Source organism: Dipodomys merriami, unplaced genomic scaffold, assembly GCF_024711535.1.
Source record: "Dipodomys merriami isolate MVZ:Mamm:240054 unplaced genomic scaffold, mDipMer1.0.p SCAF_35, whole genome shotgun sequence".
Lineage (NCBI taxonomy): Eukaryota > Metazoa > Chordata > Mammalia > Rodentia > Heteromyidae > Dipodomys > Dipodomys merriami.
Window position 1 is genome coordinate 2,448,712 of NW_027205048.1, and position 288,358 is coordinate 2,737,069.

Below are 288,358 nucleotides of genomic sequence, written 5' to 3' on the forward strand. Positions count from 1 at the left end.
CTGTACAGTATCTTTACAATAAAAATATATATTAAAAATAAACACAAAAATTATTGTCAAGATTATGTGTAGAGGCGTTATAGTTACATAAATCTGATACTGATTATATTTCTTGTCTAATTTGTTATTTCTTTCCTTATTTTTCTCTCTCTTTCTCTCCCTCAAATTATAACTAATACTTGAACAATTCAGGTTGTAAAAACAAGTTCTACAAAGGACACAGAACTTCATAAAGTAATTGCTTACTCTGTCCTTTTAAACATTACTACAGCTATTCTGCTTTATATAGATGAATACTTATAACTTTAAACTCAGAGGAATATACCACATATGCAGTTTTCTGATCAGCATTATTTTAGTCAAAGTACATGTATATTTAGGTCAACAAACAAAGTTTAATATTAAATGAAGGATTCCTATCCCATTGTATTATTCATATTCTCAAATTGATTTATAAATTTCCTACCATGGATTTAAGATTAATTTTTAGCTTTTTGACACTTAAAACACTAAAAGTTGAATACATAATATATATGTATATAATTATTTCCTTGAGTCAAAGATCAGTCATCATGCTTTAAAAAAAAACTGTGTCATTGTACAAAAATCAGATGACCTAGACCTGCTCTTCTATTCAGTTTTAATCCTTCTAGTATTATGCTCTCAGTTTATATTGTATTATATGTGAGTTGGGAGTGATGTCTATGGCATTCTTTTGTAACAAAATCCTAGGCATTTAAATAGAAGTGCCTGAAATTTTGAAAATAACCAATAAGAAAGACAATATATATGTGAAAATGTAAATTCAATTTTATCAGCTATCTAAGTCATTAGAGGACCGTAACCTAAGTCATTAGAGGACCATATTCACATTTCCTGTAATAAGAGCTCAATAAAACACATAGGATCAACTCTTATAACCATTTTTAAAATTAAAAAAAAACAATATCTAAAGATAAAAAGATAAGTTAGATTTCCTTGATACCCTGCCTCCATCTGAGTTCAAGAACAGCCTAGCCTGTAGAATCAGGCAAATCCTTACAGGGAGTTGGTGTCTAGATAATAGATAGATAGATAGATAGATAGATAGATAGATAGATAGATAGATAGATAGATAGATAGATAGATAGATAGATAGATAGATAGATAGATATCTCTGTTCTAAGGCTTTGGACAACAGTCAAATTTATGATTTAAAAAGTCAAAGATAGAAAAAGTCAAAGATAGATTATTTCAAGTCAATAAAGATTCCAAGTGACATGGAAATCAGTCTAGAAAATAAGAAAATCAACACAGAAAACAAATAGTAATCAAATAAAGAAAGACAAAACAAGTGAGTATGTTGCAATGAATGAAAACCAGCATCAGAAGAACTGTGAGCACTTAAAATTCACTATTTAGAAAAGAAACTATACATAGCTGGCCTGAGTGGCTCAAATGTGCAATTCTACTTACTCAGCAAATGGAAACAGAGATGGGAGAATCAGGACTCAGGGCCTGTACCAGCACAAAGCTAGCAAGACTCCCATATGAATCAATAAGCTGCATGTTGTGATTCTGAAGCTATCTCTCAACAAGACCAGGAGGCTCTATATGAGAAATAACTAAAATGAAAATGCTGGAGATGTGGTCCAAGTTGTGAATAACTTTTCTATAAAGCAAAATGCTCTGAATTCAAACCTTATTACCATAAAACAACAACAACAACAACAAAAACCCTCTTCACACAGTGCCTTCATCCTTGGGCAGAGACAGTGTACTTGGTTACATATCCACATTCAAATAACTAAACATGGCCTGGAGCTCAATATTTACAAGTATTCAGAGAATGTATGGAAAGACGTATTTATATATGAAAGTAAGTGTTTTAGAAAAATTATGACAATGAAAAATGAGCAACAATCTAGTGATGATGATGATGATGATGATGATGATGATGACGATGATGATAATGATGATGATTGTATGTGTGTACCTATAATAGTGCTTGAACTTAGGTCCTGGACATTAATCCCTTAGCTTTTTCATTAAAGGCTGACACTCTACCATTGAGCCACAGCTCCACTTCTTCTTTTCAGTAGTTAATTAGAAATAAGAATCTCATGGAATTTTCTGCCCAGGCTGATTTTGAACTGTGCTCCTCAGATCTCAACCTTCTGACTAGCTAGGATTATATTGGTACCCAACACAATCTTAATTTTTAAAGCAGATCATTGACTAAGAAGTGAGGCTGAAGAGAAAGGATGAGCACCACATGATTATCTCAATAGATGCAGAAAAAGCATTTGACAAGATCCAGCACCCCTTTATTATGAAAGCTCTGGAAAAACTAGGAATCCATGGAACATTCCTCAATATAATTAAGGCCGCGTAGACAAACCTACAGCCAGCACTATACTTAATGGCGAAAAGTTAATGCCATTTCCTCTAAATTCAGGAATGAGACAAGGATGTCCATTCTCTCCACTCCTCTTCAACTTAGTATTAGAATTCTTAGTTATAGCAATAAGACAAGATGCAAACATAAATGGGATACAAGCAGGGAGAGATGAAGTAAAACTCTCCCTCTTTGCAGATGACATGATCTTGTATTTAAAGAATCCCATGGACTCCACTTCCAAATTACTTGAGCTGATTGGAACTTTGGCAAAATAGCAGGTTATAAAATTAACCCTCAGAAATCAATGGCTTTCCTGTATGCCAATAACGAGAAGAGTCCAGCTGAAATTAGGAAAGCAGCCCCTTTTGTAATAGCCCCACAAAAAATAAAATACTTAGGAATTAACTAAAGAGGTGAAGGAACTCTATGATGAAAACTTTAAAAACCTGAAAAAGGAAATTAAAGCAGAACTAAGGAAGTGGAAAAACTTCCCATGCTCCTGGATTGGGAGGATTAACATCATGAAAATGGCAATACTGCAAAAGGCTATCTTCAAATTCAACGTGATACCTATCAATATCCCAATCTCATTCTTCAATGTAATAGAAGAAGCAATCCAAATATTCATATGGAACAGTAAATAACCCTGAATAGCAAAAATAATCCTAAGCAGAAAAAACAGCGCTGGAGGAATATCAATACCAAATTTCAAACTCTACACAAAGCCATAGTAATCAAAACAGAGTGGTACTGGCACAAGAGCAGACCTGAGGACCAATGGAATAGAACTGAAGACCCAGAAATGAATGCACAGACCTACAGCCACCTAATCTTTGACAAGAGAGCTAAAAAATAGAATGGAAGAAAGACAGACATAGCTAGCAAGATCAATAGAAAGCCCATGGATTGGGAGAAGATCTTCACTAGACATACAAGGAACAAAAGTTTTATATCTAAAATATACTTAGAACTCAAAAACTTAAATCCCCAAACAACAAATCCTCAAAGAAACAACTGCCCAATAAATAAGTGGGCTAAAGACTTAAAAAGAAACTTCTCTGAAGAGGAAGTAAGAATGACCAATAGGCACATGAAAAAATACTCAACCTCTCTAGCCATAAAAGAAATGCAAATCAAAACAGTATTGAGATTATACCTCACCCCATTTAGAATGGCTATAATCAAGAACTCTAACAGTAACAGATGCTGGAGGGATTGTGGCCAAAAGGGAACCCTACTGCATTGTTTGTGGGAATGTAAACTTGTTCACACACTTTGGAAAACAGTATGGAGGTTCCTCAAAAGACTCCACATAGAGCTCCCCAATAACCCAGCAATCCCACTTTTGGGCATTTACCCAAAGGATCACAAACAAGACCATACTAAAGCTACCAGCACAACCATGTTTATCGCAGCATTATATACCATAGCTAAGATATGGAACCAACCCAGATACCCCTCACTAGATGAATGGATCAAGAAAATGTGATATATATACACAATGGAATTCTATGCCTCTATCATAAAGAACAACATTGCTCCATTTGTTAGGAAATGGAAAGACTTGAAAAAAATTATATTAAATGAAGTGAGCAAGGCCCAAAGAAACATAGGTCTCATGGTTTCCCTTATTTTCAATAACTAGTACATGTCTAGGACAAGCAGAAAAAGTCAAAAGCTATGTACATATGAACATATACATTGATGTCGAGAGAAATGAACCCCATGTCAGGGACAGAATGGTTCTTTTTTTCTTGCTACTGTCTTTAATATACTTATATGCACTATGTGATTCTTTGATTTCTTTTGTATGTTCTTCCCCCACAGTATAACCCCTGTTTCCACTGTATTTGATTCCTATGTCCTGCATCTTGTACACACATTTTTATAATTTGGGGAGGGCAAGGAATATTAAAAATGCTTAAATAAGGATACAGGTTGACCCATTGTAACAATGAGATGTACATGACAGTAGGTTGAAAATGAACTTTACAATTTTGGAGGTGGGGAAGAGTAGGGAAGTTGGGGAGAAAAGGGATGGTGGGGAAAAAACAAAGGAAGAGGTAACAATGCTCAATAGGAAATGTACTCATTACCTTACTCATGTAACTGTAACCTCTCTGAACAGAATTTTTTTCCAGGGCTGAGGACAGAATCCAGGGCCTAGAGCGGCACCCTTCCGCTGGGCTAAACCCTCAGCCCCTCTGAACAGAATTTTTAAAATAAAAATTTATATATTAAAAAATTTAAAAATATGAAAAAGAAGTGAGGTTGATGAGAACAAACTCAGTATTGTAAAAACAAGAAAGAACAGTGAGGTTCTAGGAAATGAACTTTGAGAGAGACTTATTCCAATGGGAGTGGCAGTAGTGGAACTATCTGAAGTGAAATAGTACTGAGTTACAGCACAGGTAAAAATTCTTTGAGTAGCTTCTATTGAACACTGAGAAAGAACAGGGTGCCATTTTTCAGGGACTCTTAACGTAGTTAAGAATGAATGCTTGTTCATAGTAAAAGTGTATAAAACAAGAATCTGATAACTTCTTGAAGTGTAGTTGGGACCCTGGATACAAAAAAAATGACAAAAAATGACACAGTTATTACAGATTCTTTGAGTCACAGAGTAAAGGTAACTAGAGTTCACAATCCCAGGGAGACTGTTGAAGTCTTGTTCGGAGCCAGTGTCCTTTGAGCTACAGTTTGAAAAGCTCTTTTAATGATTCTTTTGATGTAATTTTCATTTTGTTTCACATACACAAGTAACATTCTCCTGAACAACCAAGATCTCAAATCACGTAACTAGCTAGCTAACTTCTGATAATGAGAAGGAGATTTGAAAAGTCATAGAGTTAGTTGAGTTCAGTTTGACAAACGTACCTATATCCAAATCAATAAAAAACACTGCACACAGAAAAGGTATGCTTTTTCATCAAATTTATTCCCTCTACATTTCATTTTTATATCTTCTCTCCTCTCCCCCTCCTTTACATTTTAGTAAGTTTCATTATGCTATCTTCATATATGTTATATATAAATATGCATATATATTATATGCCATATATATGTAATGTATTTGTATCAACATGCATATAAATATTACAATAAAAATCTTTTGTGAAAATAATTTATGCTAACAAGACATATATTATGCTTGAAAAAGAGAATTATGAATTTTAATATCATTTGTATTATTATTATATTTTTCATTTGTAACTTGTGACAATGTCCTTATGATTGTATAACCAGAAAATTAACTATTAGTGTCTAGTGCTATTGCTAGGACTTACTTTGTCTCTGACAGAATCTAGACTTACCAGTTTAGATTTAACTGTCACCCCATCTCAGTTAATAAATCTCAAAGTGTTTTCAAGTTTGAGTCATAATAAAAAAATATGCCAGTCTTGGCCTCTTCCTCTAACTGTATATAGTGAATATTTCAAAGGTTGCTTCCTTTCTAATAATTTTCTAGATAACGATGACATCAAAAAGAATTGTACAATGTGGAATATGTGCCCACATCCTTTAAAACACGAGAAAAACCAACAGAAGTCCAAACTTGAGCCAAATGGCAGCACTTTTTTCTGCAAAAATATTTGCTTCAGCAATGATGTAAGTTGTGTGATAATCTTTCCACAATGATTAGATTAAAAAAGAAGGATTAAATTTACTTTTTTTATAAATCAAACTGGTGCTCCACTATAGTGATAGGCCAGCACTCACTAGGTCTTGGGTGAGTGCTGGAAAGAAAACGAATGAATCCTGCCACACTTTCAATTCAAAAGCATAATCCTGTACCATAAAGAAAATACTTCATCAGCATAAAAATTAACCTGGGGATGTGGGGTATAGTTCAGGTAGAGAACTTTCTTAGCATGCACACGAGGCTGCTGGTTTGAGCCTAAGTTTTCTGAAGCATACATGACCCCTGTCATAATCCCATAGTCCATTTAAACTATGCTGGTGAGGAAGGATATGGTGTCAGCTGGATTCCTTTTGCCAAGGCCAGAGAGATAGATTTTTGGAATTAGGCAGTGTGCAGATAAACCAAAAACCAGGGAAGCTGGTGTAGTAACAGTAAGAGATCTACAATTCTGGAATCACATTTTCTATGTAACCAAGAGGAATAAAAAATTCCAATAAATCAAGACGTTGCTCCATTGAGGTAATGACCCACACAAGGTCTTAAAAATAATAACAAGTAATAGGTGGAGAAAGAAAAAGGAGAGAAGACGGCTCAACTATGACCCTTTGGGGATGTCAAATTTCTACATCTTACCATATTCATAAAATTAAAAGCATAGATGCTATTAATTAAGGAAGTATCTTGAAGATTTATGATACACCAGAATCTAGTGTTTTGAGGATGTATGAAACATCAGAATCTGTGCTTGATACGGAAGAAACAGAGGTGACAAAATCAGGCATGACCCTTGCCCTTAGGGAGTTAATCAAAGAGAATAAAATCATACAGCTACAATACTCTCCCAAAAGTATTACAGGTTGGTGTTTTGAGGAGGCTAACCCAGAGACGGAGTTAATACACGTGCTTGTCTTATAGCCACTAACTGCAAGAGAGGAAGCAGGGCTGGGTAAGGAAGAGATCAGACTCTCATTCAGTATTCAGAGGCCTGGGCCATCCCTGTCAGGAAAGTGATCCCTGATAGATACCAGAGCTTTTGTGATTTTGATGATACAATCTAAACATTCTGTCTCTAAATCAACCAGTTCCTAGATACAGGGGTGCCAGTTAAAAAGGTAGCTCACTTCAACCAAAGAATTTTCTGATCTATAAGACAACTTAGAGAATAATTCTTTTATTTTTAATTGTGAGAATACCATACAGAGGAGTTACAATGACATGGGCAAGATAACGAGTACATTTCTTATCAAGCATTGTTGCCTCCTCTTTGTTTCCCCTTCCCATCCTTTCCCATACTCCCCCACTTCCTTCTCCCACTCCATCCCCCCTCCCACCAAAATTGTGAAGATCATTTTTCGACATAACGACTTGTACATCTCATTGTTGCAATGGGTCCACCTGTATCCCTACTTAAACGATTTTTTCTTTCCCTTCCCCTCCACAAATTAATAAGTTTTTTTACTGTGGAAAAAAACCATACAGAGGGGTTACAATTAGATGAGCAAGGTAATGAGTATATTTCTTATCAAGCATTGTTGCCTCCTCCTTTGTTTCCCCTTACCATCCCTGCCCTCCCATCTCCCCCACTCCACTCCCCCAAAGTTGTGTAGTTAGTTTTTTCGACATAGCATCTTGCATATTTCATTGATGCAATGGGTCCACCTGTGTCCTTACTTAAACAGCTTGCTACTGGCACAAGAACAGACCTCAGGACCAATGGAATAGAATTGAAAACTCAGAAAAGAACCCACAGACCTATAGCCATCTAATCTTTGATAAGGGAGCTAAAAAAATAGAATGGAAGAAAGACAGACGCTTCAGTAAATGGTGCTGGCAAAATTGGTTAATCACTTGTAGAAAATTAAAGCTATATCTTATATATCATCTTGCACCAGAATCAACTCCAAATGAATTAAAGATCTTGGAGTCAAAGCAGACATTCTGAAAACATTACAGGATGGAATAGGAGAAACCCTAGGTGTCCTTGACACAGGTCTAAATTTTCTTAATAGAGACCCAGAAACACAACAAATCAAAGAAAGGTTGGACAAATGGGATTGCATGAAATTACAGAGCTTCTGCATGGCAAAGGACATAGCTAGCAAGATCAATAGAAAGCCCAGATTGGGAGATCTTCACTAGCCATACAAAGGACAAGGTTCTCTAAAATATACCTTGAACTCAAAAAATTAAATCCCCCAACAACAAATCCTCAAAGAAACAACTGCCCAATAAAAAAGTGGGCTAAAGACTTACAGAGAAACTTCTCTGAAGAGGAAAGAAGAATGGCCAATAGACATATGAAGAAATGCTCAACCTCTCTAGCCATAAAAGAAATGCAAATCAAAACAACACTGAGATACCACCTCACCCCAGTTAGAGAATAATTCTTGCCTCATAGAAGGACCTCAGCACTCTTCAGGGAAAACTGCTCTTCCAAATAGTAATGGGCACTTGGAAGAAAGATTATCTATAATGATGGATTTGTGTAACATAGTTTGAGAGGCCAGCAAACTATTTCTTGTGACAGTTATAATTAAGTTGAGGACCGAGCAGACTAAGTAGGTGAAGTGGTAATAAAAAAGCACTCGTAGCAGAGGAATTATCAATACAAAAACCTTTGGCTTTGGTACATGATGTACTTGAGGGACCAAAAACCAAACCAAAAACACAAAGAGGTCAGAGAGGCTACAATGGGGAAAAAAATGAAGCTGAGTTCTTTGGGATAGGCCAGAACATAGAGAGCTTTGTAAATTAGGCCAGAATTTTATTGGGAAAGTAGCAGTTATCACTGAACCATTTTGCATGACAATGGTGAAATATAATCTAATCAGATTAGCACGGAACAACAACCACACTGGCTGTCAGGCAGGGAGATGGATTTCTGAAAGGCTTCAGTAACAACTCATGTAAAGTCTTAGAGGCAATGGCACTGAAAATTGTTCCACAAGCTCCCAGTTCCAAGCCGTGGACATATAGCTATCAGAATATTATTGTATCATTTAATAACTCCACCAAGAACTCTTGAGATTGGTGTTATGGAACATCTTTTCATGGAGATGGAAGTTTGTAACTTAACCTTTCTTCTCCATCTTCATTTTGACTCCACTTGTGTGCTGGAATTTTTCCCCTTCCCTTTAAGTAGGGTTCCTGTTTTCCATTAAGTCCTGTCCTCAATATTCTTTGGACGAAGCCTTGGGATTTGCAATGTCAATGCATTTGTGTGTTCTAATTCAGATCAAGAGTTAACCACAGTATGTTACTGACAATGTGGACACTGTACAACGATAACTCTTAGTAATCATGGCAGCAAGCCTACAACCATTATTACACATTCTTCCATTTTTTTCCAAACTCTTCTAATAGTTTTTCTTCTACAGACATCATCTTAATAAGATTCATAGAAATTGACTATTACCACTTCTCATGATTTTGTTTCCTCTACCTTCAGAGCCTGCTTTCTTAAAATAGTCCCAGACACCACATGAGAGTGAACATCGGGATCCAGGGCCTGACAACCATACAGACAGACCAGACAATAACCCATTGCCATCAGCATCATAGTCCCAGTGTCCAGAAATAACAGAGGCACTTCTTCTTTTGCTCCAAATAGAAACACAGAAAGCACCAATTGAGCTTTTATTTTGAGACTGAGCCTGAGTTGAAGTGTTAATCTGAGTTAACAATGAATGAAAGTAAGAGTGCATAGAAAAGAGGAGTTGGTTCTGATGACAGAAGCTGGTTATCCCTCCGTGATATTCAGAGTTCTTTCATTGACCTAACTCTTTACCTCAGTGTCTTCCAGAGAAAAGAAACATATCATGTAGCCAAAATTGAGTGAGAACCTATTTTCATATGTTGTTTGACTAGAAAAATCTTCAAGAATAAAAATTGAAATAAACTCATCATCATTATTATTTTTACCAGAGGAAAATTTATGGCTGGAGTACACTGGCTAAAGGGGTATGTTCTAAATTTTTACACACATTAATTTATTTAATTCTCATTGTAACCTCATTAATCTAAAAGAAGTGTTATTCATAGGAGGGCACTGAAAACTTCAGGTCAGTGTAGTTTAAAATAAAAAAAAAACTGAGAATAAAGGTAGTTAGCACATAATAGGAGATCAGGAAATAGTGATGACAAAATTCAACCTATTGTAAGGCACCCAAACATTTGCTCATTCTCTGTCTCTCTGTCTCATTAGTTCTCTGTCATCTGAATAACTGAATAACTGTTCTGACAAAATATGAGACATGTGCGGCATGGGTTACTGTGGTCAATGATCTAGCTTATGAATATCAGTGAAGACCAGTGGGTCACATATTCATTCCTTAATCCATGCCCAATGCCATTGCTAGTTCTAGGATATAAGTTTTCTGATTAGTCAGTTCTAGTTCTTATGGCTAAGCTTTATTGTTGTTCATCTCAGAATCATCTGAAAAGATAATACATGTGAAAGATAAAAAAAAGTCTACTTTTATTATCGCCAGGCTTTTTTTCATTCTACATTCAGAAAAATAAGCTAAGGGAAATTACATTATATGTGTAACATGATCCACATCTGAGAATCTAATCTCTAAATTACTAAAGTGGGCTACACTTCCAAATTTGAACTTATGGATAAATATCTGTGTGCATGCGCACGTGTGCTGGCACACAGGCATGCATGTGCACACATGCTCTATTCATGCTGTACTTTAATCCAAAGACTGTACAAAGCATAATATGAATTATGGGACACCTATTGTGGAAAAAAACCTAAGTAGAATAGAAGAGTTCAGAACTAAATAACAAGAAAAGAGAGAGATGTCACTTTTAGAGTAACAGTAATCTATTGAAAAGCAAATCACTTATTTGTACTTCTCATAACTTTTGCCATCAGGTTGAAAGACTTTACACTTAAAGAGAAGAAAATTTATGCCCAGGTTCATAATTTTTCCCCATGTAGAAATCCCCTGCATTACCAGATTAGGCCATTATCTCAAGACCCAAACCATTGAACAAATATCAAAGTGTTTTGAAAAGCTTCAAATGTCCCTTCTTGTAAGTAGTGCACATTAGATGCTTTTTAATGTATAAATTATGTGGCTCTGGTCTCTTCACAACTTTTCAAAAATCTAAAGGAAAAAAGCAATTATATAACTTTTAGAAGCAGGCAGCTTTAACTCCAGTTAATTTACCAAGCAGTTTTTTTTTATTATTGTGAAAATACCATACAGAGGGGTTACAATGACATGAGCAAGGTAATGAGTACATTTCTTTTTTTGGGGGGGGTGGTCTGGTTGTGGGGCCTGAACTCTGGGCCTGGGCGCTGTCCCTTAGCTCTTCAGCTCAAGGCTAGCGCTCTACCACTTGAGCCACAGCATCACTTCCGTATTTTTTTCTTTTTGCTTATGTAGTGCTGAGGAATCAAACCCAGGGCCTCATGCATGGAAGGCAAGCACTCTACCACTGAGCCACCTTCCCAGCCCCATGAGTACATTTCTTATCAAGCATTGTTGCCTCCTCCTTTGTTTCCCTTTACCATCACTGCCCTTCCATCCTCCCCCCTACACTCCACCCTGCCAAAGTTGTAAAGTTCATTTTTCTACATAACGTCTTGTATATCTCATTGTTGCAATGGGTCCACCTGTATCCCTATTCAACCAATTTGGTTTTTTCCTTCCTTCCACAAATTATACCAACATCAAATACAGTGAAAACAGGGGTTATACCATGGGGGAGGGACATACAAAGCAACAAAGAAATATCTTATAAATTTGTTAGAAACAATAGCAAGAAATGAAAAAAACATTTGAGTCCTTATCTTGGGGTTCATTTCACCTAACATCAACTTATCTGACCGTTTCTGCTTGTCTCAGACATATACTAGTTATTGCAAATAAGGGAAACTATGGGGCCTCTGTTTCTTAGGGCCTGGCTTACTTCACTTAATATAATTTTTTTCCAAGTCTTTCCAGTTCCTAACAAATGGAGCAATGTTGTTCTTTATGATAGAAGCATAGAATTCCATTGTGTATATATACCACATTTTCTTGATCCATTCATCTACTGAGGGGCATCTGGGTTGGTTCCATATCTTAGCTATGGTAAATAAGGCTCCAATAAACATAGTTGTGCTGGTAGCTTTAGTATGGTCTTGATTGTGATCATTTGGGTAAATGCCCAAAAATGGGATTGCTGGGTCATAGGGGAGCTCTATGTGGAGTCTTTTGAGGACTGCTTTCCAAAGTGGTTGAACAAGTTTACACTCCCACCAACAATGCAGTAAGGTTCCCTTCTGTCCACATCCCCTCCAACATCTGCTGTTCTTAGAGTTCTTGATTATAGCCATTCTAAATGGGGTGAGGTGGTATCTCAGTGTTGTTTTGATTTGCATTTCTTCATGTGTCTATTGGCCATCCTTCTTTCCTCTTCGGGAAAGTTTCTCTGTAAGTTTTCAGCCCACTTATTTATTGGGCAGTAATGTAACAGGCCCATATCAAGCATTGAAATAGAAGCAATAAGAGACCTCCCATCTAAGAAAACTCCAGGACCAGATGGATTTACTGCAGAATTCTACAAGGCCTTCAAAGCAGAGCTCATACCAAAACTCCTCCAACTCTTCAATGAAATTGAAAGAGAAAGTTCTCTTCTGAACTTACCAAGCAGTTTCTATTCTTTCATTGTGACCGTTTCTACTCGTCTTTCTCCTTGTTCTAATTCTTCTTTTCTGTGTCATTTGTGATGAAAGTTGTGTGTGATGGCTCATGTTTGTAATCTATGTCTACTCTGGAGGCACAGATTAGAAGACTGTAACCCAGGCTGTCTCAGGAATAAAGAGACTGCATTAAAAAAAATAACTGAAGCATACAGGGCTGAGGAAATGGCTTAAATGGTAGGAATCCTACGTAGCAAATGCAAAGCCTAAGTTCACATCCCAGTAACTGCCAAAACCAAAAATAGGATAGTCATCTTTATAATTAGCTCTTTGCATAGAAATCTTGTAGTTGAAAGTTTAGACTCAATGATTTTTGTTTGCATCCAAATTAAAAGTAATTTCCTTTTGATTAGAACTTTTCTGCTGAAGTGTATTCTAGCAGCCATTTCCGTGTTGACATTCATATGAATTCGGTTGTTACCTCCTCCCTTCAGTATTTTCCACAATAAAAATAGTCCCTTCAGCTTTCCTCTCCAGAAATTTCTCTTTCCCCTAACATCACCAGTCAGCCACAGGCCGATTCTAGATGAAAATTTGGGCATTGATTTATAGTAAGGCTTCATCCATTGCCCTAAGGAGACAAGGTAATAATGTGGTATTTTTGAATAATTGTTTTAGAAAGCCATCCCCAAGTGCAGCTGGATAAAACAATGGAATCTATGCTGCACTTCATTTACTTTGACAGTTGTAAAATCCCAGATTTGATTATACACATGATGTTTTCAAGATGCAGGCAGAGGGGAGGAAGTAAAAGGGAAACCTTGCTTTGGTCAAAACATTTCTCACAGAATCTCAGAGATCATTTAATTTTGCCTGAGCTTTCTGCTCCCGTAGGGGATTCTGAATGATTTTCTGTATTCTGTCCTACAACGAAAACACTGGCTCACTGACATGATGAACTCTGCATTTCCACTGGTATCCATGGTCAAAGTCATTTTATGGTTTCTGCAGCATTATAATTGGGTAGAAATTAATTCTAAGGCAACAAGGGCATTGGAATGGGAGGCTTAAGAGATTCTCATTTACTAATTCCTTCTATGTTTCTTTTATGTATGGAGAGGAGAAGAGCAGACTGACATGGAGATCAGAGCATATTATAAAGAATTAGGAGTGAGTCATGAAAACACTACAATTAGAAATAGTTAATTAGTAACTCTAACAAAGAATGAAGCAGCCAACAGCAAGCAATGGTGGAAATGATTCCTCCTTAGAATAAATCCATGCCATTTTTTTGTCTTTCTGAGTCTGGCTTGTTTCACTTAATACAAGGATTTCCAGTTCCATCCATTTTCTTGAAAACAACATGACATCAGATTTGCTTAATTAATTAACTAAGAAGTAAGCCTGTAAATATATTGGGGACTGGTCTCAGGACCTCACACAATGCTAGGCAAGTGTTTTACCCTTTGGGCCATTAATCCAACACCTTTGTCTTGTATTTTGTTTTTGCTACAGATTCTGTAAAACTTTCCCCAAGTTAAGTTTTCTATAATGTTTGGCCTGCAACTTGTAATTGTTTTATCTGCCTCTTCACATAGCTTTCAGGTGTGGGCCACTAAACAGAGTTTAATTCTGTTGTATATATGCCATGTGTTCTTTGTTCATTTATTTGCTGATGAATAACGAGGCCAGTACTATACTTGGTGTTATGAAAAAGCATGGGTATGAATATGCAGGTATTTCTATTATATGCTCAGAAAAGGTATAGACAGATGATAGTCTTATTTGTAGTATTTAGAGGAATCTCTGTTCTGATTTCCATAGTAGCTGAACGCATTTTCGTTATTACCATCTTACTTTTTTTCATCTTTTTTTCATATTTTGAATTAGTATAACCATTTACATAGTATGGCTTTTAAATGATTCTGCAAATGATTTTTTTAAAGAAATGGCTATGTGAAAGTAAGTGTTAAAAGTATATTTCACACCAAACCACATGATTTTCCTTTGAGCAGAAAGTTAGGATTGCTAAGGTAAGAAATTGTCAAATTTTCTGACAAGTATCTGTGAAAGATAGAAAGCAAATAGTGTAGAATCCTGGAAACACTGAGGTTGAGAGGCCAATGGAGAGATGTAGGAGTAGAATGAGATAAAGGTAAAAAGGCAAACACACAGGGAGAAGCATATGTGAAAAAGGAAAGAAAAAGGTGTTTAGCTCCTTGATTCTCCTGATAGACTGGTGTGGAATGAAAATTAAGTTTAAATCTTATTTTGAGGAGCTGAGAATAAACCCAGCCCCTTAGGTTGTTGCTGTACCTTGATTTGTCTGCATTTCAGTGGAATGTGAGTATGTGTAGGTGCCTGGAGAATGCATATTGCGTATAATGCACAGCCTTTTAGAGACTCAGCTGCTCAGATCAAGACTAGAGTTGTCCAGAAGTGTGTGTCTTTCTTTCTTTTTGCAAAATGAAGTACATTATGTCTGGCTGGGAAAGGTTTAGAACACATTCAAGGACTCATTTGTTGGTTTATTTTTATTCAATAGAAAAACTAAAATAAACAACCACGCAGCATTGGTCATTATGAACTCCTGAAGTGAAAGGGGAAAAAGCCTGTATGAAGTGGGAATTATTAAGCAGGTGCTTTTGTCTTGCTATGGGTTTAAGATTAAGAAGTTTATCCACTCTGAGAAGGTTCCATTTGATACATACTTTGTTGAGCTGCAGGTATTGTAAAAGGTTATTGTAGACCTGATCCTTACTTATGAAATTCCTGATGCCTGTGAATTTCGATATGGAAACGGAAGTGCTTTTAGGATACACAGGGCCATGCTTGCTTTTGTAGTAGACACTTTTATTTATAAGGTATTGCCATCTGTTTGTCAGGGTTTAAATAGCACTTACTTATGCAATAATACCATAGCCTGGGAAAGAGCTCCTTCCGTTCATCCCACCCAGTGAGGTGCTGGATGTCAGAGTAGATATACAGGATAAAAAGAAGAGGCATTCAGTATTTCAAAACTAAAAATTCATTGATATTAGTGGAAAATGAGGGAAAGAAGGACTCATAGACAGGCCAAACGAACATCCTGTGGTTACAGAGAAAGGTGTTGGGTCTTGCCAGAAATCAGGCCAAGCCTCCTGCAAGTCACATTCCAGGAGGAGGGTCTTGCTTGTCTCAAATCAATCCATCACAATTGGACAGATCACTTAGAGGGAGGATGAAAAAGAGTCAAGGGCAATGAAAGCTTTGTCCAAGACCACACTGGTAGACAATCAGTTTCCAAGTCCTGCTGCTCATTCTCCTGAGAAGCCTTCGCTTTTCCTTTCCCTTGTTAAATAAATTGTTGTTATGTTACTGCCCTGACTCTTCTTGACTTTATATATCTCCATGCTCTTGTAACAAAAGAATCACTGTCTTTTCTCTACCTTCCTCAAAACCCCTGTGGCTTAGCTTTTCTAAGCCTTTGAAGCAGGAATAAGACAATTGTGGGAAAAATAAGAATAACAAAAATAACAAAAAATGTTCCCTTGGTTATGACACAAAATATATGGGGTAAAGGTACAGAATCTCCAGGTTTAAATGGACTTCAATACACTTGCTGGCTGGAAGCTAAGCTTTAATAAACTGAATGGTTAGCAAAATGTTTACATTATTTCATTTTCAATATGTTTTTAATTTTTAATCGCTATAAGTAATTATACATAATTTGTGGGGTATACCATGACATATCAATATATGTATGCACTCTGCAACTTGTAACTATCAGATCAGGGTAATTGGTCTATGTGTCATTCCAGTTATATCATTTGCTTTTGTTAGAAATTGTTAAAAATCCTCTCCACTAATTACTTTGAAATGTTCAATTAACAGTGTCAAGCAGTTATCTTACTGTGATAAGAACCTTTGAAGTTATCCTTCCCATACAACTACACTCCTGACCCCATTAAATGTCCGCTCTCCATTCTCTCTTTTTTTTTTTACTTTTTATTGTGAAAATACCGTACAGAGGGGTTACAATTACATGGACAAGGTAATGAGTACATTTCTTATCAAGCATTGTTGCCTCCTCTTTTGGTTCCCTTTCCATCCCTTCCCATCTCCACTCCCCCACTCCCTGCCCCCCCAGCCAAAGTTGTAAAGTTCATTTTTCTACATAACTACTTGTACATCTCATTGTTGCAATGGGTCCACCTGTATCCCTATTTAAACATTTTGTTTTTTCCTTCCCCTCCACAAATTATACCAACATAAAATACAATGAAAGCAGGGTTATACCATGGGGGAGGGACATACAAAGCAACAAAGAAATCATCTTATAAATATGTTAGAAACAATCGCAAGGAAAAAAAATTTGAATACTTATCTTGGGGTTCATTTCAACTAACATCAACTTATCTGACCTTTTCTGCTTGACTCAGACATACACTGGTTATTGCAAATAAGGGAAACCATGGGACCTATGTTTCTTTGGGCCTGGCTTACTTCACTTAATATAATTTTTTCCAAATCTTTCCATTTCCTAACAAATGGGGCAATGCCATTCTTTCTGATGGAGGCATACGCATAGACTCCATTCCCTTTTGGACCTTTCCCAGTCTCTGATAACTATAACTATGTTCTTTACTCCTTTAACATTAACTTCTTTTGCTTCCAGATATACATTAATGTTATTCAGCCAGCCACAACAAAAATGAATGCATTTCTTCCATTTGCATCAATATGGATGGGACCAGAGAACATTAGGTTAAGTGAAATAAATCAGGCACACAAATGCAAGCACCCCATGCTGTCCTATCAGTTTATTTATATCAGTGGGTTGGGGCTGACTGTTTTTCTGTGCGTCATTGAAATTGCCTCCCCACTTTCAGATCAAAGGGGACTTTCCAGACCATGGCCATACACCAGGATTCTCAGAAAGCAATACTAATAGAAGAAATAAGCCAGGCAAAGAAGATGATTCATATTTAAAGGAATGCTTGCAAAAAAAGATCCATGTTTTGGTAGCTGAAAAATTAAGGATGCAAGAGTTCCAGTTTCTTGGCCAGGGCTTAACAGTTTCAAGCAAGAGAGGAAAGATAAGCCAGAGGAACTGTAGAGGAAGGAGGGGAGGACAAGGGGTGGCAGAGCAGAGGTTGTCATCAATTGAAGGTGCTAGCATTTCATTTGTAGGGCTTAATGTCTATACCGTCACGGATCATTAGTGTCCTAGAGATGAATGCCTGCCTTAAAGTTGAGTGTGTTACACAGCATGGCTCTGAAGATCACAGTTATAGTTTACAAAATCACCAGCCAAAGCCATCTACTTTTGTAAACATATAAATAATACATCTATAAATGAAGTCGTAGATATATAAACAATACATATTTAATAAGTATAACAGGTTATGTCTATTCTCCGTGTGTTTGTAAGAGAGAAACAGAGAGAGACAGGGGTATATTGAGAGAAATCAAGGGAGAAAGTGAAAAAACAAGAGAGAAAGAGAGAAACAAAGAGAGTTGAAATATTGAGAAAGAAACAGGGAGAAAGGGAAAGTGATCTCTGGGAAAGGAGCTGATAATAATTTCAAGCTAACAAAACTCTGACTTAGAACTAGTTCAAGCTGTCACTAGACATTTGGCCCTAATAATTAAACTAGTTGTCTCTGATCCTCTTTGGGAGGAGATAGGTGGAAACTCCACCTCATTCTAAGTTCAAGCCTTTCCCTGCTTCTCGAAATCAATTTGCAATTTTACCTTGTAGTGTCTGTGTACTGTCTTCAGTGAGATGGAACAAAGCATTTTGTCCAGGGCCTCAACTGTAAACTGTAAATTGCATCTTAACATATCAAGATGAACAGAAAAATAAGTTTCCTATTTAGCTTGTATGTAATTTTTATCAAGATATATTCCTAAAACTGGTGTCCTGAGATGCTGTTCAATGACCCTAAGTTCTACATGTTGCACTGTTTTATTTTATAAAGCCTGGTTACTGATGATCTAAGGTGAATTGAACGTGAAGTTTTAAAATGAATGCTGTTTGTGGTAGCATTTTATGATGTCATCTCCTGCAAATGGAGAGCAAATAGATAAATGTTCTGGTTCGAAGCGGGGGAACTTCTCCCAGGAGACAGTCACTGAAGCTAGTATGCTGAGAAGATAGAGACCAATATGAGCAGCCTTCTGAGTGTGAGGGATGAGGAGAAATAAAAGGACCAGGTGCCAAGTCACTAAGGAGTGCATGAAACCATCAATGTGTTTCTACTACAACGAGACGCTAGCATGAAACATTTTAGGCAGGGCATGACGTAGTCAGAAATTTTAGCGTGCTACCACCCTAGCCGTAACATGTCATACAGTAAGATGAAAGCTGAAAGGTCATGAAATAAAAATGACACCAATGAACTGACCTTCATCATTGGTATAGTTGGGATAATAACTGCCTAATAGTAGGGATAATAACTGCGTAATATACTTATCAACTTGGAAATGGAAGATGTAGTTATAAAATGTTCTAGTGGGAATAAGGACCAATATGTTAGTGATGTGATAATACTGGAGTATGAAGTAGATTTTTATTAAAGAAGGAGTCATGAGCAAGTAGCTCTCACCCAGAAGAAGAAAACATCCCACTGTAAATCTGCCCATCTCTTCTCATTTCTGCTTGTCCTCTGGATCCACTAGTGAAACAGGATGGAATAAAATACTCGATATGATTACACTGCCGTGACTAAATGGACATTTCACATACACAAACCCAGAGAAGCAAAGGAAAAAAGGACATGCAATCACTGCTAGATAAAGTTCAGCCACCTCGTCACTTTTCAGAACTGTACAAATGAATGACTAAATGATTTGCAGAGATCGCTGGAGAAGGAAACTCCCATCTGCTGGCCCCCTGCCATGGCTTAGTTGGAAGTAATTTTTTCTTGACAAATTGTTAGTTCTGCTTCCTTTCATGTTTCAGAGAAGTGAAGGCTCCTGTAGTTATAGTCTGAAGTGACTAAAACAAATTCGTAATTTTCATTTCCATCTTTATTTAATTAAACAAATGGAAAGTTGTCCCCCACCCCTCCTTGCCAAATATATTATCTCTTGCCCATTAACTCATTAACAGAGACTCCATGGTGGAAATCTCTCCCCATTAAGGGAAACAATTTTCTGACAATTCGCTCTGGGCTTGAGTGCTGATTAGTCTTTCACCTAAATTTGCTTTATAAAGGTGAGGCATTTAAAAAGAAAATCTGAAACGTGAGAGTATTGGGTCTAGATTCATGTGGCCCTTGTGTAGCAGTGACTAATCATCAACTGCTTCTCCTGCCTTTGAAATGTGGCCAGTCCACACGGAGGCATGTCCTAAGGCTTCAATAACCCTCAAAATCTGAGACTCACTGCTAAAATAAACATGTGAAACATGTCCTAGATAACTCAATAATAATTATAGCATGAAAGTATAAGTCTTACATAGAGCGATGTAAACATTTTTTTTCAAAAATTAAATTAGCTAGTTTCTTTTTATTCTACCTTAGAATATAGCCAAAGTTCTTAATTCAGGTAGTAGAAAATTTAAAAGCACGTATGTACAATGTGTTGTTGCTTCCACATTTACATTGGATAGTACTAGAAAAAAAACCTGCTGCGGTTACAGAAGAAAGAAAAGTAAAAGCTTTCATATAGAATTGATGTCGGACAAATAGCACATGAGACAAGGAAAAAACCTAGAAAAGGTCTAGAGAAAGATGTTTAGAAAAGATCTAGACAGGACAAGAATGCTGGCAAGGAGATCTAGATGGCAATGGACACTAGAAGAAGGATCTAGAAAGGATAATGGACGCTAGAAGGCGACATGAGCATGACAATGGGAGGAGAATCTAGACAGGACTAAGGATAATAGGAGCCAGAGTCTGGCTGGCAGGTGATGGAGACTTCATCTGGGATAAGAATACGGATGTGGTCCCAGAAGGTCTAGGCTGGCAACATCCAAAGGGCAGAGAGCACTGTCAGCTGCTCAGAGTGTGATGCATGGTACACACATGCTCATTTCTAGAGCAGAGTCACCTGACTTCACCTCATTTTCATTCTTCTTTCTGACACTGGATTCTTTTTTTTAAATATATCCACAAATTTCCTTTATTCATTATTCTATTTTCTTTTTTCTAAATAAGGTTTTTATTGTGAAAATACTGTACAGAGGGGTTACAGTTACATGAGCAAGGTAATGAGTTCATTTCTTATCCAGCATTGTTGCCTCCTCCTTTGTTTTTCCCCTTCCATCCCTTCCTTCCCACCTCCTCAACTACACCCCTCCAACCCAGATTCTTTTGCTTATAAAACTGAAACCTACTCATGCACATACAATGCTCTCTATTCATTATCTATTCTGAACATTTTTATGTAACACCAAATTACTTTCAAAATTGTCAAGATTTTCTCTTTTTTTTCTTTTTGTTTTTGCCATGACCACAGTTTGAACTCAGGGCCTTCTTTCTCCTCATCTTGTTTGCCCTGCTAATGCTCTATACCTAGAGCCATACCTCCAACATTCCTGTTTCTGGTTACTTTGAAGACAGAGTCTGTTGAAGTTGCCTCCCAAGGCTGGCTTCAAACCATCATCTTTTCTACCAAAGCCTCCTGACTAGGTAGGTTTACAAGCTTGAAATACCAGCACCAAAAAAATCTGCCATTTTTATTGACTATAAAATGGTGCATCACACAGCTAAACTGCCAGTTGTATTATTCTTATAGTCTTATACTGTATTCTTATATTCTTATGTTATATTATATGTAATTATATATATTAAATGTATAATATATTTATACATATTCCTATATTTTATATTATATTCTTATATTCATGTTGTTTCCTAATATATTAAATTATTACAGAAAATATCATTTAAGCCAGGAATATTAAACATCCCTTTCTTTTTTATGAAAATGAGGTAGCACTTCTCTTTGTGGATTAAGATGACATAGTTTCCATTGCAAAGGGTAGAATTTCTACGAAGTACTCTTCATCCTTCTTAGCTTGGAGTTGTAGTTCCTTGTAGTTATAGCATACTCAGAGCATATATGAGATCATGGGTTCAATCCCCAGGACAACACACACAAAAGAAAAGAGCTAAAGATTGTCTCAGAATCCCTAAACTGACCTCCATATTATACTGTAGCATTTTTCCCTAGGTGGTATCTGGAGAAGAATTTACAATCTCTGTGGTTCTTTGCTATATTATATTATGGCTTCTTCACACTCAAGACAACTTTACTTTTGCTTTCTCTTAGATCCACAAATAATCTTTGTCTATGTTCTGTTGGTATAGTGTATATTACATTTGCTCCATTGTGACATACTTTTTCCAGCAGGCCTACCTCATGAACTGGCCATCTCTAATATATGAATTATGCAAAAATCTCCTCAGGATCCAGTGCCGATTGTGACAATTAAATAAAGGGCATGCTACCAATTAAGCATAAGGTTTGACACATATGTCATATTGACTATGAATTAGTGGCTAATCATAATGACTATATAATAATTATAGTAATAATAATAAAGTACAAAAAGTAATCATTTACTTTAACACAAGATTACTGAGAAAATAACATGGGTAAAGAAAAATATATACTGTGGGGAGTATAGAGCTTTTGCTTTTCAGAAACATATACTGCATTTGGAGTAAAAGAAATTCCTAACAAATACTCAGTCATTTCAACTTAATCAAATTTTTGTTCCAGATTGCACCAAATTTTGAGCAAATTCAATATGATCACCCCACATAACGAACTAGTTCATGTAGTTTTGCTGTCTCATTATAAATATCAGATAAGTTCCCATGAAAACAGCTTAAAAAAAGTTGTTTCCTATTTCTCAAGGTTCCCCATTCGTTGCTGCATAGACTTCATATGTATTCCTTTTCTTTCAACTAGCTCTAAAAATAGAATTCCTCTTTCTGACTCAGCCCAAGTCATGCAGGGTTTTGTATCTCCTCTCTTTGGCAGTAGCCATTTATCATTCACATTCCTGTGGCTTTTAAAAAATTATTTAACCCACAGATTCTGCCCTATAAAACAAGATCCAAGATCAGACACGGGAATCAATAACTGCTTGGGAAAAAAAAAAAAGATACAGGACGTGAATGTTGGGATTTCAAACACATAAAGCAACATGTGAACAATATAAAAATGGTACCAATGGCACGTGTCATAGCCATAATAAACAATCTGTGCGCTGAGGATCCATGGAAGCTGCCCATATCCTGAGAGACCCAAGCAAGCCAGGGCAAGACAGGAGAATGAGCTTAATCATTTGAACTGCCCAGGTATGACGGAGGGCTTAGACTTTGTGTCCCCTCAGGGAAGCCCATACTTCCTAATTAAATGACGTTTGGACTGATAAAAGGTAGCTGAGGGACAAGCTGGAGATAACAGCAACAGAAATTGTCCATACATCAGTAGTAAGCCTGGGAGAGAGGATGTCATGGCGTGCTGCAGCGAATCTCCCTGGAGTAGCATTAGTACTCATTGCTGCTTGTGTCTAGGACAAGTCTGCCATAGAGCGAGGAGAGAGAGGCAGCGTCTAAGTGCAGGACATGGAAGATGCATTGTGGCCAATGGTGGGGCTCTGCAGGAACTATGGGAGGCTTGGGATGTGCTTGCACAGGCTCTGAGCCACAGCAGAGGGTGGCAGGCCTCGCCTTTAGCAATAGGCCATGAACCTTATAATCACCCTAACTGGAGCAGCAATGTTCCTATACACTGAGTATTTGTAAGAGCTTGAAAATTCTCTTGTGAGAGCCCAGAATGGTCCCGTCCTCCTTTCTTTAGTGTGGGGAAAGTTTTTCTCCAGATAAAATGGCTGCTCCTGTCAAGGCCATTTGCCTGACACAGGAAAACTTCCAAATGACACTTCTATTGTCCCGCACCTCCACTCACAGGGGATGTTCAAGCCATGTGATGTAAAGAAGTGGAACCAGAGGCTTTCCCTGGGGGTTTCTCACTTGAGTTCTTGGTAAAAAGTGATCTCCAAGGTCCAGGAGGGCTAAAGATATAAATGAAGAACAGCCTACAGCTGTTTTTTTCTGTGTTTGTGGGGAAAGGTAGTCTGAAAAGGAAAAGTTATAGACAGAGGTGCCCAGTGACTGGAAATGTTAGGCAAAAAGGCTCCTCGGGGAGAGTGGTATTTGATCTGGAACCAGAGATATGTTGGTGGCCATGGAAACGCCTGTGGAGGTGATTTTGATCTTTCCTCTTCTCATTGTCTGTGCAGATCGGACTCTTCTAAATACATTGTGTTGTTGCTGGTGACCCCATCCTTTCTCAGGCTGTATCTTCGGCCATAAATATGAGTCCTTCGGGAGACCTACCTTGCTGTAGATCTCACCTCCTCCATGAAGCTTCCCCCTTTCCTGGGGGTTTCTCACTTGAGTTCTTGGTAAAAAGTATTAATTCATTGACAATTAATTGGGGGTTTCAGGGAGACAAAAGTTATCTCCAAGGTCCAGGAGGGCTAAAGATATAAATGAAGAACAGCCTACACTGTTTTTTTCTGTGTTTGTGGGGAAAGGTAGTCTGAAAAGGAAAAGTTATAGACAGAGGGGCCGGGAAGTGGGGAAAGAGAAAGATGAAGGGAAGCACACAAGAAGGGACACAAGAGGTTATTTTTTGTCGCTGTTGTTTTTAATATACTATGTGATTTTTTATTCCTTTTGTATGTTCTTCCCCCATGTTATAACCCCTGTTTTCACTGTATTTGTTGATTCTGGTGCCCTGCATCTTGTATATACATTTTTTCTAATTTGGGAAGGGGAAGAAAAATAACAAAATGCTGAAACAAGGATACAGGTTGACCCACTGTAACAATGAGATGTACAAGACACTATGTTGTAAATGAATTTTACAACTTTGGGGGAAGTGGGAGGAGTTGGGGAGGTGGGGCAGGAAGGGATGGTAAGAAAAACAAAGCAGGGGATAACAATGCTTGATAGGAAATGTACTCATTCCCTTACTCATGTAACTGTAACCGTTCTGTACAGTGTCTTTATAATAAAAAAGAATAAAAATACAATAAAAAGAAATATGACCTGAGCTTCGACAGATCTATTTTTGTTGACTTTGTTCTACTAGCAATATGGAGTTTTAATATGGAACATTCTGCTTATTAAATACTGGCAATTAGTGCAAATAATTTTTTCAAAGTACTGCATGATTCAAAATAAAATTTATGCATTTGTCAGAATTCTGTTTTTGGGCCTCAGCCTCTAATTGTTTCTAGTAATAGGGTGATTTGCAAACATTATTTGTTCAATTAATCCAATATCCCTTTGTGTAGTGGGATACTCATTTAATATCTGCCACTGAACAAATGACAGAAACAAAAGCATGAAAGTATATGTATTTTGATTGACTGTTGATGGGTAGAAGACTTCATACATATTTATGAGGACATAGCCCTCCTTAGAGCCAAATTCTGAGTTGGAATTCAAAGGGGTTTCTATAATGAATCTCAGAGACCACAGACGTTTCCATCTCCTATTTGGCATTCCAGCCAAATTTGCATCCACAAAAATGCATGAGAGATGAGCAGTATTCTTAATGCCAATCAGTCCTTGAACCAGGCAGCATCACCATGTAGTTGTTTCAACTGCTGAGTCCTTGCCCTTAGAGTCAAGGGTCCTTTTATCCCTTCCCTCAAGCTGATAGGAAGCCTGTGAGATAAGCTAGGGATGTATTTTCCCTGGGAAATTTTCAATGATCAGCTCTGCCTCGGTGATACCATGTCAACCTCTACCTCATCACCTGTGAACATGGAGTACTCTGTGGGCTCTAACAATATACTATTCTATATCAGATACACTTGAGATGGCATCGCGGGATTTTTAATTGCTAACTACAGATAGTGGGTGGAATGGTGAATCCTAAAAAGTAATACCCAAGTCTTGAACGTGCTAGTGTTAACTTACTCAGAAAGAAAAATAAACAATACATGCCTGGTGTCATTAAGGGTCTTGAGATGAGGAGACAGCCTATCCTGGACTACCTTAGTAGGTCAGAAATGCTCTATAAGACAGAGAGTACATCAGATAGGTTCACAAAAAGGAAAAGATGATGTAAGGATGAAGGTGATTAGAGTGATGTGACCACAAGCAAAGGAAACCAAGACATGTTGACAGAAATTGGAAACAGGAAGAAGTAAGACAGGATCTTCTCATAGAACTTCCCAAGGAAGATTTCAAGTTTCTACTGTCTAAATCATTAAAGAAGCCAATCTCCGTTGTTGGTTTGGTTAGATGGTTGGATTTGTGGTGGTGGGATTGAACTCAGGGCCTTGTCCTTGCCAGACAGGCATTTGGAACAATTTATAAGCACCTAAACTCAAATGAGGCATAGTCACACAGTGGGACTATTTTAGAACCTCCTTTCTTAGCTGAGATGTCATATGGCCCTCTGTTGGTTCTCATGTAACCATAATCAGGAGGATATATGCTGAGCTGACTTAGAAACTAGCCCACAGAGACAGAAGAAGAGAGTCTTTAAAACCTGTATAGAGAAACCGAGTAACAGCTTCACAAACTAAAATGTATATGTGAATGCATGTTACTCTTCCTGTCACTTTCTCAGCATATGCGATTCTACCTGTGGTCTCTCAGGCTGTGATGATTGTCTATGTATCACTGTTGTTTTCGTACTCAAGTGTGCAAGTATTTAAAATTATCCACATGCATCCCAATGCTTGAATGTGTGATAGAAGCAAGTATCTTGATGTTGACATGTCTCTGGATATACGCAAGTGTCTAGGACAAAAAATTGATTAGCATCAGCAACGGTTTTACATTCTATATTACTTTCTACTATGATCAAGCTCTCTGGAAAATATAAACCTAGTGTCTTTGATTCCACTGAACAAGCAAACAGATGAAAAGCCAGCCACCAAAAAATTACTCAAGAAAGTTGAAACACACTACATCCCAGATATGACAGTTTAGTACATAGAAAATACTTTGATGTAGGTATTTTATCTTCCTTTCTTCTTTCACCTTTTGTTAGCATTAATTATATAAAAGGGTTTAATTTTGATAAATCACATATGACTATATATATTTAGATTCACCTATTCACTACTCTTTCTCATCACCCTGTCCCCCCAATTCAAGTCCGGTTTCAACAAGATTTATTGCTTTCTTCATATATGTACGTAAAGTATTTTGATCCTATTTATCATCCTCTACATTCTCCCTCCCCCCTCCAATTCAGACAGGTTCTCTTCTACATTTCTTGCATTCATTTTTTAATATATACACATTCAAAGGGGTTTCACTATGGTATTTCATACACACATGTTCAGTATTTATTTACTCCAAACCCCTCATTCTGCCTCCCCACTACCCCTTTCTATTTAGCAGTTTTCAATGTGTTTGTGATCTTCATTCACAGGTGCAATATACTTCAGGTCCCTCTCCAACATTCTGTCTTTCCTAAGCCCCTTCAAATAGTCACATGATCACAAGAATAGCATCCTGGGTGATTCTGATATGTCTGTGGAACTGACAGTCACCATCTCAATTAAATAGCCAGATAGCTGCTGCTTCCTCTGGAAATGCAGAGCTGATTTCACTTGTGTGAATCAAGTAACTAATTTCATAACCGTTCACAAGGGAGGAAATTTTAATTAATTTATCTTGTATAGCCACAGAATGGCCCTCCCTTTTTCTGCTGGAGAAAAAAAATAAATGATCCATGAGAGGAGTTTGTAAATCAACAACCTTCTGATTAACCTCTGGAAATAACAGAGGAAAAAGTCCCCTCCCAACCTATTCCCTGTATTTCCCCAAATGTGAGTCTCCTCATTTGCGAGCAGTATAATTAAAAAGTTATAGCTTCTGTTTCATGTTTATAAAACCTTCATATCCATTGCGTAGGTATGACAAACAGAAAGAAGATATATAGATATAATAAAGCTAGTACTTTATATAAGCTCATATGTACATTTTTGGAACATATTTTACAGGGGAATAAAAAGATAAGGAATGGGAAATGAGACACATTTCTCATCATGGAGAGAGAGAGAGAGAGAGAGAGAGAGAGAGAGAGAGAGAGAGAGAGAGAGAGAGAGAGAGAGAATCTAAAGGAAAAAATGAAAGCAATCAGAGATTCTTAGAATGTGGGAAACAATGCTTTAATTCATAGCACCACTTTGCAAAATTTAGGAAAAGATTCAGATCCCTCCATGAGTCAGCCCCTGACTGCATCATTAAATGAGAACCTTTTGGTTGTGGGTCCCTGAGTATATAGCTGCAGTAGAGAATTGATGAGCTACACCATATTGCTGACCTCCTGACATTCCCTCACTTTAAATTCGCTGCCACACAATAGAGAAAACTATTATATTGGAGATTTAGACTGTTATCTAGATTTCTCAAGAAAAAAAATTGAATTTAGTATATGTCTCAGTATCCATGACAGAATAGGTGTTTCATAAACATTCTTTGGAGTATATTGTTCAGTGACAAGTAGGGTTTCAATTGGAAGCCAATAGAAATTCTTCTGAAATTAGACAATGAATGAAAGAACAAATAGAAAATGTTTTTATTTTTGTCTCAACAAGACACACACACATATATATGTATATATATATACATATATATATGTATATATATATATATAGATATATATATATATATACTCTTGAAGCATCACCAAGAGGCTAGAGATTGGGGAGCAGATTATATTTATATGCAGTATTTTATGATGTTCAATCAAGTAGGGATAAAATAAATCTAAAATAAACAAATACTTAATGCTGGTATTTTACTAATACGTCCATTCAGTGAACCGCACCTTTACAAGTTCTGTATACATGGTTCTTGAGTAATTGCAGAAAGGTGCTGTGGTTTTATTAGGCATCAAGTTCAATAAACGGACACCTTTCAGTTCAATAATCTAAACTATGATCTTCATCCCTGCATGTTTCTGGGTCATTCTCTCTATCTTCTCTCTCTCTCTCTCTCTCTCTCTCTCTCTCTCTCTCTCTCTCTCTCTCTCTCTCTCTCTCTCTCTCTCTCTCTCTCTCTCTCTTTCTCTTTCTCTCTCATACATACAATCTACACTGTCTTTCTCTCATGTACATACACATCCATTCACAAACACACATATACACACAAACACACACACTCACGCACCTATACAACAGCTTTAGGAAGTGGGAATATACTCTCTGAAAGACAATATGAATCAAGGTCTGTTCCAAATAGCAAACAAGTTTCCAGTTATTCTGGAATAATTCATGTCCATTGTTTTATTTGTAGGGATCTCCTCTTCATTTTCTCTAAATCTTTGGCCAAATACTGAGGGAATTCTCTGACCAGATATCCATATTCTTTTGAAGGTCACACATGTTAGCAATTTTAGGAGCTTATGGTTGGAATGAGGCTAGCATAGGCTCTAATGAAAGGAGAGAGAGAGTGGGAGAAAGAGAGAATGTAGGCTTCAGATTCTTCCTTGAAAGATTCCATTGAAAATTCTATCCTCCATTTAAAAATTACTTATCAATATCAACCACTTGTCCTGTGCTTTTAGATCCATAACTAGAAGTACTAGGGAGAAGACAAACAAATGTAGGTGATCAAACTATTATAATGAATACATCACTGTACATCATGGTCCAACTTAACCTAGTGGCTCTATTCCTGAACATTGACTGACACACAAGGTGGTGCTTGAATTCTTCCAGAAGAAAACAATTTTAAGGATAAGTTCTCAGAATTGATTAGAGGTTATGTAGAAGTGTTTTTTAATACAATTAGATTTAAAGGCCTTTGTTTACATTGTTGCCATTGACCTATGCATGAGAAGATATACAACTATCTAAATAATCATCTGTTAATATCTGTAATCAAATACCTATATCAATGATTGCTGCCAAGTAATATTTAGCAAAATTGAAGCTATATAAAATTGAAGCTAGATATTGAGACTGTTTGTTGTTTATAAATTCATTGCAGTCCTTGAAATAGCATTATGAGCTCAGGGCTTTAAATTCCCAGTTCAAGGACTGCTTAAGAGACTTTCAAGCTTTTATGATTACACTAAAAGAAAATCTCATTACCTGTAGCTCTAGGATTGATATTTCTGAAGATAAAATTCAAAGTCCGGTTATGCACATGACTAAGTTCAAAACTAGATTAGATATCCAATCTTACAGGGTCCTTCATGCCAAAGTTAGAACAGTCTTTGGGAAGGGATGAGATCTTAGAACCCGAGAAAGTAGCAAATGAGAAATGATAGAAGAAATGGGGAAGTTCTCCTAGCACTTTTTCACTTCAATAGGGCTCCCTGAAAAAAAACCTTTAAAAGTTTTATGAAATAGAGATGCTACAAAGGAATGGAGAATGTCTGAATTATCTGTACACATTACTTCTTCCTGTTTCAACATTTATAATGACAGATACAAGTCTCAATACAGTTCATTGCATTCCAAATGAACTGAATTATGTTCAAAACTTGTATAGAACATATTTTGGAAATGCTTTTTGCACTGTATTTTAAAATATTGCTTAATGATTTTTTAAAGAAATATAAGGGAGAGAAAGGATAAGTATGAGCTTATTAAACATATTATCTGAACTCAACATGTTATTCAAATTCTCAGGAGGGGCCTAATGGGTTGTTTGGTTAGTTGAATGAAATGCAGACCTCAATCTGAACTATACAAAGGAAATTATAAATGCTGTCTCTATTCTGTGACACTATACAGGAGAATATCTAAAAGCTAAATGAGGAGAATTGTCCCAGTTAAGTGTAGAAGTCTAGATGTATTAAGAGATTTGATAAAGCATTCTTGGCCTTATGATAAGAAAAACTGTAAATGGGAATAATGTGTATTTTTATTTATTCTGTCAGATAATTGGGTAAACTATCATATCACTATGTGAAGAAATAGGCATTAAGGAAGATCCAGGAATTGAAGGTTTTCAACTAGAGTAGAGGTCAATGGATACTGATCACAGTATAGGAACACAAATCTAGAAACCCTTATGACCAATACACAAAACTATCAAGTAAGGAAAACTAAGAAAAGCTTTAGACATTGTCTCAGATGTGAGAAGCCAAAGGACACAGAAAACAAAATTTAATGTTGTATCTTGGAAAAGCTAGAAAAATCAGAATTAGGAATTAAAAAGTTTTTATATTTTTACAAGTTAAGGCAAGAAAATAGAAAGAGACTAAGAAAAACACAAAATCACTAAACAAAAGAAAATCCTTTAAAAAATATGATGTACCATCATTGTTAAAAGTAAAGAAGTAGAAAAACATACCTACAGTATTCTATCAGTAGAAAACTGGAGAATTGGACAATAAACGCCAGATACTAACCATTTGTTAGGTAACATAGATATTGCAGACTGATGAAAAATAACATTATTGTTATTTCTGCTTACTGAATTTTCACTGTATCCTATTCTCATTACTTCGTGTAACTACATCATTTTATTTTCCCAATTATCCCATAAAATTGCTATTAATATTGTACAAATTGCCTGGCTGACAAAAGTAAGTTACAAGCAGCTTAGTAAGTAGCTGGATCACAAAACCAGAAAATGAACAAGCCAATTTCAGCTCAAGTCATATGACTAGCCCTGCACTGTCTTTAGTTCATTACTCACAAAAGAGTTTAAAAATAACATGCCAAGGTATTTCTCCAACTGGCAATTAGGAAAAATTGTACAAAGGGTCTGCTTGGAGAGAAGAACAATTTTCTTTCATTCTTTAAAGGAATATAAGATATCTGATTTTACATTTTGAATAGTGACTTGCTAGAAAAAGACACGACATTGTGTTTCTTTTTAAGAGATGCCACAGCAAAATTTTAGTGGACAGTGCTGCACTAAAACTTTCTATTTATGCTTGAGAAATTTTGTGTCCCAAAATATGAAGACCTGTATCTAGGGGCTGAGTGACTCAGGGACAGAACCAGGATGATCCGTATCTACTTGATCCCATGTTGAGTCTACAAAGTCATCTAAGGTGTATGGCTTCCTACTTCTATTTAAACTTCACATGATTCCTTTTGTTGACTTCATTACTCTTTAGCCACTGCAGTTCAAAGAGATGCTAATCCACCATTTTTTTGGGGGGGTGGTCCGGTTGTGGGGCCTGAACTCTGGGCCTGGGCGTTGTCCCTCAGCTCTTCAGCTCAAGGCAAGCGCTCTACCACTGAGCCACCTTCCCAGCCCCTCCACCATATTTTTATTTTTTAAAAATAACATTTTCTAACAAAGTCCCAGTGGCTCATGCTAGCTATTCAGGAGGCTGAGATTTGAGGGTGGCAGTTAGAAGCCAGCCCAGGTAAGAAAGTCCATGAGACTCTTATCTCCACTAAACTACCAAAAAAATCTACAAGAAGAGCTGTGGTTCAAATACTAGAATGCTAGCCCTGAGCACAAAATGCTCGGGGACAGTGCCCAGGCCCAGAGATCAAGCCCCAGGACCAGCAAATAAATAAATAAATAGTAAAATGAAAATAAGATAACTTTTACTTTATGCACAAAAGAAGACTGTTCCCTCTCTATCTCTCATCACCCTTATCTATAAAGATAAAATATATATGCACGCACAATTGAATGAAGTAGGTCCACACGGCCTATCATGATCATTGAGATATTTCTGGCTTTGATTCACAAGGACAGAGGTCTGCAGGAATTTAAAGACAGATTGCATGCCCCTGTGCTCTAATTCATCCTAGTCATTTATGGAAGTTTGAAAAAAAATCAAATGAAGTGGATATTTTCACATTTAAAGATGGTAACATCCAGCCGGGCACCAGTGGCTCAGGCATGTAATCCTAGCTACTCAGGAGACTGAGATCTGAGGATCACAGTTTGAGGCCAGCTGGGACAATAATGTCCATGACACTCTAATCTCCAATAAAGTAATGAGAAAAAGCCAAAAGTGACACTGTGGCTCAAGTGGTAGAGTTAGCTTTGAGCACAAAGATGCTCAGTGACAGCACCCAGGCCCTGAGTTCAAGCCCCCTGACCAGAAGAAAAGAAAGAAAGAAAATGGTCACAACCTGATGATCATTGAGCTTATGAGTTTTTTCAGTTCTAATATTTTTCTTACAAAGAGGTTTCAATTCAACATATCATTTGTAAGTATAACATATCTTGATCAATGTTCTTCATAGATAGATAGATAGATAGATAGATAGATAGATAGATAGATAGATAGATAGATACAGATATAGACTCCATTGACCCCCACTCTTCTTCTCTCCACTTAACCTCTGTCCCTATTCCTAACAACATGTTTCAGCCTTTACAACTTTAGCTTGTGTACCTTCAGTAATAGTATATGAGACATTTGATACTCTATCACAAAATGGGTTTGTGTTAAATGATTTTGCCCACTGTGGACAAATAGGGTCAGCCACATTGTGGGTTTGTCAGAATTACTAGGTATATTTTCCATTTCCCACATACTTAACTGTGCTTCTTATCAGGATGTAACCCCCTGCACATTGAAGAGCATCTGTAATTACATTTTTAATGTTTCCTGTAATATGTGTGCTGTGGAATTCTGTTATCGTTCCATGTAAGTAAAGAAAAACGGTGAAACTGGTCCAACCATCAAGGATATTCGGCAGCCTTTTATCTAACCAATATTTTTAGTTATCTCTTACGCACCACATTTCCTTTACAAACTTATCTCTACTTATTGCTACCTTCTCTCAAAAAGCAGCTTACTGATAGCAACTTACTTCTGCTTTTTGCAACAATATAAGGTCTCCAGAACCTAGAGATGAAAGAAAGAAAATGTATAAGTTGGCTGAGCTTTAAAGCTCTAACCAGAAAGTGACCATTAGAGCAACGTTATCAAGATTACATTCCTTAAGAAGCAGTAAAATACAAAAAGGAGACAAAATTAGACCCCAAAGTCAACATGTACAAGGAGAAAAGAGTCCCCTTGAAGATGTTTCTATTCTCACCTTATCCTCTCCCAACTACTATAGCTTCCTAATTTTTGCATTTTTAGACACAAATGTCTCTCTCTGCATTCATTCCCCAATTAAAGGTGTCAGATTCTCAGCACTGAAATGCATTCAAATGTATTTATTTCAGCATCAGCCCTTGGCTCTCCTTCTTCCCTTATACTCTAAAGCTGATGTCTAGGTGTAGATTGCTATAAATCCATGATGCTAAAAATATCATGTGCCTTACTCACTCATGTCTTCCTTAGTTGTCTGAATGTGTTTCTGTTTAGTTAACAAGAAAAGCGTTGGAATTCTTAAGTGAAATTGGTTTTAATCACATTCAGAATAGAAATTACTATAAAATGATATACATAATAGAGAAGAAGGGTGAGAGGATAATAAGAAATGTACATTAGAGGGTAGCATTCAGTGCAAACAGGGATTCAATGAGCTTGAAATTCTTATACTCTTCTCTCTCCTGGTGGCATTAAAACTAGAAAAAAAAAAAAAAACCAATGCAACCTATTGGACAGCCAAAAATGTTTCAAACAAAGTGTCTGCTGTTTTTGACTCAATAAACAAATCTCTGGTTTTTATCAACAGGAAAAAAGAAACTAAAAATAAACACCAACAAACATGCAAACATACATTCAGGTTGTCTAGAAATAACTTACTTTTAGACATAAGAGAAATAGCTCATCTGTTAAATTAACGCACTCACACATAATTAGAAGACCTTAAAATATGTTTAAATACCTCAAAGGAGCAGGATGTCAGCCATGATTCTTCCCAATTCCAAAAAGCAAAATGCTTTAGTTGTCAGAATTTTTGGTTACAAGAATTCGAAAGCAACAATAATTGGTTTTAGCAATAAAACTTTATTTTTAAAAGAGGGAGTATTGAGCATTTGAAAGAATAATGAAGAGAAACAAAATACCTGCTGGAATACAAACAGCATAAACAAGTAAAAGAAAAAAAGATACTCTAAAAATGACCATAGAATTGTAAGTGGCTATCAAGAGTCTTAAGTCCAAATAGCTCAAGTTGCATCATTGGCCACACTGATGCCAGCTAGGAAACGTCCTGCCTGGGTTCCTATGGCAGGGACTTGTGTCCTCAGAGACCTGGATGCAGCCATGCAATGACCACCACTGCCACCTCCTCCAGCATACATCCTGGGAAGTCACTATCTCCTCATAGCACCAGCAATCGATTCCAAGCTGAGGTTCTGGTGTTGGATAATACTGATTGAATAGAACAAAGAAAAGAGGATTCTGACATCCAACTCATGAGACAGAGAGAACTTCCCTAAGTGGTTTTTTTCCCCAAAGACTCAAGAGATCAGCTAATAATAATAATAATAATAATAATAATAATAATAATATATTCACTCTATACACAGAAATAGGTTAAGGTGTGATTGTAAGCAAAAAAATTTGAGTTTACTCAAGTTTGGAATAAAAGCTTAACAGTGGTTGAGTTTATACTTAGCAGTGGATGTATAATTTTCTTATTTCCCTAATATCTGGTGTCTGTTGTATGCTGTTTGGCGTTCAGTGTGTTGGAACTTAATCCCCAACAGAACTGTGTTGAAAGTTGGCACCCAATGGAAAGTGTTTGGGTTGTGAAGACCTCTCTCTCACGACTTGATTTATGTCATTATAAAGAGATAACATGAGCCGATTTGACTCTGTGCACTTCCAACATTTGCCATGTGATGACACAGAAATAAGGTGCTCATAGAATGCCTGAAACTTGACTTTGGACTTCTTAGCACTCAGAAGTTGTGAGTCAACAAATTTTTGTACATTATAATCAGTTCGGTCTCAGGTATTCTGTTAGAGCAGCCCAGATTGAGATTTTTTTTTTCCTACCAAAATCAACCATTTAAACTTTCCCATCTGGTGAACTCAAATTCAAGCTTCTGAATTTGGACATGATAGCTTTTCCTAAGCATGTCTTCCTTAGAGAACCTAGAATAGTGTTCATGAATAAGTTGGATGAGGAGAAAAGAAATATAATTTTATTTCAAAAAAAGCAATGACTAGGTTTAGATAAATATTTTTCTTATTCAACAGCACATTTTACTTGTTTCCTTTGTAAGGAATAGAGCAAAAATTTAGTTCTCACTACACTTCTTTTTAAAAATGAAATGTGCAAATTTTAATTGCACAGAGGTTTCTTTGTAATACTCTCAGCATTATATAAGGTATTTCAATCATATTTAGGGCACCTCTACCTTCTCCATGTTCTTTGTTTTTCTTTTCCTGGTTCTTGGGTTTGAACTCATGACCATGCCACTTCTTTCTTGTTTTAAGTATTGCAAACCAACTAGAAAGTGTCTGCTCTCATTTACTGTAAAGAGATTTTTACCATTTTTCTAAAAAAAAAAAATTGCCACACTTGTGCCTCCATGTTTCTCCACATCCACCATTGAGATGAAATAACTGTTTTGGTTATAATAATAACTTTATTTGGAGTTAACATAGATGCAATGGCTATTTTTAGTATTTCTTTTGAGAGGGCAGAAAAGTGGAATGATTTCCCAGTCACTCAGTTTGTTGGCAGCATGCCCAGGCTGTATCCCAGACATATTCACACCTGTCCTGTGCTTTCTCCTACAACATAATAAGGGAGCGAGTTTATTGCCATGACCAGTTCAGTCCAGTTGTCTATCTTGGGTTGGCAGCACCAAGGTCTGGCTTCAGACAGCATCATTACCAATTGCTGTCCCTACCATCAATTCTGGAGATACCATATTGTCCAAGAAATCAGTGAAGCAACCAACTATAAATCTCTTAGGTATCGAAACATCTCTAGCAAGGATGCACCGAGAAACTAGCAAATAAAAGTTAGATTCCTCAGGGGCTGGGAAGTTGGCTCAGTGGTAGAGCACTTGCCTTGCATGCCTGAGGCCCTGGGTTCGATTCCTCAGCACCACATAAGCAAAAAGAAAAAAGCCGGAAGTGGTGCTGTGGCTCAAGTGGTAGAGCACTGGCCTTGAGCTGAAGAGCTGAGGGACAGTGCTCAGGCCCAGAGTTCAGGCCCCACAACCGGACCAAAAAAAAAAAAAAAAAAAAAAAAAAAAAAAAGTTAGATTCCTCAGTCCCAATACTGCTCATTTTCAAGCCTTTCTTCCACCTATCACTAAGAGAATTCTGTTTCTTGGTGCGTTTATTTACTTCATCTGCTTTTCTGGGATAAAACAACAACTACACAAGTCTATGCTTCATAAACATTTTCTGTAGTTACAGATTTTTTTTTGGCGGGGGGAGGGGGGGTGGTCCGGTCGTGGGGCCTGAACTCTGGGCCTGGGCGCTGTCCCTCAGCTCTTCAGCTCAAGGCTAGTTCTCTACCACTTGAGCCACAGCGCCACTTCCGGCTTTTTTCTTTTTGCTTATGTGGTTACTGAGGAATCGAACTCAGGGCCTCATGCATGCAAGGCAAGTGCTCTACCACTGAGACACCTTCCCAGCCCCAGTTACAGATATTTTATTTACAGAACCTCTCTCATTTGTGGAGTATGTTAGATAGAACTAGAAGAACACTACAGAGGACACAGAAGAACAAAAGATAGGGTGGAGGGTAAAAATGCCCAGAATTAATATTTGTGATCAGTTCCATGAAAGCAGAGTCCATTTCCATCTTGTCCACATCTGTTAGGGCCTTAGTTTCTAGAATATCATCTGACACATTGCTATGGTATGAATGAGTAAAGAAAAATGGCTCCCTATCAGAAATTATAAAGAGCAATTTTAGACATCATATGCAATGATTCTCTTTTTCTTATACAGACTCGGAAGTTTGCTTTACAGGTTCTGGCTGCAGGCTGCCATGGCCCTACTTGGTTGAAAACAAAGAAAACCAAAAAAAGAAAAATCTGCAGTTGCACAGGGGCAAGAAGTTGTGGTGTGCTGTTACACAGCAGTGCAATAGGATCATGATTATAATTGTTCTGAAACAGACAGTGCATTAGATAGTCTATTACACAAAGCTAGAAGAAAGGACTTTGAATATTTATACCATAATGAAATAATGTCTGAGGAGATAGATAGATCTAACCTGATTTAAATATTTCACAGTGTGTACATATATCAAAATATCACATTGTTCTCAGATATGTGCAATTTTATGTGTTCACCCATCAGTTAAAATATATTTAATTAAAAAATCTGGATACACATATTTGCCATTATATTTTTACCCACTGGTTATATCTTATCCAATAAATCCTCATTTCTAAGGGACAAGTTTCTCCCAGGAACCGAAAGCCTAAATAAAATTTGCATTTATTTGTGGTCCTTCTATAAAATAAACATAATGTCTTCTCCTGTCTCTATTTATTTTTATTTTTATTTGTTCATCCTGTTTTTAAAGCACAGACAGGCATTATGAAGAGAAGAGGTGCAGACAGCCAGTTATAACTGGGTAAAAGTAAAGTCCTTGGAAGTTAATACGTCCCAAAGTGAGTCATTAAACTCAATTTACTCCGTCAAGCTGTGTCCTCTAGAGCAAAAAAGGGCTTTATTTATTAGGGTATCCCGCATTTTTCATCTCTGGTTTTTATTCTGTGAGACTCCTCAGCGTGAAAACACAGAAATATTGCACCTACAAAACAAGAATTTGCCATCACTCCTGCCAAATGGCTCTTGGAAGAAGCTCAGCCCTGTGCTATCACAGTAAACAGTCAACCCAGTAAGCATAAGATATTTAAAAGTTACAGTATCCTGTGTATTGTTGAAGTTCACATTATGCCATCTTTAGCAATCTGTGGCCTTTCCAATATCAAATCTGGGATCGCATACTATCTCATCATAGTTTATATTTTAGGAGGCTGAAAGGAGAAGGGAGAGACAGATACTTAAGATGGAGGGAAAGTGAAAATAATTATGCGATTAGTAGTAATAATCTTAATCATTCTTAATTATGTATTACTTTTAGCTTCCTTAAACGTATGATTTTATCTAGTGACCCTAATACATCAAGTATTTACAAATGGTATTGGAATAAATCTACCCTCTTTCTCTGAAAGTGGTTCCTGTTACTTTATTAGACAGAGGCTCCAAATTTTAGAATATAATGAAGTAATAACCACAGTACTGAAAATATAGGGAAATCTAATGAATAGAGAATAGGTCGTCCATGCCAAGAACTCACAGAGATTCACTCAAATTCATCAGAATCTTCTAGGACAATATTGTTATTATTTCTATACTATGGATGGTATGGAGTATGGGTGTTTAGTAAGTCTACTAAAATCACCAAACCTCCAATTAGCAGAGCCAGACTATAATGCCAAGTTAAGTCACCTCCAAAGTCTATTCTGCCACATAGAAAACTGTCTGGAAGAGTTAGCTCTTTCCTTATGATCTGCACGTGAAAGACTTGAATGCAAAACCATCTGACTTATAGGTCCATATTTTGGATCTTCTCCAAATTCTACAGTACACCCCGTGGGTACTCCTAGTCTTGAGGTTGATACCCTGAATATCATCCTCAGTTTGAACTGAGATTGATCTCCAGTAAATCAGAAAATAGGTATGCATGGCTGCCACCTGCCTTGATCCTCTCACTGAAGACAAAGCTTTTCCTCTCTACCTTTCCAGTCTTACTGTCTCCCTCTCTTCAGCTCCCCTCATCGCAGCAGCCTTCCTTCTCCTTGGCATGTGGCCAGGCCTCCTTCCGCTGCAACCCTTCCGCTTTCCCCAGCTCCTGGGACCCAGCACACATCTGTGCTTGCATATGCTAGGCTGGCAATGCTCCTCCATCATGTCCATGTGTGTACATGCAGGCAGCACAGCAGCCAGAGCGAACTGCTCAGCCAAGGACAGCGGAGGACAGAAGGCAAGTAAAAGAAAAAAGTGTCAGCTTAAAGAACACTAGACAAACCATATTACAGTGACAGAACCCTGGGACGTCATCAAAGTCCAAGAATAGGGCATTCCAGAAGCCTGAGATAGTGCAGAATGAGCTCCTTTTACACTGCAAGGCACTAGACCATTATATTGCTTTAATATAAAAAAGCAAGTTTACTTTTTTCTGGGTGTGGTAGCTCATGTCTATAATCTCAGCTACTCTGAAGACAGATCGGGAAGATCTTGGTTTTTGGACATCCCACACTTGAATGTTAGTGTGAGTCTATCCATAAATCATACCTTCAGTGTATATCAAAACCTATAATCCGACTCAAGTCCCGTGAGAGACATATAAAAATGGATTATGGTCTGATGAGGCCAGCACAGGAAAATCATGAGACCATCATGAAGAAATAAACTAAAAACAAAACGACTAAGGTTGTGACTTAAGTGGTAGAATTCTTGTCAAGCAAGCACAAAGCCCAGATTTCAAACTCTAGTAGTGTCAAAATAAATTAAACAAAAGAACAATAAATGATTCTGAACTACTGCACCCATACTATAAATAGGTACTATCACTTTGTGTTTGACAAAGGAAAAATTAGGCAGGTTATTAAGTTACTTTGTCATGTTCACACAGCTAATAAGTTAAGGAGTGAGAATTTAAACTGATGTTGATCCATCATCAGAACATTCTTTGTACTTTTATTTTATTAAGGGTGCTCTGTACTGGGTATTGAACTCAGGTCTCATGCGCTCTACTACTTGCAGTAGGCCTCAGTTCTTATGTTTTGGCTCTGTGTGTGTGTGTGTGTGTGTGTGTGTGTAAAATACAATGCAATACTTTTGCACAAGCTAGCCTTTGACTGTGGTCTTCCTACATCTGTCTCTAAAGTATTTGTGACTACAATTGTATGCCACCATGCCGGGCTAAAATATACTTTTTATTTTTAAACACTGATAAGCTTTATTTGCTCAGGTACTTATAGACAAAACTTAGCAGAGTGTATGGAAAGCAGAACTGAGCCTAAGATTACAAGGTAATTCAGAATTATTTTATTAAGATAGAGCCTGGCTCAAGGAGCAGCAACCAGGATGGAGGCTACAACCTTGCAGAAGCTCTCACTGAGATAGAGAAGATGGAACTGTACTAGTTGTCCCAGGCTTCAGGCACCGCTGTCGACCCTGACATGTTCAAGATCCTATTGGACCTGCTGATCCCCCTGGCTGTCTTCCACTGCTTAAGTCCCTGTGTGCAGGGCAGAGGCAAGTGAGCAATACCCAAGCATGCCAGAGACCCGAAGGAGAAACAAAGATGGTCCTGCTCTTGACACACCCACACTGGGACAAAGGCCTACCGAAGGTGGGGTGGACCCTGGAAGAGCACCTCTCAAGGTGGCACATAGTGCCTGAGCAGAGCCTGTAGGCTACCCTCCGCCCCAAATGCTGGCTTACCTCCCTATGGGCATTTCCTTTCCTATGCATGTTTCTGAAATGAGAATATTAGATATTCTCTATCACTTTGGGACATAATAAAGCACAAAGATTTAGAATAAAAAAATTAAAACCTTGTTTGGAATTAGGTATGGGAATAACTGAAAATCTTCATACCACATAAAAATTTATTAGTTCCATTTCCAAATATTCCCTATGCAGTTATTTGTTTTAAAATTGCTGATCATTTAAAGTTTCATTGTTTCAGGGGTTTTTTTTTTGGTTTGATTTGGTATATAGAACTATTGTTACACAAAAAAGATAATCATCAAAAAAGTCTATAGTCTGGTGGTTAATGCTTGCAATCTTAGTTACTAAGGAGGTTAAGATCTGAGGATTATGGTCTAAAGCCAGCTGAGATATATAAACGTGAGTGACCCTAATCTCCAGGATCAGGACCTGAGGCTCTTCCTTAGCTTTTTCACTCAAGGTTGATGCTTCACCATTTGAGCCACAGCTCTACTTCTGGCCTTTTTGGTGATAAATTGGAAATAAGATTTTCATAGACTTTCCTGCCTATTGTTTTAAACTGCAATACAAAATGTACTTTTAAACCAATATTCTCATTTATGGAAAACATGGCAGAGTGATCAGTGAGACTGAGGTTGAAATAATGGTGAATCAAAGTCATTGATGATTAAAACATTCAAGTGGATTGGGAGTAGTCAGGCCACAGGTGGACTACAAGGCCCATAAGATTATTTGCTACATGATAGAATAAACACATATGCTTATCTTGAGCTTATAAATATCCAAAAGGCCTTTGGTAGAAAAACGTTTTCCCCACCCTGTAGGTTATGCATACCTGGGCATCTCCAGGGCCAAGTCAACTACTGTTAATGCTGATCCAAAACATGTAAAGAGGGAGCTATGCTTATCTTACTAAGAGATCACTGGCATCATTATAAAAAACAGTCCAAACATCCCTGAACTAAAGAGACCGAAGAGGTAACGATATCTACCTTTCTATTTCATGGAAGAGTTGAGGAGAACTTGTGTAATTTCTTCTTGAATTCAGACATCTTTTGTCCAGAAATTTGTTATTGCCATTTTGAGTTCATTGCTCTTTATAGATCTGTTTTTATGGTTTATAACCTCATGGCTCAGTTCTGGTACATTGTTCTTTTCTAGGAATCCATTAATTTCTATCCGTTTTTCTAGTTTGGTGACATGAAAGTTGCAAAGTATCCTCTTGTAGTGTTGTAAATTTTGCTTGCATTTCATGTGATAATCCCCTTTTCATCCCTAATTGTAATTATTTGGGTAATTTATCTTCTTTTGGTCAGATTTGCAAAAGACTTAACAATTTTATATGTCTTTTCGAAGAACCAATTTTGTTTTGTTGATTATTTGCATAGTTTTTTTTTAGTCTACTGAATGCTAATTTTCAGGACATTTTACATATGTTATCTTATAGGTATACACCAATATTATCTCCACTTTACAGAAAAGAAGACTAAGGAATGAAGAAGTTACATATTTAATAAAGATTACATACTGAGTAGTGATAGTTCAAGGAGGAGAAGACTCAAGAATTGGGTGTCAGAGATTCAAGAGCTTTGTCTTCATATATCTAGTTATTATCCTGAGCAATATAGAGCTATTTTATTATATTATTGCAGTTATTACAGAGTCTCCCTCCTTACTGCTGTCAATATGAGCACTCATCTCTAAGTACCAACAACTTCCACATACCCATCACCCATTTATCTTCACTACTGCTGATTTTTGTATTTGGATTAGAGGAAATGCTGGCATTCTCTTCTGCACCATTTACATACAGAGCATTGCAAGCTCTTGAATCAAATGATCTGGGAAGGCCTGGGAGAACCAGCTCCAACAGAAGGCTCTGGAAAGTCCTTAGCATCTCTCAGTTCAGGTCAAAAGAACTTAGGGAAAAGAAGAGAATAGAACAATAGAGACACATTTAGGAAAAGATAAAGCATAAGATAGGACAGGATGATAGAATTTATTTTTCAGCTACCCCAAAGTTCATGTGATGGAACTTTCTACTTTGTATGATCTTCAAAAATTAAATATTCATTCTCAGTACCTTAAAAAAAATCTACTTCTGTGATCCCAAAGGGCTCAGTCTATTAAAGATGAGATTTTAATCTTTTAAAAACCAGTTAAAGGTCATTTGTAGACCAGGCTAGAGATGTAAGCTTGGCAATGCTATTCTTCTTCCAAATCAGAATGTAATTATGCAACAACCCTACCAGTACTCTTGCATTCCTGTACACTTCTAATAAAAGAAGCAGTGCATAGGACTGAACCCATTTTAGTCAGTTCTTTTCAGGACATTTTGAGATTAAGAATTTAAGCAAAGTATAAAGTTCCCTCTAGGGACTTTGCAAACCCTGGAGGCACACAAAATGCAAGAATAGAGGGAGTAAATATAATTGCAGCATTAAAATTCTTCCCACTCACCCAGGGTCATTTATGGGCTACTGAATTAACCACTGAGCTAGATCAGCATCAGAGGCCTTGGGAGGCTATTTTTCATCTTTCTGAGTTTCACCCACTGGAATAAAAAGGAAACAGACACCACGGCTTTCATCATTGATAGAGTTTTGGGTAAACCTTCTCAATTAGCTCAACCTATCCTACTAAAAATAGCAGGCTGGCTGTTATCATCTCATTTCATTTAATCCTTATCTCAGTTTTCAAAGGTAGGTATAGTTTGTGCCTCTAATTTACAAATAAAGAAGATGGAGTTCAAAGAAGACTGCTATCTATATTAAGTTACACAACTAGTAATTGTTGATTGGCCTTTCCAAATACTAAATATGATTAGCAATTTTGTTTATCAAGTTTTTTAACAAGTGCTTATTCACAACATCCTTTGTGACACAGCTGATGGGATTTTTTTCTCTTGCTGCAACCAGATCTCTAAAGGTATCTGAAAATATTTATATGATAATGAAATGAAACCATTGCTGTCAGGAAAGTGAATATTGAAGGTATTTAGAACAGTAAGCAAAAACATCATCACACGTGTAAAACTTGAACCAGACTCAAGAGGAAGATCTTGAAAAGATGTCAAAGGATAGACTTTCAGAAAATGACCAGAGATAAGTTATATACCTACTTGAATGGCTGGCCTGGTGAATTTCAAGGCTGTTTTAGCATCACCCTCTATGAGAAGAGATCTTGTAGGTATAGTCCAGAGATCAAGAATCAATACAATACTATGATTTATCTTTAGTCTTGATCTCGGTTTTCTCATTTACTACATGAGGAGACTGATACATGACACATATGGGTCCTTCCTTCTCCAAAATATACTGCTATAAGAAACCAACGTTGCCATCAAAACACAGAATTTTCTTGCTTAAAAATAATACCCTCACGCCAAGACAAGACATAATACAGCCAAGGTGTCTTTTAAAAGATGCTGAGATACGATTAAATCTCAGTAATCACCCCTGATTAGTTCAGCCATTACTGTGGCTGTTTTGTGATAAAAGTCTATTCATTTGGAATATGTAAATAGACATTTAGGCATAGAGATAGTACACATATCCTCAAAAAAGGGTCCACAAGAGGCTGTAACTTTCTACTAGAAGCCAAATGCAAGTTAGGGATTACCACATTGTATAAATCAGGTTTTTTTTTTTAAGTTGCTATTATTTAAAAATTGAGTACTTTTCTTGTAAACAAACTAACTAACAACATAGCCCCATTGCTTTTGCTGGAGAAGCAGTAATTAAAATGGGGTTGTGAAAACTCGCTTTGACATACATTTTTTGGAAAGGAGTTTTCACCTGAGGGAAAAGTGACAACCATGAAATCACTATTTAATGTGTTGAAGGAATGTTTTCCCATATCTGAAACCTTTTGTGAAAACGAATTTCATTGTCTACAAGACTTCATGAGGAATGAGGATTAAATGAATAGCTATCCCCGGGGGTTATTCTCAAATTTTAGCCTAATGCCTACTTTTCCTCTCCAAAAGTTTGTCTCATTTATATAAAAGATCACTTATTTTGACCCACATTTTTATATCCCAGGTTTTCCTTTTTTGTTCGTCTAGCAAAGTTACCTTTTATTCTGGTATTTACAATCTTTATAAGGCTCTTCTGCCTAGTTTATTTCTCTTAAACTTAAATGCCAAATCAAGGCAAAACCAAGAGTAATAATATTGGCAGTAGGAACCAAAAAAGTTTTGCTTTTGGGGGCTTGACCAATTAAATCAAAGTCCAGGGATGAGTTCAGAAGTGACAGGCTTAACTGTTTGTAGAATGAACTGTAGACTTGTCAGTAACATTTGAATTATAGTGTGTTTAAACTACAAATTGTCAGAAATGCATGGCTCCCTTAGAGAAGAAAAGGAAACCTTTGGGGGTATCAGAGAAGAGATAACTGTTGGGCTTCGAAGAGTAGATTCCTAAATTTGTTGGGTGGAGAAGAATGACCTGACTGGCATATTTCTGGTTATGATTCCTGGGAGAGGAAAAAATAATGAAAGCTAAACTTAGTTATTTTAAGGTCTTTATACAGATTAAAATCATTCTATTGGAATAATCAATGCAGAAGCCACTTTAGTATTATAGCTTAAGAAGCGAAGTACCCAGAATGGAACTATATACCTTTTTCCCCTCTTTTGTTTCTATATTTTCAGCACTGTTTAGGGTCCTTCAATGTTTTCCTCAGATTAACAATCTTGCTTGAAATTTTGAAATACCTAAAACAAAAATGTTGGAGAACATGGAGCATAACTAACATATTGCTTAACAATTATTTTATACCACTTCTCCTGGAGTGGGATTTCTGAGATAAATTAAATGCATTTTCTGAGCTTTTTGCTGGGAAAGCAGCAAACAACTAGTCTGGCCTTTGGTAAGTGACCTCAGAGAGACAAAGAGAACATGTTTTCTCTCATATATAGAGACTAGATCTAACCTATAAACATACATAAAAACTTGGATGGGACCATATGCATTCACAGATAGATAGAGAGAGATAAAGATAGAGATAGAGATATAATAAAATGGACTGAAGCAGGGGATCCATAGTAGTGGCTTTCCATGGTGTAACCCATTCATACATTTAACAGACACTTTTATGAAATGGATACCAGGAAGCTGAAATATGCCTTGTCTGGTGGGGAGTAGGATTTAAGGTAAAGGGGAAGACAGATGGCTTATACAGTCATACTACTCAATGTATGGAGCTAGTAAAACTGGAACTAGGCAACTTGAGGGGATGGATGAAGGTTACGATAGTTAATAAGGAACAAAATAATGGAAAGAGTGACACTGATCAACATGCATTATGAACTTGTAGACTGACATGTGGAACTGAAACCCCTTGGAACAACTATTTAAAGATAAACTTAAGAAACAATTTTTCCCAAGTCTTTCCATTTCCTAACAAATGGGGCAATGTCATTCTTTCTGATGGAGGCATAGAATTCCATTGTGTATATATACCACATTTTCTTGATCCATTCATCTACTGAGGGGCATCTGAGTTAATTCCATACCTTAGTTCTGGTAAATAATGCTGCAATAAACATAGTTGTGCTGGTAGCTTTAGTGTGGTCTTGTTTGTGATCATTTGGGTAAATGCCCCAAAGTGGGATTGCTGGGTCATAGGGGAGCTCTATGTGGAGTCTTTTGAGGAACCTCCATACTACTTTCCAAAATGGTTGAACAAGTTTACACTTGGAAAAAATTATACTAAGTGAAGTAAGCCAGGCCCAAAGAAACATAGGTTCCATGGTTTCCCTTATTTGCAATAACTATGACCAGATAAGATGAAGTTAAGCAAAGTGAACCCCAAGACAGGGACACAAGTGGTTTTTTTTCTTTATTGCTATTGTTTCAAATGTATTTATAAGGTACCATGTAATTTTTTTGTTGCTTTGTATGTTCCTCTCCCATGGTATAACCCCTGTTTTCACTATACTTGATGTTGCTATAATTTGGGGAGGGGAAGGGAAAAACAAAATGTCTAAATAGGGATACAGGTTGACCCATTGCAACAATGAGATGTACAAGACATTATGTTGAAAAACGAATTTACAATTTAGGGAGGGAGGTTGGGGAGGGGAGGAAGTGTAGTTGTGGAGGTGGGAGGGAAGGGATAGTAGGGGGAAAACAAAGGAGGAGGCAACAATCCTTGATAAGAAATGTACCTTAATCATTACCTTGTTCATGTAACTGTAACCCCTTATACAGTATTTTCACAATAAAAATCTTATTTAAAAAAGAATCAATTTTTCTTTTAAAAGTAAAATTTTCATTTTGTTCATTTTTAAAGTAATTCAAGAGCTGAAAGGACCCCAAAAAACAACATTAAATGAAGTAGGTCAGGCCCAGAACGACAAAGGCGGCATGTTTTCCCACATATGTGGAAGCTAGATTTAGTTTTAAAAAATGAAGACATTAGGTGGTATGCAAGTGTCTACAAATTTATTATCTAAAATATGGTAGATTCAAGGGAGAGCTCATACAGTATAATTCCTTGAAAGGAAAAAGTCCAAGTTCAACAAAATAAACACCAGGAAACAGGTTTGTTGAAAGGGTTGTAGTCAAGGGGAAAGTAGAAAGGCACAATGAGATGTACAAGTTTGTATGTCGAAAAATGAACTTTACAACTTTGGCCGGGAGGGTGGGGTTAAGGGTGGGGTGGTGGTTGGGGGTGGGGGTGGGAGATTGGAAGGGATAGGAAGGGGAAACAAAGGAGGAGGCTACAATGCTTGATAAGAAATGTACTCATTATCTTGTCCAGGTAATTGTAACCCCTCTGTACGGTATTCTCACAATAACAAAAGGAAAAAAAAAGAATTCAATGTATTATCCTACAAAATTAAGAAGAGTAAGAGAGAAAAATGAGGGAGGGGTAAAGATGTTTGACAACACATGTACTCACTGCCTTATGCAAGCATATAACCGTAACCTCTCTGTACATCACCTTGACCATAAAGTTAAATTAAAAATGAAAAAGAAGAGCGAGGGGAGGAGTAGGTAAGGGAGGGATACGTGAGAATGTTGAAAGGGGAGACATTGACCAAGACATACTCTTCTGTTAAATGGCAACTCCTTTGTACAACTACTTGAAGATTATATTGTTATGCCAAGGTCACAGCCCCCCCCCCCACAAGAAGACCACCAAGAGTCAGACTCTACAGCTGTTTTATTTAAACGGGCTGCAGCTCGGGCCTCGTCCTACACTCCGACACAGCGGAGCCTAGGAGGAGAGTCCCGAGCTAAGGATTTGCAGGTCTTATATAGGCACACAATCAACCAGGTGTTTTGATTACCACCACGAGTTGCTTTGCTAGACAGAAACAAGCAACACGTGGTCACTGCCTCAAACTTTAACCTTTCAATATATGTATAATAAAAACAAAGTAATTCAAATTAGAGTTTTAGAAATTATTAAATTCATGTTAGAGTTCAGAAGACTATTAAATAGCTAAGTTTATATAATGAGTTGTACATTAAATGCAAATGAGTCATTAAGTTGAGTATACTTACCTGTAGACATTGAAAAATTGCCTAAGAAATATTCAGAAAAAACTCATGTTATGTAAACACATATTTTAAAATCCAATTCATATAATGGTATAGCTATATTTATATATCCATCCATACATATTTATATGTGATACATTTCACTGTGGACAGAAAAAATGGGAAGGGATGTATTACATACATAATGTTAGGTATGTTATATATGTACTCAAATTATATGTGTGGCATAAATATGTTCATATATATCATTGATCATTTTTTGTTTCTTTTTTAATGGTCATTTTTATTTATATTATATTTTTATTGTAAAAATACTGTACAGAAGGGTTACAATTACATGGGCAAGATAATGAGTACATTTCTTATCAAGCGTTGTAGCCTCCTCCTTTGTTTGCTCTTCCCATCCCTTCCCATCCTCCCCCTGCCCCCCTGCAATCCTCCTCCCCCCCCACCAAAGTTGTAAAGTTCATTTTTCCACATAACAACTTGTACATTGCATTGTTGCAATGGATTCACCTGTCTCCCTATTTAAACGATTGGTTTTTTTCCCTTCCCCTCTACAAATTATACCAACCTCAAATACAGTGAAAGCAGGAGTTATACCATGGGGGAGGGAACATACAAAGCAGCAAAGAAATAATCTTATAAATGTGTTAGAAACAATTTTTGTTTTAACTTTATTTTAAAATTATATTCCAGGACTTTTTTTGACAATTCTGTGAATTTTAAGAAATGAGTGAAACAATGTAACCATCAGTTTAAATATAAATAAAAAGTAGAATTCCAAATTTTTTTTGTGTAATCAAAACAAAACAACCTAAGTGTTGTCCCAGAAATTCTGTGGTCTCTGGTTACAAATGTCCTCTTCAAGGAAACCTGTGTCATCAGAAGCTTTTTCAGGAGCTTCCTTGGCATCAGTCACTCCAGCTCCACTAAACACAGATAGCTGTGGAAAGACCCATGGTTGAATGCTTTATTCACCCATCTTCATGCCTCCATCAATAAAGACATCTAAAATACCACCCTCACAGCTGGAATTTGACCTTGCAGAAAGACTCACTGGTTGGACCATGACAGGAAGCAAGCCAGGATCTTCAACCAACCAGTTGGGTTATCTACAACAGCTAAAATGAGAAGAAGCTCAAGAAGATCAAAAAATAATTACAAAAATATGAATATGATGGAGCTGGGAAGGTGGCTCAGTGGTAGAGCACTTGCCTTGCATGCCTGAGGCCCTGGGCTCAATTCCTCAGCATCACATAAGCAAAAAGAAAAAAGCCAGAAGTGGCGCTGTGGCTCAAGTGGTAGAGCACTAGCTTTGAGCTGAAGAGCTGATGGACAGCGCCCAGGCCCAGAGTTCAGGCCCCATGACCGGATCCCCCCAAAAAATATGAATATGACAGAGTTCTTAGAGTTCCAAAACAGTAGCAAGGCTGAAAACATATGTGAAAAAGACAGATAGTAGCAGACAATTGGAGTTTGCCATGTATCTTCCTCTTGTGCATACTTAAACTCAGACAGGTCATCAGCGAGGTTTGTAGATGGGTTTGGTCTCTTCAAAGAAGCACTCATAGGTGCCTGTTCTCCTGTTTCTGCATTTCTTGTTTTAGTACATCTCAGTAGGATGGATGCTGATTGTCAGGCTAGTGACTCTGCAGATGAGGCAAAGGGTAAACAAAGTATTCACAATCAAGCCTTTATTTTTGAAAGACCATTGCAGGTGACAGACTGCAAATACATTGTTTCTGAACCCGTAAGCCTCAAGAAGCTAAAATTCCAGAGAGATGTTTCACCTTCCTCTTCTACCATCTGTAAGCTGGGTAGGCTGGAAGAGTTTCCAGTTGGGAAACGAGCAAGGAGCAAGCAAGACAAAGGAGACGTTCCCCATGGTGCCTCACTCTCCAGAGGTATTTTTGCTTATTGCCTTTCAGAAGGTCCAATGAGTTCTCAACTAAGGTCAGTCCCCGCCTCCAGAGGGCCTCACATATGTCTAGGATGAAACAAGGGACTGGATTCCTCTTATCCAGAGGGACAGCTTAAAAATTCACTTTTCAGGCTGAAGAATCTCAGGATGTGGGATGTGTCATTGGAAAATTGATTTGAGAGAAGGGATTCTTAATGTCATCTCTTATCACAGAATGTACCATTCTAGAATCAAGATCAGGTCTGAAGCTATCAAACTTAAATCCTAACCACTTCGACCTTAACAGGATGCTTCTTTTTTCTATAAATGCCTTACTCTTTAATAATGAATGACACAGACCTCGTAAACTCGATTAGCCCGATTTCAAACTAATGAGCTGCTTTAGTGTCCTTCATATAATTTCACTGGTTTATACAAGTTCATTTTATAACAGCAATGCTCTCCTTACGAAAGCAAGGTGAGCTCCAGGCCATTCTGCCTTCTGCCGGCTGTATGTAGGTGTGGGTGTCCTTAAACTATCCCATCAGCCAGCCGGATGCCAGTGGCTCATGCCTGTAATCCTAGCTACTCATGAGGCTGAGATCTGAGAATTGTGGTTCAAAGCCAGCCCAGGCAAGACCATAAGACTCTTATCTTCAATAAACCAGCAGAAAACCAGAAGTGGCACTGTGGCTCAAATGTTAGAGCACTAGCCTTTAGCTGAAGAGCTGAGGGACAGTGCTCATTCCCAGAGTTCAAACCCATGACCAACCCCCCCCCCAAAAAAATATATATATATATATGTCATCAGTCATAAATAGGCCCTTAAAGAACTTAAGCAACATAGTCAAGCTACTTTTTGTTTTACTTTTATTTAAGCCAAACCACGTTTGTTTAAAAAGAAAATGAAATCAAGGGAATCTGTACAGGATGGTCGTGTATGGTAGAAATAAACCCAGCCTCCTCTCATATACAAACTCTTGTCCTTCGATGGGTAATTCTTTTCCTGGATGATGCTTCCTGCCAAACCATCTGCTAGGCAATTGTATCTACTTCAAGTCAAAGGCAAACAGAAGCTTGTTTTGGATAAGTGGATGAAAGCTCTGAGCCAAATTCTGTTTGTGGAGGAGAAGGATTCAATGTTAGAACTGTGAAGATGCTATTACTTAAAACATCTATACCACACTCCCTGCAAAATCTGCAAAGATGTCTCAACATTAACAGCCATGGCTCTAGGCTTCAGACAAAGTACTCAGCCTTTTTTTTTTACATTTTCTTGACTTCTCTTTTAATCTTCATTACCTCTTATATCATGACTCATTTTGAACCCCATGTGCTTGAAAAATCCTAACCTGGAAAATGACTGTGAAAGCAAGATGTCAGAGGACATAAAACAATGAAAGAATAACCGTTTATTCTTTCATTTATTGACTCAAACTTGGGTAAATAAATCCCTCATCTGAGACAAGTCCAGAACAATCACAAGCCTGACACACAGACTGACAGTTTCTAGGCTGAAGGAGAAGTCATAAAGTGGATTCTGTCAGCCTGCTCTACTAACTCAAAGCCATTCCTCCATGGGAAATATCCATGTCAAACAGGCATTTTTTAGGAACAAAAACACATCTGTGGTACTTCTGGTCGAAGAGATTTACACTCATCTGGATTTACTTCCTTGCTTTGAACCTCGCTTTGATGATGTCCACCTCATCTAGGGCAGAGCCTCAGAGACTGGCCTGAGAAATGTAATTAATTTCATGAATTTAAGTGTTCTTACTCTTCTGCTGTTCAAAGGACCTGCCGACTGACTTATCTTGCCAACCAGATGGCAAGCTCAAGGGAAAGTGTGGTCATGTATATTTCTTTATATCTTCCATCAATGTATGATAGATCAAATCTGAGTGAGAAAGTAATTATTGGCTCTGCTCAGAGAAAAAAAAGAGACAGAAAAGAAAGAACTTGCCTACATTCTCATAGAAACTGGAGAAGAAATAAACTTGCTTTACCAGTGGGTATCCATGCTCCTTTCTATTCCAGGCTTCAGCCAAAGTCTAGATCTTATTCTTTTTGCCCTAATTCTATCAGATGAATGTCAGTTTTCTCCATCACCAGGAAGGAAAAATGGAATTATTTTCCTACTTTGAAATACACAGAATGACATTTCCTACGAAAAGAGAAACGAGCCACAGACAGTTATACGTGTGAGTACATTTTTAAATTTTTTATAATTATATTTTTATTATCTTTTAGTAGTTGTACAAAAGAGGTAGCATTCAACAAATCAGTTGACATCTCAATCAATGATACCTCTTTCATTATCTCTCCCATCCTTCCCTCCCCAAATCACACTTAAAAATCATTTAATTTCCATAGGCCATTTTCTAGACTCATGAGTATACATGGACAGTATCATAAAGCACAAATAAGAAATACAGGATGCATATATTAACATAAGGGTACATAATACAATGTTTACAAGTGAAACTAAAAATAAAGCAGTACAATTAGTCTACCACCATAGTATTTTGCATATCACATTTGGTAAACACTGAGATTCATGAATTTTAAAGGCCACTGGCTTTAAGTCCTCAGACTTCCTTTGCTCTCAGTACAAATCAGGTTCAAGTAGACTCACTGCTGAAACAGATTTGAGAGTTTCAATGACAAAGCCCTATGACACAGAACCTGGAGAATCTGTGGCAGCACTCTCAGTCCCATAAAAGGGTAGGGAGAATGTTGACAGCTGGAGAGAAGGTACTGAATTTAAGTATGGCCTCAATCATGACACAGTGGCTTTTTTTTTTTTTTTCATTTTTCTCTCTGGAAGACATTGATGCCATAGGCATTTCACTCAGCCAGGACTTAAGGAAACATCATCTGAGTATTGTATGTGACTATCAGATAAAAATAATCACTAGGAGTTGCTTCATAACTACTGTCAAACATGCAAGACACGGATGACAAGCGGCTTGTCGTATCTCAATCCAAAGTAATTATAGCTGAATAAAACCTGAAAAAGTTCATAGTTTATTTTACCATCCTAAACAGACAAAGACAACATGCTGGATCAAGTCACTAAGTCTTTCTAAATCTCCATCTTCTTTTCATGTAATAGGAACTCGATTATGAGATTAGAAATTCAAATAGATTATTCAGACTGAGCGGCTAAAATATTAAAATGAATTTATCAGATTGGCCTATGTTGGACCCTTGGTTCAGCAGAGTAATTGTGGTGTTTACTATCACTTCAAGGAAGGGATTTCTTGGAAAAATCCAACCAGCCTGATATAAAGACAATGCAAAAAGGTTTAATCCAAAATCATTGGAAATAAGGAAAGGAAAGATTGGAAAAGATTCCATTTAGTTTCCCTTTCTGTCTTATGTTTTGCCATCAAGAAATTTTTAATCCTAGTATAAGAATTGTGAAAAGGATGTGCTGAGTGGTATTAATCCTTACAACCTACCTGATAGGAATTTCGGAAAAAGTTAATGAGCAATTGATGTGATGCTCCAGAACCCCAAGAAATAAAGCTATCCTGAACATACACACACATACATTAGCACATTATGTCTTCCTGTATTATTCATACATTGCATAATGTGTCTGAGAGCAAAGGAAGCAAAGCAGTCCGTACACATTGTTTTCCAGGGGATTCTATGCACATCCTCCTAACTCTAGCAACATTTCCTCACAGGCCAACTAAGGCTACACATTGCTCACCTTGCATCACCTTTACACAACTGTGGTTCATGGGCAGGACAGAGGAACTGGAAGGAATTCAGAGCACCACTCAGAATTTCAGAGCAAAATGATGGGCAGCTTACCATACATTTGCAAGTCAAAGGCAGATATTTTGGAAATCAATAGTCTTAGCAAAGACTTTCCATTTTAAAGATAGGGTAGGTTCTGTGGGTAAATGACACCTGTGGTCTTGAAGATACTGAGAGGTTTATCTAATGAGAGAGGAAATCTAAGTACAAAACCATGAGCAATCCTAAATTGGTCCTTGGTCTTGAGGGTAGTAGAAAGAAGAAGTGTGCATCATCCCTGAATGGGTAATTGCAGGCATGCAAGATATCCTGTGGGATACACTAAAAAATCAGGTATCTGATTTTTAGAAAACCAGCGTTAGCAAGTGTTATCCCCCTTTAAAAAGGAGGTAAATGTCCACATGTGGATAATAATCAAGCTGTCAAGTTCACATACAAACAAATAAGCTAGCCTGTCATTTACTTATTCAATTTGGCTTTCATTCCCCCCTTCATAAACCAATACTAATATCTACTTAGATGCAAAATGTATATGTGACACATGTTATGTATTTGTGTGTATGTTTAATTTTATATATATATATATATATATATATACATGCATATATAAGGAGAGAGTGAGAGAAGAAGAAGTAGGTCTGGAGAAAATTAAATGACTAAACTACAGAAACAGTCTCAGGTTTCTTACATTACCAAAGCCAATTGGAGGACTCAGATTAGGTTGTAGATCCCCAAAGATCTTCCCAGTCTCAGTCAGAATTGAACCCAATAAAGTAAGCATTTTTTACAACCTGAGAAAAATATTTCAAAGGATTAGAATTTAAGTGATTCAGAATAATTCCTGCCTTGTGGTAGCTACAAGATGCTGGGATGAAGACTTGTTTCAGAAGCCAAAACATGAAAGCTCCAAAGGTAATAAGAATGAGATCCTAGAGATTCATAGTTGGGGATAAAAGGTTACAGTCAGTTAAGCAAGAAACAAAAGCCCAGTGGGGTAGATACATCAAAATCTGGGCATTTTAGGAAATAATAACATAAAGTTAATGAGAGATACTTGTGTTACGTACAATGGTATATCTAGAAAACTATTGAACTGCTTTTCCAGTTTAATTGAATATAAATAAGTGTAACAAGTACAGCAACCTTATTTATAAATAGTCTAACCATTAGCCTTTTGCTTTATGCAGTAATGATTAACAAACAAATGGGTATGAGTACATACAAATGTATATAAGGCTATAGTCTACATTGTATGGTTATTCCACATAGTTTGTGCAATTGTTCCATGGACTATAATTCAGTAAGGTAGTTGATGTATTACTGTCATTGAAAATCCTGGAAGAGAAGCTAACAGATTTTTCTTATGTTGCAAAAATAATATTGTTGGTGTAGAATCAATACATTGTATGTTGGAGGTATTTGTAGAAGTCTGGTTGCTTCATGAAGGGTAAAGGTGAAGCTGATAAACCCAGATGTCAATTGGACTGAGCTTAGGGGAATTTTTTTGTTATTCTTACTGGAGTCTTTCTGCTTAACCATGTTGAGTATGTTCAGTGATTGTGAGGATACACACATACACAAACACACACACAGAGTGTAGAATATCTGGGCCTTACAGAAATTATTTGCTCCATTATTAATTGAATCACAACAAAATACTATCATTAAGACCTGAGGAAAATACATGACATTCATGTGTAGAATATGCACTTGAAGACATTTTCTTTATAATTGATTGTGGCTGTGTTACATTGATTGGCACTGAGTAAGTGATCAGTAAGAGTAAACTTAAGATTACTCTCCAATCACCATTTCATTCCTCTTGGACAATTCTTTTATATCAGGGGGCCAGCAAATTTCAGTGCATCCTACTGTCTGGTATATTACAACAGAACCATGTGCATTATGTGTTGTCATGGTCACTTTTAGCCTATGGATGTAGAATTAAGTAATTGTGACAAAACCTAGATAGTTTACAAGGTAAAGATAGTTTAAAGTATTTGTTATCTGGAATTTTATAGAAAATACTTGCAGAATTTTGCGTAATGCTGGTGTATACAATAGCTTGTCACTGGTTTTGTTTCAAAATTTGACTATAGTTCTACATTCCACATTATTGTAAACTCTGAGGTGCGGAGTCTCCCCTTCTTTTCCCCTCCCCTCCCCTCCATTCTTCCCTCTCTCCTTCCCTCCCTCTATCTTTCCTTTCCTTCCTTTCTTCCTTCCTTTTCTCTTTACTCCCTAGGACCCAAGGTAGGATATAATTTAAAAGTCTCATAAATCCTTTCCATGTAAATATTTTCAGTGAACAAGTAAAAGTAATTAGATAGCTGTTGTTTCTGTGAGAGAGAGAACAAAAAAGAAGTAAAAAATCTGAGATAACAAGGGAGAAAAGAACTATCAGAGGCAATGGGATGTGAAGAAAGAATGAATAAAACATTAAAGTAAATAAACACTGTTTCAGTAATCTACAAAGAGAAGGCACCTGACATGTTCCAATTTAAGCAATGCTATACTTGTTATGTGGCAAGAACTAAGAATTTATTGATGAACCAAACTTTTCATACAAAAACATTAGGGGGAAATTCTCAGAACTTTATCAAATTCACCTTAAATTGTGTTTTATTCATTTAACAAACAAGTTCTTAGAAATATGCTTTTATGAGATATCCATATTCCTTAAGGAACAGGAGAAATGTCAAGAAATGATACATATAAAAGCCAAAATGTGCTTGAGTGGCTGTCAGAGAGTGTTACAACCCAGATTTATTCCTGCCTTTTAAAAGGTGTGTAGAAAACAACACCTTGACAAATAAAAAATAAAAAACCTCGGATAACAGACTAGTGTTAAAGAAAAGTTTGCTTACACTGACATGATCCTTTGAGATCCTGTCATCCATAATTCACTAAACCGCTGAGTAATATGCCTTACATCAACTCCCTTAGACAAACCATTGTAAATATTTTCATCCTTTAAAGTTTTATGATGTCAACATGCAAATGTGCTAATGTAAGGCTTCATGGTTTAGAGCAGAAGGAAAATTGCTTACCTCCACCAATGTCACTCTTCAGTGTTTACATAGGGATTAAAAAGTTGTGAATGAGTTGGACTCATGATCGAACAAATAACCAACTCAACAAATGTGTTTGTCCTCTTCATTGGATCTTTTAGTTGACAGTCATACCTAATGTCATTTTGGGTCTCCTGGTCTTACAGAAAACCTAATAAAATTGCAGTAGGTGCTTTGTGAAGGATTAAACAGGAAAGGTTACTGAAGGCAACATAATTGATTGTCCTGTAATCCACAATAAATTGTTTCTTTTATTCTATGGTCCAAAGAGAAATTACTCAGATACACTGTCTGGAATAGTCTCCCTTGTCCACGGGTGCCAAAGTTAAGGCAAACACGATATTCAAGAAAAGAACCCCAGAGTGAGATCATATCTGGCCAGTCTCAGAGTCCTCTTCACTACATTTCTCAGTTGGGTAAGTACATATTTAAGCCACTTCCCACAGGACAACAAAATCAATAACTGTGTATAAGTGAGGAATCCCACACATATTAGGAGCCGTGAGATAAGCACTCCGTTCCTTTTAGAAATGAAGATGTATGAGCAATGCCTGTATTTCCCCCAGTCCTTGGTTGAAAATAGCATCTTGGACCGGTGGTAGAAGAGCATAGAAACCAATAGGTTTGGAATCAAAACTTCCTGAGTTTAAAGATCATCTCTTTAAAAAAAAAAAACTATATCTGTTTAGCATGCTTGTGCCTCAGTTTCCTAAGAGGATTTGGGGATGTGATAGTAGGAATCAAGAAAATGTCAGTGCTGAAGAATCCCTATAAACTAGACTTACTTCTTGCATTTTTCTGAGTAACATTTCAGGCTTAGTAGTTTTCATGAGTCCCCTAGACTGACAGCAGGAGGTGTCTTCTGAAATAAAGAACTCTGTGGAGGTGGTTTAGCTTTGTGGCAGCTTTGTTTATTCACAGAAAGCAACCACTGGTTGACTGTGAGCACATTTCCTTTGCTGATGACATATATATGAACTCTGCTCTGTCAGGCAATACCCATTTCCCACCCATTTTATGAAATGCATCTGCTGTGTGGTAGTAATAATCGTATTGTCATTTTCAAATTAATGATTCAAAAGGTGCATGAATCAAAAGCCTGGTTTACATTTATTGGAACACAACACCTTAGGGAAAAAAATTGCGGCAGGTTTTCTTCTGAAAAATGATTCCTCATTCTCTTCATGCATCTAGCACATTTTGTCAATTTCAGATACCTGAGGATACTGTTGACATGGGACCCTTGGCTGGGCTGTCTATGGCATCCTCAGCCTTCCCACACGCACAGGTCGGCATCACATTGCAGTACCTCAATATGGAGATGGGCGAACATCAGGCTCTTCAGTTCAGCAAATAAGATCCAGACAAATGCATATAGGAGACCGCTCCAGTTATAATTCAAACCACGGGAAAAGGGTTAAAATAGAATATGGTACAGAAAAAAAACATGAAGTAATGATGTCCTAAATACAAATTATGTTTATATAATAGCATTGAACTAAGCAAAGTTTCCCTTTCATAACCCACCCCCCTACACACACACATACAAAAATACTTTTCCCAGCTGTCTGTGCATCTTTTGTCCCAGTCAAAGTGAAACATAAAATTAACCATCATCCCAAAGTGCAAAAGCACTTTGGTCCCACATGAGGAAAGAGCAAATTATGGATGTCAGCAATATCCTACTAGTAGTGCTTGACCACTTAGATTTGAAAAAGAAGAGATGTCTATTATATTACAAGTACTCCTATATTGATTGACAAATTCTATATTAATAATATTCTTACTTCATACAATTCCACAATATTCTCTACATATGATTCAGGATTTCAGCGCTTTCCTCCTAGACTGTCATCCCAAAACTCTTTTTCCTACCTGCTGTGAAAAGGCGACCTCAGACAAAATGAGCAATATGAAGACAGTCAAATATCACCTTCTATCATAGATGTCATCTAGTCCCTAAAAGTGACAGTCAGTAAGGTAAATAGGCTTTGTCTGGGAGTGGATGAGGGTTTGTATATGAGGTAAATGTAGCCAAAATATTCTATATCCATGTATGACAATAGAATGACTACTCCTGATAAAAAAATTATTCCAAGAAGGAGGAAGGAAGTGATGTTGAATGAGAGAGGTGATGGGTTTGATCAGAGTATATGGTATAAATACACAGAAACATCACAGTGATGCTTCCTGGTACAACTGCCATATGGCAATACAAGTAGCAAAAAATATTTAAGTTGATATGGTGATTAATACTCAAGGTTACTTATTCATATGTTTATTCTCCATTATTTTGGGGCCTAGCAGAGGTAACTGTGATTTTGTTTGTGTAGAACCAGAGCAAATTGGCTGATGATGTCATTTCGATAGTAGTCCATCACATATAGCTTTTAATATATCATAAAGTTCCTCAAGATTAAATTTCCAACAAAATAGATAACATGCCAAACTGGTATACTTTGGTTTCAATTGTATGTAAGTATTCTTGTCATATTAATTCCAGGATCATGACTGTTGTAATTTTATATTTGGTGGAAGAAATTGATTTGGTGCAAACCTGAAACATTTTTCTCCACAGACTGAAATTTACATCTCCTATTATTAATTCTATTCTATTATTTGATGATCTAAGGATAATCCAGAATTATTCAGATTATTTTAGCAATTCAGAACTCAATAATCATCCTATTCTGATAATATTTCTTTCTTCCTGACCATTATGCATTCAAATATATTACCCCAAGATAAAACATTTAACAACAAAAAGCCCTGAAAGTCCTTCATACTAAATGAGAACACACTGGATATAAACTCAAATCCTCATGAAAAATACAGGCTATCAGTATAAGTACATAAATACTACACATTATGATATTCTTTGCTTATTTTTTCTAATCTTAAGGACAAATAGATACAGAAACAAAATAATAGTATGTTGAGGTTTATTAATTGTAAAGTTGTAATTATTATGACAGTAACAACACAAAAGGGAATGAGATAATAAGGCTGGATTGGAGGAAAAGAAGTGTATAAAGTTCAAATTGACATCAAATATGTAATAATCCAATCTGGATTGGTTTAAATAAATATGTTAATTATGATTCTATGAAAACATTAACAAATCTGGAAAAAATATATAGACAGCAGGAGAATTAACATAGAAGACTAGAAAATATACATCTATAAACAATATAATAGTGAAGAATGAAAAACAAAACTGAATGCAACATGTAAAAAACAAGTAGCAAAATAGCAGAAATAATTCTGTCATAATACGTATATCAATAAGTAGCATTAAGCTACTTATTGATAAAGAACCTACCTAATAAAAAATTTCATATTACCAGATGATATTTTTTAAATGTCTGGCATTATTCTGTATGAAAAAGGCATATTTAGATTCTAATACAAGAAGGGATTTGAAAATTAAAGGATGGGAAATAAAACTAAAAAAGTAAAAGATAAACAGCATGTAGAAGAGCAATGGAGAAGCTATAATAATACTAAACAAAATATATACTTAGAAAATAGTTGGATTTTTTTATTGTGAAAATACTGTAGAAAGGGGTTACAATTACATGGACAAGGTAATGAGTATATTTCTTACCAAGCATTGTTGCCTCCTCCTTTGTTTCCCTTTCCCATTCCTTCCACCTTCCCCCTCTTCCCCCAGTGTCCCCCCCCATCGAAGTTGTAAATTTCATTTTTCGACATAATGTCTTGTACATCTCATTGCTGCAATGTGTCCACCTGTGTCCCTATTTAAACATTTTGTTTTTCCCTTCCCCTCCACAAATTATGCCAACATCAAATACAGTGAAAACAGTGGGGGAGGGACATACAAAGAAACAAAGAAGTCATCTTATAAATAAGTTAGAAAGAATCGCAAGAAAGAAAAAATATTTGAGTCCTTATCTTGGTGTTCATTTCGCCTAACATCAATTTATCTGACCATTTCTGCTTGTCTCAGACATACACTGGTTATTGCAAATAAGGGAAACCATGGGACCTATGTTTCTTTGGGCCTGGCTTACTTCACGTAATATAATTTTTCCAAGTCTTTCCATTTCCTAACAAATGGAGCAATGTAATTCTTTCTGATAGAGGCATACAATTCCATTGTGTGTGTGTGTGTGTGTGTGTGTGTGTGTGTGTGTGTGTGTGTGTGTGTGTGTGTGTGTGTGCGTGTGTTCTTGATTATAGCCATTCTAACTGGAGTGAGGTGGTATCTCAATGTTGTTTTGATTTGCATTTCTCCTATGGCTAGGGAGGTTGAGAATTTCTTCATGTGTTTATTGGCCTTCATTCTTTCCTCTTCAGAGAAGTTTCTCTTTAAGTCTTTAGCCCACTTATTTATTGGGCTGTTGTTTCTTTGAGGATTTGTTGTTGGGGATTTAATTTTTTGAGTTTCAGGTATATTTTAGATATGAGACCATTGCCTGTTGTATGGCTAGTAAAGATCTTCTCCCAATCCGTGGGCTTTCTATTGATCTTTTAGCTATGTCCTTTGCAATGCAGAAACTCTGCAATTTCATGCAATCCCATTTGTCCAACCTTTCTTTGATTTGTTGTGTTTCTTGGTCTCTATTAAGAAAATTTTGACCTGTGACAAGGAGACCTAGAGTTTCTCCTATTCCATCCTGTAATGTTTGCAAAGTGTCTGTTTTAACTCCAAGGTCTTTGATCCATTTGGAGTTGATTCTGGTGCAGGGTGATATATAAGGATCTAGCTTTAATTTTCTACTGGTGATTAACCAATTTTGACAGCACCATTTACCAAAGAAGCTGTCTTCCTTCCATTCTTTTTTTTAGCTCCCTTATCGAAGATTAGATGGCTATGGGTCTGTAGGTTCATTTCTGGGTTTTCGTTTCTATTCCATTGGTCCTGAGGTCTGTTCTTGTGTCAGTTTTGATTACTATGGCTTTGTAGTAGAGTTTGAAATTTGGCATTGATATTCCTCCAGCACTGTTCTTTCTGTTAAGGATCGTTTTTGCTATTTGGGGTCTTTTATTGTTCCATATGAATTTTTGGATTGTCTCTTCTATTTCCTTGAAGAATGAGGTTGGAATATTGATAGGTATCACATTGAATTTGTAGATAGCCTTAGGAAGTATTGCCGGTTTCACAATGTTGATTCTTCCAAGGGAAGTGTTGCCATTTTCACAATGCTGATTCCTCCAATCCAGGAGCATGGGAGTTTTTGCCACTTTCTAAGTTCTGTTTTGATTTCCTTTTTCAGGTTTTTAAAGTTTTCATCCTAGAGGTCCTTCACTTCTTTGGTTAAGTTAATTCCCAGGTATTTTATTTTTTGTTGGGCTATTCCGAATGGAGTTGCTTTCCTGATTTCAGCCACAGTTTTCTCATTGTTGGCATAGAGAAAAGCTATTGATTTTTGAGGGTTAATTTTATACCCTGCTACTTTGCCAAAGTTTTGAATCAACTTGAGTAATCTGCAACATTTGTTTGGACAAAAATGATATTTTTCAGTGAAAAAATACTCTGTTAAGACAGGAATTTTAAGCTAGTATATGCTTTAAACCGCCTTAAAATGCATAAAGTAAAACAAGTTTGTGAAGTTAAATATGAAAGAGAATATTTGACAGTGATCCTGAAGAATGAAAAAACCATTCTCATTCACTGACAGAATAACTATGTAGAAACTCACCAATGAATTTGAAGAATTGGACAATACAGTAAACCTGGAAGACTTAATAGATTTCTATTGAAATAACCCAACCACAACAGAATACACATTTCTCTTTGTGTCTCAATGAAACATTATCCGGAATGTACAATACCATTGACAGTAAAACCAGCTTCAAAAATTCTTGTTCTTGGGGCTGGGAAGGTGGCTCAGTGGTAGAGTGCTTGCCTTACATGCCTGAGACCCTGGGTTCGATTCCTCAGCACCACATAAGCAAAATGAAAAAAGCTGGAAGTGGCGCTGTGGCTTAAGTAGTAGAGCGCTAGCCTTGAGCTGAAGAGCTGAGGGACAGCGCCCAGGCCCAGAGTGCAAGCCCCATGACCGGACCCCCCCAAAAATTTTTGTTCTCTGTCCACAGGAAAATAAAATTTTAAATCAATAATTAAGAAGAAATTGAAGTAGTTACAGATAGGTAAAATTTAAACGAAATATACCTAAATGACAAAAGATTTACAAAACATCAAAGAGAGGTCAGTAAAAATATTTCAAGATGAATGAAAGGAAGATATGACAAAACTTTGAGAAGTTAATTAGCTGTTAACTACCTGCCTCTGTATGTATTCATAAGGTGAACAGATCTGGACCCCTTCTTCATTGTATAATTGTTAATTGGTGACAAGTCTTATAGTCTTTCCTGCCTGGACTGGTTCTGAACAAAACCAGAATCTACATATCTCAGCTTCCTGAGTATCAAGGATTACAGTCACAAGCCACCGGTGCCCAGTCACTACCTGAATTTTCAAAAAGGAATCTTTATGACGTATCGAAAACATCCACAATTACAAAAACAATAGGAAAAGAAAATTGAACTCAAAAAACAGTTGAAAGAAGGACTTAGGATAACTACAAAAAAAATCAATGAAATCAAAGATTGCCTTTCTTTGTAGCAAGCACATCACGTTCTCTAGGTTACTCAAGCGTGCATGTAGAGATATTTGTCATACAAAACCAATCTTGTGGGTAAGTAAGGCCAGTGATGACTACTCTACTTTTGGCCCATAGGCCCAAAGGAGGAAAGGACAGGTACCCCTCTGCTATATTACACTTAGGAACAATGCATACTGAATGTGAACGGGTTACACATCTTGTGTTCATAAGGTGAACAGACCTGGACCCCTTCTTCATAGTATAATTTCACATTCCAACCCATAGGAACTGACAGTAGGGTCAAATGTCTCATGAGCTTCTACAGAATAATTGTTCCAACAGTCAAATGTATGTATCAGAATGCCTTGAAGCTAAACCCAGGTAAGAAGTCAGTTGTCTTTTTTCATTGGCTTTCAAGAAGTTACAGCCTCTACTCTTGACATTAGACAATGAAAATTCTCTTTCCTCCAGAGTGGGTCTTGGAACTATACTCTCTGTGAACTGACATCACCTTACTGTCTCTTCAATGAGGATAGATTTCTTTTTTCTCTTATTTGTTTGTCTTGCTTAGAGAAGGGGCTTCCATTCCACATGTTTACAATATGAGAACTACATTTCAAATATCAAGCAGCCTGTTTCTCTGAAGCATCTCCAACTTCATATTTAAGTCCTCTAGTACATTAATCCCATATCTAATGAGCATGTTTCCTTCAGAGGCAGAAGAAACTCAGAGCAAAATAAAGCAGCAAGAAAGAAAAAAGGAGATTATTCTTTTGTTATATTGATTCTTTTTATTATCTTTAAATAGTTGTACAAATGAGTTGACACTGACAAAACAGTTTATGAACACAATGCATCTTGATCAGTGTGACACCTTCCCCTTCCCCCAGCCAAAAAAGATTATTCTTAAAATAGCATAGAGGCACCTGCTGCTACTTCAGAAGAAGAAGAGATTCCATACACACGTCCATACCATGGATAGTGAAGATATTTTTGGCTGTGAAATAACATCTTAGCTTTATTTTAAATATTATTAAGTAGAGCAGCATCTTAGCCAACTCTTGTAGGCAGCTCAGGAAAATTCAACTTCTCTGCCTTTGCCATCCAAGTGAGAAGCTGCTGAGGAATTTCCCACAGCTGCCTGCCTCTTTCTTCTCTTCTCTTATTTGTGGTATCCTCTTTATGAAATAGGAAATAGAACTTTAACAATGGAGGTGGTATTTACAGCCTATGAATACCTATGGAATGAAACACATCATACACACTTAAATCCCTTAAACTTAATCCTAGTTTGTTCAAGGATGATATTACAGTAGAGATCATTTAGATTCACTGATCCTATTGGAGAATAAAATGTTAAAGAGTTGGAGACAGTGATTCAGAGTTAGGAAAATCCCCAGTATTGATACTTAACTAAGTTGTGAAAAATAGTGGGCTGTCTTACTTGATTTGTGTTAATACAAATCAAGAACACTCATCTAGGGAAATATTATACATTTAACCATTTAATACAAAAGCATAAAAATCTCTAATCAATATTGAGAGAGAGAGAAAGAAAGAGAGAGAGAGGAGGGAGAGAGAGAGAGAGAGAGAGAGAGAGAGAGAGAGAGAGAGAGAGAGAGAGAGAGAGAGAGAGAGAGAGAGAGAAATAGACTCTTGTCAGCCACAGAGTTCTAACCACTAACACCTAAAAGTGACACTAATTGTTCAGTGCTTAGGACTAGAGAAGAGAGATATCATAGCAGGAAGGCTTATTTATAGGAGACATACTGGCTTCAAGACTTACCAAGCATGCAAAAGTCTTGTGATGCCAGGTTTGAAAATCCACAGACTGGTCATGTGTAAGTTTAATAAACAGGTACTTATGAGAAAAAGCAAGCAATAGTTGATATTTTTGCATTAGACTTGGGAGTAAATTAATATATACCCCCAAACACATAATAATGTCCTTATAGATAATTTTCTTGCAGTACATATGAAATATAGATTTTGCAATTAATTCAAAAAATAGTAAAGAGGCGATTGACAAATAATAGCATAAGAATATGCATCAAAAGTTTTCACTATGCTCTTTCCTCTGCATTCATTCAAATGCCAATTCCTTGTGAATTACTGAAGGATACCAAAATAACACCCTGTAGAAAGGAACACACCACATACACTTTTTTTCTGTGAATTTTGAGGCAAAAGGAGGAGAGGATTATTCAACAAAATCTTGATTTATAATTATTTTACTTAGGAACAAGGAAAATACTTGAAGTTGCAATTTCAAAGTAACAATTTGATTTTGATGTCTTACTATATGATAGCAATGATTTAAACATGCCATTGTTTTGATTGTTTTCTCTTTCTCTGACACTGAGATTTATGTTAATAAATTCACTTAGTCAGAGTCAGGTGGCATTTGGTGAGACTTGATCTTAGCCTTTCTGATTTCATGTCTCTGCTCTCCCACTGCACTGTGGTGTCTAAGAATTTTCACACCCAAGTCAACTAATGACACATCACAAAGGCTGCCTGTCAATTTCTTGATTTCAAGCTTCATCTTATTTTCTTTTTGTTTCCATGGAGCACCATGATGGGTATATCATGATGAGGAAGATGATGAATGCAATCATAATGCATACTAAAGTACTTTCCAAATGATTGCATTCCTAGTGATTGCCACACTTACTTATCACCCTGAAATTACTTGTGAAGTTGATTTGCAGTACCCCGATTCAGAGCCTAGTGATATTTTATCCAGGATATTCTAAGTTGGACACTTGTGTTTCCTATTTTTCTGGTTTAAAATAAATTAAAATGTATTCATGAGTTTATAAAGTGAGATACGAATCTATCTGTTCCAAGCACTCATGTGTGTGCTGGGAAAACACAAGTCTGGTGTTTTGTACTATCTGTTAAAGCTTTAATATTATGCTCTCTCTATAGGGGAGTGCAATAAAGTGACCCTTAACCAATCTGTGACCTGCCTTCTCACTCTGCCTCTCAGCCTCTTCTGTCCTTGCGCTCAGGCCTCACTGCCCCTGGCTTTCTTCCTTAGCCCTTAGGGGCTAGTGACTCCAGCTGTTTCCTGGTATTTTCCTTTGCCACTCCTCACCTTTGCTGCGAACTTCACCCACTTCATTTTATTCTTAGACATTGTTCATCATAGTGAACAAAATGGTAGGAAAAATACCCATTTTGAAATATTGTCAATCAAACCTGCCTGGCTCTACTTTCATGGCAGGACTTAGAGATGAAATTTAAATGTACAAAAATCACTTCAGAAAGATACTTATTTCTACTCATCTAAGATTGGATTTAACACCTCAGAAAATGAAAATATCAATGCCTAGATTATAGGTCTGCTGTTGTGAGAAATAAGTGAACCAATGAATAATTTCTATTTCATTATCAGTCATAGGAAATACTGCAATAATAATAATAATAATAATAATAATAATAATAATAATAGGATCATATGCAGGAGATATATCCACGTGCCCTCAGATGACAACCTGAGGTTAGTACACTAACCTTTAAATAAGCCATGTTTTGTTTTTCTTCCACTATACTTACTTACTTCAGACACTGTACCAAAAAATTCACTTTTTCACTTAACAGAACCATTGGTAAATCAGAAGTGCCAATACCATCACTCTTGCCCTTCAAGGACATTGTTAATGGAATCAAATGTACTACTAGGTATTACCAGGACATTTGATCTAATAACCAAAACAGCTATGGGCCACTGAGTCACAGGTAGATAGGCTTTTCAGAGATATAATTCACATACTGGGCAGGTCAGAGGAGGGTGGTACCATATAAATTCCTCATGCTTTTCAGAGTGGTACATACTTTTAAAGATGAATTATTTGTTCAGGGAAATATCTATTCAAGAATTTGGACTGTATTTAACTGAATGGTACAGTTTGAATTTACAAATGTCCACCAAAGGGTTATGGGTTAAGGGAGACGTTACTAGCTGATGGGTGGGTTTGTTTATTTTCTGTTTGTTTTTAGTATTGGGTAATTTGGGTTCTCAATTCATCACTAGAGTAATTCATTAATTTTTTTCTCTTTTTTTTTTTGCCAGTCAGGTGCTTGAGCTCAGGGCCTGGGTGCTGTCCTTGAGCTCAGGGCCTGGGTGCTGTCCCTGAGCTGCTTTTGTTCAAGGCTAGCCCTTCACCACTTGAGCCACAGCACCTCTTCTGGCTTTTCTGTTTATGTGATGCTGAAGAATTGAACCCAGGGCCTCATGGTTTCAGCACTCTACCGCTGATCCCTCTCCCCAGCCCAGTAATTCATTAATGAATTTGAAGAAGTTCTCTACTTACAAAAAGTGAGTATTTGGTGGTTTTCCTTTGAAAGCTATGTCTTGCCCCTGTACTCTTCCTGTTTCTATCACGGTAATTAAATGAAACAGGTCACAATGACAGATGAAGTCTTGGTGGATGATGAGACAGAATTGGATATGTCAATGCAGCATCCAGAGGAACAGACAATGTGAGCCTTGAGGAGTTATTGAGAGAGGATTTTTTAAACTCTATTTTGGATTATAATAGTGATCATCATATAACTCAGAGCACTGATTTTTCTCTATACTTCCTTGTCCTTGTTGCTGAGGTCTTTGAGGATTACCTGGATCTGATGCCATTGTGTTTCACTTTTCCTCTTATCTCTAATAGTCAGTGAGTGTTTCTACCTTTGCCCTGCTTTCTTAGAACACATGAACATGCTAGGTTTCACTGGTCTTGAGAAGGAAAAAAAAAAAGATAACGCTGATTAATGCATGAAAATATTTTAAATAGTGTAGAGATTATGACTATTGTCCTGGATTCATCAAGTAAAACATTAATTTGTTTGATTTAGAATTACACATTCTAGGAGACTTACACTTCTCATAAATGGAAAAGCTGCATGCAAGTAGTCACTGGAAACTGTGTTTTCTCTCTCTGTGGTTATTTGGACTGGCATGTTTAGAGACAGAACAGGTGCAAGTACTCAGGGGAGTATTTAGCATATAAAAGTAATCAGCCAAAGCTTTCAGAAAGGCTTGAGTAGAACAGCCTTGGAATGGAGAATGGTTTCTGGAACCAACAGACCAGGTTTGACTTACCATCTGCCAATTATTAACTGTGAATAGAATCCAAATTGTTTCTCATTTTTGAGCTATAGTTTATCTGCCAGTAAAGTTTAGTTAAGATCAAAGATATGTATCTAATTGTAGATATATATTTATATATCTACATATCTACATTATGCTTCATAAACTACAAATACAGGTACACAGTAAGGTTGGTTTTTAAAACAACAGGTGGTAGTGGTGGTGGTGAAATTCTAAAGAGTTTGATCTCTCTGAAGATGTCCAAAAAGGAGGCTTTAAGAGTAGTGGTTTTGCGTTTTATGTCTCCTTATATTAAGGATTTGTTTTTCTAATATTTTTATTAAGGGGATATTTTCTAAGGTTGACATATAAATATAAAAAGGAAATATATATAAATATAAAACAACAAATAATAATGGAGCTTAGAAATAGGATCATGAGCTTATAATGGAAGGAACTGATGGACAGAGATGGAAGCTTTCATTCAGCTAACAGAATGGCAAGCAGATAATCCAAGATGTGCTGTGTAAACAAGGCAATGTCACCGTGAGAAACTAACAACATGGACAGCTGTGTTCCCAGCCAATATTTATTTAGTTCACATAAAAAAGAAGCAGAAGAGCAATCATAAGATCACAGACCCTGTCTTCATTAAATTCAGAATTTTACCCTTGGTACCATGTTGTGTCTGGGTGTTTGAAGAAAGATATCCATAATAGTCCCTTCCCTTCCTTTGTTCTACTTCCTGAGGAATTGTGCTCCAGGAGAAAAATGAATCTTCTGGATGAGATATGGCCTAGTGCAGGAAGCGGTTGTTTTGTTTGTTGGTTGGTTTGGTTTTTTTTGGTTCATTTGTTAGTTCATTCTAGGGTAACATCAAAGATGAGAATTAAAAACAACCGTCTGTTTCTTCTACCTTCAAGTTTGGCGTTAGCTGGGGGATTCTTGAAAGTCTATCACTGAGGATTTTGTCCAGTTGATTTTATATAACTCAAGTGAATTTTCCTATTCGCTCAGACAAAGAAGTCTTTCTTGTTACAATCATTAAGGTTCACTTTCTGGAAATAAAATTTATTCCTTTAAAAAGTATTCATAGAGAAGTGATTTAAAATTAGAAAAGAAGAGAAAAAAAAGGTTTGAGCAGTATGTGGAACTGGTTGTGATTAAGAAGAAAATGTGGGAAGATTCAGGGGCTGAATATACTTTACGAAAACAATGGAATACAGAAAGAAATGTCACGGTGATTGTGAGTATGAATGGATTGGAGAAAAAATACGCAATCATTAGCTAGTTTTTTCCTTGTGTTGGTATTTCTCAGAGCTGAAATGTATCTGGAGATAATGATAGCAGAAGTTGTTCAATTCTGAGGTGGTTGACTTAAAACTGATCTCTCAAATATGTAAAATATTTTCTATTATTCTCCATATTAATATTTGAACAAAGGATCACATTTTAAACACAGACTTAGGGGCTGAGATATAGCTCAGTGGTAAATCACTTGTCCAGCAAGTACAACTTCCTGAGTTCGATCCCCACTACCAAAAAGATAAGACAAATTCAAACAAAACTTGAAATAGGAGCAAAATTTCCAGTTTCATTAGCTCCCTGTGATATAAATTACTTCATTACTGATTGCTCAAACTACAAAACTTTAAGGTCATGTGATTGATAGACATAGCAGTTGAAATCTAAAAGAAAAGATCACAAAGCTTTAGGATGAAATGCTGAAACTGGATGTCATTCACCCATGACAAAACATGATTCATCCACTCAGGTTATTCTAACTCTTTCCGCTCTTCAATTCACTTCCCTTTAGCCTATTAGCCTTGAGCTAGCCTGTTGAATTTAGACCATTGCACTATTATCTATTGCTAAATTGCATGTTTATTTCTTTTTTTTTAATGAAGGCATATACTGTGATCTTTATTTCTTTGCAGGATAAATCATATTAGTTAATGGAATTTTGGTGGCATTTTGAGGCAATTGGAGGATTTGTCCAACATAAACCAAATAATGAAAAAAAGAACATATTATGGTATATTTTCTACTAAAATGGTTTTGTCACACCACCAGACATACATAAAATCAGGGGTTGGGTGAGGTATGGCAGATGAATGTTGACTAGTTGATGAACTAGTATCTTCAGAATATTTAATAAATTGTCAATGTAAGTTTCTGTATCTAATTCTGCTTCTTTTTGTCTTTACCTGCCCAATTTACATAAGAATCTCTTCATTAATCACGCTTTAAAGTAATGAGAATAGTTATAGTATACTCATCTGTTTTTCAAGCTCCTGTGTTGTCCTCGAGAATTATCATAATTCCTTTGCTTTTACTTCTCCTAATGCTTATACACCTCTTCCTCTGTAAGGATGACAGGGATTGGTCTCTTTTTGTCTAAGTGGGTCACAATGCTCATTTGCCATGGTGACTCCTGCAACCTTTGCAGTCTCTACTCACCATGTTCATTTATGGCTGACGGAATGACAAAACTGCTGAATGATAGATGACTACCACCTACTCCCTCAATGCCAAGAAATCTCATCACACCTGCAATCCAAAATCAAATGTGATCCAGTAATTAATAGTTTTAATAGTTATATGCCAAATATATCAGGAAAATTACTGAGCAGCTGTTCATCCATTGTAGTAGTCTGTCTGTCTTTCTTTCTTTCTTTCTTTCTTTCCTTCCTTCCTTCCTTCCTTCCTTCCTTCCTTCCTTCCTTCCTTCCTTCCTTCTTTCTTTCTTTCTTTCTTTCTTTCTTTCTTTCTTTCTTTCTTTCTTTCTTTCTTTCTTTCTTTCTTTCTTTCTTTCTCTCATCATAGGGCTTGAACTCTGGGCCTGAAGGCTTTCTCTCAGCTCTTCAGCTCAAGGCTAACACTCTAGCACTTGAGGCACTGCACCACTTCCGGTTTTCTTCCTGGTTTATTGAAAATAAGAGTCTTATGGACTCTCCTGCCCAGGCTGGCTTTGAACCACAATAATCAGATTTCAGCCTCCTCAGTAGCTAGGATTATAGGCGTGAGCCACCTGCGCCCATCTGTAGTAGTTATTCTTAAGATGTACTAAACAAACTGCACAAAAATAAGCAGGAAATAAGTTACACATCTTAGCTCAATGAGTTTATACTTTGTACCGTTGTGTTTGCATTCCTAGTTATGCACATTCATGTGTGCATTGTGTACATTTTGTATATTCACAAAACAAACACAAAGAAGTAGGTATTCAAAAGGAATGGGATATGGTCAAGAAGAGAGGAGTGATATCTTGGATCTTAAACTCTTGTTGAGAAATCAACACATACTTGTAAGCCTTCAAATATAAGGCAATGGGGAGGTAAAGGAAAATAGTTAAATTCTTCATAGATCATTTTGATCCTGTTCATAATTAGACTTTTTTGCTCTCTCTCTCTCTCTCTCTCTCTCTCTCTCTCTCTCTCTCTCTCTCTCTCTCTCTCTCTCTCTCTCTCTCTCTCTCTCTCTCTCTCTCTCTGTGTGTGTGTGTGTGTGTGTGTGTGTGTGTGTGTTGGTCCTGAGGCTTGAACTCAGAGTCCTGGCACTGTCCCTAAACTTCTTTGAGGAAGGCTAGTACTCTACTACTTGAGCCACAGTTCCATTTCTGGCTTTTATTTTATATTCTGTGGTTAATTGAAAAAGTCTCATGGGCATTCCTGTCAAAGCTGGCTTCTACTAGGAATCTCAGATCTCAGCCTCTTGAATTGCTAGGTTTATAGGCATGAGCCACCAACACTCAGCTAAGCTTAGTTTTGTTAGGGAAAAAAATCCATTTTAGTTTTCTTTTTTTCTACCAAGACTCAGAACTTACTATTAAGTTGTAGCTCTTACTATTAAGTTGTAGACCTTACTTTTTTCATTATGCCATTATGAACTTTCAACTTTAGATTAGAAACTCCAACGTAATTCAAGTTGTCTGTAAATTTTCAATCTTGGCTCACATCTCAACCCTCATGTGTTTTCTTCTAGATTGTATGCAATCTGGTGTTCCTCTCCTGCAACCTATTATCCATCCAAGCATTAAAAAACCCTCAGCCGGAAGTGGCGCTGTGGCTCAAGTGGTAGAGCGCTAGCCATGAGCTGAAGAGCTGAGGGACAGTGCCCAGGCCCAGAGTTCAGGCCCCACAACCGGACCAAAACAAATAAATAAAATAAAATAATAAACCTTCAAGCAAAATTCAGGTCCCTCCATTGTCATGTAGCGTTTTGCAAATTACAGTTATTTTACCAGCCCTATTTTCTGCTAGTACCCTCCATGCAGTGAAACTTCAGAGGTACTCTAGTTTTCTGCCAATTTGCAAAATGTCCCTGGGCAGAAATCGAGGTTGAACATGAGTCTCTCCTAATATGCTTCCTGTCTTTCAGGGGTCACCCCACACTGTCTGGTGGCTAATGCCTTAAAACAGTTGATTTATGACCTTCACCAAAACCTTGTAGCTTCTCATGTTCTGAGGGAGAGTGTTTTACAGACTACTCCATCACTGTCAAAAGTGTAAGCCATGCAATATATATTTGTAAAATCTGTTTGTATTCTTCTGTATCTCCACTGGGATCTTTAGCTTCTTAGGACATTTTGACTATCCATCTTGGGAACTGGCTTAACATAGATACTTGACTATGCTTTGATTAGTGATGAATTGGATGAGTAATTAGTATATTAAGTGGAAAAATCAATACTTTTATTAATTCTTATGATGTGATTACTAGTTTCAGGCCAGGCCCAGTGATTGGTATTTAAAGTGTCTCTAAGGAAGAAAAAAACCCACTATAAATATGGAAAGAACTTGCGGGGAAAGGGGGTAAAAGTACAGCAATAGAGTTAATTGGACAGTGAGGAAATTCAACTACTCAATTTGTGGGTGGGGACAGGAGGGAAAGACTGGGAAGGCACTGTAGGAAAGGAAATGTTCTTATTACCTGACACATAATTGTAATCCTTCTGTACATCACCTTTGTCATAAAAATAGTTTTAAAAGTTTTACATGGAATTTGATCATTTGTGCTTATTGTTTTGAAAAAAAATTGGAATGACCCGGCAAAGATTCGAGAGTGGTACATATTCAGTTCCTAATACTATAGGTCATTTTATGATATTAAAAATGGTACCTTATTCCTAAGATTCAGGTTCCTATCTAGAAAATGAGCTTGAGCTTTGGATTATGGTGATCATTGAGACAGATTTTAAAGGTGTTTTGCGTATAATATAGCCAACGTGGTGTGCTCTGGGAATTTGTGGCGGTCTTTCCCAGGCAGGTCCCCAGATAATTCTCATAACAGCCCAAACGGTCAACCAGTACCAGAAAAAATGCTACCTACACTCACAAAATACAAAAGTAGTGACGGTCATTATTGTTAGTGGAAGAGCATAAAAGAGGTTCTAGCACAGCCCAGCATTCAATCTATCACCTGAGGTATGACCCCAGCCTTTTACACTTTAATGTTTCAGGTGGGGTCTCATGCATAGATCAACATCAAAACATGATCTTATTACCTACACTTCCCATATAGCTTTTATTATAAGCATGGGATAGAATCACACTAATGTGTTTTCACTGGGGCTGACCTTGGACTGCAATCTTCCCATTTCTGCCCCTTAAGTAATTAGTCTCAGCCGCTACACTCAGCCTCTAAACAGTGACTTTCTGTCATTGCAAATGCTTATGGTTTGAACGAGTATATTCAGTGCCATAGTAAGTCCTGTCTTGAGGTAATAATTGTGCTACTTACATTGATTTCGTAAGTGTTGCCTACATCATTAAATGCCAGTGACAACTGAAAGAAAAGTAGGAAGGCTCAGAGCAAATGGAGGATGAAATGGGTGTTGGTGGTATGGCAGGACTCTCATGGGAACTTTGGTAAAAGAATGGAAAACTACCAGCAGAACCACCAGAGTTCCTTACAAGGAAAGAGATCTTTCTATGCGAACATCTAGTTATTTAGAGAAAACTTCTTCTGGAAGGAGGGAGGACACTGTGGGTGTTTTATGTAACCCTCTCTCGCTCAAACAACTGCTTAGAAGGAGTTCAGTTTCCAGGACAGCAATAGCTGGCTAGGGATTATATCACCTCTATTGGGGATAAGCATCACCAATCACCCAAGAAAAGGCAAAATAGAGAACAGGTTCCCAAAGGGTAAGTTACAAGAGATGAGTTTGAAATACATATTGAGGAGAAGCAAAGAAAAGGCATCCTCAGAAAGGTACAGAATCCATTTGCAATACTCAGAATGCCTTTTCTAGTGCCATGTGACCATCTGGAGCCACAACAGTGACCATCTGGAGCAGATCACCCATTGTTGATAACAGCCTAAACAGGAAGAAAAGCATTCTGAATCACGGGGATACCATAAACATGACTTAAGCTTGAGGTTAGATAGGCATGTAACAGGAAATTATCAAGCTTTCTCATTGGTAGAGTCGTTACTGCAATCCCCTAAGTTAAACTATGACTGAGGAGAAGAGAACATATGCTTCAGTGACATCTTTTGGAATGAATTAAGAAACAATATTTCTCAGCTGTTCATATCAAATATATACCAGCAGTACTTTTATCCAATGGTGATGATGTTGACACCTGGAACCCATGGCCTGGATACCATACCTGCCTGTGTGACATCAGCATCATCCATTGGAACTCAGGCAGCTGTGAATGTGATAGACATCTATCAGTCTTCCAGAATGTCCAGGGTTTTCAGTCTCATAAGTTAGAGAAGACAGAACAGGTGCATGTCTGGTAGCACCCAAACTACTTAAAAATAAGTTAAACTTCAACTTTAGAGACAAGGTAGTGTTCAACAGGGCAATTATTGGAGCAGTATACTTCTAGATTTCATTACTGTGCATCTTAAGTATTTCTAAAAGAGAAATCATTTTGCATCTTTGATTTTTTTGGTCTTCTATTGTTCTGGGATGTGTCCCACCCTCTGCCTGCTTTTTCATTTTATTCTACAAGAGGAATAGGTATCTGAAAGTGAAGAGTCCTAAGTGTACCATAGTCCCTGCATATACATGAAGTTCAAGTGTCCAAAACTTCCAGATACCTCAGACACAGGACTTCGTAACTACATTACTTCCTAATTATCAAAGGGCTTCTAGTTTCACATATTCTGTAAGTCCTCTTTCTCTCTTTCCCTTCCTTCTTCTCTGTCACCCTCCCTCTTTCTCACTTTATCTCTCTCATCCCTCCTTCTCTTTCTGTCCCTGTCTCTCAATCTCACATGCAAACACACACACACACACACACACACACACACACACACACACACACACACACACAAACACACACACACATCTGTTTTCTTGATCTCTTATTTCCCAGGATTTCTAAATTTTCCTAAATGTTCCAGTCCACCTTGGCCTAGACTCTTCAGGAAGTGTTGGGCAAAAGGCCAATGAATCGCTTTAAGGGGAAGAATGCCTTTTCCAGTGATCCATCACTTCTACTATAAATTAGAGGAACACATTTCTGCTGAGGTTAATGATTTATGAAGAAGATTTTCAAGCAGTAAATCCTCTCTCTTCCCATTCTCTGGGCAGTAATGGCAATATTCAAGCCTTGGAGAAATACAAGGCTAACCTTTACAGAGTTGACCCACTTTCTCAAAAATACCTCTTGCTAAATTCACAGCAGGATGTCTTAGGAAGAGTCTCAGCAACTCCAGTTCCCAAGTAATGACTCTGATCCTTCATGGACCAGTGTCCTAAATGATAACTGGGAAGAGGCCATGCAGAAAGAATAGGTCCTAGGTATAACTAACAGCTATTAAGTTTTCTACATGTCAACTCAAACTTTATCTTTTTCTGTTCTGCCCTGAGATAGGAAATCTGGCTTCTACAGAATATATATATATATATATATATATATATATATATATATATATATATATATAGTTAGGCAAAGTATAGGTTTATAATGCTTCATCCAGTTTTTTTTGTTATATTTAACCCTCTATATGGCCATTGTATAATTACCAAAGATGAAAGAGTCAAATTCTCTCAATAATACTAAATAATCTGCATGACTTCTTTCCATTTTCATAGATGTAAAGACTCTGGAAGTAAAGAGAGAAGACACTGACAGTCATTTTTCCCCTCCATTAGTATGCCCCCAGTAGCACAGGAGTCATATAAAAAGTAAGGAAAAAATCATGTGACTGAAAGCAATACCTCCAGCTCCTATGATTGTATTTATTTTTCAAAGTGACAATCAACATTTAGTTACTGCAGGGTGTGAAAACCAACATATTCTTCATAGCCTAGCAGTGAGCATTTATTTTGATCATTAACAATCCTTGAAGTATTCATCATAGCAATGTTAATATATTTGCTCCTTTGAGGTAAGGTACCCAGAAGTAATATGTCACTCCCTGGAATTCTTCTGTTACTTCTATATCAATAAAAACTCAACATACAATGACTGATCATTATAACTCTCTATTTAAAAATTAAATAGATTGCAGCATTTATAGGAAAACCCTATTAACAATGGTTACTTTTCTCTGGTTTTGAAATATTAATTAACCTATGTCCAAAATCTTATATGTATTCTAGTTAAGTAATTAAGTATATAGTACAAATTAAGACTGAAATGAGGCAACATTTTCTCATTTTTAAAAAGCTCAATACTCATACTGTTATTTTGATTGTATAAATTTTTGTTGCATCGACTTAAGCTTTTTCCCCACCAATTTCTCTATTAATTCTTCTGTAGGCTCTAACACATTCAGGTGAGGACATTGGTTGTCATACTACATAGTGTCAAATTTATAGCTTTCTTGAAAGCCAACTTGTTAGAAATTATCCAAATTATATTAGTTGTAAAATTTATCATGTACAAAAGATACATGACTAGCTTATGTGTCATAACACTGGACATACCCTAGACAAGAATTATTCTGCAAAAACAGCAATAATAAACATGTATGCCATTGTTCACTGAATATTTCAGTCCTAGCAAGATTTCAGACATTCGGGGGAAGAGGAGTTAAATAAGTGGCAGTGTTCTTGTCCTAATGTTTGCCCCTTCTTGCCACTTATTTTGTTATTTTTTTAATTTTATACCCAATTCTCATATAGCAAAAGGAGTAAGAAACAGTTCCAGAGTTCTGTCCCTTTTTCTTCAACAACTTCAGAAACAGCACACTACTGATTTTTTCCCTGGAGTATTTTCACAATGAGAAATGTAAAACATTTTCCTCAATACTAGAGAATGAAATATTACTTGAGCATTAATGTATAAACTCTAAGGTATTTAACAATTATGGTCAAATGAGTATTTAAGTGTTTATATAGCAATGATATGTAATCTTCAGTATCTCATGGCTATTTTGGAATTTTATCCAATTTCCCTTTGTGATATTTTCAATTTATATGACCCACAGAGTGCTGTCAGGATCTTTCTCATACACCTGGATAACCCAGCACTAACAGTATAGAGAAAGAACAATTCAACCTCATGGATGCTCCTACCCCGCCCCCACATACACAGTCATTCATGCTCAGCTGTGAGCAATAACTACTTTTTCATATTCAAGGACAATTTTGACTTTTTTTGAGAATCAGGGTTATTACAGGACAAATTAGGATGTCTAGATAAAGTTGAATGAAGGTAGTCCCCAAATATTCTCATAGCTTCTCTACTGCAAAATTTAACAAGAACTATAATGTAGTAATAACAGACTGTTGCAGACATGTTTTGATCTGTCACAAAGCATTTCCGCATCTATGGCCTTATCTCAGACCTCCAAAATGTGTCCTCGGTCCCCCTGAAACCTTCTCTCCTTCGCAGTAACACCTTTCCCTTTCACATTATTCAAGTTTCTGCTCAAATAGCACTGCTGAAAATGCAACCAGCTTTTTCCCACAAAAAGTCCTACACATTTTACATTACTTATCACACTTTTTCTTTTTTGCCATCCATCACTCCCTATGGATTTAGAAGATGACAATCTTTCTCTTTCTACTTCACATTTACTTTAGAAAGGGATGTAATACAAGGAAGGAGTTTAAAAATGTGGTTAAATATGCATAAAAATAGGAAAAATCAAAGTTTTCAATTAGCTTGAGTATTAAGAAACTCTAGTAGGCATCGACATCACTGTTTTACAAATGAAGAACACAAGGCTTTGAAATGTTTCTTTGGTCTAGCCCTTAGTGTAACGGCTGAGGATAACCAATAATGATGTACTACCTTCACACACACACACACACACACACACACACACACACACACACACACACACACACAAAGTATCGCATATGTATACAGTATTACTGATATATTACAATAACTCTCAGAAGAAAGCAATGAGGCAGAGTGGTGAAGATTGTTCATCATAATTGGTGGTATCTGGGTCTACATTCTTTCTTCTCCAATCATGAGCCTCTAGATGAGTCACCTAACATTTCTGACTCTCACTGCCACTAATAATGAGAAGTACCAAATTCACCTTCTGAAGTGTTTGTGAAAACTATGTGTACTAATGGGTTTCAAGCCATTGCCAGTAAAATGATACATTGGGAATATTGAGAAAGGCAAGCTATTTTGTTTGAGTTTACACAAAAATAAAGCCAAGTTATTGTTTCATCCTCAATCCTTTGATGCCATAAAATACCTTGGAAAAGGCTGATTTGGTTTAAACGACAGCTAGAAAGTATTTCTGCCAAAGTTGAAAAGATTGGACATGCCAGCCTCACCAAATGAGGGAGTTTACTAAATAAGACATCATCTTTATCATCAGCTATCATATATAAGTAGATTCATTCCAAAGACATCTACAAAGTATATTCATAATTTCCCTTTGGGGATTAGAACTTGTAGAAATGGTTACTATACAGTATTATTAAATGACATCAGGAATAAAGAAACTATAATTTTAAAAATAAAACAATAAGGATGAAACCATTTAAAATTAGATTTATACCAAACTATAAAATAGATATATTACATATGCTAAAAATAGTTTCAATGTGAAAATGTTAGCCTAAGTCGCAGAAACCGGAGGCAAAAGGGAAAGATTATGAAAACCAGAGAGAACAACCGGCCATTTCCACCTAACAACTCCATGATCTAATCTAATAATATTATTATTAACCTTAAAAGGGTGTGTTAGAAATGGCCCATCTGCTGAGATAACATCTTAATTTAAGCAGTCGCACCAGTTGGATCTTTGATAATGTAGGTACACTTGCATTTTATACATTATTACATTTTAAAATACTATGATCTCATTCTATGAACCTTTTATGAATGTGTATCTATTTTCACAGTTACATCTATCTAGTCGTCTGGAAGAATGCACACTTAATATACAAATTAAGTTTCAATTTCATTTAGACACATTGATGATTTAAAAAATCCAGTTACTGGCCATGTAACTTTTAACAAAAAATAAAGAAGATATGGACAAGATATTATATTGGTTATTTCTAAAAATTGTCACTTGATGAAAAATCTCCTTTACCTGTGTCTCTTTCTCCATTCATAAACTTAGAGCTTTTCTGGTCCTAAATATCATTTTAACTTTCATCCTTATAGGTATATTTTTCCATGTACATTTTCACATGGTATATTGTATCATTTAATGTTCATATTATTCTAAAATTTTTACTCAATACCCAATCTCAAAGTTATTTTCATATCCTCATACAATTATAATGTATGTTATATCATAGCTATATTAAATATGTATTGTGGTTTTATCATCCTTTATTGATATTAATTTTTGTTAATTTCAGCCATTGCTAATTCCTGCTATAATAAATGCTACAATGAGCACATTTACAGGCAGTTTTCTTAGGAAGAGGAATAGTTATTAAATGTGACAACTGTCACTTCTGAGTTTCTGCTTTTCTGAAGATACACTAGGGACAAACGTATTATTAAAAGTGAGCACTAATTTAAAACTTTTCCTGCAGTCCAATTGTGACAATCACCATAATATCTAGGCATATTTTACATTATATATTTCAAAATGATTTGGAAATGAAGATCTCATGGGAGCCTCAATATAAAGACTAAGAAAGAGGAAAATTTACTTGCATATAAAGTAAGACACACAATCGAATCAATGAAGATAAGCACTGTATAAAATCTAACCAACTGCTCATTGTTAGACAAAGAATAAAGTGGAGGTTTGAGATAATCTGTCTTTGCATGAACTGTTTTTGAAATAAGATTTTTATTTTGTTCTTTTTCTTCTCAATGAGAAAGTACCTTGGCCATATTAATAATACCCAGAATGCTCTTGGAATGACTAACACACTAATATAAGGATGCTTGCTGTGGACAAGAAAGAGACATGTACTCAAAATTGTCATTAAAATGTGTAGCTATTGCTTACAGCCCACCCACGGGACAATCTACCATCTCCGAAGAACCCAGTATCTTCAAGGATCTTTTGTTATAGAAGGATTCTTTCTGAGTTCAGAGCCTTAACCTTCTCAACCTTCTTTCTCATGTTATCTCTGTGTTAGGTATGGAGTTGGGATCTTGGTCAATATGGTAACTGATGAAGGGCAACAATTGAATGAAAGAAGGAAGGAAAATGGAAGGAGGAAGGAAGGAAGGAAGGAAGGAAGGAAGGAAGGAAGGAAGGAAGGAAGGAAGGAAAGAAGGAAGGAAGGAAGGAAGGAAGGAAAGAAGGGAGGGAGAAAGGGAGGAAGGGAGAGAGCGAGGGAGGGAGGGAGTAAAGGATGGAGGGAGGGAAAAGAGAAAGGGAAAGAGGGAGGAGAAACAAGAAACTGAGAGGAAAAGGTGAATCTAAATAGTACAATCAATCTCAACTCCAATGTTTGTTAATAATGGAATGCATAATCTTAAAGTGCCATAGAAGACATTGCACTCACTGAATATTATTTAAAATCATGCTTCAGATGGAAAAAAAAGCTCTAATAGTTTATGCCTTTTTGATTTCTAAATTTTTCTGTATTTTGCATTTTAGCAAAGCATGTTAAGTATAAATTGAATAAAATGAAACATAACACATTGAGTCTTAGTTACCATAGTATTAAGAGATCTTGTAGCTTTGCATTCTAAACTGAATAATGGGAAAAGAAGTAAGCTTAAAAAGTCTGCTACCTAAGTTTTCTCTATACAGATCTCAACTCATATATATTGCAAACTATTTTCCTTTAAGCTTTCATATTTTAATTACATTTTATTGTAAAGATACTGTACAGAGGGGTTACAGTTACATGCGTAAGATAATGAGTACATTTCTTGTGGAACATTGTTACCCCTCCCTTGTTGTTCTCCCATTATTCCTTCCCTTCCCCACCTCCCTCACTCCTCCCAGCTACCCCCTGAAGTTATAAAGTTCATTTCCACATAGTGTCTTATGAGTTTCATTGCTGCCAGGGGTCATCCTGTGTCCTTATTTCAGCATTTTGTTAATCCCCTTCCCCTCCCCAAATTAGATAAATGTACATACAAGATGCAGGGTACCAAAATCAAATACAGTAACAACAGGGGATATACCGCAGGGGGAAGAACATACAAATGAAACAAAAGAAAATCACATAGTACATTAAAAATAAGCTTTTATATTTTATTTTATTCTATCAATGAGATTAACTCGAGGCCTGAATGCAGCAAACAATGGTCAGGAGAGTTTGTGCATATCTGAAAATTCTAGGATAGAATCTGCTCACAGACTCAGTGGGGAAAAATTTAAGAGCTGAAGATAAAAATTCCTACATAAGCTAAAGAATCCAAGAAGATAGTTAAGGTTGAAAATGTCATTCTGTTGGTACATAATTCAAATCAAAAGAGATACTGAAAGCTGATGAGCTTAAAACTTCCAAATCATTAATTTCAACATCTGGAGAAAGAGCCCCAGGATATTCACATCATTGTAGGCTATGGAGCTGATGGTACTAGGTGAAAAATTATGTTTAGAGAGTGCTTAAGGCTTTGGTGGATCCTGAGAGGCTCAGAAGACCCAAGGAGGGTGAAGTGCAATTTATTGTTCTTTTATATTTCTAGGACCCCATTCTGAACTCAACCATGAGCCCTTTGTATTGAAAATACATTTATATATATGGAAATATCACAAAAACCAAAAACTGTTTGAGGACCATTATAGGCAACTGTGAAGTGGTTTTGTATAATTAATTTATATACAATTATGTACAATAACAAACATTTATAAGGTTTGGATTGTGGCTCAAGTGGTCATGTGACTTCTTAGTAAGCATAAGGACCTGATCCCTCATTTTGGGGTAGGACAAAACATCTAGAAAGAAACATATCCATAACTTTACTTGGATTCAGGGAGATGGGGTAAAGGAAAAAGTTGCTTTTCTCAATTAGATATTGGCAGGATGAACAGTATTCCCAGATATTAATTTCACTTCACGCTCATAAATAAATATCAGATATAAAGCTGAGCTCAGAAGCAACTTTTTTTCTTTTAACAGAAAACAGTGTAGAGTAAGCAGATTTCTTAACAGTATAAAATCTATTCCAAGAAAGAAAATAAGTGATAAATTCACAATTACTAAAATAATTTAAAAAATTTCACAAATATACTAAAAGTAAAAATTAAAATTAAAATTGGTATAATGTGCAGAGTAACATATGTGTCGTGTTATTATGTTACAGGACAAATGAATAATATCTACAAACCAGAAGGAAATGATGAGACACAATAGAAAATGGATGTGGCTTGGCTCTTCACTTGCACACCTCACACACACACACACACCCACACACACACACACACACACACGACAAATGAAAGGAATACAGAACAACCAGTTGATATGTAAAAATATTTTCAAGTTCTTCAGATATAATGAAAATATATAATTAAAATCTTTAAATGAAAAATATACACATCAGTTGCCTCTGAAAAATCAATAAACAGGGTGAATAAATCAGAGGTCTTACACAAACTAATGTGGAGTTGGTCACAACATTCTTCAAATATTATTTGGATTATCTAATAAAGCCGAGCTATGACATATTCTAAGTTCTGCTACCCCCATCATTACCCAAATACATCCAATGTGTTAGGTAAAATTCAAATATTAAATGCAGCAGCATTTGTTATAGTCTGCGCCAGACGGAAACTATCCTTGGGGTCATCCATATAAAAATTGATATAATGTAGCAAATCATTGCTACTTTGTACATAAATAGTGAATAGATGAGACAAATGTAAATAGTAATGAAAGAACTCCAGCACAATATGGCACAATTTTTCTACTTGTACAAAGATCTAAAATACTTGCAACTAATCTTGGTTATTAACAAGTCAGAGCACAGTAGAGCTCTTGATTCTGTGAACACTGGGCGATGGTAATGTTCTAAAGTTGGTTGCACAGGTGTGTTGTATTTGTAAATATTCATCCAGCTGTAAACTTTTGATAGATATGTTTTCCTTTGTTTATAGTGTAAATCAATAAACAGTAAAAGAAAAAGTATCAGGAAGTATTTGACACAGTGTTTTATGTCCAGCACTCTGAAGATAGATTGCCTGAGTTTCATTACTGTCTCCATTGTCTGCTACCTACTAATTGTGTTACCTTGGGTAAGGGTTTGAGTTTCATCATGTATAAAGTGAGAGTCAGAAGGGTTGGCCTCGTGCATGGATCTACACTTAAATTGTAGAGCAGTTGAGGAATTTATCAGAGGAAGAGTCATGACACAGGAAACAGGAAAACTAGGTATCCACCTCATCATAGAAACCAAGCCCAGATAGTTCCTATTTTTATAAAAGGCAGAAAAGAGAAAAGGCATGAGTTTAGTAAGGAAAATACACATCATGATAAAAGAAAATGAATTTCTATCCACTCATAGAATGAACTGTATGTGATGACAATTCCAAACGGAAATGAAACATAACAAAATAAGAATATCATAGAAGAAATCATAGGCATATGGTAACAAAAGGCAAGCAAGGGGGCAAACATGTAACACTTGAGTTATTAAAGAGCAATATTTATGCTGCAAGAGTTTAGAAATAGAAATTTGATATAATGCTTCTCTTCTTTATTATAAAACAAGAAAAACTGATCAAAGTTACAATGGAAATGAGAAAAAAGTACATCACAAATCCAACAATGATAAGCATTGTCCTTGAAAGAAGAAAGGACACAAGGAGAAAGTGACAGCCCAAATGGAAGTTAAAAGTAGGCATAACACATTCTTGAATTAACAAAAATAAATGTCCATCACCGCAACCACTATAATGCAAATTTCAAGATCAAGGAAAATAAAATTCTAGAAATACTCTGGAAATATTTGTCCCATATAGTATCATGCACATTTAAAGCTGTTGAACACTTTATTAACAGAAAGTGAATTCTTTCCTAAGATTTTTAAATTTTAATAACTATGTCAATGATTTCAAAATAAGAATTTGATTTTTTCCATTTCATTATCGTGATAAAATTCACACACTTTGCAGACTGGGTGTCTTAGGCATATATTCATCCAGTATTCCCATTATTAATGTGATTTCCTGTTTGAATATTTTCTCTACTTACATGTATATACCTATATTTGCATTTGTAACAGAGGGCCTGTGACACATGATTTTCCCACACTTGAAAAATATTGACAAGATGTAGATTTCATGTGGGATTTTGAGGAATAACTTCAAGATATTATGGATAGTAGGTATTGAATCAATCATTTCATCTGAATAATTAGAGAGAACCTTTTAGAAAAGACATTTAAAAACCTTTCTGTAGCCACATTCAAGTCATAAAAAGCTGAGTACACAGGTCTGTCTTTCCCATGGACTGCTTCAGAGAGAAAATCCCAGCTGTGTACATCTGTGCAAAAAGCTGACTCTGCTAATTCATCTAACTGGTTGGAAATGAAGAGGCAGTTACTCACTGAAATCTCAATTAGAAATAATATAGAAATTATTATATACTTATTCAAATATGTTTCCCCAACGAAGACTCTGACTGGATTAAAATTAAGCTGGCAGAAAACAACTGCAGCTGTGTTAAAATAATGACACAATCTCATGGATAACTTCCTCTTAAGTAGCTCAGAGCTGGTGAATAGGTAAGTCATGTACTTATTATTACAGAAAGCTATTTCCCTTGATTAATTCTACCTGCTGTAACCGCCATCCCCATTGATCAAATAAACAAAACCAAAAAGGATAACAACAACCACTTCTCAATTAGAAGAACTTAAATATATCTTCTAATTTCTGTAAGTTCTGCATTATAAATATCTCCCTTCTGTACAAATCAGCCTGTTTTGTAATGAATCCAGTGGTGGAAAAGTCTTTTGATTGTTTTTCCAATACTGAATTTTCCTTAATTTGTTGCCTCAACCCAAAGTCTTTACGCCTTCTTCTTAGTATCTCAATCTCACCACCCCCCATCTCTCTGCCTCTGTCTCTCTGTCTCTTTCTATGTATGATGAATATACACACGTTTGATAGGATATAATACTTAACACATGGTCAGCACTTGGGACTTCGTTCTAATAATGAAGGTGTGTCATTTTTTTCGTAATTTCTGAACTCTTGAGGAATGAAATGTTCTTAAAATGGATCCTTTGGTTTATTATTTTTGTGACTGAGGTCTTTTCGTGAAAAATGGACAGAATTGAATGAGGCAATAAACTGTGTTCTCTTTTGGTTGCTAAACTGACCCTGTTGCTCAACTTGCTCTCAATTTGGAAAGTAACCTTGGATGTTACAGAAATGATTTGGAAAATGTATTACCTAGGGCAGAGAGGATGAGGTCCTTATACAGGTAATCCTCTGATCTGGAACTTTCCTTTAGAGTTTTAGCTTTTAATCTATATTTGGCCTATGTTCATCTTATCAAGGGTGTTGTCCTCACAAATGGTGATTGTTTTTTCTTTGGTGCTTCAAGGAAAATCTCTTCCCTACCACATTAAAACTATGTTAAAATGTACAACAGAATGTTTGCTCAAGATTGGGTAAAGTGTTTATTGAGTATGTAAATACTTCAGCTAAATTGAGCTCACAGGTAAGGTAGGGTAGACAGGCTTGGAATAGAGGATCCAGAGCTAGGGACTGACAAAAGCTTTAAAATCTTTCTCTCCTAGATGTGTTTCAGTTTTATATAGCTGTTTCCCTCCTGTGAAAATCAAAGATCATTTGAATGAGAATACAGTGTTTTGATGATGGCTATTCGTTTGTCCTCCTAGCATCAGCAGTATGAAACTGAAAACACTGCTGTAGAAATACAGAAAGCCAGGTTCCTCTTCCAGCTCCCTTATAAGTTGTGAGATACAATTCAATTCACTACAATTGAAAAAAGTTGGCCAACAGTTAATTGTTTCACCTGAAAAAGATAAAAAAATGTGGGTACCTCAGGCTCTCTCTCCCTTAATAATGAGGAGATTTATGAATTATGTGTGTCTATCAATGGTTGCACTCAATAAATGGATAAGGTATTTATCTGTATTGTAATAATTGTCTGAGTAAAGTTCATCTGGTGTTTTGTATTCCTGATGTTGAATATGGATTTAATGTGTGATCAAATCACTGCTGAATCAGAAATTGTGAGCTTTCTGCGCAGTCTATAATGGTAGGAGACACCTTTACAATATGGAATCACTTATACATGTACATACATACCATTTGCATTTGGGTTGACTGCAGAGTACATTTCAGTAATTGTCATTGTGCAGGCTGTGAAGCATTGTGACATGTCACTCACATATTCTTTGGTTGAAACTCCATTCAGTGACCTCCCACCACTCTTTCTCTTGCTCAGTTTCTGGTTTAATAAATCTAGTAGCTGGATGTTTTCCAGGAAATCAGTGTATTTCATTTTGCTTTTGTTCTCCCTCTAGAAAAACTGTACGTTTCCATTAGACTCATTGTTTGTGAGAAACAGCAGGACCAAAGAGTTCTATAGATGCAAATGTTCTCAAAGTGCTTTAAATACCACCTCCTCTCAGGTGACCTCAAACAGTGTGTAATCCCTTCCAATTAACCCAGAATATCTAGACATATATTCATGAAATTCTTTATATCAAACTTATAGCAGTTAATACATTTCTCTCAGGTAAGACTAGTTTGTGGAAACTATAAAGTATTGCACGTATGCTCCAAGGTCCTTGAAAATTGACTATTTTATGAAATCTCGAACAACTGCTATAGAAGATTAATATATGGTGAAGTATAGGTATGGAACTTAGGAACTTTGAGTTGAACTTCATCAATCTGTATCTTTCCTTCATTATCCTAATCAAATGAACATATGGGTACAATAGGTAAATAGATTAACTAAAATTATTAAAGTTAACTCTCATTAAAAATATACCAACTAGTACAGTAAATAAAAAATCAGATGGCTGAAAAAGTTCTAGATTCATATGGAATATCTGCACATGTTATCTTTTTATAATTTCTTCCTCCCTATAGGTATAAGTCTGATCTTCTCCCATGCACTCTCCTTGAGCTCTTTTGCCTGAGGCTAGTATTGTACTACCTTGAGCCACAGTGCCGCTTCTGGTTTTCTGGTGATAAATTGGAGATAAGAGTCTCACAGACTTTCCTGTCCAGGCTGGCTGTGAACTACAGTCCTCAGATTTCTTGAATAGCTAGGATTACAGGTGTGAGCTACTACACTTGTTTTTAAAGTGATAAAAGACCACTCTTTTCAATCTATCATTCTTTTGCACCTAAAATATGGTGAAACAACAAATTCACATTAAATCATAACATTCTAATAAATTCATTCCCACCACTTTTAAGCATTTTTGTGATTTTTATTGATTTTTTAATTTTTTTATTATTTTATGGAAAATCTCTGAAGTCACATAGGGCAGGGTATTATAAAGATGTTTAGAAGTGAAAACAGTCTTTCAGAGCCTTGCATATTCTTAATTGTATTAGTTTTCTGGAAATTTCTATATACTAGCTGTGCAATTTATGCTCATTTCAGCATTCATTTGATAGGATTATGCTTTTCTAACACTGACTTACAGCTCTTTAGACACTGACATTTGGTACGAGGGTGCTGCAGGCTGTTACCCTTGCTTAGGGCATCGCATCTCAAATCCTCTAATTCACTTCCTGTCTGCTGGAGAGGAGGAACTCAAGTTCAATCTCATTTAAATGTATTTCTATGACTTTGCTATTGTTTTCTGAGCTAAAGCCACTGAAGTCTTCAAAGTCTACAATGCTTCCTTTGTTATATGTTTTTTATTGTTAAGATACTGTAAGAGGGGTTACAGTTACATGAGTAAGATCATGAGTACATTTCTTATCGAGCATTCTTGGTTTTTTGTTGTTGCCTTTTTTGTCGGTCCTGGGGCTTGAACTCTGGGCCTGGGCGCTGTCCCTCAGCTATTCAGCTGGAGGTGAACACTCTACCACTTGAGCCACAGCGCCACTACCTGTTTTCTGGTGGGTTATTGAAGATAAGAGTCTCACGGACTTTTCTACCTGGGCTAGTTTTGAACCATGATCCTCAGATCTCAGCCTCCTGAGTAGCTAGGATTGCAGGCGTGCGTCACCGGTGCCCGGCCTCGAGCACTCTTTATCCTAGTCCTCAGCAGTTTAACTATCTGCCATTTTAAAGAGTTTCCACTATAAGTGAAAGTTTGGTTTAAAGGCAAATAAAGGAATTCATTTATCTAAATGTGATCCGTTTTAGCAACAGTGATCTGATTCACTCCTCCAGTCTCTCAGGGTCTTGTCAAGATTAATATACAGTTTCTTTGTGTGGTGGAGTAATAGCACCTTAGGGCAATAAAGTGGCTTCTGTGATTGCAAGGTCTAGATAGCTGGAGGCCTCCGTTAATGCCCTGTAACTGAAATTTATTAAATATGTAATGCCTCAGAGCACAGTTTAATAAAAACAAACTGTACTATGCAGAATTCAGGCCACATTTCAAAGGAACTATCCTGTTAGGTAATCAGCTAAACAAGGATTTACTACCCAGAATAGCCTATTCTGATTTTGTACTGAAATTACTATTATGTCTTTTATAATTTGTTCCAATAATCCCTTTCTACCTTATTTTTTCCCCTTGGAAACCAGTAGCCCATACAAATGAGAATCAGTATCAGGACCAAAACCAGGAATCAAGAGCATAATAGATACATGTAAGAATGAGGATTTCCATCTTGGCATTCACATAATAAAGATTTGAGATAGCTCATTAATTTTGTTCTAATATTAATTTAAAGATAATGTATGTATATAGCATATAGAAGAGTATAAATGTATAAGCTGATGAATTTTCCATCAAAGTATGTGTGAGAGAAAGAGAGAGAGAGAGAGAAGAGAGAGAGAGAGAAGTGTCTAAATAAAGGAAAGAGCATCACCAAACTCTAGTAGGCTTCTTGTTTCTTCATCTAAATCTTGACTACACCAAAATAATAATTAATGTACCTTTTAACTTTTCAATGATAAACCACTCTTCCTAGCATTATGCACAAAGTCCTTATGAAATCAATAATGTTAAGAAACAAATTAATTTCAAATTACAAAAGAGGACAAATAAGATCAAGCACAGACTTTGGCAACTGATGCTCTGTCAGGTAAATGTTCTATTACATGACTCAGTTCATTTTTCACATCCCAAGTAAATGTGGCAAGAAATTCTGTAGAAATTGATGGTGCATTACTTTTCATTATGAAAGCCAATACCTTCTACTCCGGTTTGGCATTTTATGATCCCGGAAATTGACTGCTTCTAGAACATTTTGCCTTTTAGATGCATTTACAAATTTTAAGGCCTTGCAGAAGACAGAATTATAAGATCTATCAGAGAGAAGAAGAGAGAAAAGTTAACTAACTAGAAAGCTTCGTAGGGAAGGGAAATAGGCAAGGTTAGAGTTGTATGTGTACTATTTTATCTAAAATAAAAAGTGGCACAAATTGAGCTCCCATCAATGTATAATTGCAAGCAAAGCAATACTCTCATAGTATGTGCTGGTATACCAACCACTTGCCTGTGACAAACATGGAGATCCACTACTTAGATTCCACCTGAAGAAAGAGTCAGAACACTGCAAGCCATGTAGTCACCGGAGCATCCAAATATTAACCACCTCAGGCTTCACCCTAGCTTTATTCCATCAAGCTAAGGTCATCCTGTTTATGAAGTGTCCTCAGAGAGATACTAATGAAAGAAGTGTTACCGAAGGCAGTCTTCAGTGGCCTCTGGCCTATACCAATGTATGATGGATCTCTGGCCCATGTCTGAGCAAGCCTCTGACTAATTACATTCAATATAAAAGTTTTTCTACTAGATAATCTCTGCTCTGCTATAAACTGTTAGGCTAGCAGATTCTTTAATTTCTGCCTGTCTGTTTGTATATATTAATATTACAGGGGGAACTTCATGGTGAAATTTCCAAATATGCATACCACACACACGCTGAGCAAATCCACCATCTCCCTCTCTACTTCTTCAAGCAATTCTAACAATGAATTGTTCTATTTTTATGTGTGTAATAATCTCTGATTTTAGTCAGCCTTCGCCTTCCCTGATCATTCTCCTCACTCCCAACTACTATTTATCCCACAACACAACCTATTTTAAATTCTTATCGTTTGTTTTGTTCAGGGTACATTAATTGTACAAAGAGATTTGAAATTTTTATTGTGATATTACACATGCACACACTATACTGTAATCAGATGAAGTCTTATTGCTCTCTTTCCCAAACCCTTACCTTCCTATTGTGCAACACCCCTTAGTGGGTTTTCTTGTAACAACTCCGTAGACAGACACAATATGTTTCCATATTATTGACCTTCCATTATTCTCTTTCCCTCTTCCCTCAAACCCTCCTAAAACTGTAATCCAACTGACAAGAAAATAATAGCAAGAATGAAATAACAGGATTGTATCTGTTTAAAATGTCTGCAGAGCAAAAAATATTTATATCAAGAGATAACCACAAAATGAGAAAAAAATCTTCACCAGCTATTTAACAGATGTAGAATTAATATACAAACCTGAAGTGGAAGAAAAAAGTTATCAACTATTAGATGAGCAAATAAATTAAATTACCAACTCATAAAAGGAGAAATATAAATGGCTAATCAATATAGGAAGAAATGTTTAATTTCTCTAACCCTAAAGAACCTGCAAATTAAAACAACATTATCACCCATTTCTTATTCCAGTCAGAATGACAATCATCAAGGAAAAACAAAACAATAAATGCACCAAGGGAGGGGGTAACAATGTTGGATAAGAATCATACCCATTTCCTACTTATGTCACTATAACCCCCCCTGTACAACACTTTAACAATAAAAAAATGCTCTTACATTGTGGGAACATAGACTAGTAAAAACACTATGAAAATCAGTATGGAAGGCCGTCAACCTAAATGTTCATTTATAGATAAATAGATAAAGAAATTGATATATACACAAAATGAATTTTTATTCTACTTTGGTAAAGAAGGAAGTCCACAGCAGGGCGCTGGAGGCTCACTCTTGTAGTCCTAGCTACTCAGGAGGCTGAGATCTGAAGATCACGGTTCAAAGACAGCCAGGGCAGGAAATTCCATGAGACTTTTTTTTTTTTGGTGGGGGGGTCTGGTCGTGAGGCCTGAACTCTGGGCCTGAGTGCTGTCCCTCAGCTCTTCAGCTCAAAGCTAGCACTCTACCACTTGAGCCACAGCGCCACTTCCGGTTTTTTTCTTTTGCTTATGTGGTGCTGAGGAATCGAACCCAGGGCCTCAGGCATGCAAGGCAAGCACTCTACCATGGAGCCACCTTCCCAGCCCCTCCATGAAACTCTTATCTCCAACAAACCACTCAGAAAACCAAAAGTGGTGCTGTGGCTCCAGTGGTAGTGTGCTCACCTTGAGCTGAAGAGCTGAGGAACAGCTCCTGAGCCCAGAATTCAACCCACAACCAATAAAACAAAAACAAAAACAAAAAAAGAGAAGGAAATCCATGTCTCATGCTACAACTGGATGAACTTTAAAGATAGTGTGTTTCATAAATAAACCAGCTACACAGGGCAAATGACTCATGGTTACATTTACACAGAGTCTCTAAAGCAGTTAAATTCACATAAGCTGATAACCGAATTATGATGGCTAACGGCTGGGCTTATGGGGTACGTGAGGAGCTGACCTTCCCAATATGCATCTTTGTTATGTAAGATAAAAGTAAATGTATACTGCACACTAATGTGTGCATAGTTACTATGGCACACTTCAATACTTCTAGGGACAGAAGTAATTCTGGCTTTTTAAAAATTAATTTATTAATATATTTTTATTGTAAAGATAGTGTACAGAGGGGTTATAGTTACCTGAGTATAGTAGTGAGTACAATTCCTATTGAACACTATTACCCCCTCCTTTGTTTTTCCCTTACCCCCAATAGAAATGTGTCATAAGTATTTTAATAATTGAGAATTCACAGCTATGAATTAAGAGGTAGAAGATAGTCATACAAACAGAATAGTAAATAGAATAGTAGAAAGAAAATACAGTGTTCACTAGTTCCCAATTTGCTAGCTGAAACAATTAAACAATTGATTAAAACCTATTTTCATGTCAAAAGAAAACTCACTATGTTGAAACAACTTCAGCTGATCCCCTCAGACCTCTAAAGTTAGTGAGGCTATTCTGTGCATGCTCTAACAACTTTCACCAAGACTTGTCATTCAAGTCCCCAAGGTCATCAGTGACATTACAGCTCAACGCTGCAACAGTTACATGTATAAAAGGCAACATTCATATGTCAAGGTCTACATTTGGAATGAAGTATTAATTAGTTTCAAGTGATTGTAAAATAGTGTTTTATGATGGTATTATTCTAATTCTGCATTAATTCCTCAAAGTTCTCAACAGAAACTCTTGCAAATGTTACACTTTCCTAAGTTGTTCCAGAAATAGAGAGCACTTATTCACTAATAAATCTTTCTGAAATCATAATTATGTGATCAATTGCTTCTATTAATAACTGAGCCTTCTTGATTAGAGGATGATTATTTTTCTTCTACTAATATTGCCAATTTCACAAAGAGGGATAGGTGTTTAAGCTAGGATGTCAATCACAGGATTGGAAATTCATAAAATAAAATCAAGATCCAGATCAATTCTAGTTCCTAAGTGGGCTTTGTGTATCCTGAAACAAGGTAGCAACTGTACAAGATGCTCTAATATTTTTAAAAATGTGCCTAACTCTTAAATGTCACAAGATGAATGTATAAGTCTGTAATTCTGCCTTTTTGTAGCAAATAAATAATGAACATTCACAAGCACTGAGTCTACCTCTCACCATCTTGGCTGAGAAATTGGCTGAGACATAAACCACCTCTTTGTAAGATACTTTTCATTTTGTGTAATCACTCTTCTCCCTATCATTTCACCACCTGAAGTCAAGCGACATTTTTCCTAAGGAACAAGTGACTACTCTTAAGTTCTCAATAGTGTTTTAAAAGAAGCATATGTACTGGGTTCAAATCTTAGCTGGAATGGGAACCATCCATCAAGAATAAGAGAACAAGAACTTAACTGTGAATCCTCTAATAAATGAATGAATAATCAAAATAATAATGTTCCACAGAAGTGAAAACTATGACTCTAAACTTAACTGTGAAAATCAAGAATGAATTTGTGTTAAGAAAAAAAATCCTTGCTTTATGAATTTATTCTATCCATGAGTTCAAAAGACAGGAATAATAAAAGACATGATTTACACAGGCCTGTTATTTAGGCATTATAGAACAGAAGAGCTAGAGAGAAGATATAAAAGTCTTGAAAATAACAAGATGGGGGATGATGCAGAAGCAGCTCTAGAGGTGAGAAATGATGGAAAGAAATTGGGATTCTTTCAACTTTGGAATTTGGAGTTACACAGAGAAGAAATCCATACCTAAGAGAAGCTAGGGTTATAGCTAGGCAAATGGCAGTGTCTCAGCACCTCATTGATTTGCGGCCCAGGACCCTGAAGTCAGGAATACCAACAGGCTGGTGGGAAAATCTCTGAAAGACATAAAGAGGTTGGTTCCCCAACTCCTTTGAATACTCCAAAGTTGGAATCAGCTGATGGTACTGGATTGACTACTACTGTTGACATGAGGTGTTATCAAAGTAGGAAGCAATAGGAATTATTCACAAAACAAGCAGCGAAATAATAACAGGAGGCCAAACAGCACTTTTTCCCCTCCGACAGCTTCCTAGTTTCTTTATGACATTACCTATTGGCAGAATTTTATAGAAAACAACTGACCAGACTGACATAACAGGAGTCAAGAGAGTTGAAATCAGCACAATGTATCCTGAGAAGCATTCTGGAACTTGTCTGTTTTATTCTGAAAATTATTACATATATTTTTGTTAGTATATTTGTTCTTCCCATAGCCGAATGGCTATTTCCATTTTCTATTTTAGGAAACAGGTTAGAAAGTATGAGGTATGCCCCTGGTATCATAAAGCCTCTGAGTTAGTATTAGAACCCAGAAACTTTGTCTACCTCACCAATGCTATACAATAAATCCAACAAGTAACTGGACTCTGTTCCATGTACTTAGTTCTATGGACCCCAATGACCGCAATGAATGTTGAGTGTCTGGAATTCTCCTTGCTGAAGATCGCAAATGACAGTGTTGATCTTGGTAAACAGTTTTATTAGATTTAGAGGAATAACAAGTAAAAGTGCACACAGCTGAAGTTAAGTAATATGCAAGGAGAGTTTACTTCATTCTTCTTTAAAACACCAGCTCTTTGCTTCTTAAAATCCCCGGAAGAACAGAATTCAACTCAACTGCTTTAAAAGAACAATCTGTAATATCATGTATACATCCTTTCCACACTTCTGCCCAGAACGTGGACTACAGACTATTTCAAATAATATTTCTCTCAGTTGCTACTACTTAGCAAGGTGAATTACTATGACTTGTGAAGAAGACATTGTCTTTCCTGAGGTTCTTTTTGTCCATCTCCCAAAAAACAAATGCAAACGGTATAATTGCTACCATATTTATACATTTGATATCAAGGGAAATAGCAATGCCTGGCATTTTGTAGACATGTACTTTGCACCTTAATTCACACTAAATTACTTGTGTCTGCAAAACATTAGGTGTTAGATGATTGCTAAGTCAATGTTCTTAGAGACCAAGATGGGAATTTTGATAATTAGGTTTATCAAGTGTTTAGGATGATTTGGGTTTTTGTTACTTTGTTTTATCACTTTGCGTGTGTTTATTGTTTTCTTTGTAGAAACAGGGCTAATCAGTATCAGAAATGTTATACTTGGTGTTGTGGAACTTAAGAGAAGATGATAATATCATTTATTCTATGAATGTCTGGACCAAAGGAATAAAAATAAATACAACTTTTTCTAAGAGCATCTGTAGAAGTGTTTGCTGATGGTCTGTGGAACAGATGTGTAACAATAGTTTTTTTTTTTTTAAAGAAGTGTATAATTTGTGGAAGGGAAGGGAAGAAACAAATCATTTAAATAGGGATACAGGTGGATCCATTGCAACAATGAGATGTACAAGTCGTTATGTAGAAAACAAACTTTACAACTTTGGTGGGGGTGGGGAGGAGGATTGGGTGGGGGGCCAGGGGGAGGATGGGAAGGGATGGGAAGGGGAAACGAAGGAGGAGGCTACAATGCTTGATAAGAAATGTACTCATTATCTTGCCCATGTAATTGTAACCTCTCTGTACAGTATTTTCACAAAATAAAAAATAAAAATGAAGTGACACGAACAAACCTAGCATATCTAAATTTATCTGGAAAGTTAAACACACTTGTTTCAAAGTTTTCATTTTATTTTCTCCTGTTTTACCCCCTGTCAATCAGGGGCCTATAATTTTGTTACAAAGACCACAAAAAATTGGAGGTAAAAAATAGACTGAAGACCCTCCCAAAGTCTAAGCATTCTCAGAAAAATTGATTTGGGATGAATGATTTCAGAGCTCCACAATGCATCCTCCCAGGTGTTCAAACATTTCTCTATTTTCTTCTCCCTCTGAGAATGCACCTTGCCTTCCTGACATGAATGTAGAAAGGAAATCTCTTTCATATGGGGCCTTCCTTGACTAGAGTTTCCTTTAGAAGCAGAGTGCAATTGGAGGTAGTTGTGTTTTGCTTTTCTGGGTCAGCATCATGCAGAAGGTCGAACCAGACAGGAAGACCCAAAATTGGACAAGGTACTTACTGTATTTTACTTCCTCATTTTTGTGGTCTACCTTTTACCTTGCTAGTTGGCTACATTCTGATGTCCTATTTGCTTATTCTCTTTGTCTAGTGACCTTCCAGGTATGTGAACTGTATTTACAACTGTTTCCTCAGTAAGCCATTACATCGTTGTGTAAGCAAAATCTTATTAACTTTACCCTCAGGTTCAGATATCTTATCTTGAAATCAAAGCACTGCTATCTTTATTTCCAACAATGCTCTGCCACTTGAAATACACCTCTAGCCTAGATTCTTTTGGATTATTTTTGGAGATGGAGTCTTGTGGACTCTTTTACCTGTATTGGCCTCAAATCACAATCCTCTCTATTTCAGCCTCCTGAATAGACATGAGCCATTGGTGCCTAGCATAGAATCCAAATCACTTTTTTAACTTAGACTTTTAATTTTGTGGCAGATAACCAAGTTAGAAGGTGAAAGTGACAAAAAATAAAGATAGCACTGTTTTCCCCACAAAGGTGAAGAACTCATAATATGAATATGTCAAGTATGTCACAATTTATCACCTTGCCAAACAGTCAAACAACACTTTATGTTCAACGAAAAAGGGAAGGATTGATGAACCTTGGTAAGGAGCAATTGATTAGCTAATTATTACTGATTTGCTGAGCATACTCTTGTAGAAAAATGGTGAGTAGATAGAAAATAAATAGATGAAAAGCTACCATTACACTGATATGTTAATACTACCATATTAGGGTATCATTATATATCATAGATAGAGAGATAGATAGATATGGGAGAGGAAATGATACTTTTATTTCACCAAGGAAAGGTAAGAATTAAGAAAGGATATTCTAGATACTCAGAAAAAAGACCAATCAAAAGTGTAACATTTAATTATATATATATATATACATTATATATATAATATATTGTATACTTATGTATATATATATCCTAAGTATATTATATATACTTATATTCATCAGATGCTTTATATTATATATAATGTGTTAAAATATAACATATATTAATTCAAATTATAACATATATTTATATGCTTTTCATATATTAATATATACTTTATATGTTAAAATGTTTATATACAAAGTATATATTAATTATAATTATCATAGCTATACTTAGAGAGAGAGTCGCATGTGGATGTTCTTAAATGTAGCATATTCCTCTTTCAGTTAAAACCCTAGAGGGAAATTCAAGGCTTGCATTCTACATGAATGCTGAGTTGCGCCTGGCAGGCAGTGTTGAGCACAGCGCAGGGATGTACTGCCCAAGGGAAGTCAGGCCAGCCAGGAATCTTCAAGGAGTTCCCAGTAGTAACCCTGTCACAGCAAAGTCCTGCCTGGGGTGGGAGAGGAGACTTCCAAATGATCTTTGATGTTTAGATTCATGGATCTTTCCTTCTGCATTTGCCTTGAGGAAGCAAAGATGAGCTGCCAGAATGCAGATAATAGGATGAAAGGGGCAATAGACATCTTGCAGATATTCAAAGGGCAATGTCAGGCAAGTGTCTCTTCAGTCTCCACAGAATCTCATGGCTGCCATGAAGATTCCACAATGCCTTTTGCAAATGTCTTGTGAGTTGTTTGAGGTTGGGTCAGTCCTAGAGTACAGAAAATAAGACAAATTTGATGGCAGCTGAGTAGCACTTTTGAGATCAAAGCCAGAACTCAAATCCAACATTCATCCCTTTTATCCCTTCTTTCCTTTGTAGCCTTTACTGCATAAGCACTTCAATGGCTGGATGAGCTCTCCCTCCAATCTCTCTGTGTATGGTATGGACTCTGCTGAGTGCCTTGTATGCCTCATTACAGTTAACTGGCACCATTTTTCCCATGCATTAAGCACTAGTCATATCTTAGTTTATAAATCAGGAAAATGATGCCACAAGCCACAGAATCTCTGGTAGGCTAAGCTGGAATAACTGAGCATAAATCTTTGTAATGCCAGAGCCTGGATGATAAACTGCTTTTACACTTTACCTCCAGGGTTATCCCAGAGAGGTTCAGAATGCAGAGGCCCAGGGCCCACAGACTGTTCTCAGAGACCCAGCTGCAGGAGACCCAGGCTGCCGCTGCTGCCCTCAACAGTGGTACCAGCTCCTTTCTCCTCTTGACTGACAAGATGTATATTTGGTGAATTAGTCTAGAGCCTCTCCATGCCACAGAGAGAATAGAAACAGGTATTAAATATGGCTGGGCTCTGGGGGGCATTTTATGATTCGGTGGAAACAGCCATGCTAGGATGAGAGAATCATTTCACTGTGACTTGTCCACTAACTTGCCTCATTTCTTCAGGCAAATACTTCAAGGATTTGAGCCCTAAGTTCTTTTTTAGTAAAAGCAAATTCCTCCTGCCACTCCTACTCACCACAATTCCTCTAAGGATAAAATTAGGTCTTACGTGTGTAATAGGTTCATAAGCTCTAAAACACTGAAATGCTAACCAATCTTATTTAATAGCAGCTCAGGCATAGAGAACAATGTAGATCAGAATTGATTTATAATCTCCTGAATGCCATATTTTTTACAGAAGATACATACAAATTATTACAGTCTCTGAACCTCAGCTTTCTAATCTGATAATAAAAGTAATTGCTATGTAAACACCTTTGTATAATTAATATGTTTTCATAAAAATAGAGAAGAAATATATGTATATGTGAAATTCAGATCCTAATGTCCATCAAACTCAGACACATGTATTTGTCACTTCATGACCAATAAGGGTTTTCCACTAAAACAGCCTAGAGGAATAGTTGAAGCTAAGGCATTTATGCTATGCATTTAAACTTAACATCATTTGAACAACTCAAGTATTTTCATACTTGTCAACTTTCCACGTTGTGTTACCCTTTTTCCATATTTTTATGAGCATCAAATGGTTCTAAAAAGGATTTATTTTGACATAGCTATGCATGCATAGGATGAACCTTAATCAGACTCAGCCATTCCATCCTTTTCCCTTATTCTATTTTACAGATTTATTACTGAAAAATTACAGTCATATCATGAGAAAAATTAATAATAATAACTTAAATCCTGAATTGTCTACAAGTTATTTTAACATGTTCTAACTAATTATTAGCAATTAGAACTCTAAAATTTACAATATGAAGCCCATTAGTTGGGTATGTTATGACTTACCAAATGGTCACAACATGAGTATACAGAATTTGAGAGGCTCCTATGTAATCCTGTGAAAATCACATGGTAGTTGTCTTTAGCATATCTTTAGTGGCCACAAAAACCACACTAAAATGTAGCCTGAGACGTGAAGCGATGCAAGGGATAACGAGCAACCCAGGTTGCATGGTTTCCCTCATTGATGGTAACTAGAATGTACCTATAAATCTACAAGTAAACATGGTGTTAAGCAAGAGGTTACAAATGAATTTCCTGAACTGTAATAAACTCTATGGAGAAGGTAAATAGTTTAATTCCCTAAGAAGATTAAGTCAAAGCCCAACAAAATAAGTACCAAGAAATGGGTTCTTGTAAGAAGGGAGGGTGGGGAGAGATGGGAGAATGGAGGAGGAAAGGGGCAGAGGGTAGGTAAGAATTCATTGTATATACCACAGAGGTTAGAATACTAGGGAAGGGGTGGGTCGAAGGAAAGTAAAGACGTTGAAGATGATCAAGATGCACTGTATACACAAGCTACTTCATTAAATTGCACAAATGCCAATAAATAACCTAAAGTTAAGATAAGTAAGGGAAGGGGTGGATTGAGAGGGGTGGGTGAGGATTTCCAAAGGGGTGATCAAGATGCACTGATCAAGATGCACTGTATTTATAAGCTGCCTTGATGAATGGCAACTCCTGTGTACAACTACTTATAGATAATAAAAAATATTTTTAAATAATCTGTCATGAGCAGATAAGACTAAGCGTACTGTTCAGGCAGACAAAGCCCGCCTCTGCTCTTGCTCCTGGCTGGCTCAAGGTTAGTTCTCATTAGTGTGGACCTTTTCTGTGAGGGGTTTCTTTCTGTGAGGGGTTCACCTCCCCCAGTTCTCCCTGCCAGACCAAGACTTACTTGCAGTATGTACTGCCTTTTCCTTTTATTCTCTACTGGAGCCGGGGATTGTTCAGCGGTGTGGCTTACATGTTCCTGCTCTGCATAGGAGAAAGTTTTCAGACTGCAGAAGTATCATAGTATGTGTAACATTTGGCAAAGGAAGAGCTCAATCTCAGATAAATCAAATAATTACCCACTTTAGGACAACAGAGATTTCTAGGATCTTATATGTACTCTGGCATGAGCTCTATCAGGTCTTACTTGGAATTGTTAGGGTGTCATATAAAGAGACCCAGGTTCCTCATTTGTCCAAAGAGGAGAATAATGTCTACACAGGCTGTTGTGAGAATTCATTGAAATAATGGATAAAAAAGATGAGGATAATCATTAAATTTTGCACGTAGTTCAATGCAATAGATATGACTACTTGTCTCCCTTTGGTGACTCTGGAAATCCACAGGGTTGATGGTTTAGATGTCAAATACCTACAAATAGTCACAAAGGCTTGTGTGTTGAAGGCTTGGTCCAGCTGGTGACTATATCAAAAGATGGTTGGGTCATGAAGACTCTTCCTGTATCTATTCATGAGTTCATGGTTTAATGGGCCATGGCGGGAGGCGCTACTTAGATGCAGTAGGTCTCTGGGGCATGACTTTGAAGGGCAGACTTTGTCCCTGACCTCTTTCTCTGCCTTCTTAGTACCACCAGTTGAACAGCATCCTTCACCAAACTCATCTGACACAATGCTTCTGCCGTTCTATGGACCTAAAAGCAATAAAGACACATGACCTTCTGCAACTTTGAGCTCAAATAAAATTTTCCTCTTTCAGGTTGATTTTCTCAGGTATTTTGTTACAGTGACAGAAATTTGAACAACATAACAAGGCTCTTATAGGATTTTTTTTCTCTATACAACTAGAAAGAGAGCAGATGCAAAGTAAGATTTAACACAGGTGATACGCAAGGGTATTTCAGGAGAGGTCTAGGTGACAAAAACTGCACAAACGAGGGAAAATGGGTATTTCCCACTATGGGATAGAATTGTCTAGAAAACTTTAGTGTAAGTACAGATTCTTATTCTTCTTGTGGAATTCTTTAGCAAGTTAGATGTCAAATCATTAAACCATTTCTTGATTCAATGGCCAAGTCTTTCCAATGATGTTTGAGTTGGGATAAGTAAGAAGGGAACTCATTGCTGCAATTCCTCATCAGATCTACTCTCTCCGAACCCCACATACTAGCTCTGGACGTATACATCCAATCGTCTGTTCTGCAGGAATGTCAGATTCAGTATCATCTGACTGAATGTATTATCTTTCTGTGAAGTAGGATGACACTTAGGGTCAACTGCCTTCATTGCACACACAGTGCCCCCGATCATGGCCCCATTAAACAGCCCTAGTAAGTTTTCATCTTGGATTCTGCAAAACTGTGAAAATTACAAGATGAGGATATCAAGAGATAAAGAAGACCTGTTGTCTAAATTGCATGTCTTCATTAAACTTCCATCTTTGCTCCTTTATCTTGAGCATGTTCATTTGAGGGGACATTATCAGTAAGCAGTGTCTGATGTTTCAGAACTGGAATCAGTAGGTTTGAATCCCAGTAATACCATTTGCTATCTGGATTGGCTTAACTGACTTAACCTTCTCTCTTTTTCTCTGCTTCCTCATTGGCGACAAGGTGAACACTTCTTCACCATAACCTTCTGTCATGATGTGTTTGACTTGCTACAGTTCCAAAATGCAATAGATCAGGTTGACATTGGACAAAAACTTTTGAAGTCATGATCCAAAATTAATATTTCCTCTCTTAGGTTGATTTTCTCAGGTGTTTTGCCACTAATATGTAAACTTAATTAGTGTACTAAAAATAAATGTGCTAGCTTAGGAAGTTTTACTAACACATAGGAGTTTAAAACACACCAAAAAGTACTTACAAGAATATCTATACTCAATACTAGTCACAAAATTGGTCTCCTTGTCATTATTTTCATCTACCCTAAACTCCTTTCATGTCTTATCAGTGGTCATATATCTTTCAGAGTTGTGTGCCTAAAAGGTGAGTCTGATCATTTTCATCCAAGTTGAAGACTTCCCTGTTGATTTACACTTGAGTGTAAATGAAAACCCCACATCTCATGTTTGACCTGTCTATGAAGTTCCTTTTCAACACAAATAGTTTTCCTCTTCTGTTATTCCCTTCACGAACACCAAAACTTTAAGCTAAAAATAAATGAGCATTTTCTTTTTCTGTTAAAGAATTAGGGGCTTTCTAGTCCTTTTAAAGATGATCATCCTGGCTATTTTTCTTTTCTATCCAGCATTCCTAAATATCTATCATGGCTCCAACTTTACATTTTCTAGCCCTGTGGCTGGTATATACTCAGCATACAGAAGAAAATTACTATATAAGTGAATGAATGACCATGTTTAATAATTGGTTGGTTTAATAATTGGTTTAATAATTGGAATTTCCACTGTTGTAGATATTTTCCTATCATTATTGATTTCACAAAAGGCTAGACTCTTAGGTTTGGAAATTATCTTCCAGTGAATTTTATTAAGAATTCTTTTATACATGATAGAATTCTTCTATACACTTGCATTTTGCATCTGGGATACAGAAATAAGTAGTAAGGCATGTTTGTAAAACATGTCACAAATTCTTATTTTAAATAAACTCCTATCTTAGTTGTCTAATATTTATGTATGTTATTTTGCATGAATAACAGAAGTACCTCATTTTATTTTAAATATTTTCTGATTTGGGTTAATTATAGTGTTACTCAATTATAAAGAACTTTATTTTTAAGTTTACAGGAGAATAAAGGGATTGCATAGTAAGAATAACCAAAGATAACCAGTCCTGTCTATAGACAATATAGTAGGGGCAGTCTAGTGTGATTTATATCAAATACAGCATAAAGATTATCTTTTGGGACTGTTTATTAGGTGTCCTCTATAAACTTCTGTAATTTATGTTCTACATAATGGCCTTCTTATTTCCTGTACTATAAATATCTGCTTACTGATTTTTCCTGCAACTAGGGCTATAATACAACCTATAAACAGATTCTGTAAGATTTAAGTATCACAGATTAAATAGTTCCAAACACCTCCTCAGAATGGAAGTGACAGCAGCTCAGAGCACATTGCCTGTAGTAATATCAATAATGCCACTACTACCACTACCAAAATGTCCATGTTCTAAGTGCTAGAACCTGTGCACATTTTATCTTCCATGGGTAAAGTGTCTTTCCAAATATATTACGGATTGTCTTTATGGCCAGATATAATCGTGGATCTTTTTAAAATAGTGACAAAAAGATGAAATCATGGAGAAATGTAGAGATGGGCATAGGCAAAAGGTGAAAAAACAATACAGTTGCTAATTTTGAGCATGAAGGAAGGGGTCATGACCAAAGAATGTAATACATTTCTAGGAGGAATAAATAGGTTTCTCTTTAAAGCTTCCATAATGAACCAGCCTTTCTAATGCTTTGACATTATTACACTGAAAATAAAATTTGTGACCTCTAGAGTTACATGAGAATGAACCTGTGTTGCTTTAAACCACCCATTTCTTCATGATTTGCTATATCAGCAATAGGAAACCCGTGAACTTACTGACTGTAAAGGAAGGTTGTGCAGGCTTTTATATAGTTAACCCACAGGTACTTTATGTTATAAAGTTTATTTGGTATGCAGGTATCTACACAATATTATCAAAAAAAAGCTCTGCATCTGGGGTTGATGGTAGGGGGAAAAGTCCTTCGGTCTTAATAAGGACCACTCAGCTGTAATGATTTTCTCCAGGCAAAGCTTGGCCTGTATGATCCAACAATGGAAATATTTTTCTTGTTTCTGCTTTCCTAAATGCAAGTTCTAGAGCTAAGAAGGTAGGTTAATAATGGAGGAAATAGTAAGTAAGAATTTAGAAGGCAAAAGGGAGAAAATGGAACCTGTTGCAATTCCATACAGGGAACTTTCCCAAAGGAAGAAGAACAGGACTGCAGGAGAACAGAGATGAGAAAAATAGAAAACTCAAAGTAAGTACTGGCAAAAGGAGCCATGTCATCTAAGTAATCATGAGAGCAAATGCCAGATTCTCTATAGCACACTGTGTTCCTGTGAATTCAGTATGTTATGACAATTTCCATTTACCAAAGGTTTTTTGGGACATTACCTCATTATAACTCAAGGAACCTCTGTTTCATTATTAAGATTCTCCTGTGGTCCCCATTATTGATGACGCCATTAGAAAAGCAAGACACCACTACTGAAGGTTTATCTATCATAGAGTTCATTTATAATATTCAATGTCTTTAACGTGAGTTCCTTGGTAGCTTTGCACTATGACAGTTTAGCTAAAATATAATTATATTTTTTTCAGAATTTTCCACTCTAAGGCTCTTCATTAGGGTTATTCACACATGGACACGCAATAAATATTGAACATTTTGGAAGGCAGATTTGAAGCAGCAGTGAAATTTATACTGGAAATTTGATATAAGAAAAGGCAGCACTGCAGTTAAAGCCAATTGTCATTTTAGTCACTGTATTCCATGATTTGATTCTGTTACATTCATTAATAAGTGACATCCTGTGGCATTCCAAGGAAATCTGGGTAGAAACTTCATTCACTCTAAAACACTGGATTAGATATCACTTCCTGCGTCAGATGTTCTAGTAATTCAAGAAATTGCTAACATCTCAAGAGCTGTATGAGGAGCCAAGGAAAAGATGAGATGTTAGAACAGGAGACTCTCCCAGCACTCTTATCTACAAGGCTTTTAGAAATTCTCTGTGTTAGAGGCTAGAGGCAGAAACTGATATGCATATTTCTTAATATTTCACACCCTTTGTTAAGGATATCCTTTTAAATGTCTTTTTAACCCCAATTTCCCTTAATACTATTGTCATGTCATTTTATATCTCTGAAGAAAAGTAATTGTTCCATTTTTTAAAATAAAACTCAATTCTCCTGCTGAGAATATTAAGCACCTTGAAGATAATGACAGTGGCTCATTCAGGTATGAATCGCTGGGACAACATCTAACCAATTGCAGATATTCAAGAAATATTAGCTTCTCATGTTAAGGAAAGACAGAACAGATTTTTCAAGGATGAGTGTGGTTGGACTTTCTAGAATTGATAGAGACTAAGTGTTAATCCAGGTGTGGAAAGAAGAATCCACTAGTGATGTTTTGATTAAACTGGAGACCATATCATGCAGGAACCCCACTAGGACATTGGTTCTAAATAACTGGGATCCAGCCAGCCTCAGGTCACACCCGAAACACTGCTTTTTTTCTTCAACCTGTGCATTAATGTCCAGTCCAAGCCTTCTTCACAATCCTTCAAGCCAGTACTACCCATTAATTTCCCCTGGATTTCTAGCCAGCAAGTGACACCATTTGGGTAAATATGAAAAAAAATGTTTCTAATTTCTTCTGAGAGTCAGATGAACTTCCTCATAAGTCAGAGAATGAACTGGGTGGCTGATTCTTTAATATATGATCAGAGCACAGTATGCTCAGGAGAAATCAACCTTCCAGGGTTGTTTGTAGAAATAAATCAAAACATTGTGTTTCTGATGGCTCAGAATCCCCTGGTGTGATTATTTGAGGATACATAAACTTGGGAGACACTATTAGTGTGGAGTTGGGGTTTCATGCTATCAATTCAATTTCACTTCTTATCTTCTTCACACTTTTCCATGGACTATATTGTTCTGATATCAGGCTTACTTCCTATAGACATGTTTGATATGCAATACTTAATGTTTACAAATTGCTCTTTACCATGTTCATTTCTGTACCTGAATAATTTTCATAACTCTGTGTTCAACCATGGATCACTAGCAACTACATATTTTAATGACCCTTAACATTGAACATAATCAGAAAACCAAGTGAGAAATCAAAGCATCCTCAGTCTCTCCTTAAAATATACACAAACTGTAGAGTTTTGGCCTGAGAACAATATAACATTTTATGGTTGCTAAAAAAATGTTTTAGGAAAAAAGAACTTATAAAGTAATCTCAGTAAGTTCCTATTACGTCAACATGTTATTGTTAGATTTGTATTTGCTGACCTTTAAATGAATGGTTTTTATGGAACTGTCTTGTGTTTATGATCCTGGAGGAAATTTGATAAAAATTGAGAATCAATGTAGCTTAAGGAAAAAGTGATTCTGTTAGAATTTCTGTTGAAATTTAAATATTATCCTACATATATGAGAGTCCTATACTCTACACATAAGGAGATTTTCCTGACCTATGATTCTAGGGGACTGAACATTTTATGAAGTCTATCTTTCTTCTCCTTGCATCTTGCTTATAGACAAAACTCAATGAACTTAAAATTAACCCATCTCTGGACCTTATGCCTTCTCAACCTCCCACCCACGAGTCCATTCCTACTTGCTTATATTTGTCCTTCTATGGTCCTTTCCAATTTGGCTCATTGATGGCACTAAATATATCAGAGTTATCCATATTTTTAATATTTGAACAGCACTGATGAAGAGAATATGTATTATCTTCACGGTTCTTTTTCTAAACTCAAAACTATTCTGACATCAAAAGGTTATTAAAGGAAAAGATGCTTTAAAAAAACTTTTGATTTACAAAATGTCCTGGGAAGAGGATGAAAAGATATACTCAAATTGGAATAAAAGATATTCAAGTCACAGAGTCAACAAAAAAATTAGTTTGTAGAACATATAAAGAGCCCTCAAAACATGACAATGTAGAAAGTCAATCCAATTAGAATACAAATAAAAAGCCACTTTCACCAAAAAGCATAGAAACTTAAGCAACACCTAAACATGCATAAAGATGTTCAACACCATCAAATATTGGAGAAAGGAAAATTCAAACAAAAATGTCATCATTATAAACAAATCTCACTAACTAATGCAAGGATAAAAGAACCCACTAACAACCTCAAGCACCATACAGAAGACATTGAAACTCAATTATTTGTAGATTGTAGGTGGGAATGTGAAATGTTCCAGCTACTCTGGAACACAATTACTTTTAAAACGTACAATTATCCTGCAATACCATCATTACACTCTTGGACATAGTCCAGGACATAAAAAAATATACACAAAATCTAGCACACACAGATCCTTAAAGGAAGTTGGACATGGCTTTGTGAGGGCCAATGAGAAGCTGTGGGGGTGGAGCTGTTCTGTAGTCCAAATGCATCAGGTCAAGCTGATTGTGGTATATTCTGGTCTCACAATAGGCTAGTGTTTAGATACATGGGAATGTGAATCTTTTTCTTGTTCCTTATAGATTCAATGAATCTAAAATTATCTCTTGAAAAGGAAAAGCTATTCAAACACACCGATGCTTGCTTGTATGGTGAACCTAAAATCTTTCAATTTTTATACATTAACATATATTCACTACAAATCACAGTTAATATTCATATTAATTTTCATACACAAGGGAAAGTTGTTGAATCTATGAATTACTTTATATTGTATGAAAATTAATAATATGAGTATTAACTGTGATTTGTTAGATGAGTTTCACAACTAACTTTTCCCTCCTCTAATTAGGAGCCATTTTTATAAATGTTTAATACTTAATCAGTTCCCACAATATTCTTTTTTTAAGTTTTTTTTTCGTTTTTTGAATATTTTTTAATTTGAAAATCCTGTACAGAGGGGTTACAATTACATGGGCAAGATAATGAGTACATTTCTTATCAAGCATTGTAGCTTCCTCCTTTGTTTCCCCTTCCCATCCCTTCCCATCCTCCCCCTATCCCCCACTCAATCCTCCCCCCACCACCAAAGTTGTAAAGTTCATTTTTGACATAACGACTTGTACATCTCATTGTTGCAATGGATCCACCTGTATCCCTATTTAAACGATTTGTTTTTTTCCTTCCCCTCCACAAATTATACCGACATCAAATATAGTGAAAGCTGGGGTTATACCATGGGGGAGGGACATACAAAGCAGCAAAGAAATAATCTTATAAATGTGTTAGAAACAATTACCTGAAAGAAAAAAAAACATTTGAATACATATCTTAGGGTTCATTTCCCTAACATCAAGTTATCTGACCTTTTCTGCTTGACTCAGACATATACTAGTTATTACAAATAAGGGAAACCATGGGACCTATGTTTCTTTGGGCCTGGCTTACTTCACTTAATATAATTTTTTCCAAGTCTTTCTATTTCCTAACAAATGGGGCAATGTCATTCTTTCTGATGGAGGCATAGAATTCCATTTTTTATATATACCACATTTTCTTGATCCATACATCTACTGAGGGGCATCTGGGTTGGTTCCATATCTTAGCTATGGTAAATAAGGCTGCAATAAACATAGTTGTGCTGGTAGCTTTCATGTGGTCTTGTTTGTGAACCTTTGGGTAAATTCCCAAAAGTGGGATTGCTGGTCGCACAATATTCTTGACATATACTGAGCCCAAATACTGTTTCTGAAACATGCTACACTTTTACATTTTGCTGTTTTGTTCTAATTGTCCTATAATTGTCTAATTGTTCTACTAACCTTTTCTTCTCCCACTTGTTTTTATTAATCATGCTATATGTGTTAACAGAAATCTACCACTCTCTTTAGAGTGAACTTGTACATTCTGGTCATAAAGGGAATATATATATATATCAAAAAGAGAAAAAATCTTCCCAAAGAATGAAGTACTACAGCATACATAAAATCTGACTACCTTCCATCACTTGTATATCTCTTGATCCAAGCCTCTGAGTAAGCAGAAATGTACACAATAATCCCAGTGTTTCTCTGCAGAAAAACCATTAACTCTTAAATTAATAGCATCATATAATCATATACAACCTAGTGAAGATTACAGTTACAGTTCCATTGTGCATATAAAATAAATATACTTCAGTAATAATTGCTTCTTTCCTCTGTTGTTGAGTATATGTGTGTGTGCAGTCATTTTATGCTTTGCTGGCCTGTGCTGATGACATCTGCAAACATCATGCTTTGGCATAATTGCTGCAAGGAGAGAAATCTAGATATTGATTATTAATGGAGAAAATACAAAGGTCAGAATGACCTTTGCTTACACACAGTCCATTTTAATTCAGGGGGAAAATACAGTGAGATTAGAATGAGGGAAAAAATAGAAAACAGATATGTAACTCTCTTATTTCCATTTTTCTTGCCCTGGGAAGGAATAAAGAGGTGAACAGAGATGCCTGTTCATCACAAAGGGCCATTTATGCCTTGGAAATGTAGGCAAGAAAATTGAAATTTGTCACACCTGGGGCACTGACCTGACCTCTGGAACAGGTTCCCTTGATTGTGTTTATATTATTAGGTTGCTTTACATGTTGTTGATACTTCTGCCTCATCAGCTTATTTTGAGAAAATGGTATTGCAAATCTAATGCCCAGGGCAGTAATTGAGTAAGTATCATGTGATTTTAAAAATACCTTTTCTCAAATTTTCTTTCACCTACTTCTCCTTATAATTTTTCACTATTTCTCGAATTCATTTTAGTCATAAATTTAGAGAAGCCAAATGCGGTCACAGGGGAAGATGATACCCTCGAACTCTCAAGTGTTCCTTTTGATTTGTCAGCTCCAAAGTCTGCCACACATATGATTCCTCTCCTGGGAACATATTCATCCAGTTCCAGGAGCATTCAGTGTATACTTTACATAGGAAAAAAAAGACTCTATAGACAGCAGGTGTACTATGTGGAAGGCTTTGAAGTCAAAATTGGCTAAAATAAAACTCTAGCTCCATCACATACCTGCTGTATAATCTGATAATCTCATAAAATTCATAAAGCTTCATTTCCTCATCTGCAAATTCTCATACGCCCTAGAGGAACAGAATAAAGTATGATGACTTTGCAGGGGAAGTAAAAAATAATAATGTTTGTTATCATACCTAAGATATTAAAACCACACAATAAAATGAAATAAACAGCCCCATATACCATAGATGATAATTCAGCAAACTATAGCCAAGCTTACCTACAAGGTTTAAGTGGTAATTACTACAAAAAATAGGTTGATGCATTATGAAGTAAAATATAATACAATGCAATGAATGAGTCAGGTCCATCTCACTATGTTCAGGCAATAAGCATCTGGTTAAAAACTCCAACGTTTTATTCACAATGAAAGCATACAACAAATAAGAAATGGAAGACTACTCCCACAACTGGAAAAAAAGCCATCGCTGAAAACATCTAGCATCTAACATCATACTTCCTGAGGAAAAATTAAATGTTTTCCCCTGAGATTAGAAACAAGACCATGGTGTCCTTTCTCACCAATTCTATTCACCTTGAAGAGAATTATTTTGTTTATCTCACAGTCTGGAAGTTTCAGTCCATTGTCCTTAACCCCAGTGTCTTGGACCTGTGGAGAAAGCAGGAATTCATTTCAGAAGCATGTGGCAGAAATTACCTAGCTCGTGACAGAAAGGAAGAATATAGACTTGGGACAAAATACATCTCCCTTAGACATTCTACAGTCACCTATTTTCCCCTCCTCGGCCCCATCTCCTATTTGAAAAACTTCCAAAACCAGCACTGTCAGCTAGGACATGTGGGGACATTTCAGGTTCAAACAATACCATTGTGCTCACGGGCCTCATTTCCTGACCCCATAGTATAAAATGCGTTTAATACAAATCCTAGAATCCCGATAATCTTAACACTTCCAATGTTGCAAATGTTCAAGTCTACAGCCTCTTCTAATTCTTAACTGTGACCCCCTGCAAAATTCCAAAGCAATTCCAACATACTCTAATATTCAGTGACACAAAGCAAACATCCCTAGTCCATAGTCAGAAATGGGGACATGGGGCAGAATAACAGAACCGAAGCAAGAAGGAAACTCAACAGGGCAAACATTATATCCTGTAGGTCCACGTCCAGTATAGAGAGCACATGGTATCTTGAGGTGAACTCAGGCAACTATGCCTTAAGAGCCTTGCCACTTTTAGCTTACACGCCCTCTTTCTTTGGCTGACTCTACCGGTAACATATTGCTTTCCTTGTAGACATGCCACATTTCCACCACTTCCAACATCGTGGGTCCTTCCCTGCAGTTTAGGTGTATCACTGTTCGCTTCACAGATTGCCCTCTCAGAGGCTCCCTGATGGTTCCTGTCCCTAGAACACACTGGCCTCTCAGTCTTCCCTTTAAAATCTGAGTGAGAGCTTCCATACCTCTTGGGTATTTCATGTCTATATAACTATCTTTATGTGGATAATGCAAAGATCTGCTGCAAACTCAAGCAGTAGCTGAGACCTCCTTAAATCATAGCTACTTTGGCCTCTGTGTCTGGACAATTGAGCATAGAAAAATAGATGATGGTGGTGGTGGTGGGGGGAAACATTTTAATCAGTCCTGTGTGAACAGGGCTCCCTAGAAGTATTATCTTCTCAATAAAAAGTCCTTTTGAAGAGTTTACACTTGCATCTGGCCAGCTATGTAGATGCTCTCAAGCTGTCTTTCCTAACATAGCAGTGGAAGAATTTGGCTTCTTTATGATGATCTTAAGTTCTTTAGCACCCATACCTTCCTTAGTCCCAACTTAAGCATATCCCTGTGGAAATATACCTGTTTTCCAATCCTTTTGATATGCTTCTTTGCTCCCAGCTCTCATCATAATTCTGGCTAAAATTATCTCACAATAACCCTGCCACTACCTGAATGTTGAGCTGCTTTGGAAGTCAGCCATATGCAATGACTTAGGACATGGACAAAATGTAGACACAGAAATTCTCAAGAGAATCTTTGTTATCCACTGACATTTCATGAGCACAGTCTTTACTAGTTACATTTTGATCGGCATTCTCTGGTCTTCCGAGTCTCCACTGGTCCTCCAGTAACTTGTGCTTAAAGTATTCTAAATTTCTGTAGCTTACATCTCTAATTTCTTCCAAATCCTACCCCACTCAAGTTAGTTCCAAAGACTTAAAAACAGGCAACACTAATGGTCTGTTTTCCTTTATTGTGATCACTATGGCCACATAGGCGAAGTATACCTAATATAAACAATGGTTTCTCAAGCTGCAGTCTACAGTCTTTGGAGTTATCAATTCTGGGCTCATGGTGAAACAAAACATTTAACACAAGGACATGTGTCAGAGTGGATTCATAGTGACAGCCAAGAAGTAGAAGACGGGAATGGGGAGGGGTCTTGAATAAGATTCAGCTCCCAGGAACAGCCCTCTGGTAATCTAACTTAAGCTATGCTCCAAGTAGTACCACAAGCCAGAGACCCAGCTTTCAATAGTGAGCCTGACCTTGCTTCTATAGTAGGAGAGGGATAACTTAGGAAAATATGGACAATGGTCACCTTGATCATGGGACAATATCTTGTGCCTTTGTATATGACATCATGTGATAGCCCTCTGCTCTAGGTTTATGAGGTAGCTGCCCCAGCGGTTTGTATACAATGGTATATATGTCTGATGCCTGTGTGCTTTCCTTCCTTAAGTCACATGTAGACACAGTGCACATCAAGTTAGTAGTCATCATTCTTTATAAAATCAGTACTTAGTAAACAACTTTTAAGTAATATATGTATGAGGCAATTAGTTCCAGATTATTTTTAATTAGAAAAGGCAGTTGGTGAAGTGGATGCTTAGGTCTAGTTGGTGTCAGATTGTATTTTTCTAGCCTAACACCTTTTATTCTCTGATAACTCCTCTTGGAAGACTGAATTTTATCCATAAAGTTGCATGGTAAACTAATGAATCCACTCTGGAAAACAGTATCAATTTTTTTCAAAAGAGTAAAAATTGAACTACTATATATTTCAGTGGTATGATTTTAACTGGAGGAAACAGGCCATAGAAATGTGCTTTTGGTTCAGCCTGGGCAGGAATGTTTGAGAAACTCTTATTTTATTTTATTTTATTTTAATTTTTTGTGAACATACTGTACAGAGGGGTTACAATTACATGGGCAAGATAATGAGTACATTTCTTATCGAAATCGAGCATTGCAGCCTCCTCCTTTGTTTACCCTTCACATCTCTTCCCAGCGTCCCCCTTCCCCCCCGCCCAATCCTCCCCCCCACCCCCCACCAAAGTTGTAAAGTTCGTTTTCAACATGACAACTTGTACTTCTCATTGTTGCAACGGGTCCACCTGTATCCTTAAACAACTTGTTTTTCCCCTTCTCCTCCACAAATTATAGGGACATCAAATATAATGAAAGCAGGGGTTATATTGTGGGGGAGGGACATACAAAGCAACAAAGAAATAATCTTATAAATGCATTAGAAATACATGCATGAAAGAAAAAACATTTAAATACATATCTAAGGGTTCATTTTCCTAACATCACATTATCTGACCTTTTCTGCTTGACTCATACCTATCTCCAATTAACAACCAGAAAACTAAAAGTGGCGCTGTGGCTCAAGTGGTAGAGAGCTAGCCTTGAGCTGAAGAGCTGAGGGACAGCACATAGGCCCAGAGTTCAAGCCCCATGACCAACAACAACAACAACAAAAAGAAATGTGCTTTTAAATGACCTCCTAGTAGTTATATGTTTATGTGAAAAGTTCAAAAAGCAGAACCAAGACTTCTATCATAATTGGACATTATTTTCTCTGAATCAGTCTCTTGCTTCACCAATATTTGTGGAAGTTTCACCATGTATGTAATAGTTGCAAGCCTTCATATAGAAAGAAAACAACAAAAAGCACGAACTGCTGAGGAGAATCTAGTCACAGAGAATGTCCTTTGCAGCAGGCTTGAAAGCCTTCTCCTTACCTCTGTTTCTTTCTCTTACTGTGATCCTCATTGCAATAATTGTGAATATTAGACTTCAGATAACATGAAACCATGAACTTGAGACACATTTTAATTCATCATTAGCACACCCAAGCCATAATTATCTCCCAATATATGAAACTCTGATACCTTCAGCCCCAAGCCATGTGGCATAACCATGTGGGATGTTTTCAGTTTTCTTAGTGCATTGAAGCTTTCATAACCCAAACTAGTCATTCACATTCTATCATTCAATATTCTGCATTAGTACTCAGATTATCTGAGCTTCTATGATTTTATTCCATTTCTCTACCCATCTTAATTGCATTTGTTTAAAACATTACACTTAAATGTTACCTCTTTCAAGCAAATTTTCCTTGGAATGGAGACCATGCTCATCTCAGTACAAATGCTGTCTATCACTCATCTGATTCAGAATATATTGTTAGTTATCTTTTTGAATAGTTATTAGAATATCTGCATGAGAGAGAAGTCTTCAAAGCAAGACCTCTGCTTTTTGTCCATGTTTGGTAGATTATTTGGTTTAAAGGTCTGGAGAAAATTGTTTAAAATTACAATAGATCCAAAGGAATATATTTTCTATTAGTAATTAGAAGAGTATGAACTTGATCTAGCTGTGAGAACATCATAGATTCTTAGGCACAGGAATTGGGGCATTTGAATTGTGCTTGAAGAATTGCTTGAAAGAATCAACGTTTATGTCCATCAGCATCATTCTACCCACAAAATGTAATATGTCCTCTATACCAACTTTTAAGAGACATTTGAATAAATAATTAAAACTAAGCTGTACTCTATACTCTTAAATTACATTATGTTTGGATTTGGGAAACTCAGTATGGGTTGCAAAGTATATCCTCTTCAGTGACACTCTGTACTTGGGGTCTTGGAGAAGCTCTGAGCTTGGCAGACATTCATTAAAATAAAAAGCTGCCCGGAGATACTGAAGAACTCTGTGAAGAAGCCAATTAGCTCAGGTCCACCTCTGACACTGACTGCTCAGTCTTTTCTCTAGGGCTACTTCTCTATTCCCTTTTTACTTTTATAACCTGTAATTAGTTACTTCACCATATAATTTCCTTAGCCACAGGGAGCATTTAACTGTAGCATCAGGGGCACCTAAGAAAATGATTCATTCTAGAGAGACTTTACCTTGGGTGTTTAGAGAACCTCTGGATAAAACATCAATTTTTCTAAGACATGTCCTGGATTCCTGGAGGGGTCTCTCACCTGCCCACTACAATAACTACACTTAAATGTCTATGAGAGCCAGCTGAGACCAGCAGGGTCCCCTAAAAGCAAGGCCACTGTCACATCTGGCTTCTAGTATGGAACCAGATGCTGGTATGTATTCTAAAAGGAATAAAACTCTCTTTTCTCCACCAAACCACAGAGATAGTTTAGATTCTTACTTCATAGGATGACATAGCAGGATGACATAGGACAGCAAAGCAGTGACATTTTATTTAATGTGACAATTACGTACAGGGAATCATCCTAGAAAGATGATGTCATGTTTAGAAAACAAGCTAGTTAAGATGGTCAGAACCTGTAAAACTTGAGTATGGGAATTCCAAGCTACTATTCTATCCACCATTTAAGAATGCTTGCCATCATTGTTTTCTATTTAATTTAATTCAGGATTTGCTCTAGAAATTAGTACTTTTTAGGTCATGTTTCCTTTATATTAGAGGATTAAACTCACAACTACTCAACTTAACTACATTAATTGGCATCACTGAGCATTCTAGAATGAGGCAGCACTTCATTCCAGAAAATGCCTCAGTGTTATGGTATCTGAGCAGAAAATTTTGGTTTTACCATTAGATAGGAACTGAGAAAATAAAAGCAGAAAAGTATGTAATGTGTCTTTGTCTAAATTTCTAAGTGACCTGCTGGTTGGCAACACAGAACTTTTGCATAGATGACTATATTTGGGTTTTGAGTCTGATCTGTTCCACATAGTGCAGTAATGATGGCAAAATAATGCCTCCTTTAACCACAAAGAGTTATAAGACATTTTAATCAGCATTGCAGCAGTTATCTGCCAATACAGGCTTCTTCCTAAAAATTTCATCATCCCTCAGCAGAAAAATTATGGAAATTAAAGAGCATATTTCTTGCTATTCCAAGGAGAATTCGCATGGGAAAGTAGGATCAGTAAGTCATTACTCTGTCAATACTGATAATTAAATATCTGTCAATACTGATAATTAGATATAGATGTGAATGATCCTTTTTAGGGTCTGTTACCTATTTGTGTGAATTACTGACAGGGTGTGTATGTGATTTCTCCCAGCAAATAGACTGCAGATGAACATAGTTTGGTTTTACTTCACGAGGTAAAAAAATCCAAATAGTGATTTAAACTTCTAATGAAAATAAATCCATCTGAACTAGATTTTCTAGTGAAAATTTATGTGAGAGAGTGGAGTCAGAGCTGAGAGGTCTTATTACTTCTCTCTGTTCATGTTTTCATTTCCTTTGCTGGTTTTGACACTTAAACCATAAAAATTGGCACAAAGAGAAATCCCCCCACCAAAAAACACAATAAACACAGAACCTCACCACATCCAGATCCCCAGATCCTCACCTACTGACACACAGCACAGTTTTGACAAATTGCTCCCTTATCTGGAATTGACATCACTCTCCCAATATCCTGCCCATTTGTTTTTCCGTTAAAAAATAATATTCAAAATGTAGTCTTGAAAGACAATTGGCGCTGTAATTGTTCCTTAGTATGTATAAATTTCATCTTATCTGCTACTGACCTCACTAGTCACCGCCATGCAATATTTACAGCTACTCCATAGAACAACTGTGCTGATGAAATGAATGCATGCAAGAAGACACACAAAATGCACATGAGAACGGGGAAGCAGCAAGGCATTACAGACAGAATGTGAAGGCCCTAGTATGGAAGCTAAGTCATTGGTATGAAAGGGAAATGTATGAGCTGGTAACTGTTTCTGCCTCACTATTCCACACATATACTCCAATCCCTTCTGTTACCAAATAGCAAAGGAATTAACTGTATTTTCACATCAAGGACAATTACTTCATGTCTTAAACTTGTTTCCTTGTTACACAAACATCTGGTTCATAAGGCAGTTCTGGAGAGGAAAAAAGAGAATCCTTAGAAAGAACTCAGCACAGCGTCTGGCATGTGGGAGATCTTTACTAAAGGATAAGTGCTACTACTTAAACTGAGATATGCAAAGGCAACTTATTAGAGTCCTGGAAAATTGCGAGCCATGAAATGGAGTTCATGTGATTCAAAGGCAGCCTGGTTGAATGAAGTTCTATGTGTGTTAAGACCACTGTTGATGACATGTAAGCTCTACAATATGTTTCTAAGTCATAGGGTTCCCTGGTATAGCTTTAAAGAGGGAAGAGAGAAACATGGTTTAAACTACACCATCCTTCTCCTGTGTCTCCGATGTTACCAGCATTCTTTTTGAGCTCAGGCCTGAGTTTAGAATTTTTCTCTCTACACACGGTAATTGGATTGGAGTCCATGACAGGAAACATATCTGACATAATTCTCATGGAAACTCAACCTGATGCTATGCTTCTGATTCATAGCTCAGGTAGGGAATTGAATTTTAGAATAGGGATGGAGGTAGGAAAGCATGGAAATGACACTCAAAAAAGAAAAAAAATACTATTATTCCTTCCAGAATCGTCTAAGTCCTTTAAAACACACTCTCACTCTAAAATGAGTGACTGGGGAAGAGAAAATGAGTGACAGACACCCAGCAGTCTAAGCAACTATCTGAGGGCTTCTATATTCTCCCTATTCTGAGTTACTCAGGGGATAATAGAGCTGGGTCCTCTTATTGTTTAAAACTGCAATTAAGAAGCAAGATTGGATACTTAGAACCAGGAAAGATTAAACAGAAGCAGGAAAGCAAGTGTCCCATGTTCCATGGGGAGCTTTCAAGTTAACTGTGCAGTGGAAAGCTTTCCAGTACTGATTCTTTTAATGTACAGATTTCTGTAGATAAGTATTTCAGTACAGTTCAGTCTTTAAAGCATTTCTAATTCTGCAAAGAAATCCATAGAAATGAAGTTAACAAAAATAAAATCCAGTTTGATAGAGAAATAAAGGAGAGAGCCAGTGGCTTTTTTCTGCAGAAAGTTTCCTTATTTTTTTATGATTATCTAAGTAATTGTACAAAGGAACTCCTATTTAGCAAAGCAGTTTAGGAATACAATATATCTTGATCAATGTCCCCTCTTTCAACATCCCCTACCCACCCCTTCCCTCACTCTTCTTAATTTTGTAGAATGTACAGAGGAGTCTTATCTGAATTAAGAGAATCAAATGAGCTCCCAATCATCAGTAACTCTGTGAGCCTATTTTCATTATCTAGATAAAGACAATGATTTTGTAAAAGATAGCTAAAGAGGTCTAGTAATTTATCGTTCCCTATTGAGCTCATGAAGCAGCAAATATATCACAGGGACATCATCCAGAGAGGTTGAAATGGGCCAACCTGGTCCTACACCTGAATAACATTTTCTTATTGATTTTGATCATGTTTTTCTAATCAGTTTTCTCATGTCTAACAATTGAGATCATACTAACACCTATTTGAAGATTTATTTAAAGATCAAAACAGTTAAATTGGGCTAGGTATTTAAAACATTTAGCACAGTATATAACAGCAAATCCTCAATAAATGTTGGCGGTGTTGATGAGATCAGATATCATTTCTATAAGTTGGATTCTTCCATCAAAAAATCTTTTAGCGAAATATAAATTTCTCAAATCATATCTGAGACTTTGAAAAATTAGGACTGTATAAAATATTCAGAGATCTATTAATATATTTCATGGAATGTGTATAATGGTTTAGATTCCCAGAACAAACCAACATTAAACTTTAAGAATCTAAGTTGGAGATGGAGGACCAATGATGGAAGAGGTGACATTGATCATGTCACTGTACATCGTACTCATAACCTGACTCCTGGAATTGAAACCACTCTGCACAACTACTTAACAAAAATAAACAAACAAGAGTGGGATGTATGGAACCTAGCAGTCACAAAGCCGGTCCTTGTCAGGGTACGTTAGCAGCCAGGCCATTGCTCCAAAGTAACACCTTAGCAGAGTGATCATCACAACCTTCAGGTTGGTCACAAAAGTTGTGAGAGAGTCATGCTTGGGATAATACAGATGGAGGCAGAGCTGTCAGAATTATCTGGGAGGAAAAAATATCAACCAGATGAGCAAAAGCATTAAAAAAAAAAAAAAAACCAGTGCTAGCTGGGTGCCAATGGCTCATGCCTACAATCTTAACTATTCAAAAGGCTGAAATCTGAGGACTGCAGTTCAAAGCCAGCCTGGGCAAAAAGTCCTTGAGAGTCTTACCTCCAATAAACCATCAGAAAACTGGAAGTGATGCTGTGGCTCAAGTAGTAGAGCACTTGCCTTGAGCTGAAGAACTGAAGGACAGCACCCAGGCCCAGAGTTCAAGCCCCACGACTGACAAAAAAAAAAAAAAAACGAACAAAAAACAGTGCTGAGGGCATTGTGCTCTTGGAAATGGTGCTTTGCTCTCTCTTCTCCATAACTGCCTTTGTTTTAAACATAGCTAGCATGCTTCTGCCTCAGATCCTCAGATCCCTGGCATTTTCTATGCTGCTCCTTGGATTCTCTTGATTCCTTCACCGCCTGTCCACTGACATCTCTGATCAACCACTTTACTACATCTCTGCCTCCACCATCTTTATCATCTTCTGTACCACACTACTTGAGTTTTCTACAGAATAGTCTTTTACTAACACACTATATATTTTCTTTATCCACATTTATTGTTATCGCCTTCTCACTACTGTATTGTAAGCATTGTGATGTGAGGGAGTTTCATCTTCTCTCTTTTTTGTTTGATCTTGAGTACCTACTCAATGTCATAATTGTGTTTCATGTCTTGAAATTTCCATCCTCTAGCCAGTATGAGCCTTTTCACAGCTCATAAAAGAATTCTAAAAGAAACAACATGACTTAAGAAACTTCTTTACTTTGTGCTGGTTAAAGAATTTGCCATTGCTTTGTTTTCAAGTACATTATATCTAGGCTTCACAGTACAAGTTTTCGTTTCTTTTTCTTCCCAGACTGACTATGCTAACTTTAGATATTTAAACAGTATGGGAAGTCAAATGCAGCTTATATCACTAAAAGCCCATTAATGAATAATTGTGGGGTTTTTCCTTTGATTTTAGTTTTTGCACACAGTCAGTCTCCTTGACATGTTTATAGGAAGTTCTATTGGAATTTAGTAGGAAAATTAAGCTTAAATATGTCTTCTGGACTCTACCCTTTTGCTTTAACTACATAATCCTAAATCAAGCTTTACCTTCCTTCCATGGATGGTTCCTGATTTAGATGTTAGATTTGTTTTATATTCAATGATACCGCCATGTCAGTAGAACATTCTAAAACAAAGGAAATTCTGAAATGAGCCAAATTACACTTTCTCTTTCCATTTTTTAATGGAAAAGTAAGTAATTTTGGAAAGAGCGAGATAGAGATAGAGACAGACAGAGACAGAGACAGAAAGCAAAGGAGAGATTTAATCTGTAGCTTAGATCAGGGTAGTTGAATGGAACAACTCACTGTAGAGTCTGAATTGCTTGACCTTTAGTCCCTAATCATGTGCTTGAGAAAGAATTGTGCAGTTTCACTATCAGACATCATTGGGTTTTTGTCATGATCCTTTTAGGAAGCTGGTAAACTGTGGGGTGCATTCTTATCTAACATTGTATGTTCTTATCTAAGAACCAAGGTAAAATAGTATCATAGAAGTATGCGGATGGTTTCAAAAACTTAATATTCTGTCTCTTACATAAAAAAGAAGACACAGGCCAGGAGTCGGTGGCTCACTCCTGTAATCCTACCTACTTAGGAGGCTGAGATCTGAGGATCACCATTCAAAGCCAGCCCAGGCACGACTCTTATCTCCAATTAACTACTACAAAACCAGCAGTGACACTGTGGCTCATGTGGTAGAGCACTTGCCTTGAGTTGAAGAGCTGAGGGACAGCGCCCAGGCCCAGAGTTCAAGAACCATAAAAAAAGACACTTTCTCAGACATTTTTACCCGTCACTCTCTCTCTCTTGCTGCAACAAGTCCAGCAGGAAGCACACATTCTTTAGTACCCCGATGTAATGGGCAATTACAATGTCCCTGTCTGCCCCTGTTTGTCAACCAGACTCCCTGGTGCTTGTCACAGCACACAAGCATGATTTTGATGACCTCCTTACATTTCCCTCACTGTTCATGTGCAAAAGCACTGACAAATATCGATTCAGCCAGTGTTGGCCCTGGAGTGATGAATCTGGCAGGTGGGAGGAGATGGAAAGTCACATAGAAAGGACTCCGAGGAGGTCTCAGAAAACCTCAGAGAAACCATTCAAGCACAGAAAAACTCTTGAAGTAAAAATCGAAAGAGTGTCGGTAAAGAACGTACAATTATCAAAAAAGCAGGATAAGTGAGATGTAAAACTAAGCAGGAAGACTATGCATGTATGTGGTACTGAGGCACAAACTAGGAAGCTGAAAATCAATCTCACAAACTCGTCCAGATATTTTTTGTGTGTTCTAAGTGATGTCTAAAGGATTAAAGCAGTGATTGAACAATTCCTCTCTGGCAAACTACCCACCTTATCCCCATTTCTGGTCAAGTCTGCCTGGCATCCTCATGATAAAAAAAAATCTCCCACAATGAAGGTATGTTGTGATGGAGAGAGATGTAGATCCATCATCTCCAGGAATTAACATGTGCTTTGGAAGTGAGTGTTTAGGACACCACATCTGAGAGGTTGAGCAGAAGACATGTGAGCCAAATCAAGACAAGCTGAGTCAATGAGTTGTATTCCAGACACCTTTATTAGAACCGTAAGGAGTGGAATATTTCTTTTTATGGCTTGCAAATAATAGGAAACAAACACTATATTGTCAGTAGTTATCACAAAATGGAAGCAAACTTTATAAAGTAGCCAAAAGTGAAGATAGACTAGAAAGAGAAGTCACTTTCATCTTGAGTTCATTTAAATCGAGCCTAATCCTAAATTTGAATTGATGAGTTTGCACTAGATTTTATCAACCAATATACCATAGTTATAAAGAAGTTATAGCCTCTAGATTTTGGTGTCTGAAGTCTAGAGAATATGCTCTTACTTGTCATGAGTTAATAGCTGAGGGTTGATTGCTCACATCTATAATCTAGCTACCCAGAAGGCTGAGATCTGTGGATCATAGTTCAGGAACAAAGTTCATGAAACTTGTATGTATAAATAACTATCAAAAAGCTGAAAGTAGCCCAACACTGGTGGCTCACGCGGGTAATCCTTGCTACTCAAGAGTCTGAGATCTGAGGATCATGGTTCAAAGCCAGCTTGGGCAGGAAAGTCCTTGAGACTCTTATCTACAATAAACCACTCAGACAACCACAAGTGGCTCAGTGGCTGAGGCAGTAGAGGGCTTGACTTGAGCTAAAGAGCTGAGGGACAGCGCCCAGGCCCAGAGTTCAAGACCCATAACCAACAGAAAAAAAAAAGCTGAAAGTAGAGTTGAGGCTCAAGTGGTAGAATTCTAGCTTTAAGCCAAAGCTCAGGTACAGCCCACAGGCCCTGAGTTAAAGCTCCAGGATTGGAACAAAGGGAAGAGAGAGAGGGAGGGAAGAAGGGAGGGAGGGAAGAAAGGAAGGAAGGAGGGAAGGAGGGAAGGAGGGAGGGAGGGAAGAAAGGAGGGAAGGAGGGAAGGAGAGAAGGAGGGAGGGAGGGAGGGAGGGAGGGAGGGAGGGAGGGAGGGAAAGAGAGACTACACTAAGTATTCTGCATCTATCCTTATCACTTTTCCTCCAGATTCTTTAAGTGTCTCTGACCTTCAATAGACTTCTCTCAGAATTATGTTTCCTAACCCCACAATCTTATGACCCAGGTTAATGAGCTGAAAATTTGATCTACTCTTTCTCCGAAAGAATCCTGACAAACTACAGTCTGGAAAATGCCTTTGGTGAAATTTCAGTTTCTTAATCTCCATCACCTCTACTCTCAGAAGGCCCTGTAATCCCCCCACACCACAGACAAAAAAACAGTGGAAGAACTAGGTCACTCTCCCTTGCTAAAGAAGCTTGACAAGAAGTTCCTGAACCAACAAAGAGATGCTTGTTTGTATTTTCTGAAAATGAGAGTCTGTTCTGCTAAAGACAGTGGCAAGTAATCTCAAAAAGATCTGAGACCCAAGTTAATTTACTCACCCTTCTAGTGGATGTAGTTTCTTCTCTGAAAAAAAAACTCACCAGATTAACCAAAAAATGGTATAACATATATTTTAAAGAAAGAAAAAATATTGCAGAAGGAAAATGAAAACTGTTTAAATTAATGGAGAGTGAGATAGGGGACCATGTTTCAGAGTATTTCTCTGGCAAAGTAGCAAAGTATTGGTGTTCTCTTTTTACTGTGAAAACAATTATAACAACATATACTCATGATCAGGAATGCTTTCTAAAATTTGATTTTTTAAGTAGCAGATAGCAGGTGACATACCAAATTTCTAAGGGAAGATGCTTATTTAGCTGTAATACAGGAGAATATTTTCTGTTCCCTGTAAAAAGCACGTGTATGCATGTAGGAAATGTGACAGAAAAAAAAAAGTAGCAAACACTGAAAATGCTTCTGTTAAGATGGTTTGCAAATTCCTGAGTGATGTGGGCCCCAAAGGATTACTTAATTTTATGTTACGTTTTAAGTGCTGAAGTGTACAGAAGAGATTGTAGAATAAAGAACCCAGGTGAGCTAGAAGACTTTCTAGAATTTAAACAACAAGGCCCACAAAAAAAGCATATTTCATGTAGTGGAAAGCATGAGTACAATCCTTAAAAACATAACATTAAATACTTGTCAAAAAGCTCCACGTGAAACCACTGCCATATTGTCAAGAATAATCTTACATATTATTTTTGGTGATGTCTGACTATAATCATGGTTATGACAAATTCACTGTACATATATAATATATAATATATAAACCAATATATAAATATAACATGTAATGATATAAATAAGGAAATTGTTATGTACACAATTATAAAACTTAATTTCCTGAAACAGGTTGAATAGACAGAAGAGGATTATGGAATAGATTGCCTAGAACCTTCCTCTCTCCTTTTTAGGATGCTACACTCCTATTTATCATTTTGTTATATCTGACTACTATGAGAGTTCTTTATTTTATATATAGTAATACTACCTTATGTAAACTCTGGATATATGATTTATAAAACATTTTCACACAAAGGACTATCTTCAATGCTTATAAAAATACTATGAGGGGCTGGGAAGGTGGCTCAATGGTAGAATGTTTGCCTTGCATGCATGAGGCCCTGGGTTCGATTCCTTAGCACCACATATGCAGAAAAATCTGGAAGTGGTGCTGTAGTTCAAGTGGCAAAGTGCTAGCCTTGAGCTAAGAGCTAAGGGACAGCGCCCAGGCCCAGAGTTCAGCCCCCACGACCGGCAGTAAAAAATTTTACTACCCTTTAAAATAAAAGGTGAAACTATAATCAGCTTCACAAACTACATTTCCTATTTTAAGTAACCAAAATAAATAAAAGATAGAAGGTTAGAGCACTAACCAGAGAAGTTGACTTTTATGCAATTAGCATATTAGAAACTGTTTCAGTAGTGTTTTCAAGGTTACTTCATATAAGGACTTTGAAAATTGAGAACAAATAATGTATAAAGTCTTTCCAAAAAATAACACCTTTAGAGCTTGCAGCTATCTAGAAAGGACCTTTCAACTTTCCCAAAGTTTTAATGTACTTTTTAAGAGATGAAAGCCATGTAGTGTAATCCATTCATTTGTTCTGCCCTCACTCTGCATTAGCAATATACAGAAAGTCCAAGAACAGAGAACCAGAAATTATACAAGGATCTATCAGGGGAGAGGAGATTACTTGCTAAGCTGCTAAGCATTTGTTTCTGCCCTTAAACAAAATTATTTGACTTTTTAAAAAGCCATTTTAAATGGAATGGCTACACATGTTAGTAGTCAAAAGGAAATGGCAAAGCTTAAATAAATAATGTCAGAATGATGTTCAACTTAAACACCTTTGCATGAATTTGGCTTCATTAAAATATGTCATGAATTAATCCCAAGGAAAGCAGGTAATCTCAAAAAGATATGAGGCCCAAGTTAATCTACTCATCCTTCTAGTGGATGTAGTTTCTTCTCTGAAAAAAAAATTCACCAGATTAACCAAAAAACATGGCATAACATACATTTTAAAGAAAGAAAAATATTTCAGAAGGAAAATAAAAATTTTTAAATGAAATGGAGAGTGAGATAGGGGGCCATGTTTCAGAGTATTTCTCTAGCAAAGTAGCAAAGTATTGGTGTTCTCTTTTTACTGTGAAAACAATTATAATGACATATATTCACGATCAGGAATGCTTTCTAAAAGTTGATTTTTGAAAGCAATTGTAAGTATTTATTGAGCACTAGCTGTATGCCTCCTATGAGTATGTCCCAATTGCGCTATGGGAACTTGGGAGACTCAAGGCATTCTCCCTACAAGAGAAATGCTTTTTATAGACATCATTATCTTTTGGCCCAGGTATTGGCTTAATTATGAAATGATCTCACAGTTTCCAAGATACAAAATAAAAATAACTTCAGTCTAACGTTATGGAAGAGTTCTGAGTTCGAGGTAGAGAGATTCTGAGACTTGGCAAGGAATGCTGAAGAGGCAAAGCACAAGGTCACAAAGGAACTGAGAAACTTCCTTGCCCGACAGGCGAAAGGGATGGATGACATCACTGTTCTCACTGTGATGACGTCACTGCTTAATATCACGACAATGTCACTGTTTCCATCAGGCTTGGCGGCATCCCTCTATAACATCACAGGATACACAAAGATACCTCACTAGAGTTCAGAGACCAGGGTTAGTTTGATGAGCTGAATAGAAGTTAAATAAATATAAGAACTAAAATATAAGTTGTCCTTGAAAAAATTATTAACTTTCTTCAGGTAAGGTATAGAAGGGAGGATCAGTAATATGTGTGTAGCTTTCAGCAGCGACCAAAGAAATATCAACACTGAAAATCCTTCAAGAGACATCCAGTTAAGGAGGACAGGGAATATCAATACTTAAAAAAAAAAAAGACAATTTTAGGGTTGAATGTATTGTAAGAGAGAGGTGATTCAGTTGAAGAAATTTCACTGATAAGAAAAACTTGAAAAGCAAATAAAATGTAAAAAAAAAAAAAAGAAACTTTGGCCAGGCGCTGGTGATGCACATCTGTAATCATAGCTACTCAGAAGGCCGAGATCTGAGGATTGCTGTTCAAAGCCAGGCCAGGCAGGAAAGTCTGTGACACTCTTATCTCCAATTAACCACCAGAAAACCGGAAATGGTGCTGTGGCTCAGTGATTGAGTATTTGCCTTGAGCTGAAGAGTTCAAGCCCCATGACTGACAAAAAGAAAAAAATGAAAAGAAATGTAAAAAGAATTATTGACCTGTATCTGATCATGAACTTTGGAATCTAACTGGTACAACCTAAGAAAGACACAGGTATCTAGTGCCTGTCATCTTTGGATTCAGCATTCTGAGCAATATCACTGGTGCATTAAGCTAAACAGGCACTTATTATAAAATATCTCAATTACTTCCCATCACAATAGCAGCAGATTAATTTTGCTGTCCCCAATTTGTAGAAAGACCTCAAATGAAGTTCTGCTTATGATCAAGCCTCTGCTATTGTTTCTCTAACAAAATGTCCCCATAAGCACCTATCCAGAAACAGTTCCACACATTTCCAATGACCTTAGACATGACAACTAATGGAGGACAACAACAATGAAGAGAGGATTTGAAAACTGAGCCATGCACCAAACAAACAAACAAATAAATAATTTGCGTGAGAAAGATAATATGTGAAGACTCATTTCTTGTTATTGTATAAACAGGAAGTTGTGACTTGATATTTCTCATGAAATCTGGGGGGGGGGAGGTGGGTTCATTGTCATTTAGAGACAAAAAATTTTTCAGCACAAAGAAGCAGCAATCATGATAGTGATGTGATTAGACAGCTTTGCAAAGAGTAGATTTCTTATCATTTAGCAATGCTGAGACAACTCAAGAAAACCTACACTCAACTCTCTTCAAACCAAAGACAACCAACTTTCTATGCTTGCACACTCATTCATTCTTTTATTTAACTCATCAAAACAATGTTCTAGACAACAGTGTACCTCTTTACTGTACCTCTTTACTGTAAGGTTCTGGATTAGATCTCATTTCTCTGTAATTCAGTCATCAGTGAGAGCCATACTCCCCAGCCACCCAATCTCCCCGCCCCCCCCCACTGCCTCACCTCATTCAGCTCTTTGAAGATCTGTATTTAATGTGTTGCAATCTCCCAGAGACAATCCATTTGCTCATTAGCAGGCTCACAATCGCTACAAGTTGTGAGACTCTTTAAATACCCTCATTTCCAGTTTAGTTTACCCATGGTTCTACTGTTTGGGTTTTTACTTTCAAGCCTCGGTTAAGGTTTGAGGACCTTTATGCAGAAATTAAAGTAGATAGAAGTTAAGAAACATAAGTTTTTACATGTATGATTTGGAGAGAAGGTGGCAGAATAAAGTTTTCCATTGTTATCCTGGTATCCTCACTTTTTAGTTTCTCCTTTAATCACATGATGAGCTCTCTCTGCCTCGTTTCCCAGGAGCCAAACATTCCTTCCTTTCCCCATTATGATGATTAAGTGAACATATGTCTCATGTTTTTTCTCACTATACACCCTATCCACATGCTTGTTGAGCATCGCTCTTAAATTGACACTTTGTTCTTCCTAATGGAATTCCAATGTCTACAAATACCTCCATTTCACTACTGTTCATGCATGTACTGCTTTTCTAACTCGACAGGAAAACTCTTTATAAACAAGGCATTAAAGGGAAAAGAGAAAGCCAAGTTTAGAGGTAACTGGGCTGGATTTTAATGCTAGGTCTACTGCTTTCTATACTGTTTTTTTTTTTAAATATTCAGCAATGTTCTTCAGCTCTCTAACCCTGGGAATCTTCATCCAATGGGATAATAAAATGTATCTCACAGGTGGAATAATGTACATGAAACAGGAAGCAGTATATACTGGCTTTCTGATCAATCTGCTAGCAGAGTTCCTGATTAAATTACTATGGGTGCCATGATGGCAGTGCTCTGAGATTTCAGGACAGTGATAAAAACCCCCAAATAAACTTGAAGTACACTGAAATATTGCTTCAAATTAAGCACTTGCTTTTTTGATGTTTGTCAAAACTTATTCATCACAAATATAAATAAGGACATCAGTATAAATATATACTGTTGTGTATGTATATGCATGTAAAAATGCCTAAAAGGAAGACAAATTATTTTTAAAAATCTTTAGAAGTTTTAAAGTTTTAAAGTTTACTTATGTAAACCACAAGGATTACTATCCATTGTATTATTCAGTGAACATCTTCTATTATTATTAACATTAGTGCCCAAAGATTGTATAGGCCATGTCTAATTCTTACTCTTCATTGGGAATGCCATGTCTAATTCTTACTCTTCATTGGGAATGCCAAACTAATTTTGGCCTAATGTATAAATCCTCATTATATTTATCTAATGAAAATAAATAGGCAAAGATGGGATATTCAAGATATAACACAATTATGACTTCACTAATATCATCATTGTGCAAAACATTGTAATCAAATTGTACTTTGCTTTATTCTATAAGAAGAATGATATGGAAAAATTAGGGCCACCTACACTATTAAGTTTGGGGTTCCTTGAAAAGTGGAGGCACAAAATACTTGGGGACAATATTTTTGGTTGTAGTAACCTTTGGACTAAAGGCCCATTCTTGCTAGTCAATTAGTCTCCTACTTGAACCACACTCATAGCCCTTTTTGTTTTTTGTCAAATAGAGTCTTGTGTTTATGCCTAAGTAAATCTTCACTATGAATTTCTCTTGTAGATGATATTACAGACAGACAACACTAAACTAGAGTCTTGCTAGTTTTTTGCTTTGGCTGTTCTTGAACCAGGCTACTCTGGACCTTTATCATCTGAGTAGTTGAAATTACAGGTGTCAGTTACAGTATCCTCTGGCCTGTGATACTTTGTCTTCATTGCCAATTTGATTGGATAAGGAAATGCCTAGAATATTAATAAAGCACACTTGGGGTATGTCTGTTTGGGCATTCCAGTTGATTGGATAATAAGGACTCTGGCTTGATGAATGATTGAACCCATTGATAGAATTGAATTTTAAAAATAAACTCTGGGGAGGTCATGGAATTGTGGAAAGTGAGGCTCAGTTGAAGAAAATGGGTCAGTGAAGGCAAATTCCTTGCCTTGTCCCATTGATGTTACCGCTTCAGTCTGCTTCCTTCCTGGCATGATATTAATAGCTCTGCCTTGGAAACCCCACCAAAATGGACTGAAAGATGAGTCAAAAAATGCTTCCAATTTGCAGGTCAGGCACTTTGTCACAGCAAGGAGAAAGTATACTAATACATACTTCAATAAGCAGCTACCTTTATAAGAAAATAATTAACTCAGTTTAAGAGAGTGAGCTTTCCATTGAAATGAATTTTTGTATACAATGTAATAAGCCTCTAGGTGTGTGATACCTGCTTAAGAGAGGAAGTGAAAGGAAGAAGGAAGCAAGGAAAGAAGGAAGGAAGGGCGGGAAGGAAGGAAGCTCTTGTAGACTGATAGGAAAATTACACCCAGTTTCCAATGCCTCTATCCATCTCCATCCTCTGTACTGTGGCATTTAATGTGTCTACGATAAAGACAGTCATTCACGATATTATTCAGTGGAAAAGATTTGTGAAATAGCATGGATCCAACTGTATGTAACTGCACATTGGTGTCTTGATTATGTTGTTTGTTTCGTTTTAACTATGGCTTGGATCAAATTATAACCCATGGGAGGCTGAGTTAAGAGTTCCTGTACTCAGATCCTGGACTGTGCCCTTACCATCTCCATTAACGTGAAGCAGATAACCTAATCTCTCTCTTTCTATGCCTTACTTATTTTCCTATGTCAAACAAGGATCTTAGTGAGATATCTAACTTAGGGGCAGCTGCAAGGACAAAATAAGCTAATATATGTAAAGTATTTTATATAAATGCTAATATATGTAAAGTACTTGGCACACTGGCTAGTACATAGGAAGCATTAGGTTTTATCTTTAATCTCAGTCTCTTAATCCTTTTCCTCTTTAGGTCTAACCAAGCCTAACTGCCTTTTCCTTCCTCACACATAAATTCCCTGCTCTCTTTCTGATGAAAGACAGGTAGGAAGCAGATGTTAAACCTTTCCAGAAGGGTTACAGGGAGAAGAGATGTGTTCCTCTGAGAAGTCTTACTCTCATTCTTGGTCAGCAAGATCTTTAAGAAAAACAATTTTCTCTTAGGGCAGTAGAAATCTATCAATTTAGTATGCCATTTCTGGCTCCTATAAGTAGGAAACAATTCATTCCCCTCTTAAGTAATACTTCAACGTGCAAGTGAGGATTTATAAAGACTATGTCTATTAGCAACCAATGTTACTTGGAGCATTTACTCTGAGCAACACTTTCATCTTCACATATTCTGTGAGTCAGGTGTCTCTTTGTGTCCTCTCTTCCTCCTGGACTTCAAATATGTGATAGTGTGTCTCCTTTCTCTTCATTGGGGGCTAACTTGAACCTTGTTCGGGAAACCCTCATCACACACAGATTCTTCTTCTTTTTTTTTTTTTTTGGTCCGGTTATGGGGCCTGAACTCTGGGCCTGGGTGCTGTCCCTCAGCTCTTCAGCTCAAGGCTAGTGCTCTTCCACTTGAGCCACAGCACCACTTCCGGCTTTTTTCTTTTTGCTTATATGGTGCTGAGGAATTGAACCCAGGGCCTCAGGCTTGCAAGGCAAGCGCTCTACCACTGAGCCACCTTCCCAGCCCCCACAGATTCTTCTTATAATGCACCTGCAAACTCAATTTGGGAAATTTGAATCTCATCACAATTTTTACTGCTCTCAAGTGATATTCTAATATAATTAAGCTTTTGAACAATCATATATATATATATACATAAAATATTAAATCTTAAAAACATTAAAATGAGTTTTTAAGGTTAATATTTAACTCAACTTTTTTGGTTAATTTGTAAAAATATTTTAAGTTATGTTTAACGGTGACTTGTGTATTTTCATCAAGTCATGCCTCTTATAAATGAGTTACAAAAATTCTCTTTTCTAGAGATAAATACTTATCACATAAATTTTGAAACATATTTTTAACTAGCCTGTGATTCACTTTTTCACATCCTTAAAAGCATTCTTTCAGTAGAGCCATCTTTGAGGAAAAAAAGTAAATGCTTAAAATGTTGATAGATTCTTATTTAACATTTTATGATTCATATTTGTGTCATACCTAAGATATGAAAACTCAATTTAAGTCACAAATATTTTTCTTTTGTCTTTTTAGAAGTTTAGTAACACTATTTTTCTATTAAGTTTTGTTATCCATTATAAGATAAAATGTAGAAAATATTTGAGCAGATGGTTCACCAAAGTAAGAAAAGGTACCCCTGTATATGTAAAATGGTAACACCTGATTTTATATTTAATAATGTCATAGCATAATGATAATGAATTATAATGCTGTACCACTAGAAAAAAACTAAAATTCAAAAGACTGCAATTATCAATGCTATTGAGAAAACAGAGTAATAGGAACTCTCATATGTCAGTAAAGGGAAATCTAAACAGTATAAATAGGAGAGGCTGGGAAGGTGGCTCAGTGGTAGAGTGCTTGCCTTGCATGCATGAAGCCCTGGGTTTGATTCCTCAGCACCACATAAGCAAAAAAAAAAAAAAAAAAAAAAAAAAAGCCAGAAGTGGCACTGTGGCTCCAGTGGTAGAGCACTATCCTTGAGCTGAAGAGCTGAGGGACAGTGCCCAGGCCCAGAGTTCAGGCCCCATGACAAGAAAAAAAAATAATATTTTGGAAAGCAAGTTATAAGTTCTTCTAAAATTAAATACAAAGTTTATTAGAGAGCCAACAGTGCTTCTAGAAAAGAAAGCAACATTCCAATCAAAAACTCTATCTATATCATAAGAACCACCTACAACTGGAAACATGTCAAATGTCCTCTGGCTTAGTTCAATCAAATCCAAATATGTTATAAAGAAACTAGTTATAATTACATAAAATAATATGAGTGAATCTCAAAAGCATTATGTGATGGGAAAAGACCTGGACACAGGACTATACATACTGTAAGATTCCATCCTTCTGTATGTACTAGAAAAGATAAAGCTATGGTTTCAGACAGTGAAGATGGTGTCTAGAGCCTAGAATAAAGAGAAAACATTCACTGAAAGGGGGTGGGGTAATCTCTGTGTAGTGAGGGCAATATTCTTCATCTTTATTGTAACTGTAGTTACATCATAATATACATTTGCTGAACTGTTTGTAAATGTGCCCATAAAACTTGGGAATCTTCTTGCATGTAAATTACACTTTGGTAACTATTTTAAAATGCAGTTAAATTAAATTGTCTTTAAATTGGAAAACAAATTGACTTAGTTTTATTTATCTGTCCCAGAACTGAATGAAGTTAATGTTTTCTGCACATGGACATTTTTATGACACTTACATTGTGTTGGAAAAGCCTTATCTTATGCCTTAGCTTAGTATAAACACTGATAGTTATAAGTACCCCATCATATTGCAGCACAAACTAATTAGAGTAACCACAAGAAACAAAAAACATGTAATCACTGTTTTAAATGTTCAACCTATTCACTTTGTGCTGTAAGAAAAATGTATTTTATAACATGTTTTTTTTTTCTGGAGGAGTCTGAGATACCTGGATTTATTTATTCACTAATGTAATATTTAAGAATCAGTTCAATTGAAAGTGTTCTTTCAAAAAAAACCCTCCCTATTATTTTATACATTGTGTTCATTTTTTGTCCCTTTCCTTCCCTTATCTTCTCTTTCCTATCTCTTTTTAAATTTTTGTTCTTTTAGACAAGACTTGCTATGGAATAAAGAAAAGAAGGAAGGAAGGAAGGAAGGAAGGAAGGAAGGAAGGAAGGAAGGAAGGAAGGAAGGAAGGAAGGAAGGAAGGAAGAAGGAAAGAAAGAAAGAAAGAAAGAAAGAAAGAAAGAAAGAAAGAAAGAAAGAAAGAAAGAAAGAAAGAAAGAAAGAAAGAAAGAAAGAGAAAGGGAAAAGGAAGGAAGGAAAGAAGGAAGGAAGGAAGGAAGGAAGGAAGGAAGGAAGGAAGGAAGGAAGGAAGGAAGGAAGGAAGGAAGGAAAGGAGGGACATGTGTTTTTTTTTTTTTTCATACACTCAGTGTATATGAATCCTCTCTGGACTTCAGAGCAACCTTCCAAAAGGCTGAGATGTGTTTCAGTGTATTTGGTTCCAAGAGTTAAAAGAAGGGAAGGTATAACTGTTACAAAGTCTGTTAAAATTCATTGCCTGAATTCTAATATCTTATTCTTATTTTATCCCTGGGGAAAAAAGAACTGAGACTAGTGACGGAAGTTATAAAGTATGTACAGTTATTTAAAAAGTAGCTGTGACTGAAGTTGTGTCCTGATACAGTAACACCAGTCAATCCAAAGAATTTCAGATCATAACCTTACAGTAAAAGGGCCACTTCAACATGTAAGTAACTTACACATGCTTTTATATCTTCATTTAATTTTGGAATGCTCTGGATCTTTAATACAATCCAGTCTTTAATGCAATCAGTTACAGTTGCTGAATCTAAGGACGAGAGGTATTGAAGGACTCTAGTTTGACCATAAAGTGAGGGCACAAGGTGGGAAAAATCAGGTCTCCTTGAGTTCAGTCTTCTACATTTCTAATTTGTACTTCTCCTTGAATAAATTTGACCTCAAAGAAGTATTCAGATGCAGATACAAAACAATGCATTGAGGTGCAAAGAACAATAACTTGTGGAGGAGATGGGGAAAAACAAGTCATTTAAGGATACAGGTGGACCTGTTGCAACAATGAGAAGTACAAGTTGTCATGTCGAAAACAAGCTTTACAACGTAGGTGCGGGGGGTGGGGGAGGGAGGGGGGAAGATTGGAGGGAGGGGGGAGGCTGGGAAGGGATGTGAAGGGTAAACAAAGGAGGAGGCTGCAATGCTTAGTAAGAAATGTATGCATTATTCTGCCCATATAATTGTAACCCCTCTGTACAATATGTTCACAAATAAAATAAAATAAAAAAAACTATGGCTCTGTAGTTTCCATTTTTTTCCCTCTGGAATCCCTTGAATGGAAAGGTTACAACATGGGGTCTAGCAATTAAAACTGTATTCTTCCCCCCGCGTCCCCCCCCCCAATGTGACAGTGCTAAATACCTTGTACTTTCCAGGCCATCTGTGATCTGTCTCTGTTATTTGTGTATAGATATGCAAAAATAGAAAAAAATGTTTTTAGCTTCAAGATGATACAAAAGTTAGTTATGGAAAACCACAGACTTCAGTTCTCTGACTACTGTTTCAATTTATTAATAAAGATGAGTAGGATAATGAACAGAAATTTTGAGGCAAGAATGGAAGCATTCTAATGTAGCAGAATAATTTAAAGAAACATAGCTGTTAAAAAGAAAAACCTTCTCCTTCCCTAAGGCCAACACACATACACACACACACACACACACACACACACACACACACACACACACACACACACACACACACACACACACACACACACACACACACACACACACACACACACACACATATAATACCAGGGTGGCAAAATCAAATACAGCAGAGAAAGGGGAGCCACAGAATAAGACAAAGAACCAGGGGGGAGCCAATGCAACAGTGATATACACAAGACAATATGTTGCAAACAACATGTACAACTTGTGGGGGGCCTGGGGGGAGGGAAAGCAGGAGCAAGTTGAGGGAAAGGTTAACAAGATTGACAAAATGTATACTCATTGTCTTATTTCTGTAACTGAAACCCCTCTGTACATCACCTTGATAATAAAAATAAGTAAATAAAAAGAGATGCCTATAGATAAGTCTGAAGAAAATCCTCTTCTATCTCTAAGAAAGAACATGATGCTAACAGCAATTTTCAGATAAAAGAGAAAATAGAAATATACATAGAGTCCATGTTGAGTATTTTATAGAGTAACATAGTCAATTGCTTGATCTGATGTCAATTAATGCTATAACACAGTCACTAGAAAGTAATTATAATCAAATCTAACCACAGATTTTATAGGCAAATAGCAGATGAAGGAAATAAAATGCATAATTTAGTCATAAAGAAATTGTTTACTCAATAATTAATCAAAGGCATAAAAATGGGAGTTTAGAAACATCTCTGTAGCATTCCCTTACGTGGTAAGAAGGAGAAGACACCATCTACAGGGTGTTTTCCCCTTGGTGCAAAGTGAAAAACAAATAAACACAGAAATTAAAAATTCACACCTGTCCTTCTTCTTTGATATTTTTGCAATTTTCCTGAATACTGGGCTTTTTGTAGGCAAGATCTGGAAATAGGATAATAACAAGGCATGTAAACTGAATAAAAGTCAGATGATAGAGACAGACAGATTTAGATTGATGCTATATTGATAGACATATGATAGATACATAGATAAAGAACTGAACAGATGCACAAAACACACTCTTATCACATGACTACAACTTCAAATATCTTATCTTCACAGAGATAGTGACATAATCAGTAACACATTCCTTGATTAAAGGTGGTAAACTGAGGAGTACAGGGGATAGATATTTGTGAAGTTCTTGTAGGTAGAAAGTGTAGAGTCAGGAATTGATCTTGGACTACTCTGATGTGAAAGCTTTAACTTGTTCAGAATCTTCTCCTTTCTCTCTTATAACTACATTCCATCTCCACAGATTCCAAGACATTCCTTGGCTCCAAAGTCTTGTCGGTAAACAAGGTAGACGGTTGGTAATTTTGTTATCCAGTTCGTGCTCTGAACATGTCTCCCTGAAACACTGCTTCGTGGATGATGTGGATTTAAGAAAGGTTGTTATGAATGGAGGTATGCACAGAAGTGGTGATAGGGAGAAAGAAGTGCGATGGCAGGAAAGCTAATGCACAGGCAAAAAGACTCAGAAAGAAAGATGTATGTTTCTCAACGCATTCAATTAGCGTTAATAGCATTCACAGCTATAATTGCTGCCTGCCCAGCTTTTAACTTCTGACCCTGTTCATTAATAATAATAATCATGTGCATACTAACAACGCGATGATTTTGTTCACTGAAACTATTCATGCTAATGCCTTTTTGCTATCTTAACTTTTATATAGGGGATTAGGTGACACCTCATGCTATTTCTCATAGCATTTAGTGCGGTATTTATATGACATAATGATTTTCATCTGTGTTGTGTATATTACAAACTTTACATCAAAGAACCAAATCACAGGAGAAAAAGTATTATTCTTTCCATTACATGCTTATTAATATTAAAATTTAGGACAAGACAATAGAAGAAATAGGAACTCCAAATACAAGTAGAGGACACAGAAAGAGATGCTGGAGTGAGGAGAGGCACACGGTGCATGGGACCGAAGAATTAAGTTGCAATGTTCAGTGTCAGCATGGCTAAGATCGTGGGTCTGTTCCCCAACACTGAAAAAGCATGCAGAAGTATGTTGGGATCAAAGAATGAACCTATCCTTAGCCTCTCCCATAGCAAATGCTGCGATAGCAGCTTCAGTGTGGAACTAGCCCTGTCACTGAGAGCTCTAATGAGCAAAGAGCAAATTCCATTCCTTGAGTGATCCAGACTTTTTCATCAACCTAAACTCCCTGAAGGGATATGTACCTACAAGTGGGTTTTCAAACCATGGTGACCCTAGAGAATAGACCTAGAGCTAAGAAAAATCATGGTGAAGACATGAAGAAGAGTACAGGGTCTTCCAGATAAATGGGTTAAACAGTAAATTTTCAATTAGTTGTGTTTATTCCTTTCAGATCATCAGTGGTAGAGAAATAAGCGAGCTTGAGAGCAAAAGACAACTGTTATAAGACTCAGATACAGGAGCTATCATGCATAAGCAAGAGATTGTAGAGACAATAAGTATCATGCTTGAGTGTGAAAACGTTTATGAAAATGAACTTTTAATAGTAAAATTCTCCCCAGTTTGCTTGGAAAGGGTAAAGCTGTAGGTCCAGGTATCATTAAAAACTGCATCAACTCAAGTTAAGGTTATTCCTTTGAAGGTCAAAACTCATCAAATATCCTTGTGCTTCAGCTCAAAATAGGTGGGCTTTTTCCACACTAGTAAGGAAACATTGTATTAAATATGAAGTGAGTTCTTGCACATGATAAACATAATTACTATCTTTTTTTATTCTGGTGGTCACTAATTGGCTGTAATCTTTTAAATATTCTATTCTTGTGGGTAGGAGGATCTTACGTATGATGAGAACTTACTCAACATTTTCATTCTAACTGTCTAATTGATCTTTCAAGGATAATTATTCTTTCTTCTAATATATTCTTATTCCCAACCATATTCAGAAGCCAAAGTAATATGCTACTAAAATTTGGACTGGAATCTAAACTTGCATTTAAGTGCACTGCCAAAAGAAAAGCCAAGGCTCTCAAGAGTAAATATTGATTAGTTGGAGGGTGTCCAGAGAGGCAAAATAAAATTCTAAGAGGAATTATAAAAAAGTAAATATGCAAGAGACAGGATAGCTGGAAGAGGGGGTGCTGGTTTGGGGACTGAAAAGAGCCCAACTCTTTCTCTTGTACTGTGTCATGGTAGAGGAATTTCACTTCTCAAGCTCCAAGGTTCCTCCTCCATTTCTGACATGGAAGCCACTGTCTAAAATTGTAACTCATCTTTTGTCCTGTGCATTGCTTTGTCCTGGCTAGTTTACAAACCCCTGCAAGCAAGTTATTTTTACATATATCTCAAGTTCTAGCTTGCCTGATGCCTCACATGACACTGAAACTCAGTCAAGCATTGGTTGTTCAATTTTATGCAGTTGTAATATACTGTAGCTTCTGCAACTTAAGTTGACTTGCTTGAAAAAAAATACTGAGTTGAGAATTATCAAATTTTAAGGGAAGATGTTGAATTTCTGGAAGTTTCATGTGTTTTATTTCATCGTGATAAGTCTCAAATGAAATATTATTTGCACAACAAACAAATCAGATTCTAAAGAAAGGCAATTTTATTCTTCAACCAGCTGCAGACTGTAATCTATGGTGTCCTCTCCTTCCAAACATTTATATTAACAACTTCCTATAAAGGAAGTGGGCTAATAATGTAACAAATCTGTGCTGAATATTTCCCAGTATTTTGAAGAATTACTATTGTATTTGAGAATCAAGCTTAACTGTATTTTCTATTATGTACTTGCTGTTGTTCCAAAACAAGATAAATCTATTTTTCTGTAAATCACAGAGCAGTTGCCACAAAAACAAGATTGATTCTGAATCTCTCTAAATCAACACTTCCTTTTGTTTTTATTTATTTTTTTATCACTGGTAATGAAAACAACCCTCTGTATGAAATTTCACTTAAGGTCCTTTTTAGCCTGCAATATATTAGACATAAATATCTCCGTTATTTTTCTGAATGTAAGGGTTGTAAAAATCTTTTTCTCTAATATTGTTTTTAAATAATATTTTAACACAATTGAAGGAGCAGGAAGAAGTATTACATTCTTACAGAATTTCTCCATGAGAAAATGGGAGATAATGAGTCTTCTTGAAAAATCTTAACAGTTATTTTTGCTCACAAACAATCTAAAGTGGAACATGCTATTAGGATAATTTCAGCACTGTTTGCTAAAATTGGTATTTACTGAGTAAGTAAAATAAAAGGTTTTTTGAAGCACATTGTCATACAAAATGAACCAGCCTAGAAACTGCACTTTAAATAAAACATTATGAATAAATATCGTGTATGTTCACAATGATCAACAAATCTCAGTTAATACTCTTATTGCAACAAAACAACATAAAGAACCATAAGGGTTTCATCAAATTATTAAGTACCTACTCTATGCTAAGAAAAAGAATAGGTGCTATTTAATACTGAAATCATATATGCTATTTTCTTTTCTAAGCAAAGCAAAGCTTTTTAAATTCCCAACCTACAAGGATAGCATTGTGAAAAGAATCTTTTAAGGTGAAAAAGATTGTAGTCATTGTGTGACACTTTTGGACAGAATGTATTTTTCATGTATTATTCATATATACATTGATATTTTTTTAAAAAGACACATGGCACAGAAAATGGCTACAGCTGTATTGCTTACAGCTATTAACTGCGTAGCATTTAACACAATTTGAGTAGAACCTACATTTCCTTAGGAGAGTTACATAGTTTCCCTCTGACGTATGTACCTGGTTAGCAAGGATTTAACAATACCTTTGTAATGAAACATTATGTTCCTCTCTTGGAATGTCTGCACTTTGTCCTAGTTCTTATGATCTTAGTTTGAATATCTCTAACGATATCTCCTTCCAGTATCTGGGTACATGGTTGTATGTATGTGTGTATGTGTGGTATGCATGTATGAGCTATGGTGCTTTCATGTTCCATGTGTGGGCTGAGAAGAATACAGTAATTGAGAGCATGTGAATGCAACAGGACAGACCCATGTTCTCAAGCTCATTCAACTACTTCTAAAGTCAGATTAGAAGTAGTCGCTGGGATGGGAAGGTGGCTCGGTGGTAGAGTGCTTGCCTCACATGCATGAGGGATTCCTCACCACCACATAAACAGAAAAGGCTGGCAGTGGTACTGTGGCTTAATCGGTAGAGCTCTATCTAGCCTTGAGCTGGAGAGCTGAGGGACAGGGCACAGGCCAGAGTTCAAGCCCCATGACTGACAAAAGTAGTTACATCTCCTATCATCTTCATAACTATTAATTAGGATAATATTAACTGTAGAAATTTTTAACCTTAGCTATATGCCACACAATAGAATTTCAATAATATTGACCTTAATTGGAAAGCATTGTTCTAACTCATCCTTAGTATTGACTGTTCAGAAAAATTTCTTTAGTCATAGTAAGTATCTATGACTCCCTTAATTGGAAAGCATTGTTCTAACTCGTCCTTAGTATTGACTGTTCAGAAAAATTTCTTTAGTCATAGTAAGTATCTAATAACTACTTCTTCATGTTATTGTCTGGATTACACTTTTAAGAAAGAGAACAAAATCATTAGCAACCATTAACTATATACTAATGACATATGATAATATATTAATATATACTAATGGCTAATAGTTATATACTCTGTCTATCATGACCAAACCTACTTTCCTCTGATATATTTAAACCCATAATTGTTTTATATTTCTTTTGGGAAGAGATATTGAATTGACGGAAACAATAATTTCAGAATCTAAATTTCACTTGTGAAAGATCATTTTGAAAAGGAATGAAAATATCTCAGTGTCTTAGAAATTTAAGTTCTATAGTAACCCAAATTAGCAAAAATTTGAAAATGACTTTCATATTTTATTTTAAAGTAATGTACAAAGATGTGCACATTGTGGGCTCTTTCTTTAAAACATTGTTGTTAGTAAGGCCTAAAGAAAATTAGTGTTACATCATAAAGTCTTTTGGGTCTTCCTCCAACAAGCAACCTCCACCATTGTGAATCAGTTTTATAACTACTTTGATGAAAAGCATGGATGTTTACAGGATTATATGGAATTAATGTCTAGACTAGAACCATGACTTCTTCCTTCTGGCTTCTATAAGACTTTCTGTTCTCTTATAAAGTACTTCTCCATCAGATATCTAAGCTTACTATACAATGATAATGTTCTCATTGCTGTCATAGCAGGTAGGAAAATTTTCATCACTTATTTATTTTGTGCATACTGTTCACTTGGCAATAAGAGATCAGATAGCTTTATTCACTGGCGAGCGACTACTAATCCTTCAAATCTTAGCAAATTATAAAGCTCTTGGTTAAAGCACTAGCTAATTCTTCCAAAGTGGTTGAGATAAGGAGTGTCCTTATCTGTAATCCACCCGACATCTTTTATGCTCATTAATTACTCTTATATGCTAATATCAGAGTTTGTTTATTTGCATGATCTGAGCACACTGCAGATATTCTGATGGTAGAAGAAACTGTTTGTTTGTTTCATCTTTATAGCCCTAGGGAGCAGAGTTTGCTAATTAACTACTGGATATGAGGTGCACTCATGTTCTTTAACATTAGCCACAAGCTGTAAGAAGGCACGGTATGAGTCAATCTTTGCTCTTGGCATAAACATAGATAGAAAAGTTTAAAATTCTTAGAAGAAGAATCAAAAGATGTAGACGCAAAACCTCTGAATTTTCATTGGTTTTGTAATCTTAGCCTCCAATCTCTTCATTTCTTTAAATAAAATAACTATAAAGCCCTCCAACCAAGAATGTTTTTCAACCACAAATAGTAGCATGACTGTGAAGACTGAAAGGTGTCATGCTTGTTTTGATTTACTCTTTGATTTACTCTTTGATTTACTAAGATTGGTATTGACTTGAAGAATAAATTATGATTCATATATACCCAGGAAAATGTGGTAATATACAAAACATGAGAATATGAGACACTGCAAAATGTGTCCGAAGAATTGAGTTACATTGTTTTCTAAAACATATGATGAGAATTAGCTTTGAATTGAAGACATCTGAGTTGTCATCATGGTGTGGGAGATATAATGAAAATAATAGGTAAGACTCAAATATATTGACTGAAAGCCAATGATCTATTAGTGAGGATTCAGATACTGTCTCACAATGTGAATTTGCAATGCTTACAATCACTGGTTTCCAATGGAGTCTGCCCATTCAATTTGTATGTAATGAAGGGAATTGAGTAGCGCCTCCCTTCAAAAAGTAATACATGACACCCCCGTGTCTATGAGTATGTGGTGCGAAAGAAAATCAGTTGAGGAAAAATTGAATGCCAGCAAGCACTGCATTTTCTATGCTAAAGTTTCAAATTTACCAATGCCATAAATGCAGTAGTTATTAGCATCCATAAATTGAAACCACATGGAGGAGGTAATATAACTGTCATCAAAGTACTAGTATTCATATTAAGACTGCTCACCAAAGCTAGATCTTATTTCATGCCCTTTATCTTGAATACTCGGGATGCTTGAATCATTTCTCCTATAATTCTAAAGACATTCTGTCTTTCAAGAATTTACAATTTTCGCTTTATCACTTAAATACCCTATGTGTCCTTTGGGGCTTCAGGGACTCACAATACCTTTTACTTTGCTTTTTTTTTTTTTTTTACTCAACATGCTTTTGAAGGAACATACTTTTAAAGTAAGGGCAAGTAAACATTGTACAGATAGCACAATGATTTAAACACATCTGACCATAATGCAGGACTGGTTGAGAGCAAGTCTGCATCAAGTGAGCAAATTCGTGCATGTGGGAATTTAAAAAGGTTGTTCTCAACATTTTTGATTGATTTTTCTTGGACAGTGTGTGACTGAAAAGGAATGCAATAAATCTGGCAATAAGTAAGGCCATCTTACAACAGCAAGCTTCAATTCATGCCTTTAAGAGTTACTATATTTTAATTTATTTAGGGCATTTTAAAGAAAAAATCATAGATGATGAAACACCCATGTAGTCAAAGTTCTAATATTCAAGGCAATTCATAAATGAGTCGCATGTCCAGTTATGTGCACTTCTACCTCTATACTTCTCTATCTTCATAGAACACTTAAAAAGTAAGATGTGTCCATAACACAGTGAGGGAAATTACAATGTTCAATAAACATACAGAGCTTGATAGATTCACATAAATATCTATTTCACACTACTTAACAAAATAACAAAAATTGAGTAGTCCACCTGTTTACTAATAAATAAATACTGTATGATCTTAAAAGCATGAATAACTATTTAAAATACAAAACTATGGTTATTTCTCCTCATCCTGTTCAGTACCAATGGGAAAGGTGTGAAAAGGAGATCGTGACATTATTATATTTCTGCATCCAAGATGGCAGCTACCAGTATACCAATTTGTTGTGGGAAAACATCTAAGAATTATTATAAATGTCTCTGTTATGGTAAGGTCTATGGGAGATAAAAATCTCATGTTTTGTAATCCATTTGAAAAGGCAAAATATCATCCATCTCTTCTTTTTATTGTGAAAATACCAGACAGAGGGGTTACAATTACATGGGCAAGATAGTACATTTCTTATCAAGCATTGTTGCCTCTTCCTTTGTTTCCCCATACCATCCCTTCCCCTCTCCATCATCCATCTTTTATGACCACAGTCTGATGCTTTTGACTTCAGCCACATGCATCAAGGAAATATTCTTTTTTTATACTTTTTATTGTAAAAAAAAGTGTACAAAGGGGTTACAGTTACATGAGTAAGGTAATGAGTACATTTCCTTTTGAGCATTATTACCTCCTCCTTTGTTTTTCTTGTGTTGGAGAAACATTCTTCTTCATGTTCCATTGGGATTATTTGCATCATGTGAAAATGTGAGAGTTTTTCTACAAGAATTTTTCATTGCTGCTCTAATAAGAGGATATAATGTATTTATTTATTACCACAATAAACACAGCTGTAAAATGGATCATAAAAATAGATGACATGAAAATTTCTGAAACTAATGTGTCATCTGTAATTGAGAAATAAATTAAATGATCCATCTGCCTCCCACCATCAACGTCACTAGTTTCCCTTGTATTTGAGTAGTTAAAATAAAATCAGCACTATTTATTAATTGTTTGCTAAAAATGCAACATTTATATTGATTGCCTCCATCATATAATTTTACCAACCCCTAACATATGGTTGCTTTTCCTAATACTCTCAAACCCAATGAGCATATGAACTCCCTATCTCATTAATATTGTTTTGTCTTTAGCTTATTCTATTAACAATGCTTATGATTTTCAGGATTTTGTATAATGAGTGCAAGATTAATCTTTTCTATTATAGTGGTTATACTTTAGATGGAAAAAAGGATATATTTTCATGTACGTTCAAACATGTTAAATTTCTGCTAATTTGGTTTAGTAGTGAGAATTTAAATACCTGAGAGTCATGTAAATGACTTCATTAAAATCATATTATATGTGTCTCTTCATACTTTTAAGTGAACCACAAGGAAATACTGCATAAAAGCTCAGGGAAATTTCCACATTCCTGTCCTGGTGGACATGCTATCTAGAAGCTAGCTGGTGTCCTGAAGATGATCCAAAGTTGAATCATTCCCTGTAAATCCAAAGGCTTTTCTCATCCTTTATTTCAATTTTTGTTAATAGCTTCCAATAGCTACTGTTAATTTTCTTTAGTAAGCTTTTAGGTCCAGTGGATAATGGAAATAAGATGGTCCTGTGTGTTGCAAATTCCTAACACCCATTCATGCTTTAACATAGGATGTAAGTTACTCTTCAGTAGTTTTGCAGTTGTCTAACTGGCATACTGTCTCTACATGTCACTTATCCTTAGAAAAGTAAATAAAATAAGAGTATAACAAACAAGGCAAGAATTATATCTAATTAATAATGTAGAATATATATAATATGCAAGTAGAATATTGAATAGATAGATAGATACCTAAATAAATGGATACTTTTCATGCTATGTGTCACCTTATACTTTCAGTTGCTATTTTTTATATATTTTTATTGTAAAGATACTGTACAGAAGGGTTACAGTTATTTGAGTAAGGCAATGAGTACATTTCCCATCGGGCATTGTTACCCCCTCCTTTGTTATTCCCATACCATTCCTTCCCTTCCCACCCTCAACTCCTCCCCCTCCCCCCCCCCACCAAGTTGTAAAGTTCATTTTCAACATAGTGTCTTCTACATCTCATTGTTACCATGAGTCAACCTGTATCTTTGTTTCAGCTTTCTGTTATTTCCCTTCTCCTCCCCAAATTAGAAAAATGCATATACAAGATGCAAGGCACTAGACTCAAATGCAGTGACAACAGGGGTTATACCATGGGGGAAGAACATACAAAGGAAACGTTTCAGTTACTATTTTGAGGGCCTTTAGGAAGTAGCTGATCTTACTATGTAACTCTGAGCCTTCTTTTTATCTCACTAATATGAGTATTATCAGACACATAGATGATAACTTGTATAGCAGTATTTTGTATTCTACTCTGTTTAATTTTCATAAAACTGTATGTGGGCATGACACTTTTGAAAGCAGATGCCTTCTATCTTTCTTCATTGCTCTCAAAGAGCAAATTCCTTTACTTCTATAGCTTTGCCATTCTGCTCTTAGTAGCTTGTCTTAGAATCCATTCTTCTTATCTCCCTAGGGTACTATATGTTACACATCAGTTTTGCTTCTCTCTCCTTATATTTTTTTTTCTTACCCTGCTTTTACATTTATGTCTATATACTCTGGAGTGCTTTGTGTCAATATAATTGCAATATGGGTTCTGGGGTTAGTCCACCCAGCTTAATATCCTGGAACATATATACAAACAGTTGTGTGACCCTGGAAAAAAATGGTTTAACCCACTTCTGCTTTTGTTATGTTTCATTGCTTATACAATGAAAAGATCGTATTCTACATATCATGTAATCATAAAGTTTAAACAATTTTCCAAACAATTGTTTAATAACTATTAAAGCACTTCGAATAGTACATAATAAAATCATTATCAATACTGAATAGTATTACATTGTTCTAGTTTTGGGCATTCTTCAAATACCAGCTAAACCCCAATCCTGCTGGAGCCTTTATTAGGGTCTTAGCCAGAAATAAACCTCCTCTCAAGGTTCCGAATTCAACCAACCTTGACCATATGTAACACTCTAAGTTTAGTTTATAAATCACATTACAATTAAATGTGTACATATCCATCCACACTTTAAGATGAAAGCTACCTCTTTTATCTTCTGTCAATATACTGTTAAACACAAAGTAAAAGTACAGAGGATACACAATTAACTAATTGATTTTTCTCTCTCTCCCCTTCTTCATTATAAACACACCAAAAGATGGAGTATATTCATGCCATTTAAAGTAAATTAGTGCATCTCTTAAAGACTGTATAAAATCCTAATTTCAGAGTCATTTACAATAGCTATTGATGGTAAATAAGTTTAATCACATTAACTTATCTGTAGGGTTGGTTAAAAGCAATTTTCCCAAAGAGTTTCACACAAAAAATAAAGCAATGGACAAAAGTATTCAGAGTTGACAGTTCTGCCATATTTAACCAATATGCAGCAGTTCTTAACAGGTAGTCCATTTTCTCCTTCAAAATTGACGCTTTGCCTTCAACCTTCTCGAAGGCAAAGAACACAGAATGGCCAAGACAGGTCAAAGATGTCCAAACTTGTTCTTTAATAACAGCATTCATGCCGTCCATGAAGGAGAAGTCCTATGAACCTAAACCTCTCTCAAAATTCCCATCTTAACATTATCGCAATAGTAAACAAATTTGAACGTAGCTATTGTAAGAAACAAATGTTTCAGCGGTAGTATTACTGACAAGGAACAGAACTGAACTTTCCTTTCCGTGAGTGGAATTATCAAACAGCACACTGCTTAGAAAATGTGTCACGTTACCCTGCACTATAAACATAACAGCTATCGATTTTTAAAAAATGAGACAAAGGCCAGACAAGGTGATGTCTTCAGGAATTGAAGCATGTCAAGACAAGAGCCTTGTCATCCTTGACAGGGATGTAAATTAAAGGGTAGGTCTGAGCCATATTTCAAAACCAGTGAACAATGTTCACAAAACATCATCACATTATCCTAGGTATGTGTGCTGTGCAGAGTGTGATACCACAGTGTCAGGGAAGAAAATACACTGACATTTGCAAAGCTAAGCCAAAGCCAAAACATGCATATAGTGTCTCTCATCCAATATAATATGCTTGCAAACTAAAAAGCCTAGGAAATAATCTTGAAACAGCTTTTATTATTTCCATTTTTTACTAATAAATTGCCAAACTGGTAAATGGAGGTACAGAGATTAGAACTCTTCTCTGCCTGAATTCAAACCCATCCAGTGAAACTTTCACGTGACACATGAGAAAGCATCATGGAATATAGTCGTCCAAGAATGAAGCTCCAAATAGTTTCCCTGCACTGATAAGAATATTAGACACTTATTTTATAGTACATGCATACATAAATATTTTACTTTTCCTTAGGAACCATGTGTCAGTTTGAAATGAACCAAGTGATCCTTCTTTTTCAGAGAAAGTCACTTTATATCAGTTTGCCTCCAGCTCTGAGTCTCAGAAATCTCATTAAGAGTATGAAAATATATCAACATGTATATATCTTCTCATAGTAATGATTGCTATTGAATGATGTGAGAAAGAAGACCAAGGCATGGAAAGAAGGATTCTGGGTGGATAACTGAGTAAGAAGTACATGTAAGCTATCTCCCCAACCAGACAATCATTTTGCTAGTGGAATCTGTCTGATAGAACTGTTTTGAAACTCTGGAGTCTTTTGGAAATTTAGAAATTCCAAGAAAAGGTTTGGGCAGTAAATTGTGCATATTGGTCAACTTTGACTTAGCTAATAGTTTCTACTTATGTCCATCTGCATGTAGTAGACTGTTGTGTCTATATCCAAAGTGGCTTCTATGAATCAAAAAGGATCTGGAATTGCTGATGGATTCAATAAAGACCATGTCCTCTGCACAGTGGGTTCTGTGTTTTGACCGCTGATTACTTCTATTGATCGTGAAATACAAGTACTGTGTTATACCTTCCATCTAGTAAGCCTAAATTCACCTGAAGTTAAGTTGATGATTTTAAAGAGCCATCACTTTTGTACCCACCTAAAAATCATGAATCCATGAGTTCAAACTACAATACCACCACCACTAAAAAGGGAACTACCACTTTTATTTAATGTCCTTATTTTTCTTCTTTCATTGGTTTGGAATTCACATATGAATATCTAGAACATTTATATTCAACTACATATGTTGTAGGATTAGATGGTAACTGTGCTTGTGGAAAGAAGCATTTCAGAAAAGCTCTAATGAGATTTTAAGTCTATATCTCAAGCTAATCTTCAGTATAAAGACAGCTAAGAGTAAAAAGCAAAATGAAACAAGAAAACAGAAAACATTGTTGGGAAAATTTTATTCCCAGAGGTACTACCTGATTAGATTAAAATATCTCACTCCCAAGGCTGACAAAAGGCAAAACGGAAACTACACTACCATTGGGCCACAAGGCAAAGGGTGAACTAATTCAGCAGTGATTCTCACTAGAAGCTATGTTGGAAATGAGCTGCACAACTTTGGAGGGAGGAGGGCCAGGGGGAAAAATTGACAGAAAATGAGGGAGGGGTGACATTGTTGAAAAGAAATATACTTAATACCTGATTTATATAACTGTAATCCCTCTGTATATCACATTTACAATAAAAATTTAAAGCTGGGCACTGTTGGTTTGTACTTATAAACCTAGTTTCCCAGAAGGCTGAGCCCTGAGGATCATGGTTCAAAGCCAACCTGGGCAGGACAGTCCATGAGAGTCTTATCTCCAATCAATCACAGAAAAAGCCAGAAATGGAGCTGTGGATCAAGTGGTAGAACACTAGCCTTGAGCAAAAGAAACTCAGGGACAGTGCCCAGGCCTTGATTCAAGCCCCAGGATGGACAAAAATAAATAAATAAAACAAAATTAAAACTAGGTTAATACAACTCAGTGACTAATTCTCTCCACCCTACCCCCATCCCAAAGAAAAGAATCTAATGGAAGGTCTGTTTGCTAGAAAAAGAGTATCAAAAACTAACTTTAAAAGTTGGAAGACCTAAAGCAAGATGAAGGAAAAGAAAATAAAATGAGTGAAGGAACACTATGAAATGTTATAGAAAGAAAGCATAAAGAGAAATTCTAGAGCTTAAAAGAACAATAACTTGTAATTTAAAAAAAATTACTAACAAGACTCAGCCTGTTAAGATTGTTAAGCAGAGAGAAAAAAGAACTGGTATTGATTAAAGGGAAATAGAAGTAACTCAATGAAGAACAGGGATAGGAGGATTAAAGAAGAGCGAACAAATCCTAGTGGAATTGTGAGACCACCATCAAATAGACTTGTATACACATCACAGGGCATGCCAGAAGGTAAGGAGAAAAAAGAAAGAAGAGAATCTGTGAAATAAAGATCAAAAGTTTCCAAAATTTGACCAGTTACATGAGCATAGACCCACTTTACTACAGCCACAGTTCTACTTCTAGGTTTTTGGTAGTTTATAAGACTTCCCTGACTTTCCTACCTGAACTATGATAATCAGATCTCAACCTTGTGAGTAGCTAGAATTATGGACATGAGCTATTGGTGAATGGCTTAGGAGAAATATATTTTTATAATGCTATATCCCATAAAGCCCTGGTAATCATTATAACCAAACTTCTCATTCTTAGAATTTAACCTCAACTGAGTATCAGGAATGTTTTGTGATTTCTATTCAACAGTAGAAATGAGCATACAAGTTTATGTGACAGATCAGAACTGCTTTATATACATTTAATTTTTACTTTCTATTTCATAAGTAATAAAATCCAGAGGTTATTTTTGTGGTTGTTTTGTTTTTCCTTTTTTTCTTTCTTTCTTATTAGAGTACTATGTGCAGGTATTTCTTTAGTCTTTCTTTTTGGTTTTCTCCTCTGGTTTATTCACATGGTCACTTTCTGATTTTGGTACCCTTTGTCGTATATATAAGTTTATCTGATTTGGGAAAGGAAGAGGAACCACAGAAATGGTGGGACAAAGGGTAAGCTAAGGCAACAGCAATACTCATTAGACATTATGTTGGACATGAACTTTACAACTTAGAGTGGAGAGGAATGGTGGAAAGTCAGAGGGTGGGGAGATGCAAAGCAGGGAAAGGGTAAAACTGTTCAAAATCAAATTGTTTAAATAGGGATACAGGTGGACCCATCCATGTACAAGACGTTATGTAGAAAAACAAACTTTATAACTTGGGGAGGGGAGAGAAAAGGGAGGAGAGGAAATGGGAGAGCAGGGATGGTAAGGGGAAACAGAGGAGGCAACAATGCTTAATAAGAAGTGTACTCATTACCTTGCTCATGTAATTGTAACCCTCTGTATGGTATTTTCACAATAAAAACATTAATAATAAAAAAACTTCAGAAAGAAATGTACTCATTAACTTACTTATGTAACTGTAACCCCTCTGTACATCATCTTTACAATAAAATAAAATTTAAAAAAATAAAATAAAGCCGGGTGCTGGTAGTGCATGCCTGTAATCCTAGTTACTCAGGAGGCTGAGATCTGAGGATCACAGTTCAAAGCCATCCTGGGCAGGAAAGGCCATGAGGCTCTTATCTCCAATTAACCAGAAAACCAGAAGTGGCTCTGTGGCTCAAGTGGTAGAGCATTCACCTTTAGCTGAAAAGCTGAGGGACAGCACTTAGGCCCAGAGTTTAAGCCTCATGACAGACCAAAAACAAACAAACAAAAACTCTTTATTAGTGTTAACAATAAATTAAAAGCAGAAATAAGTTTATAAGGGCTAATTTTATTTTTAAAAATCTTTCATGTTTTTCCATGATTTTTACAACTGTTAAAACTAGTCAGCCTATCCAAAAGGCACGGTATGTGTTGCTTTAACTTGAAATCTGAGCCTGTGAAAACAAATGTTGCCATAAATCACAGCCCTAACTCCTCTGAACTTCTTCAAAGCAATATTATATGACAGGTTAGTAAACTCTAAGTTTTAAAATGGAAGTATTGTCACATGTCCTGAAAATATATATTGGTTAAAACATGTTGGTTAGGAAGCCTTTAAATTTATTCACAATCAAGATAACATATATCAAAAAAAATTTAAAAAGATAACATATATCTTATAAAAGTAAGATGACCTGTATCTTGACCACCTTTGTTGCCTTCTATAAATGAAATTAAATTAAGTAAGGCAAAAGGACAAATGGCTTTTTGCACACAGATTCCTTATATTCTCAAATATTGCTTGAGTATCAGCTGTTTTCATTCATGCCTTATCTCTCCCATTCAGATCTTTCATATTTTTCACATGCTTGAGAATTTCCCTAAGAAACAGAAATAAAGAAAATTACAAATACTTCAATAGAATCTATTATTTGACATACAAATGAGTTTTTGTTTTATCCCACTACATTGTATGTTTCTTTATGATTAAATATGTCTAACAATATTTGCCTGCCAGGTGTATACTCTTATTTTTCACTGTGGCTCAAAAACTCATTATTAATGAATAATTTACAAGTTATAGCAGCCTTTGTTGTTATTTTTATTATAGATTATGAAACCCATGGTGGCATTTTGCTAGGTGTTTTCTTGTGTGTATGTGTGTGTGTGTGTGTGTGTGTGTGTGTGTGTGTGTGTGTGTGTTTCTTTTAAATATTTGTAGGATGAAATCACCCAGTGAGAATCTGTTTGGGGATGGTTATTTTTTTCTCTCCAGTCATTGAAAATGAAATAATCTGACCTCATAAAGGAATCCAGCAAGTTTAGGAGCTTTCTCCCTTCCTGGGACATATAGTCCTCAAAGTACTTTATTATTCAAATAGTTTTTCTCTCTTCTTCTCCCTTCTTTCTTTTCCCAGTTCCTCTCACCAACACTCCTCCCTCTCCAACTTTTCTTGAGAAATTCATTGAATAAACATTATGTGGACATTATCTAACAATGACCATTGGCCAGGAACCAGTTGCTTACATCTATAATCCTAGCTACTCAGTCTGTTGAGATTACATAAACTCACTAGCTGGGGGTTTGAGTGGAATATTGAAGTCTCCTCTCTCCATATATTTACTGCTAGAGTTCTCCCTGAACTTGTCATGTGTATTTGCTCTGTGCTAAGGCTGCTGGGAAATTAATTCGCTCTGGTAATAGGAACTATTTGAAGAGCATTTACAAGAGAAATAGAACAAAATATTTGGGGAAATCAAGAGAGATAGGGACATTGGAGCTTTACAAGTGGGTTTTTTCAAATTACTGTGTTTTACTCAATAAGTTTTTCAGAAAATAGATTACTATTGTCAATTTTTCCTGTCAGAGATGACAGGGTAGTTTTCTCTTGGGGGAGAGTAACCATAAATCAGTCAAGGGATATTAGACTATAACTTTTTAGATGAAGCTTTTATTGTATCAAGACATTTATAAGAGAAAAGAAGATTGAGGTGTTAGTACCGTACATATTATTGACAAATTGAAGAGATTATTTCCTATGTCCTAGAATTGCTGTAATCAAAACTACAGGAAAAGGTTTGGTGTATATGCGAGGAAATCAAACCCAAATACACTAAGTATAGCATTGTAGATGGATATGGATCCTAGAGATGATACTTTGGCAGTTCCTCAAAATGTGAACTACAAAGCCAGGTGCTTTTGTAATCACATTTGTAATCCCAGCTACTCAGGAGGCTGAGATATGAGGATTGTGGTTTAAAGCCAGCCCAGACAGGAAAGTCTGTGAGATTCTTACCTCCAATTAAGCACCAGAAAACCAGGAGTGGAACTGTGGTTCACAGTCAGAGCAAAAGAGCTCAGGGGCGACACCCAAGCCCTAAGTTGAAGCCCCACAAACAACCAAAAAAATAAGTGAACTATTGAATTATTTTATCTGGCCCAGTAATTCTACCTCTAGATACATATTCAATAAAAATTTAAAGACCATACTAAAGGTACAGCACAACTATGTTTATTGCAGCATTATTTACCATAGCTAAGATATGGAACCAACTCAGATGCCCCTCAGTAGATGAATGGATCAAGAAAATGTGGTATATATACACAATGGAATTCTATGCCTCCATCAGAAAGAATGACATTGCCCCATTTGTTAGGAAATGGGAAAACTTAGAAAAAATTATATTAAGTGAAGTAGCCAGGCCCAAAGAAACATAGGTCCCAAAGTTTCCCTTACTTGCAATAACTATGTCTAAGACAAGCAGAAAAGGTCAGATAAGTTGATGTTAGGCGAAATGAACTCCAAGATAAGGACTCAAATTGTTTTTCTTTCTTACTATTGTTTCTAATGCATTAATAAGATGAATTTTTCTTTGTTGCTTTGTATGTCCCTCCCCCACGGTATAGCCCCTGTTTTCACTGTATTTGATGTTGGTATAATTTGGGGAGGGGAAGGGAAAAAACAAATTGTTTAAATGAGATGTACAAGACACTATGTTGAAAAATGAACTTTACAATTTAGGGGGGAGGAGGGAATGTAGCTGTGGAAATGGAAGGGAATGGATGGGAGGGGAAACACAAAGGTGGAGGCAACAATGCTTGATAAGAAATGTACTCATTACCTTGCTCATGTGATTGTAACCCCTCTGTACAGTATTTTCACAATAAAAACTTATTTAAAAAATAAAAATTTAAAACATTTCTACCCACAATATAAATAATTGTCATAAGAATATTATTGATAAAAACCAAAATCTGCAATCAATCTGAATGTTCACCAACTAGAAAATAGGTAAACAAAGCATGGTATAACTATATGATGGAATATTGTCTGGCCATATTAAAAAGGATTAAAAAACAGTAGTTTCCTTTTAAATATGGGGATATCCCAATATTCCTAGTTGATGCCTGGACCCTCGGAGAGGAATGGTAATTGATCTTTCACATATTAATTTTTTCCATAAAACATACCTATGATAAAATATGATTTCTAAATCACATAGAGATTAATATTAGTAATAACCAGATTAAACAATATTGATACCATTTAATGCATGTGATTTCATTCCTTTTCACTTTCATTTTCTGATTCTTTTGCAAAATACTGTTTCTGCTTATCCATTTTCTGATAATGGTGTGAACTGATATAATGACTGCTTGTCAACATGAAATTAGTGAGTGATGAGGATAATGACATTGTGAAAAACTAAATCCTGCTATGTTTGATCTTCTTTCCATACATCAACAGGAGGATTAGCTTCTGGAGATATGGCTTCTTTTTCCATTTGATATTATTACCACAGGGTTGAATAATAGGGAATTTAAATGGTGGAAAGCCAAAAACAGGAGAAAAACAAATTGTTTAAATGGGGATACAGGTGGACCCATTGCAACAATGAGATGTACAAGTCATTATGTCGAAAACGAACTTTACAACTTTGGGGGGGGGGGGCGGGGAGGATTGAGTGGGAAGGGCGGGGGGAGGATGGGAAGGGATGGGAAGGGGAAACAAAGGAGGAGGCTACAATGCTTGATAAGAAATGTACTCATTACCTTGCCCATGTAATTGTAACCCCTCTGTACAGTATTTTCACAATAAAAAAAGAGAAAGACTACACTCTTTCTGGTGGGTCACTCTCCTCATACTAGCTACTCAGGACGTTGAGATCCAGGGACTGTTGAGATGGAAAATGGTTTAGACTCAACCAGGAATTGTCAATGGAGCTATAATGCCCGGCTCTAAAGCAGCTGCCCTGTCTACAATTGATGGTCCAATGAGAATAGTAATAAACATACAAAGTAAAAGTATACCTATTATACTTCATTGCAGCATTTCACACACAGAAAAAATTCAACATTAGTATCACACCCTAAAATACAAGACCATTTAAATAAAGTCATAAATTGCTATTTTAAATAAAAATAAGTTTGTCATTCTCTCACTCATATATTAATTTCATTTATTAATAGCAAGAGCCTAATTAGTCTCTATTTCTACTGTTAATCGAGAATTTTGCATAATTGAATTAAATTTTGCAACTGACAGTTCCTCAACTTGAAAGGGCAGAATTATTTAATCTGACCCAGCCTAAACAGATTCTAATACAATAGAATATTGGATCTCCTTTTCTCGGTTCATCTGTTTATTTGTTGGCATGTTCTTTTTTTTTTTTTGTAGACATCAGCTATGGTTTCATATTTATGTGCCAGATTTGAAAGCTCTGCCTAGTAAAAAGCTGATTATTATTATACTTGTTGAATTTACACAAATTGTCCAGCCCTAAAGTGAAAGTGTAAAGTATATCTGGGGAAATCAATAAGCAACTTGTCTGTGTCTTCTATATAATAATGTGCCTTGGCTAGGAACCAGAGGCTTAAATCTGTAATCCTAGCTATTCAAGACGTTGAGATCTGAAGATCTCAGTGCAGAGCCAGCCCAGGAAAACAAAACCAGAAGACTCTTATCTGTCATCAACCAGGAAAAAAAAAGACTATGTGTATGTGTGACTCAAGTAATAAACCATCAGCCATTCAGTGAAGGCTTGAGGCTTGAGTTCAGGCCTCAGTACTTGTAGAATAAACTAAAACTAAAACTCAAATAAAATAATGTCCCGGTAAACACTAACTTTACAAACAATATATGTACTAAAGTATAACTTAATACCTTTCAGCATTCAAGATGGTTGACTGATTTTCCTAAAAACATTACCAGTGAACTTATTATGGGCTTTAACATCACTGTCACCTCAGATTTCTTTCTGAAAGAGCTTTTCTTTGAAAGGTAAGAGGTCTAAATCTCTTTAATTTCCGTGAGTAAAAAGTGCAGGGCAGAGAGATACTGCAGTCCTGCAAAGAAGCTCACTTTTCAACATTGACTTGCATGGGACTAGTGTATTCATAATGGTCTCCAGATTCAAATCTGACATACTGACATGTCACCTACCACTGAGTATTCACAGCCTTATCTTTGGTTCTTCTGTTTGACTCCAATACATACATAATACTTGATTGTATATGATAGATAGTATAACAAATGCACATCACTAATGCAGAGCTTGTCATAGTAACAGGAGGCTGCAATCCCTTCTGTGTTTTATGCAGAGACACCAGAGTCACAGTTTGAGGTCCACTCAGAAAAAATTAGCCCAAACTCAACCTCACAGAAGGTAGGCATGGTGTCACCCATTTGCATTCCACCTACTCTGAATATAGAAGTGAAATTTCCTTATCCAAGTCCAGCCTAGCCTAAAGTATGAGATGTTATCTGAAAAAAAAAACTAAAAGCACAAAGATTAGCTGTGAGGTAGCCTGCTCAGTAAGATCTTAAGTTCAATTCTAAGTAAAATAAACCAAACCAAAACAAAAATCTTTCAATCTTTCAATATAATCTTTCAATTACAACTGAAAGTGTGTCAACTTATATCTCCAATAACATTTTCCTAAAAATTTCCATGATTATTAATGGTTATGAGTGTTTCTACAGGGCTGGATTTAAAGAAAGATGAGTAAAAGGCAAAATATCCCTCCATAATGTGATAGAAAATTGAACAAGGATACCAGACCCAAGAGAGTGTGATTCACAAAAGTTGGAAGCTTGACCAAGATGTATCTACATGTAAGTTTATAAGTAGATCTCTCATCCTTTTATTTTTAGTCCTCCACTTTTAGCTTTAATTTATGGAGATTGCAAAAATTATGGAGAAATAAAGACGTTTTAGTTTTAGTCTGTCACATAACTGTATTTTAGGGGTATCATGTTCTGTTGGCCTTAATTTCTGGTCTTAATTCTTTTAAATGGGACATTTTACTATGCTTCCCTAAAAGCCCTAAAAAACAAAACACAATTCAAGATCATACAACACATGATTGGGTACATGATTAAGTGAAAAATGGTATTGGAGTCATAACACTCACAAAAGTACTCATAAAAGAAAAAATGGTAGAAATATTTGAAGAGGCAGCATAAATTTTGTATATATTAAATAGTAAATATATAATGCTCCAACAAATACACCAGAGAACTTGAAGTTTGTGGAAGGAGCTATATGACAGGTGCAGGTTATAAATAACTATAAGATGGCAGAAGGAACAGAAATTCGTAACATCACATTGGGCATGAGTTTGGATTATGAGCTACGGTAGCTCATAGAAGTTTGAGGTGCACATGGGTGTTTATTTTTTATATTTCACAGGCATCTGTTCTCCTGGTTACAGTGTTCTAATTTCAACTGTTATTTTCCATAGTGGATACCAAATTCTTACTACATTCAAATTATCCCTGATACAGCAATTACTTAGAAGAAATTCACACTTTCAAAACTTACAGAAATGATTGCATGACTGTTATCTTCAGCATATATACATATATCTGTGTGTGTGTGTGTGTGTGTGTGTGTGTGTGGTGTGTGTACTAGTTTGTGATTGGGCTACAAAATCAATGTTAAGTGAGCTAGGTAGCTTTATGCAGTTAGTCAGTATTCATTTTATGAAAGCCAGCATTATAGATTCCACCTTTACAAAAAGTTCATGGGTTGAACCAGTTTACATTCCCACCAACAGTATTATAGTAAAATATCCTTTTGGCCACATCTTCTCCAGCATCTACTATTATTTGTTTTCTTGATAATGGCCATTCTAATTGGGGTGAGGTGGAATCTAATTGGGGTGAGGTGGAATTCCAATGTTGCAATATAAACTGATTCAACCACTCTGGAAAGCAGTATAGAGGTCCTCAAAAGACTAAACATAGATCCAGCTTCCCACTCCCGGGATTTACCTAAACACAAGCCAGGCCATGTTAAAGCTACCAGCACAACTGTGTTCATTGCAGCGTATGCATCTTACCATAGCTAAGATATGGAACCAACCCAGATGGTCCTCAGTAGGTGAATGGATCAAGAAAATGTGGTATATATACTCAATGGAATTCTATGCTTCCATTAGAGAGAACGACATCACCCCATTTGTAAGGAAATGGAAAGACTAGGAAAAAATATTAAGTGAAGTTAGCAGACCTAAAGAAACATACGCTGTATTGGTTCTCTCACTTGTAATAATTAGTATATGACTAGGATAGTCCTAGAAGAGGATCACAATTGCTCAATAGCTATGTACATATGACCATATAAAAATAATGCTAATTGAAATGAACTCCAAGATATGGATTTTTGTTGTTGTTGTTATTTTTAATGTACTGTGTAAAGTTATTTCTTTTTTCTCTGTCTCCCCCCAACAATTTGGTTTATCCCCTGTTTCACTGTGTTTGATTTTGGTACCCTTTGTCTTGTATATACATGAATCTGATTGGAGAAGAAAAGGGGTGAGACAAAGGACAAAGGGTGAAACAATGCAACAGTGATACTCACAAGCCACTAGGTTGGAAATGGTCTGTACAGCTTGGGTGGTAGGTCATCATTGGGAAGGGAGAGTGGAAGAAAAATGAGGGAGGATGCAACAATGTTCAACAAGAACTGTACTCGTTACCTTTATTTATGTAACTGCATACATCACCTTTATAATAGAATTAAATTAAATTTTAAAAAAGAAGTTCATGGGATATGATTCATGAACCACTGTATTAATATTTGGTTAAAGTTATTTGGGTAAAGTTACTTGGTGAAAAATTGAGTAGAATAGAAACCAGATAAGTCACAGCATCATTTTTTATCTGGATCTCTTTAATTAAAGAAAATCTATTTTCCATGTTTGATTTGATACTAGATTATGTGAAAGTTACTCTCATTCCCAGATGATACCATGGAAATTGGATAATGTACAATGTGAAATAAGTTGGGTGAATACGATCATAATGATTATATTTACCCTCAAGCATTCAATCTCAACAGAACAATCATGGGTAAGAAATTAAATCTGAGAGTGGCCAGTTTCCTTGGAGTCTTTCTCACCACCAAATGTCCTCAGCCGAAGACCCCTCTCCCATACTTATTTTGGAAACAGATTTATTTTTTTCTTTATGGCTAAACATCTTGTTTACTTTCTCTGAGAGTTTTATTACTGTTTAAAGAACAGTACACATACACATACACAGTTAAAACATCAAATTTATACTTACAGGTTTTCCAGCAGCTACAATGACAAACAAAGCAGCAGTGAGACTACCCTCTCCCATCTGAACATGATCTTCCCATCACCTGGTCCAGTATAGAAGTTCAAGAGAACACCTTGAACACGAAGTTCAAAGGGAATCTTTCTTCAAGTTACTAAAAGGAGGTAGAAGGAGGAAAAAGTGCCAGCAATATTCTATACAAGGAATAAACCAACCTGTTTCGGGTCATTCTTTTCTTTCTGTGTTTTACTTTGGGAATGAACCAGAGACAAGTATCAGATATATCTTCTGCTATCCAAATACCCAATTCTTGTTTCCACCTGTCCTCAGCACCTACATGTTTACCACTGGCTACCTTACAAACAGCTTTGCCTTAGCCCTCCTATTCTGTGTCTACAGCTAAACATTGATATTCTCAGTTATCCCTGTATCTTTCTTTAATATGTACATTTTATTAATTAATTCTGCTTTCTTTAAGTAGTTTTATAAAGGAGCTGCATTCAACAAAGCAGTTTTATGAATGCAGTGCATCTTCATCAGTCACACTTTTCATCATTCTCCCAAACTCTCCTAACCCCATGCTTCCCTCAATTATCTTAAATGTAGGATATGTATGAAATGTTACGAATGCATTCTTCTCCCTCCCACACCTTCCTCGCTTAGTTTGTCTTCCTTTTATTTTTTTTGAATCAATATTATCTTAGATTCTGGTACCAACTGATGAATCAACGACTAATAAATCAACCAAATGTTAAAAACCCAATGATTCATGCAGGAGATTAGGTTTCCTGTCCAGTCTTTGTAGCTTTACTGTTATCCCAGGGAAGTACTCCTCTAAGCTTCAGTTGTACTGTCACTAAAGTGAATATAATAACCTTTCCAGAGTGCTTTGAGAATAAAATCAGCTCTATAAAACATGGCAAAGTGTAAGTGTGGAACAAACACTTCACTTTCCTTATAGTTATATTCTTTTGCAGGAAAGAAACAAAAGGATTTCAGTATTAAAAGGTTAGTCCTATCTTCTATAGGGTAATATAGTATGTCTCAAGGACAAAGGAAGAAGTTAATTGATGTCTGGGACAGGATCCAAGACCTTTACTTTAAAGATTTCACATATTCTTTAGATGAGAGTATTTGTCACATGGTTAAGGTCTCCCTCCATCGGGTTCAAAAAAGGCAGACAATCTTAACTCAGTATTCATTAAGTTTCTTAGGATATGCTACTTCTAAGCTGTGTCTAAAGCAGCTTCATATAGGTGTGTGTGTGTGTGTGTGTGTGTGTGTGTATGTGTGCTCATGCATGTACATGAAAGAGTATTCAGCAACAATTAAATGGCTTAGCATATTCATTGCATTTTTATATAGATATTTTATTTTCCTTAATTTTATGAAGATAATAATGTTATGAGATATAGAATAATTAGAAGCAATTCAAGAAGACTGGTATTTCATAAATTATACTTAAGTAACTTATTGTTATCAATTGTTATGTACATGTTACTATTTAGATCCATTTCTCTTTTAAAGGATACCAGGTCATCACATTACCTTAGTATGTATTGTGAAACGATGTCAGAGTGACTCACTGAGGATAATAAGCCCTGAACTACCCATTCTGTTTTCAGAGCTCTAGGGAGTCAGGGCATCCGCATGGATTTAGTTAGTGTTGCTTCAAGTATTCACTATGGCCTATTCACTATATATTCACTATGACTACATCTGAACAGCAATCCCAGGAAAATGACAGGACAGATACAGATATTAGAAGAACACAGTTTTATACATGCCCTAAATCACTATTTATAAATAAATGTCTGCTTTTCAGAATTGTTCGTAACTCTTAGTTAATGGGATCTGTGTAACAATTTATTCTATTGTATCACTTTTAAAAAGAGAATTTGGGGTTAGAAGGTAGCACAGTTACAAAGCTCTTTCTTAGCAAGTTCAATACTCGTTTACTTTTCAGTATAAAAAAGGAAAAGATGACAGAGAGAGAGAGAGAGAGAGAGAGAGAGAGAGAGAGAGAGAGAGAGAGAGAGAGATGGAAAGAGAGATGGAGATAGAATTAGAACTTTCAGGAAGTAATGAAAATTAAAATAGGATTTTTATAATGGTTGCAGAACTATTTCAATTTTCTGCAACTCATATAACCTTACAAGAAAGTGAATATATCTCTTTTTGTTGTTGTTGTTGTTGTTTGGTCATGGGGCTTGAACTCAGCTCTTCAGCTCAAGGCTTGCATTGTACCACTTCAATGACAGTGCTACTTCCGGTTTTCTGAGTGGTTTACTGGAGATAAGAGTCTCCTGGAATTTCCTGCCCAAGCTGGCTTTGAACCACGATCCTCAGATCTCAACCTTTTGAGTAGCTAGGATTACAGGAATGAGCCACCAGCGCCAGGCTAAGTGAGTACATCTTATGGTTTACAAATCTATATCTCAAATTTGCAGTTAGAAAAGAGAGAACTGGGGGCTGGAAATGTGGCTTAATAGTAGGGTGCTTGCCTAGCATGTATAAAGCCCTGGGTTCAATTGCTCAGTCCCCTAAACAGAAAATGCCAGAAGTGGCACTGTGGCTCAAGTGGTAGAGTGCTAGCCTTGAGCTAAAAAATCTCAGGGACAGTGCCCAGGCCCTGAGTTCAAACCCCAGGACTGGCAAAGAAAGAAAGAGAGAGAGAAAGAAAGAAAGAAAGAAAGAAAGAAAGAAAGAAAGAAAGAAAGAAAGAAAGAAAGAAAGAAAGAAAGAAAGAAAGAAAGAAAGAAAGAAAGAAAGAAAGAAAGAAAGAAAGAAAGAGAGAGAGAGAGAGAGAGAAAGAGAGAGAGAGAGAGAGAGAGAGAAAGAAAGGAAGGAAGGAAGGAAGGAAGGAAGGAAGGAAGAAAGAAAGAAAGAAAGAAAGAAAGAAAGAAAGAAAGAAAGAAAGAAAGAAAGAAAGAAAGAAAGAAAGGACATACGTAGTCTAGCAAGCTAATAAAGTAAAACTTTAAGGGAAAAATCAAATTTCCTTTGTTTATTTCCTGTAATTCATAGAGCCATGTTTTAAATTATAGAAACTCATTGAGGGGCAAATGTGAATAGAGGAAAATCATTTCTGTAATTTTTGGCTGCACTGGGCTTGTCTACACTGACAACTTTTCTCCTCCAGAATATTTTCTGGCTTGTTTAAATTGGAAAAAATTGCCCATGAATGTATTTTTCATATTAAAATGGAATCTTTTCTTCATCATTCATATAACTATCAAAAAGAGTTGATAACTGGAAAGAAACCATCTCTGAAGTTTTACCCATAATTCTTTTTACTCTTTCCCTTAAATTATTGCTACTGAAAAGGATAATGTGTACTGGGAATTGATATTGACTATTTGCATAAAACATAAAACTTACCTTGTGGCAGTTTAGATTCAATTAATTCCTCTAATAATACGGATAAAATGTGGCTGTTGTATTATGCATGTAGCTCATTAGAATTTCTATGGTTGAACACTTTTTTAAAATTTTAGTTAATGTCAATTCTACATAGTACTAAAAGTCATTTTGTGGGGTAGACAGGAACCACCTTAAGGGAAATGTAAGCAAAGTCCAAGATCATGAGATTAAAGATGTAAATTTGATTTATCTTTAAGAACAACAAAGTGTTACTAATAAAAATCAGGACAAAATATATCATCATACATACATTACATTTTAAGAAACATTATTATTACTATTATATAATGAAAAGCAATATCAACAGAACAAAATATAGAATAGAGAACCAACCAAACAATTGCTAATAACATCTTGTTAACTCATGAGCCTCCACCTCTGATTTTTTTTGATATGGAAAATGCAATTAATAGTTCTATTACCTCCAGGATTCTGTTCAGTAATGCACATGATGTATATTATTAACATATAAATTATAATGTAAAGCTGGGAAATGACTGCTATTTCTGTTATTTTAAGCTACTCTAAACTTTAGTTCTAGATAATAAAAGTAGTCCTATGGAGAAAAAAATGTTATTAATGAATTTACATTAATGCCCTCTAATTTCTATAGAGAGTATGTATTTGTTCAGGTGAATGGCGTTTTTTAAGCAACAGAAGGAAAGAAATAATAAAGATTAGCAATAGGAGAAACTCTAGGGCAACTTGGCACAGGCTGAAATTTTCTTTAAAAAGACCCAGAAACACAACAAATCAAAGAAAGGTTGGACAAATGGGATTGCATTAATCTGCAGAGCTTCTGCATGGCAAAGGATATAGCTAGTACGATCAAATGAAAGCCCACGGATTGGGAGAAGATCTTCACTAGCCATACAACAGACAAGGGTGTCATATCTAAAATGTACTTAGAACTCAAAAAATTGAATCATCCAAAAACAAATCCTCAAAGAAACAACTGCCCCATTAATAAGTGGCCTATAGACTTAGAAAGAGACTTCTCTGAAGAGGAAATAAGAATGGCCAATAGACACATGAAGAAATCCTCAACTTCTCTAGCCATAAAAGAAATGAAAATCAAAACAACATTGAGATTCCACCTCACCCCAGTTAGAAGGGCTAAAATCAACAACTCTAATAACAACAGATGCTGGAGGGGATGTGGACAGAAGGGAACCTTACTGCACTGTTGGTGGGAGTGTAAACTTGTTTACCAATTTGGAAAGCAGTATGAAGGTTCCTCAAAAGATTCCACATAGAGCTCCCCAATGACCCAGCAATCCCACTTTTGGGCATTTACCCGAATGATCACAAACAAGGCCACACTAAAGCTACCAGCACAACTGTTTATCACATTATTCACCATAGCTAAGATATGGAATCAACCCAGATGCCCCTCAGTAGATGGATGGGTCAAGATATGTGATATATATATATATATATATATGCATATATATATGTATACATACACACACACACACACACACACACACATAAAATGGAATTATATGCCTCCTGCAGAAGGAATGACACTGCCCTCATTTGTTAGGAAATGGAAAGACTTGGAAAAAATCATATTAAGTGATACTTCAGGCCAAAGAAACATAGGTCCCATGGTTTCTCTCATTTGCAATAATTTGTATATGTCAAGGATAATCTTACCAGACAAACAGAAAAGGTCAAAAGCTATGTACGTATGACCAGATAAGAAAATGCTTAGTGAAATGAACCCCAAGATATGAATACAAGAGGTCTGTTTTTGTACTCATTACCTTACTCTTGTAACTATAACCCCTCTGTATAGCATCTTTACAATAAAATAAAATTAAAATTAAAGATTAGCACTAAAATGAATGAAACTGAAACAATGAAACAGCAATGAAACAGCAAAACAGGGATGGATATTTAAAAAAAGAAACAGGATTGTTAATTACCTAAATTCATCAGAAGCAAGAGAAAAGCTACAAATTAATAAAATTGGAGGTAAAGGGGATATTATCACAGAATCCACTGAAATCAAGCAGAACATGTTGAAAATTTACATTCTAAAAATTGAAAAATGAGAAGATATTGATAAATTTTAGACATACACAATCTACTATAATTGAACCAAGTAATATTAAAAACTAAATACCTACCCAGAGATACCCACACATCTGAGTTTATTGCTGCACTATTCACAATAATCAAGTTACAGAATCAATGTGCTCATGACTCAATCAATAATTAAAGAAATGATTAATGGTGGATTAGAATTTATCCAGAAAGAACAAAGTCATATTATTTTTAGGAAAATTAATGGAACTTGCCCCTCAACAAGTCAATGGACAAAGAAAAGATGAAGTATTATTCAGCTGAAAAGAACAAAATCATGTTATTTTCAGAAAAATTGATGGAACTGGGTATCAGCATGTTACATGAAATAAGCCAGGCTTGTATTGACAAGGGCCACATATCTACTTATATGTGAAATCTGAGGGGAAATGGACATAAGAAAAGGAGTCTAATGAAAAAGCACACAAGTTAAGAGAAGAGTATGGGAAAGGGTAATGGAGGTAATATGATCACAAGCAAACCCATTAGTTTATATTACTAACCATGTTGATAAAAAATATCATAGAAAAGGTCATGACCTTATGTATGCAATAGTCTCAATGATTGAAGATGCCTTGCTATACATGGATTCTTTAAAGAAACTGAAACCAAGCAATAGAAGACTAGTCTGTGGTTTGTAACCAAAGAACCACTCGTGCTTTCTGATGATAACTCATGTCTAGCCCTGCCCCCACAAAGGACTGCCAGTCTCAGAAACAGTTCCTTTCCATTCACAGATAAAGTATGGCTCAAAGAGATTAGTAGTCACTGAGAGACTTGGGCTTGGTCTACATACAACATGGAAAGAACAAAATTCATATTTTCTCTGGCCTTGCCCCTCAAATCCAAGCATTCAAGCCATAAACCTGGGCTTTGGATACTATCATTTAGTTTCAACTACAGTTAAAGCTTACCCCATCAGTGAGTCCCTTCCTAGCTCAACTCCTATCTTAGGCAAAATATCCATTAGATCTCCATGACTACCTAAGAAGGAAAGGTCAAAGAACAAGTAGATGACTATCATGAGTCAAAGGAGGTCAGGAGCCAGCAAAAGATAGGCTTCTTCACATTTCAATGATGTAAAGATTTACAGAGTGGGACATTGAGCATCTTAGAACATCTGGCTTCTTGGTGTCCCCTGGCTGTTCTTTGAAAGAATGGGGATGAAACCAAGAACATCATTAATTATCATCCCGTTGACCAGCCCATCAGCCCAAAGCAAGTATGTTTATTTTTTTTAATTTAATTTTATTTTATTTGTGAACCTACTGTACAGAGGGGTTACAATTACATGGGCAGGATAATGCGTACATTTCTTACCAAGCATTGCAGCCTCCTCCTTTGGTTTACCCTTCACATCCCTTCCCAGCCTCGCCCCTCCCCCCCCAATCCCAATCCTTCTCCTTCCCCCCCTTTCCCCCACCCCCCCCCTTCCCTCACCGAAGTTGTAAAGCTCATTTTGGACATGACAACTTGTACTTCTCATTGTTGCAACAGGTCCACATGTATCCTTAAACAACTGGTTTTTCCCCATCTCCTCCACAAGTTACACTGACATCAAATATAGTGAAAGCAGGGGTTATAGTGTGGGGGAGGGACATACAAAGCAACAAAGAGATAATCTTATAAATGCATTAGACACACATGCATGAAAGGAAAAAACATTAAAATACATATCTAAGGGTTCATTTTCCTGACATCACATTATCTGACCTTTTCTGCTTGACTCATACATATACTAGATATTGCAAATAAGGGAAACCATGGGACCTATGTTTCTTTGGGCCTGGCTTACTTCACTTAATATAATTTTTTCCAAGTTTTTCCATTTCCTAACAAATGGGGTAATGTCATTCTTTCTGATGGAGGCATAGAATTCCATTGTGTATATATACCACATTTTCTTGATCCATTCATCTACTGAGGGGCATCTGGGTTGGTTCCATATCTTAGCTATGGTAAATAATGCTGCAATAAACATTGTTGTGCTGGTAGCTTTAGTGTGGTCTTGTTTGTAAACATTTGGGTAACTGTCCAAAAGTGGGATTGCTGGGTCATAGGGGAGTTCTATGTGAAGTCTTTTGAGGAACCTCCATACTGTTTTCCAACGTGGTTGAACAAGTTTACATTCCCACCAACAATGAAGTAAGGTTCCTTTGTATGTTTCTTTCTCATACAAATAAAGTCACCAGGAGGGATTCTTATTCAATGGCATAAAAAAAGGCATTTCACCTTAGAAAATATTTGCAACCAACATCAGCCACTAATGTGGTAAGAATCAAAAAGTCCAGGTTGGTGAAGTCATTGAGCTATTTTATAACAAAGTTTGAGGAGGTCTGCTGCAGATAAGAGATGTGTGCATTTGTGTTTCAATATTTATTAAATTGCTGGGACCACAATGCTCATAGGCTACAGTTATGAAGGTAAACTTTCTGTGGAACACAAATTACCTTTCTCTACAATTAATTCTTCTATTACATCCCATCTAACCCTTTACAAAATACAGTGATCAGAACAGAAATTATGTGACAAAAAGAAACATAACCCAATTATAAGAAAAGAAATGGGGCTGGGATATAGCTCAGTGGCAAAGCGCTTGCCTAGCAAGTGCAACGTCCTGGGTTCGATCCCCAGTACCAAAAAAGAAAAGACAAAAAAAATACAGTTAAAAAAACCCAATCAAGAAATGATGAGAATATTTCTGAAAAGAACATTTTCATATATTTCATAAAGAAAGCATTGTTAGGCCTATTACTGTAAATTACCTTCCTGATCAGAATAATTATTTACATAGATTTGGGTAGTATAAGGTTGTTAATATATGTTAGGCTTTGATGGAATTTAGGATCCTTACATATCTGACATCAAACCTACCAGCCTTGCAAGTTCATGCCTATAGGCATATAAGGATATACACTTGTGTTTTATCCCTGAGATGGCCACCGCCTCTGACATCCAGGCTTATTTGATAAGAGAAAGAAGGAAGTCAAGAATGAAGTCAATTGTCACAAGCCTATTACATAAGACACTATACATCCAATGTTTCACAGAAGCCACATTTTGAGGGAAGGAATATTTTCAGAGGAGAAAGCAGAAGGAACAGCAAGGAAGGAATGGATCTTCACAGAGTAGAAAGAAGAGACAAAGTGTCTCACCAAGGGGCAAAAATAGAAATGCACATAAGATATTTGAGAGAATCAGAGACATAGTCAAAAACTAGAGAAATGTAGAGAATATGCGAGTTTCAATTCTTCATGGCTTTCCGGCTTCCAGAATCTATAGCCAATAGACTATGGATAGACTTTTATCCTGGAAGTTCTCCTCACACCTCTTGGGTCCTGTTTAGGTAACTTGGCTTAAATTCCTTTTCTTCAATATTCCATTTCCTGGAGTATCCCATTCAATCTATAAGCAACATTCAGTTGAGTGGACACCAGGACTCTCCACATTTTTAGGCCAACCCTAAAACCTATTTTGCAAACCAAGATTAGTAAGCATGGGAAAATGCCAGAACATCCCTCACCAAACAGACCACATTGTAATAAAGCTTATTTGAGGTGTGTGAGGTAAGTCTACAGGGCCAAGATTTCTTAGAGGTCGCAGGTCCAGATCAGAGTGACTCCAGCTTACTTCTGTAGTTTCCTGACTCAACTTTTTTTGCACTTTTATCATTATTGATCACTATTGTTTATAAAAATCACAAATGGAAGCAGCCAAAAAATACAGAGTTGACCCCACAATATCATATAAATAATGACTCAAGAGTAGATTTAAAAGGTGAAAAATGCAATTAGGGTCCTTAGAGTAAGAAAATAAACCATGTGTGCAAGTTTAAGCAGTGTTCTTTCTGACTCTATGCTATTAATCATGGGCAGGTCTGTCTCTGCAGCTATTAATCTGATGCCATCATCTTGAACAAAGGAAACAGTAAAGCTGAACTAGGTGTCCTTCTGTGAGCACCAGGGTCTAGCAGCTGAGGTGGATGGGATTTTTACACTGTATGGCTTTGCTGTTCTGTGATTCTGAGAGAAATGAATCTGGAAACTTTATGAAGACAGGTCATCTCTGCCTTGTGAGAGTAACTAAAGAGATCTATACATGTTGGATATACCTCAGGAAGTCCAAGGATTCTCTCATCATTTCTGGCATGAAGGTGAAGACGGTAGCTGTTGTTTGAATCTTTAAGGATAATACAGCCAAGTATTCCTAGCTCCCTTGTATATTTGATCTAGTATTAAATCTGGGGCATAGGAAAATATACTACCAGTTGGTAGTTTTTAAGTGTCACCATCTGCTCATATTGTCACCTATTTTGGTTATAAAAATGGACTTTGGATGTGGACACACATATTTAAAGGCTCAAAGGTTGATTATACAATTCAATTACTTAGTAATTATGGATAAACTGTCCTCTCTGTCTCTCATGAAAATTGAAGCCTTTGACTAAGTAAGTAATGGATCTACTGAAGGGAAACCAAACTAAGTAAATATGAAGTGTGTATGGGTCTTACACAGATTCAGTTTTGATTTAAAAAAAAACTTGCTGCTATAAAAAATATTCAATTTTGATGAAATCTTGCTGATAATATTTATAACAAACTTTAGAACAGGCTTGTGAGGAAATTCTGCAGGAATAAAATAGGACATAAACATAAAATAGGACACAATATCAATTACCTGTGAAGAAACTAGGAAAGTAGGGAGTGTTAATCTCTACAGTTTCTTCAGGATTTTACTTATCCAAATGAATGTGCATTCTGAATTAGCAAAAGCTACACCTTTACACACATGCACATCCAACATACAAACATGTAACATGAATAAACAATGTAACATGAATACACAACACATATACATACATAGACATTTGTCTATATAAAAGGGTATTGTCTAAGATGTTTATAGATACATTTGCTCTATTATGGATTGGCTATCCACGCAGTATTTGTGCAGCTATATTATACTCTACTCCTTCACTCCACTTTGGTAGATGTCTGAGTTACTGACACAACCATCACATTGGTAAACATCTTTATCCATGTGTGTTCACATGTATAAATACATCTGTAAACAATTGAAAGAATTTGAAGTATAAGGCCAAAGAATGTGCATATTTTTAAGTTGACAGTGAAAGACCCCCTCCCCAACCAACCAGGCCCTGAGCCTCTTTGTAGGGGAACAGAGTTTTGTATCTAACCAAGCTATTTCTGGTTTCTGTAACATGCTTTGCTAAGAAAATTATATTACCCCCACACTCCCCCTTTGATAACTAACCTCACCAGTTAATCAATAAGCCCACACCCTACTAACTAATCCCACCCCGCAGTCTGCCCCCTGGTGTGAGCGAGTGAGCTAATGATAGGCGCTGACTCGGACAAAGGTCACTTCCTCATACCAAGGGCCAGAGACACACAACTTGGCACGTACACCGAGGGACCCCCTCGAACAGTGATTGGCCAAAACATATGATTTGTTTTAAAAGGATTGGCTGCCTGCGTGCAGACCAGGTTGTAGCACTTTAAATTTACTGGCTGAAAAAGCGCGGGCTCTACTGTAACGGACTGAGGGGTCCCATAAAAGGACCATCCCCGGGACTGCTCGGGGTTCCCAGCCACTGACCGAACCTTGCGGATCTCGAGGTCACGTGCACCTGGGAACCTGGGCATGCCCAAATAAAACCCTCTTGCTTTTGCATCTGGTGTCGTCTGACTGGTGCTTGGGGCAGGGAGGTCCTGATTTGGGGGACACCCGAAGTCGGGGGTCTTTCAACAGGAAACAAGTTGCTTAACAAAAGTATTTTGTTGTGACTGTTATGAAAGTTCCCAAAGGCAAGTATAACTAGCTCATTATTATCAAGAATTTTGAGAATTGTCAAACTTAAGCGTGACAGAAATGAGCTATTTTACAGGAGTTAACATTTATATTCCCTATGTAACATAAAAACATAGTCAAAAACATAGTCAAAAAACATAGTCAAAACTATCACTGATAATCTTCCAGATCACTCATACTATACAACAGATACATTTGGAAACATGCAGCCCCACAGAACCATACATCTGCATGTTAAGAGAAAGGAATCGCTCAGCCAGATAGAGGAGTAGGGCCATAAAATAACCCCTCATGCTGTAACTCAAATCATTCTGATTTCGAAAACTGTACCAAAACCTCAGTCATTTTTTCCCTTGGATGGAGACCACAACTCCTACACTCCATTGAGTAGGTCTACACTGAAAGTGACCGACATGGGCAGGCACAGCACAGGGAAACAATCTAAACACATAAAAAGCTGCCATGGCTTCTGCTGGTTAGCAGCCTGTGTCTTGCAAAACTGATTTTGCATCAGGTTAAATTCGCCCTGATGCTCATGGTGATGCAGAATGATATTTTTTCCTTCTTGACCATCATTGGAATTATAATGACCTTCAACCTTGTTTACTCTAGCCAAGAGAACAACAGAAAACAAACAACTGCCTGTGGGGCACACGGGTTGACCTGCAATGCTATGTGTGGCAGCAGATTTTTATTAAGCAGATTCCTGAAGTGGTGGCCATTGGCAGGAATGATTTAAGAGAGCCAGAGAAGCTGGAAATGTGGTTATTCATTCATGAAGACACGTGAGTGTGGCTTCCTGATTGTTGCCAGTGTACGATCCCAAGGTTCCTCTTTAGGAATGAATTCATCCAACTAAGGATTCTGAACTATGGCCAGAGCAACACAGACCTCAGAAAATGTTAGTACCATAAAGGATCTTGTATTTAACTACATTACTTTCTCATGAAGAAAACAGAGATTACATGTGTGATATGTTGAAGGTAACATTATGCAGAAGTAAAAAAAATTCTTAGATGGTATCGATTTCATTTTAAATAGGTTCTAAATCCACGAAGAAGTGAATTCTCCAAAGGAGATGATTCCTCTGTCACTCAGATATATCAATGCGCTCTTTAGTGCTCTCTTACTTATTTATTTAGCTTTACTTACAATGTACAATTAATTTTACATAGAAAACTTCATAAAAAAGTAATTGTATATATTTTGTTCAAGTGAACAAAAAGAGTACAGCAACCAAATGCCTGGTAAAATCTCATAATTTATGCCACTAACGTGTGCCATGTTTACACTGTATGTGGTTGATGGATTAGGATAATAAAGAGAATCTAATATTGGCCAGATACTGAATAGAGGCATCTGATCCGTATTCTACCTTGCATTAATTCTGTGATAAAGACATCTTTATGCCCATCATACAGGAGACACGATGATCTCAGGCTGTATAGGAGAAATCTTTCAATACTTTGTAGCAAATTAATGATTGAGCAGGAAGTCAAATAAAAGTCTCCCTGCTCTGGAAGTGCATGCTTTACACTTATACACATTCTTCCAAGACACAAGACACAACTGGAGATAATATATATGCTGTATCTTTCTATGAATCAGAAATAGGTAATGTATAATAATATAAAGACTTCACAAATGAAAACTTGGCTTTTCTCCACAATATAAATAATTTAACAGTGGGGGAGATATCTCTCAATAGCATTGTATGTTTGTTAAAAGCCTCCCATATAAATTTTATAACAGCACACAAGGAAAAGAGGACATAATTCTGTCATGTGTGGCAATGTGGATGAACTAAGAGGACATTATGTTAAATAAAATAACCCAAGCACAGGAAGAAAAATGCTGCATGATCTCACTCATGTGAATCTAAATTGACCTCACAGAAGTACAGAGTATAATGCTGGCTTTCAGAAGTTTAGAAGGGGAGAGGTAGGGACAAAATCAAATACTGGTTCAAAGCAGCAGTTAGACAAGAGGAATAAGTTCTGATGTTTAATTTCACAAGAGTCTCTATAGTTTACAATGTTAGGAATGGTTAGATCTGGTGTATTTACTACAAAGAAGTAATAAATGCATGAGGTTATAGATAAACTAAAGAGCTTTATTTCATTATCATACATGCATCAAACCACAATATACCCCTTAATTATATTTAATAATTAACGCAATTAAAAGCAAAAGCAATTTACAAACTTCTAACAGATGTGTCATCTAATCCACCCCACGGGCCATATATCTGCCATTTTTCACAAATAGAAAATCTTTAATGATTAAATTTTTCATTTGACTCAGGTGTGTCATTTGGTCTCTAAATTCCTATTCCTTTTCCCATATACCATTCTGTTCATTTTTACTTAAATAACCATGGGCTATCCAAATGTGATGGAAATGTCCTCAAGGAAACATGCAAAAACTGTTCCTCTCCATATCAGTAGCATCTAGGCTGTCCTTAAATCATTCCATCTTGAAAACACCTCAGTGGGGAGCAGAGAACAGACAACTCAGAGATCGCCCCCTCTCTGCTGTAAGGGAAGAGGAGCTGGGTAGGGAGCTAAGGCACTGTATAATCTGTGTGCTCCTGGCTTACATTTGCAACTTTTCTCTCTCCGTTCAGTGGGGAAGCCATGGCCTTGCTGCCAGTGCTCTAAACTGTCCTCCTGTTCCTTCAGGAATGTTATTCCAGAAGATCAGGGCTCTGAGACAGATCTGTTTTGTAATTTGTTGCAAGTACAGATGTCTGTGTATGAGAAGAGGTATGGAATGGGTCTGCAGAGTGGTTGGCATGACTTTGTCAACTGGCTGTCTCATGAAACTATCACAGCCTATTTGTATTCTTCCTATAATATCCTCTTATGATCCCTCTAACAAATAATTGACTCTTTTCTGCTTTGACCATTATTTTTTAAATCATTGCTCTATTACTCTATACAGTCTGACTCTATTTTTTTAAAGTAACTACCAGTGTTTCCAGTGATTTACTTTGTTAAAACTGCACGTCTATCTGTGGCTGTGTGAATTTACTGTCCATGTCAAGTCTACAGCCATGCCCTCTCCTTTTGGCTGTGGAATTTTTTCTACAACTCAATCATAACAGCTTTACATACAATCTTCCTTTAGAAAAACTGGGCTTCTTTCTTGCGATTGTTTCTAACACATTTATAAGATTATTTCTTTGTTGCTTTGTATGTGCCTCCCCCATGGTATAACCCCTGCTTTCACTGTATTTGAGGTTGGTATAATTTGTGGAGGGGAAGGGAAAAAACAAACCGTTTAAATAGGGATACAGGTGGAGCCATTGCAACAATGAGATGTACAAGTCGTTATGTTGAAAACGAACTTTACAACTTTGGTGGGAGGGGGAGGGGAGAGAATTGGGTGGGGGGTCAGGGGGAGGATGGGAAGGGATGGGAAGGGAAAACAAAGGAGAAGGCTACAATGCTTGATAAGAAATGTACTCATTATCTTGCCCATGTAATTGTAACCCCTCTATACAGTATTTTCACAATTAAAAAAAAAAAAGAAAAACTGGGCTTCAAAAACACTTTCACAACTGGCTCTTCTGATTGACAAAAGGGTAAGCTACACAACTTTTGAGGACTTGCTTCTTTAAAGAGGGACATACTTTCCTCTACAAAATGAAGGAATTTGACCACATTATCCATGAAAGAGTTGGAAGAATAGAAAGGAGAAAAGGATGTTGAATTATTTTTGTAAATACAAGAATTCAAGAAGCAAAGTGGAATTTAGAGAAAAATAAAAACCATTATCTTTACTTTGAACAATGAAGTAACTATTATGTCAGTAACATTTACATGCTATAGGTCATGGGGGCCATTGAGAATTAGATAAAAAGTAGGGACACTTAGGAAAAGAAAGTATACGATCGTAGACATAGGCATCTATTCCACTGAAGCCCATGCTAATGTTAGTTTGAGGTACTCACAACTATTAATCATATCAAGACTACATGCAACAGAAGTGGGTGCTACACATTTTGTACTTCATTTGGAAGATAAGTTTAAATGCTGCATGACTATATTTATGTTCTCTAAGTTGTTTCATGTGTGTTCAGCTAGAGTAGTAAAATGCAGTACTTGGTTTATAAGTTTACATCAAATACTTGTGTCTATATTCCAGAATGAAATGTGAAAAAATCTCAATCAAATTTAATAATTGACCAAATTTAGGGAGCAAAGTGGGAGCATCTCTTTTAATTTAAATTCATTTGTCTCTATTATATTAATAATTTTTATGTAAAATATAAATATATTTATCCATTACCAAATGAAAGAAAACCTGTACCATATGAACTACTGTAATTTTTAGTGTGGATTTTATCCTTAAGCTGAGGAATTTGATGACTTGAGTTAAAATTCATATCTTGAGATATTTGAACTTGAAAGATTATGAGGTTAGGTTTTATAATAAATTGATAAATGCAAACTAGAGAAAGAAAGAGATGCTCAATGCTTGGATGATAAATGATTGTGCATCTAAAATTTTATTACAATTTCACTGAATCATGAAACATAGCTAATAGAATTAATCATGAAACCAAATATGCTGAGGAAACACAAAGAAAAAATTTGAAATCAGCAATATGCCCAAACCTAATAAGGGGCATTTAAGATGTTGCTTTAACCTTCATTGTTTTCGAGTAGCTTTATACTCTTATTTAAGACCTGTTTCATTATATTCTATAATATGAATAGATACACTATAATTTACAAACATAGATAAACTTAGACCACAAACTGCAGAAGTATAAGGGGCAAATAAGTCTAAATATGTCAAATGTCAGAACATTCTTAGATAGACACATCATTGTTTTCTGAACTATTTAATAATGAAGACCAATGGAAGACCAATTCCTACATATTATTGATGAAGAAGTTGTTCAAATAATTTGGAAGACAGAGTACCTTTGCAAAATCTATGGTTCAGAAAAACTAAATTAATTAAATTTACAGATTCCTTACTTCTCTCTAAAGTAAAAGTTTTGGGGCTGGGAAGGTGGCTAGTTGTAGAGCACTTGCCTTGCATGCATGAGGCCCTGGGTGCCATTCCTCAGCACCACATAAGCAGGAAAAAAAAGCTGGAAGTGGCGCTGTGACTCAAGTGGTAGAGCACTAGCCTTGAGCTGAAGAGCTGAGGTACAGCGCCCAGGCCCAGAGTACAGGCCCTTGACCGGACCAAAAAAAATAAATAAAAATAAATAAAGTAAGAGTTTTATCAAATGTAGGAAAAAACTTCTCAAGATCTTTTCTTTTTTTTATTTATTTTTAATTTTTTTATTGTGAAAATACTGTACAGAGGGGTTACAATTACATGGGCAAGGTAATGAGTACATTTCTTATCAAGCATTGTTGCCTCCTCCTTTGTTTCCCCTTCCCATCCCTTCCCATCTACCCCCCCCACCCCCTGCCCCACCAAACTTGTAAAGTTCATTTTTCTACATAACAATTTGTACATCTCATTGTTGCAATGGGTCCACCTGTATCCCTATTTGAATGATTTGTTTTTGCCTTTTCCCTCCACAAATTATACCAACATCAAATGCAATGAAAGCAGAGGTGATACCGTAGGGAAGGGACATACAAAACAACAAAGAAATCATCTTATAGATATGTTAGAAACAATCACAAGAAAGAAAAAAAGCATTTGAATCCTTATCTTGGGGTTCATTTCACCTAACATCAACTTGTCTGGCCTTTTCTGCTTGTCTCAGACATATCTTTGATGAGTCCCTGCTCAAGAGCTTTATTGTAAACACAAGTAGGATTTCTATTAAGCCAGTGTCCAATTTCAATATGGAAAGTTGGGAAACAGTAGCTGAGTGCAGCACTGGGGCATAAAGGATTAAGCCGTATCCTTCCCAACTCTAGTAGTCCCAATGACTCCAAACTCGTAAGAAGAGTATGCTGCAGGCCTCAGAAAAAAATATTATTTTAAGTTAGAAATATCCAACACTATATACATGCATATATATATACACACACATACATATATATGTATCATGTGTGTATATATAAATATATATACATATATAATATATGTATATAATTGTATTGTGTCCATACTAGGGCTTGATCTTAGGGCTTTGTACTCTCAGTTAGTTTTACTTTTTCATGGTTATTGTTCTACTGCTTGATCCAAACTTAGAGTTCAGCATTTTACTGGTTATTGGTGACAGAGTCTGTTGCATTTTTGTGCCCGGGCTGCCTTTGATCCTGGATCCTCTGATCTGAGCCTCCTGAATTGCTTGGATTACAGGTATGAGTCACACCACCTGACTTAAAATTATTTTTTCAAAAAGGAGTTGGTTTAATGCTCAAAAAATCTAAGATGCCAGCAGAATCTGACATTAGGTCTTCCATACTATGTAAGCTTAAACAGCAAAATAATTTGAAAGTAGCTTCATGACCCTCTGCATTATTCAGATATATATATATATATATATATATATATATATGTACTTGCATTCTTCACATAAACTTCTTACCAATTGCAAGATACACTTGGAATATATTAGAAGGATCATGATTGATTGGATGATCCTTGTAATGTTCATTTATGCAATGCCAAACTTTCATGATTGTGAATATAAAATACAATATAGTACTTATTTTTGGAAAAAGCAAAGTATACAGGAAATCCTTTCTCTTTCATTTAAATTTTATTATAAAGGTGATGTACAGAGGGGTTACAGTTGCATAAGTAAGGTAATGAGGAAATTTCCTTTTGAACAGTGTCACCCCGTCCCTCATTTTTCTCACTCCCCACCCCCATACCCATTCCCCAGGTCGTAAAGTTCATTTCCAACATAGTGTCTATGAAGTGCAATATCTGGCAAAACGCAATTACCTTAGCAAAACTGAAATATGTCTTCAAATGATTTCACTTTCCCTTAAGTTTGGTTCCTCCTTCAGAAAATGTGGATTGTAATTGTTCTTGTCCCCTAGGGCTGATCAAATAGTATATTTGGAAGTTTCCTGAAGAATTCCTGATACGAGTTTTTTTTTCCATGGTGATTTTTTTTTCAATTATTGAGAAAAGAGCAAAATGTTTTCATAATCAATGTGCTTAAAAGCTATTAACTGAATTAAGTTAAGCAAGTGTATTTCTGTGCAGAATCTCAGATCAGACATATCATCTTATCTTAATATATGGCAATAATATACGTCTTAGGAGAGGCTTTGGACATGTCTATAACAACATAGGAATAATTGTTTAAGGAAGAGCTCTGTTACAATCTCTTTGGGACTTGTCCAAAGTTGCTAAGAGTTTTTGGCCTGTGTTGTTCTTTCTGGAAAAGCAAACAAACACAAAAACACTTCAAATGACAAATGGCGTCTTATCTTAGGAGCGCTCAAATCAAATGCTAAAATTTAGACCATTACAACTGATTGTTACTCATGGGCAAAGTCCTTGGGCCTTCTCTATGCTTAATTCTCAAATTGAGGGAACTTATTTTCTTTTATGTTTAGTTATTTTTTTCTCCAGTCTTAATGTAATAACCAGAAAGTATATAGTTTGGGCAACTGTGGTCAGAAAACTAAATAAATAACAAATTGTCATGAAAACAGGGAGAGACAAAAATTTTTTTCACAGACACAAGTACAAAAGATTCAGATGTTAGCAAATGGCAAGAAACATGCTTCAAAAATACTGTTGGACAATGGTCAAATTCCACACTACATACATTAACAATACTAATCAAATTAACTTAGCATTTCAATATGGAATACCGGGCTCTGTGCAGAGCACATTTCTCAATGAAAGAAGATTTTGGAATAATAGACAGGTGGCATTTCTGCTCTTCAAATTGAAAACACCACAGTAGACAGCTGAGGAGATGCAACCTATTATATTTTAAAGATAATTTATTCATTTGCAAAAAGTCAATTAAAATCTTTCTTTTCATTCATCCATTCATTCATTCACTCATCTTTGGATCTTAAATATGCTAATGATTAAAAGTTACTGGTATCTGAAACGTGTTTTTCTTTATCTAAACTATCAATGACTGATGCTTTGGATCCTAACTATGTGAGGAATGCATAAATGACTAAAAGTTACTGGTATCTAAAATTTATCTTTTTTTAATCTAAACTTTCTATGACTGCTTCTGCCTGCTTTCAGTGGTAGTTTTAACATGTACTAAGGTTGGAGTGGAGAGTCAGCAAATAAAATCAAGCACACTTAATTCTCAGACCAAAAAGGAAAAGGAAAAAGAAAAGACTGGGTTCAAGGACAGGGAGGGCTGGTTCTGTACATAGGCTTCCTGGAGGGGCAGGGCAATGTGGTTTGTCACCAAATATTTTGGAGCCCTGCAGATCTGCCTTTAAGTCTTGGCTGAGCTGCCAGTAATGGGGCAAACTTGGGCAAGTAAATAAAATTTCTCTCTCAAGTCCAGTTTCCTGTTTGGCTTAGCTTAGTGTAACATCTCTCTTATAGCACGTTAGAGAGACTTCTGCTTGAGTTAAGAGTTTTCATACACAGTATTACCTAATTCATCCATACAAGGAACATACATGGTAAGTCTCTGATGTTTCTTTCATTCTGCACTTTGGACTAAAAGCCCCAGGGAATGAACTGTGCATCCTCTGGGCCAGGGCATCAAATCATGTATGCACTAGTCTGGACTGGCAGAACATGTGCCTCCTGTCCATGAAGCATAGGCTTTGATCTCTGAGAGGCAGCTGGTGTGAGAACGTTCATTCTGCACATCCACACATTGAGCTACAGAGCCTTGATCATCCAACACTAAATGCTACCCGGGCCTCAAGCAGATGGAGAGCTTGGCTTCCACATTCTATCCATAGCATACTTGGTCACATCCCTAGTGTTCTCTTCTCAAGTCCTCAAAACCCTAATGATCCTGAACATGAAAACATGTATTGTGCTGCCAAGACCACTAATGACCAAAAGCAAATAAGAGGAAAATGAGAGCACTAAGGGGGCCCGACCCAAATTTGGAACCTGGCCAGATGTTTGAGGAGTGCCAAATGCTTTCTGCACAGGTCACACCTGCTTAATTAGCAGTAATAAGAGCTTTTGGAAGTTCACAGGGAAATTAAATAGTTACAGATAAATGATCTAACAATTTTGTCTCAACCCGAGAAGGGACAGGATGCAATTTAATAACATGATCACAAATGGAATTGCAGGTTAATGACCTTGCACTTTATAATTTAATGGAGCACACACAGTACCGGGCTGAAAGTAAATGGTTTGTCAAATGCAAATGCATATAGTGGCATTTTATAAATAAATTATTATAGCCCTAATTGCAACTAAATTGCTGTGTTTTAATATTGCCTAGTAATTAAGCCATGAGTGGCTTACTGCCTGGTTCTTGCATGAACTGGTACTGAATACAAGTATTTGACTCAGCTAAAGTTTGTCTGAATGTGCCCTCAAACTTTTGTATCTTTGGAGGGGTATATACATATCCCAGATAGCTATGTAAGGATTAATTTCCTCTCTTTTTTATTAATATGCATTTACAAAGGTGAACACTACTACTTTGAATTGAGTAAACTAAATCCTCTTTTATTCAAGACACTTTGTCCATTCTGATGCAGTCTTCTTCTAAATGACTTTTTCCCCTAAAACCTTGGGTCCCTCTTAAATCATTTATTTCGCCTTACCCAATCTATCCTTGTTCTTTGGTACTGTAATGACAACTATCTTGTAAAGAAAAAAAGTGCCACAGCAATTATGAGTTGATTTATGTCAAACCATCATAGTGTCATTTAGGGTCAACATTCATTTCCTGTGTTCCCAAGGACCTGTTAAGCTATGACAAAACTAAACGTAATTTTCTCTACTTTTCAATCAGTAGCTCATGGGTCTTTGGATATGATACTGAAAAATACTATGTGCTCCAAAATATTCATTGGATAAGAAAACAAAGTGTAAAGGAAAGTTAAGTCGCATACAAGCTCATGTGAAATAATTTGTTAAACTTATTAATATTGTTTTAGTGTCTGCCGACAGTGAGCATTTCTGAACACAGAGCTGAAGTATATGGATAAGCCAGGAAGTGCACTGTCTGGGCATAGATTTCTTTTTCCCGGCGTCCTGCTTCACTTACTTGGGCTAAAGGCAAAAGTTGGAAACAACAGCTCTTTTGTGCATTACTATTTCAATTCACAAGGCACTTTGTTAAATTAGAAGAATGAATGAGTAATGGAATATTTCTTTACATCACCATTTATGAATGTTTTTATGTCAAGAAAGCAAGCCCATCCTTTACAAGTTATCAGTGAGGTCTCTGGGTGTGCAAGGTCTAGATTTCTGGCTTAGTCTATTATCACATTCCACCTGGCTGCTATAAGCCCCATTCTAATAAAAATTAATTCTTTGGCTTACTTTGGACTTGGTTAAGATGGTAGCTCCTCAAAGAGTGGGTACTGAGCTGAAGGAAACCATAGTGAAAATGTCAAACACCTCAAACAAATTCATTTAGAAAAACTAAAGCAAGAAAAGAACTGAAAGATGATGGCTATCTTGTAATCTTAGGGATATGAAAAATATTAACCATTTAAGATTAACATTGTCGTCAGTCATAACTAAAGATAAAAATGAGTGCATTAGGGCCATAATTTGGGTGTCTTACTATAGTATCTGAAAGATTATAGCTATCTTGTATTTTAGAGATAAGAAAAATCTTAGCCATTTAAGATGCATATTGTTGTCCATCATAGCTAATGATAACAATGGGAGGCATTAAGACCATCATTTGGATGTCTTACTTTAGTGTCTAGCTAGATACTTCATTCTAATTGTCTGCATTTTAATTTGCATTTCAAGTATGGGAGACAGTTACTCTTACAAAGTCACATTTCTTTTGTTATATGCTTTTTATTGTGAAAATACTGTACAGAGGGGTTACAGTTACATGAGCAAGATAATGAGTACATTTCTTTTTTTAATTTTTTAATTTTTTATTTTGTGAAAATACCTTACAGAGGGGTTACAATTACATGGGCAAGGCAATGAGTACATTTCTTTCTTTTTTTTAAATTGTGAAAATACCGTACAATTACATTGGTAAGATAATGAGTACATTTCTTATGTAGCCTCCTCTTTTGTTTCCCTTTCCCATCCCTTCTCATCCTCCCCCCCGCCCCCCACCCAATCCTCTCCACCGCCCCCCCCCCCCCGCCCCAAAGTTGTAAAGTTTGCTTTGGACATAACGACTTGTACATCTCATTGTTGCAATGGGTAAACCTGTATCCTTATTTAAATGATTTGTTTTTCCCCTTCCCCTCCACAAATTATACCGACATCAAATATAGTGAAAGCAGGGGTTATACTGTGGGGGAGGGACATACAAAGCAACAAAGAAATAATATAAATGTGTTAGAAACAATGGCATGAAAGAAAAAACTTTTTTTTTAATTTTATTTTATTTGTGAACATACTGTACAGAGGGGTTACAATTACATGGGCAGGATAATGCGTACATTTCTTACCAAGCATTGCAGCCTCCTCCTTTGTTTACCCTTCACATCCCTTCCCAGCCTCCCCCCTCCCCCCCCAATCCCAATCCTTCTCCTTCCCCCCCCTTCCCCCCCCCCCCCACCGACGTTGTAAAGCTCGTTTTGGACATGACAACTTGTACTTCTCATTGTTGCAACAGGTCCACATGTATCCTTAAACAACTGGTTTTTCTCCTCCACAAGTTACACTGACATCAAATATAGTGAAAGCAGGGGTTATACGGTGGGGGAGGGACATACAAAGCAACAAAGAGATAATCTTATAAATGTGTTAGAAACACATGCATGAAAGAAAAAAAAACATTAAAATACGTATCTAAGGGTTCATTTTCCTGACATCACATTATCTGACCTTTTCCGCTTGACTCATACATATACTAGATATTACAAATAAGGGAAACCATGGGACCTATGTTTCTTTGGGCCTGGCTTACTTCACTTAATATAATTTAAGAAAAAAAACTTTTGAATACATATCTTAGGGTTCATTTTCCTAACATCACCTTATCTGACCTCCTCCTTTTTATTTTCCCTTACCATCCCTTCCTTCTCACCTCCACATCTACATTCCCACCCCCTTCCCACCCTGCCTAATTATAAAGTTCGTTTTTCAACATAGTGTCTTGTATATCTCATTGTTACAATGGGTCAACATTGTCACATTTCTGGATGAGGAAACTAAACACAAAATTATGAAGCAACTTGTCTTTATGACAGAAGTTCCCTGAGTTAATCGTACATTTTTCTGCAGCCTGTATTCTTGAACCTCATGTGATAACCAGTTCATTCATTCGTATTAATGTAGGACACAGGAATATCTGACATACAATCTATTTTTAAATTGAAGAACCTCTCTATCCTATGTAGATTTGGGGATATCAGAATTCATTTGAAAGGGTATCTTCCTAGTGCTTGGGGGCAGTGTCTCATGCTTATTATCATAGCTACTCATAAAGGTAAGACTGGGAAGATTGCAAAGGACAGTCTAACAAAAAAGTAGAGCCTACCTCAAGAGAAACAGCTAGAAACAGTGGTTCATAGTTGTCATGCCAGCTATGGTAAAAATAATCAATGAGAGGATCTTGGTCCAGGTTAGCCCCAGGCAAAAACAAGACTCTACGTATCTAAGCCTTGCATTATTTGATTTTGCTTTGCTGGATTTTCTTTAAATTTATTTTGTGTGTGCAGAAGGGCAGAGAGAAAGAAAATAGGAATTGGCTCAATTATCACTGGCACAGTTAAAATAGATTCTTTGCACTATTCTTAGATACATGTTGGTTCTTCACCAAATTAAGAGGAAAATAATGTAGAAGCGGGAAAAGCCAAAGCTCATGGTGTAAGCCTGCCACTCAACAGGGCAGCCTGATTCATTTGCTTCTTCTGTTACTTGCCAAAATATCTCTCTTTAGAAGAATGGTCTTGGTTTGACAAAGAGGAAATATATGTGCTTATTTGTACACTTGTATGTGTGGGGGGTATTTGTATATTTTTATGTTTTTTTTCTATTTTCTAGAGGACAGACATAGCTACCTCTCTTCCTCCTCTCCTCCTCACATATATTTAATACTTCATGATAAGTTTGTTAGGATACTATTTGTTCTTTTCAATAAACAAGTAAATGGGAAAGTTAATGATCAAGAAAGTGTTAAAGTTTCACTCAATCTTAAACTCTCCAAAGGCTTCCTTCTGTTTCTAGACTCCTGACTTTCCTTTTATGAGAACATTTGCATTAGAAGTCCACTTATTACAAGTTCTTTCTCTGTTCTTTTTTGGTGTAAATCTCCTCCTAGATTCCTCTCAATTTGACAGCCCAGTAATGCTTTCCTCAAGGACCTAAAAGCCATATCTTTGAAATATAACCATCAAATAAAAATATTCCCCTCTGTCCCATTTTTGTGGGAGGGTAGAAGTCTAACTTTGATAAGTGCCAATTTGTAGGCACAGATGGCCTTATCTCCTGGAACGGTTTCCCCACAAATGACTTCCAATGTCTTTCCACTTGATCACTTGGCACTTAAAAGTCCCACTGTCTTTAGCTTCAGCACAGTGAGTTCGATTGCTCTCCCCTTTTGCACAGTTGTGCGTAGTCATGCTTTCCTCTTTCACTGCCTCGTCAACTTTTCCTTTGATAAGTATTTTGCACAATTCTTAAACCTGAGAAGAGGTTCTAAAATCTCTTTGGTTTGAAGGCCACAGAGCATGCAGTTAGTGGATACTAATGCCAAATTTGTCTATGATATCCCAGTGTTCGTTTGGTTGTCACTATGACAACCAAGTAGAAAGCCGGAACCTGAATTATCAAATGTTTAAGATATTTGAGAGCTGAGCTATTCTAAAAACTGGTCCTTTCCATGTGAGTAATTTTCTGATGATATCACACCTCATTAGAAGAGAAGAAATGTAAGTCTGCATTTGCACACACACAGCCCAGGCACATACCTGCCCCTATTCAGGTACACACATAGTACATGATCTGAAAGGTGCTATTGGCAGCAAGATCAACCTAAATTGTTTTTTGGAATATGAACCAATCCTTTTCTTCTTTCTTCCATTTGCCTATTAATGACTAAAGTAGAGTAAAGCCTAAATATTTCCCAGATCATCTTGCTGGGAAGGTGATGATTTTCAATAGTGATGAAGAAGAATTCTTCATGATCTCCAGCAGATAATGATATAACAAACAAATGTTTTTAAAGTTTGCCAGTGATCCAAGTAGTTTCATTGGACAATGTGTGGGGTATACAGCCATGGGTTTCTTGAAATTTAGTGTCAAAAGCTGTTTCTAGAGACAAATTATAAATCACAGGAAGCAAATACACTTGTGCCATAGAATCCTATGTCCTGCAATGGGTGAACCAATTCAGCAGTGGTCCTCACAACATAATGTTGGAAATGAACTTTACAACGTGGGGGGGGTAGGGAGATAGGGAGGGGAAAAGTGTGAGAAAAGGAAGGAAGGGGTAACACCTCAAAAATATGCTCATTACCTGACTTAGGTAGCTGTAACCCCTCTGTACAACACCTTTACATTAAAATTCAAATTTAAAAAATCCTGTGCCCTGTTTCTACTGGTGATGGAGGCTTGAGTAAGAAGGTTTAGGGTAAGACAATGATCCATCCATGTCAGATGCTTATTCTTGGAGTCTAATGCTCAAAATAGCAACTCTCAATACCCTGTTCTAAGAAAGCTCATCTAAAACTCAGTAGAAAAAAATGGAATTGCTGTAGTTTAATCTTGACAGAGCTGATGGATGGAGTATGAGCCAAACTTAATCAGACCATAAATATATGAAGTCAAGTGTGTTGGCACACACCTGTAATCCTAGTCTTTGAAAGGCTGATGAAAGGGAATTTCACTTTCAAGGCCAGACTGAATCATATAATGAGATCCTATCTAGACAGCAACAGTAATCAAAGAAATAATTCAGGACTTGCAACTATCTGTTGATTTCAAGTAAGTCCTGATTATATGAAAACATTATAGTTTCTGCCTCTAAAAATGCATATCCTCTAGATGAAAAGATCTGTCTCTGACATATAAAACAAAGACAGATAGAAAGCATAGAAGACACAGACCAAATAAAGCTAACTTGCTGATTGGTGTAGCATTTTCATTGACAGTTTTTCAGACAGAGTGGAAGCCCTAGGTTTAAGTCCCATCTTGATCACTGTGCTACCTGTGTTTCTGAGATTTTATGTCACTATCTGTAAAAACAAGATAAGGGTGATAGGCAGCTTCTTACCATGAGTGATGAGGAAATGCAAAAGGAAGCTAAAATAGAGGATGTAAAATACTACAGTTAAAAGTTCCTCATGCCCGGCTGGCCAACCTTGACTGTTAAATTAATTCTTTCTCTGTTTGAAACTGATGGTCATGCCAATGCCCTAAAGGTTTCTGATTAGGTTAACATACAGTAAATGTGTAACATACAGTAAAAGTGATAATAGGGAAAGGGTAGGTTCTGTTTAGATGAGGAACGGAGCATGCATTGGAAAGATCACCTTAAGAAAGCACTATGTCAAGACAAAAAGAATGGATCCAAATAGTCCAGATCACACAGGAGTAATCAAGATGACTCTTTCTTAAAGTCCAAGTATATGTCACAGCTGTGAGAGAGAGAAGGGGTTTGAAGCAAATCCAATGTTTTAGATATTTTGTTGCTGACATGCAGGTCATTTAGGTGACTTAAAACTAGTTTTGTTACCGGATGATGGGCAAGGGCTACCCCCAACAGCCCACTTTCCATGCAGTAGCACAGGTCCTTGAGATCCACTCTCAGACATAGAAGTCTCACAAGGCAGAAGTCCTAGCAAGGGTTTACTTTAGTGTAACAGAATAACGTAGTAAGAAGTGGGGAGCAGGGTGATGGGAGGTACGTAGGGAAAGGGACCAGCAGTCCCTGCTATCCACTCAGGAAACAGGAATTAAGACTCAAAATGATGGTCATTATCGGTAGCCTTTGCACGCTCTCAGCTGGAAGAATGTATGAGGTCATGTTGTGTGGCTGCACTGACTCTCTAGACACTAGTTTGGGGTAGATGAGATGAACAAGATCTTCCCCAATCACAAAGCATAAGTAACCATCAAAACTAAATTTTGTCAATCAAGCCTTTCATTTACTTCGTCTTTTGACACCTTTAAAATTATGTAAACGTTTAACTTTTTGAAAAAAAATATTCAAGGCAAGGGCATTCAGATAGTCCTTTTAAATCTCCCTGTTTTTATAATTTAGCCTGTAAAAGGAGGTGGTAGAGGGAGATAGTGTTTTTTTTTAATGTACTTTCAAGTTTTAATTTCTAAGTCAGGGCATTTGGGTCCTTGTTTAAAGTAATATTTTCCTCCTCATTTATCCATCCCTCTTCACTTCCTGCAGCCATTGGCTTCAGAAAAGACAGTAGAAAGAACACTAAAATGGAGAGCCAAATATTAGGTTTTTCCCTCTTTCTTTTTAACTCTAGCATCTATTAAGAGACCAAAGGAACTTGTGTTTAGCATAGGGTTCAGTTATTTATTTTATTATAACAACCTCTTCTGAAAAGGTATTATAGCACTTAGGATCCTGGATCAGCTTTAGGTCTGGGTTGATGCAGAATTTGGCAGAGGAGTAGCTGGGAAGGATTTCAGATGAACTTTTATTTGTGCTTCTCAGCTACCTGATTTAGGATCCTTCTATCCACAGCTCTTGCCAAGTGTTTATTCTGACCAACAACTGTATTCAGCTCACCCCTACTGAATTGGGTAAGTGACAGACACCTGGGGAAGTTTAGAACATCTATAACATGGCTGAGAAAGATGAGAAAAGATTGAGAATTTTACCTAGAAGACAAAGAGAGGCAATTTCAAAGTCCTGCAATTTTTAGGATGAGGCTGTCATTTCCAGCCTATGTGCCCATTCACACTCATGTGGAACTAGAATCCAGGAAAAAGGAAAAGAGGAGAAACAGAGCAAAAGAAACATCTGTACAGATGATCCTCTGAAACTAATACCACATTATGGACCTTCTGGCTCTCCAGTGGTCTAATGTTCGGCTGTTCTCAGATGTCCCTGAAAACTCTTTATACTCTTACCCCTTCAATCCCTCCTTTTCTTGAATCCATTGTTTTTCCTTGGTATAAATAGAGCCCTCAGTGGGAAAGGGAACTATGTATAGCAAACAAAGCTGGATCACTTCTCTGCACCTGGGAAATGGGATAGTGACATTCAACTTGCAAAGTTAGGGAAGATAATAGTGTCTGTATAATTCCAATACAGTTCCTATCATGAATTTGAAAATGTAGCCCTTTGCCTCATTGGGTAACTTCTCAAGTGAATTGAAGGTTGGCTGTCAGCCCTCATTTACTCCTTCAACCATGTATGTGCTCTTGTGTAAAACACCATTTTAACAATGATATGCAAAGGTCCATATGAGAGATGTCACCAATGTTAACTATTATCATGGTAATTGTAGGTGACGTTTATTGGGAAAATGGCAGATATACTTAAGGAAGTTGAAAATAGCATTTTCCCCTCAAGAAGGTTATATCTATCACTGGCAGAATAACCAAGAAAATGAATAAATTATTATAAAGTGTTTTAGGTAGTTAGGAAAAATCAATACAGTTCAGTGAATTGTCAAAGGAACCACTTACATCTCACTGGACAGACTGGAAAGTGGTTTGCACTTATAATTTCTAATTACATTTTTAACCTTGATACTTGACCAAATGTGGTTTCCACAAACAGACAAAAAGATAAACACCTGCCAAGAAACAGCTGATCTATGTATAGAACATAGTACATAATTCAAAATAGCGTGGGCTGGGAAGGTGGCTCAGTGATAGAGCACTTGCCTTGCGTGCACGAGGCCCTGGGGTCGACTCCTCAGCACCATATAAGCAGGAAAAAAAGCCAGAAGTGGCGCTGTGGCTCAAGTGGTAGAGCGCTAGCCTTGAGCTGAAGAGCTGAGGGACAGTGCCCAGGCCCAGAGTTCAGGCCCATGACTGGACCTCCCCCCCAAAGAAAATGTGGCAATAAGTGGAAAAATTACCTGATTTTATAAGGCTAGAAGTAAATTTTGCTGCAAGATTTATGGGTCATTACCAGTCAAGGTCCTTGTATGGAAATGCTCTTTCCCTTCAGATATAAGAAAAATATGAAGGCCTTCAGATTCTCTTCTTGTGCTACTTGAAGCAACTTTAAATCTATCTTAGAAGAATTTACTCAATGCAACTGAGGCTTCAGAAATGGTCACAATGTGAGACTCTGAGTTGTAAGAGTTCTAGAATGACTCAAGCTTCTCCATATGATGGGATGCATGGAAGACAGAAAGCCAGCTATCATGAAAATGATACAAATTAGAAAAAGGAGTGGTCATTATTTGCAGTTCTCAATCCCCCTGGAAGCATTTCCTCATAATGTTGTCCAGGGAGTGAAACTCTGAGGTATTGACACCGCTTAGCACAGCTGCCTAGTCAGTCATATGTATATTAGTAAAATTGGTTTAAGAGTATCATGAAAAGATAGGTAGGAAGAAATACCTTCATTTTCAGTACTGACAGAGCCCATGTCTATTTTAAAAGTTTCACCATTACCAATTTCAAGAAAACCTCAATTAAGTAAGATGGAGGGACAAAAGCAAGAATCTTTAATATTCTTCTAACTGGAGTTCCTTAGTATAATTTATTCAGTCTATTCTCTCTTTCAGTTCCAATCTCTAAAATGTATTCAGGCAAAATGAAGGAAAGCAGATTAAGATTCCTGCAAGGTAATTCTGAGAAAGATAACGAATTGCTGAAATACAGTAAGTTGCTACCAAAATGGTCATCCCTCTTCCTCGGGGGGAAAACTTCAGGCCTCTCTTTTGGGGGGGGGGAATCTGCTCAACCTGGTAGAAAAGAGGTGGTTAATTCTGATCAAAGAAAAAATTATGCTGGCCTGAGGATTCTCTGAGTCTGAGAGGAAGCTTTGGTTAAGACTGAATGTTCAAGTAACAGTTTAACACGACGAATACCAGGCAAGCTGGCATGTGTTCTGTTGAAGAGAACTGGGGTTTAAGGGGAAGGGGGAAGAGAGAATAGTGCAGAGACTGGGTAAATAGAATCATCATGTTCAATTTACATGTGTGACAATGGAGCCAGGGAACTTGAAGGGATGGGTGGAGTTGGAGAGGGGGAGGAAAGGATAATGGAAGGGGCACATAATACTCATATAAACTGACATGTTGAATTGAGAGCTCTTGGCTCACCTACTTAAAGATAACAATAAGAAGAAGAGTGAATGTTCGTCACTATCAAACATTCTTTGCAACTCAGTGCTGAGACTCTACGCTCAAAAAAAACAAAAGCAAAAATAACCAAGAAGCTTGTGAGGAGAGATTACTGTCTGTCAGGGTCAGTCCTAGGTATGGGCAGAGCAGTTAGTGCCTGTAGCCATCAATCACAGGTGTTTCCCAGGTAAAGCAGTCATTATTCAGTTAACCCACCGGATTTTGAAGCCTCACAGGATAAGTCATTAACTTTCCCAGTTCCATAGTTGTGTGTGTGTGTGTGTGTGTGTGTGTGTGTGTGTCTGTGTCTGTGTCTGTGTGTGTTTCAATTAAAACCAAACTTTATGCAAGGTTGAGTTGAGGACTGAGATGGATTATATGAAGGGATTCAAGTGTAGTGTCTGATGTTGAGTCCTGCAGCAAGGGTAGCAGTGAATCAGACACCCCTGCAGGTACAGCCATGGACTCACTCTCTACCCCCACGAAGGAAGTTTCGGGAACAACTGGGGAAACCAATGATAATATTGGGCACACAACAATGGGTAAGGATTCCATGGGCAAACAGTGTTAAAGTTGCAGAACTCTACATTCACCAAAAGTTTAGTCATCCTTAAGAAGAAGAAGAAAAATAAGTCAGCTATCTGCCACAAGTTATCTTAGTCTTTCACTGCTGTAATGTTACAAAAATATGTGGCACCAGGGCTTCACAATAGCTCAAAATACAACCCCACCACCACCCAAAAAAAAAAAAGCAGCATTCAGATATCCATTCCAATGAGGAAAAAATAGAGAATGAAGTAAATGGGAAGAGTAAAATAAGCCTGGATTCCTGAGAGCAATTCTCTGCCTTTTTGTTTTGAGCCACTGGGGTGCTTTGAGGGCAAGGCTGCTTTCTAAACCGTCCATATCTGTTTCTGTTTTCAATTCAGTCTCAGGAGGACTTTGGAGCACAAAAGTGAGGTAATGGCTACTAAACTGAGTGCTCTAGAATCATACTGCTCGTTTGAATACCAAGTTGAACACTGATTAGCACTGTGACCTGGGGAGTTTGCTCAGCCTCCCTAAGCACAGCTTCCTTCTTTTTAAGAGGAAAAATGATCATGCCTGTCTCAGAGGAGTGGCATAGTGTTTAAGTGGATAGTGCAAGTTAAATTCTAAGAAGATGACTATTGGTAATTAGTGTCTGTATGCTGTTCTGGCAAATAATACTTGTATTTCAGGAGTTTGGGGGTTATCTTATCACTTAGTTTGGTTGTAACCGTTATTTTTTTGAGTTTTGGTTTTGCTATATGGTTGATTTCTGGTTTAAGATGTCTGTATGTGTATATAAGCTTTACATAGCAATTCAATGAGATTAAAAAATATCACAGCCAAGCTCCAGTGGCTCAAGCCTATAATCCTAGCTACTCAGTAGGCTGAGATCTGAGGATTGCGGTTCAGAGCCAGCCCTGGCAGGAAAGTCTGTAAGACTCTTATCTCCAGTTAACCACCAGAAAACCAGAAGTGGTGCTGTGGCTCAAGTGGTAGAGCACTAGCCTTGAGCTAAAGAGCTGAAGAACAATGCTTAGGCCCAGAGTCCAGGCCCCATAACCAACCAAAAAAAAAAATCACAGTCACATTTCCAAACTTTTACCTTTAGTTTAAAGACTCCCTTTTGATATTAGTTCCAAATAAATTTCATCTTCTTCCTTTTTTTTTTTTTTTTGGTATATGTGTGTGTGTCATTCATGGCATTTGAACTCTGGACTCTGGCACTGTCTCTGAGCTCTTCAGCTCAAGGTGAGCACTCTACCACTTGAGCCACAGCACCACTTCCATTTTGGTTTTTGGTGGCTAATTGATGATAATAAGAGTCTCACAAGGCTGGGAAGGTGGCTCAGTGGTAGAGCGCTTGCCTCGCATGCCTAAGACCCTGGGTTCAATTCCTCAGCACCACATAAACAAAAAGAATAAAAAACAAAAATGGCGCTGTGGCTCAAGTGGTAGAGTGCTAGCCTTGAGCTGAAGAGCTGAGGGACAGCGCCCAGGCCCAGAAATCAGGCCCCATGACCGGACCCAAAAAAAAAGAGTCTCACAGACTTTCCTGCCTGGGATGGTTTGAACCGCAATCCTCAGATCTCAGCTTCCTGAGCAGCTGGGATTACAGGCCTGAGCCACCAGTGCCTGGCTCTTCTTCCTCTGTGGAACTCCGGCAGCATTGAATACTTGTAGGCAGGCACATTACCATTTGGGCCATTTTTTTGCTTGGGTTACTTTTGAGGCAGAGTCTCCCTTTATTATCTGGCTTCTATGACCTCAGATCCTCTTTTTCCTTCCTACATCGCTGGGAATAATAGGCATATACCACTGCATACAGCCATTACTTGAAACAAGTCTCATGAAATGTTATGCCCAGGCTAGCCATGAACCACTATCCTCACAGTAGCTAGGATGATATGCTTGAGCCATTACGGACTAGTAAACCTTTTCAAATTTCAGAGCAATATTTGTTTGAAAACAAATCAATCAATAAGGATGATGCAAAAAGTTCCCTCAGAAACCTTTCTAAAAATTGATCTTTTGTCTTCGGTTTACAGAAATTGGGCAATAGGAAGACAAGTGCCTTATTGTGTACCAACCAAATTACTATGGCTGCTTCTTATTGCCCACTCTCTTGCTGGTGCATTCTCTCTTGCTTTCATTATTGCTTACCCTTGTGCTGGCCTTGTGGAAAGTCCATTGCCCTGTCATGATATCTTCATTGTGCATCTGGCTAACAACTCCTGAAAAACTGACTCTTGCCAGTAGCCTTGTAAGCTGTAAGTTGGGGGATCAGGGAGGGAATTGGGACTCTTTCCCTATCAAGTCTTGAACTTATTCTAATTTTGTGAAAGAACTACAGCTAGTGGGCCCATACCCACTTTCCCAACCTAGAAACACGATGTGTGTTTACAAACTCCATTTGTAAACAAACTGTTGCACATCAATAGATAACTAATATGGGAAGTCAGAAACTGTGTTAACACCTGGGGAATACTATAGCGCTAGTCAGGGTCTCTGAGCTTATAAGAAAAGGATGCTGGTGACCCATAAGACAAAGGTGTTAATATGAGCGTGGGCATCTTCTAACCAAAAGCGTACATTATACAAATAGACTGGAAGAAAAGTTTCCGCATGCACTCATCATCTATTTGACATTTCTCTCTTGGTTAATATTCATTGAAACTTGCAGGAATCTCTGTTAATACATAGATTGGAAATCTCAGAGCCAAGTGCTATAACAGAGGGGCCTGATTTGCATCCATGAATATGCAGCAGCACGAACCCCTTGCTTTGGATTTCTGCCCTCTGATGGGTGTCAGGGGTGTGTTTATGACTGTCAATTTTCCCTTCCAGACTGAACGTCCAACTCAGGAAATGAAGTTGCAACTGGAAAGCAGAGGATAGTCGACCTTTACCTATTTTCTTTCTACTGTAAAAGCTCACGGTTATATCTCCATTCCCTGAATTGTTTTCACTTCTGTCCCAATTATGGGAAAGAAGAGGTGATTTTATAGCTTCCTTCGTCTATGAGGCTTAAAAAACAGTGAGTAAGCCATTCAGAGCTCACCTCACACTCTACTCAGAATCAAACAGACAAAAACTTAGCAATCAGTGACAAGCGTGATGATGCTGAACACCTCAAAGAAGCGCTCATTTCCTAAGATTTAAGACTGAATGATAGTATTTGATATTTTCAAGTCATGTTGAAGGTAAGAAGCTTTGAAATGTGCAGACTTTTCCTAGATTCTTCCTATTTCCTAGGAAAGGGTAGCACTGGGGTCATCCTAAAATCCTGTGAGAATCACCACTATCTTTTCGTTTTCTTCTTTCTTCCTTTTTTTATTTTTATGGGAGCTAAAATGATCACTAAGGAATCATGGCTCTCTTTGCAACTAGAATCAGTCTGCATGGCCCAGGAAGGAGGTTGCCCTGGCTCAGCTAAATCATCAGGAAAGGAATCACAGATCCCTGGTCTCAGAGACCTATTGTCTAAGGACTAAGACAGGACGCTGAGGTCAGCTGACTTCAGTTGGTTGTCAGGTCTCAACTCTGAGAACTCAGGTATTGATTCGCAGATTCACAGACAGTACGATGCTACCTTAGAAATGTCAGGGACACATAACGAAGATAGAATACTATTTGGTAAGTGGCGGGATTGGTGCTATCAGAATAGAAGGAAAGAAGAAAGATTCAATTTAAAAATGGCCTGCAAAGAGGAAAGAGATTTAGGATTTATGGTGTACCCACTATCCACAGACATTGTCACAGATATAGTCAAATTCTTTGAGATATATTATATGCTTTCATGTCCTTTCCATAGTCAAAGAAACTAAGGCTCAGGAGTGTTTTACACTTCGTTAAGATCACAAAATCATTCCTTTTAAGATCTAGAATTCCGGCCAGCTATCCCTTGTTTTGATTTCTGGCTTTTTGTCCATCGCATGATGGTGGAATAAAAATTGTGTATTTTGTCTCTAACTTCCATTGCACATTCAGCCCTGCTGTGTTCTTCTATTATATGGACAAATGAGCTGCTTACAATAGGTTCCACCTTGTGTTTCTTAAAGTAATGAAGTTCTTGCCCTATGGAATAAAGGGGAAGTGAAGAATTGAAGTAGGAACTGGATGGGCATGCCAGGCAGACGGGAGTAATTATAACAAGGGACTGTGTCCAGGTTTTAGTTTTCTTTGGAAGTGTAACATAAAAATATATCATAGGGGAAGCTCATCAAGGCTGGTCCAAAGCTGAACTGATTAAGGTATAGCCAGAGACATCAGAGGATGTTTTATACGTTTTATATGTGCATTTTCAGATATCCTCTAATGGACAGGCCCATTCCCCAGGGAGTGTGTGAACTGACACTCTGTCCTGCAGAGCTCGAACTTCCTTAGACAAACACCTCTAACATTGCTTCTCAATGGCTATGATTTTAAATAGGAATATCTGTCAGTGATCTCTGTTCGGTTGGAAAAAGCTAAAGATAAATATCAGATACAAAATGGTCTGAAAAGTCAAATGATCTGTAACTTGACTAGAAGTTGAAGAGAAAATATTTATAATATAAAAATTGAAGATGTTTAGTACCATTTATTTTGACAATTTAGACCTGCTCATATTATTACTCTCTGAAATATTTCTAATGCAAACACAAACACTCCCAGAAGAACTCCTGTGGTAAATAGGTTCTTTTTGTTACTATCTTTAAAATAGTTGAACAAAGGGTTTCAATGCAACATGTCTATTTATGTGTTTGTATTTAATAGGACTTCTCAAATTTTGACATGACTTACCTTAGTAAAAAACACTGAAGGAATTTCCCATACAAAATTCAGATTGCTGGGAACAATGTCAGCATTCCTGGTTCAGAACCAAATTTAATGGTAGACAGTTCACAGAAAACTGCATTTCAACTCATGTCTTGTGATTATTTGATATCTGGTCATGTTCTGAGCTTCTTTGTGCTGTCTTCAACTCTGCATCTTAAAGTCTTCAAGCAAAAATAGCTATTGTTGCTTTTTCTACTTAACCAGAGACTTTAGGAAGACCTTGGAGCTTGTCAAATAAGTACATCTCATTTCACTAGTGCCAATACTCCCTAGAGGCTTAAATTGGGATGTGGGAAAACAATGGGGTTTTTAAGACATTGAGAAGCAGAAATCTAACTAGTACTCCTAAAGGGATTTGAAAGGATTAGTGTCTTTAAAGGTTGCCTTGTTACAAATGAGGGAAACCATGGAGCCTATGTTTCTTTGGGTCTGCCTTATGTCACTTAATACGATTTTTTTCCAAGTCTTTCCATTTCCTTATGAATGGGATGATATCATTCTTTCTGTTGGAAGCATAGTGCTAGCAGAGGATCACAATAGCTCAATGGCTATGTACACATGACCATATAAAATGATGCTAATCGAAATGAACTCCAAGGTATGTAAACAAGAGGTTTGTTGTTGCTTTGTTTTTTAATGTACTGGGTGAAGTTATTTCTCTTTCCTTTCATTTTTATCCCCTTTGGTTTTTCCCCTGTTGTCACTGTTTTTTGAGTTTAGTACCCTGTGTCTTGTATATATGTTTATCTGATTTGGAGAAGGGAAGAAAAACAACAAAAAGTGAGGCAAAGGACAAAGGGTGAACCAATGCAAAAGTGATAGTCATAAGACACTATGTTGGAAATGAAGTTCACAACTTGGGGAGGAGAGGAGTCAGAGGGGAGGGAAAGTGGGAGAAAAACGAGGGAGGAGGTAACAATGTTTCTCAAGAAATGGAAAAAGTTGGAAAAAGTTATATGAAGTGAAGTAAGCCAGGCCCAAAGATATATAGGTCCCATGGTTTCCCTTATTTGCAATAACTAGTATATGTCTGAGACAAGCAAGAACAGTCAGATAAGTTGATGTTAGGTGAAATGAACCCCAAGATAAGGATTCAAATGTTTTTGCTTTCTTGCGATTGCTATTACATATTTATAAGATGATTTCTTTTTTGCTTTGTATGTCCCTCCCCCACGATATAACCCCTGTTTTCACTGTATTTGATGTTGGTATAATTTGTGGAGGGGAAGGGAAAAAACAAATTGTTTAAATAGGGATACAGGTGGACCCATTGCAACAATGAGATGTACAAGATGTTATGTCAAAACATGAATTTTACAACTTTGGCCCAGGAGGGTGGGGATGTGAAGGGGAAACAAAGGAGGAGGCAATAATGCTTGATAAGAAATGTACTCATTACCTTGCCCATGTAATTGCAACCTCTCTGTATGGTATTCACTACCTTATTTACTTAACTGTAACCCGTCTGTATATCACCTTTACAATTAAAATTAAGCTTTTAAAAGCTGCCTTATGCAGGAATGTGCTTGATCATCAGCCTCTTTGTTCTGAGGCTTGTGTTGATCAGTGGACCACAGCCCAGTCTCAAAAACTGCTCAAAGTTTTCTTGATGTGTGTTGTCCCATGGCATTTTTACATGCAACATTTTCTTAGATGATATATTCTAATATCTAACAAAACTCTAGGAAAAAAATCCCCTTTTTATGTATTTCATCAACCCAGTTTATATTTTTCTACTATGCACTAATTACTGCTGTTATGTTCTTCATACTCTTGTGAAACTTTTTGTGTGGTTGCAATCATAGACATTAAAAAATGTATATTTTCAGAGCTAGAGATGTGGCTCCATGATAGCGTGCCTGCCTAGTAAGCACAAGTTCCTGAGTTCAAATCCTTATACCCACAAAAAAATCAATATCAAAAACAATCAGTAAATAAAAATAAAAGTCATTTCTTTACCTTTTTTCATAAAAGCTAGGATGCAACATAGAATTCCTCACTTTATTCCCTCAGTTATTTGGATATATCTTGCAGAATGTTTTCCATACATGTAAGGTATTTGCTGAGATGCTGTTTACGGCCCAAATGAATGAAGCATAATTTATGTATCCAGGCCCTTTTGATGAAAATAAAGAATACTTCACAATTTCTGATATTACATAGAGTGATGCAGAGAATAAATGCACATATATAATCTTGGTAGAAAAACACTATGTGTAGATTTTCTGTGTACCTCATACATGTGAGAAATGAAAAGAGAAGATAGACAAACGACAGATTAGCAGGTTTTATTGGGGAAGAAAATCTGGGAAGGGAAACCGAGTTTCCTTCAGTCCAGCTGAAAAGAAAATGGTGTCTCCCTTACAACTAGGGTCCCGTTTTATCAGGCAGAATAATGAAGTCAGCCAGGGCAAAGGACAAGGATGGTTTGTTTCACATGGGAGAGGAGGGAGGATGGGAACAGAAAAAGAGGTTCTCTGTGCAAAAATAGAGGTGGTCTTATCTTGAGTCATGGGATAAGGTATGTCTGGTAACAGGTTATGACTTTTAAAGCTGCAGGTGTGTTTAAGGAGGGGCAAAGAAAGGGGAGATGATTCAGAGAGGCTGCAGCATTGGCACTCCTGGCATTTCTCCACACACGTCTACAAAAAGGGGCGATGAATGCTTCTCATTAATTTTACATTAATAAATGTAGATATAATGGCAAAAATGTTGGCCATATTTTCTTTCCTTTTAATTTTATTTCCAGGTGATGTACAGAGGGGTTACAGTTACATACATAAGGTAGTGAGTACATTTATTGTGGAACATGTTACCCCGTCCTCATTTCTCTCCCACTTCCCCCTCAACGATCCCCTCCCAAGTTGCAAAATTAATCTCCAACATATTCTTTTGTGAGGATCACTGTTGCATTGGTTTGCCCTTTGTCCTTTGTCTCACTATTTTTGTGTTCCTCTTCCCTTCCCTAATTCAGGTAAATGTAAGATATACAAGTCACAGGGTACCAAAATCAAATACAGTGACAACAGGGGATAAACCCTAGGAGGAAAAAAACACAGAAGAATTAAAAAATCACATAGTATATGGCCATATTTTCTGAACAGATAAACAAAATAGAAAACTAATATGTTCACAAGAAGTCATCTTAGCTAGCATGAATCCATTAGCCAGCATAACTATTCTTTATTTAGACAAAAATGTGTTATTTTTCTAGGAAAGGATATGACTACTACAATTCAGGAATATTGACCAACCACCCTTGTATTCAAACATAGTTTCCAAGTGAACTATTGGGGCTAGGTTATGTAGTCCCTTGCAGAGCTAAATGTTGTGACTTAGCAACACAGTGGGCCAAATTGCAACTTCTACACCAATATTGTATCATCACCAGCTAACAAAGCTCTGCAATGAAATGATTTCCCAAGATGCTAAACTATACAGATTAGCCTTTAATACTTCTCATTCTCTTTACCTTCCTTTTTTAAATTTTCTTTTTGAGATGAGATCTTACTGTATTGCCCCAGCTAACTCTACATCAGGCAATCTTTCTGCCCCAGTTTCCCAAGGAGCTGGGTGTAGAGTACCACCATGCCCAAATTCAAACTCTAATGTATCACAATCATTGATGGTCATTTACTTATTTTCTCTATGAGGAGCCTAACAATGATGAACAATGTCATTTCCATGTACAATAATGGTCTGAGTTCTGATGACACTCAAAAGTTTCCATTAAAATCCAGTCACAAACTTGATCCATTGTAACACTTCTTTTATTGAATATCATAGTTTTTTCTTTCCTTCGCTTTTCTTTTCTATGTTTTCTTTCCATTCATTTCCCTTCTTTCTTATTTTAACCTTGTATACAGCTTGCCAGATATTTGTGAATTTAAGGAATCTAAGTTAAGAAGTACATAATAGAACTTTTGCCACATTAACAATGTCAATTTAAATGGAGCTTTGCCTCTAGTATCTGTCATTCCTAGTATCACAGTTGATATTTGGTTATTTTGATTAACTTGCATTTTACTGATATATTTCTTTGCCCTTAACTATAAAACAATGAGCCCATGGACAATTAAATCTCATGATATATTGCACAAGAAATGGAGAACAAATTAAATTTCCTCCATATCATAGTCATTCATTTACTGTTTTAGATATGCAGGTCTGTCAGCTCTCAATAGCTTAATCATTCATTCAAGATTTCATTACATATAATTGAAACAGTTATAAAAAAGACTCCAAGCATAATCATCATAGCAATAGGTAAAAAAGTGACTATTTAAACTTCCTTGTAACATATTATTTGAATATTTCACATTTTTCTTCCTTAACTAATCAGAAATCAGTATTTGTTGAGTAGAAATTCCATCTTTTAACCTGTTTCACTTTCTTTCAGCCTCAATCATGAAGGAGCAAGAGTTATCAAATCTAATACCTTTCCTTAAATAACTATATAAATGGACAGTATATGACAAAATCTTCTTCCATGGAAGTGGTGCTGTGGCTCAAGTGGTAGAGTGCTCTCCTTGAGCTGAAAAGCTCAAGCCCAGACCCAGAGTTCAAGCCCCATGACCACTCAACCAACCAACCAAACAAACAAACAAAAAACCCTTCTTCCAGATTTTGTATAACAGAAAGATGGGATTTTGGTCCCTGAATAGAGAGAGCCCATGAAGCAAATGCCCTGTTTTCCATGACCCTTTTCCCTAAAGATACTTTCACAGCCATGCAGAGTGAATCCCAAATATAGTTTCTCATTGGTGAAGTCCAACATGACAGAAATAAGTTACAAATGGCAGAGAATTCTTATTCATAACATTTCTGAGTCTTGAATTTTGGTGAGTGAAATGCATTAGCTATTCAAAAGGTAAATAGAAGTATATTTAACTGCAAAGAATTTAAAACTTGACTTTAGTTTGAATCACTATCTCCTGGATTGTCATTGTAGCGAGATTTTTCTCTGACCAGACACTAGGGAGAAAGTCTCAGGAGAGAACTATCTGAAATGCCAGAGTAAAATATGTTTGTGAAATTCTCAGATAGCCTAAGCAGGTGGAAAGGTAAGGGGAGAGAGAAGAGAAGGGGAATATTCTTGGTGCACACATTTAGGCCCACAAGATTATTTCATGGCAATCCCACTTCTTAATAATAACATATCCCAAATAAAAAATGATGGAGAAGTGTACATACAAGATGCAGGGCACCGACATCAAACACAGTGAAAACAGGGGTTACACCGTGGGGGAGGAACATACAAAGAAACAAAAAAATCACGTTACATTATAAACATGTTAGAAACAATAGTAAGAAAAAAGAAAAAAATTTGTGTCCCTGTCTTGGGGTTCATTTCGCTTAACATCTTATATGGTGATATGTACATAGCTTTTGACAATGAGGTGTACAAGACACTATGTTGAAAACAAACTTTACAACTTCTGCAGGGATGGGGGAAGTTGTGGAGGTGGGAGGGAAGGGATGGTAGGAGAAAAACAAAGGAGGAGGCAATACTGATAGATAGGAAATGGCCTCATTACCTTGTTCATGTAACTATAACCCCTCTATACAGTATTTTTACAATAAAAAAACATACAAAAATAATGTAGGTAAACACAGTATAAATATAAATCTAGTTTAAACCATAACTTTAGACGATGAGAGAAGTTGGGTGCTGGTGGCTCACGCCAGTAATCCTAGCTATTCAGGAGGCTGAGATCTGAGGATTGCAGTTCAAAGCGAGCCCAGGCAGGAAAGACGGTGAGACTCCTATCTCCAATAAAACCACTAGAAAACCAGAAGTGGTGCTGTAGCTCAAGTGGTAGAGCACTCACCTTGAGCTGAAGAGCTGAGGGACAGTGCCCAGGCCTAGAGTTCAAGCCCCACCACCGACAAAAAAAAAAAAAAAGATGAGAGAGAGAGAGAGAGCTCCTCTTTAATTCTCTATGTACTCTTAATATATTCTGGAAGTGCTAAAAAATGAACCCTTGAGATTATATGTCATCTTTAGGCACATTTATTTCAATTGCCTTTGATTAATAAAGCTTTGAATACTTTTTCTTAATGCTCTGATATTGGTTAATATAAGTGAAGAGAAATGAAATTAAGTGAAGTTTTTTTTTTTTAATTACAGAAAAGACATGCCAAGTCTAAAGTTAAAAAAAGAAACAAGTACTGTACTTGTATGATTTGATAATGGCAACAAGTTGATAAAATTCAGACCTCTTGGTAAACTTCAATGGTGATATCCTGATGGAACATTTTGCTGGGAGATTTTCTTAATCTCTTTAGTTTTAATTTCCCAGGAAATAATTTATTTCTCATTTGTAATGAGATATTTTTTCACATCTTCAATTTCTAATAGTAGCAAAAGGTTATATCAAGATTGAATAAATTATTTTAAGGATTAAGGATATGATTTCAGACTCACTTTTCTTAACTATTCCAGACTGGGAATAGAGCCAGAAAGTAATTCTAAAGAAATAATTTCATATCTTACGTTTACATCCTTCAAGATAACCATACAGAAATATTGGCCACTTCATTATGAGATGTGTTTTAATTTATATATGTCCACCAATATGTCATTCACAGTAAGCTAGACTAATTTGTGTTTGATTATAGGCAGATTTTTACCAAGATTAATCTGCATAAACAAGTAAATAATCCAAAAGAAATTTCAAAATGGACTGTTAATTTCTCACCTGTGCTTTACACAGTTCAGTTGATATGGAATCTTCACACAATCCACATTACCCTAAGATTTGTTAAAATCATATGATCTGCTGGGTGACTCCCTGTCCTTTATGACAACATGTCTCCCATGAACAATTGTGCCCCCAGAAGCAAGGTAAAAGTTTAGTTTAAATTACCAAGTAAAAAGACTACAGTTGCTGAAAGGTAGTATATAAGTTGTGAAAGAAAGCTGGACAATATTGTGAGAATAATGTATCAAGTGTCTGCAGTGTTCTAGTAAAGAGCCTTAATAAAATCTATGTTTGATGTACAATATTAATATATATGACAGTAGGGCTGAGAAGGTGGCTAGTGGTCAAACGCTTGCCTTGCATGCATGAGGCCCTGGGTTCAATTCCTCAGCACCACATAAGCAGAAAAAAGAAAGCCAGAAATGGCGCTGTGGCTCAAGTGGTAGAGCGCTAGTCTTGAGCTGAAGAGCTGAGGGACAGCCCCCAGGCCCAGAGTTCAGGCCCACAACCAGACCCCCCCAAAAATATATATATATGACAGTAATTTTTGTAACAGTAATATATACCAATCTATGTTGGTTCAAATTATGGGTGCTCAGACTCCTATATGTACTCTAGATAGGTTAATTTGAGACATTTTACAATACTGAACTCCATGCAATCTGAACAATCACAAGATTTCCTCCAGAGTGTCCTCCTGGGAACCATATACCCATGTACTGAGAGTGTTCTGTACTGTGGCCAGGAGACAGTAAGAGACTTGAATATTCCAACTAGCTCACTTAAAATGTGGACAATGGTTAGAGCTCATCGTGAAGTAAGCACTAGGCTTCACATAGATCATCTTGTCAATCATTCTATTTGTAAATTCATTTTCTTTCTCCCTAAGAATATCCTTATTGTTATTTAAAATAACCCTAACCCTTTTACAAATGTTTGGCCTCTCCTAAATATCATCCAAAAGGAAGCCAACCCCTAGTTAATTTCTCAGAATAATAAAAATGCCTCATTTTCTCTCCAGATAGAAGAGTAATATTAGCAGAGTTCTCGAGTGAGGGGAATACTAAGAGATTTGCTTTCAAGTTGCTTACCTTGATGAGATCAACTACTGCTGCATCTTGGAACAGAAGAGAGGATACTGGTAATGTGTTTTCTTTTTCTTTTCTAAAATTAGGTTCAATGGCTACTACCTGCTATTGATCCCCTGTAATCACTGCTGTGCAAAATATTCAGAAACCTGTATTGACCTCCTAAGTTAGGAAACTCTGGCAGGTCATCAAATGCTAGCTAGACTGACATCCTCTGCAGAGAGCCAATTGCTTCTAGGGCATTTGTCGCTGCTTCCGAGTTTCTTATTTACAATTTCATAATCCAGAGACAGGTACACATGATTTGGTGAGTTATAAAGACTCCCCATCTTGGTTCTGTTTCACTGTCTGAAAATGGAGCCTGAAAAGTGATTGATTGAATCTCTTACATTCTCACTCTCTTCTTCCATGAGTCACAAAGCCCATGGGGGAAGGAGGCAGAATTAAGATGAAAGACCGAGCCCCTGGGTCCTTTATTCAACAATCATAGATTACATGGTGTCCCAGAAAAATAAAATACTGAGAATGATGGAAAATAGAGCAGATTTCTAGGCTAGAAAATAGCATATATCTGTTGGTCAGGCAGACAGAAGAACCAAAATGACAAAAATGGAGCACTGCACTGTGACCAATGGTCAATTATGCTCCAGTGTGGAGGGCAGCGAATATCACGAATGAAACTGAGAACTTAATGAACAGAAAACCTATCATTACCAAAGAAAAAGAGCAAAGACTTCACATCAATAAATCAAGACTGCTAATAGAACAACTTATTGTTTGATTACACTTAAATATCCTAAGATATTAAAGAACATAATTCACATTGAGCAAGACGTATTATACACACACATTGCCTTGCTGATCAGAAACCTCTTGTACAACTACTTAAAAATAATTTCAAAGGAATACATTTGTAAACATCATAAATAAGAAGTGAAGAAAGCCATTAACAAAATTGAAAAATTTTAAATCTCTGCATTATACCCATCTCTACATTTTTTATGGAATAGCATTTGTTAAAGACAGAATAAAGAACCCATTCACTGAGTCCAAATATCAACTGTTCCTATAGCTAACCATTAGTGCATCTAATGGATTTTAAGCATTTCCTAGTGATTCCTAAGTCATTATAAATTGTATTTTCCTACATTGAACAAAAAAGGGAATCGGGGTTCTCTCGGGTCAAAAATCGAAGACTCTCACTATCAAAAGATTTTTTTAAGGATCAACTACAAAAAGACCTAAAAGAGTCTGCGTAGACAGAGAAAACAAAGATAACATTATTTATTTATTTATTTACTTACTTACTTATATTGTGGGGTCCTAGACTTTGGAACTCAGGCTCTCAATGCACATGAGGCAATTGCTTTATCACCTGAGCAACCTCCCCAGCCCTGCCTGTTTTAGTTACTGCCCAGATATATATGTTTCTGCTTACTCTGTCCATATAGCTGAGATTACAGGCACAGCATCACTATGCCTGACTGGTTTTTGGAAATACGGTATTGTTCATTTTTTTCTCTCTCTATATTTGCCTCAAAATATACACTTCTTATCTCCCACTCCAAGTAGCTTAGGATTGTAGGTTGGTGTATGCATGCATGCTGAAAATTTTAACATTGTTAAATTGAACCACAATAACTTATTACTCTGTTTGGCTCACTTATCAATTTGGAAATACCCAAGTACATAGTTGGCTATGGATCTAAGCATTTAAGATATAACGACAGGTTATATCACATTTTCTCTAATTCATTATTCTTGAATTTAGGTCTTTTGTTTTACTGTGGGCTTTGTTTTTAATTTTTGTATATTTCAAAAAAAAAACCTTCTGAGTTTGATCAACTTTTTAGTGTTGTATAACCAACCTACCTCCTATGTTCACAAAGCAACTTTGATTTAAGTAAATTATATCTTTGATAAATGAGCTCTGCCTGAGTGATTTATCAGCATAATATAAAATTGCCCTATAATTGTATAATACCAGGCCTACTTTGCATTTGAATTTCTTCTTTCAGGCTGAGGAAATGAAGGCGAAAGTCTAAGTTATTTCCAATTATAGGTTAAGAAAATATTAGTTTTGTATGTGGTTCAAACAAGATAAAACAAAAAGTAATAAAAACACAAAACTTTACTTCTCTCTGCATGTTTATAAATAGTATGTCTACTGAGTGAAACAAAAAAGAATACCATTAGGATTTACTGTTACTAAACACTAATTCAAAAAGTGACATCTTATATCATGAACTTTTTCCAAAAAGCTACTGTCCCCTTATAGTCAGCTAAACATCAAGGAGCTATTAAAGGCTCAGGAAGATTACAATCTCAGAATTTTATAAGCTAGAAGATACTGGAGTGATTGCTTCATAAGTCACTGGCAAATAACGAGGTCTTTCAATTATATTCATTTAAAATCATATTAGAGTTTCATCAACATAGATTATGACATAATTTTCAGCTCAGCTTATCAAATGACTGGTATAGATCTTTTCAAATTTTATTTTATTGTAAAGATGCTCCACAGAGAGGTTACTGTTATTTGAGTAAGGCAATGAGTACATTTCTTGTCCAGCATAAGGTGACACATCAAGAATTTGGAGTCCTAAATGTATAGCATACAAGCTACAAGGCACAGGTATTCGTTTAGTAAGTATTTAACAATATTGTCAGTGCCTATATTAATCACATGGGTTATAGTAATAAACAGTACAGGACTGCTTCAATTATATTTTAAATTTTAATCTGATTAGTAAAAGTAACATTAAAGTGGAAAGAGTCTACAGATTTAATAACTATCTTACCTAAACAGAAATAACTGGGAATTATGTACTTCCCAATGGGACTGCACATGACCAATGATGATATATTTATTGGTCAAAAGTTTATGTAAATCTAGAAAATTCCTTGAAATGAATCATCAGTATAAAGATAATGAAGGGGGAGAGAAGAATATGTTTAATAATACCATAGATATATACCATAGATATACATTTTGAAAAATTCAGACAGAAGACCTTAAAAGGCAAATGAGCTGTATTGCTCCAAAGTAATGGCAAAATGGTGTAGGAAATCATTTGGAGGGAATGAGTTGGAATATGTATGAACTCTGGCTTCATCTTGATTCAAACAAATGAAAGGAGGGAGAAATGGGAGGGAAAGAAGAGAAAATGAAAGGGAGGCAGGGAGGGAGAGAGGAAGGAAAGGAGGAAAGGAAAAGTGACACAGAAAGAAACCATATTTCTTTTTTTTTTATTGTGAAAATACCATACAGAGGAGTTACAATTACATGAGCAAGATAATGAGTGCATTTCTTATTAAGCATTGTGGCCTCCTCCTTTGTTTCCCCTTTCTATTCCTTCCCATCTGCCCCCTCCACCACCCCCTCCAATCTCCACCCCCACCCTCACACCCACCCCACCAACCCCCACCCCCGCCCGGCCAACAAAGTTTTAAAGCTCCTTTTTTTCAACATAACAACTTGTACATCTCATTGTTGCAATGGGTCCACCTGTATCCCTATTTAAATGGTTTGTTTTTTCCCTTCCTCTCCACAAATTATACCAACATCAAGCACAGTGAAAGCAGGGGTTATATCGTGGGGAAGGGACATACAAAATAATAAAGAAATCATTTTATAAATATGTTAGAAACAATCGCAAGAAAGAAAAAAACATTTGAATACTTATCTTGGGGTTCATTTCACCTAACATCAACTTATCTGACCTTTTCTGCTTGACTTAGACATATACTAGTTATTGCAAATAAGGGAAATCATGGGACCTATGTTTCTTTGGGCCTGGCTTACTTCACTTAATATAATTTTTTCCAAGTCTTTCCATTTCCTAACAAATGGGGCAATGTCATTCTTTCTGATGGAGGCATAGAATTCCATTGTGTATATATACACCACATTCCCTTGATCCATTCATCTACTGAGGGGCATCTGGGTTGGTTCCATATCTTAGCTATAGTAAATAATGCTGCAGTAAACATAGTGGTGCTGGTTGCTTTAGTAAGGTCTTGTTTGTGATCATTTGGGTAAATGCCCAAAAGTGGGATTGCTGGGTCATAGGGGAGCTCTATATGGAGTCTTTTTAGAAACCTCCATACTGCTTTTCAAAGTGGTTGAACAAGTTTACACTCCCACCAACAATGCAGTAAGGTTCCCTCTGTCCACATCTCCTCCAGCATCTGTTGTTGTTAGAGTTCTTGATTTTTGCCATTCTAACTAGGGTGAGGTGGTATCTCAATGTGTTGTTATTGTGGGGTTTTTGTTTTTTTTTTTTGAGGGGGAGTCCGGTCGTGGGGCCTGATCTCTGGGTCTGGCATGGGTACTGTCCCTCCGCTCTTCAGCTCAAGGCTAGCACTCTACCACTTGAGCCATAGCACCACTTCCGGCTTTTTTCTTTTTGCTTATGTGGTGCTGAGGAATCGAACCCAGGGCCTCATGCATGCAAGGCAAGCGCACTACCACTGAGCCACCTTCCTAACACCTCAATGTTGTTTTGATTTGTATTTCTTTTATGACTAGTGAGGTTGAGCATTTCTTCATGTGTCTATTGGCCATCCTTCTTTCCTCTTCAGAGAAGTTTCTCTGTAAGTCTTGAGAGCTTGTTTGGAGGTTCTAGTAGGGGAGCGCAGCTACTATACCCTTGACCGAAGACCGGTCCTCCTCTATCGGGGATAGTCGTCCTCTTGACTGAGCGCGCAGCTTTGGGAGGGACACACATGGAGCGGTGAGGGAGGAAGGGGACACCCGCCTAGTTAGCCAGATCAGCCGAATCAACCCTGGCGATAAATGAGGTGACAGATGTCGCAGCCAGATCGCCCTCACATCCTCTCTGTAAGTCTTTAGCCCACTTATTTATTGGGCAGTTGTTTCTTTGAAGATTTGTTGTTGGGGGATTTAATTTTTTGAGTTCCAGGTATATTTTAGATATGAGACTCTTGTCCATTGTGTGGCTAGTGAAGATCTTCTCCCAATCCATGGGCTTTCTATTGATCTTACTAGCTATGTCCTTTGCCATGCAGAAGCTCTGCAATTTCATGAAATCCCATTTGTCCAACCTTTCTTTGATTTGTTGTGTTTCCGGGTCTCTATTCAGAAAATTTCGGCCTGAGCCAAGGAGACCTAGGGTTTCTCCTATTCCATCCTGTAATGTTTTCAGAATGTCTGCTTTGACTCTGAGGTCTTTGATCCATTTGGAGTTGATTCTGGTACAGGGTGATATATAAGGGTCTAGCTTTTGTTTTCTACAAGTCATTAACCAATTTTGCCAGCACTATTCACTGAAGAGGCTGTCTTTCTTCCATTCTATTTTTTTAGCTCCCTTATCGAAGATTAGATGGCTATAGGTCTGTAGGTTCATTTCTTGGTTTTTAATTCTATTCCATTGGTCCTGAGGTCTGTTCTTGTGCCAGTACCAAGCTGTTTTGATTACTATGGCTTTGTAGTAGAGTTTGAAACTTGGTATTGATTGATATTCCTTCAGCATCGTTATTTCTGTTAAGGATCGTTTTTTGCTATTCGGGATCTTTTATTGTTCCATATAAATTTCTGGATTGCATCTTCTATTTCCTTGAAAAATGAGGTTGGAATATTGATAGGTATTGCACTGAATTTGTATATAGCCTTGGGAAGTATTGCCATTTTCAGGATGTTGATCTTTCCAATCCAGGAGCATGGGAGGTTTTTCCACTTTCTCAGTTCTCTTTTGATTTCCTTTTTCAGGTTTTAAAGTTTTCATCATAGAGGTCCTTCACTTCTTTGAAGAAACCATACTTCTATGTATTTGAGTATATTAAAAATAATGCATAGTGTTAACAAATTATATTTCAAAAACAAGTTTTAGTTGAAATAATTTAAATACTTATAAATTAGAACTAGATACTGACATGTTTAATAATGAAATAATTCGGTGCCTAGGCTTTGCTTTTAAATATTCTTGGAATTTGAGATCATATTTGAGTCTGAGTAAGATGACAAGCTGTCCATCACTGGTCCTAGGTATTTGTTGTCTGTAGTCTTATTATGCAAATCTTTGTTAAACTGAGTTTAGTTCCACTAAGGTTAGAAAACAGGATATGATACTGTTTACAGAAGAAAGGTATATATGGAAGTAGTAACTGAAGCCTCATTAAGAATTTTTGGCACAATCTTATGTATGTTCACAACAACAAAAAAAGAAAAAATCTGAGTTTAGAATGGAAGAAAACACATAATATAATTAAATTTACTGATGACTGTTATTACAATTAACACATGAGGTACTTAAAATAGCTATGACCAAATTTTGAAAGAACATATAGGAAGTTTAGACCAAATGGAAAAAAACATAGAAAATGTCAAAAAATAATCTTTATTCACAAGGAAAAATCAAGTGAATGTTTTAGGAGCAAGAGTTAGGTCACTAGAAAAAGAAAACCCATTAGCTAAATAGAAAACTGGAAGAGAGGATGAGTAGTTACAGTCAATCCAACAGAAATTTGCATGCATTATGTAGTAGAAGAGATGTGAAAACAATAAATGAAAATGGCTATACCATCAATGTAGCTTCTTCTGGAACTAAAATATACTAAAATCCTGATGGCTAGTTTTGTGGCACAAATGTTAACACTATATAAATTGTTAACACTCAATATAATTTTCTTACCATATAAAAGTTGACAACATTAAGGAAATTAAATTCCTGAGTAGAAAATTTGTAAGAACAACAACCAGGACTCCTACCAAGATGAAATCACAGGAGAATGCCCAGTAACATTTAAAGAACAAATGTCAACTTTCTAATAATTACAGGTTCAAGAGCACACAAATATTACCTCCTACAGATTGTTATAAAGGCAATGTACTACTGATTTTAAAATTTGACAATGTTAGCCGGGCGCCAGTGGCTCACGCCTGTAATCCTAGCTACTCTGGAGGCTGAGATCTGAGGATCACTGTTCAAAACCAGCTCTGGCAGGAAAGTCTGTGAGATTTTTATCTCCAATAAACCACTCAAAAACTAGAAGTAGCACTGTGGCTCAAGCAATAGAGCACTCGCCTTGAGCTGAAGAGCGCAGGGACAGCGCCCAAGCCCAGAGTTCATGCCCTACGACTGACAAAAAAAATTGACAATGTTATTGGAATGGAAATCAATAATCTAGAGCCTTTCATAAACAATGCAAAACTGGTATAATAAATATTAATGGTCAATAATAGCATATTGTATCATATTATGAGTAAGTAGGTTTTATTCTGAGAATTTGGGAGGTTTTTGAAACCTGAATCTGAAAAACAGTTTAAGTAACCACCTTATTAAAATTAGAAATTAAATGTTTAATCATTACAAAAATGAGGAAAATTATTTGGTGAACTCTAATAGACTCTCATAAAAATACTTGATATAGTATGAAGAAAGGCAGTTTCCTCTATATCACAATGGATCTATAATGAGCATTAAATTCAATAACAAAATATGGACAACTTCCTCTGAGGTTGTAAGCAATATAAAATAAACACAAAGTATAGATATGCAAAAAAAGGTAATTCCATTCAACTCTCTCATATCTGGAAACAGAGAATCATGACTGGTGCATAGTAGATTTTCAGCATTCAAGTAATTAATGCTTATTTTTAAACATATAGGGTTTTGTTTGTTCTCCATCAAAATACAAATGGAGCCTTATAATTTGCTTCAATTTTTCACATATAAAATGAAGTCAAATGTGACACCAGGAATGGTGAGAAGTATGGGTTTTGGAGTTATTCTAAAATGGAGACATTACACCAACCATCATGAAAGTAGCCGCTAATGCATTTTGTTAAAATACGTATTTTAAAGTCCCACAGCAGGGATGAAGAATAAAATTTTATCAGAAAAAAATAATTTCCCTGAAACATCATACTCCAATTTTGTAGCAACCAGAAAGGAAGTACAGTATTATCTTCATAATAACTGCTATTAAACTATTCCAGCATATTATTGCTAACAAAAGATATGCATCAGGCAAAGGAAGGTGGCCTTTCCTAAATTTATTTCTCTAAGACAATGTTCTAACACTTCCTATGCAATGTAGGAAAGTCTAGAGTACAGTTTATTGTGATGGTTGCCAAGAGCCACAGAAAGAAAATGACTCTCTGAGACTCATAATTACCCCAGCCTTCCTTGAGAAAGACACCGCTAATTTGCATTTTTAGCATGATATATATGACCCAAAACACACTTAGGAGAGCCAGCTGGCATTTTCATGCCTTTGATTTCTGCAAAATTTTTATTGCTAAAATTTTGTCTTTCATAGTAATTTTGACCATTAAACATAAATCATTTTGATTTTTCAGCTCACTGTCTTAAAAACAGGAACATTAAAGTCTTTGTGCCTCTGCTCTTTCCCTTCAAAAGAAATGATTTCACAAAGGAAATTACTGTAGGCTAGAAGTAATATCCACCATCCCACAAAGACTGGCTGATCACCTGAGCCCAACGGAACAGATTGAAAACAAAAACTCACTGAAAGCTGTTGACTAATAAGCTGTTGAAGGGATTGGAGAAATGAGAGTAATCCAGTGGTTCGATCTGGTTGAAGTACTATATATACATGTATGAAATATCATGACAAAATTCCTTGAATAATTAACCAGGATGTAAAACAGATCCTTTCCGGAATGTATGTACAAGTGGAAGGAGGGATGGTGAATGGAAAGGGCAAAAAAGGATGAATGTGGCCAAAACAGTTTAAATGTGTGTGTATGTGTGTGTGTGTGTGTGTGTGTGTGTGTGTGTGTGTGAGAGAGAGAGAGAGAGAGAGAGAGAGAGAGAGAGAGAGAGAGAGAGAGAGAGTGCACATGCGTGCGAGGGGGGGCAGGGACAAAGGAACAATGCAGCTTATTGAGATGGGTCTGAGAAAAGGAAGTGTGATGATGTCAGAGGAGGTGATTCGAATCAGGGTACATTATCTAAGTATATGGATAGGTTCAAATGAAAACCCCTCCACAACCAATGAAGCTATGATGGCAAGCAATCTTCCTGCCTCTGTGGGGTCGGGAGTGGTCATGGACTACACCTGAATGGCCCTTGCCTGGTTACTTTATTTCCATTTCTGTGCACAGCAGTTCATCCTTCACTCAACAGCCAGAGAGAGTTTTCAAATGTGTCCCTTTGACCCTTTGACCGGAAGCACAGGAAGCCTAAGGGTTTGGGGAAGAGCCCAGGGGTTCTTTAAAAGGTGAGCGATTAAACAATGTGACACATACACACTCTCCAAATAGGAACCCACATTCCAGGAAAGAATTGTCCCTGATATTGTTCCTATTTTTTCTCAAACCATTTAATGACACAGCTCAAAGAAGACAGAGGACAGACAGACAAGCCAAACTATTCTAAATATCAGAGAGGACACGATGCAAGTGAGGAAATGAAAATCAGTTTAATGCCATTTATGTTATAGTTTACATTTACCCATTTCTCTCCAACATAATTTTATTTGAGCTGCAATGTAACATAGATTTAAGATTCCTTATTAAGACAACTCCCAGAAAGGGAACAGATGGATAAGAAAGTGGCACTGTGGTGACATTACTTTGGTTTCATTTTGTGTATTGAAATGTTATGCTTGGCAAATAGACTGTGAGTTGCAGTTGCACTTCTCTCAATGTGTGGGTCTTAAAAAAAAGTTAAGGAAATTGGAGCCAATCAAGAATATAAAGTAAGGCAGGACAACATATGTCCAAAGTATAAGAGCATGAAATATTTAGCTTACATATTGTTAATGCAGAATGAACTAGCTAAAATAGGATAACCAATTCCTAATGGTTTTAGGAAGGCACCACACCTCAAAAGGTTAAATTACAGGGATGATAAGTGAACTATGATTATAATCATTTCTACTTAGCTCTTTTCTCCTTCAGTGTCTGGGAGTAAAGATGAAAAAGATGAGGAAGTTTATAAACGCATTCAAGGTTTAGGACTTGTTGTATAATACAAAGCCCAAGAAAAGTACTATGCCAGATGTCCCAAAGACCCAACAATCATGGTGTCATAAAATCTTATTTGGACCACAGTTATGAAATATCTTACAACATGCTATGGACATTAGACTATTCAGAATGCTCTAACATTGTTAAATATACATAAAACCATACATTAGGAAACAGTCAGACATTAGAAGACTATACTACTAAAGACTGAAGTATAAAAAGGAAGTTGGCAAGGGTTTCCTGTCAATATTCTACTAGCCCAGGTAAGTGAAGTCATTTCATCTAAAATTTATGCATGGGATGTGGTACCTGAACTTTCATGAAAGGAGCATGCTATATGGTGAGTAGTAACGATATATGTGATCCTAACTCCTAGCATGTACACGTTTAATTTACATTCTTAACTTGCAATAGTGAGTGGGTCCATTGCTATCAAGTAAGAATAAACCTATGCTGTCGTTGCTAGATTTTTTCTTTTGTATTAAGTAGACACATCTCTAAAACTCTCACTTATCCATATAGACATGTCTTACACACGCAGTTTTATATGCATTCAACTATGAGTGGCTTACCAGTAATGTCCTCCTTATGAAAAATCATGTATGAAAAGTTTTTCATCCTTCAGTGTCTACTTGAATTACGATGTCCTCCAAGAAATCCTTGCAAATGTCAGAATCCTTCCTTGTTCATTCGTAGTTACTGTGTCTTACTTGCCTAACTAAACTGAGTTACGTGTTGTTGAAAAAAAAGGGAAGGTATGTACCATAGGCAAAGCTAAAGAGTCACCAAATCTATTTCAACACCAGATACATGAGAAGAAGAAGAAAGATGATATGACTAATTCTGCTCATTGGGACTGTAAAACTTCTCCCAGATCTGTAGTTTTTAGATGATAGTAAAGCCGCAAGTAAGCCTGACTTCCTTAGGCACTAAACAGAGAGGTGATTTCCAGAAAAATAAAAACAAAAACCAAATCCAAAAACCAGTAACTACCTCATGGGCTTTGAAGAAGTAAAGATTGTCTTCTATAGTCTATAGTTCCTAAAATGTTTTTGATGCTGTGATTATGTTTTATGGGAACTAGTATTAATTACTCTTCACACATATTAATCACAATGACTATATTATATATGTCTGCTTTATGGATGACAAAAAAGAGAATGGAATAGTAACAAGAAACTGCAGGGAAGTCATGAGACCTAAATGACATAATGTTTCGTTTATGATTCCATTTATGACAACTCAGAAGGGAGTCAGATCATGAAGACAAATGTGTTGACAAACCCGACATCGTTCTGTTAAAGACTTAATTGAAAACAGTAGATACGTATAGGCTACAGATGAGAAAAATGTCCGAAAAATTAGGAAAGGACCATCACAACTCTCTATACACCAATATGTTAGAGAACTTGGGCTTTTTTTTTATTCCATCTGCTGGAGCAATGTCAAAGATACAAATCACAAGAAGATTCATTTGCGGTACATATTGGCTTTTTTTCATCAGTAATCAAAATTGTCCAAGGGAAGGAAATACAAACATATTGCTCTAGAAAAATACTGGGTTTCCTATTTGGAGGAAGCATTCACACACAAGCCTACCACTGAATTATTAGAGAGCTAGTAAAGCAATATGTTTGCTAAGCAGTACCACCACCACCACCATTTCAAAAGCCATTTCCTGGACTGTGTATCTATCCAATTTGATTGGAAAGAACAGAAAATTGCCAAAATTTTGATCTTCAACTCCTGGTGTTGCTACAATCAGGCTTTCCCTTTCACTACAGAACCTATGAAGACACGTTAACAGTCACGTGTGGAAATGACAGCCATTCTTCTGGTATTATAGGAGGGAAGGAAAAATTCTCCCCAAAATTCGTAAATTTCTGATCCAAGAAGAAATCTGAGAGAAAACCTGTACTGTTTTATGTATGAACTATCCTCTAGAATAGCCTTTCCCATTCTTTAACTCTCTAACTCTATAAATATGATGGTGAGTCTAATACTACAACACATCTTCATAACCCCTTCTCTACTGGTCCCTCAGAGCCATTTGGACCAATAGAGGTGCTCAGAACACACTCCATTTTCCTGAAGACCTTCAGATCTAAGGCATTCCAAGTCCACCACCCACTGATTGACATTCGGTCTCCTTCCTTTCATGCCACCTGGTTGTTTCTCATTTTTATCACTTGCAATTTTGACAAAGGTGAACATTTTGCGCAATTATCTCTATAGCTTCATGTCCCAAGAATGACCTTTCTTTTTGACAGAGGAATAAAATACTCTCATCTAAGAGAACACAGGTCTCCTGGATCTTCTTTAATAAGCAGCATCTCATTTCTGTTCTTGAGTCTTTTTCTCTCTCAAAAGTTTTACAGTCCCTGCTCATAAAGGATAGATCCATTTTGAAAATCCACGGTATTAGTGTTTTGATTTTTCCCTTTCATCAGACTTTATTCATCTTTCATTTCTCTTGTTATTTATTACAATAGAAACCCTCGACTTTTACTGAAGGATGACTGATTCAAAAGGAGCAATTCATTTTACTTCTTTGGAGTGCGACTCCATGAATATCATATTTACAGAGCACTGGCTTATTTAAATATATCAGCAACTTCGGTGGGGGAAGAGTGAGGGAGGTAGAGGAAGGAAGGGATAGTGGGGAAACTACATGTGTGTGTGGGGGGGGTAACAATGCTTGACCAGAAATGTACTCATTGCCTTACTTACATAACTGTAAGTTAATAGGAGAGGCAAACAGGAAGACAAACTCCTTGATCATCTGTGAGCTACATATACGTTATGCTCTTGCTCTCTACATACTTGCATCGTTAGTTTGGACTAGCCACATTTGTCTTGGTTGAAATGAAGAAGACTAGGAAAAGATAACTAACTGGAATATCAAGTTTTTGTTTTGTTTTGTTTTTTCACGATCCAAAAACAATAAGAAACAAAACAGGAAGGGTGGTACATGAATGGAGAGTTACAAAAACATACTGGAAAATATAAACCAAAATTTGGAGGACACATGGCAACATATATATGAAAGTTATCAGCTGGGAAAACAAATTAGTTCCAAAAATTATGTCAAAGTAAATATTCACATAAGAAAACATGTAAACCGTGACCTATTACACAAAATTGTATACACAAAAGTTAATTTGGGTGAATCATGGGCCTAAATATAAAAAATAAAACTTCCACACCTTTATGACAAAACAGACACACAAACACAAGTTGAATGTGGTGTTGCTGTCAATAATCTCCATTAAGGAGGCGAAAACAAGAGAATTGAGACCTTCAGGTCAACCTGGGCTGCATAGCATGACCCTTTCCTTCAAAAGGGAAAAAGGAAAATAAAGTAACAGCCAACACAACAGATCAGATTGAAGACTTGGGATTAGTCAAAGTGTTCCTAGAGATCAATAAAAAGATAAAAGTAAAAGATAAATAACTGAAATAAATTTAAAAGCCCTGTTCATTCAAATTTCATCACAATTAAAGAAAAATTCTACTAGAAGTAAATATGGGGGAAAAGACATCAATGTTTCTGGATATAATACCAATCACACAAACAACAAAGGCAAAAAATAAACAAATGGGCTGTAGAAGCAGGAAACAGAGCAAACAGCCTCCAGAATAGAACAAAATATTTAGACTGCATGTATCTGATGAATGGTCAGTACCCAAAATACAGCAAGAACTCAAAAGACTCAATAGTTAGTAAAGAACACTAAAACTAGGGAAAACAGCTGAGTGGACAAAATATACACAGTCAGTGATATCAAGAAATGCAAACTAAAACCAAGGTATCACCTCAGCTGGATGTGAAACAAGCCTATGACTCTCTTATGTGAACTTTTAAAAAATTGTCTTTAAGTAATTATACAAAGGAGTGGCCATTTAACAGTAGTTTATAAATATATTACATCCATTTCTCTCTTAACTATCCTTAACTTTACTCTTCTTAATTCTGTAGAAACTATTATTTTAATCTGACATCTGTCTTAAACGTGGTGAAAATTAGTTTCAGCTATTATGATATTCTAATTCCTCTTCTAGAAATTCAACTATCAGAAGACATAGACATGTTCTTTAATAAATTTGCCATCTATTTCTATAATTTAGGTACATATGTTAGCAAGCAATAAGAGACAAAGCAACTATATTCAATAGTTAATGAGGTCATCAACTTTTTACTTAAATATTTTTCAATGCTCTTTGAAATTAAGTTTCACTGTTTATTTTTAGAATTATATTTTACTTACCTTTAAGTACTTGTACAAAGGAGTTATCATTCAAAAACTTAATTTATGAACAGAACACATCTTGTTGATATCACTCCTACTCAACTTTCTAAAGATCTTTAGAGAACACTGCAAATATAACTGCACTAAAGACCTATGTATCTTTCCTCAGTGACAGTTTCATTGGTTCTATTATTTATTTTTATACTATAGAATCATAAAACAGAAACCCTAGACAAATAAAATAATGGCCGTTTTATTCCCAAATCATATCATTCTCAAGAAATAAATTTATTTAAAAATGGCATTCCTTAAGGTATAATCATAGACATGTTGGAATGCAATGTATGATCTTATATAAGCTTCCACTAAGTGGGTGTCAATCATTTATTACCAACTGATACTAACAAATGCATAAGAAAAGGTACTGCATTGTTGGTGGGAGGGTAAACTTGTTCAGCCATTATGGAGTAGTATAGAGGTTCCTCAAAAGACTCCACATAGAGCTCCCCTATGACCCAGCAATCCCACTTTTGGGCATTTACCCAAATGATCACAAACAAGACCATACTAAAGCTACCAGCACAATTATGTTTATTGCAGCATTATTTACCATAGCTAAGATATGGAACCAACCCAGATACCCCTCAGTAGATGAGTGGATCAAGAAAATGTGGTATAGATACACAGTGGAATTCTGTGCCTCCATCAGAAAGAATGACATTGCCCCATTTGTTAGGAAATGGAAAGACTTGGAAAATACTGTATTAAGTGAAGTAAGCCAGCCCAAAGAAACATAGGTCCCATGGTTTCCCTTATTTTCAATAACTAGTATATGTCTGAGACAAGCAGAAAAGGTCAGATAAGTTGATGGTAGATGAAACGAACCCCAAGATAAGTATTCAAATGCTTTTTCTTTCTTGCGATTGTTTCTAACATATTTATAAGATGATTACTTTTTTACTTTGTATGTCCCTCCCTCACGGTATAACCCCTGCTTTCTTGTGGAGGGGAAGGGAAAAAAACAAACCATTTAAATAGGGATACAGGTGGACCCATTGCAACAATGAGATGTACAAGTCGTTATGTTGAAAAGCGAACTTCACAACTTTGGGGGTGGGGGAGATGGGATGGGATGGGAAGGGGAAACAAAGGAGGAGACAACAATGCTTGATAAGAAATGTACTCATTACCTTGCCCATGTAATTGTAACCCCTCTTTATGGTATTGTCACAATAAAAAAAGGTAATATAGAATTTGATGATTTTTTAATGAAGAGTGGGATGCTGTTTAAAGCTATTATTAGTCATCTCCAAGCTTGTCAGCAATCATATTTTTTATCTAAAGGGAGAAAGTTGGGTAGGATAGTTTATCCATAGTTCTCAGTGGAAAAGTAACAAGATTTGCAATTTTCTTAGAAGTTACTAAGATATTCATAATAAGTTGTTTACACAGTGAAGCACTTGTCCCTTATAATAGAGTGGTTTCATTTTGCTGGACCTCAATTAATAATGAAAAGATTCAAAAAAAACTAGGACAGTTTTGCAAAATCTAAAGGTGTAATTGTTATCCCCAGAATCTCAGAAATTAAGCAGAAACCAGTGGCTCATGTCTGTAATCCTAGTTACTCGAGAAGGTAAGATCTGAGAATCATGCTTCAAAATCAGGCTAAGTAGAAAAGTCCATGAGATTCTGATATCCAGTTAACCACCAAAAAGCCAGAAGTGGAGTTGTGGTAGAGCAGTACTAACATTGAGCCAAAAAGCTCAGGGATAGTGTCTAAAGTCCAGGAATTTTGCACATGTGTGTGAACACACCCACACAAACAAAATTACCAAGAATCTCAGAAGCCTTATGAAATCTATGAAACCCCTCAGCCTCTTTATTTGGGGCATGATAATACCATCATGGAGCTATTGGAATTCTAATATTAAAACTCCACACTTTAAATATAATTTCCAATACAGTAAAATAAATGTCAGTGAAAAAATATGCTGATCCATAAGTAATGCAAGTACTAATTGTTATTGTCAAAATCAACTTTTCCAGGATTCTGAAGATAAATATTTAAAACAATCTGAATGATGTTGATTCAAGAATCAAGACAATTAAAACTGCAACTTTGTTTTAACTTTCTCCATCCCTGGCCTCCACTCTGCAATTCTGCAGTCAAAGTTTTAAAAATTCACCCTTTCAACCATGCAAATCATGAAAAAGTTGTTAACGGTCACAGGAAAAGGAGACTCACAATCAGAACTTTTCAAAAATACCACAACAGATTATACCTTCACCTTCTGACTCTAAGCTTTTTTATCTAAACATTTCCCATTTATTGTTGTAATTTTGTCAAGCAACTTATTATTATTATTATTGTGAAAATACCATACAGAGGGGTTACAATTAATGGACAAGGTAATGAGTACATTTCTTATGAAGCATTTTTGCCTCCTCCTTTGTTTCCCCTTCCCATCCCTTCCCACTCACCCCCACCCCCCACACCAAAGTTGTAAAGTTCGTTTTTCTATATAACATATTGTACATCTCATTGTTGCAATGGTCCACCTGTATCCCTATTTAAACAATTTGTTTTCCCTTCCCCTCCCCAAATTATACCAACATCAAATACAGTGAAAACAGGGGTTATACCGTGGGGAAGGGACATACAAAGCAACAAAGAAATATCTTATCAATATGTTAAAAACAATAGCAAGAAAGAAAAAAACAGTTGAGTCTTTATCTTGGGGTTCATTTCGCCTAACATCAACTTATCTGACCTTTTCTGCTTGTCTCAGACATACACTAGTTATTGCAAACAAGGGAAACCATGGGACCTATGTTTCTTTAGACCTGGCTTACTTCACTTGACTCTAAGCTTTGAAAGCTACTTGAAATGGATACATTTGCCTGGATTTCATTATCACTGGGATTTCATTATTTGACCTTAAAAATAGTTCACTACATTTAAGAAAAACCATATACCCAGAAAATTATCCAGTAAGAGCAGAAATTATTTAAATTCATAGGCACCTGAAACAGTGGTCTGAGTTAGGAAAGTCAGTAAGTTAGTAAAAAGAAAAAAAGAAACTATTAAAGCAAGGTGCCTGTGGCTCACACCCACAATCTTAGCTGTCCAAAGGTACAGATGGTTCAAAGTCAAACTGACCCACAGAGACAAGTCCAAGAGACTTCATCTTCAAAACAACCAGCAAAAAAAAAAACATATCCGAAGGTCTAGATCAAGTGATGGAGCACCTTCTAAGCAAGCAAACAAAATTAATACTGATTCAAGATTCCTGGTACTTGAAAATAAATCTTGGAAGCAAACTATCTAAAAGATTTTTAATGGCTCCAATATTACCATCAAAGTTAACAACAAAAACAAAAACTCATATTCTCTCAAGAATTAAAAAAAAATATATAATGAGGTTGAATTTGAACAGGCTCTTCTCTTTCACATTTTGATGGAACTGTGAAAAACAAAGTCCAAGAGAGGATTTTGTGAGCACCAAGAACTGACTCATCACATACAAGAGCTGCGAAAGACTCCCTGGATATGAAAAACAATAAATTGGTAAATTCAATGTGCTGAAAGAAAGAAACAATAACTGGATAAACATTAAGATCATTTTGAGCAAAATGTTTTGTAATGCTTACAAAATTAAATATTCCAGGTCAAAATAAAAGAAATGGTATAGGATCTCCAAACCACACAAAACACTGTATAATTAAGGTTAATTATCTTATTAAGAACAAAAGATATTATACGTGCACTTTTGTTAGCAACTGTTTTATCTGAAAAAGATGCATGGATAACAATTATAAAAATATTTAATGGCTGACAAGATATAAAAAATACATGACAACAATAACAAAATGGAAGGTAGCAGAAAAGAACTTACATTAAGACAAACTTTCATGTCGCTTGTAATTAAAATGGTATGAATCACACTAAGTAATTTAAAATATTTACTATAAAAGAGATAGAAGAATTTGCTAAGTTACTCACAAGGATTTCAGATGACACTTTGCTTCAGCAGGAAATCTTACTTTCAACAGCTGTATCCTACAACATTGTATATAAGCCATTTGTATGCATTAAATACCGAATGAATTCATCTTATATGCCAGGGGAGAAACTTATATTTTACAAAACTAAAAAACGTGTATTTTACAAAAAACAAAACATTGTCTCTTATGAAAAGAGCTAAAATAACAAGAAAAGAAAAGAAAGAAGAAAGGATGAAAGGAAGGAAACTGCCACAATAATTAGGCCTAACATCAAAAGTTAAAGCAAGGCAAACATGGTGGTGTGGGTATATAAGAGCCCCAGGTAGAAGAAGCTCAGTTTCACTTGAGCTCAGGAATTTAAAATCAACCTAGGCAACATAGTGAGACCTGCTGCAGAAAGCAGAATAAGAAAATAAAATAGGAAAGAACAAGGAAGAAAAGTGGCTAATGTGTCTTTTTTGTTTAACATAAAGTCTGTTGTACCTGGCAACATTTCAATTTTCTGTTATACATACACATCTCCCCCAAAAGATGAATGCTCTTTTCTAGCAAGCACTGTTTCATACCCAGGATTTAACACAGTGCTGAACACTCAAGGCAAAATTTATCAAACTTAGTAGGGTGAGGTTGGATGCAGCTGCTCACATCTATAATCCTCCCATAGTCTGAGGCCAACCTAGGGAAAATGTTAGCAAGACTTCATAACAAAGACACCAAAAAGGTTGGTGCATACTTACAAACCCCAGCTATGCAGGAATCATAGTTTGGGTATCTACAGCTAGCTTCTGGCAAAAATAAGGGGCTCTATCTTGAATGACAACTGAATTCAATATGGATGGAGTTCTTGCCCATATAATAGAGTACCTGCCTACTAAGAGCAAATGTTCAAGTCTCAGGACCACTAGAAAATACCTGTACATTGATATTCTAACTTTAAAAATCACATAAAAACACACACTCTCACACACACACACACACACACACACATTTCTTAGAGCTGGAAAACAACACTAATGAACACTTATCTAGTAACACCCATGCATAAAAAGCACCCATGTTATCTTTATTTTGCAAATAAACACTTATGTATTGAGAAAGAAAGAACATTGGTGTCCAGCCTAGCTGTGTATCTCATTATCTGTCCCATTATTATCTTCAAAGAAGCGTTTCCAGTGAAATTCAGCTGCCAATCTCAGGGCAAGAAGCTGTGTTGGGGAGGGGCAGGAAAACATAAAACCATTAACCTATCTCATTACAGTACTTTATTGCATTTATTGAAAGAGTTCTTAAACTTTCTCTTCATGAATCAAAATCCAATTCATGGTTTCAATTTCATAAAAGCTTGGGAGATTTAAAACTCACTTTCACACATGAAAGTTAAGTTCTTAACTATTCAGCACAGGTAATGGAAATGTGGAGACCCGAGGTTTTCAAAAGTCCACTATCTTCACCTTTTAAAAATCAGAGACTTCCAGGGCCTAAATACGATCAAAAGACTCCTTTTGTTCTTTATTGAAAGATTCGAACTTCTTCCTTGAAGCAGGTGAGATCACTAACGCAGTGTCATTTCAGGTCTCTCTTCACAGTGCTGAATAGAATCGCATAATTGGAAGCTTAGTCAAGCATAACAGCATTAACAAGGGATGGGTACAATCGGAAGCCGCCCTTATCTTCTTGCTTGCAAACTCAGGCCATTTCACACTGGATAGAGTTTATAACCTCAGAAAGGACAAAGAACAAGAAGCCTCTCCAAAGAGAGCAGTACACAAAGGTAATGATATTAATACACACCAGCAACTGCAGTGATAAGGAGAGTCCAGGTTCTGGAGTCCTGAGGCACAGAAAAAAAGTAGCACATGTCAAAGAAGGAGCTATTAGGCCTCCAAACACACAATTGCATTGATGATGAAAATTAATTGTCAATAAATGCTTAACTATTAAAGACAGCAGTACTTTAATAATGCTCGTGTATTGCAAGTAAAATTTTATCACAATATAGACTGTGTTTTGCTACTCTACCCCAAGCATAGGATTGTCAATGAAATACAGTGGTACCTATGGACGGGAAAACATTGATAGCCTAATGCCAACACTTAGTATTAACTCCGAATGGCATGGCATGCGTGGTTCATTTCTCAGACTATTCATCAGGGCTTTTTTGGTGATTAGATTTAAATATATCTATACAAATGTGTGTGTGTGTGTGTGTGTGTGTGTGTGTGTGTGTGTGTGTGTGTGTGTGTGTGTGTGTGTGTGTGTGTGTGTGTGTGTATATATATATTGTTGGCAGAAGCTATGACATAGAGCTTTACCAGATAATACTTAAGTGAAATATTAGGAAGTCATTTATAAACCTTCTTAAAGATATTACCATGTAAAGTAGAGCTGCTTAGAATTTAATTTATACTCAAGTCTTCAGAGTCGCAGACCATGGAGGAAAGAATCACTAAATGCAATGCCGAGAAAGGTCTACAAGTGAATTATAGTGGAAGGCACAATGGACCAACTTACAGTTCAGCTTTATATGGTTCAGAGAGAAATAATGATTGATTCTTTCTCTCTGTATTATTTACTCAATAAGATAAATGTCTCTAAGATATTGATAATAACAGACCTTGCTTATAAGTGAAGAGATTTTATGTACAGGTAACACATTCTAATCACCTGGAAAATACCAAATTTACAACCCATTGACCACATTTTGTGCTTCTTTTCTTTGTTCTGCTATCCCCCTCCCTCCTTTTTCCCTCCTTCCTTTACTCCTTTCTCTTCTCTTCCTCTCCATCCCCTTTTCTCCCTTCTCCCTCACATCTTCCTCCCCATTTTCCTCTCCTCCTTCTCCTTCTCCCTCTCCCAAAGGCCATATTGCAAGAAACCTGAAATATTAGAGGCTTCCAGAGCGGACACATAACTACAGTTATAGATTCGATTCTAACCACTATAATCGTTGGAGCTTCCTCAGTTCTCATTTCCTGGTACATAAGATGGATCTTCTCTGGCCTGAATTCTAAAATGTCACTCCATAATTTTCTCTTCCATTCTATATCTTCTCTTCCATTCTACATCTTCTCCCTAAGCAATGGTCTGTCCTTCCTTGGCTCCCCATTAGGTGATCAAACAGGCTTTTGCTCCTGTTCTTCCTGTGTCCTGCTTACATTCTGTCTAGACACAAAAGCTGCCCCTCTCATTTTCGTCATCATTCTGCTTCCTCCCACTCCTAATCATTTCCCTCTTCACCAGCTGATAATCTAAGCAATGCTTAGATTTTTAAGGAAAAAAGCTTTGTCCTAATGAAAGATTCATGGGTACTTACAGTTCCACTTGAAGAGAGACAGCTATTCATTTCTGAATTCACAACCAGAAATCCCCTCCCCAAAAATATCTTGAAACAGTGATTGTAAAAACAACAGTGTCAGCATAGCCCAAGTTGTGATCACAGATATAGGTTTGCATGAAATACAAGGGCTGTGAAAGATGGAGCCTCAAACAAATCTCAAGATGCAAAACAGCAGAACAGACAGATTGAAGTGCCATTGGAATGGCACTCCTTGCTGCAGAAAAATTATAATGAAAATTGCTTGATGTAACTACCAAAAAACTCCTTGTAACCAAGAAGTTGTGATGTCTGCCCAACTGAGTTTCCAAAAAGTAAATATCAAAGAAGGAAGACAACAAAGAGGCAGCACAGGTACACAACCAGGATGACAGGTAGGCATGAGCCACTACCATCTGGCTTTGTACAATTTTTGTAGCTAGTCATTACCCCCAAACCTTTATTTTGTTTAATATAGTAGCAGTTTTATTGCTTCCCTTGAAGGCACATAAATAGAAAAGGACCTGCACACATTCTGGAACCTGGCATCAAAAGTAATCATGAGTATTGAAGAGGTAATGAAACATGGCATTAAGTTGGGGATCTATTTTAATATCTCTGAAGCTTCTGAAGTATGATCTGGAATAGATTGCATAAACTTTCATTGCCTTTATATACTCTTCTAAATCATTAAAGGAAAATCACAAACTTTTTAGCTATTGTCATGTGAAAAATCTAAGCTCCAAAGATGACACACACCATACCTTCAAAGTCACAAAATACTTTGACATTTAGATTCTAACAAGCTTTCAAGCATCATAACAGTTTTAATACATAAAACAAAAGGTCTTATTTCCTTTAAAAACAACACAATAAAGTATTAAACCATATATTCCTTCGTAGCTAATTGAAGCTTGAAATGGGTCCATGTAGTGCATTTTTTTCATAGCATCTTAATAAGAGAAAAATGTTTGGTGTCATTCTGACATCAGTACTACAAATGAGAAATCAAGGATCTGGAATGAAGAAACCAGCTCAAAATAGCAGAGCAAGTGTTAGAGGCCCTGGATAAACTCAGCTCTCTGGGATACCTTAAAGACATTTGCATATCTAAGTTCATTGCCACACATTCACAAAAGCCGAGGTATGGAAACAACCCAGTTGCCTTGCAATCGATGAATGGATCAAAAAAATATGGTACATAGACACAATGGAATTTTACATAGTCATTAGAAAGAATAATATTATGTCATTTGCAGGGAAACAATGGACCTAGAACAAATCACATTAAGTGAGGTAAGCTAAGCTTAGAGAGAGCAAAAGCACATGCTTTCTCTAATATGCAGAACCTGAATCTAAAATACATGGGGACATGATAAATTATATAGGATTCTGGGCATTCACACAGAATGAGACCAAAGGAGGATATTTATAAGAGAGGAACTCAAAGGCCCAATGCCTATGTGCACCTGATCCTACAGGAAATGGAAACAAGAAGCCTTTTTTTCCATTGTTGTTTTTGTTTCCTTTTCTTGTTTGTTTGCTTGCCAGTCTTTGGGAGCATAAGGAGGGGCACAAAAATGGAAGCACAAAAGATGGACAAATGCAGCAGCAGTACTTACTAAACACTATGCTGGAAACGAACCATGTGTGGACGGGAGGGGAACATTGAGCAAGAGCAAGGGAAGGGGTGACATTGTTCAAAAAGAAGTGTAACCCCTCAGTTCATCTTCTTTACATAACAATAAAAATAAAAAAATTAAGAAAAGGAAAAATAAAAGAACTCTGCTATCTAGTGACTGGGACCTTGATGTCAGTGACACCCAGTTGCCCTGGTAGAACACAGAGCATGAACCATTAACTGCCATTTTGTAATATCCAATGGCTAAACTGTTTGTTTTACATTTTATTTACCACGCATACATTTCTTAGATATAGAACACAGGAATGTGTCTAGGAAAGTATTTTACAAGCCTAGAAACCTCCATGTCACTTATCCCTGATCTTTACATATTAGAATTTATATTGAAGAAATATTACAAATGCAATAAATATTTATGAATGTAGAATTCTTATTCTAGAGAAGAGGAAAATATACCAACACAGCCTTGGCTGAATAAATTTCAACATGAGGAAATGGAGAAATGATGTATAGCTTGTGCAAATCAAGATATAAAATAATACCTGATAACATAAATGCAGAAAGGAACAGTAAGTGAGAAACCAGTTTACAAAAATGTAGACGTGCTGGACATCAATTTAGGTGAGACAGAGTTTTATATGTATAAATATTCTACAGAATGATCTACAAAAAAGAACTTGGGGTTTGTTTCAGATATATAGGTGTATATATTATATATGTATGACTCAATGTTTCTTTTTTTTCTTTTGCATGTTTCTCATTTTTATGAATTAATTCTGAATATAGTTATTAAAGCAAGAAGTAATTACAGTTCTACCTTTAGGAATGGAGATAATTATTGACACGCCACATATATTTTCCAATAAATTACAATGTAACTAGGTGATTTGTATCAGTCTCCATACTCAAGGAATATTTTTCTCTGAAAGAATCACACTAAGACAAGATGCTTGCCTTGATCTCATTTCCAGTCACAGGATCTCAAAGGAAGGGAAGCTGCTTTTTCAAGATTCTCCATGTTGCAGTGGAACATGACACTTCAGGGTGATGTCTTCCGAAAGGAGGAAATCTTGAAGCATAATTTATGTATGAAAATCAGCCAAAGTTTTGATGGGTTTTCAACATTCTAGAAAGTTCCTATCTTCTCTGCTCAATACAACTCTTTCACATAATCTAAAATTTGCCCTTAGGATTTCATTTTTGTTATTGTTGTTGTTGTTGCATGGAATATACCAACTCTCCAATACATACACACAGAAGCAGAGCTAACTGGACTTAAGATACTATTACCGCTGACTGTTATTTGTTACATTTCTAAGGCTTTTATACTTAAATATCATCTTAGGGGCAAGAAGCCTTTAGAGAAGGAGAGGAAGGCTCATACAGTTCAAAAGCTGTTGTTTTCTAATGTGTACTTGTTTGACTTCCTGCTAGGTTCTTAGACTACAAGAATGTAGTTATTCTGCAGTGTTACTATCTTGTCTGCTTCCTCATCAGATTTTAATTAGTGATATAATCACCCTAATCAGTATCCCTGATCTAAAAAATCCAAATCCAATACATGTCCAATTCATCAATTTTAGTAGAGTATGGACTTCATGAAAAGTCCAACTTCTTGTGATGGGTCCCAATCAAACACAGGAATTCTGAAAGCATATACCACTATCTCCAAGCTATGTGTAGAAGGAATATATGAAATGAAAGGGAATGCTTAAGAGAGATCTCTTATAGTCTAAGCCTGTCTGGAAATGTCCTCACAGACAAATCCAGAGGTGTGATTTACTAATTCCTTTGGCATCTCTCTCCTTCCAGTTAAGTTGAAAAGTGAAGTTTATCATAGTTATACAATTAGTTTGCTTCCCCCTCTTTTTTCTGTCTCTCTGAATATCTACTATTTTTGAGTACTTAGTATGTGCTAAGTGCTTGGCATAAGTACTTTCTATATATTTCCTCTTATTTGAGAATAACTAAAGAGATAGATACATATAAATATAGGTTAAATTAATTTCGCAGTATACTCAGCTAGTATGCCACAAGCCATTCATTCATACTTTCGTTTATTTGTCACATCTTCAGGAAATTTATGTAGAACTTACTATATAACATTGTTCTAGGTGTAAGAGATATAACAGACAACTGAGACAAAAGAGTTCTTGTGTTCTTGTGGCATACATTCCACAAGACAAATAGCACCTCAATAAAGACAGAAATGCATAAAGAACTAAGGAGAGAAAAATAAGATAAAGAATCAGATACAGGCAAAGTAGACAAGCTACTTTGAATGGAGCAGTCCAGGATGGCCTCTCTGTGCATATGATCTTTTGCAGAAACAGAAGGGAAATGAAATGAGGACACTAACCAAGGGGGCTTCTGGAGGGCATGGTGATTAACAGGAGGTGTATGTCTTTCAGGGGCTGGTCCTTGCACACCTCTTGCAATCTATACTTTCCCACTTTCCCCTTGTTCTTTACGTCCTGCTTCAACTTCTTATATTCTGTGAGTTCTATGTGCTCCTATTTCAAAGTTTCATTCATGCTATTCTTACTGTGTTCTGCTAGAATATGTCCTGTATAAACTCTCTGGATTATTTCCAGCTGTGTTGTTTTTCTTTCTACTGGACATCTTTAAATATTCACCATAATTAGGACAATCCACAGAGATTTAAGAGTGCCTTCCCACCTGCCATGCATAGACACCTGGGTGAGTAATGGGAGAGGGGTATGATTTGCTAAGATCGGCTGCTGCTATTTATCCAAAGAATTTAAGTACAAGTTAGTATCTGCTTGCATATGTACACCAGTCTTGCTTTAATAGGAGAAATGCATTCTTCGTCTTGTTGACCTTTAAATCTACAATCACATGCATTGCCACTCTGCCTCCCTCATTCTCGTGTATGTTTCTCCGCTAGTCTATATGGCTGGTTAGGAATGATTTATGGGATTAACTATCAGGACTCTGTTTTTCAATATTGTGCAGTTTCCCATAATCTGTGTAGATCAATTCCTCACACATTCATCATTTTAAGCTTTTTCATCTCCTTGTAATCTCATTTCTTCCCTTTGCTCTAAATCTCTTTTTCCAGAATATCTCTTTAATCAAGCAACCATATGAGGCCCCTAGATTCCTCCTCAGGTCACAGGCTCTCGACCACTCATTCCATCCTCCACTTGCCAGACGCTTCTGAGTGAGTGATCTAAACTTTTGAACCTGAAAAAAAATAGGACAATAACCCCCAACTATAAAACTCCAGGAGTTACTATGCTGATTTAGCAAGCTAGTAATAATTGTGAAAGATGATCTTATTTTGTGTAATTGGATGACATTCAACCTTAACTTTAATCTCAATAGTTTGATGATGATTATTAGTAATATTATGGATATTATTGCCATTATCACCATCATCACTAAAGAGATATGTACATATGAAAAAATAAATAAAATAGGCCAAAATCCTTAAAGATTTTACCAGTTCCTAGCCTAATGAACCCAGCTGCAATCTCACTTCCCAAATACAACTAATTTTAATAGTTTTCTTTTATTTTGTAGGCTTACATCACAGTGCTTCAATGGCATTTGCATATTCTATGTCTTCATTGACTCTCTTTAATTGTTAATCCTATTCAGCTTATATATTTACCACTTTTTTCTTTTCTTTCATTTTATTTTATTTTATTTTTTGTGAACATACTGTACAGAGGGGTTACAATTACATGGGCAGGATAATGCGTACATTTCTTATCAAGCATTGCAGCCTCCTCCTTTGTTTACCCTTCACATCCCTTCCCAGACTCCCCCTCCACCCCCAAACTTCCCCCCCCCCACCGCACCAACGTTGTAAAGCTCGTTTTGGACATGACAACTTGTACTTCTCATTGTTGCATCAGGTCCACCTGTATCCTTAAACGACTTGTTTTTCCCCATCTCCTCCACAAGTTATACTGACATCAAATATAGTGAAAGCAGGGGTTATACTGTGGGGAAGGGGCATACAAAGCAACAAAGAGATAATCTTATAAATGCGTTAGAAACAAATGCATGAAAGAGAAAAACATTAAAATACATATCTAAGGGATCATTTTCCTAACATCACATTATCTGACCTTTTCAGCTTGACTCATACATATACTAGATATTGCAAACAAGGGAAACCATAGGACCTATGTTTCTTTGGGCCTGGCTTACTTCACTTAATATAAATTTTTCCAAGTTTTTCCATTTCCTAACAAATGGGGCAATGTCATTCTTTCTGATGGAGGCATAGAATTCCATTGTGTATATAAACCACATTTTCTTGATCCATTCATCTACTGAGGGGCATCTAGGTTGGTTCCATATCTTAGCTATGGTAAATAATGCTGCAATAAACATTGTTGTGCTGGTAGCTTTAGTGTGGTCTTGTTTGTAAACATTTGGGTAAATGCCCAAAAGTGGGAGGTTCTTTGAAAAAATTAACAAAATTGACAGACCTTATCAGAAAAAGAAGAGAACACACCCAAATAAATAAACTCAGAGATGAGAATGGAAACATCACCACGGAAACAACCAAGATTCAGAACATTATAAGGGAATACTTCTCAAAACTTTATGCTAATAAGTTTGAGAACTTGACAGAAATGGACCTTTTCCTAGCAAATATTGACATGCCAAAACTAAACCAAGATGAGTTAAACCATCTTAACAGGCCCATATCAAGCATTGAAATAGAAACAGCTATAAGAGACCTCCCAGCTAAGAAAAGTCCAGGACCAGATGGTTTTACAGCGGACTTTTACAAGGCCTTCAAAGCCGAGCTCACACCAATACTCCTCCAACTCTTCAATGAAATTGAAAGAGAAAGTTCACTGCCACATTTTTTCAAAATCTTTCTTCCTCCTATATAAAATACAAAGAAGGACACTGAGTAAATTGATGGTTAAAGATAGAGCGAATCTGAAAGACAATTTTTCACTATCTTAAAAGTTCAATAGTCTTATCAGAATATGTATTCATTGTGCTCCTAGATATTAGCCAACTAATTTACAAACTTCTTTCTATATAGAAACATACATAGGGGCCAGGCACCAGTGGATCAGGCCTGTAATATGAGCTACTAGAGAAGCTTCGATCTAAGGATTGCAGTTTGAAGCCAACCCAGACAGGAAAGTCTGTGAGACTCTTGTCTCCAGTTAATCATATAAAAAGACAAAAGTGGTGCTGTGGCTCAAGTGTGGCAGAGCACAAGCCTTGAGGAGAAAGGAGCTCAGGGACAGCACCTAGGTCATGAGTTCAAGTCCCAGGACCAGCAAAATAAATAAATAAAAGTGTACATATGAATGTTTAGAATAGGACTAAATATAATGTCAGAAATCTAGAATTAACCAAGATGTCCTTTAACAGATACAATGATAAGCACATTGGCATTTAGCCATTTAATGTTTCTCTTGTTCAACAAGGGAAACAAATGAACTCTCTTCTATATCCACTATACATAAATCAGAGAAAAACACTAGTGAGGTTATACTTCCTGCTTTTGATTACACGGAAATCTGGAAAAGGCAAAAATACACAAATCATAATGTTCCAATGGTCTGTAAAGATTCAGAGAAATCAGAGAGTTGAAACTGAAACACAGTGGCATTTTAGACTGAACATAATGGTGAAACCAGTTCTTCCCAGTTAGGAGGAAAGGAGATTAGGGTTGTATTCTAAACTAGACTGGGGGAAAGATTGTGAAGTTCTGCCCCTAAATCCAGTGGTGCTGTGTCTGAATAATGTGTCAGTGGTGCTTATGGTGAGGTGTGGTGAGACTTATTTAGCTATTTGGGAAATGATGGCTAAAGGATTTGTAATCCCACAAGCCCTTATGTGCTTAACTCTTTTAGACAATAGGAAGAAATGGTAAAAAAATCAGTACAGAAATGTGAATGGATTGTAGGGAGATTGAACAGGAAATGTGCTATTTACGCTAAAAATATTAAAAGAAAATAGTTGATCACATGTCTGAGAAGGGAAATAGAGATACAGGCCAAATAAACCTTATCTGTTTTATCTTTCATGGGATTGTTTCGAACATATTTATAAGATGATTTCTTTGTTGCTTTGTATGTCCCTCCTCCATGGCATAACCCCTGTTTTCACTGTATTTGATGTTGGTATAATTTGGGGAGGAGAAGGGAAAAAACAAATCATTTAAATAGGGATACAGATGGACCCATTGCAACAATGAGATGTACAAGTTGTTATGTCGAAAAACGAACTTTACAACTTTGGCAGGGGAGGGAGGGAAGAGATAGGAAGGGGAAACAAAGGAGGAGGCAACAATGCTTGATAAGAAATGTACTGATTATCTTGCCCATTGTAACTCCTCTGTATGGTATTTTTCACAATTTAAAAAAATGCTCTAAAAATAAATTAAATTAAATGTTATGGACCCAAAATATGTCATATTTCAAATCATGGTTTTCAAAAAATATTTTAATATGACTTATGAAGTTCAACATGACAGTGAATGTACCTTTGCCAAATAAAAGAGATAGGACTGGTTTAATTATTAAGGCAACTGCTTTGTTTTGAAATAAATAAAATGAACACAATCTCATAAGCCCTGACATTAAAATAACAGAAACAGGATTTCAAATAAACAACCAGGTGGAAGAATAAAACTATGTAAATCTTGTACTTTGAAAGAGCAAAATATAATATTCAATAATCTGAAAGTAAGTTGGAACTCTGTGTTGGTATAAACAGGAAGACTTTCATTGAGGTAGATTAATGTTAGTAAATACAGTGTTTAAAAGACTAACTTGTTGAGTAAACAAAGATATATAAGAAATACCTCTATCAGGGGATCTACCAATTTGGCACAGCTACAAGTTCAGGTATTTAAGGAATACTACAAGTGCTGGACGCTGGTGGCTCACGCCTGTAATCCTAGCTACTCAAGAAGCTGAGATATGAGGATTGCGATTCAAAGCCAGCCTGGACAGGAAAGTCCGTGAGACTCTTATCTCCAATAAACCACTAGAAAACTGGAAGTGGCACTGTGGCTCAAGCGGTAGAGCGCTCGCCTTGAGCCGAAGAGCACAGGGACAGCGTCCAAGGCCAGAGTTCAAGCCCCACGATTGAACAAAAAAAAAAAATTATAAGCCTGTGAAAGGAGGGCCATAGGGAGATTCTGCATATAACAACAGCAGTGACAATAGTAGAGAGATATGGGATAAATGTTTACAAAATTGAACCCAGTTGTCACCTGACTTTGGAAAAACCAAAAATAATAAACCTATGATTATCAGTCATTGAATAATTGATGATGTATGGGTTTATTTCTTCAAAAAGTTACATGAAATTGAAATTGTTTAAACTCAACATCCAGAGGTATATTGAATTTTCAGGGGAATTGAGGTATAAGTTTTAGATGTTCAGTAGAATAATTTTAGGAAGTAATATTGTGCCCTGATGATATACTCGAAGAACTGATCATCAGTCATCATTTTGTGCAAGAAGAGAGAGTCAGGGATTTAAACACAGGTAGACACCGGTTCAATTCCACAGCTTACTCTTGCAAACTGTGCACATTTTGACTATTAGGTAATATTTCTCAGCTTCATTTTCTTCACCTGAAAGAAGGAGATAATATCACCTATCCAATATGTCTGAAGATCAAATCATGGCAGAACCAAGATCACAGGGAGTCTTCTGCCAGAACTTCAAATCTAGAAAGGATGAGGTGAAATACACTTTTCTGTACTACCTAAAGATGTAGATGCACACAAATGTGCCTGGCACACAGTCAACACTAATACAAGTAGACCCCAGAACCCAGAAGAAAAGTCTTCTCCAAACTTTAGCATCTGTCCAAAATTGATCAAGAAGATAAATATCTAACACTGGCCTAGCATGTCACCTCAGAGATGAAAAATTGCACATGAGGTACAGCAGGAAGTCAGGTGAGGCTGAGAGTAGAAGAAAATTAGTGCTGTGAACATCAGCAAGACATCCATTTCCCACAGGTACCTGCAGAGATAACACAGTGTGCTCTAAACTGTTGGTTGTTTCTTCTTTTTATCTTTTTTTCCCCTTTTGATTGCTTTACTCAAGACAAATATATGTCAGCTTCTCAAACTTGCAATTTAGTCTGGGTGGGTTAATTTGGGCCCTGTAATGAAGACTCTTTCCAACATACTCAAGGAGAAATCTGGGGTTTATAAGTAGATCTCTGCTTTTTATATTGGGGCAGAAAAACAATTGTCCGTAAATTAAATTTTAATTTTTGAAGAATTACATTTAAAGTATATTAAAGTTCACTGTTTTAAAAGATCCTCAGGTTGCAGGGCACCAGTGACTCATGCCTGTAATACAAGCTACTAAGGAAGCTGAGATCTGAGAAGCAAGGTGCAAAGCCAGCCCAGACAGGAAAGACTTTATCTCCAATAAACCAGTCAGAAAACCGGAAGTGGAGCTGTGGCTTAAGTGATAGAGCTGAGGGACAGCACCCAGGCCAGAGTTCAAGCCCTACTGACCAAAAAAAAAAAAAAAAAAAGGTCCTCAGGTAACATATTTCAAACAACATTTTATTTAAAAATAGATGGTGGCTTGATTTTATTGGGCTCACTGTAATATTCCTATAATTGACACATGCAGAGACATGCCATACATATTTGTATAATGCATGAGCAATTATATTGTAGAAACTGTGATTGCAATCGTATCTACATCACACGTTTGTTATGAATAAAATGATTTATAGAACCCTTTATTTATATGTCTATAATGTAACTAACAGAGTCATAACAGACACTGGGGATAGTGACAGGAATGAATAGGGAGGGTGTCCCCTCTGAGGGACATAAACAGATCAGGAAAGCCATCCGAGGCCCCTGTCAGGAGTCTGTAGTTCCTTTTGTTGACAGTGAGGATGTGTTAGAGAGGAGATGACATAGTGCCACATCATTTGATCATCATAAATCAAAGCAGTTTATAAGTACAGGACAGAAGAGAAGGTTAATCTACTTTATTCCTCCATGCCTCAGTTTCCTCATTTGTAAAATGAAGATAATACTTGCATAACGTGTGTCATGATGTTGTAGGAAAGAAAACATGAGACGGTCTTTTTGTATGTGAAGAAAATTACAATGTGACATATAGACGAAGCTAAAATATGATTCTGCCATATGGTGGTTCTCATAGTATAGCTGTGACTCAAACATACTCTCATTAGGAAAGTGTCTTACCTTTTTCTCTCCTACATCATATTTCAAGAAATGCCTTTGATCCATAAACAGGGTAAGGCTAACCTGATGTGGCTTATGAATACATTAGCATTTTCCTGGAGAGAAAGAAGGAAGAAGATAGAACGGGAAGGGGAGAATCATATCAAAAATGAGGAGAACTGTCTCTGGGATGAAGGGACTGAAACTGTCCTGATCGCCCATGTCTCTTCAGTCTTGATTCTTCAAAGCCTGGGCTTTTCAGTTTATCAAAGTTCTGAAAGGGCCTGAATGACAGACAGACTTGGGTGGCCTAATCTAAAACAATGAGAAACTTCGATCTCAAATTTGATTCCACCAAATTAAAGGAAAAGTGTCCTCTTTCCAAATCCCTTAACACCTGACAATACAGTTATTAATGAAAGTCTAACAGATGACTGTTTGCCTGTTAGACAAACAACTTGCAGACACATCACTTTCCAGTGGAATGCTGATTCACCCTTCAATTCAATTTGACCTTATCGTATAATACTGAGCAGAACAAAAGGATCTAACAAGGAAGAGAATCAAAACATCTAGGATCATAACGGAAATGATGAAGAATGTTTGCATGTGAGGTTGGTATGGATAAGAAGATGCTACATACTATACTGCAACTAATTGAGAAACTCCTAGCAGGAAGCAGCCTACAGCCACTACAGAGACTGATACAAAAGCAAAGTCAGCCTGGGCCTGGTGGCTCACACCAGTAATCTGAGCTACTCTGGAGGCTGAGATTTCAGAATCGCAATTCTCAGCCAGGCTGGGCAGGAAAGAGAGAGTCTCATCTCCAATTAATCAGCAAAAAGCTAGAAGCAAAGGTATATATAGCTCCTGCAGCAAAGTGCTAACCTAAAGTGAAAAAGCCAAGTAAGAGTTTAAGGCCCTGACATCAGGCCCCAATATTGGCAATCAATCAATAAATAAATATATAAATACATACATAAATAACTAAGTCAATGATACCAGTTAATGTATGAGTCAAATATATATATGACATCCAAACAGGAAACATTTTAAAGACAATGAGTCTGTGCATTCTCAAAGCCAAAGTATACAGAACATCAATAAGCATCTCAAGGGAACAGACATATTATTCCTCATGTTTTCCACATAGTGCTGACTGCATGTGGGTGGACAAGATAGTAGGCTTGAATACTTATAGACAGACAAAGGATATGTATAGAGTTAAGTGCTGTTAATTCGTGCAAGTGTGATCTCAGTTCTTCATATAGGAAAAATGTGCAGGATTGAGAGGAAAGATGTAAGAGCCACAAGATTTAAACTTAAGGTGGAAGCTCCCATTCTATAATGGAAACTTATCAACATTCTTTATGGGCTTCTGATTTATTATTATTCATTCTTAACACTAATTCAACACCTTTCTTAGTATAGAAAATAAATACAAATAACTATTAGTCTATAAGTTCACATCCTAAAAACCTAGACACAAGTGTTATGGCTTATATCTCTGTTTCTATTGTATTCTATTCATGTGTATACATTATTAACTTTTATTTCACTTGATATAATATATATTGAGTATTTTCATGTATAATTAAGATTTCTCAAAGCCACAATTCCTGAGTAGGTGATGCTCTATAAAATGGATGTAGTGTCATGTAATTAGTTGAACACTTTCCTATGTTTTACTATTATACATGACACCACAGCAATCAACTTTCGGCAGATTCCATTTACTTGAGAGGAAATTGAGCTTAAAATAATGTTCGAGGATGGTGGTGATTTTTCATGGTCACAAGGTATTTGCACTGCCCACATTAAGAATTGGAGATCAAGCCTCGTCTCTTTAAAGTTGGGGTTCTTTTATTTCTGTCTTGGATAATGGAATATGCCACAATAAGGTTGCTAATTTCCAAGGACTCTATAGTAAAAATGAAGAAGTTTCTTCCAGTTTCTCTACTGGGCTTACTCATGGAGTTTTTCTCAACCAAATGATAAGATGACCTACTTTAAAGTTTCCATATGGAATTACCATATGGAGATAGTGAGGATGGAGAGTGGAGAGAGAGAAACCCATGGATTCCCAGCTGTCTGCGCCTCCCACAGTGTGAGCACCAGCTCTGGTGCCAGATATCTGCTTCAAGGATTCTGGTTGAGCCCAACTTCCCCAGCCATCAGAAGACACCACAGGAACAATCAAGTGAGCACTGTCTAGCTGGGCCCATCCAGTCCAAGAGTAAAATGATTACTGTTATTCTCTAAATCCACTATTTTGTGGTGATGGGTTTTGTTGTTATTTTTTGTTTTTCGTTTTGTTTTTCAACCAGTAGTGATAACCAGACAATATTTGAATAAATTCAGAAAATACTGTGGCACTGATATAAAACATAAACATTGTAGAGGAATTGTACAGTGGGTAGAATTTTTTTAAGTCATATTGAAAAGAACATAATTGAAAGCATCATAATCCTTAACTCCAGATGTAACAGGCATGAGAGTTCAGAAGAATGACAAGGAACCTTGAATCCACTGTGAATCAGTTCAGCAAAATGTGGGAGACATGGCAGACGAAGATATTTATGAGTTGCAAAACAATACTGATTCTCATTCTGAGACTCTTGATGAATCAGAAAGTAAAAGGAGGCATCTATTCTCCAGTTAATTCATAGGTGTATGTATACATATAATTTTGAAAGAATATAAACAATCTGGGGACAGGGGTGGGGTTAAGTGGTTTAAAATATGTCTGAATGGCAGGGAGCTGATGGTTCATGCCTGTGATCCTAGCTATTCAGGAGGCTGAGACTTGAGGATCACAGTTCAAAGCCAGCCCAGGCAGGAACATCTGTAAGATTCTTATCTCCAATTAACAACCAGAAAGCCAGAAGTGGTGCTGTGGCTCAAGTGGTAGAGCTCTTGCCTTGAGCTGAAGAGCTCAGAGACAGCGCCCAGACCCAGAGTTCAAGCCCCACAACCTATATGTGTGTGTGTGTCTGTGTGTGTGTGTGTGTGTCTGTGTGTGTGTGTCTCTGTGTGTGTGTGTGTCTGTGTGTGTGTGTGTGTGTGTGTGTGTGTCTGAATGGCACTCTTCCTTCAGTGACTAGAAGTAATGATTTTGAGGTAAGATTAGAGCAAACCATATCCTCACTGATGGTACACTCACTCTAGGAGTGCCACCCTGCCCTGCAGGAATTAATTCCACCCTGAGGTGGCCATGTGAAGGGACAACTGAAGTTGAGGTAACAAGAAGAGGTGTGGGGAACATAGCCTCCAGGTATCTGAATTTTCCGACCAAGGTACATATGTGTGGCTGAAAAAGCCTTTGAGAAAAGCCAAGAGCCAGCCACTGACTGTAACTAAGAGAAAACTATCATGTCCATCCATAGTCTTCGCCAACCATCTAACGTATGAGTACACTAATACATGAGTGTCAGCCACCACGGTAGGGGTGGATCCTCATGGAACAGCAGGGGTGAATAATATATTGTTCATTGATACACAAAGGAGGGCAGTTCATGCATTTTGGAAGCACTATCATCTCCCTTCCTGCTCTCTCTGCAGGGAAATCTACTATGACAGCTCAGAGTAAGGACATAAAGTCTGTCTACATTTATCATCATATTTTATGTAATTGTTAAAGGAAATCAATTGATAAGATTGAAACATTTATATTTTTTCTTTATCTTTAAGTAGTTGTACAGAGGAGTTGCTATTTAACAAAGAAGTTTGTAAGTACAATGTATCTTGATCGATGTTACTTCTTTTAACAGTCTCATCTGTCTGTCCCCTACCCTCCTCTCCCCCCACTCTTCTTAACTTTGTAGGATATACATTGTTTTCTTGCCTGCAGTCTCCTCTTCTTCTCCTCTTCATTTGCCTACCCTTTTCCCCACTGCTCATATGACGTGAGTTTATTGAGCTTCTGACAAAAGCACAGGATTTTTTTGAGAATCACACTATCTATGCAAAAGCAGCCTCTCAGCCCTCAGCCTATTGCAAATCTCCATAGCTACTAACACCTTTATCCACCCCCTTCTACAGGCTATGGGAGGAGGGTAAGTACATTGAAAAATGTTGAACAAAACGTTTATTGAGCTCCCTACTGAGGTGTTAGGTGTCTGTATGATGGTCTCATCTCAATCACCTCAACAATCCTGTGAGGTAGGCATTACTTTTATCTTCATTTTATGATAAGTAAGGCTCTAAATAGTTAAATAAATACCCAAGATGATGCAACTCTTAAAATGAGGACTGGGGCATCAAACAAAGGTCAGACTGATCCCAATACTCATTCTTGTGAACCCCAGGTTGCTGATCTGTAGAACAGAAATAGCAAGACTTTTGTGTTGTTCTTGCAATCTTACACTCTCATAAAGGCAGACAAGCCTTTAAATCTTATACTTAGGATGTGTCATCTATCAGACATGAGCAAATTTTATTTCCTTAAACTTGTATATTCTCATAAGTACAATAATTATAATGGTGCTAGCCATCTCAGTGATTATTATCGTGACTTAATCAAGAAACCAGAAGTACACTTAGCCCAGAGCCTAGCATATTATATGTCTTAATAAATCATGTGGTGGTGATGTTATTGTACCAGTTTGAACTGAGTTTGGATGCTGCTTATGTTAAGAATCATTCCTATGGTAGTGATGCTTGTATGGAGTACAAATGGACAGAAGGCAGCTTCTAGAAGCACCTGCAACCTTGACAGATTACAAGACAAAGAGACCCCTGGGTGCTGTTCTCTGCTTTCTCATTCTATGATCTGTCCACCAAAATCAGTGCATTTCTTCATTGTGAGCTTATTCATATGAGAGCTAAGTTTCTGTCACCTGTCACCACCAGGAGATGCCTGACTAAAATAAAATAGATCCCAGTATGAACACTAAAGCTATTATGAGAAATGAGGTCAATGGCTAGACTAAGGAAAACAGGTTTTGGGAAGAAATCACATTGAAAACATCATGGAGTTCCCACAGGTGGAGAGGAAAGCAGAGAGACGGTGTTTACATAGAACAGACTGCTCAGGGCAAAGAGGCCAGCTGGCCAGGGTGTAAGAAAGGACACAAGGCAAGTTTGATGTTTGCATGGTAATCCTGGCTCATCTCTCTGATCTCAGCACAGATATCACCTCCTCACAGGTGTCTTCCTTGATAAACCTGCCTAATGTCCCTGGCTTCTCACTGACATGACATGAGCTTGTTTTATGTCATGGGCAATGATCTTGTTTGTGTTTGTATGATTGTCTAGATCCCCTTGGAGTGAGAGCAGTCTAAAGAAAGAACCATTCTCACCTGGCTCTCCTCAAATCCCAGGGCTGATTAGCAAGACTGCACAACACATGCCCTCAGCAAACAGCTGTGAGTGAGCAGATGACAGGGCCAGCAAGACAGGCTGGAACCAGATGTTCAAGGGAGCCCAATGTGGACTTTACACAAAAGGCAAGAGAGAACTGCAACTAAGCGGCTGGAGCTGTCATTAGGGAAAGCGTGGAGTATGAAGAAGGCAGATTGCAGGTTGGCACAGCGCAAGGGACGGAGACGGCACTTAAGGAGGCCACTGCAAACATCTAGGCCACCAGTAGTGTTTGCTTGGTTGTGCAGATGATCTGGGAGATTCTGATCCTTCCGCTGAGATGAGACAATGAAGAAGAAGGGCAGGTAGTTGGTGACTCTTCCCTTCCCTTATCTCTGAGAGCAGCTGTTCTACTGGACTTTCATCCTTTTCCAGATACAGTTTTGTAACCACACAGGAATAATCCTTACATAGCTATCTATAACAGCTATTTTCCCCCAGGCCACAGCTTTGACAAGTGGATAGTAACCATGGCTGATCGATCTGATAATGAAGAGATACTCTTTGTCGAAGACCCAGGGACAGAGCCTGTAACTTACAGACTGCCATCCTGCAGGCCCCATGAGCCTCTGAGCCATACAACTTATTTCTAATCCAGTTTCCTCTCCTCCTGTCCACTTGCATACCTTTCGTTTTTAATTTGGTTTTAATCTTGCTGACTTTGCCCAGAGGACCTCAAGCTCAGAATTCTCCTGTGTCTGCCCCTGGAGTAGCTGGGATTATAAGCATGTACCACCATGCCCAGCTCTCATATATGCTTTTACTCTCAGATTCATATTTAGAAAGGTTGAAATATATAACAGTAGTCATTATTATTCATTTCTATGTAGATTTCCACTTTGTTGTACCTGCTATCAACTCAAGCTATCAATTGCTAAGGAGTATTTAAGCTAATTCTAACTATTTGGAATTTTATATGCAAGGCTCCATTGTTCATTCTTCCAAAGAATTCTTTATGTCACTACAAAATAGTATACCTAGGATATATACACAGAGATTAACACAAATCTACATGTGGATACATAGATACATAAACACATATTTGTGTACATATACATATTTAAGCTCATACACACAAGAAACAGAAGTTATAAACTCTAGATATATCTTGATTTCCTATCTACATATTCAGCTATATTCATATGCATCTATGTGAGCACACATACATGTTTAGGATTCATTCAAACATTGCCAACTTGCAAGAGGAAAGATTTTACCATTGCATACTGCACCAGCAATTTTTAGGTGTTCAGGGACTCCCAATTCTTGACAACAGCTTGGGATGCATAAATACAGAAAATGTAGAGGGGATTTTGCTATTTGTTCATTTGAAATAATCATGACAGTGACAGGGTGGAGCATTTCCTCATCTCTTCATTGACTACTTATAGATCCTTTTTCCTAAATGGTTTTTTTTTATTCTGTGCCTCTTTGTTCACCTTCCTTTTCACACTGATTTGGAAGAAATTTTGTAAATTATTTATACAACTATTTGCCTACTATGAACAAGTAAAAAGTTCCAAGTTCAGATCCTAGTACCAGCAAATAGTAGTAGTAGTAATAGTAGTAGTAATGAGTAGGCCAACCAATATTTATCTATCTATCTATATATATATACTTTATTTTTCTTTATGTAATCACACAATAATTTCCCATTGCTACTTGCTTATTAAATAAAAATACATGTGATTTGAGTTGAGGGACTCTCAGTAGTACCTACCACAGATCAACTCTGAGGAAGACCACCTGATACATGCTCACTGAATCCATGGCTGAATGTTGGGTATCAGGAGATCTTGGAATGCATCTTTGAGCACGTAGCTTTCTTCGCAGGTAAATGTGGGAGAGACATAAAACAATTCATATGGCAACATGATCAAATGCCTTGCCACTCCATTTCTTTCATCCAGGAGACAGAAACTGAATGCAGGCTTCTTCCTAAAGTCCAAATTTTCTCCATCACTACCAGACCAGGATGCAGGCAATTCTAAGATCACCTGGATGCTTGCAAAACTTGTGTTGATGCTTGTTTCAACTGATTTTGAATTACTCTTATCATTTGTTTTCTGAGCTGAGACCCAGGTCAACAACAATTTCTGAAAGCCTCCTTGTGGATTCTTATATAAAGTCAGCTTTGAGGATAACTGTGCCAGTGAACACATTGAAATTATGCACGGAAATCTTCAAGGTGCTTTGCTTGTCTATGCCGTTACTTAGGTCAGTCACAGGGAAGAAGGAAGAGCATTTAATTTATCTTGCATGCCTCTCTGTCTTTTTCCTGCTGAAGAGCCTCATCAGACTAGAGGAGTGAGACAATAGCCCCAGATCATCCTATGAAAACAACCAGAAGTCACTCTCTTTTCAGCCCAGCTCTTTTTCATCTATTCATATATGTGTGTGTATATGTGTGTGTATGTATATGAGTATATATATATATATATATATATATATATATATATATATATATATACACATACATATCTGGACAATCAAGAAAATGAAATGATTTCTTTGTTTCCCTATAAACTCGACAATCACTGTGGGCCTTTAGCAAGCCAAATGATGATTCAGTAGAATAATAAAGTAACTACTACATAAAAATCTAAAAGGAAGTTTTTAGTCATCCTTCACATACTAATAAAAAGAGAAAGGAGAAAAATGCAGCAACATTGATAGCCTCAAAGACTGACAGACTAAGGATAGAAGAGCAGTGGGATGCAGATTTGAGAAGAAATAAAGCTACATATGTTTAACCTTGGGAGGAAGGCCTGTTTTATCTTACAATAATAACTTCTGCACAAGTTAAAGCCCTTTATTTCCTTCAGGATTCCACAGTATTTGCTTCCATGGAAGTCAGCTTTTTCTAGTAAACAAATTAGAAGCTCTGGTGGACAAGAAGAGACAGTCTGGTACACAGTAGTTATCCCTACCTACAACGTTCACTGAGAGGAGCTCTCCATGGTACCGATAATTTGGGTTCTGCCACCTATGAGTATGAAATCAGATGAACAGACAGATTCTTAATTAGGCTGGACAGAGGCCAGCTTTATAAGCACTCTTTACTCCCCTCACTGCCACATAAGAAGGCACCGAAAATGTTTGTAGAACAAAGGAATGTGTCACTGATTCATGACTTCTCAGAACTGAATTACCAACTCATTTAAAGCCAATGTAGAGCTAAAGGGAAGTTTTATTTACATCCACACAATTCTTACCAAGGGAATAAATATGGGAAACAAAAGGTTCATGGAAATCCCGAGGAAGACTATTTCTGTGGATTTTTCTCGAGAGATCACCTATTGAAAAATGTTCTATTTATTATCCCCAGCTCAACAGTTGAGGAAATCAAAGTCAAAGCACAAAATAATGTGGTCAAATAACAATCCCAGAATATGTAACTGAGGACAGCAAAATTCATTCCCACAGATAAAACTACAAAGATCATTTGTATAGCCAATACTCTTCTCCTTCTCTATCTACCAAAGACAACATCATGGAGTATTTGAGGAAAAAGTATGTATATAGAGTTCACCTTAAATGCTCTTTTATGATGAATTTCCCTTTGGTTATATACCCTAATTTACTTGAGAATAAAAAGAGACTTATGGACATCCCCCATGAAAAAGGTTAGGAATGGCTGAAGCAGGAAGATAAGCAATTTCCTTCCTTGGGGAAGTTTAGTCCAGAGAAGAAAACTACCTTATAGGACATTGATCTACACTCTGATTCTTATTAGGTTGGAGAAACTGGTTTGTGGTGATTAGACTTGTTGCAAGGTTTCCAATGATGCAATCAAAATGCAAGAATAGTATTTCCTTATCTTTCACTCCTTTAAGGAGATCATGCTCTTTTATTTCCCTCTAGACAGGAGTTTTACTTTTACAAAAATGTGTAAACATGTGTTAAAAGTATGATTCCATTCCTTTTCTTTTCTGTGCTGTAAATCTTTTCTTTTAATTTTTTGTGTTTCTCTGATTTGACGTTTAATGGAAGGAGAAAAATAATTCTGAATTTACTTTAATGTGTGCGTGTGTGTGTGTGTGTGTGTGTGTGTGTGTGTGTGTGTGTGTGTGTGTGTGTGTGTGTGTGTGTGTGTGGTTAGTGCTTAGAATTCAATCTAAGCTTTCACAGCTGATACTCTACTACTGAACTATTACCCCTGCCTATTTTTTTTTTGGGGGGGGTCCGGTTGTGGGGCCTGAACTCTGGGCCTGGGCGCTGTCCCTCAGCTCTTCAGCTCAAGGCTAGCGCTCTACCACTTGAGCCACAGCGCCACTTCCGGCTTTTTTCTTTTTGCTTATATGGTGCTGAGGAATCGAACCCAGGGCCTCAGGCATGCAAGGCAAGCGCTCTACCACTGAGCCACCTTCCCAGCCCAACCCCTGCCTATTTTTGTACATTATTTTTAGTTCATATCAAATAACAAAATAAGTTTGTCTTATGGAGAAAGGTCTCTTCCAAAATGACATACTTAGCTGTCAAAAGTACCAACGCAGCATTGGGTAGCAGGCAGATGGGCACGTGAACTTCAACCACACTCCTCTTTTCATTTTTCCACCTTCTCAAACTCTCAGAACAGAAACAATGACTTCAAAGTGCTTGAAGACTCAATGCGTGAGACAAGACAGTGCCAGGTTCAGGGTCATGAGTATAAATGTTAACTAAATTTAGTAAGAGAAAGCAAGGGATGCATTGGCTACTGTGCATAGAATTTCCAAAAACTAGAGTATGTAAATAGCTTATAGTTGTTTTTCAGCAAATCTCAGTTTGCCTTCCCTAAATCCTAAGGGATACATCATTGCGTAATTATCCCCCAAAGGCTAGCAATCCAGTTCCTGCCTCATTGTCAACAAGATGCCCAGCTGTTCAGGATAGCAGCAGAGCCAAGAGAATAAGAGGGCAAGCCTCAATCAACTGAATGAATGTGGTCTTCAAAATTACTGGGCATGCTTATTCTTTACTACTAAAATTCTATTCAAAATGCATACAAGATGCAACCAACTTAACCCAGTGGTAATTACATTTGGAGAGTAAATACTAGCACTAGTTAATTAGCTGTATGTATATTGTGTGTGCCAATATTTCTCTTCCTTTTGACCATTTCTTGTTAGAGGATGGAATAAAAATTTACCTAACACATCTTGAAGAATCTGAGAAGAAAAAAACCTCTCTTTTTCCCTTGGCTTATAAAAGAGGAAAATAAGCCAAAACAAACAAAATTCCACAATTTTCACAATACTCAAAGAAAGAGTCCTATTTCCTTGGGGGAAAAGCTAACTTAAACAGCCGAAAATGGAGACATAAAGAAGGGAAAATTGACAACAAATAAAATTAAAGCTCGTAGCAGTCAAGCTTTTGCCAGCCTTGGGGAATTGAAAAGCTGATGGACAGCTGCTTTGACCAAAAGACACTGATTCAATTTATATAGCAGGTCATTTAAAGGAATGTGTTAACAATTTAGTACAGCACTCCACAAGTTCACAAACCTCATTGTTCTTGTCACTTTCTTATAATAGCACTTAGACAGTGCCAAAAAAAATCTACCCCAAGAAAGAGAGAAAGAAGTCATGCAAGAAGACTCTTTTCATAGCCTTCTTCTATTAGAAAGCTCAATATGTTCCCAAATACTCCAAATAGGTTTCTCTCCTCTTTGTCTAGAATTGGGTCACTCAGTTACCCCTAAATTTGCAACAACATTTTGGGAAGTAAGTATCCCACACAAGGGGAGATCATAACCACATCTTTTTAAAAACATGTTAGTCTGTTGGAATAGTAGTTGGAAAAAGACTTACAGTATAGTTGCTAGTCTTTCAAGACTATCTCTGATGTACTGAAAGTGAATGTCACCCCCAGATAAATGATTAGGTACTTTAATTTAAAAATGAAATCGGAATGAAAACCATGTAAGCAAGTTTTAATGGAATCTTATTCGAATAATCCAGAAAGTTAAATTTGCTAATTTGTATTATCTCTATGTAATTTTGTCTTAAATGTATAGCAATGAAAGTGCTTAATCTAGTATTTCTCAAATGTATTTATTTTATCTTGTGCTGGGAATTGAATTCAGGGACCTTGAACTCACTGAGCTTGCTTGGCTGGTGCTCTAGAACTTGATCCATGCTTCCAATCCAGTTTTTGCTAGTTAATTAGAGATGGACTCTTATAGATGTTTCTGCCTGGGCTGGTTTCAAATCATAATCTTGCAGGTCTCAGACTCCTGAGTAACTAGGATTATAACTGTGCTTTGTCAATGCCTGGCTAGTCATTTAATCTTCATTTATTAATTATTTAAATTTCCAACTTTAGTTAATATATGACATCATTGTTTCATATGACCATGAAATCCATTCTTGGGCCCAGTCCTCTTCTCATTATCTCTGAAAACAGACACATTTTTTTGTAAACATAATATTTTCCTAGAAATGAGCATGCACTATTATTGATAGCTCTACTAATTGAGATTTGTTTGAGATATTTTCATTTCTTTCTCTCTGAATAGCAATATTTAAATCAGGAATACATAGTGATAATTCACTTACCACAAAGAACTGACAGAAGCATGAGTTTAGTCACACAAAGTTAAAGTAAAATACCAACTTGCTGGCATCTATAGTGTAACAGAGAACACATGAATAATGTTTGATGGGAAATAAATGCTGCCTGCTTAGAAGCATCAGAAAAAAATGAAGATAGTCAATTCTTCAGTAAAGATGTTAGTGGTTTATTATGACTTTTTAAAAATTATTCACTGTGTGAATAGTTTCAAAGAAGAAATTCATAAAGGTAGAGAAACGCTGAATTTGTAACCTTTTCCCATTTGTTTCTCTGCCTCACTGTTCCCCTGTTCTCCTCTTCCACTGTCTTAGAGTTGTTAATCTCTCAATGAGGTAGAGTCTAGAACTATGGATGAGCTTCATGTGTTCCTTGATTAGTCCAGGGCTACTAATATCAACTCCAGCAATTATGGTTTGCAGTCTAATATCTTGCATAGGAAATGTCTCACTATGATCATGTGCCAGCTCAAGAGACAGAAAAATCAGATTGTACACATACCAGGCGGTAAAGAGTCTTTTCATACACAACCTATTCAGTAATCTTCACACAACCCAATATCTCTGTGGTATATAGTTTTGGATTATTCCTGAACATTGATAATTTGATGTACCATCAGGACTAGAATTCATCTTGACTCAATTGTTTTCTCTACAAACATAAAACCCTTTTATTTACTTGTCAGGAAGGGCAATCTGGCATGACATAGCAACATTGCATTGCATTAATTACGACAACTAACCTGGCAGATGAGAACTCCAGGGCTTGGAATTTGTAAAGGTATACATGCACGTGCGCACGCACACATAGGTGTGCATACACACACACACACACACACACACACACACACACACACACACACACACACACACACACACACACACCTTCTCCAGATACTTGAAGTGGCACATGATTAATCAAAGGTGCTGTTGTCTCCATTGCAGTCTTCCTTTGCCTAGTATTAGGCTTTGGACTCATGGAGAGCACCCCCTCAAGAGCTTTGGAGAAGCCTAGCACATCCCTGCCAGAAATGAAATTAATTTGAAGTCTACAATCCTCACTGACAAGTGGATGAATCCTTTCACATTTCCTCTACAAGAGGGTTGCCTGCCAATGAAATCTAGTGTTTCACAGAATACCAAGCGTAGCATTTCACTACTCCTCCCTTCATAAAATTTCCTCAAGACCTCCAGCTCTGAGTTCTCATAAAATAAATGGCTTATCAGAGACATTTAGTTATTAGTCACAGTTGCATATTAAGATTTCACCTTCGATTTAATAAGAGGCAGAGCTGGGATTCTAATTTAAGCAGTCTGAGATCAATCTACACAACAGTTTCAGCTTCCTCAATGCTACGGACTCTGCAGAGAGCCCACTGGTGGTGTTGTCAACCGAGCTAGAAAAGTTACACCCACTCCTACTCTAACCCCTCTTCCAACGTGTCACTGATGAAGAGACAAAGTGGCCAGGGAAAAATCCAAGCAATCAGGCACCTCAAATTAATGTCTGCCCCCCAAAGAAGGCTTAGCTTACTGTTAGAAACCCATGTTTGGGGTGTGAACGTGGCCACAAATTACTACAAAATTAAATTCCAAACCCAGGTAAATGCACATGTCAGAAATTTTGTCACATAGAGAGTAGCAATTTGCCATCAGCCTGCCATGTTCACAGGACTAAAAATACCAACAACGTGTTCCTCTGGCTATTGAGCTTAGGAAACTTCTTGTTTCCTAGGAAATAGCTCCTGATTCATAACTTGTCCCAATAAAGATGCTGGGAAAAATCTAAGATCAAGTCATTTTTATAAAGCATGCTATAGTGTTCATTTTTACTTCCTTGCGAATTTTAGTGACACTAATTTCTCTGTGTGTGGTTACACACAGCTGTAGGGAAGATTTTTATGTTTTCTTTTCTCAGAACCATCACCAGGGAATTTTTGTATTGTCAATGTGAATTTAGCCAAAGCATTGCTCATAAATATATAAGTGTAATCTTGAAAATATGTTAGCTTCTCCTCACTTCCCAGAATCACTTTATTTTACCTTTCACAACTCTCTATATTACCAATATATCTAGTAATCACTCTGCAGAGTAAATAATTAATAGTACTTTGAATAAAATATAGCACCTGAAGTCTACATTACACCAAGAATTGTTTAGACTTGTTTTTCTAATACTCATATATTTCATTGTTCAAACTCATTCAAGTTTCAATTCTTACCCTTAAAGAAGTCCTGGAGACTGTGAAATGCATACGTTCTTATATATTCTTCCCTGTGATATGACTGGTCTCTGTGGAGTTCTTTACATACTGCTTTTCTTCTTTACCTGAATAAATGCACACTGACATTCTTTGGATATTATTAATCTTCTGAGCTTCCATCATGTGTCAAGCAAAAGCTGACAAATGCAAGTATTACATTTGTTTAGGCTCAATCAAAATCCCAAAATGCAATAGTTTACAAGTCAACATCACATTGGTGTTCAGATCTGTCCTATTGAAACAACTTTATGCTGTGAGAAAGTCTACAGTTAGCTGGCCTTACCTAACAGTGAAGAAGATGAGAATGTGGATTGTGAATTCCAGAGCAGCCTGGGCTACATAGTAAGACTTGGACTTAAAAAACAGAGAAAGAAAAATAAAAGAGAAAAGGAAATGCATAGTGTTGTAATTAAAAATCAAATCTTACTGTCATACTCATATTTGAGTTCTTGTCTAAGTATTTACCATCAGATTGTATGTCAGTGTTGGTGTTTTTTGTAAAATGAGATTATGGATTTGTCATAAAAAATTTTATTATGAAAATACAGTATAGAAGAGTTACAATTACATGGGCAAAATAATGAGTACATTTCTTATCAAGCATTGTTGCCTCCTCTTTGTTTCCCCTTCCCCTCCCTTCCCATACTCCCTCCACCTCCCCCCATCCCCCCCCCCAAAGTTGTAAAGTTCGTTTTTCGACATAATGGCTTGTACATCTCATTGTTGCAATGGGTCCACCTGTATCCCTAGTTAAATGATTTGTTTTTGCCCTTCTCCTCCATAAATTATACCAACATCAAATACTGTGAAAGCAGGGGTTATACCGTGGGGGAGGGACATACAAAGCAACATAGAAATCATCTTATAAATATGTTAGAAACAATTGCATGAAAGAAAGAAAAAATTTGAGTCTTTATCTTGGGGTTCCTTTGCCTAACATCAACTTATCTGACCTTTTCTGTCATAAAATATTTTTAAGAACTAAGAAAGTTCTTTAAATCTGCTTCAAGGCTATTAATATCCACTTAAAGTTTGGGAATTTTTGTTTGTTCTAGGTTAAGAACAAAAGAACAAGATTACAGACAGAGTTCAATATAGCATACAGGCTTAGCATATAAGACTCTGGGTTTGAAGCTTAGCAGTATAAATCATAACACTAGCACCAATAGCAAAAAACAAAACATAAACTCTACAAATTCGCTTTCTCTACCCATCTTCTTCTATCTTTTTTTGATTCAACCCTCCCTAGCATATGTGTGTGTGTGTGTATGCATGTACCCTTACACACATAGACACACACCTACAGCCCCCCACCTCCCTCCCACACACAGAGTGTGGCTGTGTCAATAAGGACAAGCTAGATTATGCTGCAATAACAAGCATCTCTCAAATGAGGACATATTAGAAAAATATTTGCTCACATTTTATGTGAGTTTGCTGAGTTGCTTATCATTGTTAGGGTCAGAATAAGCTTCCTTTTGGTCTCTTTTGTCATCTGGCTAGGAATGAGCCATCTCTCTCATTTTCTCTGTCCTTTATCCTTTTTGAGTCCTTTCCTCAAAATATGATCATTATGAATAGTCACATCTAAAAAATATCTAAAGTTCTATCCACAGATTTTTAAAACCATTTTATATGGGAGTAGAGGAAACTTTCCATCATCTCAATTTCTAGGGGCTTTGTATATATCTTCTAGTACATTACTAGTGTGTTGTCCTTCATTTGATGTCTCCATATACCACCATGTCATATTATGTTCAGGAGGAGTAGTCAAGAAAGTATATAAACTTGTGAGAAAGAGGGGCTTATTAAGTGATTTGCACACATTTAGAGATCTGAAGTATTGAAGGTCTAGAAGAGCAGAATCAGAGGATTGGAATAAGTCAGAAAACTGGCAGAATGGTGTCTACAGAAAAATCTCAGCAGTTGTACATACATGGCGGACACCAATGTGATCTGTCAAGAGGTTTCTCTGTGAAACAGCTTTCTGGGAGGGGTTACATTTGTGCATTCACCTGGCCTGGGACCACTGGTGATACTACAGTCTAACACTCAGAGAGTAGAGTTGTGGCATGGAGTCCACCAGACACCAGATGTGCTTTCCTATCCACTAAATTTTTGAATGACAGAAGAAGCTTCTGATTTGCTATCCAAATCAACCACAAGTATCTCTGATTTGAAAACAAAAGTAGTTTTCTGCTTTACAAATGTGACATAACCAAATCCAGCTCATCCTTCTGCAGTTATTCTCTAGAAAAATAACATTTTCTCCAAAGATGATTGATCCTAGTATCTGACGCAGAGAGCCATTAAGTAATTACTGACTAGTTGGAATTCTGGACCAAATGTCTACAAATCAAATAAAGCCATTACTGGATCTATATACTATAGAACATAAATGAAAAAACTGACTTAATTTTTCTTCCATCATTTATTCCCCTGATTCACAATCAAAATGAACTAACAATGAAAATGCATATTGTCTAAGAGCAAACAGCTATTGTTCTTTTTCATGACTAACAATATAAACAGACAAAGCTTTCTACATAATCAAGAAAATAAAACTAGACTTACATTTTATTGAAGGACTTAACCCAGGCAGAAGAGATTCTGTGCTTGACCATAGACTGGTCTAGCAAAGGAGGAAGATATAAAATCAGTAAGTATTGATGGTTTAATCCAGAAGCCATGAGTTTTCAATACGTCTAAGGTTTTAGAAGTGCCTAGAGACAACACAGAGAAAAAGAAGAAGTTTTAAGAGAGTCTCTTAACATAGGGATAGTGAATAATTGCATTCATCAATCAACAGAAAATTTGAGAAGTAATATAAGAAAAAGAGTTGTAAACTAATCTACAGGATGAACTAGAAACTACTGACTTATTTACCTGGTAACTTTGGTCAAGAGCAAACTTCCGGAGATCGTCATCATCGTTAAGAGGCCCAAAGTTTAGATCATATATTTCATAACCCTAGTTCTATCTGATTTGATGTAATTTATACTAAAATCTAGTATCATATAATTGTATCATATAATCGTTTCACATAATTTTTACTACAACCCTTTACCACTTGTATATGTGTTTCTTCAGGGCAATTTTACTATCTTCTAAATACAAAAATCATGGGTGCAGATTGTCTCAGAGTCAGTCCAAAGTCTACTAGGAAAAGCTCAGATAAGGTAAGTAATTTCTTTTTTATTATTTTTTATTGTCAAGGTGATGTACAGAGGGGTTACAGTTACATAAGAAAGGTAATAAGTACATTTCCTGTCAAACTTGTTACCACTTCCTTCATAATTTCTTGTGAAGGAAAGAAAGATGGAGGAAATATAAAACAGGAAAAGACAGAAACTACAAAGATAAGGAAAAGAATATGGGAGGAGGAAGAAAGAGAAAAATTACCCCTAACAGAAGTCCTCAAGAAATGGGATTCTTAAAATATAATTATGCTCAATTTCTCTTGCTAAAACTGTATAATTACATTGGGGCAAAATGGGTACAGGAAAAGAAACACTACCCTGGACCACATACTTATATCTATTCAGCATTTTATTTGTGTTTTAGTTTTATTTCTTTATTTCTGAGGGTGGGAGACAGAGCTATATTGCATACGCCAGGCTGATTGCACCTACTCTGTAGCTAAAGGATCCTAGGATTTTTTGTCCTCCTGCTTTAGCTTCCCATATGCTCTAGAATGTAGCTGTGTGCCACCATACCTGCTTCCAGAACCAGCATTTTAAAGGAAGTATTGTTGCCATTATGATTTTCAAATGTGGGAGAAAGGGTCTCATAGCTGAGTCAAAAGAATGACTTTGTTTGGGACAAATATCAGTGACAAGATAAGAACTTTTCTGTTGAATAGGTTGCCACTTGCTTAAAACTCATTCCACTGTGGCAACCTTGAAATCTAGTTGTTTCTGAGGTTTGTTTAATGATTCTTTTTTCACTGTGTCTGGTACAACCATTTTCCAGCAATTTAATAGAAAAACATTTTATCACATTGAAATACAAATACAAAACAGAACTAAACAATCATTATATCAAGAGAGGGGGAAATCAAAATTCAATGCCAAAAGAATAAAGGAATACTTCAGCCTTATACAACTAACAAAAAAACCCTCAAAGAAGTATGCATACCTAGCAATATGTATCTTTATTCTTAACAAGTAATATACTAAGGAAAAGATCAGGCAAGAATCAATGATGTAACATTAAGATTCTTCATTATTGGCCCCGGGGCGGGGTGGGGGGAAAGGGAGAAAGAAAAGGGATAGTAAGGGGAAACAAAGGAGGAGGCAACATAAGAATGTACTCATTACCTTGCCCATGTAATTATAACCCCTCTGTACAGTATTTTCACAATAAAATATTTTAAGAAAAGATTCTTCATTATGACATTACTTGAAATAGTAAATATTAGATCCAATATATGCATTCACATCAAAAAGACCATGAAATAAAAAAGATCAAGATAATCTAGTAAGCTGGAGTCAAAAGGAAGCTAGCAATCGGTTTTACCACATGGTGACTTTTCCCTAAACTAGGCATTGATTGTCTGATTAAATAGGTATACACACAAAGGAAGTGGCTTGTGATCTCATGGACTTTTATAAATTGAACATAATTAGTTTAGCTGTGAGGATTTTTCTACAGTCCAAATGGATTTAAATAAGGCACCAAGATCTACTGGAAGAGAAACAGAAAATATAGCTGGAAGAGAACTCATGAGCTGCAAAGTGAACAAAAATCTGAAAGAAAATGAAAAAATATATGGAGCCTAGTAAAAATTAACCAGGAGATAACCAGAGATCTGAGAGTAGACACTGCCTGGCTCCACTAATAAAGTGAGCCCTAGAGAGAATGTTGTAAAGTCATAGCATGCAAGATGGAATGATATTCATTTAAAACCTGTGGCAATCAATATATTAAACATAAACATGAGAGACGATGTCTGGCTTTAAACTTGCCTCACACTTTTTTATCCAGAATTTATCAAATAGAATTTTATCTTGCATTCATCTGGTGGGTTGTATGGAATAGATTTTACTGTTGGTTTTCATAAATGAAGGAATGTTGCTTGGCATGTTATCCCCCATTAAAAAAGAAAAAGAAAAAACAATAGCAATCTCTCACAGCACACCAGAAATGCCTTGGCCTGAAGTGAGCTGGTAACCTTTATTCAGGTGGTATGATTGAAGAGTCTACCTCGAAATACAGAAGTGTAGAGCCACCTGTCCTGTCTTATTGAACCATCAAGCCCGAAACAGCAAAGACTCATGAACAGTGAGTGAAGAAATAAACTAAGAAAGGTCAAATGATTGAACTGTAGCTGTGTTTTCCCGCCAAGTCCTAGTGTTTCATGGGTCCCTGTGGAATGAGCTGATGGAACAGCGTTCCTTTTGTCTCCATTTACAATGGGACCTTGAACTAGGGCTGATCTCTGGCGGGAAACAGAGATAAAGAATCTTAGCTCTTTCCTCGTGAGTGCCAGAATGAGAATCAAAGAAATAGGATTTGTTAGCAGCAAGTTACAGTTTCAGACTTCCTTAGAAATATCTTAAAATGGTAAATGGCTTGTCTGAGACCACCAGCTAGTAAACAGAAATCACTTCCCAGTCCCATGGAGGCGTAGTGAGTTTCTTTCCTACTCTGGCCCTAAAATAGTAATGATCAGAGGGCCATAAGACTCACGGACCCTTTCCAAGACAGCTGGAGGCCTCCCAAGGAATGAGGGCTCCTTAAAATGAAGATTCAGGAGTGTAGGGGAGAAGAAGCTGCTTCTAGGCTTGCCCTTCAAGTCCTAATGGACCCCTGCTGCTCCATAAGAACTAGAGAAGAATCACACATGAAGAAAACATGATCCTTCGAAAGCCTCCCTGTCAGCTATCATTTCGCCATTTATTTCTAAAAGCTGCTTAGCCGGCACATGCTAACAGCTTCAATCAAAGCATGGGAAATGCCTGCCATTGCCAACAGGAAATAGGATATAAGGGAAGGGGTTCTATGTGGTTGTCAGTTCTCAAACATGAGCCAAAGGAAAGTTCATACTGATTTTAGGTACACCAGGGGTCCTGAGGAAAAGCAGATGCTGTATCTGAGGTCAGACAGAAGTGTACCGGGTATAAACAGGAAGGGAGCAGATGGAAATAGGGAAAGGAAAGATGGTCTCAAGGAAATGTGATTCCAAAGGACTTAAGAAAATAACTGTTGTTTCCATCCAACGTAAACTCTCATGCTTTGACTCAAATGTCAGACAATAAAATGTCATATCCTTGTGATTCTAAATTGTGGTTCTAAATTTTTCTCTTTAAAGAGTGAGGAAAGATGTGCTATCATAATTCTCACCACCTCCCAGAGAGATGAGGTATATATCTTTCATTCTTTACCTTTGAAAGATAATGCAAAACAGATTGTGTGTGTGTGTGTGTGTGTGTGTGTGTGCTTGGAGTTAGAAAATAGCAAGGCTGGTATTTACATGTGTATCTCCATCTAGACCCTTGCTCTTCATCAGTGTGGCAAAATATGATCCTGGGGCCATAGCTGGTCCGTAGTACAGACTCATAAATAAAGTTGCATTAGAACAGAGCCAAATCTGGTCTATGTTTCTTCAAAGTTCCAGAAACAGAGTACAAAATTACAGTGGAAACCATTTTACAGTCCAAAGGGTTAAAGTATTTCCAAACAAAATGTGTATTGATCCTAAGTATATACCCATTGAGTGTCCCTAGAGTTACTATTCAGCCATTAATAGTGGCTCAGGGTATGGTTTAAGGCAGTGAAAAAAATTTTGTTATATCAATTTAAAAATCTATCAAGTCCTCATAGAGCCTCTGGGGAGGGACTCACTTAGAATTTATCTTCAAGTTATTTGGTCTCAATTCACTAACAGGACCAAGCATTCACTTTATATCAGGGCTACTTTGCATTACTTTTTTTTTCTGCGGGGGGTACAGTTTGGGGCCTGAACTCAGGGCCTGGGTGCTGTCCCTCACCTCTTCAGCTTAAGGCTAGTGCTCTACCACTTCAGCCACAGCACCACTTCCGGCTTTTTCCTTTTTGCTTATGTGGTGCTGAGGAATCGAACCCAGGGCCTCAGGCATGCAAGGCAAGCACTCTACCACTGAGCCACCTTCCCAACCCCATACTTTGCTTTACTTACAATCCATTTCCCCCCCAAAAAAATTATGGCTCTAAAATATACATTGTATTGAGCCATATATATATATATATATATATATATATATAATATGCAAGTATGTGTATCTATCTATCTATATGTATATATGTATATATGTATAATATACATATATCAGGGTTTTTGTTCAGTTCTCCTCCATGCTGTCCACCCAGTGAGTGAGGGAGGTGTCAGTCTTGCTCAGGATAATTGTGTCTTCCTTGCAGGGAGTGAGACTTTCTTGATCAGATGTATAAAAGGATGTACCTTGCCATTTGACACACAGGTCCAGATGTTCCATTTCCAGGGACCTTAGGTATTCTCCCTCATCTATATGCCAGAAACAAGAAGAAGGAAATTGATGGAAGCCAGAAGAGGAGATTAGAACAGAGAGAGGTTAAAGCAAAGAGATGAGAGGCAGGTAGTTTTTCACGAATTACATTCCAATGGTGATGCACACATCTGGCTTTACACCAGTAGCTAGCCTTCTGAAAGATGGAAACATATCTGCTTTGTTCACAAACTCCCTACCTTCTTACACATGTGGGCAGTCAACAAATACAAGCTGAACAGTGAATAAAGATAAGCAGAACCAAGCTTTGCTGCAGATTGAGAAGGGTATATTTAGCCTCAAGTATGTATTTCTGTCAGCAATTATCACCATTGTATCAGGCAGAATGGGTCTTTCTTTTGCAAGGAATTTCAGGCAAAAATTTCAAATCACTCTCAGCAGAGAGAAAATCCTGGGCTCACACCATGCTATTGTAATACTGGATTTGTTTAATAAGATAGTCCTATTCAAATAAATTCTCATTTATAAGAGAGAGCCTCTCTCTAACCCAAAAGTCCAGAGAAAATGTTAAGCCTCATAAATTTAACTTTAATTCCCTTCTTTGCATTTCTTCCAGTTTTTTAATTATTTATTTTTATTTATCTGAAGCATAAATATTGAAGACAAAGGCCTATCCTGTCACACTGTAATGCAATGTTATTTTTGTGAGGTTGGATGTTTGCATTCAGTGTTTCCTCAGGTACTGTAGCACAGTGAAGGATGTCACAATTGAGTCATATTTATCTTCCCTAAGATCTTCTCTTGATGTCTCCTCAAAAAAGCTTACTATGAAACAGCTAACTCATGGTCAAATGACCAGTCAAGCTGCTAGGGTTGTTTGGGTGCCAGAGGCTCTGGTCTTGAGCCTCAGGAACACAAATCATCAGAGAGTTTCTTAAACAAATCTGAAGATTAGCCCTGAGTTGACATATGTTCTTTGCATTTTTACCAGCCTTTCCTGAGGTCAAGTCTAAATAAGCTCATACCATTCACTGTGGTGGTTCCTAGTTGGAACACTAACCCTTATCTTGGTCATTTTTGTGAAGCAAGACTTGTTACCATGATGCAAGTAGAATCTCTGCTAGTGACCAATCAGAAGCGTCTGTTACCTTAGACTCAGAGTTTTTATGTGTAGGGTATAAGATAACTAAGGTAGGGGGTGCGATTAAAGTAAATCTGAGCTAAATATCCGTCGAAATGTGGTAATATAATTAAATTATGGCACATCCAAAAGTAATCAAAACTTTACAAAATAAGTATAAAGAAACACATTAATCGGTTAAGGCCTGACTTCTCATTTGACTCACTGGGAGACTTTTATCCTTCTCCAGAATGATTGAATCAGAAATTCTTCTGAGATGAGTGTCAGTGTGCTCAATTCAAAGCATTGCAAATGATCTCAAGGTGTATTCCACATGTGGAAGCACTATTCCATGCATAATATCTGGAAATGTATACATGACATGAATGGATTAAAAAGTACAAAGCCCAAATATAGAACAACATGATGTTGGTTCTATCTTGTTACAAAATCCTGACAGCTAAGTTATGAGCACGTTTGTAGTAAGCAAAGAAACAACAGAAACATGTCAAAATGTTGTATTTAGACACAGGTATTCTAAGGTAAAACCCTACCCATTATGATACCTCACAACAAGTATATATGGTAATAATTGTTTTAAAAGAAATGAATGGAAATTCAACTATGGAGACTATTGGGAAGAGGAGGTACAGAAAAGAAAGAATTTGTAGCTTCACACTTCAGCTTATTCCAGTTGTAATTGTACATTTAAAGCAGCATTTATTCCTTCTTTCCACTCTGTCTCTATCCCTCTCTTTCTCTTTGAAGCTAAGTAGATAATGTATGAACACCTGCTATCCACAAAGCAAGGGCAAGTCCTCAGCATTCTTCACTGGTGTCTCAGGCTGAAAATGTGTTTTTTTTATGTTGTTAATTATTTTTTTACCTTGAGGATGTTCTGAATTCTGCTGTTAATAAGAGATCTCATAATAATGGCAATGAAAAGGACAAGGAGTAGAGAGGAAGGCTCTCAGATTTCATTTCCTAGGGATAGTCCCTCTCAGGTCTTAGGAAAGCAGCGCCAATGCACCAACTCATGCCCTCTACCAATTCAGCTGTATTTCTCTGGACTTGAGCTTCACAGGTTTTCACACAACTGTCACTAAAGAACTGCATGAGAACTCTGTAAACCAGTTTTACCAAAAGGAAGAGAGAGTGAGAATTAGGTAAAGGAAAATCAACTGAAAGGGCATTTTGAGAGTCTATTAAAATGAGAGGAATAAAATAACTTAGATAATAGAGGTATGAAAATTAAAGAAACATCAGTTTGTGCTAGTAAAAAGTTGATAGAAACCATTTATGCCATGACTGGGCTATACTGAAACCCTGAATTAGACTGACAATGATATAAATTGGCTCAACTGTTAGAATAACAATCTGACATCCGATAATAAGGCCAGGCACATAATCAACTCCCTTTGATTAAATTTTCATCATTAATAGTGACAGCTGTGATCCAAGACAGAATCCAAGCAGATAGAATTATTCTTTTTTTTATTGTGAAAATACAGTACAGAGGAGTAACAATTACATGGGCAAGATAACAAGTACATTTCTTATCAAGCATTGTTGCCTCCTCTTTGTTTCCCCTTCCCATCCCTTCCCATCCTCCCCCCACCTCCACCATCCTTCCCGCCCCCCACCAAAGTTGTAAAGTTCCTTTTTCAGCATAACGACTTGTACATCTCATTGTTGCAATGGGTCCACCTGTATACCTATTTAAACGACTTGTTTTTTCCCATCCCCTCCACAAATTATACCGAATACAGTGAAATATATATCAAATACAGTGAAAGCAGGGGTTACACCGTTGGGGAGGGACATACAAAGCAACATAGAAATCATCTTATAAATATGTTAGAAACAATTGCATGAAAGAAAAGAAAACATTTGAACACTTATCTTTTATTCTTATCTGACCAATGGACCTATGATGTTTTCCTAGGGGTTTTGTAGAGATCAGGGTGACCAGCAGGGGGGAAACTGATGCCCTTCAACTGACCTGATACATGGTCAAAGTGTGGAGGACATCTTTTTTTTTTTTTTCCTAACAAGATCACGGGCTCTGTTGACCTTTCCTTCTATTAAAATGCTGAAATGCAGAAACCATGTATCTGATATTTTTTTTGAAATCCCAATAGGAAGGTGGGTTGGAAGGAAAACCCACAGATTAGAGGAAACACAATGCTTAAACGAAGATTAGTATCTTGGATTGGATCCTAGATAAGAAATAGGACAGTACCAAGCATCAGATCTTTCTTTGCTCCACTATTCCATTAAAAATGCATTATCTTTTTATTACACTTGCTTAAAAAAAGAAATAAGACATCAAGCAGGACATTAATCCTAGATTAGAAATAGGCAGGTGGCTCACACCTGTAATCATAGCTCATCAGGAGGCTGAGATCTGAGGAACACGGTTCAAAGCCAGCCCGGGCAGGAAAGGCCGTGAGACTTTTATCTCCAATAAACCATTCAGAAAACCAGAAATAGTGCTGTCGCTAATGTGGTAGAGTGTTAGCCTTGAGCTGAAGAGCTGATTGACAGTGCCCAGGCGAAAATTTCAAGCCCCACAACCTACCAAACAACAGCAACAACAACAACAACAAAAACCTACCCAAAAAGCCAGAAGTGGAGCTGTGGCTCAAGTAGTAGAATGCTAGCCTTGAGCAAAAGAAAAGTACTCAGATCCTGCATTCAAGACCCAGGACTAGCACAGAAAGAAAGAAAAGAAAAAAGAGAGAAAGAAAGAGAGAAAGAGAGAGAGATAGGAAGGAAGGAAGGAAGGAAGGAAGGAAGGAAGGAAGGAAGGAAGGAAGGAAGGAAGGAAGGAAGGAAGGAAGGAAGGAAGGAAGGGAGGGAGGAAGGAAGGAAGGGAGGGAGGGAGGGAGGGAAAGAAAGGGAGAGAAAGAGAAAGAAAGAGAGAAAAGAGAGGAGAAAGAGAGAGAAAGAGAGAAAGAGAGAGATAGGAAGGAAGGAAGGAAGGAAGGAAGGAAGGAAGGAAGGAAGGAAGGAAGGAAGGAAGGGAGGGAGGGAGGGAGGGAGGAAGGAAGGGAGGGAGGGAGGGAGGAAGGAAGGGAGGGAAAGAAAGGGAGAGAAAGAGAAAAAGAGAAAGAAAGAAAAGAGAGAAAGAGAAAAAGAAGTAAAGCAATAGAGCATTAATGGAAAGACTATAAAAACAAAATAAACCTTGAATTTTAGTTAATAATATTGCACCAACATTAAGCTCTTCTTCATAAAATGATCATGATTTTGTTTGATATTAGCATTTGGGAAATATGAGTGAATGGTATGCAGAAACTGTACAATCTTGATGACACCTCTATAATCAAAATCATTTCAAAGTAAGAAATGTAAAACCATTCACATCCCACCCCTCCCCTGTACCTCAGAATAAAATCTACTCTTTCCTAGTAAGTGTCATCTAGGAAGTCCCACCTTCGTTGAATGCGTATCCGAGAAGCACAGGGTGTGGGAAGTGAGCATTATTCTTGTGCTGGAGTAGTTCATCCCCACATTGACCTCATTCATCTCTTATCTGTCTTCACTATTGGTTGCTGCACAGATAATGTTGGACCATTTACCTTTTCAGAAAAATGATATTTTTCTGACATTTTCTAGCTAGGAAATAACAATAATTAAGATAACATTAAAAAGGTAGGGCAGTATTTTGCACATTACATAAGAGGAACAATAAACTCTCGCTTCTCAAGAAGCCCATGGAAAATGCCAGCTCTCTCTGGAGAAGGTTTATAGAAATGAAATTCCACTAGTAAACATATATTTAAATACTTAATAAATAACTCTCATCTATCATTGACTATTTTGGTCCAGAAATTTCACCCTACTACTCCCTTCCCTGGGCTTGTCTCAGGTAAGACTCACTGTGTTTTAGAGTACTTTAGACCAAACCTGGGAGTCCTCTCTGCCATTTCTTTTCTGTTTCTTTTTCTTTTACCGGTCATGGGGCCTGAACTCTGGGCCTGGACACTGTCCCTCAGCTCTTCAGCTCAAGGCTAGCCCTCTACCACTTGAGCCACAGCACCACTTTCAGCTTTTTTGCTTATGTGGTGTTGAGGAATTGAACCCAGGGCTTCATGCATGCAGGGCAAGAACTCTACCACTGAGCCACCTTCCCAGCCCCTGCTGTTTCGTAACTACATTTTCAAATTTGTCTAAGCCAGGTTCTCTTCTCAATTGTTTCAAGACTCTTCTTTCAAGACAGAAGAAAATATAGAAGTCAGAGGAGTTAAGGACAATTTCTAACTTTTATGGCATTAAAAAGGAAAAATTAACTCAAGCCCAAAGTCATTTTAGTCTTTTCTCTGCAAGTCCTACCTACTTTACAAATTTTAATTTTCTACTTAAACACAGAACCTGATTAATTACCTAAAGCAGCAGGGAAGTTATTCAATTAGTATGAAATGATTCAAGTTCAAATTAGAGGATTAATTTTCAGGGGTTTGATGGGAAAGATAGAGTGATTGAGTAAGGAAGTGAAGACAAAAGTCTCTTAAAATTGAATAGCAACCTTTTCTGATTTAATTATTTGATTAAACTACTCCAGAAATGTGATATGAAGGCTGGATTCTGTGCTCAGCTGTGCAGGGTCTCATCCTAAATCATTTGCTTTAATATGATAGATTGATGTTTATCTCCCAAAGAAATTTTAAAATGACCACTTACTTTACACAGAACTTTTAAGCCAAACATAGTAGAACTTAGTAGTACTTTTCAGAGGATGTTTCTGACAGTTACAACTGAAAACAAGGAAAGACACCAGGCTACTTTTCCAGGAAATAAACTGGAATGAAATGGGCCCATTTTTAAGGTGTCTGTGTGGATTTGCATTAGAGCACCTGCGCAGCCACCACAAGACCCTGAGTTCAAAGCTCAGCGATGCCAAAATAAAAATAAACAAATAAGAAAAGAAGAAAGATGTCTGTGCTGCAGAAATGTCCTGAACACTTGGAAGTTGATGAGGAGGATAGGACGACTCACCTTCATAAGCCTCATCCAATCCTCATCCTGCTTTGAATTCAGGCTGCCTTGAACCCTTTCTATCCTGGATCTGTTTGCAAACAACCACAGTATCTCTCTCTCTCTTCACCCTGCTTAGTTTTGACTTAAAAAACAATAGATCAGTCTGAGTTACTTGTTGCAACAGCTCAGCCTCCGCTTTACCATCAGGGAGCAGGGATGGTGGCCGGACACCCACACCTCCAGGCTGACCCAGCTTCCCTCCACTCAGTCCAAAAGAGGCCACTCTGGACCAGTCCCTGGCCTGGCTGCTGCCCAGGTTGAAAGTCCACCATCTCTGACTATATCTAGAGTCTAACCTTACTACCAGCTGGTCGTAAGGACCCAGCTAAGATGAGAGTGCACACAACCCAGGCAGCCTGTCTGGAAAGGCAGAGATGTTGCAGGACAAAGGCACCTTTCAGCTTACACACAGGGATGCAGCAGAAAGAGAGCTCAGACCCCAGAGGAGCTGCAGGGAGCCGTCCTGGGCAATTTTAGAAGTAGGGCGCCCAAGCTGGAGGCAGGCCTCTGAGAAGCCAGTTCTGGGGTAGGTGGAGGTCAAGCCGCAGCCCTGCTAGTGTGGGGATGGGCCCAAGCCTCGGGCTGAGGAGCCACCTGATGGATGACAGAGAAAAGCAGAATCCAGGGAGCTGAGGGGTGGGAACCGAGTTGGGCTCTCTAGGGATGCTGGGACCAGGCTGGGCACTCATGCGGGCGGCCTGAGCAGCTGACTAAAACATCCAAAGTTCTATGTATCTCTATGTAATCAAAGATTCATTCAAAAATACAAATGACAATTACAATCATGTAATATCACTCTATTTTCTATGACTAATATGCCTCAATATTGTTTCTTAATGCTTGCATGGTAATCTCAATGAAAATACAGTGTCCTTGTGCCTCATAGTAGCACCTTGAAGATAGAGTAATGGTTGCTCTTGGAAAATGGAAACTTTAGCTGGGGTCAGGTGATAACTCACGCCTGTCATCATAGCTACTGAGGGAGCTGAGAAAGGGTCCAGCGAACACTCCTGGCATCCTAGCTTTGTGGGAAAGGTAAAAAGGCAGACCTGGGCCCAGGCACCAGCAAGGAGAGGGTGCAAGATCCTGTCTCAAAAATAACCAGTGCAAATGCCCAGTACTTAAAAAAAATGGTGAAAACTGTTCATGTTATCTAAGGAAAATTTATCAATGAAGTTTAAGTTCTGAAATTAGCTACCGTTTTCTTCATCCTCATGTCCTGCCTGCCATGTTTTTCCATAACATGGTTGTGTTCACATTACCTTCTCTTAACCTGGGAAGGCTGAGGCTGTGTAACTCCCAAAGTTAGATGATAAAAGATAACAAAATATCTACCTGATTGTTCTTGGATACTTGCTATGGAGTTCAGATACCACTCCATAAAGCAGAGTAAAGGAGGCTGCCAGACTCCAGTACCTGCTGCACCCCAGCTGAAGGCCAGGCCTGAGAGTGAGCCGTGTCAATGGGGTGTCCTTAGCCCCCAGCTCTTGCTGAGTGAAACAGAGCAGAGACATTTGCACCAGCCTCCATGCAAATGACAATTTCCTGAGCCAGAGAGATGATTGTTGTTGCTTATTTTTAAATCACTGGATTTGGAGACAGACCTTAGAGTAGTTGATGATTGATTGGTATTTATTTATTGTTACATGCACCAAAGTGGTGTGACTTCACAACCTTTTCCCAAAATGAGTGCACATAGGAGACTTCTCAGCCTTTGATGCTGGTGGAAGGAAGCATGAGAATGTGGCCTGTTTGTCACCAGATGCCCATGAGCTATGTCTCCTAATGACTTATTTGTGGAACTGCACCCCAGTATATAACTGATGGAATGAGGTCTCTCTATACAAAAGAGGAACCAGAGAACCTTTCTGATCCTCCATCATGGCAAATAAATGAAGACTTTTTGTGTCAGCTCAGGACACCTGTTGACCACACATTCATCTTTCCAAATGGCTACTGGAGATTCACAAAATCATTTGTTAGAGATATCCTCATCTCTTTCTCAGTCTTAGTAATGAGTAGGATTTCTCCAGGGACAGGAAAGCTTGAATTAAATTTCAAAGTCTACAGTGATCTCTAGCCAAAGAGATAACTTGAGAAGGACAACAGAAAATAAGAAGTCAGGGGACTTGAAGGCCAAGAAATGAAGTTGGTTATGAGTATAAACAACTGTGAATTTTTATTATTATCTTTGAGTAGTACTATGAATTGCTGCGACTTAACAAATCGGTTTAGAATCCAATGTTATAATTATTACTCCAGACTTGCCCTGAGACTGGACTGATTTCCAACCTAAATGTGTCCTGCAGAAACTGGTTGAAGACCTCGGGATTGGACTCTCCCTTTCCCCATCACATTCCTGCCCATGGTTGTTTAAAGATGAGATGTTTGAGATCAATTAGATGTCAGCCTACTGGGACCTGAAGATTTGTAGTGCCTTGCATTATATACAGTTGAAAACAGTTAATGAGATGCTTCATTTTTACATTATGATATTTGATTTTATTCACCTCTTCTACATTCACTATTGTCAATAGAAATAAGTGAAAATTTCAGAGTTTCTAAAACAGCTCCTTTGCCAGTCATAAAGGACAGTGAATGGGTCTAATGGGTCTAATTTATGAGGTTTTTTTTTATTCAAAAGGCTGCCTGAGAAGACTGAAAAGAAGTAATGATCCAGTGGAAAAAGCACAGACATCATCAGCCAGGAAGCAGTCAGAATCACCCCATTCCTACCCTGAATCTGATCATTATGAGTGAGAACATGGATCTTAAAGTCATTGGGTGTTTCCAGCACCAGAATTGCCACCACCCTATCTGAAGGTATTAGCAGCTCTCGCTCACTTGGCTAATCACAGCTTTGGCACATTGTTGTGTCCCGCCTTCATTACTTCACTTTAATTCTTGATCCGCCACATGAGTTTTACTTTATTTTATTCTATTGGAAAGATGCTGTACAGAGAGATTATAGTTACCTCTGTAAGGTAATGAGAGCATTTCTTGTCGGGCATTGTTACCCCCTCCTTTGTTGTTCTTCCATTATCCTTCCCTTACCTCCCCCCCCTCCTCCACCATCCCAACCAAACTTGTAAGGTTCATTTCCAATACAGTACCTTGTGAGTATCATTGTTGCAATGGGTCATCCTGTGTCCTTGTTAACTAGCAGCACTGAAGGATAGAGGAAAGTAGGATTAAGATAATAGAAAACTCTCATCTATTAAATTTGTTGTCTAGGGCTTAAAAGAATGCCTGATGCTGTGTAACAGATACCTTAAAACACTTTAAAAACAACAACAAAAAAATAAAAACAACAACAACAACAAAGAAAAACTGCATGTGTCCACATCTTGGAGGTCATTTTGCTAAACATCATATTATGGTCATATGTACATAGGTATTGAGCTATTCTGATCATCTGCTAGGACTATTCTAGACATATACTAATTATTACAAAGGAGGGAGACCATGGAATCTATGTTTCTTTGGGTCTGACTTACTTCACTTAATATGATTTTTTCCCAAGTCTTTCCATTTCCTTACAAATGGGGCTATGTCATTCTTTCTGATGGAAGGATAGAATTCCATTGTGTATATATACACATTATATATAATATAATATAAAATATAGACTATATATTATATTATATATAATGTAATACATATAATATAATATAATATATAGTCTATATTATATATTATATATCATATTATATATTGTATTATATATAACATATATAATATATTATATATTTTATATTATATTGCATATTATATTATATAGTATATAATGTATATATACATTATATAGTATATATTATATATAATGTATATATATGCATTATATTATATATAATATATTATATATAATGTGTATGTATACACAATGAAATTCTATCCTTCCATGAGAAAGAATGACATAGCCCCATTTGTAAGGAAATGGAAAGACTTGGAAAAAAAATCATATATACATTATATATATATATATATATATATATTCCACATTTTCTTGATCCATTCTTCCACTGAGGAACATCTGGGTGGGTTCCATATCTTAGCTATGGCGAATTATACTTCAATAAACATGGTTGTACTGGGAGCTTTAGCCTTATTTGGACTATGAGATTTCTCTTTTTTTTTTTAATTTTTTCACCCATGGTTTATCTCCTTTTGTCACTGTATTTGATTTTGGTACCCTGGGTATCATATATACTTTTATCTGAATTAAGGAAGGGGCAACAACAAAATGGTGAGACGGGACACAAGTCGAACCAGTGCAACCGGGATACTCACAAGACAATATGTTGGAAATGCTCTTTACAACTTGGGGGGGGGGGGCGAGTAATGGGAGGTGAGAAAGTGAGAGAGAATGAGGAAAGGGTAACAAGTTCAACAAGAAGTGTACTCACTACCTTACATACGTAACTGTAACCCCTCTGCATATCACCTTGGCAATAAAATTAAATCTTAAAAAAATTAAAGCACTTTATGTAGCTAACAGCTCAGAAGGCCCAAAGGGCCAGGGTCCTCTGACTACACCACACCACTATGGTATGGTGTGTGACATCAGGATGGGAGGAGGTTCCACAGGAAGAAATAGATGGCAAGAAAGGAAGAATGAAAGATTAAGGGCAGATAATGGGCTGCTGTGTTAACTCCTTCAAGAAATGCATTAACTCATTTCCCCGGAATCAAAGTATCTTCCCTTGGACCCTATTCTTCAAAGGTTCAGTCACTCCACATTGGAGACCAAACTTGTAGCACGTGAACTTTGGAAGATACATTCAAACCATATAAAATTATAGCTGAAGTATGTTCACCTTTGCTTTCACAAAGATAGAAGTCTGCTGAGAACCAGTGGCTTATACCCCTATCATCCTACTTGGAAGGCGAAAACCGAAAGGGTTTCTATTGGAGGCCAGCTAAGGCAGAAACGTCAACAAGACACCTTCTAACCCACAGCTGAACACAGTGGCACTGCCCATCAAACTACAGGGAAGGCTGAGATCAGAAGGATCATGGCTCCAGACCCCAGGCAGAAAAGTCTACGAGGCTCTGTTTCCATGAAGAAAAGCTAGGTGTGATGGCAGGAGCCAGTTATCCTTGCAATGATGAGAACAGGCTTAAAGGAGTGGATCATGGCTCAGGTGTAAACCCTGGTGGAAAGCAGTACCCTGTCCTGAAAGTAACTAGCAAAATGACAGGGGTGGCGGTGGGGCGTCGTGGTAGAGAGCTGGCCTAGCAAACCCAAGCCTTGGGTTTAATCCCTGGGACCACCAAGAACAAACAGAATTTTTCCCTTAAAAAATGCAGTGACTGAATGATTTGAGTTGATGACATTGCTAAGAAAATGTATGTTTCACTGTTATCACACTGTGTAACAACGATTGGGCATATATATATATATATATATATATATATATATATATATATATATATATATTCTTTCCATGGTCTGTGATGTATACTTTTGTCAGATTTTTTTGTTTTTTTGTTAACACCACATCTGCTTTCAGGAGGTGTTTAAAAGGACAATTATGTTGAAAGAAAAATAATCCAATAACTAATATGGCCATTGCTTGTGGAGTCCTGCAGTAGTAGCACTAGAAAGTATTATAGTTCTTTGTTTCCATCCTCTTAGGGAATTCCCAGGCCTGATGGGTAATTTGGCTTTTATTTGCACTCAACCACATAGCAGGTTGCATAGTAAGAACAATGCTTCTGCAACAATGAATAAAAGATATGGTTCCAAATGAACACCAATGAGAGAATGTATCTTGTGTTTCAGACAATTTCAAATCAAAGGAATCATAGGAAATTAAGGAGGAAAAGGTTACTAAACACACTTAAACTATGTCAAATAAGAATACTTCTGCTTGGGGAGGGAAGGAGGAGAAAAACAAAGGAGGAGGTAACAATGCTCCATAGGAAATGTACTCATTACTCATGTAACTGTAACCCCTCTGTACATTATTTTTACAATAAAAATATATATGGAAAAATAAAAATAGAATACTTCTTCTCACAAATACTTCTTTTTAAAACTACTCTCTGTGCCCTTTGTGATGGCATATATGCTGGTCCTTTTTGTAGACATCACTAAATGCTAATCCTTCCTGACAAAATAACTTGTCATTTACAAACTTGGGATTTATTTAAGTTGACAACGCATAAAATATTCTTGCCCATCACTGTCATGAAATCACTTAACTCTCAAAGAGGTTAATGGAGGGAAAGCAATAATGATGTAGACAGGAAGATTACAAGTGTAATGATCTATAAGCTGTATTTTCAGTTTTTATCAATAATGATGCAATGAAATGGATTCAAATGACTTTCACTAATGTGTAAATAATGTAGCAAACAGTCTATTCTGAAGACTGTAACTTTCCTAGTTAAGTAAAAGAAATGCTTCTCCTTTTTTGGTTTGTTTTTCAATCAGAGTTTTTGCTTAACTTTGTCCTGGCCTTGTTGTTGGCAATTTGTATCCATCCTTCTTAGTAGCTGGGGCTACAGGTATCATGCTATCATGCTTGGAAATGCAAGTGTATCCTAGGAAATACATTTTTTAAATTGTACTATGAGCAACCATAATTTGTGCACAGTGATGATCATCTGTTTTGGGAATGATAATTTGGGAAGGTAGGTCAACTTCATCATTGAGTATTCCCTGTGGAAAATTTATTTAAATATTTCTTCTTTCAGTCACCTCCAAAGTAATAGCTCAATAGATCATTTCAACTCAAAACTATATTAATCAACAACACAGCTGAGCTTGGTTTTACCAACCTAAACATTATATCAACATCTAAGTAAGGATTCATTTACTACATACCTCCTATGACACACAAATTAGTTCTCTAATGCCTGTATGGCTGTAGACTCAAGTACTAATCACATATTCTATTACAGGATGCTGAAAGTGAATTTTCAAAAAGACATTCATATGCAAACACGAGACTTTACAAAGTGAGGTTTCCAATTTTCATAGGCAGATGTTGCAGGCAATAATAAAGAACTTTTGAGTCATTAAATTTTAGAAGAAAAATACTTTTTAAAAAAGAATAGCCATTAACAAGTGGAAAGAAGAGATTCTACCCCACCCCACTCCGCCCTTAAAAATCAGCTGTTGTGTTTTGATTCACCCACCTTGAAGATCCGGAGAAGCCTGTTACATTATAGGTGATGTTTGTGTCCCTTCATGATTAACCACCTATGCTACAGAATTAGAGGTGAGTCATTTCAGGGATCAGTAGGTCACAGGAGGCCTCCTTCCTTGGGAATGTAGTTGATACTTTATAACGAAAGCCTCACATTTACCATCTGTTCTCTGCCCCTTCATCCCTCTTGCAGGATACTGTAATTTGTTGTCAATCCTCACAAAATGGGTACCACAGAACAACCAAAATAGGTTAGCAACCCCACTGAATTCCTCTTCAACATTCCTCTTCTATGTACCCCTCAGCCCTCCATCTTCTTTGCTTTCTTGCTTTATCCAAGAAAGAAGTGGAGATTGAAGATGTCCCACACAGTACTCCCTCAGAGAGACTTTCCTAAGCCAGCCAGATGTGAATGCTGTTACAAGTTCAAGCTACTGCCCCTACTTACTGTGACCATTGGTTAAACCACCCATTAAAAGCTTTGAGGGGTGGTGCCAAGGACTCAAACCTGCAATCCTAGCTACTCAGGAGGCTGAGATCTGAGTATCGTGATTCAAAACCAGCCCAGACAGGAAAGTCCACAAGGCTCATAACTTCAATTAACTACCAGAAAACTAGAAGTAGAGCTGTGGTTCAAAGTGCTAGGGAGCTTGCCTTGAGCAAAAACCTCAGGGACAGTGCCCAGGCCCTGAGTTCAAGGCCTATGACTGAGAAAACAAACAAACAAACGAAACCTCTGAGGGAAAAGTGAATGGGTAGAGTGAATAATTTCTGTATGAAAATGGAACCACAAAACTTGTTGAGACTGTTCTAAGAAGAAGAGAGGCATGGTAAATGAGAATGATGGAAGAGGATGAGTCGAATCATTATACATTGTAAGTAGGTATGGAAACATCACAATAAAAGTCTGCATAATACAGGTGAACAAAACATTTCTTTTGAAAAATAAATACATGGCAACCAACATGAAATGGACATCTTTCAATTATCACTAGTATTCGCCTAGACTATCATACTATATATAAAGGATACAGAAAAAGGTGTTTTAAGAGAAAATTTGTTATCTTAACTAAGACAACTGAAACAAAACAAAAAAATAGTATGATGCATAGGAGATGGTCCCATTACATTTAGAATAAATTCATGCAAAAGAAACCAGAAATTAATCTGGTATTAAAAATACCCCATCCCTACTTTCATGCTTTCTCTTACCTCTTCAGTCCATGTCTCAATTCGTGCATACTGCCTCTCCTTGGTCAAATCCTAGTTATTTGTCTGGTTCTTATCTTAATTTTAAATATCACTTCTTCCACTTATGCATCAAAGGAAATTCCAACTCACCAGTTTTCTCTAGTCATGGATATAAGTCTAGTCATTTGTATTTCCATAAATACATTTAATGACTGCACTAGTTCCCCCTGGGACTGGATAACAGCCCCAGCATCTTCTTTTCTAAACATGAGAGCCTACTAAGCAATTCCTGGCCTTACTAACACAGACCTGCCCCTTCAGTGTCCTGTCCCAGTAACTAATTTCATACTTTGAAGAAGTAGGGAGTTTAAAGGATGTTGTAGGGGGTAACAGTGCTTGACAAGAAATGTACTCATTACCTTACTCATGTAACTGCAACCCCTCTGTACAACATCTTTACAATAAAATAAAATTAAAAAAAAATAAATATTGAGTTTCAATCAGATTGTGGACTGTTTACTGCATAGATGCAATTTAGCATTTAAGTTTAAAGATTAAAGAGAATTCAAGTTAGCATTATGGAAAACAGTATGGCAGTTAGGTAAAAAAAGAAATTTAAAATCAATCCGCCATATGATTCAGCATCATAACACTGAACACTGGGTATATATTTAAAGGAAATGGATACTACATCAAAGAGATAGTGATATGGCCCACATTTATCTGGGCATAAGAAAGGTAACAACAGATGGATGAATAGACAAAAAAATTTGATGTATATACCTAATGGAATACTATACAGCAATAAGAAAAATGAATTTCTTTTCTTTGCAGCACTATGGATGGAATTGGAAATCATATTGTCAAGTGAAATAAGCCAGTCATAGAAAGACAACTGTGTCATGATTTTAATCATATGTGGAAATTAACAGTTGAGCTCACAGAAGTAGAGTTAGGGTGAATAAGGAAAGATGAGTTAAAGGAAGACTGATTAATGGTTAATACCATGAGTAGGTTCTGATACTCTCTCACACAGGAAGATTATAGTTCACAATCATGTAGCATCCAATTCAAAATAGCTATAAAATGTGTGGTTGTTCTTTGTTTGACTGTTTTGTTGTTTGGTTGGTTTTGCAGTTCTTCGATTAGAACTCATGGATCTGGGCTTGGTTGGCTTGGGTGTTCTGCTGGTGCTCTGCCAGTTGAATTATACTTCCAGCATTAGTTTTTGCTGGCTTCGTTGAAGGAGAGTAATGGACATTTTTCCTGAGGCTGGCTTCTAACCACTATCCACTGGACCTCAGCTTCTTGAGTAGCTAAGATTAAAAGTGTGTGTCACTGTTGCCTGGCTAAGATTTTTATGTTCTTAGAACAAATAAATATTTGAGGTGATGGACAATTCATGATTTTATAAGTAAAAATTGTATACATGTTTCAAAACACTGCCCTACACTTCATTAGGCTATAAAATTATGTCAATAATTTTTAATTTAAAAACTCAACCATGTTTAAAGAAAATAATATTTTTTGTTTCTATCCTTTTTATTACAGACTTCAGGATTGATTGAATGGACAATTATTCACTAGCCCAAGCATGATGACTATTTTCTTCTGTGGGAGAAGTGAAATGCCTACTTAAACCTCAATTAGTATGTCATTCCTATTATTTGTAGACTGGAAAAATGCTCAGTTAATAGGAGTAGATTACCTAGAGGCATATTTATGGACAATGTGTAACACATTCACACTGTCGTCTATATGTTTAAAAAACTACAGGTTAGAATGTACAGACCAATAGAAAGTTCACAACAGAAAAGGTCAGGTTACAAGATAAAATACACACTTTCTTGTGATACATCTGTGTGCTTTAGTTAAGAACATATAGAACTTTCAAAGCAATTGCCTTTAAATCAGCAATTTCATTTTACAGAATTTTTTATCCTAATAGACTCTAATATTTTTCACTATGTAAAAAGATGGGATAGCATATTAGTTATTGTAGCACATTTATTTTTTAATGCCTAGAAGGTCTTTGGAGGATTTTTTTTTCTTCTGTAGTAGGAGAATTGAACTCAGGGCCGTATTCTTGGTAAGTGCTCTACCACTTGATCTATTATTCTCCTCAGGCCCTTAAGAAAAAAGCAAATGTGAAAGGATTACGTGTGTTTTTCTCTATGTGTAAGAATAAAATAAAGCCTAGGAAGATACTGAGTTCCTTTTTATTGGTGCAATTTGTCATAGAAATAACTGCAGTCTCTGATTTGATCATTTAGAGTATGTCTGCACATTCAGCTCAATTATTGTGGATGAGAGGGTAATCTGATTTTCAAAATGGGATTTTTGTAAGAGATTTGTATGTATACAAATCATATGCAGTTCTCCATTCCTAAATTATCTGATGCAAACACACAGTTTGGATGAAAGCAACATCTTTATTATACAAATGCAGCTTTGATACAAATCTTGGAACCAAACTTCTAAGCAAATTCTTTTTCTCATACAGAAAAAGTCTAATTTCTGTCTAATATGAGAATGTACATAGCAACCAAAAGAGAATCATGTGCTTTTGCAAGACTCTACTATCCAGAAATATTTCAGAAACCATGCAAATGGACAAATTTGTGTTTATGTCTTCCACTGGAGATTGGCAGTTGCTTTACAAACTCTTTCTTAAAGTGGGTCTCAAAGTTACATATACAATCCCAACACAAATCTACCAGTGAAAGTAGCTTGAATACAATGAATAGTTATTTATTCCCCATCACCACAGAATGGTTGGTGTATAATAGGTTCATATCAAGTGGGTGTGCTCTCGCCTTTTCAGATACAGGGATGAAGAGGATATTGGAGGGAAATTTGCAGAGAAAATGCAATTGTAGAAGTCAGTCTATCATAATTTTTAGGGGAAATGAAGGGTTTTAAACATAAATGCACGTCACAGTTGCTCAAGCCCAGTTTACACTGGTGCATTTTCCTTTAACTTGCATTTGATTACACAAATGATGTTATTACTGTGATCAGATTTTTATTTAATTTGCCCATATGGATAAAGTTTCTCTCAGGAAAAAGAAAAAATGACCTATGGCTGTAAATATAAAATTAAGATGATAACCTTCTTAGAGCACGCACTTGAAGAGCAATTGGTCAGACAGCATTCCCCTCAAGAGATTTGAAAGGGTATTCCAGGGATGCTACCTGGAGAGGGAGATGTGAACTTGAAACCCAGTACTGACACTTCATTCTCACATGGAGGTAGACGAGGGAGGCCATCTCTGGGCATTTGTATTTCGAGCACCATTGCTGTGCGTGTGTTGTGGTTTCATCTTTGGAGCAGCATGCCTTCCTTCCGTCTCACCCAGCAGTCACTAGGCAAACTCCTTTGACACTTGAACTCAAACGTATTCAACACAGCACTTGACTAATCGTGACAGATAGAGCTAGACAAAGATTCTCCATTCGAAATCTTCAGTCGGTTGTTACTTTTTGTCCCTTTGAGCCCAGAAAACATGGCATCCTTCTCTCTGTTGTCCTCTGGCTTCCAAGGAGGCAGTGTCCTGAAGTCTGATTTTTATCCCTTTCCATGGAATGTGTTCTTTCTTCTTTGTACAAGTCCTTATGTCGAAAAACGAACTTTACAACTTTGGGGGGGGGGCGGGGATCGGGTGAGAGGTGGGAGGAAGGGGGAGTATGGGAAGGGATGGGAAGGGGAAACAAAGAGGAGGCAACAATGCTTGATAAGAAATGTACTTGTTGAGGCTGGGAAGGTGGCTCAGTGGTAGAGCACTTGCCTTACATGCCTGAGGCCCTGGGTTCGATTCCTAAGCACAACATAAGCAAAAAGAAAAAAGCCGGAAGTGGCGCTGTGGCTCAAGTGGTAGAGTACTAGCCTTGAGCTGAAGAGCTGAGGGACAGTGCCCAGGCCCAGAGTTCAGGCCCACGACCGGACCCCCCCAAAAAAAGAAAAAAGAAATGCACTCGTTATCTTGCCCAAGTAATTGTGACTCGTCTGTATGGTATTCTCACAATAAAAATAAATAAATTAAATTTAAAAAAGACTTTCTTTCATCTTTAGTGCTTAGAATTGGACCTGGAAACTTTTCTGTTCATCTGTTGATTAATCTTCCTTGTCAAATTAAGCTTCCTGAATTCCAGAGGTCCTGTTCTTTATTCAATTTCTGCAAATGCAAATAACAATAAATGTCTGCTTTGTTCTTCTTAGATTTGAGTCTTAAGAATGTAAATATGTTTGATACCACCTGATAGGTCATTGACTTTTTTCCTTCCATGTCTTACTTAGTCTAGGTCTTCCTTTGTCTGTCTTTATTTTTATTATTTACTGCACCTATTGTTTCATTTAATATTGATTAAATATTGATTCATTAAACATGATCCTTCATGTTTCTATGTACTTTCAAACTCTTGATCTCTTTACCTATGAATCCATCATTTCTAGTATATTTTTAGTTTATTTAATAGTAATTTTAGGTCATTTTAAAAGTCTTCGCTAATTTTAACAACCTGAATAATTTGTGAATTTTCTACTGCAGATTATAATTCATTTTCATTTAGGAATGTATTTTCTATTTCATGTCTACTGGCATTTTCATTTTTCAGTGCAAGGTAGATCATAGAGAGAGCATGGTTTCTGTGGTCACCCTTTGAAAATGAATCGTTCCTACTTTTCCATCAGAATTAAATCATGAGTACATCAGACTATTACTCATGTAGCACCCAAGTCAGTAAGCTATATCCCATGACCAAATCTAGGCCACCATCTCTTTATGCAAAGTTTTAGAGAAACAGAGGCATGTCTGTTTGTTTTATATATGTATTATTGATGTCTGTGCATGGAATAGCACAGAAGAATCATTGTTATAGAATACACATACCCTAAAAAGTGTAAAACACTAAATATCTGCTCATTTCTAGAAAGTGCATGTAAATCTCTGTTCTAGGAAATATAATGCACATTTTGCAACAATGAGAAGTACCAGTTGTCATGTCGAAAACAAACTTTACAACTTTGGTGGGGGGGGAGGATTGGGTGGGGGTGCAGGGGGAGGCTGAGAAGGGATGGGAAGGGGAAACAAAGGAGGAGGCTGCAATGCTTGATAAGAAATGTACTCATTATCTTGCCCATGTAATTGTAACCCCTCTGTACAGTATTTTCACAATAAAAAAATAAAAATTAATTAAAAAATATAATGCACATTCTGGAAGAAAAAAAGAATCATTGCCAAATAATTCTATGAATACCTTTTGTCAGAAACATGCTTATTAACATATTTCTATGGTTCCTTAAAATTCTGAAGTTCTCTCTCAGCATTAGTGTGGATGTTGGAACCTAGCTTTACAGAACATAAGATGCAACTTTACTCTTGTAGTAATAATGTTGCCCTACTCACCTATTAGAATGGAGACGCCACAGTGGTACAATTTCTCTTATGTATCTTAAATGTGAAAAAATAAAGGCATTAAAGAGGACCATCACCCAAGAACAACCAAGTTCAAAAGTATTGAAAGAGAGCTGTGGTCTATGATACAAATCACATCCTGTTTTAGATTGGTTTTGCTTTGCTTAATTTTATTTGTTTTTTATTCCCTTTGCTTCTTTCCAAAGCTAGCTATTGTCTGCATGGCCAAGTGCACAACCCTGGACTATTCAAGGAAAAAGACATTACAATCAGACCATGCATTCAACATAATTTACTTTGGAACAATGTGTGAGAATTTTCAGATGTCAACTGCAGAGATTGTGGACATAAATGAAGTGGGAAATGCTCATTAATCAAGCCCAAACTGCCTATTTCACAAAGGACATAAAATCAATATAGGTCAAATTTTCTATTTCTTGAAGCCTAGCTCACTAAGCACCTTGAAAGGGACTTTACAGGCAGTTTTCCTGTAGATTTACTGCTTGGCATGCAAGAACATAAACCTCTTTAAATGTTGGAGAGAGAGAACTTCAAATTGTGAAACAGGTATGCCTGATTGAAAACTAAAAACAATCAAACTCTGACTCTACTCTATGGAAATTCATTCTACAATAAGATTGTGGATAGGGACAGGTAAACTTTAAATTTTCATGCTACAGATATTGACTTTAGTGAGAATGATTCTATAACTCTCCACTAGTAAAATAAATACATCAACAAAAAGAAGCATTTCTTTATACCAACATAAAAGACTTTTTAATTTTGATAACATTAAATTTTGATAACATATTTAAATTTTGATGACATATTTAAAATATACATGAGAATGTTATTTACTAAATACTTCAGGAGATCCTAACACTAATTTGAAAGGCATATTAAGTAGATTACTATCCAAAATCATATGTACAAGGAAATGTTAAATACCAGTTGTCATTAATAATATGTTAATTGAAATGCTAAAATATATTACTAATGTATTATATTACCAAGAATAGCAAATTGTCATATATTATCTTATTAATAAGATTCAAAGAATTCAAAGAATTAACCAAAATGATAATAATAATTTAAGTGTTATTTTTTTCTTTAAGAAAGTTCTCTGTAGATAAATGAATTATTGTATATATTTGTATATCAAAATTCATTGTTTGATATGCATTTATATAGAACTAGAGATAAGTATACAAGATGACACTCATCTTTGTATAATGAAATTATAATATTTTTCTTCTACATGTTTTTGTAATGTTATTTCCCTATTATGCACTTAACCATTTCAAAATAGTAGCTAATTTTTAAAAAATAGGAAAAGGAATAGTGTCTCATGAATTGCTCTTCACCCATGTTTTCCCCTCTAACTGTAGCTTTTTGAAAGAGAAAGATGGTGAAAACACCCTGAAGTTTAAGAAAAGCAAAGACCTTTATGATGAACATACCTGCACACTTCTTGAAACCATCCAAGGTCTGTGCTGACATCCTTTGAAGACATTTTCTAAGGATGAACATGAGACAATATAACCACAATGTCATATAGGTTTCATGGAGTATGTCTAAACTCTGCTTTGGCATAAAAGAAAATCATTATATTTTTGCTTCTATCTTTTGTTATTTCTTTTCCTGTCCACCCTTTGCCAAAACTGTCTTTGTTCTTTGAAACTTATTTTACACATATTTTATTTCACAAAAAGAACTGTAAAGCATGAGTCTCTAGTTAATCATATGCATTTAAGAAACCGATGCAACTTAATTGTACAAGTATGTCAGGTATCAGTAATTTGCTTAGAAATAAAGCAAAATGGTATAAATTGATAGATTGATAAATACATATACAAGTACAATTAAAAATTATTAAATATCAGTGGTGGATATATATTTGTTCCAACTTTCACACTTACCTTCGAAAAACTTCTGAAAATATGGGCAAGAGAAAAATGAACTATTCTCCTTTAAACCATTTCTCTCAAATGTCTGTAAAAGCCATGAAAACAACGTAGAAAACCTTGCCCATCTAAAAATTCTAAAATACATCCATGACAAAGTTTCTTTTCCATGTATGTTACCCTGTTGGCATGCCAGAGCCTGCTGGCAAGGAAAGGGAAGCCTGAATTAGGGGGCAAGAATGCGGAAAAAGAAAGCCATAAAACAAAGGATGGGGTCGGGAGGTCTGCAGCTCAAGGCTGCAGCCCCGTTTATTTTTAATTTTCCCTAATATATACTATTAGAAGTCAAGAGGTAACATTAGGTTACAATAGTCCAGAAAAACAAGGAAAATTTCAGTAAAAACAGAGTGCAGTAAAAACAAGACAAGGTCAACTGGTAGAAAGTAAAACAAACTCTGCAGACATAGCAAAGCAATCCAGGGCACCTGGTGTTTTTTTTTTTTATTTAATTTTATTTTATTTGAGAACATACTGTACAGAGGGGCTACAATTACATGGGCAGGATAATGCATACATTTCTTACCAAGCATTGCAGCCTCCTCCTTTGTTTACCCTTCACCTCCCTTCCCAGCCTCTCCCCTCTCCCCACCCAATTATACCCCCCTCCCCACACACACACGGACATTGTAATGCTGGTTTTGACATGACATTTTGTACTTCTCATTGTTGCAACAGGTCCACCTGAATCCTTAAACGACTTGTTTGTCCCCATCTCCTCCACATGTTATACTGACATCAAATATAGTGAAAGCGGGGGTTACACTGTGGGGGAGGGACATACAAAGCAACAAAGAAATAATCTTATAAATGCATTAGAAACACATGCATGAAAGAAACGAAAACATTAAAATACATATTTAAGGGTTCATTTTCCTAACATCACATTATCTGACCTTTTCCGCTTGACTCATACCTATACTAGATACTGCAAATAAGGGAAACCATGGGACCTATGCTTCTTTGGGCCTGGCTTACTTCACTTCATATAATTTTTTCCAAACCTTTCCATTTCCTAACAAATGGGGAAATGTCATTCTTTCTGATGGAGGCATAGAATTCCATTGTGTATATATACCACATTTTCTTGATCCATTCATCTACTGAGGGGCATCTGGGTTGGTTCCATATCTTAGCTATGGTAAATAATGCTGCAATAAACATAGTTGTGCTGGTAGCTTTAGTGTGGTCTTGTTTGTAAACATTTGGGTAAATGCCCAAAAGTGGGATTGCTGGATCATAGGGGAGATCTATGTGAAGTCTTTTGAGGAACCTCCATACTGCTTTCCAAAGTGGTTGAGAAAACTAAAGCTAGATCCTTATATATCACCCTGCACCAGAATCAACTCCAAATGGATCAAAGACCTTGAACTCAAAGCAGACACTCTGAAAACATTACAGGATGGAATAGGAGAAACCCTAGGTCTCCTTGGCTCAGGCCAAAATTTTGGGAATAGAGACCCGGAAGCACAACAAATCAAAGAAAGGTTGGACAAATGGGATTGCATAAGATTGCAGAGCAAATGACATAGCTAGCAAGATCAATAGAAAGCCCACCGATTGGGAGAAGATCTTTACTAGCCATACAACGGACAAGGGTCTCATATCTAAAATATACTTGGAACTCAAAAAATTAAACCACCCAACAACAAATCCTCAAAGAAACAACTGCCCAATAAATAAGTGGGCGAAAGACTTAAAGAGAAGCTTCTCTGAAGAAGAAAGAAGGATGGCCAATAGACACATGAAGAAATGTTCAACATCCCTAGCCATAAAAGAAATGCAAATCAAAACAACATTGAGATATCACCTCACTCCAGTTAGAACAGCAAAAATCAAGAACTCTAACAACAACAGATGCTGGAGGGGATGTGGACAGAAAGGAACCTTACTTCATTGTTGGTGGGAATGTAAACTTGTTCAACCACCTGGTGTTTTTAAGTAAGCCAGTTCCTTGTACATGCCTTCAAGTGAGCACCAGGGTCAAGATGACCTTTAAACTTTACTGTCGGCTCCCAACAGTGAAAGGTTCCAGATATCAGCACGGAGACACTTATGAAGAACTTATTCACCTCACCACACATATCACGTGTTTAATTATTCCCTAAAGTAGCAAATTTCAACAATAGAAATCTTTTCAAATATACTTAATTTCTAGTTTATAGATAACTCAAGAAACCGAATCCAAATAATTAGAGTGGCCTTAAATAAAAAAAAATTCATGTTCTAATCCATTGGCAAATTTCCTATAAATCTCTCAGAGATATGAAGGATCAAACCCTAGGTCATTGAAGACTGGTTTTCCTCTCGTTCAGGTCTTCCTGCAGAGCATTCTAGATTGAATACTGATTTCATTCAAATATGACGTTAATTTGCATTTCTTTTATTGCTAGGGAGGTTAAGCATTTCTTCATGTGTCTATTGGCTATCTTTCTTTCTTCTTCAGAGAAGTTTCTCAGTAAGTCTTTAGCCCACTTATTTATTGGGCAGTTGTTTCTTTGACGAGTTGTTGTTGAGGGATTTAACTTTTTGAGTTCCAGGTATATTTTAGATATGAGACCCTTGTCCGTTTGTATGGCTAGTGAAGATCTCCCAATCCGTGGGATTTCTACTGATCTTGCTAGCTATGTCCTTTGCCATGCAGAAGCTCTAAAACTTCCTGCAATCCCATTTGTCCAATCTTTCTTGGATTTGTTGTGTTTCTGTGTCTCTATTAAGAAAATTTGGGCCTGTGCAAAGGAGACCTAGGGTTTCTCCTATTCCATCCTGAAATGTTTTCAGGGTGTCTGCTTTGACTCCAAGGTCTTTGATCCATTTGGAGTTGATTCTGGTACAGGGTGATATATAAGGATCTAGCTTTAATTTTCTACAGGTGATAAACCAATTTTGCCAGCACCATTTACTGAAGAAGCTGTCTTTATTCCATTCTATTTTTTTTAGCTCCCTTATCAAAGATTAGATGGCTATAGGTCTCTGGGTTTGTTTCTGGGTTTTCAATTCTATTCCATTGGTCCTGAGGTCTGTTCTTATGCCAGTACCAAACTGTTTTGATTATGATGGCTTTGTGGTAGAGTTTGAAATTTGGTATTGTTTTTCCTCCAGCACTGTCCATTCTGTTAAGTATCATTTTTGCTATTTGAGGTCTTTTATTGTTCCATATGAATTTTTGGATTGCCTCTTCTATTTCCTTGAAGAATGAGGTTGGAATATTGATAGGTATCGCATTGAATTTGTAGATAGCCTTGGGAAGTATTGACATTTTCATGATGTTGATCCTTCTAATCCAGGAGCATGGGAGGATTTTCCACTTTCTAAGCTCTGTTTTGATTTAAATCAAAACAACACTGAGATACCACCTCATTCCAGTTAGAATGGCTATAATCAAGAACTCTAACAACAACAGATGTTGGAGGGGATGTAGACACAAGGGAAGCCTACTGCATTGTTGGTGGAAATGTAAACTTGTTCAACTACTTTGGAAAGTAGTATGGAGGTTCCTCAAAAGACTCCACATAGAGCTTCCATATGACCCAGCAATCCCACTTTTGGGCATTTACCCAAATGATCACAAACAAGGCCATACTAAAGCTACCAGCACAACTATGTTTATTGTAGCATTATTTACCATAGCTAAGATATGGAACCAACCCAGATGCCCCTCAGTAGATGAATGGACCAAGAAAATGTGGTATATATACACAATGGAATTCTATGCCTCCATCAGAAACAATGACATTGCATCATTTGTTAGGAAATGGAAAGACTTGGAAAAAATTATATTTAGTGAAGTAATCCAGGCCCAAAGAAATATAGGTCCCATGGTTTCCCTTATTTGCAATAACTAGTATATGTCTAAGGCAAGCAGAACAGGTCAGATAAGTTGATGTTAGGCGAAATGAACCCCAAGATAAGGACTCAAATTTTTTTTCTTTCTTGTGATTGTTTCTAACATATTTATAAGATGATTTTTTTGTTGCTTTGTATGTCCCTCCCCCACGGTATCACCCCTGTTTTCACTGTATTTGATGTTGGTATAATTTGTGGAGGGGAAGGGAAAAAACAAATTGTTTAAATAGGGATACAGGGGCTGGGAAGGTAGCTCAGTGGTAGAGCGCTTGCCTTGCATGAGACCCTGGGTTTGATTCCTCAGCACCACATAAGCAGGGGGGAAAAAAGCCGGAAGTGGTGCTGTGGCTCAAGTGGTAGAGCGCTAGCCTTGAAGTGAAGAGCTGAGGGACAGCGCCCAGGCCCAGAGTTCAGGCCCCATGACCCCAAAACAAATAAATAGGGATACAGGTGAACCAATTGCAACAATGAGATGAACAGGACGTTATGTCGAAAAACGAACTTTACAACTTTGACAGGGTTGGGGGGGGGATGCGGCCGTGGAGATGGGAGGGCAGGGTGGTAAGGGGAAACAAAGGAGGAGGCAACAATGCTTGATAAGAAATGTACTCATTACCTTGTTCATGTAATTGTAACCCCTCTGTACCGTATTTTCACAATAAAAACCTTATCAATTAAAAAATATGACTGAAACTGCTGCTAAAAGAAATCACAGACCCTGGGGGTGAAGCGGCTATGCAGGAACTTGGAGTTTCATTTCTTCGAGCTCAGGGTTTAAATTCTCTTCTGCATGTGTGCATTGTGCAAGGACTTCTGGCAATTTTAAGCAGATTCCACCCCCCTTACTATGAGTGGTCTTCCCTGACAGATTGTCATTATGTAAAATTCTTCACAATATTTCTCCAGGGGTTTTCCTCTCCCTTCCCTGTAACATCTGAAACAGATGTACAGAAGTTCAAAAAAAAGCTTGGAGCACTTCAATGGATTAAATGTCACTTTTTGGAAAATTGTAACTAAGAGTGAAAACATGCAAATTAGTTCCATACAGCTTATTGTATGCTTCTAAATTTTTCTGAACTATTAAAGAATAATGCCAATAATGTCCTTCCACACTAGCTAGGGGTTATTTTGCATTTTTGTTGTTTGTTTTCTTTTATATGGAAAGTTTTTCTCTCTGGCTGATATAGTCTTTAAACAGAAAAACAATTGTTTTTGCTTCACATTGTGCTAGCTCTGAGGAATGACACAAAAAGTCCTCCTGAAGGAAATTGAAGCTGAGGAGGGGAAAAAATCAGTTATACAAGTTAATCCAGCTTTTTCATAGAAAGCTAGAATTCCAAGTTAGAACATCCAGAGCTCTTTCTCTAATCTGGTTGCTATAGCTTATGTTTGGTTTTATGTTTCTTCTCCTGAGCACATCCTGCTTAATCTCAACACTTGATAAGGAAAGAATCTTCTTTTCTACTCAAACTTACATGACCTCCCATTACAGGATTTAGTACATGGATAGACAATGACTAACACAGGCCCAATAGCTTTTCATGAAAGATTCCATTAAGAGGATGAAGAGTGAGCAGAGATTAAGAGGGAGACAGAGAGAGAGAAACAGACAGAGAGAGACAGAGACAGAGACAGAGAGGGAGAGCGAGAGAGACAGAGAGAGAGAGATACAGATGGAGAAAAAGAGAAGTAATTATTTAAATAAATGTGAATTTAAATGTTTACAAGAACTTCTATGCAGTGACAAACATCCCTATGAATAAACAAAGACACATAATTCAATGAAAAACAACCCCTTTCTCCCTCCACCCCAAAATGAACAACAAAAACAAAACTACTGTTCATGGGAATTTCATAAAAGCACGTATCTACATTTGCTAAATCTGTGACAAGCAGCAAATGGAAATAAAATTGTAATATAAGGTATTTCCATATAGCTAATGGAAGAAAGAAAGGAGCAGGAAAATGTACACAATTTTTCTGTGCTGGAAATCAATCCTTGGGCCTCAAGCTCACTGCTCAAGAATTCCTCCACAGAGCTATCTCCTCAGCCCCAGAAAAACATTTTTGAATTAAAAGGAAATAACCTTTGGAAAGAATTTGGAAACATGATAACTTCCAGACAATACTTAAGACAGTATAAGTTGATATGTTTAGTTTGGAAAATCACAGTAGATCAATAGCATCACCAACCTTGTCTCTTTATTCTGCCTGTGCTAATATCTTTTGCAAGAAGCACAGTATGAACGTTTTGCCCTTCAACTCTTGATTGATGTGTGACTTATTTTTTTGGTAGTGAATTCAAATGTTATACAAGCAGACTTGTCCAATAGGCACTTGGGCATTTCTACTTGTGCCCTTGTGTCCCTTCTTGTGTACTGAGACTATGCTTAGACAAGGTTGTTGCAGAATGGATGAGATAGAGATCTGGGTTACTTGTGTGCCTGTCAAGCCCAACTGAGGCTTTCTTCTAGAACTTTCTACCATGAGCTGCTTCCTCTTTACAGGATCTGAAGTAGTGGGGCTAGACAGTCAGATATTTATATCTCTCAAAGCTTTTCTCTTTGTAAATGATCATCTGAAGTATTTGAGAGTGAAAGCTGGCTAACCCTATGATATTTCCAATATAAAATATGAATCCCTTATCACCTAGAAATTTATTCCTGGGTGTATATTTCAAATGAATCCAATGTTCACCAAATACAAAGCAGAATGTTTAACATACTGTGTATCATCATAGGAAATTTTAAAAAATCAAAACAAACACGCAAACTACTCAAATGCCTGTCAGAAGTGTATGATATCCTGCTTTGATATCATTCAATAGTAAGAATGAAAATTTTGCAGCAACATATTATTGAGCAAATAAAACTAGACATAAATCATCAATGCTGTCAGATGGAAGGTAGCAGATACAATTTAAAGAAATGTGGGTTCAGTGAGAAAAGAAAAAAGATAATGCCTTCCTGGGGTAATATTCTTGTTTTGCTGTGGGTGTGGTTTGCATAAGCATTTTTAATTTCTGAAAGCTCAGTGTTTGAACAAACCTCTAGTTCTCAAAATACATTTCTTAACTCAGTATAACAAATCTTCTTTAAAGACATTCTACCCCCAAAAGTGTTTGAGTCAAAATGCATACACTATCTCCTCAGAAACCTTCCTTTCATATACCTAAGCACCAAGAAGTCTGACAAAACAACCATGTGCTTCTCTCTGAGAAAGATGAACTAAATACAAGCCCAGAAGAGCCACACGCATCATACTCACTGCAGAAAACCTCAAGCCAAACAATCTCCAAATTCTCTATTAGCTTGAATAGTTTATGAAGTCAAGTAGTAAATGCTTTATGTGGTTTGAAAGTGTAGAGAAGCCTTGAAAGGCAGCAACTTCTAATTTAAGAAAACCTTGATACAAAGGATCTAGAAGCAGGAGAGCATGCGGCTCGGAGCCGACTCCTTTCTTCTGAACTCTGCCTGCAGAAGGCCATATGATAATGGCTTGCAAAAATTATGTCTAAGCCTTAATTTTTCTCCCCTGAAAAATAGAGTCCATACTGCCTGATTCATTTCCATTAAAATGACAGTACATAGTAAAGTTGTAAGTAAAATAAATACTGAAACCGTGAACTAAATATTTACACACTGGAGAAATTAAGGCATAAAAGGCACTGAATTTGAAAGTCATAAAAAACAGAGAGGACTCTAAGATTGACTTTGAATTTTTCTAGTTTGGGGATATTTTGAATCTCAAGCACATTTCAGGATTGAGTAAAATAATACTCTCCTCCTAAAAAGAGTGACTGTAGGTGACCTTTTATTTTTAAAGCCATTCTATGTAGTAACTAAAATTACACACACACACACACACACACACACACAACACTCAAACACACACATAGCACTTAGTAGAGTATTTATGGATGAAGTCACCTCTGCTGACAGTTAATGACAGCTTTCTCTCTCTCTCTCTCTCTCTCTCTCTCTCTCTCTCTCTCTCTCTCTCTCTCTCTCTCTCTCTCTCTCTCTCTCTCTCTCTCTCTCTCTCTCTCTCTCTCTCTCTCCCTTTTTTTTCCCAGTCATGGGGCCTGAACTCTGGGCCTGGGCACTGTCCCTCAGCTCTTCAGCTCAAGGCTAGCGCTCTACCACTTTAGCCACAGTGCCACTTCCAGCTTCTTCTGCTTATGTAGTGTTGAGGAATCAAACCCAGAGCCTCGTGCATACAAGGCAAACACTCTTCCCCTGAGCCACCTTCCCATCCCCGACAGCTCTCATTTTTTTTTTAAAACAAAGCCAACTATATTTTAGAGCATTTCAGGAACTTGTAGATGACCCAGGTTTTCCTCAATAATCCTTTCCACACCCTATTCAAGTAGTTTTCAATTGGGGAAAATAATCCTCCTATCATATTTCCCTGGGTGTTCTTGCTACAGTAGCTCTTGATGTGTTCTTGAGTCAATATGTTGTTAAATAAACTCAGCAAAAAATAGTCATAAAACTCTCCAAATACATAATGCATGATTGATTTATACAATGCCACTCACTGTGACATCTCTATGAGGAATGTTGTAGCACATTAAAAATTATACCACCGAATAAAATTCACTCTGTGTGACCCTTCAGGTCACTGTTGTTAAAAAAAAGTTATATATATCACAGTGGTGAATATAACTAAAACCTTGGGCAGGGAGAAAAGATTAAAGAATCCAATAAGTTGATTATTGCTAGTGCTCCTATGAAACTTTGCAATAGACTTTGTAAAGTTCAACATGGTGTTTATCTCATTGTTTAAATACATGTTCTACCTGATCAAGTTCTACCCTTGTGGTCATAAAATTTCTGTGTATACTTGATTAACTAGAGTGGTAGCTTTTCAAAGATAAGAACTGTACCCCAATGTTCTTATTTTTCCATGGTCTCTAGAAGGGAACTTGGCAAAATCTAGGAGAATCTCAATATAGTTTATTAAATAAAAGCATACATGAATAAAAAGATGAGTGGCTGAATAAATGTGTACAATTTTATCTTCTAAGTTTTAAATTATATCATGACACATTTCAGATTAGCATAGAAAATGAATACAAACTAATACATAAATTCATATAAGATACCTATAATACTCCCTCCCTTGTCTCATTTGCTATCTAACCATCCTGTTCTGATCTTGATGCTTATCTTTCAATGTCAGGAGATAAAACCTCGTTTCTGAACTTCATGTAGCCCTTTGATACTGTATTCTCCTGTAACTTCATTTTTCCCTTCGCGAATATATCTGAGAAATAT